General features: G+C 36.5%; 2 protein-coding genes across 5 annotated transcripts; one reads left to right on the top strand and one right to left on the bottom strand.

The window, feature by feature from the left end:
• Window positions 1-124,599: 124,599 nt before the first annotated feature.
• RNaseZ (ribonuclease Z) lies at window positions 124,600-210,197 on the top strand. The gene is made up of 15 exons (XM_089086292.1): window positions 124,600-124,682; window positions 130,066-130,190; window positions 136,246-136,432; window positions 158,101-158,279; window positions 160,311-160,428; window positions 160,854-161,231; window positions 163,568-163,592; window positions 171,967-172,209; window positions 178,331-178,721; window positions 179,615-179,836; window positions 193,784-193,969; window positions 198,899-199,041; window positions 200,619-200,807; window positions 203,458-203,681; window positions 209,932-210,197. The coding sequence occupies exons 1-15, from the start codon at window positions 124,647-124,649 to the stop codon at window positions 210,154-210,156; spliced, it is 2,871 nt and encodes a 956-aa protein (XP_088942418.1). The 5' UTR covers window positions 124,600-124,646; the 3' UTR covers window positions 210,157-210,197.
• A 4,559-nt stretch (window positions 210,198-214,756) lies between these two features.
• INPP5E (Inositol-3-phosphate synthase) lies at window positions 214,757-266,125 on the bottom strand. Of its 4 annotated transcripts, none has more exons than XM_089086543.1 (8): window positions 266,042-266,125; window positions 246,694-247,232; window positions 241,269-241,377; window positions 238,847-239,069; window positions 228,736-228,954; window positions 226,515-226,697; window positions 223,567-223,816; window positions 214,757-218,976 (listed from the first exon to the last, which is right to left on the bottom strand). In XM_089086543.1, exons 2-8 carry the CDS (start codon window positions 247,206-247,208, stop codon window positions 218,850-218,852), a joined length of 1,626 nt encoding a protein of 541 aa, XP_088942669.1. In that variant the 5' UTR covers window positions 247,209-247,232; window positions 266,042-266,125; the 3' UTR covers window positions 214,757-218,849. The 4 variants fall into 4 exon arrangements, with proteins under 4 accessions (XP_088942669.1, XP_088942671.1, XP_088942672.1 ...); XM_089086545.1 differs by having other exon boundaries at window positions 265,979-266,092; XM_089086546.1 differs by having other exon boundaries at window positions 265,959-266,082.
• Window positions 266,126-283,147: the final 17,022 nt, after the last annotated feature.

Below are 283,147 nucleotides of genomic sequence, written 5' to 3'. Positions count from 1 at the left end.
CAACTTTCTAGGGTTATAATGAGAGAAAGACTAAGATGACTAGGGCACGTTCTGTGGATGAAAGATGACAGATTGTCCTTAGATTGGGATGAGATTGCCTTAGATTGGGATTGTCCTTAGATTGGGATGGCGGAAGACCGTGCGCATCTGTGTTGGCCTCAAGCGGCTAGGTGCTGCTGCAGTAGTAGTAATCTAAAAAAATGTGGAATTTGTATTTTTACCAGAAGCAATATCACGGATGCGGGTTAAATTTTTTGCTATTTTTTGATTTGTTTCTTTGTTTTTCCCAGGGGTGGTCAAACCACCAATCCTAAAAGATTGAGACAGGGATCATCTGATCGAATATAAATATTTGCGGTGCTCCTTTTTAGCTACCAAAAATATTGGAGGGCACATAGACACACCCCCACCCCCCCCCCTCCCACGTCTATTTTTTCCCAAATACATCCAATCAAAATTTTGATGTATTCTTCGTGTTTAGCAAAACCAAAATATCTAATAACTCTGTCGTCGAGGATGATTTGAACCCCTCAGCTCGAAGGAAACGCTCCAAGCTATTAATTTTGCTCATTGTTTACATATGGCATCGGCTATTGAGAAGTATGAAGATATTTTTCAAATATTTAAAAAATATTAAAATGGAAAAATATTTTCATGGCGGAAGTTTGAGTCGGGGATGAGAATTTTCCATCAAAGGGGAGTTGGATTTCCCAACATAATTTCAAAAATGATCAGAAATTTAATGGAAAGAATTAGTTTTTTCCACTGAAAGTAGGTAGCCAAATTAAAACTTAAAACGAACAAGAACTATTGCGTATATAAAGGGGGTTAACCCTCCTCAATTCTTCACTCTTTACGCTGAAGTCATTTTAGAACTTTAAAAAAAAGCTGATTATTCCAATTAAACACCCTTTGTGGTTCAGGAGTCATTCTTAAATAATTGGATCAGAGAGTCAAACTTGAGCATAAAGAGCAAGGTATTGAGGAAGGGGTAGTAATTTCTGCTAGTTTTAAGTTTTTAATTAAACCGATATGCAACAAATGAAGACTCTCAAAGAATTTTTTCATGGGTTTCATCATACTCAGTTGAAAAAGACGCAAAATTATTTTGTTTTTCTCCCAATACACAATAGACATGTTTGTGTTTTTCTAAACAAATTTTTTCTTCCCTTTTCAGAATCAAAGAGCGATCTTCATTGCGGAATATAACTCAGTAAAACAGGCAACATTAGCGAAAAAATATTTGCCAAAAAACTGTGAAATATTTGGCTGCCCCGCTGAAACACTTATAGTTGAATACCAGTTCTAAAGGAAATAGATATTTAATCGCTTGATTTTTTTTAAAGTTTTGTTGTTTTTATATACACAATTATGTTTCGACTATTAAAGATTTACATTTATGCTTTTCAGACTTAAACTTCTTTCTATTAATGTGAAAGGCTACATTAACATTTTAATCTTGCATAAAATTGAATTTTGAAAGAAAAAATTTCCGTTTATTGGTTCAGAAAGGACCACATTTTTTTACTCGTCTAAAATCAGGACTAGATAGAGAATGTTACGTAGGAAGATCTTACCATGGACGAATTTTACGTGGGGGAGGGCAAAGTAAGGGAAGAGGGCGTTCCACCAGGGGGGGGGCGGGTCACTCATCATTCGTCAGCCACCAGGGGAAAGTGCCACTTGATTCTCAGAACCGGTACTGGCGAGAGAATTCCTTTCTCTCAACTCTGATTTTTCATCAAACGATTTTTCTTGCACCGTGAATAGTGCTCCAAGTGTCCAGGGGATTCCTGGGCATGATTTTGCAGTCATTACTGGCATCAGTTCATTCAATCTCGGCAATGTTTTCAAGAAAATACCCTGCAACATGGTCAGACACTGAGCAGGACGGTCATTGGCAAGATGGTGATTGACATTAGTATAAGTAGGCCTGTTACAATCTAGTATAGTTTGTAACGATGACCTTTTGGATTATTAAAGATTTACATTTTTGCTTGTCAAACTTATACTTCTTTCTATTAATGAAAATGGCTACATTAAAATTTTAATCTTGCATAAAAGTAAATTTTGAAAAAGAAATATTCCTTTTTTTTGTTCTGGAAGGAACACATTTTTTTTCTTGTTTAAAGTCAGGAGCAGATAGAGAATTTTACTTGGGAGGATCTTGGGGTAGATAGAGAGTTTACTTGGGAATAGGAGGCCTGACAAAATGACGCAAAGTGAGCATAGTTTGTTAATTCTTCATATGTTTTTTTCTAGTTCATATGTTAAGCAATGTTTGTATATCCAAAATTTGAGAATAAATGACCGTACTGTAAAAAATATATGTTTGCAAGGGTTTCCAGAAGCTTGTAAAATTCAAAGGAGAATTCATTGCTCGGTCTCCATTTTGAAACTTGAGTGAAATTCAATTTTACTGCCTTTGATTGGAAGTACAACGTCTGGTTGGGGTCAAATCATCCAACATCTCACGTGTTCTCTCCAAGATTTCTCTAAGCAACTATTTAGAGCTGAATCGACTCTGGATGACCTTAAAGTCACACCATTGGTCCCTGTCTCAACCCAAATAATAGCAACGCAAAGACTATTACTCCTATAAACCAGGATACCGACCATTTTGCATTTGCTAAGAAAAATTGAGCCCTTTTTAAAGGCTGCCAATTTACACTGGGAATGGGGAGGATTCTTTTAAAGAAAACTATCAAAAAAGGAGTTATCTTTAAAATTTGGGAGGGGGACTTTTTATACTGTTTTTCTTATGAAAATATTATAAAAAAAATCAAGGGTATTTTTCAAAATAAGGGGGGAGGGCAGATTTTTTTACGAAAATACTAGAATTTTTTTTGATAATATAGTGAGGATGGGAAATCGGCACCCTTGTTGGTTTTTGCTGTCTTTTGCAATACTTCAAAAGCTTAACTTGAAAGGTTATAAATTCGAAAGGACATACAAAAAGATTAATAGCCTACAAATAGTGATAGAAGTTTGCTGTAGATTTACTAATCCTTTCAAATTCTAGCAAATATTCTAATTTTTCTTTCAAATAGAATTTGAGATCAGTGTTTTTTTTTATTCTCAAAACTATAATTCAGATTTCTTAATTATTGCGTAAACTCAACCCTGATGTATAACTTAAGCAGTGACATGGAAAGTAGGTTTATGAGATGCACTTTAATGGAAAGATACCGGTACTCTTTTACTAAACGGACTCTTTTATATAGTGCTAGTTTGGTTAATGCTAATGCAATAAAATACAATAGGTTGAATGTGTAATAGTTTAGAAACAATATTGTGCTGTATATTTGCGTTATTTAAAAAACGAGCAGAAGTTCAACCCTTTTTGCACATTTTTTTAATAAAGTTGGATTTTATTCATTTTTAAAGTTAATTTTTTGCATGTTTTTCTAATAAAGTCATCGCTTTTATTCATTTTTAAGGTTAATTTAGGCTAGGTTAAACGCGTGCACGTAACCTAGCCTAAATTAACCTTAAAAATGAATAAAACCGATGACTTTATTAGGAAAATATTGCTGAAAATGTGTCCTGGGTTACGCCAGGGTTGAGATTAACCATACGGTGGATTGGATACTCCCTCGGTGGCGGCTTACGCTTGGGGTGGTACCCTAGTGGAGGGAGGGTTACTTCGGGTTCTTGAGTCCAACCTTTAGAAGAAATTGTGTGTCCAGTATGCATCTCAGATCATCGTGACATGCATTTTCTCAGGATGATACCGTAAATAATGCTCCGAAACATGTCACTGTTAACACCTATCAAAAATCCAATTGAAAAATCGAATGTGCAAATAACTGGTTACAATATTGTGCCGCTTAACATCAATTGGCCTGTGTCTACTTGGAATGATAGCCCGCTTGTATGGTGAACAATAAAAATCCTTACATCCATAAAAATAAACATCACCTCAAATGTTCTTCTGAACTCGAGTCACAAAAATAATAAAAGAATATGACAAAATAGGCTTAAAGTGAACGAGTACAGCCGTTAGCATATTTCATGCCATTTTGAGAAAAAAGTAACCTAAAATACATCCCTGGGGTAGCCCTTGACCCAAAGTTTTACGACTGTATTCCCTTAAAGTCAATTGTAGCATGTATGAAAGCCCTCATGCTTCCAAAATTTGGAAAGTTTGTTTCTTTATTAACTACGCAATTAAACAAAAAGTTAAGATATTTATAGGCAGTTTCGATCAGCTGTGACTATGTTTGTTAGAGACGAGCTATATTCTTGCGAAACCACACAAAATCAGAAAAAATGTCAAATGTTTCTTTATTACCTCCGCAACTGGACTAAAACTGAAGAAATTATGCACACTTTGAAGTAGATAAGGCTAAGTTTGTTAAAGACGAGCTGTTTTCTTGCGAAACCACACAAAATCAGAAAAAATGTCAAATGTTCCTTTATTAACTACGCAATTGGACTAAAAATGTTGAAATAATACACAGTTTCAATTGACTATGGGTAAGATTGTTAAAGACGAGCTATTTTCTTGCGAAACCACGCAAAATCAGGGTCGCCTACATTGTTTAATATTTTCACTAGCTAATTTTGAAAAAAAGAAGGCCATAAGAATGTACCCAATGAGCCCTTGAATTACCCCCAACCCCCCTAAAAAATATTAATGATCTCATAAGCTGCCTACATTGTTTAATATTTTCACTAGCTAATTTTTAAAAAGAAGGGCATATGAATGTTCCCAATTAACCCTTGAATCATCCCCCATCCCCTAAAAAATATTAGTTTTCACAAGTCGCCTACATTGTTTAATATTTTCATTAGCTAATTTTGAAAAGAGCTTTGTTTCACTCCTAAGAAAATGATATAACTTTTTAACATTATTAGATATCGCTAATAATGCACTCAATTCTGATGGAAATAAGGAAGATTGTTTCATATGACACCCTATAGAAGCAATGAACTATTCAACGTTTCGTGAACGTCTGAAAACTGTTTCTAGCCAAGAATTTTTAGTAGATCGATCAAGAATGTGTTTGGAAAAGGACGTTTACGCTGTGTCCTAATTTTCATAGGGAGAAAAGTTTCTTTTAAAATGAATTTTATTGATGAATGTTTGAATGAATAGCTGATGTGCTAAGGTTCGTAAATAGAAATAGTTACAATGAGGAAACATTTTTTGGGCACGGGGGATGGGGGTGGGGTGGGACTTAAAAAAAAATGGTAACATTCTAAATAACATTTGATAATGTGAGGTAAAAAGTAACAGAATTGGATGCTCATACCATTAGCTAGTCTAAATCCTGAAAGACGAGGTCAATGTTGACATTGTGCTAACTTTTTTCTTACACATTTTTAGCTCTTAAATTGAGCCTCTATATTGAAAATGGTGGGGTTGTCCTAAAAAAAAGGTAGAATGATGGAAAAGGGGGTCTTGGGGTTGGGGAGAGGCTGCCACTGGAGGGTAAGGTCCATTGTAGTTAGAGTCATTGATGGTTCATACTCATAATCCTCTCATTAATCCAATATTCTGTACTTATGTATTTAGTGACCACAAAATTCCACCCTAATTCTTCCTCTAAAATGTCTCGAACTGTTTCACCAAAAAATCCCTAAAATATCGATTAATTTATTTCGCCCAAATAATCCCCTAAAAGTAATTTCTGAATGTCCCTTTGTTTTGGCATCCTTTTAAGATGTAAGAGAAACCTTACGTAAATCCATTGACCTAGAAATAGGTGTCAATTATTTTACCCCGTTCATATTTCCGATTCCTTGATTGACCTAGAAAGAGATACGTGATCCTGTCCCGTTAGACGTTCTTATCTGGCAATGTAAACTTCTGTCTCTGTTCAATAGGGATTGAAACATTAAACCACATAACCATCAACAAACAGAACGGAACTAAGAAACAACATCAAACCACATAACCAACAAACAATATAACCATCAAACAGGTCTATAAAGAGGTGTGGTCTTGTATGTACAGGGATTCTATGCATCTGATTGGTCTAGAAATAACACTTTTACCAAGAACAATAAATCTCACCCTAAGTTTTTACAAAGGAAATTAAATCTCGTCCAGGCTTTTACCAAGGACATTAAATCTCTTCAATGCCCATGTATGGAGTCCCCTTCGAATCAATAGATGCATTCCTACTGTCGTCGAGGATGACTCGACCCCCACAGCTCGAGGGAAACGCTCCAAGCTATGAATTTTGCTTATTGTTTACATATAGTATCGGCTATTGGGGAGTATGAAGATATTTTTCAATGGAGAAATCTTTTCATGGAGGAATTTTGCGTTGGGGAAGGGAATTTTTCATCAAATGAGAGTTGGATTTCCTGACATAATTTAAGAATTATCAGAAATGTAATGAAAAAACTGAGTTTTTTCAACTGAAAGTAAGTAGCAAAATGAAAACTTAAAACAAACAAAAACAATTGCGAATATAGGGAGGGGGTTACACCTCCTCAATTCTTCACTCTTTACGCTGAAGTCGTTTTAGAACTTTAAAAAAAGGTTATTATTCCAATTAAACACCCTTTGTGGTTCAGGAGTCATTCTTAAATAATTGGAACAGAGAATCAAACTTGAGCGTAAAGAGCAAGGTATTGAGGAAGGGCCAGCCCCCTTTTATGTAGTAATTTCAGCTAGTTTAAGTGTTTAATTAATTCCAATATTCAATAAATAAATTCTCTCGACGAATTTTTTCATGGGTTTCATCATACTCGGTTGAAAAAACGGCAAAATTATTTTGTTTTTCTCCTCAAACACAATAGACATGTTTGTGTTTTTCTAAACAAAAGTTTTTCTTCCCTTTTTAGAATCAAAGAGCGATCTTGATAGCAGAATATAGTTCAGTGGAGCAGGCAACATTTGCCAAAATATATTTGCCAAAAAACTGTGAAATATCTGGCTGCCCCACTGAACAACTTGTAGTCAAATACCAATTCTAAAAGGAAATGGATATTTTATCGTTTAAATTTTTTTTTAAGTTTTATTGTTTTTATATATTAACTGTTTGAAGTGTCTTAGTTTACAACTTTTTTGTTAGGCAGTCTTCCCTTCTTTTTTCATTTGTTAGTTTTGAGGACAGCTTTACTCACCTTGGTAGTATTAATAATAAAGATAGTGGGAGCAATGCAGATGTTAAAAGTAGAATAGCTAATGCTCGGGTTTTTTTTCACAGTTAAAAAGTTTGGAAGAATCGGGAGATAAGTCAGCAAAACAAGATTAGAATATTAGAAGCTGCTATAGCGAAATATGGCTCTGAAGCATGGGCACTCCGAAAAGCAGATGAAGATTTGCTAGATCTTTTCCAGAGAAATTGTCTACGGATTGATTTGGGCACCCGACTGACTGACTGTATTTCAAACAGTAGGCTTTACAAAAAACGCGGTCCAATCCAACTTTCTAGGGTTATAATGAGAGAAAGACTGAGATGGTTAGGGTACGTTCTGTGGATGAAAGATGACAGATTGTCCTTAGATTGGGATGAGATTGCCTTAGATTGGGATTGTCCATAGATTGGGTTGGAGGAAGACCGTGCGCATCTGTGTTGGCCTCAAGCTGCTAGGTGCTGCTGCAGTAGTAGTAATCAACAAAAATGTGGAATTTTGTATTTTTACCAGAAGCAATATCACGGATGCATGTTAATTTTTTGCTATTTTTTTATTTGTTTCTTTGTTTTTCCCAGGGGTGGTCGAACCACCGATCCTAGAAGATTGAGACAGGGGTCATCTGACCGGATAAAAAAATTTGTGGTGCTCCTTTTTAGTTACCAAAAATATTGTAGGGCAGACACCCACCCCCCCCCCCGCCCTCCTACATCTATTTTTTCCAAATACATCCGATTAAAATTTTAATATATTCATCGTGTTTAGCATAACCGAAATATCTAATAGCTCTGTCGTCGAGGATGACTTGACCTCCATAGCTCGAGGGAAACGCTCCAAGCTATTAACTTTGCTCATTGTTTACATATAGTATCGGCTATTGTGAAGTTCGAAGATATTGTTCAAATATTTAAAAAACATCAAAATGGAAAAATATTTTCATAGAGGAAGTTCGCGTTGGGGAAGAGAATTTTCCATCAAAGGGGAGTTGGATTTCCCGACATAATTTCAAAAATGATCAGAAATTTAATGGAAAAACTGATTTTTTTCAACTGAAAGTAAGTAGCAAAATTAAAACTTAAAACAAACAAGAACTATTGCGTATATAAAGGGGGTTACCCCTCCTCAATTCTTCACTCTTTACGCTGAAGTCGTTTTAGAACTTAAAAAAAAGGTTATTATTCCAATTAAACACCCTTTGTGGTTCAGGAGTCATTCTTAAATAATTGGAACAGAGAATCAAACTTGAGCGTAAAGAGCAAGGTATTGAGGAAGGGGCAGTAATTTCTGCTAGTTTTAAGTTTTTAATTAAACCGATATGCAACAAATGAAGACTCTCAAAGAATTTTTTCATGGGTTTCATCATACTCAGTTGAAAAAGACGCAAAATTATTTTGTTTTTCTCCCAATACACAATAGACATGTTTGTGTTTTTCTAAACAAATTTTTTCTTCCCTTTTCAGAATCAAAGAGCGATCTTCATTGCAGAATATAATTCAGTGAAACAGGCAACATTAGCGAAAAAATATTTGCCAAAAAACTGTGAAATATTTGGCTGCCCCTCTGAACCACTTATAGTTGAATACCAGTTCTAAAGGAAATAGATATTTTATCGCTTGATTTTTTTAAAGTTTTTTTGTTTTTATATGTTAGTATGTTTGAACTGTTATAGTTTATAACTGTTTTGTTAGGCAGTCCTCCCTTCTTTTTTTTCATTTCTTATGCCTAACTCTTTTAATGTGTAAGAACAATTATAGTTTTGTTTGTTTTGTTTGTTGTATAGTTTATTAAAGATTTACATTTACGCTTGTCAGACTTAAACTTCTTTCTATTAATGTGAAAGGCTACATTAACATTTTAATCTTGCATAAAAGTAAATTTTGAAAAAAAAATTTCTGTTTTTTGGTTTGGAAAGGACCACATTTTTTTTTCTTCTAAAGTCAGGAGTAGATAGAGAATGTTAAGTAGGAATATCTTACCATGGACAAATTTTACGTACGGGGGCGGGCAAAGTGAGGGAGGACGGCGTTCCATGGTATTATCAAGGTGTCTGCCATTTTTCTCCCATCCTGAAAAGTCAACCCGCCAGTTTCAGACCAACTTGGGTAGACAACATTAGTCCCTCAAAAGGGAGGAGAGGGTCACTCGTCAGCCATCAGGGGAAAGTGCCACTTGATTCTCAGAACCGGTACTGGCGAGAGAATTTCTTTCTCTCAACTCTGATTTTTCATCAAAGTATTTTTCTTGCACCGTGAATAAGGATCCATGTGTCCAGGGGATTCCCTGGGCAGGATTTTGCAGTCATTACTGACATCAGTTTATTCAATCTCGGCAACGTTTTCAAGAAAATACCGTGCAACATGGTCAGACACTGAACAGGACGGTTATTGGCTAGATGGTGATTGAAATCAGTGTCAGTAGGCCCGTTGAAATCTAGTATAGTTTGTAACGATGACCTTTTGGATTAATAAAGATTTACATTTTTGCTTGTCAGACTTATACATTTTTCTATTAATGAAAAAGGCTACATTAAAATTTTAATCTTGCATAAAAGTAAATTTGGAAAAAGAAATATTCCTTTCTTTTGGTTCTGGAAGGACCACACTTTTTTTTCTCGTTTAAAGTCAGGAGCAGATACAGAATTTTACTTGGGAGGATCTTTCCATGGAGGAATTTTGCGTAGTAGAGTTGAACTTTTAATAAAGAGGCAGCTGGGTTTCCGGGTATATACGTAATAATTTCTGTTTGTAAGTTTTAATGTTGCTGCTTTTTATTGTTTTTTATATGTCAGTAGGTTTAAAGTGCCTTAGTTTATAGCTTCTTTGTCAAGCAGCCCTCCCTCCTTTTTAAATTTTTTATACCTAGCTCTTTCTTAATAGGTAAGAACGAACATAATATTGTTTTTAAGGTTGAACTTGAGTATTGCACAAAAGATTCAAATTTCTTATAAAATATTATATTTTAAATTTCTTATAAAAGTAAGTTTTAAAAATACGTTTTTCTCTTTTTTTGGTTCAGAAATACTTTTTTCTCGTCTGAAGTCAGGACTATATCAGAGGCAACGCTGTAGCGTTGCCTATAGAAAAGGCCATAAGGCTCCATTGTTTTATTTTTTTTTCCAGAGGCACTTCATATGGAAGGGGTTGTCGTAAAAGCTTCAAAGGGGGCTCATTCCATTGTAAATTGAGAGTTCTAGTGCCGTTTTTAATAGTCGAAAATGATTTGAGGGCAACTAGCTCCTCCCCCCCCCCTTGGCCCATCATTCCCCCAAACACATCCAATCAAAATTTTGAGTTAGCCATTTTGTTCATCGTAGTTGATTTTTAAATAGAGAATATTTTTTTGAGGAGGATACTCCCCCACAACTCTCAGGGCAAGGGATTTAAGTTATGCCCTGGGGGCATATAAGGTTGTTATAGAACGGGTTGTCGTAAGTAGAGGAGGGGGTGCTACTCGTGTCACGCACCCCTGCTGCCATCTACAATTTAGTTTAATGCTGACGGGACATAATTTATTCAAGGATTATCGATTGAGTCTAATGGGTGTGTCAAGGTCAATCGATCTGTTGTTGTTGTTTGGCCACGTGCGAATGACATGAGGTGTGATTTACATAATCGATGGGGGAATTATTGATTCATGAAGGGGGAATTAAGAAACATTAAGGCTTCTTTAATCTTAGGTCTGAGGGATAAACGTTCTTTAGGTCAGAAAGAAAAATTAATATTCTATTTTTAAATAGGGCTTCATTGATCTATAGTGTCATGAATTATAAATGACATCACTTGTTATCTTGGAATTATGTGGGAGTCTAAAAAGATAGAAATTCTGTTTTTAAATACGGCTTCACGGAGCTTTAAGTCGGAGAGATAAATTGATATTCTAACGAAACCATAATAGTTTAGCTAGGAAAATTTATGAGATGAAGAGATTAACGTAGGAAAGGGTTTCCTAGAAATTTGAAATGTGAAAGCACTGAGATGCCAAAAACAAAAGGAACACGCTGAATTACGTTTGGGGATTATTTGGGCGAAACTGTTTTAGACAGGTTATGGAATTATTTCGGCGAAACAGATAGAGACATTTTAAAAGAAGATTTTAGGAAAGGTTTTAGAAGAGAATTTGAGGGTCAAACTCTGTGGTCGTTATAATGCACAAGTTCCATTTGAACAGTGTTGTGAGGTCCTCTACCCCAACCCAAAGGGTTGCGATCCCTCTACCTCAACCCCGAAGGAAGCCCCCTGTCCTCAAAGGTCCCCCAAGCTTCCAAAGGGCCACCGGTGCCCCCAAAGGCCCACCCAGACTCCCAAAGGCCCTCCCCGGGCCCCCCAAAGGCCCATCGAGCTCCCAAAAGACCAACGGGGTCCCAAAGGCCCTCCACCAGTCCCCAAATGTCCCCCAGGCTCCCAAAGGTCCACCCAGACCCCCAAAGGCCCTCCCCGGGCCCCCCAAAGACCCATCGAGCTCCCAAAGACCAACGGGGTCCCAAAGGCCCTCCACCAGTCCCCAAATGTCCCCCAGGCTCCCAAAGGCCCACCCAGACTCCCAAAGGCCCTCCCCGGGCCCCCCAAAGGCCCATCGAGCTCCCAAACGACCAACGGGGTCCCAAAGGTCCTCCACCAGTCCCCAAATGTCCCCCCAGGCTCCCAACTGCCCTCCCTGTGCCCCAAAGGCCCTCCCTGTGCCCCAAAGGCCCTCCCTGTGCCCCGAAGGAAGCCCACCGGTCCTCAAAGCCCCCCAAGCTCTCAAAGGGCCACCGAAGCCCCCAAAGGGCCACCCAGACCCCAAAGGCCCTCCCCGGGCCCCCCAAAGGCCCATCGAGCTCCCGAAGGACCAACGGGATCCCAAAGGCCCTCCACCGGTCCCCAAATGTCCCACGGGGTCCCAAAGGCCCTCCCCCAGTCCCCAAATGGCCCCCAGGCTCCCCAAGGGCCACCCAGTCCCCCAAAGGCCCACCCCGGGCCCCCCAAAGGCCCATCGAGCTCCCAAAAGACCAACAGGGTCCCAAAGGCCCTCCACCAGTCCCCAAATGTCCCCCAGGCTCCCAAAGGCCCACCCAGACCCCCAAAGGCCCTCCCCAGGCCCCCCAAAGACCCATCGAGCTCCCAAAAGACCAACGGGGTCCCAAAGGCCCTCCACCAGTCCCCAAATGTCCCCCCAGGCTCCCAACTGCCCTCCCTGTGCCCCAAAGGCCCTCCCTGTGCCCCAAAGGCCCTCCCTGTGCCCCGAAGGAAGCCCACCGGTCCTCAAAGGCCCCCCAAGCTCGCAAAGGGCCCCCGGTGCCCCCCAAGGCCCACCCAGACCCCAAAGGCCATCCCCGGGCCCCCAAAGGCCCATCGAGCTCCCGAAGGACCAACGGGATCCCAAAGGCCCTCCACCGGTCCCCAAATGTCCCCCAAGCCCTCAACTGCCCTTCCCTGTGCCCCAAAGGCCCTCCCCCGGCCCCCCAAAGAGCCCCCTCTCCATTTTTTAATACTTTTTATGGCTTTATTATATCTTTTCAGAGCAAGTTCCTTTCTTAATGTCCCTCCTAAACCCATTTTTCAACTTGAAGTACTTATCTTTTTCACTCACAACAATACTTTACAGCTTTTTGGTTACCTCAACACCAAGAAATACTTTTCAAAGACCATTTCAGAGCAAGTTACTTTCTTAATGTCTCTCCTAAACCCATTTTCCAACTTGAAGTACTTATCTTTTTTCACCCGAAACTATACTTTACAGATTTTTGGTTACCTCAACACCAAGAAATATTTTTCAAAATCATTTCAGAGCAAGTTACTTTCTTAATGTCACTCCTAAACCCATTTTGCAACTTGAAGTACTTATATTTTTCACTCACAACAATACTTTACAGCTTTTGGGTTACATCAACACCAAGAAATACATTTCAAAGACCATTTCAGAACAAGTTACTTTCTTAATGTCTCTCCTAAACCCATTTTCCAACTTGAAGAACTTGTCTTTTTCACTCACAACATGACTTTACAGATTTTAGGATACCTCAACACCAAGAAATACTTTTCAAAGACCATTTCAGAGCAAGTTACTTTCTTAATGTCACTCCTAAACCCAGTTCCAGCTTGAGGTACTTATCTTTTTCACAACAACTAGACATTACAGCTTTTTGGATACCTCAAGACCAAGAAATACTTTTCAAAGACCATTTCAGAGCAAGTTACTTTCTTAATGTCCATCCTAAACCCATTTTCCGACTTGAAGTACTTATTTTTTTCATCCACAACTAGACCTTACAGCTTTTTGGATACCTCAACATCAAGAAATTCTTTTCAAAGACCATTTCAGAGCAAGTTACTTTCTTAATGTCACTCCTAAACCCAGTTCCAGCTTGAAGTACTTATCTTTTTCATCACAACTAGACCATACAGCTTTTTGGATACCTCAACACCAAGAAATACTTTTCAAAGACCATTTCAGAGCAAGTTAATTTCTTAATGTCCCTCCTAAACCCATTTTCCAACTTGAAGTACTTTTTTTTTTCACCACAACTAGACCATACACCTTTTTGGATACCTCAACACCAAGAAATACTTTTCAAAGACCATTTCAGAGCAAGTTACTTTCTTAATGTCCCTCCTAAACCCATTTTCCGACTTGAAGTAGTTATTTTTCATCCACAACTGTACTTTACAGCATTTTGGCTACCTCAACACTAAGAAATACTTTTCAAAGACCATTTCAGAGCAAGTTACTTTCTTAATGTCCCTCCTAACCCCATTTTGCAACTTGAAGTACTCATCTTTTTCACCCACTTTCGCAATGAAAAAGAAATTAGTTTGTAATTAATTCTATTTTTCCAAATAATATAAAAATTTTCCACTTCGGTTCAGATTTTTCTCAAAGGGATGAAAAAATTTAAAATAATGCTCCAAATTTTCTCAACGAAGTGAAGAAAAGTTTATGATCTCTTCTAAATTTTACCAAAGAACAAGCTCCAATTCTAATTTCTCCAGAGAAAACAAAAATCTTCCACTTCAGTTCATTATTTCACAAAGACATAAAGAAATTTAAAGTTCAATTCTAATTTTTCGGTGTAAGATAGAAAAAGTAACACCATACTTGTGAATATTTTCATGGAAGATGAAAAGTTCTTGTTCAATTTTAAATTTTCCCAACGAAGTGAAGAAAAGTTCAAGTTCTCTTCTGAACTGTACAAAAGAACACACTTCAATGATAATTTCTTCAGAGAAAACAAAAATCTTTCACTTGAGTTCCTTATTTCACAAAGACATAAAGAAATTTAAAGTTCAATTCTAATTTTTCGATGGAAGATGGAAAAAGTAATACCATACTAGTGAATATTTTCACGGAAAATAAAAAGTTCTAGTTCAATTTTAAATTTTCTCAATGAAGTGAAGAAAAATTCAAGTTCTCTACTGAATTTTACCAAAGAACACAATACAATTCTAATTTTTCCAGAGAAAATAAAAATCTTCCACTTAAGTTCTTTATTTCACAATGACATAAAGAAATCTAAAGTTCAATTCAAAATTTTTCGGTGGAAGATAGAAAAAGTAATACCATACTTGTGAATATTTTCCCGGAAGGTAAAAAGTTCTAGTTCAATTTACAATTTCCTCAACGAACTGAAGAAAAGTTCAAGTTCTCTACTGAATTTTACCAAAGAACACAATACAATTCTAATTTTTCCAGAGAAAATAAAAATCTTCCACTTAAGTTCTTTATTTCACAATGACATAAAGAAAGTTAAAGTTCATTTCTAAATTTTTCGGTGGAATATAAGAAAAAGTAATACCATTCTTGTGAATATTTTAATGGAAGATGAAAAGTTCTACTTCAATTTAAAATTTTCTTAAATTCAGTTCCGACTTTTCACATAGAGATGAAAAAAATTTAAAGTTCTGTTCCAAATTTTTCTTAGAAGATAGAAAAGTTCAAGTTCTCTTCTGAATTTTACCAAAGAACAAACTTCAATTCTAATTTCTCCAGAGAAAATAAAAATCTTCCACTTCAGTTCTTTATTTCACAAAGACATAAAGAAATTTAAAGTTCAATTCTAAATTTTTCAGGTGGAAGATAGAAAAAGTAATACCATACTTGTGAATATTTACACGGAAGATAAAAAGTTCTAGTTCAATTTACAACGTCCTCAACGAAGTGAAGAAAAGTTCAAGTTCTCTTCTGAATTTTAGTAAGGAAAACAATTCAATTCTAATTTCACCAGAGAAAATAAAAATCTTCCACTTAAGTTCTTTATTTCACAATGACATAAAGAAAGTTAAAGTTCATTTCTAAATTTTTCGGTGGAAGATAGGAAAAAGTAATACCATTCTTGTGAATATTTTAATGGAAGATGAAAAGTTCTAGTTCAATTTAAAATTTTCTTAAATTCAGTTCCGACTTTTCACATAGAGATGAAAAAAATTTAAAGTTCTGTTCCAAATTTTTCTTAGAAGATAGAAAAGATTGAGTTCTCTTCTGAATTTTACCAAAGAACACAATACAATTCTAATTTTTCCAGAGAAAATAAAAATCTTCCACTTAAGTTCTTTATTTCACATTGACATAAAGAAATTTAAAGTTCAATTCAAAATTTTTCGGTGGAAGATAGAAAAAGTAATACCATACTTGTGAATATTTTCACGGAAGGTAAAAAGTTCTAGTTCAATTTACAATTTCCTCAACGAAGTGAAGAAAAGTTCAAGTTCTCTACTGAATTTTACCAAAGAACACAATACAATTCTAATTTTTCCAGAGAAAATAAAAATCTTCCACTTAAGTTCTTTATTTCACAATGACATAAAGAAAGTTAAAGTTCATTTCTAAATTTTTCGGTGGAAGATAAGGAAAAGTAATACCATTCCTGTGAATATTTTAATGGAAGATGAAAAGTTCTAGTTCAATTTAAAATTTTCTTAAATTCAGTTCCGACTTTTCACATAGAGATGAAAAAAATTTAAAGTTCTGTTCCAAATTTTTCATAGAAGATAGAAACGATCAAGTTCTCTTCTGAATTTTACCAAAGAACACACTTCAATTCTAATTTCTCCAGAGAAAATAAAAATCTTCCACTTCAGTTCTTTATTTCACAAAGACATAAAGAAATTTAAAGTTCAATTCTAAATTTTTCAGTGGAAGATAGAAAAAGTAATACCATGCTTTTGAATATTTTCACGGAAGATAAAAATTTCTAGTTCAATTTACAACGTCCTCAACGAAGTGAAGAAAAGTTCAAGTTCTCTTCTGAATTTTAGTAAAGAAAACAATTCAATTCTAATTTCACCAGAGAAAATAAAAATCTTCCACTTAAGTTCTTTATTTCACAATGACATAAAGAAAGTTAAAGTTCATTTCTAAATTTTTCGGTGGAAGATAGGAAAAAGTAATACCATTCTTGTGAATATTTTAATGGAAGATGAAAAGTTCTAGTTCAATTTAAAATTTTCTTAAATTAAGTTCCGACTTTTCACATAGAGATGAAAAAAATTTAAAGTTCTGTTCCAAATTTTTCTTAGAAGATAGAAAAGATCGAGTTCTCTTCTGAATTTTACCAAAGAACAAACTTCAATTCTAATTTCTCCAGAGAAAATAAAAATCTTCCACTTCAGTTCTTTATTTCACAAAGACATAAAGAAATTTAAAGTTCAATTCTAAATTTTTCGGTGAAAGATAGAAAAAGTAATACCATACTTGTGAATATTTTCACGGAAGATAATAAGTTCTAGTTCAATTTAAAATTTTATCAACGAAGTCAAGGAAAGTTCAAGTTCTCTTCTGAATTTTATCAATTAACACAATTCAATTCTAATTTCTCCAGAGAAAATAAAAATCTTCCACTTCAGTTACTTATTTCGCAAAGACATAAAGAAATTTAAAGTTCAATTCTAAATTTTTCGGTGGAAGATAGAAAAAGTAATGCAATACTTGTGAATATTTTCACGGAAGATAAAAAGTTCTAGTTCAATTTTAAATTTTCTCAACGAAGTAAAGGAAAGTTCAAGTTCTCTTCTGAGCTTTACCGAAGAACACACTCCAATTCTAATTTCTCCAGTGAAAAAAAAAATCTTCCTCTTCAGTTCTTTATTTCAGAAAGACATAAAGTAATTCAAAGTTCAATTCTAAATTTTTGGTGGGAGATAGAAAAATTAATACCATACCTGTGATTATTTTCACGGCAGATAAAAAGTTCTAGTTCAATTTTAAATTTTCCCAGAAGATAAAAAGTTCTAGTTCAACTTGCTATTATCTTTGCGAAAACACACAAACTCAGAAAAAATGTTCAATGTTCCCTTAGCACCTACGCAATTAGACTAAAAATGAAGATATTTATTCAGAGTTTCAACTCGCTATGGCTAAGTTTGCTAAAGACAAGCTATTTTCTTGCGAAAACACACAAACTCAGAAAAAATGTTCAATGTTCCTTTAGCACCTACGCAATTAGGCTTAAATGAAGATATTGATGCACAGTTTCAACTCGCTATGGCTAAGTTTGCTAAAGACAAGCTATTTTCTTGCGAAAACACACAAAATCAGAAAAATATTGTTAGGTTAGGTTAAGTTAGATTAGGTCAGGTTAGCCTACGTACGCGCGCATAGAGGTTAGGTAAGGTTGGATTAAGTTAGGTTAGGTTAAGTTAGGCTAGGTTAGATTAAGTTAGATTAGGTTAAGTTAGGTTAGGTTAGGTTAGATTAAGTTAGGTTAGGCTAGGTTAGCCTACGTACGCGCGCGTACGTAGGCTAACCTAGCCTAACCTAACTTAATCTAACCTAACTGAACTGAACGAACTGAAGTGGAAGATTTTTGTTTTCTCTGGAGAAATTAGAATTGGAGCTTGTTCTTTGGTAAAATTTAGAAGAGATCATAAACTTTTCTTCACTTCGTTGAGAAAATTTGGAGCATTATTTTAAATTTTTTCATCCCTTTGAGAAAAATCTGAACCGAAGTGGAAAATTTTTAAATTATTTGGAAAAATAGAATTAATTACAAACTAATTTCTTCTTCATTGCGAAAGTGGGTGAAAAAGATGAGTACTTCAAGTTGCAAAATGGGGTTAGGAGGGACATTAAGAAAGTAACTTGCTCTGAAATGGTCTTTGAAAAGTATTTCTTAGTGTTGAGGTACCCAAAATGCTGTAAAGTACAGTTGTGGATGAAAAATAAGTACTTCAAGTCGGAAAATGGGTTTAGGAGGGACATTAAGAAAGTAACTTGCTCTGAAATGGTCTTTGAAAAGTATTTCTTGGTGTTGAGGTATCCAAAAAGCTGTATGGTCTAGTTGTGGTGAAAAAGATAAGTACTTCAAGTTGGAAAGTGGGTTTAGGAGAGACATTAAGAAAGTAACTTGCTCTGAAATGGTCTTTGAAAAGTATTTCTTGGTGTTGAGGTATCCAAAAAGCTGTATGGTCTAGTTGTGGTGAAAAAGATAAGTACTTCAAGCTGGAACTGGGTTTAGGAGTGACAATAAGAAAGTAACTTGCTCTGAAATGGTCTTTGAAAAGAATTTCTTGATATTGAGGTATCCAAAAAGCTGTATGGTCTAGTTGTGGATGAAAAAAATAAGTACTTCAATTCGGAAAATGGGTTTAGGAGGGACATTAAGAAAGTAACTTGCTCTGAAATGGCGTTTGAAAAGTATTTCTTGGTGTTGAGGTATCCAAAAAGCTGTAAGGTATAGTTGTGGTGAAAAAGATAAGTACTTCAAGCTGGAGCTGGGTTTAGGAGTGACATTAAGAAAGTAACTTGCTCTGAAATGGTCTTTGAAAAGAATTTCTTGATGTTGAGGTATCCAAAAAGCTGTAAAGTATTGTTGTGAGTGAAAAAGATAAGTACTTCAAGCTGGAAAATGGGTTTAGGAGAGACATTAAGAAAGTAACGTGCTCTGAAATGGTCTTTGAAATGTATTTCTTGGTGTTGAGGTAACCAAAAAGCTGTAAAGTATTGTTGTGAGTGAAATAGATAAGTTCTTCAAGTTGCAATATGGTTTTAGGAGGGACATTAAGATTGTAACTTTCTCTGAACTGATTTTTGAAAAGTATTTCTTTATGTTGATGTAACCAAAAAGCTGTAAAGTATAGTTTCGTGTGAAAAAGATAAGTACTTCAAGATAGAAAATGGGTTTAGGAGGGACATTAAGAAAGTAACTTGTTCTGAAATGGTCTTTGAAAAGTATTTCTTGATGTTGAGGTAACCAAAAAGCTGTAAAGTATTGTTGTGAGTGAAAGAGATAAGTACTTCAAGTTGCAAAATGGGTTTAGGAGGGACATTAAGAAAGGAACTTGCTCTGAAAAGATATAATAAAGCCATAAAAAGTATTAAAAAATGGAGAGGGGGCTCTTTGGGGGGCGGGGGGCGGGCCTTGGGGGCACCGGGACGGGCAGTGGCGGGCTTGGGGGACATTTGGGGACCGGTGGAGGGCCTTTGGGATCCCGTTGGTCCTTCGGGAGCTCGATGGGCCTTGGGGGGGCCGGGGGATGGCGTTTGGGGTCTGGGTGGGCCTTTGGGGGCTCCGGTGGCCCTTTGAGAGCTTGGGGGGCCTTTGAGGACCGGTGGGCTTCCTTCGGGGCACCGGGAGGGCCTTTGGGGCACAGGGAGGGCCTTTGGGGCACAGGGAGGGCAGTTGGGAGCCTGGGGGGACATTTGGGGACTGGTGGAGGCCCTTTGGGACCCCGTTGGTCTTTTGGGAGCTCGATGGGCCTTTGGGGGGCCTGGGGAGGGCCTTTGGGGGTCTGGGTGGGCCTTTGGGAGCCTGGGGGACATTTGGGGACTGGTGGAGGGCCTTTGGGACCCAGTTGGTCTTTTGGGAGCTCGATGGGTCTTGGGGGGCCCGGGGAGGGCCTTTGGGGGTCTGGGTGGACCTTTGGGAGCCTGGGGGACATTTGGGGACTGGTGGAGGGCCTTTGGGACCCCGTGGGACATTTGGGGACCGGTGGAGGGCCTTTGGGATCCCGTTGGTCCTTCGGGAGCTCGATGGGCCTTTGGGGGGCCGGGGGCGGGCCTGTGGGGTCTGGGTGGGCCTTTGGGGGCTCCGGTGGCCCTTTGAGAGCTTGGGGGGCCTTTGAGGACCGGTGGGCTTCCTTCGGGGCACAGGGAGGGCCTTTGGGGCACAGGGAGGGCCTTTGGGGCACAGGGAGGGCAGTTGGGAGCCTGGGGGGACATTTGGGGACTGGTGGAGGACCTTTGGGACCCCGTTGGTCTTTGGGGAGCTCGATGGGCCTTTGGGGGGCCCGGGGAGGGCCTTTGGGGGTCGGGGTGGGCCTTTGGGAGCCTGGGGGACATTTGGGGACTGGTGGAGGGCCTTTGGGACCCCGTTGGTCGTTTGGGAGCTCGATGGGGCGTTGGGGGGCCCGGGGAGGGCCTTTGGGGGTCTGGGTGGACCTTTGGGAGCCGGGGGGACATTTGGGGACTGGTGGAGGACCTTTGGGACCCCGTTGGTCTTTTGGGAGCTCGATGGGCCTTGGGGGGGCCCGGGGCGGGCCTTTGGGTGTCGGGGTGGACCTTTGGGGGCACCGGGGGCCCTTGGGAAGCGTGGGGGACCTTTGAGGACAGGGGGCTTCCTTCGGGGTTGAGGTAGAGGGATCGCAACCCTTTGGGTTGGGGTAGAGGACCTCACAACACTGTTCAAATGGAACTTGTGTATTATAACGACCACAGAGTTTGACCCTCAAATTCTCTTCTAAAACCTTTCCTAAAATCTTCTTTTAAAATGTCTCTATCTGTTTCGCCGAAATAATTCCATAACCTGTCTAAAACAGTTTCGCCCAAATAATCCCCAAACGTAATTCAGCGTGTTCCTTTTGTTTTTGGCATCTCAGTGCTTTCACATTTCAAATATCTAGGAAACCCTTTCCTACGTTAATCTCTTCATCTCATAAATTTTCCTAGCTAAACTATTATGGTTTCGTTAGAATATCAATTTATCTCTCTGACTTAAAGCTCCGTGAAGCCGTATTTAAAAACAGAATTTCTATCTCTTTAGACTCCCACATAATTCCAAGATAACAAGTGATGTCATTTATAATTCATGACACTATAGATCAATGAAGCCCTATTTAAAAATAGAATATTAATTTTTCTTTCTGACCTAAAGAACGTTTATCCCTCAGACCTAAGATTAAAGAAGCCTTAATGTTTCATAATTCCCCCTTCATGAATCAATAATTCCCCCATCGATTATGTAAATCACACCTCATGTCATTCGCACGTGGCCAAACAACAACAACAACAGATCGATTGACCTTGACACACCGATTAGACTCGATCGATAATCCTTGAATAAATTATGTCCCGTCAGCATTAAACTAAATTGTAGATGGCAGCAGGGGTGCGTGACACGAGTAGCACCCCCTCCTCTACTGTCGTAGAAACTTCAAAACAGGCTCTTTCGATTGGAAATTAAAGGGCTAGTGCCCTTTTTAATAGTCGAAAGTGATTGGAGGGCAACTCGCCCCCCCCCACACCAAATAGTCCCCAAAACACATCCAATAAAAGTTTTGAGATCGCCATTTTGATACGCTCAGTTAATTTCCAGATATAAAAATTGTTTTTGAGGAGCATACTCCCCCACAACCCACGGGGCACGAGTTTTAAGTTATGCACTGGGGTCATATAAGGTTTTAATAGAAAGCGTTGTCGTATAAACTTCAAAACATGCTCATTCGATTGGAAATTAAAGGGCTAGTGCCCTTTTTAATATTCGAAAGTGATTGGAGTGTAACTAGAACCCTCCCACACCCACACCCATCATTCCCCCAAACACATCCAATAAAAATTTTGAGATGGCCATTTTGTTCAGAGTAGTTGATTTTCAGATAGAAAACATGTTTTAGAGGAGGACAATCCATCACAATCCTCAGGGCAAGGAGTTTAAGTTATGCCCTCGGGGCATATAAGGTTTTTATAGATAGCGTTGTCATAGAAACTTCAAAAAAGGCTCATTCGATTGGAAATTCAAAGGGATAGGGCCATTTTTAATAGTCAAAAGTGATTGGAGGGCAACTAGCCCCCCCTACGCCCATCATTCCCCCGAACACATCCAATCAAAATTTTGAGATAGCCATTTTTGTTCAGCGTAGTTGATTTCCAGATTGAAAATATATTTTTGAGGAGTTCACTCCCCCACAACCCTCAAGGCAAGGGTTTTAAGTTATGCCCTGGGGGCAAATAAGGTTTTTATAGAAGGCGTTGTCGTAGCAACTTCAAAACAGGCTCATTCGATTGGAAATTAAAGGGCTAGTGCCCTTTTTAATAGTCGAAACTGATTGGAGTGTAACTAGCACCCCTCCCCCCCCCTGCACACGCCCATCATTTCCCCAAACACATCCAATCAAAATTTTGAGATAGCCATTTTGTTCAGCGTAGTTTATTTCCAGATAGAAAATATATTTTTGAGGAGGATACTCCCCCCCCACCCCTCTGGGCAAAGGTCTTAAATTATGCCCTTGGGGCACATAAGTTTTTATAGAAGGCGTGGTCTTAGTAACTTCAAAAAAGGCTCAATCGATTGGAAATTAAAGGGCTAGTGCCCTTTTTTAATAGTCAAAGGTGATTTGAGTGCAACTAGCCCCCTCCCTCCAAGCCCATCATTTCCCCAAACACATCCAATCAAAATTCTGAGATAGCCATTTTGTTCAGCGTAGTTGATTTCCAGATAGAAAATATGTTTTTGAGGAGGACACTCACCCAGAACCTTCCGGGCAAGGGTTTTAAGATATGCCCTGGGGGGCATATAAGGTTTTTATAAAAGGTGTTGTCGTAGAAACTTCAAAAAGGCTCATTCGATTGGAAATTCAAAGGGATAGTCCCCTTTTTAATAGTCGAAAGTGCTTGTAGGGCAACTAGCCCCCCCCCACGCCCATCAATCCCCCAAACACCGCCAATCAAAATTTTGAGAAAGCAATTTTGTTCAGCGTGGTTGATTTTCAGATAGAAAACATGTTTTTGAGGAGGACAACCCCCCACAACCCTCAAGGCAAGGGTTTTAACTTATGCCCTGGGGGCATATAAGATTTTTATAGAAGGCATTGTCGTAGAAACTTCAAAACATGCTCATTCGATTGGAAATTAAAGGGCTAGTGCCCATTTTAATAGTCAAAAGTGATTTTAGGGCAACATGCCCCCCCCAGGCCCATCATTCCCCCAAATACATCCAATCAAAAGTTGGAGATAGCTATTTTTTTCAGCGTAGTGGATTTTCAGATAGAAACCATGATTTTGAGGAGGACAATCCCCCACAACCCTCAGGGCAAGGGTTTTAAGATATGCCCTGGGGGCATATAAGGTTTTTATAGAAGGAGCTGTCGTAGAAACGTAAAAAAAGGCTCATTCGAATGAAAATTCAAACAGCTAGTGCCCTTTTTAATAGTCAAAAATGAGTGGAGAGCAACTCGCCCCCCCCCCACGCCCATCATTCCCCCAAATCCATCAAATCAAAATTTTGAGATAGCCATTTTGTTCAGCGTAGTTGATTTCCTGATAGAAAATATATTTTTGAGGAGGACACTCCCCCACAACCCTCAGGGCAAGGGTTTTAAGATATGCCCTGGGGGCATATAAGGTTTTAATAGAAGGCGTTGTCATAGAAACTTCAAAACAGGCTCATTCTATTGGAAATTAAAGGGCTAGTGCCCTTTTTAATAGTCGAAAAAGTCGAAAGCGATTGGAATGCAACTAGCCCCCACTTGATTTCCAGATTGAAAATATATTTTTGAGGAGGACACTCCCCCACAACCCTCAGGGCAAGGGTTTTAAGTTATGCCCTGGGGGCTTATAAGGTTTTTATAGAAGGCGTTGTCATAGAAACTTCAAAAAAGGCTCATTCGATTGGAAATTCAAAGGGATAGGGCCATTTTTAATAGTCAAGTGATTGGAGGGCAACTAGCCCCCCCCCCCTACGCCCATCACTCCCCCAAACACATCGAATTAAAATTTTGAGATACTCATTTTTGTTAAGCATAGTTGATTTCCATATTGAAAATACATTTTTGAGGAGGACACTCCCCAACAACCCTCAGGGCAAGGGTATTAAGTTATGCCCTGGGGGCATATAAGGTTTTTATAGAAGGCGTTGTCATAGAAACTTCAAAAAAGGCTAATTCGATTGGAAATTCAAAGGAATAGGGCCCTTTTTAATAGTCAAAAGTGATTGGAGTGTAACTAGCACCCTTCCCCCCCCCTCTAAACATATCCAATCAAAATGTTCAGATAGCCATTTTGTTCAACGTAGTTGATTTCCAGATAGAAAATATGTTTTTGAGGAGGACAATCCCCGCACAACCCTCAGGGCAAGGGTTTTAAGTTATGCCCTGGGGGCATATAAGGTTTTTATAGAAGGCGTTGTCGTAGAAACTTCAAAAAAGGCTCACTCGATTGGAAATTAAAGAGCTAGTTCCCATTTTAATCGTCGAAAGTGATTGGAGTGAAACTAGCCCCCCCCCCTTCAAGCCCATCATTTCCCCAAACACATCCAATCAAAATTTTTAGATAGCCATTTTGTTCAGCGTAGTTGATTTCCAGATAGAAAATATGTTTTTGAGGAGGAAACTCCCCCAGAACCTTCATGGAAAGGGTTTTAAGTTATGCCCTGGGGGCATATAAAGTTTTTATTGAAGGCATTGTCGTAAAAACCTCAAAAAAGGCTCATTCGATTGGAAAATCAAAGAGCTAGTACCCTTTTTAATAGTCGAAAGTGATTGGGGGGCAACTAGCCCCTCCCCACGCCCGTCATTCCCCCAAACACACCCAATGAAAATTTTGAGATAGCCATTTTGTTCAGCGTAGTTGATTTTCTGATAGAAAACATGTTTTCGAGGAGGACAATCCCCCACAACTCTCAGGGCAAGGGTTTTAAGTTATGACCTGGGGGCATATAAGGTTTTTATAGAAGGTGTTGTTATAAAAACTTCAGGAGGAGACTCCCCCAAAACCCTCGGGGCAAGGGTTTTAAGTTATGCCCTGGGGGCATATAAGGTTTTTATAGAAGGTGTTGTCATAGAAACTTCAAAACAGGCTCATTCGATTGGAAATTAAAGGGCTAGTGCCCTTTTTAATAGTCGAAAGTGATTGGAGGGCAACTAGCCCCCCCCCGCTCACCATTTCCCCAAACACATCCAATCACAATTTTGAGATAGCCATTTTGTTCAGCTTAGTTGATTTCCAGATAGAAAATATATTTTTGAGGAGGATACTCCCCCACAACCCTCAGGACAAGGGTATTAAGTTATGCTCTGGGGGCATATAAGGTTTTTATAGAAGGCGTTGTCGTAGAAACTTTAAAACAGGCTCATTCGATTGGAAATCTAAGGACTAGTGCCCTTTTTAATAGTCGAAAATGATTGGAGGGCAACTAGCCCCTCCCCCCCCTTGGCCCATCATTCCCCCAAAAGCATCCAATCAAAATTTTGAGTTAGCCATTTTGTTCATCGTAGTTGATTTTTAAATAGAGAATATTTTTTTGAGGAGGATACTCCCCCACAACCCTCAGGGCAAGGGATTTAAGTTATGCCCTGGGGGAATATAAGGTTGTTATAGAACGGGTTGTCGTAGAAACTTCAAAACAGGCTCCTTCGATTGGAAATTAAAGGGCTAGTGCCCTTTTTAATAGTCGAAAATGATTGGGGGGCAACTAGTCCCCCCCCCCCCTGTCACGCCCATTATTCCCCCAAACACATCCAATTAAAATTTTGAGATAGCCATTTTTTTCAGCCCAGTTGATTTCCAGATAGAAAATATGTTTTGAGAAGGATACTCCCCCACAACCCTCGGGGCAAGGGTTTTAAGCTATTGCCCAGGGGCATATAAGGTTTTTATAGAAGGGGTTGTCTTACAAACCTCAAAAAAGGCTCATTCGATTGGAAATTAAAGGGCTAGTGCCCTTTTTAATAGTCGAAAGTGATTGGAGTGTAACTAGCACCCTTCCACCCCCCACACCCATCATTCCCCCAAACAAATCCAATCAAAATTTTGAGATGGCCATTTTGTTCAGAGTAGTTGATTTTCAGATAGAAAACATGTTTTAGAGGAGGACAATCCATCACAATCCTCAGGGCAAGGAGTTTAAGTTATGCCCTGGGGGCATATAAGGTTTTTATAGATAGCGTTGTCATAGAAACTTCAAAAAAGGCTCATTCGATTGGAAATTCAAAGGGATAGGGCCATTTTTAATAGTCAAAAGTGATTGGAGGGCAACTAGCCCCCCCCCCCCCCTACGCCCATCATTCCCCCGAACACATCCAATCAAAATTTTGAGATAGCCATTTTTGTTCAGCGTAGTTGATTTACAGATTGAAAATATATTTTTGAGGAGTTCACTCCCCCACAACCCTCAAGGCAAGGGTTTTAAGCTATGCCCTGGGGGCAAATAAGGTTTTTATAGAAGGCGTTGTCGTTGCAACTTTAAAACAGACTCATTCGATTGGAAATTAAAGGGCTAGTGCCCTTTTTAATAGTCGAAAGTGATTGGAGTGTAACTAGCACCCTCCCCCCCCCTGCACACGCCCATCATTTCCCCAAACACATCCAATCAAAATTTTCAGATAGGCATTTTGTTCAGCGTAGTTGATTTCCAGATGGAAAATATGTTTTTGAGTAGGAGACTCCCCCACAACCCTAAGGATAAGAGTTTTAAGTTACACCCTTGGGTCTTATAAGGTTTTTATAGAAGGCTTTGTCATAAAAACTTAAAAACTGACTCACTCGATTGGAAATTAAAGGGCTCGTGCCCTTTTTAATAGCCAAAAATGATTTAAGGGCAACTAGCCCCCCCCTCCAAGCCCATCATTTCCCCAAACACATCCAATCAAAATTTTGAGACAGCCATTTTCTTCAGCGTATTCGATTTCCAGATAGAAAATATGTTTTTGAGGAGGACACTCACCCAGAACCTTCCGGGCAAGGGTTTTAAGATATGCCCTGGGGGCATATAAGGTTTTTATAGAAGGCGTTGTCTTAGAAACTTCAAAACAGGCTCTTTGGTTTGTAAATTAAAGGGCTAGTGCCCTTTTTAATAATCTAAAGTGATTGGAGTGAAACTAGCCCCCCCCCCTCCAAGCCCATCATTTCCCCAAACAAATCCAATCACAATTTTGAGACAGCCATTTTGTTCAGCGTATTTGATTTCCAGATAGAAAATATGTTTTTGAGGAGGACACTCACCCAGAACCTTCCGGGCAAGGGTTTTCAGATATGCCCTGGGGGCATATAAGGTTTTTATAGAAGGTGTTGTCGTAGAAACTTCAAAAAGGTTCATTCGATTGGAAATTCAAAGGGATAGTGCCCTTTTTAATAGTCGAAAGTGATTGTAGGGCAACTAGCCCCCCCCCCACGCCCATCATTCCCCCAAACACAGCCAATCAAAATTTTGAGAGAGCAATTTTGTTCAGCGTGGTTGATTTTCAGATAGAAAACATGTTTTTGAGGAGGACAACCCCCCACAACCCTCAAGGCAAGGGTTTTAACTTATGCCCTGGGGGCATATAAGATTTTTATAGAAGGCATTGTCGTAGAAACTTCAAAACATGCTCATTCGATTGGAAATTAAAGGGCTAGTGCCCATTTTAATAGTCAAAAGTGATTTTAGGGCAACATGCCCCCCCCCGGCCCATCATTCCCCCAAATACATCCAATCAAAATTTGGAGATAGCTATTTTTTTCAGCGAAGTTGATTTTCACATAGAAAACATGTTTTTGAGGAGGACAATCCCCCACAACCCTCAGGGCAAGGGTTTTATGTTATGCCCTGGGGGCATATACGGTTTTTATAGAAGGCGTTGTCATAGAAACTTCAAAAAAGACTCATTCGATTGGAAATTTAAAGGGATAGTGCCCTTTTTAATAGTCGAAAGTGATTGGAGGGCAACTAGCCCCCCCCCCCGCCCATAAGTCCCCCAAACACATCCACTAAAAATTTTGAGATAGCCATTTTGTTCAGCGTAGTTGATTTTCAGATTGAAAATATATTTTTGTGGAGGCAACTCCCCACCACCCTCAGGGCAAGGGTTTTAAGATATGCCCTGGGGGCATATAAGGTTTTAATAGAAGGCGTTGTCATAGAAACTTCAAAACAGGCTCATTCTATTGGAAATTAAAGGGCTAGTGCCCTTTTTAATAGTCGAAAAAGTCGAAAGCGATTGGAGGGCAACTAGCCCCCACTTGATTTCCAGATTGAAAATATATTTTTGAGGAGGACACTCCCCCACAACCCTCAGGGCAAGGGTTTTAAGTTATGCCCTGGGGGCATATAAGGTTTTTATAGAAGGCGTTGTCATAGAAACTTCAAAAAAGGCTCATTCGATTGGAAATTCAAAGGGATAGGGCCATTTTTAATAGTCAAGTGATTGGAGGGCAACTAGCCCCCCCCCCCCTACGCCCATCACTCCCCCAAACACATCGAATTAAAATTTTGAGATACTCATTTTTGTTAAGCATAGTTGATTTCCATATTGAAAATACATTTTTGAGGAGGACACTCCCCCACAACCCTCAGGGCAAGGGTATTAAGTTATGCCCTGGGGGCATATAAGGTTTTTATAGAAGGTGTTTTCATAGAAACTTCAAAAAAGGCTAATTCGATTGGAAATTCAAAGGAATAGGGCCCTTTTTAATAGTCAAAAGTGATTGGAGTGTAACTAGCACCCTTCCCCCCCCCCCCTCTAAACATATCCAATCAAAATTTTCAGATAGCCATTTTGTTCAACGTAGTTGATTTCCAGATAGAAAATATACTTTTGAGGAGGACACTCCCCGCACAACCCTCGGGGCAAGGGTTTTAAATTTTGCCCTGGGGGCATATAAGGTTTTTATAGAAGGAGTTGTCGTAGAAACTTCAAAAGAGGCTCATTCGATTGAAAATTAAAGAGCTAGTACCCTCTTTAATAGTCGAAAGTGATTGGAGTGTAACTAGCCCCCCCCCCTTCAAGCCCATCATTTCCCCTAACACATCCAATCAAAATTTTGAGATAGCCATTTTGTTCAGTGTAGCTGATTTCAAGATAAAACCGATGTTTGGGAGGAGGACGCTCCCCTAGCACCTTCATGGAACGAGTTGGCTGTGAGAAGATGGGGGCATATATGTCGCTTGAAGCAGACGTCTTTGTAGAAACATCAAAAAAGGTTCTTTCGGTTGGGCATTCCCAGTGCTAGGGCTATGTGTAATTTTCAAAAGTACGTAGAGGGCGGCACGCCCCCCCCCACGCCCATCCTTCTCCCAAACACATCCAATCAAAATTATAAGATAGCCATTTTGTTCAGCGTAGTTGATTTTCTGATAGAAAACATGTTTTCGAGGAGGACAATTCCCCACAACCCCCAGGGCAAGGGTTTTAAGTTATGACCTGGGGGCATATAAGGTTTTTATAGAAGGTGTTGTTATAGAAACTTGAGGAGGAGACTCCCCCACAACCCTCTGGGCAAGGGTTTTAAGTTATGCCCTGGGGGCATATAAGGTTTTTTATAGAAGGCGTTGTCCTAGAAACTTTAAAACAGCCTCATTCGATTGGACATTAATGGGCTAGTGCCCTGTGTAATCGTCGAAAATGGTCGGAGGGCACCTCGCCCCCCCCCCCCGCTCACCATTTCCCCAAACACATCCAATCACAATTTTGAGATAGCCATTTTGTTCAGCTTAGTTGATTTCCAGATAGAAAATATATTTTTGAGGAGGATACTCGCCCACAACCCTCAGGACAAGGGTATTAAGTTATGCTCTGGGGGCATATAAGGTTTTTATAGAAGGCGTTGTCGTAGAAACTTTAAAACAGGCTCATTCGATTGGAAATCTAAGGACTAGTGCCCTTTTTAATAGTCGAAAATGATTGGAGGGCAACTAGCCCCTCCCCCCCTTGGCCCATCATTCCCCCAAAAGCATCCAATCAAAATTTTGAGTTAGCCATTTTGTTCATCGTAGTTGATTTTTAAATAGAGAATATTTTTTTGAGGAGGATACTCCCCCACAACCCTCAGGGCAAGGGATTTAAGTTATGCCCTGGGGGAATATAAGGTTGTTATAGAACGGGTTGTCGTAGAAACTTCAAAACAGGCTCTTTCGATTGGAAATTAAAGGGCTAGTGCCCTTTTTAATAGTCGAAAATGATTGGGGGGCAACTAGCCCCCCCCCCTGTCACGCCCATCATTCCCCAAAACACATCCCATCAAAATTTTGAGATAGCCATTTTGTTCAGCGTAGTTGATTTCCAGATAGAAAATATATTTTGAGGAGGATACTCCCCCACAACCCTCAGGGCAAGGGTTTTAAGCTATGCCCAGGGGCATATAAGGTTTTTATTGAAGGCGTTGTCGTAGAAACTTCAAAACATGCTCATTCGATTGTAAATTAAAGGGCTAGTGCCCTTTTTAATATTCGAAAGTGATTGGAGTGTAACTAGCACCCTTCCACCCCCCACACCCATCATTCCCCCAAACAAATCCAATCAAAATTTTGAGATGGCCATTTTGTTCAGAGTAGTTGATTTTCAGATAGAAAACATGTTTTAGAGGAGGACAATCCATCACAATCCTCAGGGCAAGGAGTTTAAGTTATGCCCTGGGGGCATATAAGGTTTTTATAGATAGCGTTGTCATAGAAACTTCAAAAAAGGCTCATTCGATTGGAAATTCAAAGGGATAGGGCCATTTTTAATAGTCAAAAGTGATTGGAGGGCAACTAGCCCCCCCCTACGCCCATCATTCCCCCGAACACATCCAATCAAAATTTTGAGATAGCCATTTTTGTTCAGCGTAGTTGATTTACAGATTGAAAATATATTTTTGAGGAGTTCACTCCCCCACAACCCTCAAGGCAAGGGTTTTAAGCTATGCCCTGGGGGCAAATAAGGTTTTTATAGAAGGCGTTGTCGTTGCAACTTCAAAACAGGCTCATTCGACTGGAAATTAAAGGGCTAGTGCCCTTTTTAATAGTCGAAAGTGATTGGAGTGTAACTAGCACCCTCCCCCCCCTGCACACACCCATCATTTCCCCAAACACATCCAATCAAAATTTTCAGATAGGCATTTTGTTCAGCGTAGTTGATTTCCAGATTGAAAATATATTTTTGAGGAGGACACTCTCCCACAACCCTCAGGGCAAGGGTTTTAAGTTTTGCCCTGGGTCATATAAGGTTTTTATAGAAGGCGTTGTCGTAGAAAATTCAAAACAGGCTCATTCGATTGGAAATTAAAGGGCTAGTGCCCTTTTTAATCGTCGAAAGTGATTGGTGGGCAACTAGCCCCCCCCTCCAAGCCCAACATTTCCCCAAACACATCCAATCAAAATTTTGAGACAGCCATTTTGTTCAGCGTATTTGATTTCCAGATAGAAAATATGTTTTTGAGGAGGACACTCACCCAGAACCTTCAGGGCAAGGGTTTTCAGATATGCCCTGGGGGCATATAAGGTTTTTATAGAAGGTGTTGTCGTAGAAACTTCAAAACAGGTTCATTCGATTGGAAATTCAAAGGGATAGTGCCCTTTTTAATAGTCGAAAGTGATTGGAGGGCAACTAGCCCCCCCCCCCCCGCCCCTCATTCCCCCAAACATCGCCAATCAAAATTTTGAGAAAGCAATTTTGTTCAGCGTGGTTGATTTCAGCGTGGGCAGATAGAAAACATGTTTTTGAGGAGGACCACCCCCCACAACCCTCAAGGCAAGGGTTTTAAGTTATGCCCTGGGGGCATATAAGGTTTTTATAGAAGGCATTGTCGTAGAAACTTCAAAACATGCTCATTCGATTGGAAATTAAAGGCCTAGTGCCCATTTTAATAGTCAAAAGTGATTTTAGGGCAACATGCCCCCCCAGGCCCATCATTCCCCCAAATACATCCAATCAAAATTTGGAGATAGCTATTTTTTTCAGCGTAGTTGATTTTCAGATAGAAAACATATTTTTGAGGAGGACAATCCCCCACAGCCCTCAGGGCAAGGGTTTTAAGTTATGCCCTTGGGGCATATAAGGTTTTTATTGAAGGCGTTGTCATAGAAACTTCAAAAATGGCTCATTCGATTGGAAATTCAAAGGGATAGTGCCCTGTTTAATAGTCGAAAGTGATTGGAGGGCAACTAGCCCTCCCCACGCCCATGATTCCCCCAAAAACACATCCAATCAAAATTTTGACATAGCCATTTTGTTCAGCGTATTTGATTTCCAGATAGAAAATATATTTTTGAGGAGGACACTCCCCCACAACCCTCAGGGCAAGGGTTTTAAGATATGCCCTGGGGGCATATAAGGTTTTAATAGAAGGCGTTGTCATAGAAACTTCAAAACAGGCTCATTCTATTGGAAATTAAAGGGCTAGTGCCCTTTTTAATAGTCGAAAAAGTCGAAAGCGATTGGAGGGCAACTAGCCCCCACTTGATTTCCAGATTGAAAATATATTTTTGAGGAGGACACTCCCCACAACCCTCAGGGCAAGGGTTTTAAGTTATGCCCTGGGGGCATATAAGGTTTTTATAGAAGGCGTTGTCATGGAAGCTTCAAAAAAGGCTCATTCGATTGGAAATTCAAAGGGATAGGGCCATTTTTAATAGTCAAGTGAATGGAGGGCAACTAGGCCCCCCCCCTACGCCCATCACTCCCCCAAACACATCGAATCAAAATTTTGAGATACTCATTTTTGTTAAGCGTAGTTGATATCCATATTGAAAATACATTTTTGAGGAGGACACTCCCCCACAACCCTCAGGGCAAGGGTTTAAAGTTATGCCCTGGGGGCATATAAGGTTTTTATAGAAGGCGTTTTCATAGAAACTTCAAAAAGGCTAATTCGATTGGAAATTCAAAGGAATAGGGCCCTTTTTAATAGTCAAAAGTGATTGGAGTGTAACTATCACCCTTCCCCCCCCCCCTCTAAACATATCCAATCAAAATTTTCAGATAGCCATTTTGTTCAACGTAGTTGATTTCCAGATAGAAAATATATTTTTGAGGAGGACACTCGCCCCACAACCTTCAGGGCAAGGGTTTTAAATTATGCCCTAGGGGCATATAAGGTTTTTATAGAAGGCGTTGTTGTAGAAACTTCAAAAAAGGCTCATTCGATTGGAAATTAAAGAGCTAGTGCCCTTTTTAATAGTCGAAAGTGATTGGAGTGTAACTAGCCCCCCCCTTCAAGCCCATCATTTCCCCTAACACATCCAATCAAAATTTTGAGACAGCCATTTTGTTCAGCGTAGTTGATTTTCAGATAGAAAATATGTTTTTGAGGAGGATATTCCCCCACAACCTTCTGGGCAAGGGTTATAAGATATGCCCTGGATGCATATAAGTTTTTTATAGAAGGCGTTGTCATAGAAACTTCAAAAAAGGCTCATTCGATTAGAAATTCAAAGGGCTAGTGCCCTTTTTAATAGTCGAAAGTGATTGGAGGGTAACTAGCCCCTCCCCACGCCCATAATTCCCCCAAACAAATCCAATCAAAATTTTAAGATAGCCATTTTGTTCAGCGTAGTTGATTTTCTGATAGAAAACATGTTTTCGAGGAGGACAATCCCCCACAACTCTCAGGGCAAGGGTTTTAAGTTATGACCTGGGGGCATATAAGGTTTTTATAGAAGGTGTTGTTATAGAAACTTCAGGAGGAGACTCCCCCACCACCCTCAGGGCAAGGGTTTTAAGTTATACCCTTAGGGCATATAAGGTTTTTATAGAAGGCGTTGTCGTAGAAACTTCAAAAAGGCTCACTCGATTGGAAATTAAAAGGGCTAGTGCCCTTTTTAATAGTCGAAAGGGATTGGAGGGCAACTAGCCCCCCCCCACGCCCATCATTCCCCCAAACATCGCCAATCAAAATTTTGAGAAAGCAATTTTGTTCAGCGTGGTTGATTTCAGCGTGGACAGATAGAAAATATGTTTTTGAGGAGGACTACCCCCCACAATCCTCAAGGCAAGGGTTTTAAGTTATGCCCTGGGGGCATATAAGGTTTTTATAGAAGGCATTGTAGTAGAAACTTCAAAACATGCTCATTCGATTGGAAATTAAAGGGCTAGTGCCCATTTTAATAGTCAAAAGTGATTGTAGGGCAACAGGCCCCCCCCCCCAGGCCCATTATTCCCCCAAACACATCCAATCAAAATTTGGAGATAGCTATTTTTTTCAGCGTAGTTGATTTTCAGATAGAAAGCATGTTTTTGAGGAGGACAATCCCCCACAACCCTCAGGGTAAGGGTGTTAAGTTATGCCCTGGGGGCATATAAGGTTTTTATTGAAGGCGTTGTCATAGAAACTTCAAAAAAGGCTCATTCGATTGGAAATTCAAAGGGATAGTGCCCTTTTTAATAGTCTAAAGTGATTGGAGGGCAACTAGCCCACCCCCCCCCCCACGCCCATCATTCCCCAAAACAAATCCAATCAAAATTTTGATATAGCCGATTTGTTCAGCATAGTTGATTTTTTGATAGAAAATATGTTTTTGAGGAAGACATTCACCCATAACCCTCAGGGCAAGTGTTTTAAGCTATGCCCTGGGGGAATCTAAGGTTTTTATAGAAGGCGTTGTCATAAAAACTTCAAAAAAGGCTCATTCGATTGGAAATTCAAAGGGATAGTGCCGTTTTCAATAGTCAAAAGTGATTGGAGGGCAACTACCCCCCACCCTACGCCCATCATTCCCCCAAACACATCCAATCAAAATTTTTAGATAGCCATAATTGTTCAGCGTAGTTGATTTCCAGATTGAAAATATATTTTTGAGGAGGACACTCCCCCACAACCCTCAGGGCAAGGGTTTTAAGATATGCCCTAGGGGCATATAAGGTTTTTATAGAAGGCGTTGTCGTAGAAACTTCAAAACAGGCTCATTCTATTGGAAATTAAAGGGCTAGTGCCCTTTTTAATAGTCGAAAAAGTCGAAAGCGATTGGAGGGCAACTAGCCCCCACTTGATTTCCAGATTGAAAATATATTTTTGAGGAGGACACTCCCCCACAACCCTCAGGGCAAGGGGTTTAAGTTATGCCCTGGGGGCATATAAGGTTTTTTATAGAAGGTGTTGTCATGGAAGCTTCAAAAAAGGCTCATTCGATTGGAAATTCAAAGGGATAGGGCCATTTTTAATAGTCAAGTGATTGGAGGCCAACTAGCCCCCCCCCCCCCTACGCCCATAATCCCCCAAACACATCGAATCAAAATTTTGAGATACTCATTTTTGTTCAGCGTAGTTGATTTCCATATTGAAATTACATTTTTGAGGAGGACACTCCCCCACAACCCTCAGGGCAAGGGTTTTAAGTTATGCCCTGGGGGCATATAAGGTTTTTGTAGAAGGCGTTGTCATAGAAACTTCAAAAAAGGTTCATTCGATTGGAAATTCAAAGGAATTGGGCCCTTTTTTAATTGTCAAAAGTGATTGGAGGGCAACTTGCCCCCCCCCCCCCTACGCCCATCATACCCCCAAGCATCGACAACCCTCATTTTGTGATGGCTATTTTTGTTCAACATAACTTAATTTAATATTTAAAATTCACTCTTGTAGAGGACACTCCCCCGCAACCCTTAGTGCCGGGGTAGGAAGTAAGGCGCTGGGGGAACTTACGGTTCCGATAGCAGGCGTTGTCGTAGAAACTTCAAAAAGGCTCATTCGATTGGAAATTCAAAGGGATAGGGCCATTTTTAATAGTCAAGTGATTGGAGGCCAACTAGCCCCCCCCCCCCTACGCCCATAATCCCCCAAACACATCGAATCAAAATTTTGAGATACTCATTTTTGTTCAGCGTAGTTGATTTCCATATTGAAATTACATTTTTGAGGCGGACACTCCCCCACAACCCTCAGGGCAAGGGTTTTAAGTTATGCCCTGGGGCCATATAAGGTTTTTATAGAAGGCGTTGTCATAGAAACTTAAAAAAAGGTTCATTCGATTGGAAATTCAAAGGAATTGGGCCCTTTTTTAATTGTCAAAAGTGATTGGTGGGCAAATTGCCCCCCCCCCCCCCTACGCCCATCCGTACCCTGAGTAACCATAATAAAAATTTCGAAATATCTATTTTTACTCAGCGTAGTGGTTTCCACGGCTGGAATTGCATTTTTGAATTTAAAACTCCCCGCCAACATTAGAGGAAAAGTTTTTCATTTAGGACCAGCGGGCATATAAGGTTTTTATAGAAGGCTTTGTCGTAGAAACTTCAAAACAGGCTCATTCGATTGGAAATTCAAAGGGCTAGTGCCCTTTTTAATAGTCAAAAGTGATTGGAGTGTAACTAGCACCCTTCCCCTCCCCTAAACATATCCAATCAAAATTTTCAGATAGCCATTTTGTTCAACGTAGTTGATTTCCAGATAGAAAATATATTTTTGAGGAGGACACTCCCCGCACAACCTTCAGGGCAAGGGTTTTAAGCTACGCCATGGGGGCAGATAAGGTTTCTATTGAAGGCGTTTTTGTAGAAACTCCAAAATACGATCATTTGACTGGAAATTAAAGAACTAGTGCCCTTTTTAATTGTGGAAAGTGTTTGGAGTGAAACTAGCCCCCCCCCCCCCTACACGCCCATCATTTCCCCTAACCCATCCAATCAAAATTTTGAGACAGCCATTTTGTTTAGCGTAGTTGATTTTCAGATAGAAAATATGTGTTTGAGGAGGACACTCCCCCAGAACCTTCAGGGCAAGGGTTTTAAGATATGCCCTGGGGGCTCATAAGGTTTTTATAGAAGGCGGTGTTGTAGAAACTTCAAAAAAGGCTCATTCGATAGTAAATTCAAAGGGACATTGCTCTTTATAATAGTAAAAAGTGATTCGAGGGTAAATCGCCCCTCCCCCACGCTCAGCCTTCTCCCCAACACTATTCAAAAAAACTATAAGATAGCCATTTTGTTCAGCGTAGTTGTTTTCCTGATAGAAAACATGTTTTCGAGGAGGACAATTCCCCACAACCCTCAGGGCAGGGGTTTTAAGTTATGCCCTGGGGGCTTATAAGGTTTTTAAAGAAGGTGCTGTTATAGAAACTTCAAAAAAGGCTCATTCGATTGGAAATTGAAAGGGATAGTGCTCTTTTTAATGGTTAAAAGTGATTGGAGGGCAACTACCCCCCCCCCTACGCCCATTATTCCCCCAAACACATCCAATCAAATTTTTTAGATAGCCATAATTGTTCAGCGTAGTTGATTTCCAGATTGAAAATTTATTTTTGAGGAGGAGACTCCCCCACAACCCTCGGGGCAAGGGTTTTAAGTTATGCCCTGGGGGCATATAAGGTTTTTATAGAAGGTGTTGTCATAGAAACTTCTAAACAGGCTGATTCGATTGGAAATTGAAGGGCTAGTGCCCTATGTAATATTCGAAAGTGATTGGAGTGAAACTAGCCCCCCCCCCCACTCACCATTTCCCCAAACACATCCAATCAAAATTTTGAGATAGCCATTTTGTTCAGCTTAGTTGATTTCCAGATAGAAAATATATTTTTGAGGAGGATACTCCCCCACAACCCTCAGGACAAGGGTATTAAGTTATGCCCTGGGGGCATATAAGGTTTTTATAGAAGGCGTTGTCGTAGAAACTTTAAAACAGGCTCATTCGATTGAAAATTAAAGGGCTAGTGCCATTTTTAATCGTCGAAAGCGATTAGAGTGCAACTAGCCCCCACTTATAAGGTTTTTATAGTAGGCGTTGTCATAGAAACTTCAAAGAAGGCTCATTCGATTGGAAATTCCAAGGGATTGGGCCATTTTTGATAGTCAAAAGTGATTGGAGTGCAACTAACCACCCCCCCCCCCCCCGAAGACCATCATTCCCCCAAACACATCCAATCAAAATTTTGAGATAGTCATTTTTGTTCAGCGTAGTTGATTTCCAGATTGAAAATATACTTTTGAAGAGGACACTCCCCCACAACCCTCAGGGCAAGGGTTTTAAGTTATGCTCTGGGGGCTTATAAGGTTTTTATACAACGCCTTGTCGTAGAAACTTCAAAACATGCTCATTCGATTGGAAATGAAAGGGCTAGTGCCCTTTTTAATAGTCGATGAAAGGGCCGGCACCGGAGGGGGGCATTAAATAGCGGAATTTTTGCTGATACACACACACACAGAGACGACACACATATAGCGAGGACACATGCACAGAGACGACACAGACACAGAGACGACACACAATTTAATTTCTGATCGCAGGGGGCTGGGCAAGGTTGAAGTTGTTTCCGGTCCATTCTTGGTACACAAAACCTTGGGATTTTCACGATCCGTCTTATAAACTAATCTAGTTCACCCATTTTGCCTTTTTAAGCCCCCCACCAACAAAAAATTCCCCTCGCACGGGGGTTGTGATGTAAAACCTACACTCAGACATTTCTTCATCTTAATTGACTTTAGAAATATCATGCAAAATGTACGAGCCAATCAGGTGTTACAATTATTTTGTTTGTTTGAGTTCAGCATCTTATTTTTTAATTATCAACGACGCATTTCTAACAAGCTACTCTCAAGTTAAGGCAATTGTCCAAAAAATCAGAAAAAACCTTGGGATTTTCACGGATCGTCTTATAAACTCATGTAGTTCACCCATTTTTGCCTTTTTAAGCCCCCCACCAACAAAAAAATTTCCCTCGCACGTGCCTGGTGATGTAAAATCTACACTCCGTCATTTCTTTATTTTAATTGACTTTAGAAATATCATGCAAAATATACGAGCCAATCAGGTGTTACAATCCTTTTGTTTGTCTGAGTTTAGCGTCCGATTTTTTAATTATCAACGACGCATTTCTAACAAACTACTCTCAAGCTAAGGCAATTATCCAAAAAATAAGAAAAAACCTTGAGATTTTCACGAACCGTCTTATAAACTCATGTAGTTCACCCATTTTTTCCTTTTTATGCCCCCCCCCCCATCAACAAAAATTTCCCTCGCACGTTCCTGGTGATATTAAACCTACACTCCGACATTTCTTAATCTTATTTGACTTTAGAAATATCATGCAAAATATACGAGCCAATCAGGTGTTACAATCATTTGTTTGTCTGAGTTTAGCATCCGATTCTTTAAATATCAACGATACATTTCTAACAAACTACTCTCAAGTTAAGGCAATTGTCCAAAAAATCAGAAAAAACATTGGGATTTTCACGAACCGTCTTATAAACTCATGTAGTTCACCCATTTTTGCCTCTTTAAACTCTCCACCAACAAAAACATTTCCCTTGCACGTGCCTGGTGATGTAAAACCTACACTCCGACATTTCTTCATCTTAATTGACTTTAGAAATATCATGCAAAATATACGAGCCAATCAGGTGTTACAATCGTTTTGTTTGTCTGAGTTAAGCATCCGATTTTTTAACTATCAACGACACATTTCTAACAAACTACTCTCAAGTTAAGGCAGTCTTCCAAAAAATCAGAAAAAAACTTGGGATTTTCACGAACCGTATTATAAACTCATGTAGTTCACCCATTTTTTCCTTTTGAAGCCTCCCCCCCCCCCCACCAACAAAGAATTTCCCTCGCACATGCCTGGTGATGTAAAACCTACACTCCGACATTTCTTCATCTTAATTAACTTTAGAAATATCATGCAAAATATACGAGCCAATCAGGTGTTGCAATCCTTTTGTTTGTCTGAGTTTAGCATCCGATTCTTTAAATATCAACGATACATTTCTAACAAACTACTCTCAAGTTAAGGCAGTCTTCCAAAAAATCAGAAAAAACTTTGGGATTTTCACGAACCGTCTTATAAACTCATGTAGTTCACCCATTTTTTCCTTTTGAAGCCTCCCCCCACCAACAAAAAATTTCCCTCGCACGTGCCTGGTGATATAAAACCTACGCTCCGACATTTCTTCATCTTAATCGACTTTAGAAATATCTAGCAAAATATACGTGTCAATCAGGTGTTACAATCCTTTTGTTTGTCTGAGTTTAGCATCCGATTTTTTAATTATCAACGACGCATTTCTAACAAACTACTCTCAAGTTAAGGCAGTCTTCCAAGAAATCAGAAAAAAACTTGGGATTTTCACGATCCGTATTATAAACTCATGTAGTTCACCCATTTTTTCCTTTTGAAGCCTCCCCCCCACCAACAAAAAATTTCCCTCGCACGTGCCGGGTGATGTAAAACCTACACTCCGACATTTCTTCATCTTAATTGACTTTAGAAATATCATGCAAAATATACGAGTCAATCAGGTGTTACAATCCTTTTGTTTGTCTGAGTTTAGCATCCGAATTTTTAACTATCAACAACACATCTCTAACAAACTACTCTCAAGTTAAGGCAGTCTTCCAAAAAATCAGAAAAAAACTTGGGATTTTCACGAACCGTATTATAAACTCATGTAGTTCACCCATTTTTTCCTTTTGAAGCCTCCCCCCCCCCCCACCAAAAAAAAATTTCCCTCGCACGTGCCTGGTGATGTAAAAACTACACTCCAACAATTCTTCATCTTAATTGACTTTAGAAATATCATGCAAAATAAACGAGCCAATCAGGTGTTACAATCCTTTTGTTTGTCTGAGTTTAGCATCCGATTTTTTAACTATCAACGACACATTTCTAACAAACTACTCTCAAGTTAAGGCAGTCTTCCAAAAAATCAGAAAAAACTTTGGGATTTTCACGAACCGTCTTATAAACTCATGTAGTTCACCCATTTTTTCCTTTTGAAGCCTCCCCCCCCCACCAACAAAAAATTTCCCTCGCACGTGCCTGGTGATATAAAACCTACACTCCGACATTCCTTCATCTTAATTGACTTTAGAAATATCAAGCAAAATATACGTGTCAATCAGGTGTTACAATCCTTTTGTTTGTCTGAGTTTAGCATCCGATTTTTTAATTATCAACGACGCATTTCTAACAAACTACTCTCAAGTTAAGGCAGTCTTCCAAGAAATCAGAAAAAAACTTGGGATTTTCACGATCCGTATTATAAACTCATGTAGTTCACCCATTTTTTCCTTTTGAAGCCTCCCCCCCACCAACAAAAAATTTCCCTCGCACGTGCCTGGTGATGTAAAACCTACACTCCGACATTTCTTCATCTTAATTGACTTTAGAAATATCATGCAAAATATACGAGTCAATCAGGTGTTACAATCCTTTTGTTTGTCTGAGTTTAGCATCCGAATTTTTAACTATCAACAACACATCTCTAACAAACTACTCTCAAGTTAAGGCAGTCTTCCAAAAAATCAGAAAAAAACTTGGGATTTTCACGAACCGTATTATAAACTCATGTAGTTCACCCATTTTTGCCTTTTTCAACCCCCCCCCCCCCACCAAACAAAAAATTTCCCTTGCACGTGCCTGGTGATGTAAAACCTACACTCCGACATTTCTTCATCTTAATTGACTTTAGAAATATCTTGCAAAATATACGAGTCAATCAGGTGTTACAATCCTTTTGTTTGTCTGATTTTAGCATCCGATTTTTTAATTATCAACGACGCATTTCTAACAAACTACTCTCAAGTTAAGGCAGTCTTCCAAAAAATCAGAAAAAAACTTGGGATTTTCACGAACCGTATTATAAACTCATGTAGTTCACCTATTTTTGCCTTTTTCAACCCCCCACCAACAAACAATTTCCCTTGCACGTGCCTGGTGATGTAAAACCTACACTCCGACATTTCTTCATCTTAATTGACTTTAGAAATATCAAGCAAAATATAGGAGGAAATCAGGTGTTACAATCCTTTTTTTTGTCTGAGTTTAGCATCCGTTTTTTTAATTATCAACGACGCATTTCTAACAAACTACTCACAAGTTAAGGTAATTGTCCAAAAAATCAGAAAAATCCTTGAGATTTTCATGAGCTTTCTTATAAACTCTTGTACTCCACTCATGTGTGCGTTTTTAAGCCCCCTGCCAGCAACAAAATTTTCTTACACGTTTCGGGTGATGTCAGACGTGCACTCCGACATTTAGTCATGTTAATTAACTGTAGAAATATCATGCAACATATTCGAGCTATTTAGGTAATACAATCTTTTTGGTTGTCCGAGTTTAGCATCTGAGTTTTTAATTATCAACGACGCATTTCTAACATACTACTCTCAAGTTAAGGCAATTGTCCAAAAAATCAAAAAAAAACTTGGTATTTTCATGAACCGTCTTATAAACTCATGTAGTTCACCCATTTTTGTCTTTTTAAGCGCCCCACAAACAAAAAATTTTCCTCGCATGTTCAGGGTGATGTAACACCTACACTCAGAAATTTATTCATCTTAATTTAATTGAGAAAGATAATTAACTTTATACAATAATCTATTTTAATTCCATCATTTCTTTTTTATTATTTTAGCATCAGATTCTGTAATTATCAAAGACGCATATCTAAAAAACTACTCTCAAGTTAAGGCCAATGCCCGAAAAATCAGAAAAAAAACTTGGGATTTTCACGGACCGTCTTATAAACTCATGTAGTTCACCCATTTTTGCCTTTTTAAGCCCCCCACCAACAAAAAAATTTCCCTCGCACGTGCCTGGTGATGTCAAACCTACACTCCGACATTTCTTCATCTTAATTGACTTTAGAAATATCATGCAAAATATACGAGCCAATCAGGTGTTACAATCCTTTTGTTTGTCTGAGTTTAGCATCCGATTTTTTAATTATCAACGACACATTTCTAACAAACTACTCTCAAGCTAAGGCAATTGTCCAAAAGATAAGAAAAAACTTTGGGATTTTCACGAACCGTCTTATAAACTCATGTAGTTCACCCATTTTTTCCTTTTTATGCCTCCCCCCCCACCAACAAAAATTTCCCTCGCACGTGCCTGGTGATGTAAAACCTACACTCCGACATTTCTTCTTCTTAATTGACTTTAGAAATATCATGCAAAATATACGAGCCAATCAGGTGTTACAATCCTTTTGTTTTTCTGAGTTTAGCATCCGATTTTTTTATTATCAACGACGCATTTCTAACAAACTACTCTCAAGTTATGGCAATTGTCCAAAAAATCATAAAAAAGCCTTGAGATTTTCACGAACCGTCTTATAAACTCATGTAGTTCACCCATTTTTGCCTTTTTAAGCCCCCCACCAACAAAAAAATTTCCCTTGCACGTGCCTGGTGATGTAAAACCTACTCTCCGACATTTCTTCATCTTAATTGACTTTAGAAATATCATGCAAAATATACGAGTCAATCAGGTGTTACAATCCTTTTGTTTGTCTGAGTTTAGCATCCGATTTTTTAATTATCGACGACATATTTCTAACAAACTACTCTCATTTTAAGGCAGTTGTCCAAAAAATCAGAAAAAACGTTGGGATTTTCACGAACCGTATTATAAACTCATGTAGTTCACCCATTTTTGCCTTTTTCATTCCCCCATCAACAAAAAATTTCCCTTGCACGTGCCTGGTGATGTAAAACCTACACTCTGACATTTCTTCATCTTAATTGATTTTAGAAATATCATGCAAAATATACGAGCCAATCAGGTGTTACAATCCTTTTGTTTGTCTGAGTTTACCATCCAATTTTTTAATTATCAACGACGCTTTTCTAACAAACTACTCTCAAGTTAAGGCAATTGTCCGAAAATCAGAAAAAACCTTGGGATTTTTACGAACCGTCTTATAAACTCATGTAGTTCACCCATTTTCGCCTTTTTAAGCCCCCCCACCAACAAAAAATTTCCCTCGCACGTGCCGGGTGATGTCAAATCTACACTCTGACATTTCTTCATCTTAATAAACTTCAGAAATATCGGGCATAATTTACGAACCAATCAGATTTTATAGTCCATTTTGTTGTCAGAAATTAGCCTCCTATTTTGTTATTATCAACGACCCATATCTAAAAAACAACTAATAATTAAAGGCGATTCAACAAAAAATCAGAAATATCCTTGGTACATTAATGCACCTTTGGAAAAACCCATGTAGTTCGCCCAATTTTGCCTTTTTAAGCCCCCTACCAACAAAAATTTCCCTCGCACGTGCCTGGTGATGTCAAATCTACAGTCCGACATTTCTTTATCTTAACTGACTTCAGAAGTATATATAAAAATATACTATCCAATAAGGTGTTACAATCTATTTGTTTGTCTGTGTTTAGTTTCGAATTTTTTATTTATCAACGACGCATATCTAAAAAACTACTCTCAAATTAAGTCAATTGTCCAAAAAATCAGAAAAAAACTTGGGATTTTCAAGAACCGTCGTATAAACTCATGTAGTTCACCCATTTTTGCCTTTTCAAGCCCCCCCCCCCCAAAAAATGTCTCTCTCACATTCCGGGTGATGTCGACACTACACTCCTAAATTTCTTCATATTAATTTACTTTAGAAATATCATGAAAAATATACGACCCAATCAGTTGTTACAATCCTTTTGTTTGTCTGAGTTTAGCATCCGATTTTTTAATTATCAAGGACGCATTTCTAGCAAACTACTCTCAAGTTAAGGCATTTGTCCAAAAAATCAGAAAAAAATTTAGGATGTTCATGAGCCGTCTTATAAATTCATGTAGTTCACCCATTTTTGCCTTTCGTTTTGAAATGCTGAAAGTTTTTTCAACTGAAATGTAAGAAGGAATATTAGAACTTAAAACCAACAGAAATTATAACGTATGTGAGGGGTTTTTCCCCCAAGTCAATACCTCGCTCTTTACGCTAGAGTTTTTTTTAGTGCTTTCAAAAAAGCTATATATACTAATTAAACGGCCTTTGTGATTCAGGGGTTTGTGAATCAGAATTTTTTTTAACTTTTAACGTAAAGAGCGTCGTACTGACTAAGGGCAGAACCCCCTTATATACGTAATAACATATATGTAATAAAAAAAACAATAAAAAAACAAGCTATACGGCTAAATAGTAATCTAAACTTTTAAAAACGGAATTTTGATGTCAATAAATGTATCAAAAGAATGTGTTTATAATGCTGATTCTAAATATATAAATTTTATTAAGTTTAGTATTACTCATCAAAGGCTACGAGCCTGAGAAAATTTACTCGATTTTTTAAAGAGGGGAAACATCCCCTACAAGTGAAAGAATTTTAATGAAAATCACACCGTCAGAATCAGCGTATCAGAAAACCCTATTACATAGGTTTCAACCTCATATCTGCAAAAATCTGCAACTTTGTATTTTTTGCCAGAAGAAAAATACACGAATATAGAAGTTAGTTACGTAAGTTAATTTGTAAAGACATCCATTTAGCAAAAGAAAAGTAAAATTTTTATGCAAATAAAAGCTGCATTAACTAAAAAAACGATCAGAAATTAAATAAAAAAAAACAAGTTTTTTAAACTGAAAGTAAGGAGCGACATTAAAACTTAAAACGAACAGAAATTATTCCGTATATGAAAGGGGCTATCCCCTCCTAAGCGCCTCACTCTTTACGCTAAGGCTTGACTCTGTCTCACAACTTCATTTTTTAAAACAATAAAAAAATTTAGCGTAAAGAGCGAGGCGTTGAGGAGGGGACAGCCCCTTTCATATACGGAATAATTTCTGTTTGTTTTAAGTTTTAATGTCGCTCCTTAATTTCAGTTTAAAAAACTTGTTTTTTTTATTTAATTTTGAAAAGAGCTTTGTTTCACTCCTAAGAAAATGATATAACTTTTTAAAATTATTAGATATCGCTAATAATGCACTCAATTCTGATGGAAATAAGGAAGATTGCTACATATGACACCCTATAGAAACAATGAACTTTTCAACGTTTCGTGAACGTCTGCAAACTGTTTCTAGCCAAGAATTTTAGCAGATCGGCCAAAAATATATTTGGAAAAGGACGTTTACGCTGTGTCTTAATTTTTATAGTGACGAAAGTTTCTTTTAATATAATTTTATTGTTGGATGTTTGTATGAATAGCTGATGCGCTAAGGTTCGTAAATAGAAATAGTTATAACGAGGAAACATTTTTTGGGCACGGGGGGGGGGGGTAGAGTGGGACTTTTAAAAAAAATGGTAACATTCTAAATAACATTTGATAATGTGAGGTAAAAAGTAACAGAATTGGATGCTCATACCTTTAGCTAGTCTAAATCCTGAAAGACGAGGTCAATGTTGACATTGTGCTAACTTTTTCTTACACATTTTTAGCTCTTAAATTGAGCCTCTATATTGAAAATGGTGGGGTTGTCCTAAAAAAAAGGTAGAATGATGGAAAAGGGGGTCTTGGGGGTTGGGGAGAGGCTGCCATTGGAGGTTGAGGTCCATTGTGGTTAGAGTCATTGATGGTTCATACTCATAATCCTCTCACTAATCCAATATTGTGTACTTGTCTATTATAGTGACCACAAAATTTCACCCCAAATCGTCCTCTAAAATGTCTCAAACTGTTTCACCAAAAAATCCCTAAAATGTCGATTAATTTGTTTCGCCCAAATAATCCCCTAAAATTAATTTCTGAATTTTCCTTTGTTTCGCCATCCTTTTAAGTTGTAAGGAAAACCTTACGTAAATCAATTGACCTAGAAATAGGTGTCAATGATCCTGTCCTGTTCGTATTTCTGACTCCCTGATTGGCCTAGAAAGAGACACATGATCCTGTTCCCGTTAGACGCTCTTATCTGGCAATGATGTACACTTCTGTCTGTATTCAACAAACAAAACAGAACTAAGAAACAACATCAAACCTCATAACCAAAAAACAATAAAACCATCAAACAGGTCTAGAAAGAGGTGAGATCTTGCATGTACAGGGATTCTATCCATCTAATTGGTCTAGAAATAACACTTTTACCAAGGACATTAAATCTCACCCTAAGTTTTTACAAAGGAAATTAAATCTCGTCCAGGCTTTTACCAAGGACATTAAATCTCTTCAATGCCCATTTATGGAGTCCCCCTCGAATCAATAGATGCATTCCTACTGTCGTCGAGGATGACTCGACCCCCACAGCTCGAGGGAAACGCTCCAAGCTATGAACTTTGCTCATTGTTTACATATAGTATCGGCTATTGGGGAGTATGAAGATATTTTTCAATGGCGAAATCTTATCATGGAGGAATTTTGCGTTGGGGAAGGGAATTTTTCATCAAAGGTGAGTTGGATTTCCTGACATAATTTAAAAAATTATCAGACATTTAATGGAAAAACTGTGTTTTTTCAACTGAAAGTAAGTAGCAAAATGAAAACTTAAAACAAACAAAAACAATTGCGAATATAGGGAGGGGGTTACACCTCCTCAGTTCTTCACTCCTTACGCTGAAGCCGTTTTAGAACTTTAAAGAAAGCTTATTATTCCAATTAGACACCCTTTGTGGTTCAGGAGTCATTCTTAAATAATTGGAACAGAGAATCAAACTTGAGCATAAAGAGCAAGGTATTGAGAAAGGGCCAGCCCCCTTTTATGTAGTAATTTCGGCTAGTTTTAAGTGTTTAATTAATTCCAATATTCAATAAATAAATTCTCTCGACGAATTTTTTCATGGGTTTCATCATACTCGGTTGAAAAAACGGCAAAATTATTTTGTTTTTCTCCTCAAACACAATAGACATGTTTGTGTTTTTCTAAACAAAAGTTTTTCTTCCCTTTTTAGAATCAAAGAGCGATCTTCATAGCAGAATATAGTTCAGTGGAGCAGGCAACATTTGCCAAAGTATATTTGCCAAAAAACTGTGAAATATCTGGCTGCCCCACTGAACAACTTGTAGTCAAATACCAATTCTAAAAGGAAATGGATATTTTGTCGTTTAAATTTTTTTAAGTTTTATTGTTTTTATATATTAACTGTTTGAAGTGTCTTAGTTTACAACTTTTTTGTTAGGCAGTCTTCCCTTCTTTTTTCATTTGTTAGTTTTGAGGACAGCTTTACTCACCTAGGTAGTATTAATAGTAAAGATGGTGGGAGCAATGAAGATGTTAAAAGTAGAATAGCTAAGGCTCGGGTTTTTTTTTCAGAGTTAAAAAAAAGTTTGGGAGAATCGGAAGATAAGTCAGCAAAACAAGATTAGAAAATTAGAAGCTGCTATAGCGAAATATGGCTCTGAAGCATGGGCGCTCCGAAAAGCAGATGAAGATTTGCTAGATGTTTTCCAGAGAAATTGTCTACGGATTGCTTTGGGTACCCAGCTGACTGACTGTATTTTAAACGGTAGGCTTTACGAAAAAACGTGGTCCAATCCAACTTTCTAGGGCTATAATGAGAGAAAGACTAACATGGCTAGGGTACTTTCTGTGGATGAAAGATGACAGATTGTCCTTAGATTGGGATGAGATTGCCTTAGATTGGGATTGTCCATAGATTGGGATGGAGGAAGACCGTGCGCATCTGTGTTGGCCTCAAGCTGCTATGTGCTGCCGCAGCAGTAGTAATCTACAAAAATGTGGAATTTTGTATTTTTACCAGAAGCAATATCACGGATGCATGTTAATTTTTTGCTATTTTTTGATTTGTTTCTTTGTTTTTCCCAGGGGTGGTCGAACCACCGATCCTAGAAGATTGAGACAGGGATCATCTGACCGGATATAAAAATTTGTGGTGCTCTATTTTAGTTACCAAAAATATTGAAGGGCAGACACCCACACCCACCCACCCCTCCCACATCTATTTTTTCCCAAATACATCCGATCAAAATTTTAATATATTCATCGTGTTTAGCATAACCGAAATATCTAATAACTCTGTCGTCGAGGATGACTTGACCTCCACAGCTCGAGGGAAACGCTCCAAGCTATTAACTTTGCTCATTGTTTACATATAGTATCGGCTATTGAGAAGTATGAAGATATTTTTCAAATATTTAAAAAACATCAAAATGGAAAAATATTTTCATAGAGGAAGTTCGCGTTGGGGAAGAGAATTTTCCATCAAAGGGGAGTTGGATTTCCTGACATAATTTAAGAATTATCAGAAATGTAATGAAAAAACTGAGTTTTTTCAACTGAAAGTAAGTAGCAAAATTAAAACTGAAAACAAACAAGAACTATTGCGCATATAAAGGGGTTAGCCCTCCTCAATTCTTCACTCTTCATGCTGAAGTCGTTTTAGAACTTTAAAAAAAGCTTATTATTCCAATTAAACACCCTTTGTAGTTCAGGAGTCATTCTTAAACAATTGGAACAGAGAATCAAACTTGAGCATAAAGAGCAAGGTATTGAGGAAGGGGTAGTAATTTCTGCTAGTTTTAAGTTTTTAATTAAACCGATATGCAATAAATAAAGACTGTCAAAGAATTTTTTCATGGGTTTCATCATACTCAGTTGAAAAAGAGGCAAAATTATTTTGTTTTTCTCCCAATACACAATAGAAATGTTTGTGTTTTTCCAAACAAATTTTTTCTTCCCTTTTCAGAATCAAAGAGCGATCTTCATTGCAGAATATAATTCAGTAAAACAGGCAACATTAGCGAAAAAATATTTGCCAAAAAACTGTGAAATATTTGGCTGCCCCTCTGAACCACTTATAGTTGAATACCAGTTCTAAAGGAAATACATATTTTATCGCTTGATTTTTTTTAAAGTTTTATTGTTTTTACATAATAGTATATTTGAAGTGTTTTAGTTTATAACTGTTTTGTTAGGCAGTCCTCCCTTCTTTTTTCATTTCTTATGCCTAACTCTTTTAATGTGTAAGAACAATTATAGTTTTGTTTGTAACGATGACCTTTTGGACTATTAAAGATTTACATTTATGCTTGTCAGACTTAAACTTCTTTCTGTTAATTTGAAAGGCTACATTAACATTTTAATCTTGCATAAAAGTAAATTTTGAAAAAAAATTTCTGTTTTTTGGTTTGGAAAGGACCACATTTTTTTTTCTTCTAAAGTCAGGACTAGATAGAGAATGTTACGTAGGAATATATTACCATGGACAAATTTTACGTACGGGGGCGGGCAAAGTGAGGGGGGACGGCGTTCCATGGTATTATCAAGGTGTCTGCCATTTTTCTCCCATCCTGAAAAGTCAACCTGCCAGTTTCAGACCAACTTGGGTAGACAACATTAGTCCCTCAAAAGGGAGGAGAGGGTCACTCGTCAGCCATCAGGGGAAAGTGCCACTTGATTCTCAGAACCGGTACTGGCGAGAGAATTCCTTTCTTTCAACTCTGATTTTTCATCAAAGTATTTTTCTTGCACCGTGAATAGTGATCCAAGTGTCCAGGGGATTCCCTGGGCGTGATTTTGCAGTTATTACTGGCATCAGTTCATTCAATCTCGGCAACGTTTTCAAGAAAATACCGTGCAACATGGTCAGACACTGAGCAGGACGGTCATTGGCTAGATGTTGATTGAAATTAGTATCAGTAGGCCCGTTACAATCTAGTATAGTTTGTAACGATGACCTTTTGGATTAATAAAGATTTACATTTTTGCTTGTCAGACTTATACATTTTTCTATTAATGAAAAAGGCTACATTAAAATTTTAATCTTGCATAAAAGTAAATTTGGAAAAAGAAATATTCCTTTCTTTTGGTTCTGGAAGGACCACACTTTTTTTCTCGTTTAAAGTCAGGAGCAGATAGAGAATTTTACTTGGGAGGATCTTTCCATGGAGGAATTTTGCGTAGTAGAGTTGAACTTTTAATAAGGAGGGAGCTGGGTTTCCGGGTATATACATAATAATTTCTGTTTGTAAGTTTTAATGTTGCTGTTTTTTACTGTTTTTTATATGTCAGTTGGTTTAAAGTGCCTTAGTTTATAGCTTCTTTGTCAAGCAGCCCTCCCTCCTTTTTCAATTTTTTATACCTAGCTCTTTCTTAATAGGTAAGAGCTAACATAATATTGTTTTTAACGATGAACTTGAGGATGAACGATGAACTTGAGGATTTGAGTGTGTGTAAGTTTTTTGTGTGTGTAAGTTTTTGTGGGTGTGTGTAAGTTTTTTTTGTGTATGTAAGTTTTTGCGTGTGTGTGTAAGTTTTTTTGTGTGCGGTAGTTTTTTTGTGTGTGTAAGTTTTTTGTGTGTGTGTAAGTTTTTGTGTGTGTGTAAGTTTTTTATGTGTGAGTTTTTGTGTGTGTGTGTAAGTTCGTGTGTGTGTGTGTGTGTGTAAGCTTTTGTGTGTGTGTGTAAGTTTTGTGTGTGTGTAAGTTTTTTGCGTGTTGAAGTTTTTGTGTGTGTGTTTAAGTTTTTATTTGTGTGTTAGTTTTTGTGTGTGTGTGTGTAAGTTTTTGTGTGTGTAAGTTTTTGTTTTTGTGTTTAAGTTTTTTTTTGTGTTTGTAAGTTTTTTTTGTTTGTGTAAGTTTTTATATGTGTGTAAGTTTTTGTGTGTGTGTAAGTTTTTGTGTGTGTGTGTGTAAGTTTTTATTTTTTTGTGTAAATTTTTTGTTTTTTTTGAAGTTTTTGTGTGTGTGTGTATGTTTTTTTTGTGTGTGTAAGTTTTTTTTGGTGTGTGTAATTTTGTGTGTGTGTGTAAGTTTTTTTTGTGTTTGTAAGTATTTTTGTGTGTGTGTAATTTTGTTTGTGATTGTAAGTTTTTTTACTTTTGACTATTAAAAAGGGCACAAGCCACTCCAATTTTCAATTGAAATGAGTCCTTTTTGAAGTCTCTCCGACAATTTCTTCAATACAAAGTGCCCTGCTCTAAAGGAAAAAAATAATAAATAATACATTGTGCCAACATTGTTCGTATATGCCCCCAGGGCATAACTTAAAACCCTTTCCCTGAGGGTTGTGGGGGAGTGCCTTCTCAAAACTTATTTTCTATCTGGAAATCAAATACGCTGAACAAAATGGCTATTTCAAAATTCTGATTAGATGAGTTTGGGGAAATGGTTGGCTTGGAAAGGGTGTTAGTTGCCTTCCAATCCCTTTCGACTATTGAAAAAGGCACTAGTCATTCCAATTTCCAATCGAATGAGGCCTTTTCGAAGTGTCTTCAATAACTCCTTCGATATGAAGTGCCCTGGTATGGAAAAAAAAACAATACATTTTGCCAACATCGTTCTTTACTTAGGCAGCTTGATTGCGCTGCGTATGATATTACTAGGTATCTTGGTTCTCTTTTACTATGCAGACTCTTTTATATACGGCAATTCTAACCAGTCACAAAATAGACCAAGACGCGGGATGAAAAACAGGTTTACGCTGCCTTATGAGATATAAACAACGGCAAGAACTGTTTTTATTTTGTTTTTTTTTGTGGTTTAGGGGGGGGAGCTACCTAGGTTAGAGTTTTTATTTAACATATGCTCTGCATTGCCCTACCAACTCCCCCCCCCAAATATGCAAAAACACAGCCCCATATTGTTTCTAAACTATTATAAATTCATCCTATTGTATTTTATTTCATTAGCTTTAACCAAACTAGCACTATATAAAAGAGTCCGTTTAGTAAAAGAGTACCGGTATCTTTCCATTAAAGTTTATCTCATAAACCTACTTTCCACGTCACTGCTTAAGTTATGCATCAGGGTTGAGTTTACGCAATAATTAAAAAACTGAATTATAGTTTTGAGAATAAAAAAAACACTGATCTCAAGTTCTATTTGAAAGAATAATTAGAATATTCGCTAGAATTTGAAAGGATTAGTAAATGTACAGCAAACGTCTATCACTATTTGTAGGCTATTAATCTTTTTGTATGTCCTTTCGAATTTATAACCTTTCAAGTTAAGCTTTTGAAGTGTTGCAAAAGATAGCAAAAACAAACAAGGGTGCCGATTTCCCATCCCCCTTATATTATAAAAAAAATTTCTAGTATTTTCGTACAAACATTTGCCCTCCCCCCTCATTTTGAAAAATACCCTTGATTTTCTTTTATAATATTTTCATAAGAAAAACAATATAAAAGTCCCCCCACCAATTTTAAAAAGTCCTCCTTTTTTGATAATTTTCTTTAAAAGAATCCTCCCCCTTCCCACTTTAAATTGGCACCCCTTAGAAAAGCCACAATTATTCTTAGCAAATGAAAAAACGTCGGTATCCTGGTCTATAGGAGTAATAGTCTTCGCGTTGCTGTTATTTGGGTTGAGACAGGGGCCAATGGTGTGACTGTAAGGTCAGCCAGAGTCGATCCAGCTCTAAATAGTTTCCTAGAGAAATCTTGGAGAGAACACGTGAGATGTCCGATGATTTTACCCCAACCAGACGTTGCAATTCCAATCAAAGGCAGTAAAATTGAATTTCACTCAAGTTTCAAAATGGAAACCGAGCAATGAATTCTCCTTTGAATTTTACAAGCTTTTGAAAACCCTTGCAAACATATATTTTTCACTGAACCGTAATTTATTCTAAAATTTCGGATATACACAAATTGCTTAACATAAGAACTAGAAAAAAACATATGAAGAATTAACAAACTATGCTCACTTTGCGTCATTTTGTCAGGCCTCCTATTCTACAAGACAGTTTTGTCCAACTTCCCCCCCCCTCCAAAAAAAGACCATATCAGTAAAGGATACAGTATTTCATTCTATGTCTTATATATCATCATGGTATTTATAGCATTGGCCGTCCGATTATAATTTAAACTGTACTTCAGAAGCACATTATTTAAAAAAAAAGGAGTAAGGAACAAAGGAATGTCAAAAATTGTGCTTCATTTTAGTCATAGAAGAGTTTAAGCCATTGATGATTTTTTATAAAGATCGGTTCTTTTTCTTTACTAATTAAAAACAAACTTTCCGAAAAATAAGTTTTTCAAAGAAAAGTAAAGGCCATTTTAAACTTAAGCTCAGTATGTAAAAATACCTGTTAAAATTCAAACTCAAAACGACCAGAAATTACTATTAAAGAATAAATGAAACCCAAAACGAACAGAAATTAAATAAACAATCATAGCAAAAAACATACTACAAGTAATAATATAAATAAATAAAAAAATAAGATCTTAAAGCGAGTAATGCTTCGATTGAATATGAAAATCAAGCTTAAAACGAATATAAATATTTTGCTATTAAAGTATAAATGAAACTTAAAACGAACAGAAATTAAATAAACAATCAATGCGAACAAACATACAATATATATTAATGTAAATGAATAAATAAATCTTAAAACGAGTGAAACACATTGAATATGCAAATCAAGTTTAAATCAAATACAAATAACTACAAACAAAGGTTTGGGAATTTTCTCACTGCAGAAGCCTAAAACTTACTGCATCATTGGCACTTTACTGAAAACGATTCTTCGATATATTTTCACTTTTATACCTTTAAGAAATCAAAAATTAATTAAGACTTTTGGGCATAAATATTAGCATATGAATATTAAATAGACAATGCACATTTTTTTTTCAGTAAACTCATTTGAATATTTTTTCATTAAATTAAAATTTATATTCTGGCTTTTAGAAATCATAGGGGTTTTGAACTGTACTCACATTAATTTATGCTCGTTTTGAGTTTAACTCTAGTATTTATTTTAATTTTTGTTCATTTTGGGTTTCATTTATTTATTGATACTGATTTGGGGTAGTTGTATACTTGGTAGATTATATGATATTCCGAACGCCAGGTGTTGAAAATGTGAATCATACCACGACCGAATGGGGCTGCTACGAGAATTAGCCTACCCTCTACCCCCTAAATTGACCATGTGGATTCAAAAATATCAATGGCACTTGCTTGCGAGAGGTGGAACACTCCGAAACTTGACATTTTATTATATTTTTGAGTTTCATGCAAGAAAACGCATGATCCGCAAAGTTTGAGGTGCAGTTTTCCGCTCAAATAGAAATGCCTAGAAGCCATAGAATGTTTTCATAACAAACTAACACGATTAGTTACAAAAAATGGCAGGGTTGAAAAAAATGGCAAAACTATATGAGTCTTGAACAGTCTTGGAGAGTACAAACAAAATCAAATTGAATATTAGATATATAATGATATTAATTGTTGAAAGATCCATCAGTTCAAGATTTTTTTCACTGTAATTTTAATTTTCAATGCTGTAAGAACTGGAAAATAATAAATTTGTAATATACGAGTAATTCGTTTTCAGCGAAGCACCAATGACGCAGAAGGCTTTAGGTTTTTACAGTTAAAGAAGGGGGCAGTAACCAAATTTTGCTTGTAGTGAAACTATAATTGTCTTGACCAATCTTGAAAAGAACTAATAAATTAAACTGAATATTTGATGCATAATGATATTAATTGCTAAAAGCTCATCAGTTCAAAATTTTACTGTAATTTTAATATTCATTTTCAATATTAAGTACAAAAGAAAACATTTGTAATATAATTCGTTTTCAGTAAAGCGCCAATGACGCAGTAGGTTTATTTTTATTCGATTCAAACTTGATTTGTATATTCAATTTAAGTTTAACTCGTTTTAAGATTTGTTTATTCATTTAAATTAATATATATTGTATGATTGTTCGCATTGATTGTTTGTTTAATTTCTTTTCGTTTGAGTTTCATTTTTACTTTAATAGCAAAATATTTGTTTTCGTTTTAAGCTTGCTTTTCATATTCAATCGAAGCATTACTCGCTTTAAGATCTATTTATTCATTTATATTATTACTTCCTGTATGTTTTTTCATATGATTGTTTATTTAATTTATGTTCGTTTTGGGTTTCATTTATTTTTTACTAGTAATTTCTGGTCGTCTTTAGTTTGAATTTTAAAAGATATTTGTATCTACTGAGCTTAAGTTTAAAATGGCCTTTACTTTTCCTTGAAAAAATTATTTTTCGGAAAGTTTTTTTTAATTAATTTTTGTTCGTTTTTGATTGCAAAAAGTTACAAGTTTTTATGGCTTGGGGGGGGGTGCTTACTGTCCGATTATTCTTGAGTTTAGAAAACGGATCTAGAACTCTCAATTTAAATCGAATGAGGCCTTTTTCAAAGTCTATACGATTACCTCTTTGATAAAAACCTTATATATGAACAATAAACAGCTTGCATAACTTGTGGACAGCGATTGACAACAATGAATGGATTGAAAAATAGCTCCAATAAGGGGGTTTAGACTATTTCACTTGCTGACACAAAGGGATCACGACGGTTTGGAATTGACCTTAATAGGAATTTGTGTGCCAAAGCAATTTTGCATCTATCACAGAGTATGTATTTTAACCTTATAATTGGATAATTATAATAGATTTCCTATATGTTCTTCCCATACAAAAACCCTTCCCATAAGTTATAAACCCCCCTTAATAAGTTATACCCCAGGGCATAACTTACAACGCCTACCCCTGGGCCCTTGTGGGCTGTGTCGACACCGGAGTTTTTTGTTATCAGAACTTTGAACTATTTTAACAAAATGTCTATCTCAAAATTTTTATCTGATGCATTTAGGGCGTGGAGGAGGGAGAGGGGCTAGTTACCCTTCAATCTCTTTTGACCCTTAAAAATTGAACAAAAACTTTCAATTTTCAATCAAATGATCCCTCTCTAAAGTTTATACGAGCATCCCTTCCATAAGAAATAATATGAAGGATTCGGAGAATCCTTAAATTACAAGCCTTGCCCTGAGGGCTGTGGGGGAGTTGTAATCCTCAAAGATCTAATTTGCAAAACTTAAAACTACGTTTAATAAAATGTCTGTCTTAAAATTTTGATTGGATGTGTTTGGGGAAAAGGTGGGCGTGAGAGGGGGGTTAGTTGCCCTCAAATCTCTTTTGACTATTACAAAGCGCACTAGCCCTAGGAATTTGCAATCGAATGAGCCTTTTTTGAAGTTTCTACAATACTGCCTTCTATAAAAACCTTATATGCCCCCAGGGCATAACTTAAAACCCTTGCCCTGAGGGTTGTGGGGGATTGTCCTCCTTAAAAACATATTTTCTAACTGGAAATTAACTACACTGAACAAAATGGCTATCTCAAAATTTACAAAATGTGTCCCTTTTATGTCCCAAGTTCCTAAAATATATCCCTTTTTTGCCATATTATGTCATTGTGTCCCGGCACATAGGAATATGTCCTTTGGACATAAAATATGTCCAGTTGGCAACCCTGTTAGCCTTCCGTTTTTTTGTTCATGATATAAACGGCAGGTCAAAAGTGAACCACATCCATCGTACGACTATAAAAAGTGTCCAATCGCTCGAGAAATAACTGATAAATTAAAAAAAATATCGACTACACAACTTAAATGCAGAGAGCATCACAAGTAAAAAATTTATCATTTCTTCAGATTAATTTACACCACTCGGATGTAGCTTTATTAGAATTGTATAAAAATATTGAGATAATTAAACCAGATGTTATTTTAGTTCAAGAGCCATACGCAAAAAAAAATTTATAAGTCTCCTTGGTACCACCAATTTACCGGTTTTTTCTAAATTTGATCCTTCGAAAAATTTTTATAGCGCAGCAACCATTGTTAAAAAGATTCCTCCTTATGTCTATCTCCGATTGAGACATTAGGAAATAGGTCTACATTAATTTTAGGTGGGGATTTTAATGCCAGAAGCCCTCTTTGGCTTTCTAGTAATATTACGGACGGGAGAGGGGCTGAAATGGAATTGTTTTTCGCGTGTTTGCCATTAGTTGTTGTAAAGGAATCATCAGTAGCAACATATATTAATACCACGAGCCCGGATATAGCCACCGTTGGAAATCGCTTATCCCGTGAAATTTATGATTGGAAAGTATTAACTTGCCCCAGTCTTTCAGATCACGGCTATATTTCTTTTAAGTTATGGTGTACCACTCATGACTCCTCTTTTATAAGTTTGCCAATCAGGGAGTTGGTTACATAAGGTTTCCCATTACATCACAATTTATGTATGTTTTTATGGTTTTGTCACTGAGAATGAAAAACAAGATTTTCCTCACTTTGATGTATTTGCATGGTTAGATTTCTGAGAAATTGATTCACAAAATCGAGGGGAGATATTGATTCACGAAAGGGGAATTGAGAAACAATTATGGCTTCTTTGGTCCTTAGGTCGGAGGAATAAATGGTCTTTAGGTCACAGAGATAATTAATATTCTGTTTTTAAATATGGCTTCTTTGATCTTTAATGTCAGGAATTAGAAATAACATCACTTGTTATCTTGGAATTATGTGGGAGTCAAAAGAGATCGAAAAATCCTTTTTTAAATATGGCTTCTCTGATCTTTAAGTCAGAGACATAAATTGATATTCTATCGAAATCATAATAGATTAGCTAGGAACACCTATGAGATGAAGAGATTAACGCAGAAAAGGGTTTTCTAGGAATTTCAAATGTGACAGCGCAGGGATGCCGTAACAAAAGGAACACGCAGAAATTACTTTTAGGGAATTATTCGAGCGAAAGAGTTTGAGACATTTTAGAAGATGATTTAAGCGAAACCGTTTGAGGCATTTTAGAAGACGATTTAGAAGATGATTTGAGGGTGAAACTCTGTGGTCATTATAATACTCAAGTTCCATTTGAACAGTCTTGTGAGGTCCCCTACCCCAACAACCCACCTACCCCAACCCCAAAGGGCCCCAGACCCCCAAAGGGCCCCTGGTCCCATACCCCAACCCCAAAGGGCCCCAATCCCCCCAACCCCAATGGGCCTCATCCCCCCGGACCCTCAAAGAGCCCCCGCCCCCCTGGAACCCCAAAGGGCCCCCGATACCCCCGGGCCCCAATTGTCCCTGGGCCCCCAAACAGCCCACCGAGCCCCCGTCATTCCTTACTTTCAGTTTAAAAAAACTAGTTTTTTTATTTAATCTATTAAAGGGCATAACAATTTAGGTTCCGCATAAATCCTTTTACAGAAGTTATTTAGTGAAATCACAAGACATGATGCAAGAAAAAAAAGTACATAAAAAAATGTCAGGTGTGGGGTTCGAACCCACGACCCCGTATGGGGACCAGATCTTAAGTCTGGCGCCTTAACCGCTCGGCCAACCTGACATGTTAACAATTCATGATTCTATTAATGTTGTAATTCATCTTTATCCCTTTTCAATATAACAAAACAAGAAATAGCCTCATACGCTGCCCATAGCTTAATTTGGTCAAAAGCCTGGGGGTAAAGTTGGAGCCAATTTTCCCAAATCAAGTGAAAATAAGTAAAAAATAAAAAATAAAAACATAGTTTTAGCTTGGAGTTTTAGCTTAGAGTTTTTGTTTAAGTTCTAGTTTAGTTTTAGTTAAGATTTTAGAGTTTTACCTTACAGTCTTAGCTTAGAGTTTGTTGAAATATAGTTTAGTTATAGTTAAAAGTTTAGAGTTTTTTGATTAAAGTCTTAGCTTAGAGTTTTTGTTAGAGTTCTTGCTTAGTTTAGTTATAGTTAAGAGTTTGGAGTTTTACCTTAGACTCTTTGCTTAAAGTTTTAGTTTTAGTTGAAGTTTACTTTAGTTTTAGTTAAGAGTTTAGAGTTTTAGCTAAGAATCATAGCTTGGTTTTTAGTTAGAGTTCTAGTTTAGCTTAAATTTAGTTTATAGTTTTAGCTTTAAGTCTTAGCTTAGAGTTTTAGTTAGAGTTGAAGTTTAGTTTAGTTATAGTTAAGAGTTTAGAGTCTTAGCTTAGAGTTTTAGTTAGAGTTGAAGTTTACTTTAGTTTTACTTAAGAGTTTAGAGTTTTTAGCCTAGAGTCTTAACGGTAACTCTGAACGAAGCAGATCGTCCACATTAATAGACCATAAGAACGGAGAGAGTATGCTTCCTTGTGGGCAAGATTTTTGTAGGATACGAGTTATATTATCAGCTTTGTCACCACAAGAAACTGGTCGATCTGATAGATAACTAGAGGAGCAGGGCAACCTAAATCTAATAGTTTTTTTTTTAATCCCTGGGTGCCATGCATTGTCGAAGGCACCTTTGATATCAAAGAAAAGACAAAGTGTAAATTTTTTCAACTTATTATTTTCTTCCAATGTTGTGACGAGTTTATCCAGAGCATCTATTGTTGATTTACCATTAACAAATCCAAACTGGTTGTTTGAAATCCAGTGCTTATTAATACTTAAATCATTCAAAATATATAATAGGATTCTTTCGAATATTTTGCCAAAAACTGGTATCAGGCTGATGGGTCTATTAGAAGACGGTAAGCAGTCACTGATTCTCCCTCGTTTATGAATAACTATAATTTGATCGCTTGTCTAGTCCCTTGGAAAATAATTTATGTTAAAATATGTATTATATATTTTAAGTAAAGTGGGAGCCAAGACATAAGAATTTATTTTAATAGCCTTCAAATAGTGATAGACGTTTGCTGTACATTTACTAATCCTTTCAAATTCTAGCGAATATTCTAATTGTTCTTTCAAATAGAACTTGAGATCAGTGGTTTTTTTTTATTCTCAAAACTATAATTCAGTTTTCTTAATTATTGCGTAAACTCAACCCTGATGCATAACTTAAGCAGTGACGTGGATAGAAGGTTTATGAGATACACTTTAATGGCAAAATACCGGTACTCTTTTACTAAACGGACTCATTTATATAGTGCTAGTTTGGTTAATGCTAATGAAATAAAATACAATAGGATGAATGTATAATAGTTTAGAAACAATATTGGGCTGTGTATTTGCATATTAGGGGGGGGGGGGTGGGAGGGCAAAGCATAGCATATTTTAAATAAAAAATCTAACCGAGGTACCTCCCCCCCCTAAACCACAAAAAAAACAACAAATTAAAAACAGTTCTTGCCTTTGTTTATATCTCAGAAGGCAGCGTAAACCTGTTTTTCATCCCGCGTCTCGGTCTATTTTGTGACTGGTTAGAATTGCCGTATATAAAAGATTCTGCATAGTAAAAGAGAACCAAGATGCCTAGTATTATCATACACAGCGCGATTGCTCTGTCTAAGTAAAAAACGATGTTGACGAAATGTATTGTTTTTTTTCCATATCTGGGCACTTCGTAACAAAGGAATTGTCAAAGAAACTTCGAAAAGAGCTAATTCGATTTCAAATTGCAGTGACTAATGCCTTTTTCAATAGTCGAAAGTCATTGGAAGGTAGCTAACACCCTTTTCATGCCTACACTTTCCTCAAACACATCCAATCACAATTTTGAGATAGCCATTTTGTTCAGCATATTTGATTTCCAGATAGAAAATATGTTTTGAGAAGGTCACTCCCCCACAACCCTCAGGGCAAGGGTTTTAAGTTATGTCCTGGGGGCATATAAGAACGATGTTGGCACATTGTATTATTTATTATTTTTTACCTTTAGACCAGGGCACTTCGTATTGAAGAAGTTGTCATAGAAACTTCAAAAAGGACTCATTCAATTGGAAATTGGAGTGGCTTGTGCCCTTTTTAATAGTCGAAAGTGATTTAAAGGCAACTAAAACCCCGTCCATGTCCACAATTTCCCGAAAAAAATCCAATCAACATTTTTAGATAGCCATTTTGTTCAACGTAGATGATTTCCAGATAGAAAATATGTTTTTGAGAAGGTCACTCCCCCCCACCCCTCAGGGCAAATGTTTTAAGTTATGCCCTGGGGGCATATAAGAACGATGTTGGCTCAATATATTATTTATTATTTTTTTTTAGACCAGGGCACTTCTTTTCGAATAAATTGTCGTAGAAACTTCGAAAAGGGCTCATTGAATTGGAAATTGGAGTGGCTTGTGCCCTTTTAAATAGTTAAACACCCCTTTCACGCCCACCATTTCCTGAAACACATCCAACTAAAATTTTGAGATAGCCATTATTCCATTTTCAAATAGTGGAGAGTCATGATCTAGGGATTGCATGGTCAAATTGTACAGAGTTCTATAGGATTTTTTGTCAAATGATAGAGTGATAGATGATAGAATGAGTACAGTGGAATACCATTCACTTTACACACAAGGCTAAATAGACCAAAAAATTAAAATCATGGGGGGATTCAGTCCAGGATCCAACGGCACTGCCACTCTTCACAAAGGCCAAAGGCTATTTTGATGGGATTTCTCTATTGATAAATAATGAATCGCTATACCTACGAGAGCCGGTGGCAATGTGACGTTGATTGGTGATCGTATGGGGGACAATAAGTTTAATGTTGTTGCCATTGGCTCATAGCTTTTCCAATGCCAATGCAACAGAGCTCATAACCTGGTGTTTTCGGACGTGAAGAATTGCCGATGTTATAATGACATTTGCATCAGGTGCTGCAGGAAGTGTTTTTCTCAAAATGAAATTCGATGGGGCCAGCTGTAGCTTTATGTCAATCTTGACATTGGGGGGTAGCCTTTGGGATATATTGAATATCTCATGATTTAATTTTCCAACCTGATGATTTCCAACTCGCTGTCAGTCCTAATCGATATTCATAGCCCAATGATTGTCCTCTCAACTCCTTTTATGCCTTTGGTGTCATCATCATAAATTGTATGTAGCTTGCATAGTTGGATAAATTATTACTAGTGCTCACCAATGTTCCATTAATAAATACATTAATTTGTTCGAACAGACTGTGTAGAATACAGTTCTCATAGAAGAGACCATCGCCAGCAGTTGGAGTTGTATTATATGACTTCTTCTTCACCACAACATTTAAATCAATAAATGTTGATGACAAATCAATGAAATAGTCTTCATTGGAAAATATTTGAAAGTGTATATTTTCCGAGAGGGGTTGTTGGGGGTGTAATTGTTCATAGTAGCCATACTTGACACTAAAATCAACATTTTCAGCATTGAATAGATTCAATGAGGCACTAATTGATAGATATGATTCCTTGTGTGGGAGATAAGTCATCTTAAGAGAAGAAGTCCTTCTTTGATCTAACAATATTTTTCTTTTTCTTCTTCTGCTTATTGCTCTTCCTTGTTTTATTCCTCAAAGTCCGTGTTGATGTCCTTTGCTTCCCGCCTGGGTGGACACTGATGAGTGAATGACGTGCACGCATCCTTTTCAATCCCTCCCCATTTTGCCGAGATTTTAGTTGCTCACCAACGGCTCTTGCTGAAGATCTAATATTTTCCTTAACACTCTCCTTGAAATTCTTGCCCGACCCCCAGGCCTGTAGTGTGGAGGCAGCAAAATTTGATGCAGCAGGTACAAGATATTTTCTGGCAAGGGGTAGTGTAGAACGAAATAGCCTAGCAAACCAGCTACCAAGACCATAGCCAGACATTGTAGTACGCCCCTTGTAGTAGTCCAATCCATTGCCTATTTGACGTGGACTCAAAGCACCAACATAGCAATCGATATCGGGACAGACAAATAGAATTCTTCTATTGTTCATTTTAGGTGATTGTGCTGTCGTTCACAATGGGTCGAAAATGACATGTAATAACTGCTAAGCCTTTTGTTATTGCTAGAGGATTACCCAATACACTTCTTAGTGTTAACTGACAAAGTTCCAAATACGAAGTGTCTACAGGAACATACTGAAGATGCTTTATATTATAGTGATGTACAAGTTCATGAGATGTTTTTCGCTCAAGAACACGTAGGAGGGGGACATTTGAATTACCGACTCTCGAAGTTTCCACAAAGGATGCATAGAGATATATGCAAGAGTCTGAGGCGAAAACAGGTGTATAATCAGCAAAAATAACTTGATCCATCCCGTAAACGGTGCGAGCATTTTTCCCATTAATCATATTCTGTTTAAAGCTAAGAACGTCTCTCAGATTATCATTGAGAATAATTATTTCAGTGTCAACAAGTGAGGTAATGTAAATCCTATCGGGTTCCAATGAATAATTAAAAATGAATGATCCATTCCTACGATATGAGATTTTTCAATTGATTGTACAACACAAATCTCTCATATTATCTTATTTAACATATTTCAATTTGGCATGTGGATTCGCTAGATTTAAGTGCTTCAACCCATTCATAGTCGACAAGGAGTGTTCAATCGAATGTTATAACTTTTATATCATAGAAACGATCCTTTCTCAGGATGTCATAGGTATTTTTGAGAATACAGTCGACAAGAGCCACTTCATACGCACCGACAAATTTGATGGCAGGGGAGAGTTTCGTCCAAAAATCAGTTGTCCTATTGAAGTCGTTGTAGAGAGGATCGGAAACATTGGACATAAAAGTTACATATAAATCATTGGGCATTGTCAATATCTTCAATACCGAACCAAAAATCAAAATCAGAGTTTTATCCTAGACACAGAAAAAGTAACTGTTTCTTACCCCTGCGAGTAAGTGTCTTTAATATCTTTTCAATTCGGTAGATTCAACTATTATTTTTAACCTTTTGTAGTTCATAGTCTTAAAATTCGCGGAGAATCTCTTCATCTTTGGTATCGCGCAGTCGATAAGTTATGGGTTTAGTTTCTAGGATTTTTGACACTTTAAAAAGTTCTGTGGACCACAAGTAATTCCCTTTTTCAAAAACATTAGTTGTTTTATTCATTCGAACAGTATCACCAACATTGAATTTTTTTTCTTTTTGACAATCGTTTCACTGGAATATAGTTTAAGAAATGTGTCAATTGTATCATGATCAGAATGATGAACTTCCGTTGGGGTTGAATTGGACAATGATCGATGAGGTCGTTGATTATAAATCGAGATGATTTTATCTAAATCATGAATAAAAGCCGGTGTATTCTTCAATATAAAATATCTTGAAATTAAAATTCGAATAGTTCTTATCAATCGTTCGGCCAATGCAGCCTTTATAGGACTATGACTATGATAGAGCAGTGTATTATATTTCTCTAGTACTTTTTAACATGGGGAATAACAAATTCACTACCTCGATCCGTTTGAATTTTTTTATATGAATCCCGTTTGAGAATACTTTCAATGGCCTAAGCAACTTCAACGCCTCTCTTTGACCGCAATGGAATTGCATATGCATAACGACTATAAACACTGATTGCAAGTAGAATGTACTTGTACGGTGAATTGTGAAGTTGTTGAATCTGATCTAGAGTCAGGAGATCTGCTTGCATTATATGCAATGGGGAAAAGGCTATAGTTTTTCGATAATGATTAGCACGAAGTCTATGATTTCCATGCAGAGTATAACTTGATTCATTTTGTAGATAGTCTTGTACACTTTTAGTGTGAACACCAGTGATTTTGGAAAAAGTGGTGGGTGAACTACAACTCCCCGCCTCACCAATATTTTCATAAACACCTTTCAGAACTTCAACCATTTTGTACGTAAACACGTTGTGTAACGTTCGCTACCCTTTTGTGTACTAGTTGTGGCTGGTGATGGTGACATGATACGTTTTCGCTTTTTCCTCCACACCATTGTCAAGTTTCCACTAGGTGTGCTAGTATTTTCCAAGATTGATTTAAAATCTTCTTCTTCTTCTTCCTCTTCATATTTTAATTGTGTTGTTATTGATGATGATGGTGCATGTTCATTTAATTTTTTTAGAATTTGTCTATTGGTAATTAGACTTTTGGGGAAGTTTAATGTATTTAGAAAGTTGTATAGATGAGCATCAAATGATAACAATCCTTTACGATTTGTAACCATAACATAGATTAAATCAAGTAGATTATAGCTCTTGCCTTGAATTATAATCCCTTTCCCATTGCTCTCAACTTGAATATGATCTTGACCACTTTCAACGAGATAGGTTAGGAGTCGTTTACTTTGTTCACGATATGAGTGGGGCATTAGATTTCTAATTTTAAATACAGTTGAATCCGATTCTTCCTTTTTTAATTGTGTTCCCGCAGTAGCAAAAGAATCCGGAGAAGATAATTCTTTTTTGTAGTCAATACCACTGGTCTTCGTACGATAGGGCTTATGTTTATCCACTCGGCGAAGTGCATCTTGAAGTAAAAGCAGTTTTTTATCATCCTCAAAATTCTCGTTGTCAAGGAATTTACCCAGATTGTTCTCAAAGTGTTCCACGGGTGAGAGAGTGAGTTCTATTGGAGTCATTTTATAGGGTTTTACCATTCTCTCTAGAGAAAACTGTTTACAAGTCCTGCAATTATTGGCAGTAAAAGTGTGAAAAAGCTACCGCCCGCTTGAAGAAGTCTTTTCTTTTTAAAATTATTTCCTTTCTTTTACAGGCCAATGTACGTACAATAGAACGATGTCGCTTTGCCCGTTGCTCAACTATTTCTGGCAGTTGAACATTACCCTCGGTCAAATTTAAACAAAGTTCAGATATTAGATTAATGAAATCATTGTCAATACCATGTTTGAGTATGGCTTTCCTAAGCGAGGGTTTTGAAGTGCTTAGAACTGAAAACAGATGTCTATTTTCATGTGGTTTCTTCAGTTTCATGATAGCAACTAATAGTTCTTTTTAGTGTTCACGGGGAGATATACTGTAATTTCATTGTCGAAAATATCTTTGACCACATGCAGATCCTCGGATGTATTTTGATTAAAATCCAATAGGATATAGCCGTAGGGTTTATTAGTTGCCTGATTGTATGCTGAGAGTAGATATTTATGGGCGCCGGGGTATATCTGTTTATTGAGAGTTATTCGCGAGCTAGGATGACGAACGACTCTGTAGTTGATATAGTAGGTGTAGTTCAATGCAAGTGTTTGCATACATTTTCTCTGATGAAAGAGATTTTGTAGAACCAGAACAATGGAAATCTGTTCATGATGAGAGCGAACAGTGAACAGTTGTAGCATTTCCTGGAACCACTGTTCAATAGATTCAGCCAGATCGTCAATGATCAGCCATGACTTTGACTCAATAATGCTGAAAATGTCAAGTCGATGTATGGATTATATATGTACCAACCTCAGTGTGCTAATTCATTTTGTTTTATCGTAAGAATCTTGCCTAATGCTGTATCAATAGTAGATTTTTTTCGCTTTTTCCACAAACAATGTATAGCAATTTTTAATTATTTTAGTTAAGAGTGTTGTTTTGCCTGACTTTGACGGCCCACACAGAAACAATCTGAATGGTGTTTTAAATTGATACATGTTCCCTTCAAAAGTTGACCTAGACAACTAACTGTAGACTATAGCTGTCTAATGACAAAATAATTTCCCTATTACTACTCCGTTCAAGAAAAATAATGAGAAGAAGACGAATAAAGAATCATATTTTCTTTTATTATACATAAAAAAGTAACAACACTTAAAAAATACTACATTGAAAGCACATTAAACATGAAAAAAATAAAATTTTTTAATTTATTTACAATAAAAAAATACAACATTTACATAGGCACTAGAAAAAACACTTAAATAAATACACTTTTTTTTATTTATTTATTTATAGAAAAAATACAACATTTAATGAATAGGCACTTATAATAATATCACTTTTATTTACAGCATTTTAAATGGGGTCCCCCCGGGGGGGGGGGGCGGCCACTGCGGTTGCTGCGGGGCCTACTGCGGCAGAACAGGGAGTGCCGCGGGAAGCACCGCGGGAAGCGCCACGGGGCCGGGAAGCGGGGGGCCCGCTGCGGCGGGCCCGGGTTGGGGCATTAAATACTGGAAATTGCTCTGCCTTGCACACACACACACATTGAAAATTGTTTGTGATATAGGATAAAAGAAATTAAAAAACACCCCATTACCCAAAAAACCCTCCCACCAAATTTGTACTTTTTTTAAAATGAGTTTAAGTTAATTTTTCTAGACCAAGTTGTTTTCTGTACTCTATACATTCAAATCGGTCTGAAATTAAATAATGATCGTGTGGTACTACCTTCACACCATCATCAAGTACATAACCTTTGTCCGATATGGCCGACATGGCGTTTTTCTCAACTCTAACTGTGTAGTTTTTAAATTGTAAGGAGCGAATCGCCATGACTTTCGCTCTTGGCACTAAACTACGTTCCACACAGTTTCTATACACACTCATGTCGAAATTATTTTTTTAAAGTGTGTAGGTACCCCCTTGCAAACTTGTTTGATATCCTTGGTGTGCGTTTCCACATAGTATACCTTTGGACCAGGAAGCATACCACTGGATATCAGATCGCTACCCATTTCAGATTTTAGCATTAACAATTGATTTGGGGCCTGGTGTTTCACTAGCTCTGGGTAGAGGGATTCGTCCCAATTAGTGTAGTCCATTCGTGATCTAATGTACTCGCCATTTTCCAAATCACACAATAAATTTTCAGTTTTAACTTCTAAGAGGAGTGAATCAGTGTCCCCGTAATACACTTGAACTTGTCCCTCAATCGGTCATTGTACCTTGCATACATTAAAATAAAATGAAAACATGAGTTTCTTGGATATTTCAATTATTGCACTCCCGCCTGCAATATTTTTATTTAAAACAATGTTTCTTTTCTTACGGTGTAGGAGCACCATATCAGAGTCTATGATTGTGAACGATGTGAAGTTTGGATCCGCAATGATTCGAGCACAATCTTTGGGGTTGGTTACAATGTCACATCGACTTCTGTTTCGTATGCTTTTGCACATTTTACCAAAATCTGAGTTCCAAATGAGTTTATAGACTTCTTTTTCAACTTTCGTTTTCGCTTGTGTACGCTTACTGACAAAGGTGTCAATAAACGTTTTCATGTAAGGCTTTTGATCAAATTGGAGGGCTCTATGAATACTTGTGACATTAAAACCATTGGACACCATCCATTTCAATAGCACGTGATGAAAAACGATATTCTGTTTCGGGTTGAGGTCGGCAATTAGTTTTTGTTTTGAAGGTACCCAGTGCATGCTCCCATCCTATACTAATGATAAATTGTAGGGGCTCAGAGAGTCGCTACCAACCGGTCTATTTATGCACGGAAAAAAAGTCTTTTACCGAGTCATGCATTTCCATGGGTATTTCACCGTCAATTTCAAAAAACCATCCCTGTGCCCCAGTCTCCTCAACACTAGCAATGTCGGGGAAATTCGATGCACACAGATTGTTAAGTCATTTATAATTGTCAAACGGCAAAGAGTAGTGAGACATTGCCGATGGGTAAAGAGAATTCATATCCAAAAAAACTGCGTCCGACTTTTCATCGGTGTGCTGTCCGGTCGGATCAGTTTTCATGATACGATCCCCTTGAAAACATACCCACCCCTGATTGATCTCTCTACAAACAGATGCTGATCCACATCGGCGCTCAGACCTATTTGTTCTTTGCTGATTTTAAGCATCAAGTCCATCACCAAATGAGGAGTGAAAAAATAATAACCTATATCTAACCCAAATTCCCCATAGATTTTATCCGTCTTTTTGCACAAAATGTCCAGAAGAGTGATTACGTCAATAGTTTACAATACTCCCACCCATTTTTACATCCGCCCTTTGCCCAAACCCTCTTAGCAAATTCGTAGTCACTAGTGGTGCACTCACTCTCAGTAAGAGAATTGTAAAAAGCTTCATTGGGTGGTAGTGACACCTCATCTAGCCTCGAGCCAGAGTTGTAATAATTATATGGAGAAATACCCTTACACGTTAATAAATCATACATTTCATCATCGGGGAAGCGCTGTTTGAGGAGGGGGAAGATATCAAAATTGTCACATTTCTGTACCTGAATCAAATGCCTTAAAGATTTGGGGAAGAAGCTGAAAGAGTCTAAAAAACGGAATTTATTCAGGCACGTGTTACCCCTGTCAACAGTTTTCCACGTGAATTCTAGCAGCAGTAGCTTCTCCGATGATTTGGGTATGATATTATATATGAAAACCATCTATCCATGCGTCATCTACAACTCCATCCTTGGCAATGCGGGCCAACGCCGGTAGAACAAACTTTAAGTCGTAATTGGAATTGTGTATAAAAACAGGCACGAAATATTGCTGTCTAACGTTTAAATTGCATAACTGATGTGCTACCCCCCTAAAGTTACCCCCCCCCCCGACGTAATTTCCTGCCACAAATGATCATGGTCGTTCACCTTCCTCCTCCCCCCCATTTCCAACACCATCATCAAGTTCTCCCTTGCAAACCCAACACATTTTACGATTTTCAATGGCCGTTATTTCATCTGTTGATAGGAGCATAGGATAGTTTGTGTAACGAAGGCGCGAAATTGCACTGTTCGCTGTTTTGATTAGACTGACCAATGCCGAGCGCATGCAGTCTTCACCGTCACCCAAAATCTCAACTACATCCAGCACTTGCATGGTATTATTGGAATCTCGTTGCGCGTGAGCGTAAGAGACCCCTATGGCTTCACGTATTTTAACACGATTTGAATTTGACGGATCGCACACGTCTGTCAGTTTTGCTTTGCAGTCTAATCGAATCTTATTGCTCTGCAGGAGCGTGTTTCGGAAATTTTTAAAACGTAAGATCGCTCTATCTCCGCTTACCGTCTCCACAGCCTGGTATCCATGATGTTTACAGTGTTTCATGTGTTGCTTTAACTTTAAATCAGAGTGAAATCTTGAGAGGCATGTTGGACAGTAATAACGTGCCTCATGTTTCTTACCCTCCCCCAAAACCCTACTAATATCGGTAATTGGATTAAAATGTCCAATTGAATCGGAGTCTGTTGGTGGGTTGTATAGAAGCCACACCCAATGTTCTACTGATTCAATTGAAGGAGCCCGTACTGGAAATAACACCCCCTTCTTATTGGAACGCTGGCCCTCCTCAAAGTCTGTTTCATACTGTAACACCGTGACACTAATCTTTAAATGTGCATTAGCCCGCTCGAAAATATCTATTCCTTTTAGTGCCACGGGAAATTGACCATTTAAACTATTGAAATCTACTTTGGGGAGCTTTGAACCCTCCCTACCATAATCTGCCATTTTATCCAACCTTTTCTTAGATGCATCTATTCGAAGTGGTATGTATGCTGCAATTAAAAATGCATACTTGAAACACTGCATCCTCGTATCGAAACAGATTCGTTATACCCCCTGACACCCCTCTAAATCTGAGTGATATTTTAAAACTATAGCCCTCTCCCCAGCCCCACCTCTTACCATAAAATCCTTCTTAAACGTACATATATTAATATTTAAACTTTCAATAAATAAAACCAAAGACCCACTACCCCACTCGTTATAATTTTCCAACTTACTTTGAATACTATTAACCCAATTAAGAAAAACCACCTCGTAATTTGATAAATACGGGCGAATTGCCAACATCTCTGTATGCAAGTATTTTGAATACAGCTCGCTCGCATTTTCATTTTAAAAAAATATTTTTAGTGCTATTGATGCTTTTAAACTGACCCCCAACCCCCACCCCCCCAAAGGTTGTTCAATAAAGGCTCGAAACTTATTAGTATATGAATGTTTAATGGCCGAGGGATATGTTATTATATCCCCCGAAACTAAAGAGTTAAAGAGGTCGACAAAATTGGCGCTGTATACCATTGTGTGGTGCAAGGCAGAGTTGGAAAGAAAAAAATCTGGAAAAAGGGGTACTTGTGTTATTGTTGCTGTATTACTACTACTACTAGTACTAACGCTAGGTGTATCATTAAGCGGAATGGCGGGGGTGACATAGAATTGTCAATTGCACCACCCCCAGTCTGTTCAATTGCAATGGTTAGAGATGGCATGAAGTCCCCTATGCCTGTTAGTATGTATTCCAGGCTGTTTGGGGATAGCTGATCGAGCCAGCCTGTATTGTCCTGTGATGGAATTTCTTTATGAAAACCTGGTTCAGATGAACTAGTAACATCCCCTAAATGCTCAGGCATAAATCTATCTGTCCATTCCGGGTCCTCCACCATGCCACAAGTTAAATCGTCTAGGCTGGCCATGTCCCCAAAACAATCGTTAAGAAAACCCCTATGCCACTCCATATTGTCTAGAACTAATGCAGGTTCATCTCTGAACTCCATTGGTGGTGCTAGAATTGGTTCAGGTCCAGTAAATGTTGATGTTTCATGACCCAATGGCGCTGCTATTTCATTAATCTATAGAAAAAAAGTTTATTTTCTATGTGAAATAACCATTATTTCATAAAGTTGAAAAATCATGTTCATTTTTAGTCGTGTGTTTACCTGAATTTTTAACACGTACCATTTTTACGTACCATCCACCCACAAAACTCAATTCCTCCTAGAATTATTTAAACTAAATACTTACCCCCGCCTCCCACAGAAAGTTCAGAAAAAAAACATAATAGCCTTATCTATAGTGAAGCATTTTTCTACTCGTATGTTTACCCGAATATTTAACACGTACCATTTTTCCGCACCACCCACCCACAAAACTCAATTACTCCTAGAATTATTTAAACTAAATATTTACCCCCGCCTTAGAAAGTTCAGAACGATGTAATAGCCTTATTTATAGTGAAGCGTTGCTTAGTCGTATGTTTACCCGAATATTTAACACGTACCATTTTTCCGTACCATCCACCCAAAAAACTCAATTCCTCCTAGAATTATTTAAAGTTAATAGTTGCCCCGCCACAGAAAGTTCAGAAAAACACAATAGCCTTATCTATAGTGAAGCATTTTTCTGCTCGTATGTTTACCGGAATATTTAACACGTACCATTTTTCCACACCCCCCATCAACAAAACTCAATTCCTCCTAACATTTTTTTAAGTAAACAATTACGTATAAGGTAGAAGTAAAATACATACATTTAGAAATTCAGACTGCGCTTGTATGCCTGAAGCCCCTGGTACAGCATGAAGGGGGGTCCCCTCACGATCTTGAGTGGACAAGACCGATGCATTATGAGAAAGCATCCATTCCCTCTTGAATTTTCTGCCAGGTTGCATAGTGGTCTGTACACAGCTGACACTGGCATGATAGGGTCCTGGTTGGTCCAGACAGCTTGTAATGGATGGCCGTGCAGCTTGCATCGATGTGGAACCATTCTTTCTTGGTCTTTTTTCTGGAGGAGAGTAATTGTATGAATCCATCTCCACCTCCTTAAAAAAGAAGAAAAATTTAGTAAGGAAATAATAACCTCTCTTTCACAGATAAATTACTCTCTAAACTTTATTCTGATATTTGTAGCTCTCTATGTCTTAGCACTTTAAAAATATTTAAAAAAAAAGCTTCGAAAGTAAAATTTTTGAAAATTTGAGTTTGGGGGGAAGGGGGATTTCAAAAACATCTTGCCATAACATAATTTGTCTTATAAAGTTGATTCTGATGTTTGTAGCGCTCTATGTCTTAGCGCTTTAGAAATATTTTTAAAAAAAAACTTCTAAAGTAAGATTTGGAAAATTTTGAGTTTGAGTGGAAGGGGGATTTCAAAAACATCTTGCCATAACATAATTTATCCTCTAAAGTTGATTCTGATGTTTGTAGCGCTCTATGTCTTAGCGCTTTAAAAATATTTAAAAAGTTTCTAAAGTAAAATTTTGGAAATTTTTGAGTTTGGAGTGAAAGGGGATTTCAAAAAATTAGTCTGCAGAAAGAATTCCCCTCTCCCTCCCCCTTTCTTTCCATGCGACGAAATAGTTTGTTTTTTCATCTTTTAACGATGGTTTTGGAAATACTCCTCCGTATTGTATTTTTTTATAAAAGACTCTTAATCACCTATGAAACTCCATTTGCCTTCATCAAATAGAATTTATCTCCTCTAATTTGGTGAAAAAACAATCTATTTGTGAATGTGTGTTGAATCACAAAGACATGTTACATTAATCTTTGCGATAAGTCGTGTGAAGTTTCGCCCCCAAAGGACCCTTTTCACTAATTATAAACAAATGCGGTTTTAAACCGGAAAAAGTCAAAATATCTTAAATACACAATTTGGAAAAGGAACATTTTGAACGAGATAAGTAAAACTACAGAATTATGCTCGTAAACAGAGCAGGGGGAATGGGTTTTTGTTTACATAATAGAAAAAAGAGCGTACTTTGCGTTTTCTAACGAGTATACTTATCCTATTGTATGGGTTTGTATTGTTGGGGGGAGGGGGGCTAAGTCCCCCTGAAATTTGAATTTACTGGTAAAATGATTTTTATTTGGAAATAAATTAAGAAATTCAGTAAGCTGTACTCACACTGAAAATTGACGGATCAATTGTTCCAATAATAATGATATTTGGTGTATTATTTAGTATATATCAAATCATAATGAAAATTAATCGTAAGGCATGGGTATTTTATACAGAATCTCAAGGACGGATAAGAACTGAATGTTGGCTCGAAAAACAGTCTGCTTGAGATATATTATTTCGTGCATACTCCAAAAACATGTTGAACTACTTTATACCATGCCAACTTTAAAAAAAAAAGTCCACGTGAAGCTGAAGTGTAATTCCATGCGCAATAGAACCTTGACTATTGTTTCATAACATGCATTATAGCGTGCCAACTTTTAAAATGCACATGTCTAAGTATAGTGCCAAAGGCGTTGGTTTTCTTGTACAATTCCATGTATTTTTTCATGTATTTTTTGAATCAGCACCTAGGTTACTACTATTTTGTTCGCTACTCCATTCAAATTAGACTTTTTAATGGCGTTCATGTGTTTCTGTCCTTATAAAAGGATCCTGTCCAGGCTGCCCAACACGATTTGTATACTCTTTTTTGGGTCATTAGTGTAATGATGGTCCTTCTGTCCTGCTCTGTCATTCAAGCCATCCACTGTCCTGTATTTTCGATGTCGTTTTATTCGGTACTCCATTCAAGATAAGAGCACTTTAAACGGCGATCATGTCTTACTGTCCCTACAATAGGAAAAATCCAATCCAGATTGTGCGACATAATTTGTACATGATTTTTCTGTCATCAATCAAATGATAGGATAATTCATTCTCTATTCTATATTTTCATAACTGATTCCTTAAGCTTCTTATATTCGTTAGCAACGTCGATTTTCTTATTAAAGGATTACAAATGCACAAATTCTTACTGAGTACCAGTATAGGCCATTAAATGTCCCTATTTTTATGAAGCAAATGTCACCAAATGAAGGAGTGTTGTCTGGTCTATGGTCAAACTATCTAAAGTGAAAAGCAAAGTGATGTAATTTTGCAGTGCCTGGTCTAAGATATTACGGTACAATGGCAATTGGAAAAACAAGGCAATTCATTACTGTCCTGTTAAAATTTACTTTTACCAGGTGAAGTTAGCAATGTGATGCTAAATTTGGCAACCAGTCGGGATACATCCATAAAGGGTGGGTCAGACCCCAACCCATTAAGGCGTGCACTGATTGTTCACTTATATTAAGGGGCGAAAGCAGTCCAAGTCGCTTGGCTATCTCTTCAATGTTAAAGAAATTTTGTTTGTTTAAAGAAACAGATATATTAGAGAACTTAAATAGTGATTAATCTGATTTGGGAGACTAGTGGCTATCATTTGTTCAGGTTCACTTTTTTTTTCTTATGCTCCCTCTATTTTTTAAATGCATTTTTATACAAAAACTCTTTTGGCTTTGCCCAAGAAAACGATATTAACAACTTTAATAAAATTCATACTAGCTTGTAAATATTTTTAACCCAAACGATTTGTTCAGAAAGTTTATTTTGATTTTACTCAATTAAAGGCTTTTTTCATCCTTTGTTTTTTTTTTCACTGCAATCGATTTGGAGTTACGGAGCCCTCAAGTTGAACAAGGGTTGTTTAATTTTCGGGTCAGTGTTTCAATTAACAGGCGCCGTGTCTTGTGCATGATACCACTAAACTTGGATAAACATGCCGTATCTGCTGCATGCCGTTGTTCAAAACCAATCGAAATATATCAAGGATTGAGCAAGTTCTATTCAAGAGATTGAAAAACTTTTTTATTATGGGAAAAAAGCGCAATAAAAGAGGACTTAATTTAACTAACGTGCAAAAGGCCAGGGAAAAGTTAAAACAAACATACGTGAAACGTGGAAGACCAAGACTTCCAAAGTATTTGCTTGACTTGGAGGAAGTATCTATGCAAGAGGAAACCATTATTGAACCACCGAGACTAAAAGCAATAACAGGTGGCCGAAATTTAACTTATGAAATCTTGAAGACTGCTCGTTGGATAGTAAATGTGCCTTATTTTCTGAAAAGCTACGAAGATCTTGTAATCAAACTTATGTAAGTACGAACTTTTAATTTTATAGTAAAATAATATGGTTTCCCAGCCTGACCCCAAAGATGGTTACATTAACCACCCCCCCCCACCCCCTCCAAAAACAAAACAAAGAACTGTAGAGGTTCAGAATAATTTAACGGTACTTATTTAGAAAGCGGTAAGTACAAAAGAATTGTATTGCGAGAACAGATGTATAAACATAGGTTACGTATTTAATATATTCTATGCTTTACCACCCCTATCCCCGAATGTGCAAATATATAGCTCAAATTTGTTTCTGAATTATTATATTTTCATCCTATTTTGTTTTATTTCATTAGCATTAACGAAACCTCACTTCTCTTGTACTTACCGCTTTCTTAACAAGTACCAATTTAACGCTTGTGCTGGAGTGCCATTTTATGTGTATTTTCCGTACTAGATTTGAAACTACTGTTTTTTTGTATTTTTACTGAGAAAAAAAGAAAAAAAAATTGGTACTTGTACGATATAATCCTGACAGTGGCGGATACAGGGGGGTTGGGGGTGTGTGCCCCCTAGTGTAGTCTAAAGTAGTGTAATTTACTTAATTAACTCAAGTTTGCGTTAATTAAACTTGCTCATAACGCAAGTTTATCGGATCAACTTATTTTGCCCCCCCCCCACAGAAAAAAAAAATCCTGGATCCGCCCCTGAACCCTGACCTAATATTCCTCATCTAAGCAGAACCTGTTTCTCTGACGCTCAATCCAAATGAAATATATCCAAGTATGATAAAAATATAATACTTTAGAAACAAATTTGGGCTATATATTTGCTTATTTGGGGGGGGGGGGTAAAGCATAACGGGTCTGCAAGCATAATGTGTTAGGTGCAATTATTTTCCATATTATGAATCATAGTATAAAGATATAGCAGTAAGTTTACCGTAGATAATTTCTGGCTCTTCATTCTCGGTGCGAACAAACAACTCCTCCCACTTATTCTTGCATTAGCGCGTACAAACAGCTCCTCTCATTTGATATACCATCAGCGGTCCAATTACCTTGGAACACGTATTTTAGCAGAAACTTTCTCAAAATGCCTTTGAAACCAACTTGAGACTTCAAAACCTACTTTTAATTCCTAAAAACATCTAATAATCACATTGTACTACTAATTACCGATTTCATATATGTATTGGGATAAATTAATTTAAAATTAGTTTCTTCAAAAATTTAGTGGTCCAACGTTGAAGCCAAGTTTCGCGTTCAAGAGAAATCTGACTTGTCTACCCATGAAAAGATCTAATGTCGCTTATGTTTATACATTCTCTGAAGCACTCACACCTCGGTCTGGGTTTTCATTATGGGTGAGATAGGGAAAGATCATACTGCCTATAATTTATATACTGTGTTATGAATTAAGAATTGTTTTCTAACTTAACACTGTCCAAATACTTTACCAACACCCCTCCCCGCTTAGGTGCAAATATATTGCCAAAATTATATATTTCCCATCTATTCAGTCACTTCCCTTTGTCTTGTCTCATGCTAAACTGAAAGAAACGAGCGAAAAAAAACAATGTGTCAATGAATGAACCACTTGAGTCGTCACGGCTATACCATACACGTAGCCTACCTAAAATTCTCTTAAATCCTGAAAAAGTGTATGCGGGTATCTTATTTTCTTATTAAACAAGGAGTTCTCACCCTTTCCAACGTTTTAGAAAATTGGTGCCCCTGCACTTGTGTGCAATTTAATTTTATTTATTTATTCATTGTCGGATTTAAGTTTGATGTGTGTCAGAGTAAAATGCATAAATAAAGACTTGGACTCACGGATGCCTTGATTTGATGTAATAAATTTGTTTGATTTTTATGTGGAATCCCCGTATGTGACATGCTGTAGAGGTTACTATTTGCATGTCTTTTCTAAGGGTTACCAAGATGCGTGCTGACAAAGGGATAGTTACCCATACGAAACCAAAGGATCCATGTAATACTTCTTGGTTCCCGTAAATAAAACACAATATCCACTATGTACCGCAGTTCCTACCATTTGAAGCCAGGGATGATTGCGAGGACCCAAAAATCACATGAAAAAGTGCAGTGCCAATTTTGAAACCAAGAGCTCAAGCTATCGACCTTAAATTTAGGAACAAGACTTTCTGCTACCCAAGAGGTTCTTGATCTGGTCGTTACCCATAATCTTATCCATTGTTCCTTTTACTTGCATAATAACTTGAAGCTTATTTTTTTTATCAGTCCCTGCTCCCTTTAATCCAAGTCTGAACCTTTTCTAATCGCAGATGGAACAAAATTATCATGAATATGTGGGGAACTACCAACCTTTTAAAGTACCGCTCTTTACGCTAAGGTTTATTAAGACTTGGGATGTTTTGGCATTAAAATCATCCTTCCCTCCGCAACTACAAAATAAATAGAGAACCCCATTTTAGAGTTTCAAAGAAATTTCTAGTCGTTTTTTATAAGTCGAAATGTATTGTAAACCAACCAACAAGGTATGGGGGTATTAATTTTTGGGGGTGTCTCACGGGGGGAGGGGTATTTTTTTTTGGGGGGGGGGCTATACTAATTTCCGTTTTTACTGCTGTGACAAATTTAATCTCATCCCATGAATCGCCCCCCCCAATGTCAAATTCTTAGCCAATGTCTTGTTTAAGGTGCCAAGACATACAACTTATCGCAAATATGATGTTCGACAGAAAGTTCAGGGTTGGATTACGTTCACGTTTCATTTTCAAATGTGAATCGTGCAGTGAAGGGGTTACTTTACACACTGAAATACCACCAGCACCGAAAAAGACATCGAAACAATCTCGCCAATCACATAGTTTGGAATTAGATTTACAGCCAGAAGAAAAACAGACTGAAAAAAAGCAAAAGAGAACCAATTTTACTAAAGAAAGAGTAGCCAAAAGACGAAAGGTCAGCACAGGGACAATAAACGTTAACAAAGAAGCAGTAGTTGGTGCAATAAACACTGGTATGAGTCATGCCCAAATTCAGGAGCTTTCTACAGTTGGTTTAAACTGTATATCACAAAAAGGTTCTAAAAAATTTGAAACGGACATTGGTGAAAACTTGGAAAAAACACTTCATCAATTTTACTGAACAATGGCAAGATTGAGCGCAGAATGGCTATTAAAGCAGGCGAAAAAACCGACATGCATGGTTCAGTTGAGACTTGTTTTATATTTGATGGTGGCTGGTGCACTAGAAGCTATGGCAATAGGTTTTCTGCGTTGTCTGCGTGTGGAGTCATCATTGGTTTTTATTCAAAAAAGCTTCTACATGTTGGGATTAGAAATAAATACTGTTGCATTTGTATAAAGCATCGAAGGAATGAAAACCCGTTGCTTCCCGACCATACGTGTTTTATGAACTGGCAGGCACCAAGCATAGGTATGGAATCTGATATTTCAGTCGAGGCATTTCGAATCGCTCCAACTATGCACTCTTTAAAATATGTTAGATTTATCGCTGATGGTGACTCTAGCACCCATGCAGAGCTTACAGCCAAAGTACCGTACGGTAGATATATCGAAAAAATTGAGTGTGCCAACCATGCATGTAAGTGCCTAAAAAAGAGGCTTTACATGAAGCAAAAAGAAAACCCCGAATGCAGGAGGCTTCTTAGTGGTTTAAATATAAAGAAAATGTGCGACTTAGCAAGAAACGCAATTGCACGCACAAACAAAGAAGGGAAAGGGGTCAAAGACTTTGTAAATGAGCTGAAAGCGATACCATTGATTTTTTTTTCGCGATGATCATAGACAGTGCCCAGAATGCTGCAAAATGGCAGGAAAAATTGTTGAATTCAGCGAAGAAGGTGCCCCAAGCAATATTTTCCTTGGTCATGTGTATTCAGCCTTTGACACTTTAACTAGAAGAGCTCGATTTCTCATCGGAGACAGTACTAGCAACCTTGCAGAGTATTTTATGAGCATAGTTGCTAAGCTTATCGGGGGAAAAAACATAATGGTGACAAAAAGAGCCCGATAAACAACGCGTGTTACCGCTGCGGGCATAAAATATTCTAAGGGTCATTTTGCCCGTTTGCATATTTTTCGCAGAACTTTAGGATCTACAGTAAGTCGTTTGTTGAAGCGACTTGCTGAGCAGCGGGCCAGAAGGGCCATAAACAAGCAGACAGGGAAAGCTAAAAGACGTCTGTTTGGAAAACCATTTACGAAGAAAGTTTTGAAACCCGACAAAAACTACGGCCCGAATGCATGTGTTCCAGATTTAGACCTTGATTCTCTTGAAGATGCAAAAAGTGGTTTTCTGAACCGTGTTCAGTGTACTGACTTAGAAATTCATGAAATAGAATAAGCAACAGGACTTCAGATAAATTGTATTGACAACAGATGGCTAGAATACAGAAAAAACAGAATAACTGCGTAAGTAGCTGGAATAATTTGTAAAAGACGGACAAAGACTGTTGCACCGTTAGTACGCCAACTACTTTATCCCAAAAACTGCCAGAGTAAAGCAATGGAACATGGACAAATGTATAAACAAATAGCTATATCGGCTTTTGAGAAAAAGATGGACTGCAAAGTGCATCCTTCAGGACGTTTTGTTCATATTAAATACGGATATTTTGCAGCCTGTCCTGATGGAATAGCCACTTTTTTGTCTGGTGATACGGCGGTTTTGGAGGTGAAATGTCCTTTCAGTGCCAAAAATTTAAATATAGAAGAATGGAGGCTATCCCCAAAAAATATTTGTCTTGAAAACAAAAATAATGGCACATTACAGCTTAAAAGGTCACACAATTATTTCTACCAAATACAAATGCAATTAGAGTGTTGTAACATAGATTCTGGCTATTTTGTTATTTTTTTCGTCAAAGGCTATCCGTTTATTGAGAAAATCAATCGTAACAAAGAATTCTCGCAGAAAAAAATGCTACCAAAATTACAAAAGTTTCATCTTCAAGCAATACTGCCAGAAATAGTTAACGCAAGATTACCGAGAAATATGGAAATACGAGAGCCATTTTTATAAAAAGAATTTGAACAGTATGTACTATACGAATTAAATTAAAAAAAAAAAATAACAACAAAACCAAGTAGATAATTGCGAATACCACACTGACTTTCCTTGACGATCAATAGAAGTTCAAATAGGGATAAATCGTTTTAATAGACAGTAATAATTAACAGAAAATACTGGATATTTCTGTCACATTTACAGTGACTGTCATCAGCTGAAACACTCACATCTATTAAAAGGATTTATGCCTATTTGAACCTTTATCTATCGTTTTTAACTGAAGTTTTTTCAAGGGAAATTAAGGAGCAACGTTAAAACTTACAACGGACAGAAATTCAACGTACACGAAGGGGTCGCCCCCTCCTCAACACCTCCTTCTTCACCCTAAAGTTTTTTAGCACTTTAAAAAAATATTTTTATTGTTCTAATTAAATGACCCCTGTGTTTCATGAGTCGTTATTAACTTTATAATTAAATTTCTAATTAAATCACCCTTGTCTTTCATGAGTCGTTATTAACTTTAGCGTAAAGAGCGAGATGCTGACGAGAGGGAAACGCCCAGTATATACGTAATAATTTCTGTTCCTTTTAAGCTTTAGTGTTGCTGCTTACTTTCAGTTAAAAAATAATTTTTTATAGTTGAATTTCTGGTGGTTTTTGAAATAGGGCCGAGAAACCCGACTCCACCTCCACGGAAAAATTCCCCCCTCCCACAAATAGAGCCTCTAGGCAATTCAATCCTGGTGAAAAATTTACCCTGGACAGTTGCCCTTAACATCTCCATCCTTAAAATTTACTCGACAAAGGGAAAGTAAGATAATAAAAAGAATTTCGCATAGGAATTTTGGCAAATTTCCCCAGTATAAAATTTCCTCAGAAAATTTCAACCCCCCCATCCCCCTCGGAAAATTCTCTCCTCGTGTAAAATTTTTCCTATGGAAAATCCCCCGCAGAAAATTCACCACCCCTCCCTCACCCGAAAAATGTTTCTGCCAACTTCGCAATAAAAAATACTATACGTAAACAATGGGCAAATTTTATAACTTAAAGATGCATCCCCAGGGGCTATGGGAGCCATATTCTCTCCAGGGTTAGGGCAATATATCTCACAACTTTGATTGAACGATTTAGGGAAAAGGGGCGGTGAATGTCAGGGGGAGGGCTAATTGCGCTCCAATCTTTTTGGTCACTTTAAAAGGGCACTAGAACTTTTAATTTCTATCGGAATAAGTCTTTTTTCGATAATATAGGTCTACTGGCTTGATACAATAACCCCTTGGGAAAACAAATAAAAAATAACATCAAATAAGCACGTACCCGTGATCTTTCTTCTAGCAAAAAAAATACAAAATTTCACATTTTTGCAGAAGGGAGCTTGGAACTACTACAACAGGGTCTCGGATACGCAAAACGTGATAATATGATTTTCATTAAGATCTCTTGACTTTTCGGGGGTGTGTCTCCCCCTTTTTAGAAATCAGGCAAATTTTCTGAGGCTCGTAGCTTTTGATGGGTAACACTAACTATCAGCATGATAAGCCGATTCTTTTGATATAACTATTGACACAAGAACTCTGATTTTTTGGTTTCGGTAAAAATTAAGCAGCGTCGCTCATTACTTACAGTTCGTTACCACAAACTATTTTATTCAAGTTTAAATTAGACAAAAATCTATGAATAAGCCTTGCAATTTGTACTTAGCATTAGAAGCTTACAAAATAAGTCTCTGTAGTTAATTTGTGACGGAATTCATGATGTTTTAACCTTTTTTCCATGACATTTCAAGGAAAATTTCCATATTTCTTCGGATTCCGATTTGATCGTCGATTTATTAAATCTACATTTTGTTGGATGGATGCTAGACTGAGTATTAACTTAGTTGCATCTTTCTTCTGCATTCATTTTTTGGGGTCCTTGTCTTTTTTGTAATACAGACACATTGTTCAAGTTTTTACACTTCTTTTTATTTGTGCTTTTACGACCTGTGCAAGCTACGTTTTTGCGATCGTAAGAACTTTTGATATTAGTGAACAACATTTTAAAATGATTTATTTTGGTTTACGAGGGTTGAACAATTAGCCTATTTTCATCATTTGTGTTAGTTGAATAACAGCTTAATAAAGGTATGCTTCATGAAAAACTGTTGTAATTTGTATTAGTAAATCTGATGTGCATGTGTAATGCATTGTATGTCATAATTAGGTAAAATCGTTTTATGGCAAAAATTTATAGTTTTCTCATTTTTTTTATTTTTTTTCATAGTGCTACTTTTTTTTAATTGTTTTAGAAGATTTTCATCAGATTTCTAATGGATAGGTAATCTATTAAAATTGATTCTTTGTAGGTTGAATGCAAAATTGTGCTCTCAGTTTCGATAATCCAACTTTCTTGTGCATTTTTTCTTTTTTTGCGCGCGCATTTTTTGTGTTGCAGATCCATTTTTCAAGATTCTGCTCTAAGTATTATCTATATTTTTAATAAATATATGCCCTTTTTCTTAGTTCATATCAGATTTGTTTTCATTCTTTTAGAACCCATATATTTTAGGTGACTTGTTTAAGTTCACGGGGTCGAACTATAAAGATTGGTTTTTAAAATGAGTTGTGCTTCATAACGGGATGCTTCACAAAAAGCTGTAGTAAAGTTTTTCTTAATCAGCCTTATGTGCTGGTGCTCCCTCCAAATGATATAGGCTGGCCATACAGACAATATGATCTTATTCCGATAAATAGAAACATGATTCCATATCTTCATGTCGTGAAAACTATTTTTTCAAAGCAAGTTTCGAAAATTTACCCTAATCAGAATCAAATTTATGCAGATGAATCAGCCGATGGTAAGAGAGGTGGAGCAGCTTCATGCATTCCATCCCTGGACCTTAATCTTTATATTCTCCTTCCATTGGGATCCTTTATTTTGTCTGCTGAACTGTGTACCATCAATCTTGCCCTAGATCTCTTATAGATTATTGTTTAGAGTCTGAAAGTATTCTGTCTTTAACTGACTCCCAATCTGCAATGCATTTGCTCTCAAGTTTAAACAGAATTGTTGATGATAAGGGCACACTTCTTGTGTGCTATCGCACAAGAAGTGTGATTTTTGTATGTTGACCAAGCCCCCTCCCCTTCTTTTTCATAGATTAAAATTTTGTTCAGTGTCATATCGGGAAAATCTAAATATTGGTTATTACAAGGTCTAAGAATTTAGGGTACTTGTGCATAATATGGTACCCACAAAAGAAGTCAAGTTTGGTTAATGCTAATAAAAATAATAGGATGAATATATAATAGTTTAGAAACAAATTTGGGCTATATATTTGCACGTTGGGGGGGGATGGTAGAACATAGCATATATTAAATACGTTACCTAACCAAGGTACCTTCCCTAAACCCCAAAAAACAACAGTTTAAATACTGTAAACGCAGTGAAAACCACGCTTTGCATTCCATTTCTCTATTGCAAATACCCGTTTGTCGGTTTTTGTGTCTTGTTTCCTTGATACAGTTATAGCGGTGGGTACCAGACTACACAAGTACCGAATTTAGCTACAGAAATAGGGATGGCCTACCATAGAGGCAGGCAAATGAAAAAAAAAAAGGTATTTGTTTGCGGTTTGAGGACTTCTTGTATTCGAGTTTTGTGTTTTATGTTTCAGCAATGGTAGCATAGGGGTTATATCAAAATTATGTATGGAAGCTTTATTACCCTAAATTCTGGACGGAAGAAGATTTCATAATATGGCAATCCGAGAGCCATTTCTAAACGAGTTGACGGGTAAATAAAACTGCATACATGGCTTCAAAGATAATGTAATTCGGAATTAAATTAATGTCACGAAAGAAGAAAATACAGACCAGGATTTAGTCAAGGCTCAAAAAGGTAATTGTGGTGCTTAGAAGTACCGCAAATTACCAAATTCTGTAAGCCATTTCTTAACGGATCGAAGGCAGGGGCGTAATTTGCTATGGGACAGGAGGGGCAACTGGTCCCTCTACTCCCAATTTTGTCCCCCCTAGACCTCAGTTTGCCCACCCAGCTGAAATTTAGTTTCTGCGAAAAATCTTGTCACTAAGATAAGCCTGCATAATTTAAGTATCCAGAGAAACAGGCCGTTTTCTTTAGTATATTTTTGCCTTTATGGTAATATATGAATCATTTTTCAGTTTTCACTGTCATTTTCATTTGATTTGGGAAAATTGGCTCCAACTTTGCCCCCCCCAGGATTTTGACAAAATTACGCCACTGATCGAGGGACAAATAAAATTGATTGCATGACTTCTAAGCAATACAGTATCTGTTTGGTTTTCTTTTTTTTTTGGGGGGGGGGGACAAAAAAAACCCATCAAAATTCGTTTATATATGTTTTGGTTGAGTTTTTACGAGTCTGACAAAAATTCCAGAGGGGTTAAACCACCTCTCAATAGGTCCTTGCTTCTGAGAAAATGTTTCAGTTTTTAACGAGTCGGGCAAACACAATGAAAAATCAAGTTTCGAATTCGGTTTTTAACGAAAGTTTATTTTAGCTACTCAAGTATTTATTGTGTCAGCTAATTCCCTCCTCAGAAGGTTCCCCCTCAGAAAAATTCGCCCCGCGTATAAAATTTTCCTCAATCAAAATAAACCTCATTTCTTAAAATTACCAGTGTATTTAAAATCACCTCTGACTCATTCTTTTTATTTTCCTCCGTCAAGGTACAAGGCCTTTTGCATAGAAACATTTGCTCCAATCTATTCATTTGAAAACTTCAACCAATTCTTACTCCCTTCATACTAGTCAAACCACACATTCTTGACGACAATTAAATAAAATAGCAAGTTTTCTTAACTGAAAGTAAGGAGCGACATTAAAACTTAAAGCGAACAGAAATTATTCCGTATATGAAAGAGGCTGTCCCCTCCTCAACGCCTCGCTCTTTACGCTAAGGCTTTTCATTGTTTAAAAAAATAGAGTTGTGAGAAAGTCAAACTTTAGCGTAAAGAGCGAGGCGTTGAGGAGGGGACAGCCTCTTTCATATACGGAATAATTTCTGTTCGTTTTAAGTTTTAATGTCGCTCCTTACTTTCAGTTAAAAAAACTTTTTTTATTTAGTTTTTGAACGTTTTTGAAAAAATGCAGGTTTTGATCTTGGCTCACCGTACATGAATAATTAAAACACAATTTGCATATTAATTTTCTTTTATTTGGTTAAATGGCTTTCTCGAAACTTGTTTAATTTTATTTACGAACGTTTTTATTAGTAATAAATATACGTAACTTACGAATTAACTTACGTTACGAACTTCTATATTCATATATTTTTAATACGTATATTAGGGGGTTCGCCCCCTAGTTAATACCTTACTCTTTAAGCGATAGTTCGAATTTTGTTCCAAGTCTTTAAAAATGACCGCTTAATCACAAAGGCCGTTAATTAGAATAAATAGCTCTTATGAAAGTACTAAAAAATCTTTGTGGCTTAAAAAGCGAGGTATTGACTAGGGGGTGAACCAAACCATATATGTAATGTTTTCTGTTCGTTTAAAATTTTGATGTTGCTGCTGTTGCAGTTGAAAAACTTTTTTTTTATATTTAATTTCTGATCTTTTTTTTAAAATAATGCTGGGAAGTCCGGCGTCCCCTTCATAGCAATGTCCCTTCCCCCATGAAAACTTCCTTCATGGAAAGATCCTCTCACATAACCCCCGACCCACCCCCCACCCCCCACCACTACCAGGAAAAATCTCCCCTGAAAACGTCTGTATACTTCTCAATAACCAATACTATATGTTAACATTGGGTAAAGTTCATAACTTTCAGCCCTCCCTCCGGGAACTTCGGGGGATTAAGTCATCCTAAAAGACATACTTATAATATTTTCGAACATGCTGAGCAAAATGGCTATCTGAAAATTTTGATCGGGTGACTTTGGGAAAAAAATGAGCGTGTGAGGGGGCCTAGTTGCCCTCCATTTTTTTCGGTCACTTAAAAAGGCACAAGAACTTTTAATTTCCATTCGAACGAGCCCTCCCACGATATTCTAGGACCACTGGGTCGATACGATCACCCTGCAAAAAAAAATAAACAAACACTCATCCGTGATCTTTCTTCTGGCAAAAAATACAAAATTCCACATTTTTGTAAATAGGAGCTTGAAACCTCTACAGTAGGGTTCTCTGATACGCGGAATATGATGGTGTGATTTTCATTAAGGCTCTATAACTTTTAGGGGGTCTTTTCCCCTTTTTTAAAAATCAGCCAAATTTTCTCAGGCACGTAACTTTTGATGTGCAGGACTAAACTTGATGAAACTTATATATTTGAAATCAGCATTAAAATCTGATTCTTTTGGTATATCTATTTGCATCAAAATACTGTTTTCTAGAGTTTCGGATACCATTGAGCCGGGTCGCTCCTTACTTACAGTTCGTTACCACGAACTGTTTGACTAGTCATCTGTAAGAGTTTTTTAAATATTAGATTCTTGCTTAAAATGTTACAGATTCTTGCCACTAGAATAAGTAATCTCTATGCTTTTAAGTTTCTGGAAAAAATTCGGAATCGGTAACCCGGAAATAATTCAGTGAAGTAACGACCCTTAACAGAGAGACATGACAACACTGCCTTAATATATGTACGTCGTTCCTTTTAAAACCCGTTCATTTTCGAAGCCACCTATTATCCAAGTTGAATTGTATGCTTTGTGTGCGCCGACACTGGTCACCCCTTAACAGCACTAAGCCAACATCACTTCAAAAAGGCAAATGAAAATACGGCTTAATTAAGCAACTGTCGCCATCAAATCCGTGTTTGAAACGATTGTGCCGAATCGTGGGCACTAGGCCTACTCCAATAAATCGCTTGTCTCTGTTTATATTTTATTTTGCTAAATGTTATTTACTCCCTCCCCCGGTGTATCTAATCTATCGACATCAAAAGATGTCAATGAAATTGACGCGTATGTATTAAAAATGCGAAGTTATTACTACGCATCCCTCAGCGGTACAGAAAGCCGAACTTTCTATGAAGTATCAACATAGAAATATATCGGTATTACAGAAAAATATTGAGTTCATTTCTATATAGAAAGTGGAGCAATGAAAAATTAATTAGAGGAAACAAGACGCAATGAAAAGCTCAAAATGACCCAGTAAAGCCTTGACTCCACACGATTTCGTACAATATCTTCTCCCGAGTCGCCAAAACTGTTTCATTCACAAATTGGAAGCGGCAGTGGTTTGCTTAAATCGCGTTTTTGTTAGTCTTTTTCAGGCAGAGTTGGCCTAGTGTCGTTTCTTGAATCGATCTAAAAAAGACGCTGTGTTTTAGACAGTTAATATAAACAAGACACTAAGGGTTTGGCGGAATTTTCCTTTCATATGTATTTACATTTTAAATTTAATTTCCGATCGTTTTAATGCTAGTATAAGTGGAGAAAACTAGTATATCTAGTTCTATATTTAGCTTTATAATATATCAAATATATACTAGAAATCTAGTATAAGTGGAGCAACAAAACCGAAAAAATGGGAGAAGAAACTGACCTAAGGCGAGAAAAAATTGGCATTAAGGTTGTTTTTATTTAAATTCGTGGTGTCATCATCTGATTGATCTCATTCTATTATTTTTGAACCAAATATTCAAGATAATTATTGGTTGTATAAAAACAATTATTTAATAACCCACTTATACAATATCATTAAACAGAGCAGTAAAATAAAATAAATAAACAATTATTAATGACAAAAAAATGATAAATTAATCAACACTTAGACAAAATGAATTAATGATATCATAGGCAGCGCAATCGCGCTGCCTAAGTAAAGAACGATGTTGGCAAAATGTATTTTTTATTTATTTTTTTCCATACCTGGGCACTTTGTATCGAAGGATTTGTCGCAGAAACTTCGAAAAGGGCTCATTCGATTGGAAATTGGAGTGGCTAGTGCCCTTTTTAAAAGTCAAAATTGATTGGTGGCTAACTAGCCCCCCCCCCCACGCCCATCATTCCCCCAAACACATCCAATCAAAATTTTGATATAGCCATTTCGTACAGCGTAGTTAATTTCCACATAGAAAATAGGTTTTTGAGGAGGACGGTCCCCACAACCCTTGGGGCAAGGGTTTCAAGTTATGCCCTGAGGGCATATAAGAACGATGTTGGCACAATGTATCTTTTTTTTTCTTTAGAGATGGGCACTTCGTATCGAAGAAGTTGTCGTAGAAACTCTGAAAAGGGCTCATTCAATTGGAAATTAGAGTGGTTTGTGCCCTTTGTAATAGTCGAAAGTGATTGGAAGGCAACTAACATCCCTTCCACGCCCACCATTTCCTGAATCACATCCAATCAAAATTTCTGAGATAGCCATTTTGTTCAGCGTAGTTGATTTCCAGATAGAAATTATGTTTTTGAGGAGGACACTCACCCACAGCCTTCAGGGCAAGGGTTGTAAGTTATGCCCTGGGGGTATATAAGGCTATTATAGAAGGCGTGGTCGTAGAAACATAAAAAAAGGCTCAATGGATTGGAAATTCAAAGGGCTAGTGCCCTTTATAATAGTCGAAAGTGATTGGAGGGCAACTAATCCTACTCTCGCACCCACCTTTTCCCCAAGCATATCCAATCAAAATTTTGAGATAGCCATTTTATTCAGCGTAGTTTTAAGTTTTATAAATTAGGTCTTTGAGGAACAAACCCCCTCACAGCCCTCAGGACAAGGGTTGTAATTTATGCCCTGGGGGCATATAAGGTTTTTATAGAACGCGTTGTTGTAGAAACTTCAAAAAGGGCTCATTCGATTAGAACTGAAATGGCTAGTGCCCTTTTTAATAGTCGAAAGTAATTGGAAGGCAACTAACACCCCTTCCACACCCACATTTCCCCAAACACATCCATTTGATCACAAATTTTGAGATAGCCATTTTGTTCCACGCAGTTTAGAGTTCAGGAAATTATACCTTTGAGCAGGACACTCCCGCTAAAGTGTTCAGGGCAAGGGTAATAAGATATGCCCTGGGGGCATATAAGTTTTTATTGAAATCTTTGTAGTAGAAACTTGAAAAAGGGCTCATTCGATAGATCTGTTTTGTTCAGCGTTGTTGATTTCCAGATAGAAATTATGTTTTTGAGGAGGACACTCCCCCAGAGCCCTCAGGGCAAGGGTTGTAAGTTATGCCCTGGGGGCATATAAGGTTTTTATTGAAAGCCTTGTCGTAGGAACTTCAAAAGGGCTCATTCGATTGGAAATTGAAAGGGCTAGCGCCTTTTTTAATTGTTGAAAGTGATTGAAGAGCAACTAACGCCCCTCTCACGCCCACCATTTCCCCAAACATATCCAATAAAAATTTTGAGATAGCCATTTTTTTTACTAAGTTCTAGAAATCTGGTCTTTAAGGATGACAACTCACTCAAGGTCCTCAGGGCAAGGGTTGTAATATTTTCTCTCGGGGCATTTAAAGTTTCTACAGAAAGTTTTGTCGTAGGAACTCAGAAATGGCTCAATTGATAGAAAATTGAGAGGTCTAGGCCCCTGTTTAAGAGTCAAAATAGACTGAAAGGTGTGACGTTCTTATAGTAAAGATCGATGTGGGTATAGTACATTGCTATTTTTTTCTTTTTTTTTGTTTAGTCCAGGGTCCTTCGCGTCAAAGAAGTTTTTCTGACAACTTCGAAAATGGCTGATTTGATTGAAAATAGAAAGGGCTAAAGCCCTTTTTAATAGTCAATAGAACTTTCAATAAACGTGATTGGAAGGCAACTAGTCCCCCTCAAACGCCCTCACTCCAATTTGCCCCTTATGTTTTAAAACTAAATGTTGCTTTGAGGTAAGATCAAAATGACCTATACCTATGCTATTTTTTAATACGACTCCTCAGCGGTACCCTAAAAACGGCTGTGGGTATCTTGTCGAAACTTTTGGAGTTACTTTTGCTCCTAGAATTTAACCAAATCAAAATAGCGTAAGGGTGTCCAAGCTATCAAAGAAAGTAAACAAATTTTTGTTGCGAATGGTATGCAAGTTTTCTATTTCAGGTCAACTAGAGGAGGTATGAAACTAAATTAAACACTACTATTTGTGTCCAGATTTTAAAAGGGTGTATGTTATTAAAAATTGCTGAAAAATTTTCTTCCTGCACAAAACGAAAAGATTTAAATAATTATTTTCTTTTTCCCTGAAAAGACTATGTCAATATAAAACGAACAGAAATTAATTAAAAAAAACTTTTTCCACAAAATAAGTTTTTCAAAGCAAAGTAAAGAACTCAAAGAAAAGTAAAGAACTCAAATTCAAAACGAGCAGAAATTAACATGAGTAGGGCTCAAAACCCCAATGCCTTCCCAAGGCCAGAACATAATTTGCATTTTCCTGAAAAAAATACAAATGAATGTGCGATGCCCAACTGCATCTTCAAAATATTCAGAAATTTTTTTCACTGTCAAATAAAGGACTTATCCCTATTTGAACTCTCATCTGTTTCATCAAATATATCATTTTCTTCTTCCCCAAAAGACATTAGTCTTCTGTATATGGGACTAGTTTGACCCAAACTTGAAGTTGGAGCGTCTCTAGCCTCCCTGTAATTACAAAAAAATATACATATATGAGTTTTGGAAAACAAGCACAGATGCGCCACCAAAGTTATATACAGCGTTCAGGAGCTTTCTTACCTTGCAAGACTAGCTGAGCTGAAACTCAAAACACTTATTGACATGAGAAATAGAGGTGATGTTCTAACCTACAAGTTAATGAAGGCCAACACTCTTCCAGCATTATTTATTTTTGGTCCTAATTCATGAGCCACAGGTCACCAGCTGAAAGTGTTCAGCAGTCTACCCTAACCAAATGTATGAAAAAAAGTTGCCCTAAAAAATCCTAACCTAACTAGAAAAAAATTGTATAAGTGACGACACATCTAGAATTCATTTCAACAGCATAACCGATAATTATGTTCTTTGGCAATACCATTGTAACCAAATAAAAGCAGGAGATCTTTGAAAACATGCTGAACTTTTATAACAGAGAAGCAACAGCACTGACATATCAAAGAATGAAAATAAAAAGATGGCCATTCACGCCAGACCCAGATTCATCAAAAGCCTTATTCGATGTGCAACTTCGCAGAAGCTGAAAGGGAGACTTCAAAAGGAGGCAACTTTGAAGAAGTATTTAATCTTCTCCATTCCTACAGCAATCTGAAAGAGAGTTGTATAAAAGAACTGATCGAACGGGATATTGACGATATTTTCATGGTTTTCACGAGATGAAATTCGTGGTTTTACTGCTAAATGCTTAGAAACATCATATAGGTTTGAAATTTTCAACTGAAAATTACATGGTGACCTGGACATACTTGCTACCACACAGTGCGTTGAACCCAAGTCCTTTAGAACTGAAAGAGATTCCTTTCTCCACTCCACAATGGCAGCTACTAAGACAAATATATTATTCATTTTATCGTGTCTATGACGCGACAACAATGTGTGAAAAATAACCCCAGGCAATTTTCTAGTAAGGAATGAAGAGTCTCCCAAATACTTTTTTACCCTTATCATCATCATCAACGTTGCAATAGTTGCTGCACCCTATTAAAGAACAAAGTTTAAATTGTAACAGTCAATTTAAAAACACGTTTAAAAAAACATCAAGTAATAAAGAACCATCATCTTAGGCCGTTTGGGCCTTTTTCTTTTCTTTTTTAATTTGGCGCAGGCTACTACCAAAAACTGTATAACTTGTCTTTTTCCTTAAATTGAATTCCCCGGTTTTCATAATTTTTAAGATACATATGGCTTTTACAATTTCAACAATCTAGTTTCATTTACACTTTCTTAGTACTTAAAAATTTAAATTGTAAGGGAAATTGAAGCAGTGTAGCATTTCTCAAATGAGATTAGGATTCTACATCATAGACGGTATCAGATAGGATGTAAAAATATACTAGATAGAAAAGGTCAATACAGAGGAAGGTCATGTAAAAACTGGCAGGAAAATATAGAAAAACTGGTTTAATATTTGAAATAAGAAAGTGGAAAACAACAAAAGAATGTAAACTAAATTAGACAAAACATATAAATAAAAGGAAAAACCAAACAAAAACACAAACGGTAAAAAAAAGACATCTTAATAATATCTAGTATGAAAATGTTCATTGTATTTTCATTTCTTTTTATTTGTAGCCTTAATTGTAGCCTTAATTGTAGCCGTCTTCATTGTAACACTTAGATCATTCTTTATATAAAAAGCTAAACCTCCATGTTGGTGCAACTCTCTATTTTTCATTACTCACTGATAATTTGGAATATCTAACAACGACGAATTATGATCATTTAACCAAGTTTCAGTAAGTGCCAAAACATGCGATTCGCTTTCCTGTGAGAGATCCTGTAAGTGCTGGAAAGAAGTGTCAATAACCTGGCAATTCAGATGAAAAATAGGTTTTTATTCTGAGGTTGAATAAACCTTTTTTACCGAAGAAATTGGCAAAAAGTTAAAAAAATATCAAGATTGCTATCCGCAGATGATTATTGAAGGCCGATGAAGACATGTTCAGAAATTTAAAAGTTATTTAAAAGTTCTCAAATAGAATTTTCACAGATTATAAAGAGACCAAAAAAAAGTTGGCAACGCAATTTTTGACTGGCTTCTTGAAGAAAAAAGTATCCAAAATTACTTTTGTGAATCCTTATGTCCTCTCTGTCGGAGACCATGCCTAAAGAAATTTAACCATGAAGGGAAACACAACACCAATCACATGACCAGGAGGAATTGCTGGAAACTTTTATTTTTCAAGAATTTGTTTTGTGGATAAAGTCATAAGAACAGAATACTCCAAAAGTCATTTACGTTACTTTTGCTCAAAAGTAATCAGTAATTATACTTGTGATCAAGTCCCTAAGGATTTCAAATTTAAACATAAGGGTGGAACAGAAAAATTCAAAAATTTTTCACAAATATTCCCTGATTGGTCAAGTCCTTCGAAACATGCCACACACAAAGATTTTACTTGCTACTTAGCAAAAAAATACTGTGAAGAAATTGCTGAAAAATGTGATTGTAAATCTAGTGTCTTGGGACAAAAATTCACTGCAAGTGACACAAATATATATTCAAATATTCGTAATGTACTAAAAGATGAGGATCATCCAAGAACCCGTCACACTTCGTGTTCTGTATTGCCATGTCATTTGCCAAAATTACTTTTTCTCAAAAGTAATCAGTAATTATACTTGTGATCAAGTCCCTAAGGGTTTCAAATTTAAACATGAGGGTAGGAAAGAACGATCCTGAAAAAGTTGGATCAAACATTTCGAGCTTTTAGAAATGGTCATGAGTTTAAGAAATTCGTTTAGACCCTTAATTTTGGAGAGAAAAATTGTATAAGTGACGACATATCTAGAATTTATTTCAACAGCATAATCGATAATAAAGTTCTTTGGCAATCCCATTGTAGCCAAATGAAACAAGGGGATCTTTCAAAACGTGCTGAACTTTTATAACAGTGAAGCAACAGCACTGGCATATCAAAGAATGAAAATAAAAAGATGGCCATTCATGCCAGACCCAGATACATTCAAAACCTTGCTCGATGTGCACCTAGCAGAAGTTGAAAAGGAGACTTCAAAAGGAGGGAACTTTGAAAAATTATTTAATCTTCTCCATTCCTATAGCAATCTGAAAGATAGTTGTATAAAAGAACTGATCAAAAAGGATATTGACGATATTCTTGATGGTTTTCACAAGATGAAATTCGTGGTTTTACTGCTAAATGTCTTTGAAACATGTTTGTTTCTAAACTGTTTTAGTTTCTAGACTGTTTGTTTCTAAACATGTTTGTCTGCTAAATGTTTTAGAAACAGGATGTTTTTTATTCTAAGGTTGAACAAACCTTTTTGGGTGGAACAGAAAAATTGTATAAGTGACGACATATCTAGAATTCATTTCAACAGCATAATCGATAATTATGTTCTTTCCATCAAGATAATTATGTTCGATTATTGCCAGGTCATTTGCCAAAATTACTTTTTCTCAAAAGTAATCAGTAATTATACTTTTGATCAACTCCCTAAGGGTTTCAAATTTAAACAGGGTAGGAAAGAAGAATCCTGAAAAAGTTGGATCAAACCTATCGGGCTTTTAGAAATGGTCATGAGTTTGAGGAAATTCGTTTAGACCCTTAATTTTGGAGAAAAAAATTTATAAGTGACGACATATCTAGAATTTATTTCAACAGCATAATCGATAATAAAGTTCTTTGGCAATCCCATTGTAGCCAAATGAAACAAGGGGATCTTTCAAAACGTGCTGAACTTTTATAACAGTGAAGCAACAGCACTGGCATATCAAAGAATGAAAATAAAAAGATGGCCATTCATGCCAGACCCAAAATCATTCAAAGCCTTGCTTGATGTGCACCTGGCAGAAGTTGAAAAGAAGGGAACTTTGAAAAAGTATTTAATCTTCTCCATTCCTACAGCAATCTGAAAGAGAGTTGTATAAAAGAACTGATCGAATGGAATATTGACGATATTCTTGATGGTTTTCCTAAGATGAAATTCGTGATTTTACTGTTAAATGTTTTCCTTGATTGGTCAAATCCTTCGAAACATGCCACACACAAAGATTTTACTTGCTACTTAGCAAAAAAATACTGTGAAGAAATTGCTGAAAAATATGATTGTAAATCTAGTGTCTTGGGACAAAAATTCACTGCAAGTGACACAAATATATATTCAAATAAATTTAACCATCAAGGGAAACACGACACCAATCACAGACCAGGAGGAATTGCTGGAAACTTTTATTTTTCAAAAATTCGTTTTGTGGATAAAGTCATAAGAACAGAAGACTCTAAAAGTCGTTTACGTTATTTTTGCTCAAAAGTAATCAGTAATTATACTTGTGATCAAGTCCCTAAGGATTTCAAATTTAAACATAAGGGTGGAACAGAAAAATTCGAAAAATTTTTGCAAATATTCCCTGATTGGTCAAGTCCTTCGAAACATGCCACACACAAAGATTTTACTTGCTACTTCGCAAAAAAATACTGTGAAGAAATTGCTGAAAAATGTGATTGTAAATCTAGTCAATTTGAACGCAAGAGTCACATGAAAAATTCTGGTAGAATATTTAAGTTGGGCTGAATACTTAACCATTATGGGGGGAGGGGTAAATTAAAGTACTCTTAGGAATGATGAAAGTATTTTGGCATTGTTAAAAATAGTTTTCAAAATTGCAGTGTTTTAGTCTGAAGAGACAAACCACTCAACTTGATTCTTCTCTTTTTATTTTAGCCTACAATGTTCATTTCAGAAGATTGGTAGCTGAGCAATGTTACCGAACTAAATTTCACTGAATTTAAACAATAGGAACTTAAACAAAATGTCTTACAGTAACACAAGATTCAATTAAGGTAAATTCTAGTATATACTTTTTTCTAGTTACCTTTAAAAATACTTGCAACATTCAAAAGCATACAAATCTTGCAAAATATATCTGCTCAAATGAAGCAAAGGAACAGGGGTGGCTCGAAGCACTCAGGCCAGGGGGGGGGATGAGAACCCTCATTTAAACGACTTGTACATCATATTCTACGACTCGTCATTACCTACAAATTTCATAGACAATAGTGTTTTATCATTTATACTTATCTACGGGAATAAAGAAGGACAAAAACGGAACACTACATGCGCAAATTCACAACTAAGAAAAGCTTAAATCTGGATTCGCCTCTTCTTCAAAATGGACCAACGCTGAACAATCTTTTTTAAGTCTACACCATCGGTAGGTCTTTCTCACTCGCCAACAACATGAGGGAATCCAGTCGAGAATCAAGCAAGGCAGTTCTCAGCCAACTCTTCACAAACTTGAGTTTGCTGAATGTTCTTTCGACAGCTGCAACTGCAACAGGTGCAGTCGCTGCCAATTTGCAGAGACGACTGGCTTGCTTAAGCTGACGGTTCCGGCGATGTCCTTCACCAAGGACTTTTCCGAAGCAGGCAGCACCTTGGCAAAACTGGAACTAAACATCAAGCTCTACTTGAAGAGCAGTAGCATCTGGAGCTTTATTCTGGTTTTGGGAAAACTTTGTTGCTTGCTCAATATCTTGAACTGGGATACTTTTGTTCAAAGGAGGCTGGAGTAAGGTGCAAAATGGCAAAAAATCGGCAAGGCAAGCTCTGAGATTATCTCCCATCATTGTAGTCAACTTGTCAAGCAAGATTCTGAAATGTTGTCTATAGAACTGATGCACTGAGATATCGGCTTGACTTTGAGCTCGGCTGTCATAACGAGATGGTCCAAGTCTCCGACAATTGTGTCTGATGAAATCGGCCTCTGGGTCCACTTCAAGCCTTTTGATAAACTGTACCCCACTGTCAACTAAACTGTTCATTTCTTCACAAGATATTCTTTCAAAAAGTTTATTCGTAGCGTCTAGCATCTCAATTCCGTCGATGATATTCATATCCTTTTCTTCCAGCTTTTTTGTTGCAATTCTGGCCTTGTACATGATATTTTTCAAGAACAGGAGGCGGGTGATAAAATCAAAGTTGAGAATCCTTTTCAGGAGGTCGCTGGCTTGTGCTTTCGTCTTCGTATTGGCGATCTTCATCTGTTTTATTTCGTCAAGGGCTGACACTATTGATTTAAACGGATTAACCACTGCTTGTATGGTTTCAGCCCTTGCGGTCCACCGAGTCCGTGATAACTTTCGGAGATTAAGGGTGTTTTCAATTAAAGAGAGTTTTTCTTTAAGGATCTCAAAACACTTTGTAGATGAAGAGAAGAACAGATACATTTCTTTGAGGATATTGCAAAGCTTAGCTATGAAGAGAGATGAATCACACCTAGGCTATGTCACTGTGATTATTCTGTGGGCCTAGCAGGGCATATAAGGCACATGGTGACTGAGAAGTTCTAATACTTTTTACTGGCCTCCATTAAACTGACCAGACATTGCACTTATTTAGTCATACAACTGAAAAGCTAGTTTATGAAGCGGACTTCCTTTCCATGCCAGTAGTGTTCCGATAATAGATTCTGCCATACCCTGACCAGTTTTGTCATTTGCCTCACTAACATCTATTTGTCTCTCTCTAGGCATCCCTTCCGAGCTGATGGTGGGGATTACGAAAGCAAGCTTATCAGAATGTGAAGCATTAGGTGTCGTATCCGCCATCAAATATTAAAATTCTGAATCCAGGACTTCGTCAAGGATCTTCTTCCTGACTTCTGCTGAAAGCAATTCAATAAACTTGTTCTGGGACATTTTATCTAGATATTTAACTTCGTATGGTCTATACCATGAATCATTTAATCAAGCTTCAAGAGCAAGTACATATCTCGCTAGAAGTTGAACAAGTTGAACAAAGTTGCCGTCTCGTTTTTCCGTTCTTCTAAATGAAATGCCTTGTACTGTTAGGGTTCTTACAACGTCGAAAAGGATTGTCACAATTTTTCTGTCTGTCTCTTCATATTTTGCATGCTGTAAAAGCTTAGCTCGAGTTCTTTCATCAAGTAGGGAATTAACATGACCAGTACTGCTGAGGAAGTGACAATAATCCGACAAAACTGCTTTGTGTGACCCGGAAGAGAAGTGACTGGCCAGTTTTCCTTTCTTTGCTTTTCCTTGGCTCTTCATTTTGTGCCATTGCCGCACACCGTCTTCCACCCAAGCGTTTTAGGACTGGTCTCGCCCCGGACCACTAGGGAAAAGTGAGCAAACGAAGCAAAAGGCAGCATCTTTTTCGATACTGTACTCTAAGAACTGGTAATCTTCATACCAGCCGGGGTGAAAACGACACTGTTTCTTTTTTGATACTGACGGATCAGCTGGGAACACACTCAGCTTTGGTTGATTAGGACCACATGTAATCAGGTATTTCCTTTTGTTTTCGCTAGAGATTGGCTTCCTTATTACAGGATCCTTATGAACTACACTTTCGGAGTCGTCAATGGGATTTCTGACAACAACTCCACTAGTTGCCGAAGTGTTAAGAAGTTCTCCATTACAATCGACTGTTAGTTGCTTGCGCAGCTCAAACACAGAAGATAATGTAGATTGTATTTCCACCAAGATATCTCCTGCATTCAGCGCAGAATTTTCCCGGACGTTCTTAACAATGTCACTGTCAGGTACTACTGATCTAGCAACTACTGATATAATGTGCTCCATCTTAGCGACACATGAAAAGAGTTTCATGTTGTGTCTTTGATCGGAGGCCTCTTGCCCTATATCTGACTCCTTCTCATTATTTGTGTTGACCAATGGCATGAAGTTTTCTCCGGTTTCGAATTTATCTCTCGTTTCTATCGCTAGGTGTTCTTTCAAGGTCGGTGTTCTAACGCCAAGTGTTTCCTTGGTAACTGTAACATGTATTTTCAGAAACAAAATTGTCAGTAAACATAATGTCACCAGCAACCTCCGCTAAACCGGTTTTGTCCGTATTCTGGGGGAACTACTTGTCCTGCAACAAATGAAGTGAAACAACTGATCCAGAATGTCTCCTTTTCCCTATATTAACCCTCTAATTAGCTTCTGGAAAAACTTTTACCTTTTTCAAAACTGGATTTCGGGTGAACTCAATGTTCTGACGTCAAAATAAATTTCAGGCTTGAATTCAGCAGGTCTACTTACTCTTATTTCGACCCTCTATTAGGCTTCAGGAACAAATTGTACCTTCTGTCAAATTGCCGATTTTGGCTTTCCGGGTGAACTGCTTGTCCAGTAAGAAAATGAAGCTAAAAAACAGATTCAAAATGTCTCCTTATCTCTGAGTTATCCGTCTAATCAGCTTCAGGAAGAAATTTCACCTTCTTACCAACTGGATTCCGGGTGAACTACGTTTCCGGTAAGAACATGAAGCCAAAAACGGACTCAGAATATCTCTTTAACTCTCTTTCAACCCTCTAATAAGCTTCAGGAGCATCCTCCAAATTTCCAGTTTTTGCCGGATTCTGGGCAAACCAATTGTCCGGCGTCAAAATAAATTTCAGCTTTTTATTCAGCATTTCTACATACCCCAAAAGTGACCATCTCATTGGCATTCAAAAAATATTTGTTTGTCACTTAACCTGAAACCCCCTCCCTCACACCCAAATATAGAGCTAGGGAGCCCATCTACGTACTTGACCTTTGCTTTGACCAAAAGGCACCAAGTTTGAACAAAATATCTCAATCCCTTCGAGATTTATAGTGCTAACAGACAGACAGACGGACAAATTGGTATCCGTCACTTACGTTTCGGGATCCCAGGAAAACTTCCACGGCTAAAATACAATAAAATTCTTTCAATGCAGATTAATTTATGGCCACGAAACTTTGTAGTGTGTCCTTTCTTCTTTTTGAGCCAAAATTTATTGGCTTATTTGTGGGCTATATCAGTTGATCTCTCGTTTGTTTTCATGTTTGTGACATAACTCCTTGATCAGGCTTTTCTGCGATTTTTAGTTGATTGATTTTTTTTATCTGTCTGATTGGTTTTATCAAAGCATCAGGCCCGCCTTATCATACTTACGTCAGACTCCGAGATCTCAAACTTATTAGGCCAGTCTTTTCCACCCTAACGGAACTACACTGATTTTTGCATTCTCCTTGTTCGACTGTTTTCGAGCCAGGTTAGGCTTCCGCTTTTTCTGATCCTAAAACGTTAGTGACGGTTACCTAGCAAGGGATTGAGATATTTCGTTCAAAATTGGTGTGAGAATCCTTTGGGTCAAAGTACAGGTCAAGTTCGTAAATGCCATAAACCGGGAATTTGGTAGAATTAAAGTTTATTTCTAAAGTCGATTAAAAATTTGATATAGGGACAAGGAAAAATGGTGAATTCGTTTTTTAACTGTATTTCTTTGACGTATAAGCAGTTCATCTGGAATCCTGAAACATGAAATTGGCTGTAAGTAAAAGTTTCTTTTAAAGTCGATTAGAGATTCGAGTTCGGAGTAAAAATAAATACTGAATCCGTATTAGCTAAAATTTATTTTTTTCACTGGACAAGGAATTCGTATGGAATCCTGCAATCCAGAAATTTGATAAAAAGCTAACTTTAATTCTGAAGTCATACAGAGCTTTGATTTGGATTGCGATGCAGAAATAAATTTTCAGGCGGTTATTAGGGATAAATGTTAACATGTTTACGGAGTCTGGCGATGATTGGAAATCTACAAGACCCGATTGTCCGGACAAAGAAGTCTAATAAATATTCCACTCTTTGGGATCCCATCGAGACCTTTGGTCTGCTTGACTACGAGGAGACAGTTAATCAAAAATACCGGGTTTTCAAGTTTTCCGCAGTAAATACAGAAAGCACTGCTACTACTGCAACCTTTGCTTAAAACGACCTAGGATCACTAATGCACGAGACCAGCCCAACACAAGTCTGTATATTTTGAAATAAACGGTAAATACCCTACGAAACTGGTCCCACATCCACTTTTTCGTGCCTATAAGACTGTTCCTAAATTTTTGATGCAAAATCTTAAAATTTTGGGATCCCAAATGTAAGTGGCGGAATATCTATGACTTTTTACAATTTGTCCATCTGTAAGCATGATAACTCTCGAATGTGTAGGCCTATAGATGTTTTGATCAAACTTGATGTGAGGATTCTTGGGGTGAAAGTACATGTCAATTTCGTAGATGGGCTATGTACCTCTATATCAAGGGGTGGGGGTTAGTTAAAGATCTTTTAAAAGTAAATAACATAGTCGATTTAGAGGTGTAAGGAGACATGTTGGATCCATATCGGAAACTAGTTTTCTCGCTGGAAAAATAGTTCGCCCGGAATCCAGCCAAAGCCGGAAAAATAATTATCAGTAAAAGTTGTATCTGCAGTTGATTAGAGGTTCAATGTAAGGTTAAGGACAAATACTGAATTCGTTTTTAACCGTTATGTTCTTCCCGGAAAACTATTTAGACCAGAATGCGTTCAAACTGGAAATCTGGAAGAAATAAAAATGTGTCTGTAAGGCAATTACAGATTCGGCACAGGGGTAAGGATGAATGCTAAATCTGTATCTGAAGTTTTTTTGGGCCGGAAAATTGGTCCGCTCAGAATCCTGCAAAACCTGGATATTTGGTAAAACGAAGACAAAATCCGAAGTATAAGAGGCAACGGGACATACTACGTTCGTTTTTAACCAAAAATTTAACATACTAGAAATAAAAGTTTGTTATGAACTTGATTATAAATTCAAAATAGAGTAACATTGCCCACTGAATCCATACTTGCTCATCCGTCACTTTATATTTTTACCGGACAATTGGTTTGCCTGGAATCAGGCCAAAATTGGTAAAAATGTTTTTCTGATCATAATTAGAGTTTCGATATTAATTAGAGTTTCAGGGGTAATGAAACACGCTGAATCTGTTTTTGAACTTTATTTTCCTGCCGGACAAGTAGTTCGCACGGAATTACTAAAATCGGGAATTCAGTAAAAGTAAAGATTTTTCTAAATTCGATTGTCGACTGCAGAGGATATTTAGGCATAAAAATAGCTGCTGAATCCCTGTCTGAACTGGATGTTCTCAGCGAAATATCCATTTGGTCGTGATCCTTCGAAAACTCCACTTTGGTATCATTTTTTTTTTTTACATTTTCAAGTGGTTGATTAGGGATAAATGCTAACATGCTTACGGGTCTGGCGAAGACCGGAAATCTACAAACCCGATTGTCTGGACCAAGAAGTCCAATAAATATTCCATTTTTGGGATCCCATCGAAATCTTTGGTCTTGTTTTTACTTCGGCAATAAACCTATTTTTTTTTTTTTTTTTAAATCCCACCTCCTCTCCTCTCAGTGACAAATTTACTTTAAGCAACAAATCTAATTCTTAACTTTTATGCGTCACCTACACTTTTTCAAATATCAATTAGCAGCCGAACTGGACACACAATAAGGCACCATACACTACCTAAAACTTTTCCATTATAAAAAACTTGCCTTAACCGTAGAAAAGGCCGTCGTTCCCCACAGAAAACTCTTTTTACGGTGGCTAACTCTTACCAGCTCATACAACTTTTCCCAATAGTTACTCGTAATGTCCCCCCCCCCAAAAAAAAGGAACTAAAACAAAATATTAAATTTAATAACCATAAAAAAACTTAAAGAAAGATTTCTATAATTATAACTTTCTTTAAAATAAGAAACCACCATAATATATACGGAAAAACAAAAAAAAAACATCGAATAACGTTGTAATCATAACACTTTTTAAATTTACCTTATTTCTTTTCAATTTAAAACCAAATTTGGCTGCTATTTAACGACAAAGCACCTAAAGAACTAGGCGAAGTATTAAATTCATAATTTAGGGCGTTTCGCCATGGGCGTTTGCCAAGAGGAAACTATATTATGGGACATATCTGCGGAAAGTGTTGCGGACACGCCAAGTTTTTAACTATGTTTCACTAGAGTCATAGCCAAAAATTTACTTCCAGAGCGGAATGAGCTATCCCAGCGTTTTCAGAAGTATTCCAGTCCTGGGAGACAAATTCTGGGTATATAGCCAAATCTTCCTTGTCCTTCTCACCCGCTGTATCCACCTCAACCTCAGACTCGTTTTGTAATCGAGATTTTTTCACTGTCCTAGATGCACTTGCTTCAAAGGGGTTTCGCGGGGCTCCTGTCATTTGAATTCTGATTGCTTTTCCATTGTGTTTAGAAATTTCATGCCTTCTTTTCCGCTCGTAGTCAAAGTTTGGCCCACAGTCCTTGCACGTAACCTTGTCTCTCACTTTCTGTTTATTCATGTTATCCAATCAGACTTCACTTTAACAACTAGCCTACAATAATGTTGACAGGCTAAATCTGAACGACCTATCTGAGACAGACACAAATTATATATGAGTAAGAACAGGTTTTGAAACATAGCGAGCTGCTGCCAGTCCATTCCCTTTGTGACAAAATTTATATGCGAGTAAGAAGAGTTTTTGAAACAAAGCAAGTTGCTGCCAGTCCAGTCCCTTTGGTAATCATTTCATAAGAGACCTAAGGGGGTTATGAAACCTGTTTTAATTTAAACGACTTTGTCTATGAGTTAAAGTTTTTCCAGGAGGAAAAAAAACGACTCGGACTGTCCCTTACTGAGATGAGTGCCCAGGACCTGGATGAGGCCAAAATAAACGACTGATACAACTTAGCAAGAGGCAGGGGGATGTATCCTCCCCCACCCCGCTTCGAGCCATCCCCGCACAGGAAAATTGTTTTGGGCCTCACTCCTTCACTCAATCATAATTCACAAAGGTTTAAAAATCTGTAAGATTATTAGTTAAATTTTTGTATTAATGCACAATTTGTGCTCTTGAGAAGCTGAAAAAACGATTTTTACTTCAAAATATGTAAATTAAATTTTAGTTTGCACATTTTGTAGCTGCTTAAACTATACCTTACCAACACTAACCCCCCTGCCTTAATGTGCAAATATATAGATCAATGCATATTTTGTTCATGTGTTTCTATTTCTTGATTTAATCAGCATTGATTTGATTTAAGGGAATCCAGTTAAAAGATGAGTGATGCATGGCAAGATACATGGAAACCATATAATTTGGGCTGCATATTTGCAAATTAGAGGAGGGGGTTGAATTAGAGTATAGGCAGCTTCAAAATGTGTTAACTACAATTTTTCTGTATATTATGAAGTTAGAAGTTAGTTTTCAGAATTTAGATTGGTATAGACCTGTTTTGTAGGCCTGTACATTCTTGTAAGGGTTATAGCAGAGCTGTTTCTAGGGTTGGTGGTGCCTCAGGCAAAATTATCACAGAGCCCATCTCTAAACTCAAATATAAGAAAAAAAAATCACAGTGAAAAAATTGATCAGTGATCAAATAAGGAACCTCCCAGACGCCCTCCTAGCCAAGGCACTCAGAGCAAATGCCTTCGTGGCCTTCCCTTTTTAAACAGCTCTGGTTGTTAGTCTATAGTTGAGCAGCCAATGGAAAACACTGAAAATCTAAAATATAAAATCCTAAAAAAAAGATTATATCACTACTAGCTAAAAAAATTTTCTCTTTAAACCTCCCCTATGTGTAAATAAATAACCCCAAATTAAATGTTTCTCATGTATTTATCAATTTTTTTTCAAATGGATTTAATGCCAAAAAGCACCATCAACAAAGCACAGGAATGGTAAAATGCATGGGAAAATATTGGATTTGGGTTATTTATTTGCACATTTGGAGGGAATTGAGGGTAGGATAAGTTAATTGCTTTTAATACTTATATAACAAAAAGTTCATAAAGTTTCTGTGTTTTCTTTTGAGTAGACCTTAGGCCAAACAGTGGACTAATACTCTTCTAAGCCTTAGAAAAAAGACCAGGCTTGACATAGTAGATTGGCAATACTTTCAGGGGGTATATCTTTGCCCTTGATTTCATTTACCAAACTAAACCACTTTTCAAGATAGCTAGAAGCCCCTAGACTAGAATTTTTAAAAGGTATCACTATATATGGGAAAATCAGATGTGTGAGGAGCAGAGTATACAGTCAGGAAAAAAAAACTGATAAATGTAAGACCATAGAATAATGAATTTAATGGTAGGCCTGGGTTACTACTTTTCTTTGGGTATACTTCTACTATAGCTACTTTTGGCTATCTTATAAAGGGGTTTGATTAGGAAAATAAAACTTTCAGGGATGGGTCTACAGACCCTCCAGAATTTCAGTACCCTCCAGAGAGAGAAGGAGTGGAGGTAGGTACTACAAAATACCTTCCTGGGACAAACTTTAGAATGTAGACCCATCCCTGAAAGTTTCATTTTCCTATTCTAACCTCTTTCCAAGATAGCCAAAAGTAGCTAAAGTAGAATTTTACCATTTAATTTTCTTAACCTAAATATCCAAATGGTAAAATTTTACTTTAGCTAATTTTGGCTATCCTGCTATTTGGCTATTTTTTGGTAGTCCTGTTTTGAATTTTTTCCAAAATAGTATCGAAAAAGGCTTTTCTCCAGATATTATAAAGGAAAATATGTCTGAATTTTCTACACTTGCTCATGTTTCTGAAGCAAGGAGGAAAATCTTCCAGTTTTTCCATCCTTGAGAAATTCAGCCAGAGAGTGGGCACAAATAAATATACTAACAGTGTCTCTGATTATAGCGATAATATCACAAAGTTCGATGCTGATGATGTTGTTCTTCCTGTCTTTGTTATTTGCCACCCTAGTGAAGTACCACTCATTCCTGCCGATGCTTTCTGTGCGTTGAGTTGCCGTGTAAACTCCTGTTTGTCTGAGTTGCGCTCTTTGTCTGAGTGTGTGAGATCTCTTCTGCCTGGAAAATTTGACTTCCTCCGTCGTTAATGCAAGGGAGTTCTGTCTCTTCGAAACCGTCCTATGCAGTTATTCTAAAAAATCCACCAACTAACCTCAAAGATCCTATTGAACGCAAAGAGACCCTTGATACCCTGGATGGTCATGATGGCATCGAAAGTGTGAGATTTCATCCTGTCAAGAAAAGATGGGTAGTTTATACCTGATATAAAGCCTCAGCCGTCTCTCTCGCCGCCGCTGCAACTAGTCAGCTTAATGTTTCCACTAATGTACCTAATAAAAAAGTGCTTGGTATTGTGAGTGACATCCCTGCTGGTGTGCTAAGACCAGAGCTTATTAGTATGACTCCCGGTCTTTCTGATGCAACTAAAATTGGAAGATCCAGATCTTATGCCTTGAATTTCTTTCCGATGCTGCCTTAAATCAAGCTGCAAATGATGGTTTGTGTTTGGAATACGATATTTTAAAATTAGACCTTTCCAGAAATTACCTCATAGATGCTACCATTGTCAATCGCCGAACCATATTGTCGGTAATTGCCCACTCCAATCGACTAATCAAAAGTCTTCACAGTGTGCTGCTGGATATTGTAACACACGTGATAATCCTTGCACTGAAAGCCCGAATTGCACCAACTGTGGGGGAAATCATGTTTACTATAGTCTCAGATTTCCTATGTAAAAAAAAAGCTCTGAACAAGGATTAGCAATGATTGCTAGTGGCAATAGATTTCGCTTTGTATCACTTAATATTAACGGACCCAAAGCCAAAGATGTTCTTATTGATGAGCTTCTTAATTATGAAATAGTTTTCCTATAGGAACATTTTCTAACTAAAGCCAATACAGATACTCTTAATCGGTCACCCACCCACCACGTGTTTGTACGTGAAGCTAAAAAAAACGTGCCGTCGACCCTCTGGGGGCCTTGCAACTATAGTTCACCTCGGTCAGAAGCCTGAGCTTATTTCTTCTGATCATAATTTACTGGCAATAAAGTGCGGTAATATGGTCTTCATCAATGTCTATATACCGTGCAATCGCAAGAACATTTCTTACCTATCTTCTTTCGCGGGTGCTTGCCAGCGTCTCAGGATACTTCTGCTAAGAGTGACTAATCAGGGATTAAATTGGATTGTCGTTGGTGATATTAATGCCAATCTTCTATCCCAATCTGAAAGAAGTGACCTATTTTTTGATGCTTTGTCTAGTGGCTATCAATTAATCAATAAAGAGAAAGGATTTACCCATGTTCATAACCATGATGGTGCTAGATCAAACCTTGATCGTATTATAGCTTCGAACAGATCCCTCGTGATTCTTCCTGTCATTGGTTTGATGATAAAATTGAGGATGATCACTTTCCTTTAGCTTGTGAAATTGAGTCACCTGCTCTACTGCCATTTGACCGTTCTTCTAACCTTAATAAATGGTTTGATAAGCCAAATTGAAAACAAGTAAATTCTTAAGTTTATTTGTATGTTCTTTGCTCGTTATTTTTAAACCTGAAAGTGCCTTTCACCTTTTGCAAACTTCTGCAAGGTCACCGACAGCTAAGTTTGATTTAAATTATTACTATTACTAGCTCGTGCATTGTTTGAAGTCTGCTGTTTCAGCTACAGTTCCTGTTGAGCGTGTTAGATTTGGCATCAGAAAACCATTGTGGAATGTGTGCCCAGAAGTGAAAAAAGCTAAACAATGTGCAAAGTTTTGGCATCGCCTTTGGATTGCTTTGATCGGCCCAAGTCTGGCAAAATATTTAAAATTAAGCAAAATTCAAAACGTCAGTTTAGATCTTCTTTGCGTCAAGCCTGCCTGAATGCTTTGGATGGCCCCTTGGATTGGAATTCTTGGTCCAGTGTAATTAATAGTAGCAAGTGTGTGCGTGCTATCGTTTCGATTATCAAAATCAGTGATATTGTTGCTCATTTTACTCTTTTTTCTACATTTAATCATTCTATCCAGTCCATATTGTGTTCCTTATTGCATAATACTTTTCCTCAAGCTCTTCAGCAAGCCCATATGTTGTCAATATCTGATGGTGATATCTATCGGGCTTTAAAGAGGGTTAAGAAATCAATTGCTCCTGATATATATGGCCTGTGTTACAATCACTTCGCCATTAAGTGTCTATTATTGTTAACACACATTCAGCTCCTATTCCAAATATGTTTAGCCCAGTAGGTAGTTCCAGATAGTTTAGACATCAATTTTAAAAAAGGAAAAAGACGCAGATCAGTGTTCCAGTTATCGACCAATTACAGTGTTCTGCTTCATGAGCAAAATGTTCGAGTATGCTGTATTACCTGAACTTTTGACTAAATGCAATTTTTCTGACTATCAAGTTGGGTCCAGGGCTGGTTTTGGTTGTTCTGAAGCCCATCGTGTAATTGGTCCATTACTACTCTTGGTAAAAATGCAAAAAAAAAGACACCTTATTTTTGCTCGGTTGAAATCTCGGGCACTTTTGACAACGTTGTAAATCCGCAAGCGCACTGCTTAGTTAGAGCAGGAGTCGATTTTTCCGTCGTAAAAGTTCTTCTATATTTGTATTTCAATTCGTTGGTACCCTTAAAATAGATGTCTGACATGTCTGAGCCCATCTCAGCAAAGAAGGAAGTCAGGCAAGGTGGTGTGCTGTCTCCATGTATTTTTAAAACTGTGCTTGCAGAATTTTTGCGAATGTTGTCTCCTATTGTGTTTTTAGAAAATCCTGTTGTTAGTCACATTGCCTATGCTGATTATGTACTGCTAGTAAGTCGTGCTAGGTCAGGCCTCACAAAGAATCTAAATGTTATGATTTATTGTTTGACTATGATTGGACTTTCTGTAAATGCTTCAAATGCAAATTTATGTGTTTTAATATTGATAACTCTGCTCCTCCTTTACATTTGGGTATAATGCTACTCGAGTGTGTCTCAAAGTTGAAATAGCTTGGCATTAATTTTTCTTATACACTTTTGACTGCAAACTCGTCTCTGGTTGCTAGTGTTTTGCAGGTAAAATTTTGCCTAATAGAAAAAAGTACAAGCGCTGAGGCTTATGTAAACTTTACCATTGTTTTGTTCTCCTAAAAAAAAAATCCTTTCCGGTTTTCAGCCTCTAATGCGGAAAAAAGACCGTCTTCAGGAAAGGAGAGGCTGTCTTAAATATTGGAAATTCCTACTATATTTACCAAGATGGTACAGAAATCACATGATTTTTTCTCATCTTGGACTTATCGACCCTCTAGTGCTGCTTGACAACATCGCTAAGGATCTGAGGACCAATAATCCAAAGAAGATATGTGCCAGTGATCCTCTCCCTTATTTTTTTCCAGATCAGTGATTCAGTAGATATTAATACGTTATTTATGTTGTGTTTTCCTTCTTATTTCCTTGGGAGTTATATTATTTTGTTTTTTGTTTTTTTACTCTGCATTTATTTTATATAGCAGGTTATAAATAAACTTACTTACTTACTTACTATAAAGGAAAAATGCGCCAAAGTGTAAGTCTTTAATACCTCATCTGATAGATTCCATTGTTTTTCACTTTTTGTAATTCATACTCATAAAAACCACCAAAAATCTATTCATCTTTCATATCACGTAGACGATACGTTACAGGTTTAGTTTCTAAGGCTTTTTAACACCTTTAAAAAGTTCAATGGACCATAGGTAATTCCCTTTTTCAACTTATTACTAGTTTGATTGATTTGAACTGTATCATCAACATTGAATTACTTCTTTTTCACTTGCCTTTTATTGGAATATTGTTTAAAAAATATATCAAGTGTATTATGGCCTCCCCAATAAACTTCCAGAAGACTAAGATTAGACAGGGATCTATCAGGACATTGATTATAAATAAACATTATTTTGTCTAAACCATGAATAAAAGCGCAGTATTTTTCAATGTACAATATCTCGAGATTAAAAGTCGAATAGTTCTTATCAATCGCTTTGTTTTTACTATGAATATGATAGAGCATTGTATTATAATTCAATAAAACCTTTTTTACAAGTGGATTAACAAATACACTACCTCGATCTGTTTGAATTTTCCTATAACAGTCTTGTTCAAGGATAGATTCAAGAGCTTTAGCAACTTCATCATCTCTCTTTGAGCGGAAAGGAACATCAAAACATACTTATACGGACTACTGTGATACCTTTGAATCTTGTTTAGAGTTAAAAGATTTGCTTGCAATATATGCAATGGAAAAAAGGCTTTTAGTTTTCTGATAATGATTACCGCAAACTCTATGATTTCTGTGAAAAGTGTAACTTAATTCACTCTGTAAATACTCTATCGCTATTTTCTTTTGAAGTTCTTTGACTCAAGCAAGTATGGTGGGGGAGCTTAACCTTCCCACTTCACCGATAGTCTCATAAGCACGTTTCGAAACATGAGCCGTTTTGAACGTAAACGTGTTATGATGTGTCCACTACCCTTTTGCATACTAAAAGGTGATACACGGATATTAAGACGCCTTCACTTCGGGCCTTTTAATTATGAATCATAATCACCACTTAGTGTGCTAGTATTTTCTGCCAAAAATTAAATCATCTTTTGATATTTGACCATTTTTTTTTCGATTTAAAATATGTTTATTGGCAATAAGACTTTTTGGGAGTATTGATGATTTTAAAAATTTATACGACTGTCAAATGATTCAAGTCTTTTACGATTTGCAATGTAATCTGATATCAAATCAATTAGATTGTAGGTCTTGTCGTAGATTGTAACCTCATTCTCTCTACCATCGGTTTGTACATATTCATTTTCAGTGAGATACGTCAAGAGGTTTTTACATTACTCACGATACGATAGGGTCAATAAGTCTACAACACTTGCCAAAACTTTAGACAATGACAAATATTCTTATTATTACTTTGGTGGTTGTGGTGGTGATGAATTTTGAGGTTGTATACGATCATTATATTTCATATTATATATTTATCATGACATTTATTTTGAGTGGTCTTTCGTGGTAGGGTTTATATCTCTCCACACGTCAACGGGCACCTTGAAGTTAAAGTTATTTTTCATCGTCAACAACTGTCTCATTGTAAATAAATTTGGTAAGACTATCTTCAAATTGCTCTTTTGGTGAAAGGATGAGCTCTATTGATGTCAATTTGTAGGGTTTTGCCTTTTTTCTAAAGAGTAATGTTTACAAGTCCCTCAATTATTGACAGTAACTGTGAAAAGAAGCTACCGCCCGCTTGAACAAGCCGTTTTCTTTTAAAATCCTTTCCCTTATTTTGCATCCCAGGGCACGTACAACTAAATGACTTTGATCCGTCTGTTGCTTAACTACTTCTGGCAGTTGAACATTACCTTCAGTCAGATTTAAACAATGCTCTGACAGGAGATTAATGAATTCTTTGTCAACACCAAGTTTGAGTATACCCCTTCCTAAGCCGCGGTTTTGAATTACCTAGGACGGAATACAAATGTCTGTTTTTTTGTATTTTTTTCAGTCTCACGATGGCAACTAAAGACCTCTTTTACTGTCCACTGGTAGATATACGTTAATTTCATTGTCAAAAATATCAGTGACTAAACGTAAATCAACAGGTGTGTTTTGATTGAAATCCAATGGAATGTAAAAGCATCAACAGCTTCATAGATTTCATCATATTACGTTTATATATTTGTGCGAGGCGGAATCGTTGTTGTCTTTTATATACCAGAGTATTTTTTTCTATATCTTTAAATAAAAATTGCTTAATATTAAAATATGAAATTATTTGTCTCTCCCCCACTAGCCCAGCCCGGACTTCGGCTGCCATGTCCTCCAGGGGAATCCGGCCTTTGGCAGCCGCAGCGGCTCCGACTGCCCCTCCGGGTAGGATCCTTTTTTAAATGCTTTTTTAAATGTTTAAGTGATTTTAGTGTTTAAGTGCCTATTTTTGTAAATATACTGTTTTCCCCAAGTATTTATTTAAATATGTTCTTTTTTAGTATAATTTTGTAGTGCATTTATTCATATTAAAGAAATTATGTTTTTTTTTATTTTTGTCTTTTTGAACATAGGGCATTAGTATTTATTTATCAGATTGAGATTAGGTTCAGCTAGTTGTATTACAGATTATACAACAGATAATACCCCTTCCTAAGCCGTGGTTTTGAATTACTTAGGACGGAAAATAAATGTATATTTTAATTTAGTCTTTTTTAATGTAGTCTGTTTTACTGGACAGAAAATAAATGTCTGTTTTAGTAAATTCTTATCAAATATTAAACCTTATTTATAAAAAAATATAGAAAAAAATACACTGGCATATAAAAAACAACAGTAATTCCGCCTTGCGTAAATACATAAAAACAATATGATGAAATCTATGATGGTGAGCGATTTAAAGTTCGGATTGGCAATGATTCAAGCACATTCTTTCGTGTTGGGTACAACGTCACAACAACTCTTATAGTGCATACTCTCACACATTCTGCCGAAGGCTGAATTTAAAATAAGCTTAAAGATCTCCTTTTCAACCTTCGTCTTTGCTTCAGAGCGTTTAAAGACAATGGTAAAAATAACCTTCTTCATATATGGCTTTTGGTTGAATTTGGTGGGCTCTATGAATCTTTTTCACCCTGAAACCCTTGGCTAGCATCCACCGAAAAAGAAAGTGGTGCACAACAATATTTCGTATCGTTTGAAAATTGACGATATGTCATGTTTTCAAGGTGTCCAGTGCATACGCCCATCCTCTACCAAAGAAATATTATAGGGACTCAGTGAGTTCCTAGAAACCGGTCTGCTTCTGGACGGGAAAACATAATCTTTTACCGAGTTATGAAGTTCCACTTGCATTTCACCATCAATTTTGAAAACCCATCCTTGTCGTCTATTCTCTTCAACAGTGACAATGTCGGGAAAACTTGGATCGCAAAGATTGTCCAGCCATATGTAATTACCACACGTCTAAGAGTAGTTACACATTACTGACGGATAAAGGAGTTCATATCTAGATAGAACGTGTTTGACTTTTCACCGGTGCTTTGTCTAGTCGGGTTGGAGTCGAGACAACGATCTATGTGGAAAACATAGCCTCCCAGCATGGATCCCTCAGCAAATAAGTGCTAATCCACGTCAGTAATCAGACCTATTTCATCTTTACTCATTTTAAGAATGAAATCCATCATCAACTAAGGAGTTGAAAAATAATGCCCCAAATCCAACCCAAATTCATTATAAATTTTATCCGTATTTTTAGATACAATATCCAACAACGTCAATACATCACATGCTAGGCACATTTTACAATACTTCTTCCCATTTTTACACCCTCCATTGGCCCAAACATTTTTACAAATTCATAGTCAGCAGTGGTACACTGATAATTGTGAATTGAATCCTAAAACGCTTCGATGTGCGGCAATTTTTCCTCACTTAGCCTCGAGGTGAAGTCGTAGTACACATGCGGGTATATGCTCTTACACGTTAGTAAATCGCACATTTCATCATCTGGAAAGCGCTGTTTAAGGAGGGGAAAACTATTAAAATCGTCACTTTTCTTTACTTGAATTAATTGACTTAGTGATTTGGGGAAAAACTATATGAATCTAAAAAACGGATCTTTTTTAAGCACGTATTACCATTATCAATTGTTTTCAATGTGAAATCCAATACTAGCAGCTGATGTTATAAGAAAAAAACATCTACCCATGCGCCATCTACAACTTCACCTGTCTGCAAACATGCCAACGCTGGTAAAATAAGTTTCAAATAATAGTTAGAATTTTGGATGTAAACCGGTAGAAAGTATTGCTGCTTAACGTTTAAATTACAAGACTTACGGGCCAGTCCACGAAAGCTACCCACCCACCCACCCCACCCCCCCGGATAAAATTAGATTACTAAAATGATTATGGTCACTGGCGTTTCCCGACTGCCCTCAACAAATTTCCCCTTACAAATCCAACACATATTCTTCTCTTTACTAGCCAACTCGTCCTCTGGTGTTAGACCCATTGAATAATTTACATTACACAGCCATGAAATTGACTTATTGGTAATTTTAATAAGTGTAACCATGGACACGCCCACACAATCTTCTCCACCCCATGTCTCAATAACCTCTACCAATTGCATGGTATTACTAGCATCTTTTTGTGTATGTGCATAGGAGATTGCAATGACTTCATATTCTTTAACACGATTTGAGTTCAATGGATCGTACACGTCTGTGACTTTAGCTTCTATGTAGAAGGCCAGCTTGTCACTCTGCAAGAGCGAATTTTGAAAAATTCTCGAACCGCAAGATGGCATTGTCACCCAAAACCGTCTCCACAGACTGGTACCCATGGCGCTTAGATTTCCTCAAGTGAAGTTTTAATTTTAAGTCTGTGCAGAATCGAGAAAGACACATTGAAAAATAAAAGCATTCGCCCCGATTTGGCCCTTTCCCCTCATTTATAACCTGACTATTATTTGTAATTGGAAAGAAATGTCCAGTTGAATCAGAATCACTAGCAGGCTCGTAAAGAAGCCATAGCCAGTGTTTCACCGATACAATGTACGGAGCCCTCAGTGAATATGTTCCACCGTTTTTATCTTACGTCACCCCTCTTCAAATTTTGTGTCTTGCTGTAACACTGTAACACCAATTTCTAAATATTTCATTATATTAATTAAAAAAACTTTCCGAAAAAAATCAGTTTTTCAAAGAAAAGTAAAGGTCTTTTTAAACTTAAGCTCAGCAAATACAAATACCTTTTAAAATTCAAACTCAAAACGATCAGAAATTACTATTAAAGAATAAATGAAACCCAAAACAAACAGAAATTAAATAAACAATCATAGCAGAAACATACAACAAGTAATAATATAAATGAATAAATAGATCTTAAAGCGAGTAATGCTTAGATTTAAAATGAAAATCAAGAAAAAAGTATTTTGCTATTGAAGCACAAATGAAACTTAAAACAAACAGAAATTAAAAAACAATCAATGCAAACAGACATAAAATAAATGTTAATGTCGATTAATAAATAAATCTTAAAACGATTGAAACTGAAATAGAACGTGTAGATCAAGCTTGAAACAATCAAAAATCATCACAAACACGATTTTGGATATGACCTCCTTCTCTCGCTTTAAAAGTCTAAAACCTACTGCGTCATTGGCGCTTTACTGAAAACCAATTTTGTGACAAATATTTTCTTGTGTACTTATCTCTGAAAATAAACATTAAAATTATAGTAACATTTTGAACTGATGACCTTTCAGCAATTAATATCATTATACATAAAATATTCAGTTTAATGTATTAGCTCTTTTTAAATTTGTTAAAGACGAATATAGTTTCCCTACAAACAAGTGATTGGATACTGCCTCCTTTCCTAACTGTAAATAAAAACCAAAAGCCTACTGCGTCCTTGGCACTTAACTGAAAACGGATTATATTACAAATACTTTCTTTTCCAGTTCTTACAGCATTGAAAATAAAATACAATTACAGCGAAATAAAATATTGAACTAATGTATTTTTTTATATTTAATGTGGTTATACATTAAAAATTCAATTTTATTTTGTTTATACTTTCTAAGACTGTTTAAGACAAACATAGCTTCCTGTAAAGTACCAATGAGACAGCATGGCTTAGACTTTTACAGTGAGAGGAGGAGGTCATACCCAAACTCTTGTTTGTGGTGAATTTTGTTTGTTTCAAGCTTAATTTGCATATTCAATTTAAGTTTCAATTCGCATATTCAATTTAACTTTAAGTTTTAAGATTTATTTATTAAATTACATTAATATCTATTGTATGTTTGTTTGCATTGATTGTTTATTTAATTTCTGTTCGTTTTAAGTTTCATTTGTACTTCAATAGAAAAATATTTTTTTTTGTCTTAAGCTTGATTTTCATATTCAATCGAAGCATTAGTCGCTTTAAGATCTATTTATTCATTTAAATGAATACATTTTGTATATCTTTGCAATGATCATTTATTTAATTTCAGTTCTTTTTTGGTTTCTTTTATTCTTCAATAGTAATTTCTGGTCGTTTTGAGTTTGAATTTTAAAAGGTATTTGTATTTGCTGAGTTTAAGTTTAAAATGGCCTTTACTTTTAAGTTTTTAAGTTTAAAATGGCCTTTACTTAAGATTTATATTATTTATAGTTTTGGGGGACTGTCTTCCTCAAAAACATATTTTCTATCTGGAAATCAACTACGCTGAACAAAATGGCTATCTCAAATTTTTGATTGGATGTGTTTGGGGAAATGATGGGCGTGGGGGGGGGGGGGGTAGTTGCACTCCAATCACTTTCGACTATTAAAAAGGCACTAGCCCTTTAATTTCCAATCGAATGAGCCTGTTTTGAAGTTTCTACGACAACGCCTTCTATAAAACCCTTATATCCCCCCGGGGCATAACTTAAAACCCTTGCCCTGAGGGTTGTGGGGGACTTTCCTCCTCAAAAATATATTTCCTGTCTGGAAATCAACTACGCTGAACAAAATGGCTTTCTCAAAATTTTGATTGGATGTGTTTGGGGGAATGATGGGCTTGGGGAGGCTAGTTGGCCTCCAATCACTTTCGACTATTAAAAAGGGCAGTAGCCTTTTGAATTTCTAATCGAATGAGCCTTTTTTGAAGTTTCTACGACAAATCCTTCTATAAAAACCTTATATGCCCCCAGGGCATAACTTAAAACCCTTGCCCTGAGGGTTGTGGGGGACTGTCCTCCTCAAAAACACATTTTCTATCTGGAAATCAACTATGCTGAACAAAATGGCTATCTCAAAATTTTGATTGGATCTGTTTAGGGAAATGATGGGCGTGGGGGGGGGCTAGCTGCCCTCCAATCATTTTCGACTTTTAAAAAGGGCACTAGCCCTTTGAATTTATAATTGATTGAGCCTTTTTTGAAGTTTATACGGCAACACCTTTTACAAAAAGCTTATATGCCCCCAGGGCATAATTTAAAACCTTTGCCCTAAGGGTTGTGGGGGAGTGTCCTCCTCAAAAACATATTTTCTATCTGAAAATCAACTACGCAGACCAAATTGGCTATCTAAAAATTTTGATTGCATGTGTTGGGGGGACTGATTGGCGCGGGGGGGGGCTAGTTGCCCTCCAATCACTTTCGACTATTAAAAAGGGCACTATCTCTTTGAATTTCCAATTGAATGAGCCTTTTTTGAAGTTTCTACGACAACGCCTTCTATAAGAAACCTTATATGCCCCCGGGGCATGACTTAAAACCCTTGCCCTGAGGGCTATCTCAGGGCATTTTCGACTATTAAAAAGGGCACTAGAACTCTCGATTTCCAATCGAATGAGCCCCCTTTGAAGTTTCTACGACAACCCCTTCCATATGAAGTGCCTCTGGGAAAAAAAACATATAACTTTGGAGCAGTATGGCTTTTACTATAGGCAACGCTACAGAGTTGCCTCTGATTATCATTTTACTTATAAGTATCTACCTTAGTCTAAATACTATTAACCCATTCTGAAAACACACCCTCAAAATTAGGCAAGTCCGGATGAAATGTCTACATTTCGCTCTGCATATAATGCAGGTACACCTCACCAGACCTTTCGTTTAACTTAAAATAAATTTGTGCAATGGATGTTTTAATACTATTCCGTCCACCCGCCTCATCCATTGCCCTCAAAGAGGCATAACAATGCCCCACTCCCAGAGGCACAGAACAAGGGCTCTCTTGATATCCTTCTATTTCAGCACTCCGCCATGCGTAAAACGTTAGGTTTTTTGCACTAAATACTCTTCAAGAAATGTCCAGTAAGTCACACGTTATATGTGGTTAGGTTTCTTTGCTCTTTTTGAAAAATGTCAAGGACACTTTCTCTCATTATAGCCCTAAGAAGCTGCATTGGTCTACGGAAATATCACTAGGTGAATCTAAAAATATCATTAACATTTTATTTTCTTTTAGAAAAGGTCTAGTTAATCGTTAAAAGAATACATTATTTTAATCGTAGTGAAAAACATATTATAGGATTGGCAATGGCCTCAAAACCCCCCTCAGAGGAAGCGAACAAGGGCTGTCCCGTTGTCCTATACCAAGACTATTACTGTTTCAGCCTCCCGCCATGCGTAAAAAATAAAACGTTACCGCTAAAGCTCCTAACAAACGTCAAGCTTTACGAAAAAATATCGTTTTATCGTTTTTTAACCCCGAGAACATAATTTGCACTATTCCTGAAAAAAAATATAAATGAATGTGGTTTGTAAGTTTAATATACATATACTGATATTTAGTAATCAAAATGTTAATATTATTTGATTTATTAAAGTTACAAAAGTAAAAAGATTTATATTTTTCAGTAACGTGCAAATTATGTTCTGGCCTTGAGAAGGCATCTGGGTTTTGAGTCCAACTCATGTTTATTTCTGCTCGTTTTGAGTTTGTCTCCGTTATTTGTTGTAATTTCGGTTCGTTTTGGGTTTCATTTATTTATCGATGCTGATTTGTGGTGGTTTCACGCTCGGTAGATTATTTGGATTTATTTTTGCTCCTTTTTGGTTTAATGGAGTTCTTTACTTTTCTTTGAAAAACTTATGTTGTGGAATTTCTTTTTTAATCAATTGCTGAAAAGGGTTCTCTCTTGACATATGGTAAATTGACGCTCTGATACTGTTAAGCCGGGCAAGTGGATCAGAGGCAACGCTATAGCGTTGCCTATAGAAAAGGCCATATGGCTCCAATGTTTAATTATTTTTTTCCCCCAGAGGCCCTTCATATGGAAGGGGTTGTCGTGTAAACTTTAAAGGGGGCTCATTCGATTGGAAATCGAAAGTTTTAGTGCCCTTTTTAGGGATCAAAAATGATTTGAAGGCAACTAACACCCCTTCCACGCCCACCATCTCCCCAAACATATCGAATCAAAATTTTGAGATATTCATTTTGTTCTACGTAGTTGATTTCCAGATAGAAATTATGTTTTTAAGGAGGACACTCCCCTCACAGCCCTCAGGGCAAGGGTTGTAAATTATGCCCTGGGAGCATAATTAATATGATCCCAGGTTTATATAGAAATATATAAGGTTTATATAGAAAGTTGTGTCGTAGAAACTTCAAAAAGGACTCATTCGATTAGAAATTCAAAGGGCTAGTGCCCTTTTTAATAGTCGAAAGTGATTGGAGGGCAACTAACCCCCCTCTCACGCCCACCTTTTCCCCAAACACATCCAATCAAAATTTTGAGATAGCCATTTTTTTAACGTAGTTACAAATTCTGGAAATTAGGTTATGAGGATGACAACCCCCCCCCCCCACAGCTCGAAGCGCAAGGGGTGTAAGTTATACCCGGGGGGCATATAAGGTTGTTATAGAAAGTGTTGTCGCAGAAACTTCACAAAGCGCTCATTCAATTGGAGTTTAAATGGCTATTACCGTTTTTAACAGTCGAAAGGGGTTGGAAGGCATCTAACAACCCTTCCACGTCCACCATTTCCCCAAACACATCCAATCAAAATTTTGAGATAGCCATTTTGTTCAACGTAGTTGAAAATTCTGGAAATTATATCTTTGAGCAGGACACTCCAACCACACTCTTCAGGGCAAGGGTTATAATTTATGTCCTGGGGGCATATAAGGTATTTATAGAAAGCTATAAACAGGCGTATATATGGTTCTTAAGGAAGGAATGCTCGTATAAACTTCAGAGAGGGCTCATTAAATGGTTAGTGCCCTTTTTAATAGTCGAAAGTGATCGGAAGGCAAATAACACCCCTTCGACGATCACCATTTCTCCAAACACATTCAATCAAAATTTTTAGATAGCCATTTTGTTCAACGTAGTTGAAAGTTCTGGAAATTATATCTTTGAGCTGGACACTCCCCCCATAGTTTTCAGGGCAAGGGTTATAAGTTATACCCTGGGGGCATATATGGTTCTAATGGAAGGAATGTTCGTAGAAACTTCAGAGAGGGCTCATTTGGTTGGAAATTGAAAGCTCTAGTTCTTTTTTAAGCGTCAAAAGATATCGGAGGGTAACCACCCCCCACCCTTCTTTCCCAAATGTATCCGATAAATATTTTGAGATAGCGGATTTGTTCAAAATAGTTCTAAGATCATATAACAAAAACTTCGGTGTCGACACAACCCCCCAGGGCCTGGGGGCCGGCGTTGTAAATTATGCCCTGGGGGCATATATGGTTCTTATGGAAGGGATGCTCGTATAAAATTCAAAGAGGGCTGATTTGATTGGAAATTGAAAGTCCTAGTTCAATTTTTAAGAGTCAAAAGAGATTGTGGGGCACATAGCCCCCCCCCCCTTCTCCACGCCCTTTTTTCCTCAAACCCATCCGATAAGAACTTTGAGATAGCCATTTTTTTAAAATAGTTCGAAGACCCTAAAACAAAAACTCTGGGGTCGACAGAGCCCCCAGGGCCCGAGGGCAGGCGTTGTAAGTTATGCCCTGGGAAAATATATGGTTCTTATGGAAGGTATGCTCGTATAAACTTCGGAAAGGGCTCATTTCATACGAAATTGAAAGTTCTAGTTCACTTTTTAAGAGTAAAAATATATCTGAGGGCGACTATCCCCCCCTCCATGGCCTGTTTTCCTCAAATCCATCCGATAAGAACGTTTAGATAGCCATTTTTTTAAAAATAGTTCAAAGATCCTACAATGAAAACTCTGGGGTCGAAAAAACCCCCCAGGGCCCGGAGGCAGGCGTTGTAAGTAATGCTCTTGGGACATATATAGTTCTTATGGAAGGGGTGCTCGTATAAACTTCGGAAAGGGCTCAAATGATTGGAAATTGAAAGTTCTCATTCACTTTTTAAGAGTCAAAAGAGATCGGAGGGCAACTAACCCCCCTCTCCAAGTCCTATATTCCTCAAACCCATCCGATAAGAACTTTGAGAGAGCCATTATTTTAAAATGGTTCCAATATCATATAACAAAAACTCCGGGGTTGACACAGTCCTTCAGGGCTCAGGTTAAGCGTTGTAACCTATGACGAGAGGGAATATAAGGTGTTGTGGAAGGGATGCTTGTAAGAAACTTCAGCGAGGGCTCATTTGATTGGAAATTGAAAGTTCTCAATCAGTTTTTAAGAGTCAAAAGACATCAGAGGGCAACTATCCCCATCCCCCGCCCCTTTTCCCCCAAATGTATCGGATAGAATTTTGACTTAGCTATTTTTTTAAAAATAGTTCAAAGGTCAGATAAAGAACTGTACTGTCGACACATCCACCCTGGGCCCTGGGGCAGGCGTTGCAAGTTATGCCCTGGGGGCATATATGGTTCTTATGGAAGGGATACTCGTATAAACTTCAGAGAGGGCTGATTTGAATGAAAATTGAAAATTCTGGTTCACTTTTGAAGAGCCAAGAGAAATAGGAGGGCCACTAGCCCCCCACGCCCTTTTTTCTCAAAACCCATCCGATACAAATTTTCAGGTAGCCACTTTTTTAAAATAGTTCAAAGGTCAGATAACAAAAACTTCGGTGTCAACACAACTCCCAGAGCCCGGGGGGCAGCATTTTAAGCGATTTTATGGGGCCGTATATGGTTCTTATGAAAGGGATGCTCGTGTAAACTTCAGAGAGGGCTTATTTGAATGGAAATTAAAAGTTCTAGTTCATTTTTTCAGAGTAAAAAGAGATCGAAGGGCAACTAGCCCCTCCCGCCCTCCACGCCTTTGGGTTTATTAGATGGATAAACCCATCCGATAAAAATTTGAGGTGACCATTTTGTTAAAAATAGTTCAAACATCAGATATCAAAACTTCGGTGTTGAAACAGCCCCCCGGGGCCCGGGGACAAGCGTTTTAAGTTGTACTTTGGGGTTATATATGGTTTTTATAGAAGGGATGCTCGTAAAAACTTTAGAGAGGGCTCATTTGATTGAAAATAGAAAGTTCTAGTTTACTTTTAAAGATTCAAAAGAGACCAAAGTGCAATTAGACCCCCCCCCACGCCCCTTTTCCCCAAACCCATTTGTTAAAAATTTTGAGATGGCCATTTTGTTAAAAACAGTTCAAACATTAGATAATAAAACTCCGAGGTTGACTCAAACCCATTTTTTCGCTTTGATGTTGTTACTTTGATAACAGTTTTAATACTTGAATGAACATTTGACTGTTTAAAAAAAGTTTGATTTCAAAATTAGGAATTTTTAAAACCTTGAAACTTTTTGTAATCAAAAACGAACAAAAATTAATTAAAAAAAAACTTTCCGAAAAATAAGTTTTTCAAAGAAAAGTAAAGATTACTTTAAACTTAAGCTCAGCAGATAAAATACCTATTGAAATTCGAACTCAAAACGACCAGATATTACTATTAAAGAATAAATGAAACCTAAAACGAACAGAAATTAAATAAACAATCATAGCAAAAATTATACAACAAGTAATAATATAAATGAATAAAAAGATCTTAAAGCGAGTAATGCTTAAATGGAATATGAAAATCAAAATTTGAAATGTAAGGGCTCTTTATATGTTGACGAAAGTAGTGTCTTCCTCAAATGAGATTAAACCATTTCGAATGCAGGATTTCGAATGCTATAAGATTTTTACATCATTAATGCTAAAGTTAGTCAATAATTATATTTCGAGTTGTTCATTGGAACGTTCAGTTGAATTTTGGGTTTTGAAATTGAACATCTAAAGAAGAAAAATTGTTTTGAAAGCCGAATCACACCACCTTTTATTCTCAAACGTATTTACTTCCCATTCCTTAGGGTCATTTACGGTTTAGGATCTTTTTACGGTCTTACAAAGATGTTAGTTAGGCAACAGAAATTTTATGGAAATATCTTCTGATCAAATTAGGGCTATCAAATTAGAAAGCCATTCTTTTCAGCTTTGTTGAGAGACCCAAAACTTTGCCTTCGGAGTTACTTTGACTTCCCACAGCTCCTGGGGAAAAGTCCTTAAGATATAAAATTTTCTCATTGTTTACGTATAATATTTGTCATTGGGAAGTATGCATAGTTTTTGGGTGGATGGTTGAATTTTCTGCCGGAGGACTTCCGCAGGGAGAGCTTTTCATGGTGAAGGGGGTTTCACCAAAATTATTTCTATTTGTCTCAACTTTCTCTTTGTCGACCAAATCTTACACATGGAGATGTTAAGAATAACTGTTTGGAATAAATTTTTGACAGGGTTGAATTCTCTAGACGATCTTTCTGAGAGGGGGGATTTTTCTGTGGAGGTGGAGGCAGATTTTCTGGCATTTTAAAAAAACAGTCAGAAATTAGATAAGAAAGACAAGTGTTTTGATCTGAAAGTAGGCCTAAAGAGCAACACTTAAACGAATTAAAAATAATACATATATGACGAGAGTTACCCCTTTTTCAACATTTCGTTCCTTACGCTGAGTTTGAATTCAGTCCCTATTCTATAAGAACGACTCCCGAAACACAATTGTCGCTTAAATAGAACAATAAGAACCTTTTTTAATGGGTTTAGAGGGGGCAATCTCTCTTATTATGTAATTTTTTCTTTTCATTTTGATTTTTAATGCTGCTCCTTACCTTTAGATGACATTATTATTGTTTTTCTTATTAAATTCCTAGTGTAAGTTCATGTCTGCTTGCCAAAGAATATTCATAAATTTGGGGAAATCATTGCACGTTTTTTTGCCCTGTATGCGATTATTGCCTTTCTGTACTTTATTTTTGTCATATTTCTGAAAATAAGTGAAGATGAAAAGATGACGTTGGGTAATGAAAATATTAATCAAATGGGTAGCTTCACTTACCTTGGTAGTATTATTAGTAAGGATGGTGGGGGCAGTGAAGATGTTAAAAATAGAATAGCTAAGGCTCAGGGTGTTTTTTCTCAATTAAAAATAGTTTGGAAGAATAGGAAGATAAGTCTGCAAACCAAGATTAGAATATTATAAGCTACAGTGATGATAGTAGTCAAATATGGCTCTGAAGCATGGGTGCTTCAAAAAGTGGATGAAGATTTGCTAGATGTCTTCCACAAAAGATGTTGACCCGGCGGACTGACCGTATTTTAAACAATAGGCTGTACGAAAAATGTGGCTCAATACCGCTTTCTAGGGCTATAATGAAAGAAAGGTTGATGTGGCTAGGGCAAGTTGTGCGAATGAAGAATGACAGATTGCCGAAGATTGTTCTTTCCGACCAACCGTCTAGGGCTTAACAGAAAGCAGGTCGTCTTTTTCTGGGGTGGGAGGACGTCATAAAGAAAGATTTAAAGGAAATGGGAACTTCGTGGGAGGGTGTAAAAAGGGAGGTTTTGAATATATTGGGATAGAGTATGAGCGTCTGTAGCTGTGTTGGCCTCAGGTAGCTTGGTGTTTCAGTGAGTTGTTAATAGTAGTAGTAGTAGTAGTAGTAGTACTAGTAGTAGTAGTAGTAGTAGTAGTCTGAAAATAAGTGACATAACAGTCTCGTTTTCGGGCTAAGAGAATAAAACAACAAAGATAATATGAAACCTAAGGCAACAGAGTTCCAAAGTTTAATTTAGCCATTTTTTTAGTTTGAAAACATCTGAAGCTGTTGCCGCAATATTAGCAGTAAACATTTTCAGCTATGGGTTTTAATCCCGTGCTTTGGCTTTAAAACCTACTCTGTAAAAGGATTACCTTTACTACACGGATCCAAGTCCTGCTTGAGCCTGAAAACAAACCTAAAACAAATTTGGGCTCCCAGATTTTCGCAACAAAACTCCATTTTATTTTATCCCCGAATCTTGAAGACTTGTCCCCGAAAATTCCCCGAATGTTTAAGACTTGTTTCCGAATTTTAAGATTCGAGAGTGGAAGCATAGCCTCCACGCCCGAATTAGGACTTCTTTCATTTAACAATCCTGCTCGGCCTAGGCACTGATTTTAAATGTTTAGAAACGCATGTATTGGTATATTTTTGAGGTGCTACAAAACAATGCCAAAAGATCTTAAGCATATAACTGAAATAAAGGTACAATAATCTATAGAATTATGATTTACCCTTTTTAGGGCAGTCTTCATAGATCAGTTGCTTAACGTTTGGCCCGCGACAATTGACATTTTATTGTAAATTTTTTGATTAACAGACTATTCAGTCAGCTAATAAACAAAATTAGTTCTAGAATCACAAATTGATCCTGAATTTAAATATGACATTTATTTCTGTCACAACTTCAATTTTAACCTATGCCTAACCTATTCATTCTAGCCTTACCAAAATAAAATAGGCTATAGGCCTAGCTCATATAAATTTCATGCATTTATTGATTGTCTATTTTGTCAACATTTATTCAACTTACAGTTAAACTGATTTTAACAAGATTAATACTAACACAGGTATGTAAGCCAGAATAGACATCCACCATATGGCTAATATGGGAGTAAAGTTCATTTGTGATGCAAATGGATGTTATAATTAGATTGAGGTTGCAATTCTAGGTATATGTTTGCACATTAGGGGGGTAGGTCAATATTTACCAAATCATATTAGGCTATTGAGTTAGGAATAAAGTTAATACACCATTTGATGCCTCTTTTTATGCTGATTACGAATATAATAAGCATTTCTATCGGAAATAAATTTCAGCCCCCCCCTATATAGGCTCTACCTAACCTGACCCTGAATTGGCATATATAGGGGGGGGGGGGCTGAAATTCATTTCTGATAGAAATGCTTATTATATTCGTAATCAGCATAAAAAAAAACATTGAATGGTGTATTCACTTTATTCCTAACTCAATAATATGATTTGGTAGATATTTACTATATATTCTGTGAATGTATTAGGTTCTATGATATCCTTGAATTTCTTAGAAAAACTGGGAAAACAAGGAAAGAAGTGAAGATAAAGGCTTTCCCCCTGCAAAATGTGTTATCTAGGATTATTTGGCACATTATTGAGCAAAAATTGTTTTCTTAATATATTTCCTTTATGTCTAGCTGGACTCCTAGGCTTAAAATACTTGTTGGCTGGTTGGCTAATTTAAAGATTTGTATATAGGCCTATATACACTGTCAAATTAGCCATATGGTGGTATCCCAGCCAGAATCTAGGCTATCTAAAATAAGAGAAAAAGTTTTCATCTTTTGAGAGTCTATAAAAGGCTTAAAATTAAATTTGCAATGAAAAAAAAATTCATATTTAGATTCTCAGTTAAACTCTGTTTCTAGAGGTAAGTTTGTTTCTTAGCTGTCTAAATAATCTGGGTAAGTATATACAAAATCATATTACTGAGTTAGGACTAAAGTTAAAACACTATTCGAGGCTTTTTTTAATGTTCTGTACGTATATAATAAGCAATTCAACTGGAAATTATCTCCCGCCCCCCCCCCTATACAGGCACATTCAGGTGTAGGGGGGGTTGGGTTAGGTTTCGTAGCGCCTATATAGAGGGGGAGGGGGCTGAAATAAATTTGTAATAGAAATGCTTATTATATTCGTAATCAGCATAAAAAATGGCATTGAATGGTGTATTCACTTTATTCCTAACTCAATAATATGATTTGGTAGATATTGACCATAATCTGTTCATCAAAAAATTTCCCATTTTTTCCCCCTTTTCAGGACTTGATAATGCTTAAAAATAAAAAATCATTTGAAAAAAAGACATTACTGGTGCATTAAACAGACACTTTTATATAGTAATGAGCAACAAAACCTGCCAGACTGTTTTTTTTTCAAGAGATCACTATTCAGAAATGGAATGCAAAGAGTAGTTTTCATTGTGTTTACAATATTTAAACTGTTGTTTTTTGGGGTTTAGGGGGGGAGGTACCTAGGTTAGGTTAGCCTAGGTTACATATTTAATATATGGTATATTTACCCCCCACTCCCCTAATGTGCAAATATATAGCCCAAACTTGTTTATAAACTATTATATATTCATCCTATTTTATTTCTTTAGCATTAACCAAACTTGACTTTTTAGAAGTGTCTGTTTAGTGGACCAGTACCAAAAAGACCCAAACATTCTCAAAATGGTAAAATTCTACTTTAGTTATTTTTGGCTATCTTGGTAAAGGCTTAAGGTAAGAAAATAAAACTTTCAGGTGTGGATCTACAGGCTAAAGTATGTCCTGGGAAGGTATATTGAAGTATCTACCTCCACACATTCTCCCTTTAGAGGGTCCTGAAATTTGTCCACATCACAGGTTAAATTTCAAACCTATTGAAATTTTGACAAAACAACATTTTACCTTAATTTTCAGTTATCAATTTCTTGTTCTCTGGTTTTAATTCTGAAAAAGCAATTCCTGTTATTTTAGTAGAATCTTAAGCAATATCAATGTTTTTTTTTCTTCAAAATTTAGGAAATACATTTGCATATCTTTAAAACCTTATAAATTGGGATTGAGCAAAGTTGTGAAGCTGAAAACAATTGTCTTGTACTTCTTTTAAGCAAAAGATCTGTTTTAAAAGGTTTCACTTTTATAATGCACATATTTTTAAAGGTCATCAAAGGTCAGAACCCTCTAGAGAGAGAAGGAGTTGAGACAGGTACTTCAAAATACCCTCCCAGGACATACTTCAGCCTGTAGACCTATCCCCAAGAGTTTCATTTTCCTAACCCAACCCATTTTCAAGATAGCCAAAAGTAATTAAAGTAGAATTTTACTCTCAAAACTACTTTTTTTTTCCTGCTTAAATAGCCTACTAATCTTTTTTCTAAGGCACAAGGTTTTACTTTACCTCCCTTCCCCCTCATGATAAACATAGCTTATTTTAAACAAGCCTATAGCTGCTATATGTTAAAATAGGGTAGGCCTATAAGCCTAGAATAAGGGATATTGAGAAGGAAACATCTTAAGAAAACAGTTCTCACTTTATAATAGGCCAATGCAGAAAAATTGTAGTTAACAGATTTTTAAAGCCCTTCTCATTTGATTGTAAATTCTAACTCTCTTTTTAAGAGTGCAAAGTAATCAAAGGGCACCCCCCTATGCCTTTTATCCCTAAATGCATCTGATCAAAATTTTGATACAGGCATTTGTTCAAAATACTTCAAATATCAAATAAGTATGCTTCCATGTTTGACAATCCCCCCCCCCTCAAAGCCCTTGAAATAGAACTTGGAACTAGAATTCTCTAATTCTCAAACCAAATGAGCTCACTTCAAAGTTCATACAGCCACCTCATCCATAAAAAAAATGTATGTTAACAATGGACAGGTTGCATAACTTATGACCCTTGCCCCAGGGACTGTAGGGGGAGGGGTTGGCAACCCTGGAGGCCTAGTTATTTTCCCTTTTGACTATTTTGAACTAAATGGGTATCTTAATTTGAACTAAATGGGATCAAGTATCTATAGAGAAAACAAGGTAGGGGGAGAGGTTTGTTACCATCCAATCACTTTTTACTTTTAAAAAGGGCCCTAAGAATTTCAGTTTCAAATTAAATGAGCCTGTTCCAAAGTTTATAAAACTACTCCTTCCACAAAAACCTTATGGGGACTTGGGGGGGGGGGGTCCAACCTGTAACCATAGTTTTTTTACCTTTGGATTATTTAGAACAAAGTGGTTATGTCAAAATCTTGATTAGAAAGATTTGAGGGGGGGGGGGGTGGCTGGTTGCCCTCTGATCAATTTTCACTCTTAAAAAGGGAACTAGAACATTTGGTTTCAAATCAAACTAGCCTCCTCTAGAGTTTTTATGACCACCCCTTCCATAAAAACCTTATATGTTAAAAGCCATAAAAACCAAAAACAGGCAACTTGTATAACTTACAACCCTTGCCCCCAGGCTGTGGGGGGGGGGGTTCAACCCTAGAAGCATAGTTGCATGACCTTCCAACTTTTTTCAACAAAGTAGTTATGACAAAATTTTAATTGGATGCATTTGGGTAAAAGCAAACATGGGGGGGTCTAGTTGCCCTCCAATCCTTTTTTGATCTTAAAAATAGCACTTGAACTTCTATTTTACAACCAAATGAGCCTCCTCTGAAGTTTATATGACTACCACTTCTGTGTGAAGTGCCTCCAGGAAAAAAATAAAATAATAATTAAATAATAAAACAACAAAGCCTTATGGTTCTTTATTATAGACAACACTATAGCATTGCCACTGGTTTGGTATTTTGAGTCATTTCTTGACAAGAAAAAGTTTAAAAAAAGACAAAACAAACAAAATCTGTAAATTCTTGGATATAGCCAAGGTTATTAAAAAGTTTTTATTAGAAGTCAATGAAAAGAGTGAAAATTAAAACCAGTTTTACACTACTAAATACAGTAAGATCTAACTATGTTATAAGAAAGAAAAAATTGTTGTTATTGCAGTTAGTTTTGAAGGAGAATGCTTATGTGAGGCTCCTTATGAGGTAACCTTTCAAGATTACCTTGTGGAAGGAAGGATGCAATATTAATCTTACAAGACCATTTACCTCTAAACAACCTACTGTAACTATCAGGTTTTAGATTAATTTTTTCCAGTTTGAACTTTTTTGGAATTCCTGCCAGGTGTTGTCTGGGGATTTGTACCTTTAAGAAACATTGTTTATATAGATTTTGCCAATCTTCAAAGTCTACATTCTTTACACTTTACAATGTATTTACTTCTTGAATTCTAGGAGACTGTAAGTCAAACTATCTTTGTTTGAAGTCAAAGCTACATCTTTACCTGCTGGTAGCCCACCCAATACCATGTTTCTGTATAGTTTCTGGAGGTTTATCTATGCACATTGTACCTAACCATTGAAATTAAATTGTTGCTTTCCCAGAAAACCTTTAGTTCCAATTTTAATGGCATTTTTGTCACTACTTCTACCATGACTATGACTAATACTTCTGCCAGTGCTTGTACAAACAACTTCTCTTTCACGCCCATTGCAACTATTGTTGCTGCTATTGTGGCTACTACCAATTTTACAGAAAATAAATTTTTGTCATTTAAAAAAACAATTAGAAATCAAATTTCTAAATTATTTTGTTTTCTAGAAAAGTGATAAGCTAGCTCTGCAAAAATAAAGAACAAGTTGCCCCCTCAAGGAGACAAAACTATGCACCCTTTGCCAGCTATGTTATTACCTATTCTTTTTAGTGCTACTAAATATTAAAAGATAAGTTGTATACTGGAAATTCAAATTTTCAGCATGTTCCCTTGGGAATTTGTTGGAATGTAATACATTTTACTTTATGTAAAAAATAATTGTATTGCTGGGGGGGGGGGGTCTTTCCATCTTCAGATTCATGCAAATGACTTTCAAGGAGTACATATAAATATATGGCTTAATTTTTTTTTTTTATATATATTACCCTTCACCCCATGATTTTCTGATACTCTTGTCTATAAATGGGGCTGTGTTCCTGTTGATATATTGTTCAAGATTTCTTTATTTTGATGACCATTTTCCTTTTTTAGGCAAAGAGGCTAACTAAAAAGCAGTGGACTGCTGGGCATGTTCCTGGGAAGATATATTTTCAAGTGATTGGCAATGGCTCTAAAGGTTCTCCAAAATCTGTTTACTTTTACACAGATCAAAACAAGTACGTATGTTAATGTATATACATATATATATACAAATACACACACATATATATATATATATATATATATATATATATATATATATATATATATATATATATATATACATATATATATATATATATATATATATATATATATATATATATATATATATATACATATATATACATATATATATATACATATATATATATATATATATATATATATATGTATATATATATATATATATATATATATATATATATATATATATATATATATATATATATATATATATATATATATATATATGTTTGTGTGCTTATTTGCATAAGATATTAAGTTAGAAAATTACAAAGACTGGCTAGAATATTTGTAGTTTCAAGCAGCAGCAGTCAATGAATCATTTAAACAAAAATGAGTAACGCTGAAATTTCAGATGGTACCTCATATAAAATGGTACTAAGTCAGAGTTTGAAAGGAGAAATGAGTTAGTTTGTTTGGAGAATTCTGGCAAGAAACCTTTTTAACAAAAATGGCTCTTTTATCTTCTACAGGGTGTCCACAAAGTCTGGATACATACAAATTTTGATATTTTATTTATTTATTTTATTTATCTATATTAGCCTATCTTTCAATCCCATATTGAATGGTGGCTCTGTCTAAAGATGAAAGAATTGAGTTGTCACTCTTGAGTGGTGATAGAAGTTTGCAGGGGTTGAACCTTCCAGGGGAAATTTTACACTTTGGGAATTTTCAAGAATTCCTATACAATGTTCTCTTTATTTCTCTTACTTTGTCTTTGCTAGATAAAGTAAGGGTAATTGTATGGGCAAAGTTTCACCCAGTTGGAATTGTCTAGAGCAGTGGTTCTCAAACTGTGGTATGTGTACCCTTTGGGAGTACACAAAAATTTTTAAAGGGTTTGCAGCTGGCCAACAAAAATATAAAACAACCCTTTAATTCTAGGACTGGCAAAGTTGTCAGAATTGTTTCTTTCTGACTCCCAAGTGGTTTCAGTGGGGATATATTGACGTGCGCGCGCCACCAGGGCCTAGTCGTCAGGGTGGTTGTGTAGGCTGGCCTGTCTCTTGTGTCACTGTACTACAGTAGTATTGTCTGTTATTACAAGCTTGCTACCAGTATTGTGTTATTTTTGTGGTGTCTTGTGTTATTCTGCAGACACTCAATCCTGTTCAAACAGTACGTCAGTGTATTGATTCAGGTATGTAAGTGAATTTGACAATAAAAATTAACAATGGATAAATTGCTCCTAAAGAATCTGGGAAAAACAAAATGAAAGTAGTCCTGAATGTCTTGTTACTAATGAGCAGCCAAAGGAAAAGAAAAAAAACTGGCAAATGAATCTATATGTAATAAAAGAAAATATGACGAGTTGTACTTATAATTAGGTTTTACTTGGACTGATAGCTAAGACAACCTTAATCCACAATGCGTTGTTTGTTCTGAAATTTTATCAAACAAGTCTATGAAACCTTCCTTTTTAAAACACCATTTTGAAAGCAAACATGAGAATTTAGTAAAAAAGGAGTTACAGTACTTTGAACATCTTTTGGAAGATCTTAACAGTTTTCTGGCGCAGAACAAAATGACAGTGTTGTAAAAGCTTCTTACAAAGTTAGTCATTTGACTGCAAATATTGGTAAAAACTTTACTATCAGCAAAAATCTAATCCTCCTTGCAACAGCAGAAATTGTTTCTTGCATGTTTGTAGAGAAAGAGACAAAAAGAATTAAGACAATTCCATTATCACATGATACAGTTTCAAGGAGAATTATTGATATGGCTTATGATACGAAAGAAAAACCTGTTGGAGCAACTCAAGGTACTCCTTGCTTTAATATACAACTCGATAAAACCACGGATGTTGCTGGCAAAGCCCAACTGATCATTTTTGTACAAGGCATTTTTCAAGATGAAATACTTGAAGATATTTCGTTTTGTAAGACACTTAAAACATCTACAAAAGGGGAAGATTTTTTCAAGTTTTTAGATTCTTTTTTTTTTTTTGAAAACTAGCTCGAGTGGAAGAACTGTGTGTCAGTGTGTATGGATGGTGCTAAGGCTGAGCGGTCACATCACAGGGCTTGTAGGTCGTGTTAAAAAGGTTTCAACTGAGTGTAAGTTCACTCATTGTGTACTTCACCGAGAGGCTTTGCTGGCTAAGAACCTCCCTGATTAACATAAAGATGTCCTTGATTTGAGTGTTAAAATTGTGAACTTGCTAAAAACTAGGCTTCAAAAATCTCGTTACTATAAATTCTACACCAGGAAATATTGAGCCTCCATGATAACTTATTGCTACATACTGAGTTACAATGGCTTTCCTGGGAAAATGTTGTGTCGTGTTTGTTTGAGCTCTGCAAATAATTATATTTTTTTTACCAAACACAAGTCCCATCTGTCTTCTGTACTTACTGATTTTGATTGGCTTTTTTGGCTTATTTAAGTGATATTTTTGAAAAACTCAACATCTGGAATTCATCCAAGCAGGGCAATGTTTCTGTTTTTTTTTTTTTTTTTATGTAGGAAAGAAAACTGATGCAATAGTAAAAAAGATCACTTTTTGGGAAAACAAATAGAACATAACAACTGCAAACCATTTAAATAATCACATACATTTTTGAAAAATAATGAGAAAAACATAGCTGATTTCACTGAACTCAAGACTCAGATGATCCAGTATTTGATTGCAGTGAAGATCAGCAAGAGAGTGCTTTCCACCTTTGCAGAAATAGTTAACCTTGATAGGTGTCCTCTTTAATGCTGATGCTATGGACACTATCGTGACTGCATTTACAAAAGGAGCAACTCATTGAAGTCTGATGTGATCCCTGAACACTGGAAAATAAATATTTGACTACTGGTACTACATTGTTAGATTTCTGGATCGGTATTGGGAAGGAATTCAAAGAACTGTCAAGCACTGCTGTTAAATTTCTTGTTGAGTTTTCCACCACTTATTTATGTGAAAATAGTTTGTCAAGTTTAACCTATTTTAAAAGTAAATCTAGAAACAAATTAAATTTTGAAGATGATTTAAGATTGTATTTAACTAAGTTAGAACCCAATTTCTTTAAACTGTGTAAAGGGAAACAAACTCATCCTTCTCACTAATCTCTTTGAAAGTAAGCAGCTTTTTGTTCTTCAAGTTTTGTGTGTGCTTGTTTTTAAAATAAAAATGTTTGTAAAAAATATATCTTTGTTTTTACTTAAACATGATGCTTAATTGAGTTCAAAAGGTCAAAGTTCTAAGATTTGTTTAATATTTTACCTATAGTTTTCTTAGTACCGGTAACTGAGAAGGATACCTAAAATGTTTTGTGGGTAAAAAGTGGTACAGTGTCTAAATAAGTTTGAGAACCACTGGTCTAGAGGATCTAGTGTGGGGGGATTTCCACAAAAAAAATCCTCCGTAAGGGAATTTTCTGCCGGAGAAATTCTCTATGGGGAGTTTCTGTGGGGAGCAAATTTCCACTAGGGGGGGGAGAGAAGATTTCTGGAAAATAAAATCCATGGGGGAAATTTCCAGCATGATTTGAAAAACTACCAGAATTTAAGGAATTGTCAAATGAGAGTGTGCTGAGAATAACTTTTCAGGTGGAATCATCCACAAGAAATTTTCTGGTAGGAAAATTCAACAAGAATAGAGTTGGTATAAGTATTCTGGTGGGGGAGGGTATTTTATGTGGGAGGAACTTTCCATGGAGGGATTGGGTGTGGGAGTTGTAATTTTTCTCGGAGAGGTGCTGGATATCCTGGCATTATTTAAAAAACGATCAGAAACTTAATTAAAAAAAAAAGTTTTGTTCTCAACCAAAAGTAAGGAACAGCATTAAAATGAACAGAAATTCTTACGTATATGAGGCAGCTTGCCCCCTCCTCAATACCTTGATCTTGACGCTGAAGTGTGATTTTCGTCCCAATTTATCTAAGCACGACTCTGGAAACAAAAGAGCCGTTTAATTATAACACTAAAAAGCTTCTTTAAAAGCACTAAAAAACCAGGAGGGGTCTACCCCTTTCATATATGGAATGATTTCTGTTCATTTTAATGTTGCTCCTTACTCTCAGCTGGAAAAAACTCGTTTTTTTAATTTAATCTTCAAATAATTTTCTTAAATCTTCAAAATTCGTATGTATCCAGACTTTGTGGACACCCTGTATATTCGATATATAACATTTTATAGTGGGCACCATTTAGTGCTCTCAAGTTATATTCCATTGCCCCAGCATCTGATAAAGAATTAGATGTTGTGTCAGAACTCAAGAGTCCTGTTTGAAATGCGTCGAAGTAATGATGCTAGGGCTGTTTTAAAAAGTTTTTAAAAAACATTTTTAATTTTATTGTTTTGCAATTTAATGTAAGTTCCTTCTTCCTTTTGTTTGCTTGTGCTGTGCTGAGAACGGCCCTTGGACATGGGGCCGAAATATTCATTCAAATGTACAATTCCACTGTCTTTTGGAAAGAATCCCCTATTGTTTTTTTTTTGTTGTTGATGTTTGTGAAATGCAACCTACGGCGTTATTTAGGAAATTCAGTTTTTAGAACTAGGAATTTGCATAAAACTTCTTCATTTCGTTCAAAATAAACATTGGCATTCGTTTTCATAGAAGCCTGTGTATACCAGGCACGTAAGAGAGGATTTTCAGGGGGGGGGTTGAGTTTGACACACATGAAAAAACAAGAAAGTTCAACAAAAATACTGGGGAAATCAGAAGGATCTGTACATTTCGTGTGGGTCTGGGCTCGAAGCAACTCCTGGCATACATGCCTATATACAGGGGGAAAGGGGTTGAAATAAGGGATTTTGAAAAATATAGATTTTACTAACTTCCATTAATACTTTAACGTGATTAATGTTGAATACTTCAAAAGCAGCCTCCTGCTAATTTTTTTAGGTTTTTTTTTTCAGCACAGGAGCTGAACCATGGTTCTTTTTCTGCTCTTTTCTTGTGCTGACTGCCATCTCAAAATTATGCAAAATTACTAACTTAACATCTCTGTATCCTTGAAAACTTCAAAAGTTTTCGGTAACAATACCATGGTTACTCTTAATTGCTAATATGTAGTTATCCTGATGCCATTCTGAGAAGTGTACACCAGTATTGCCGCTGTCACAGGTTTTCTGTAAAATGTCGCCGTTTTTGGTTTTTTCTCTCGAGGATTGCACAGTCGACAATTTTTACCATCAAACGGTGAAAAGTCTCAGATTTTTGAGGCAAAAGCCTGCATATTTTACTCTTAGAAATTGGATTTCATGAATTGTAATAAATCCTACATTTTAGTGCAAATAGCAGTTCTTTGCAGTGGAGGAGTTTTCTTTTCTTGCTATTTACTTCTATTGTTAAAGTGTACATGAAAATATATTATAACTTTTCAACCAGAATTGCTTTTTAAGAAACAAGGGATACAAATTAAAGAATCATAATTTTTTTTTTTCCCCATTGCTGTGACATTTTCCCTTTTTAATTACCAAGACAGTCAGTTGTGCGGGAACTTTTTTTCATCTGTTTATATGTTGTAAGAATACCTGTGATAATGTATATTTACTTTTTGAACCAGACAGGCTTTTTTAGAGGAGGGGCGCGGGATTCTACACGGCCGAATGAATAAATCATGGTCTGAACAGTGATAGCTTCATGAGCAGAAATCGGATTCCAGACTTCTCTCAGCCTTAGGAAAGCTGGCGTCCAGATTTGCACATCATCATTTAAGATATTATTAAGAACTCACTCTCAGTGCCGCTTTTAACTTGCCCTTCATGTTGACTCTCCTTTTTGGAATATTCTTGTAATTTTGGTTCGCATATTTTTGACGTAATTTTTTCAGATTTTGTGGTACTTTTCATATGTTTTGAAAATCTGTATGGAAAGCACTGGTATACACGTGGAGAAGTATGCGCAAGGGCCCATAAACTCTAGTTACACTGGGATTTGGAATTATGTTGGAAACCGTGCTGAATAGAAGTCTTTTGGGCCCGATTCCTGATGTTAATAACAAAATTTAGAATTCTAAGATTATTTTAGCCTAATCCTGAATTTTAGGTACTTGTTTAATTGTGGAGAGGGAACTCAAAGGCTGACTCAGGAGCACAGGATGAGATTTGCTAAGCTGGAGAACATATTCTTGACCAGTTTGCATTGGGATAACATTGGTGGGCTTCCTGGAGCGTGTCTTACAGTTCAAGAAATGGGCAATACAGGTCTCACAGTTCATGGGCCAAATGGATCTGTAATTATTTTTTTTTTCTTAGCCTTTGATTCTTATCTAAAAAAATATTATGAGTAAGGGTGCTCTACTGTAAGGGTACTGAATTATAAGGATACTAAAATCTCGTCGCAGTATTAAGCCGCACAAGGTTGATGCTTCCGTTAACACTCCGCCTCAATCCTACCATGTTCAAACATCTGCTTTGGCTACCCTCCAAGAAACCCCAAAGAAAAAAAATACAGAAAAAATATTATGTATTAAATTTAATGAGATTACTAGTGAAAGATATTGAGGATAAATTTTATGTTCTCACTTTCCATATCATGAATTGTTTTTAACAACTTCTTTACCTCCTCCCCCTTGACTACTTCCTACACTAAACTTTTTGACATTACTTTTTCTTCTAATCTTAAATGGAATATCCACATTAACGACATTACAAAACGGGCCAATCTATCCCTTACTCCACTTTAGCTCTCTTAAACATTTGATGTCCAGTAATTCATATTCTCTGCATTTCAGTAATGTAGCAAGTACTATGGTAGATGGCCCCACTGATTAGATCAGCTAAAGAGTGACACTAAGGAATGGAAACCGCAAACAGGGGGAGGGAGGGGATTCTAGAACACTGCTTTGAAATTATACTGTTCGAGATTCATGCTTTTTATAGAAAGTGGCCAATTTGAACAGCAAATTAATCTATATTTGATGTTCAAGATTTTTTTTCATCTTACTTATATGCGCTTCAAATTTTGCTCCAAAATACATGTTTTTAAAGTTTTGCAAAATATCAGGCTTTGTAACGTCTATAGCAAATGGGCTAGTGCGAGCCAAAACATTCTTAGATGAAATTTGACATTATTTCCTTCCAGCAGGGTTTACCTTATTAAGAAGTGAATGAACTTGTACCTCTTCACTTTGAAACTACATTAAGTCGATTCACCACTTTTAAAATGTAACCAAGGAACATCTTATGTAATTTAAAATCATCGCTTGTAAGTGCGTTGTAAAGGGCATTAGTAGATGGTATATTATATGCAAAATAAGATTGAAAATAAAAGATAACTGTACCATATTGTACTAGAAGACGTTAAGCCACATTCCATCGCCAGTCATCTCGTTTTGCTAAGGCAAGTCAGACAGCGCTCAGCTATATCAAGAAATGATTGGCACTGTCTAAATTGCATTTTCCATTTTGGACTAAATGCAATAAAACTAAAAAACATCATGACTGAACTAAAAACACACGGGTCTAAGACATCACACCCAGCAGCTGAGCAAAGGGTAAACGAATGACAGATAAAACCGAAAGTTGCTAGCTGTAGAAGGTCATCCTTCAAAGACTTTGCCATGCCATTTTTGGATTCTAGCGTGATACTCGTATTGTCCGAAACAAAGGCAAAAATGTCTGTCAGTGATATTTTTGTTTCTTTTTTATGGAACACATCTGCCATTAAGTTCTTCAACCCTTTAGCTGTTGCACCTGGCAGTGAAAGAAACTGTTGAACTGGTTTCTGGTCTTCCTGAGAATAATAGCGAACAATAATTGCAAGAAATTTTGTTTTTGTTCTGTCTGACGATTTTGTCAATCGTTTCATCAATGATGATTGACGTCTTGGTCACTTTCAATACTGCAACTTTCTCGTATTCACGTGCTTTTCAAATTAAATTTGTGTTATTTTGGTTGTATTTGTCCTGGCCGAGGCCATAAGATGAACGGTTGGTTTTCATTTTTCATTTTTTCGTAGTGATTCATTACTTCTTAGCTTTCACTGCAATTGGTGTCCTCATCCAATTGTCCTGCTTTGCAAGTCAGTGGCAGTATCTTCCGTGGAGGAGTCTTAAAGGATCTATCTGACTCTTCAAAAGAGTTAGTATCATTAACGCTATTAATGTTGAAATCACTTTCTGGTCCAGAATTTTCTAGAGTAACTACGATCTGATCTAACTACGTCACAACCTGTGATTTTTGCCTGTCCTCTTATGACAAAATAGATAAAGATAAAATGTTTTTCTAGAACTCTTTAGAACAGAAGCCTCCTGCGTCACAAACGTCTGAACACTTGCATTTACAGAATTTTTTTCCTCTGTCACTTCTTCAACAGCCTCACTTGCAGAATTTTCAAGGAACAATAAACAGGACTGGGATAGAATGATTTACTAGTTTTTTTGAAATGTTTTCTCTTAACCTGACTAATTCTTAGTTTAGCAGCCGGGTATTTTTTATAATTTTCTGAGCTTCAGTTAACTTCCCATCCTCTCTACGTTTAACAAGTATTTCAGATTTAGGTCTTGGAATACGAGTATTCCCATTTTCAATGTGAAGTCTGGGCCTTCTAAATGCATCGAGGATCGTGAAACCAAGTACTTTTAAACCGGATTCATCTGAATTTCCAAACAAATAGTACAATAATGACCTTGAAATGGGAGCTAGAAAACACCTCTCCGGGGCATGATTTAGGGTCTGAGTTAATTCCTGAAAGTTTGACTCTCCTAGTGCAACTATTTTCCAAGATAGTGTAAAGCTCCTCAGCTAGAATTACACCTCATCCAGAGTATAGCCCATCTCTGCTTAATATAGTAGTTGATGACTGGAAATATGCATATAACCCACCTGCTTAGATGTTAGGATGTGAATATAGGCTAAAATAAAAGTAATATAATATGTTTTCAGCACCTACAACGAACTTCAAATCAAGCCGCGTGTTTTAGGTCCTGCGACTGCTCTCTATTGCGTTTTCCTATAATTTTCTTCTTTATTAATATAGGTTGCATTGCTTATGGTCTTCCCCCTTATCGGCTATTTGAATTTTTAATAAATTCGCTTATTAGACTTGATTATTCAGTGGATACTGACAATCAAGTCTGTTTAATAGCATTTTCATAAGAGTTTGCCTCACTGTATTCAGAAGCTGGAACGCAAACATAGTAAAATCATCAGATATTATAATAAAACCACCAAATTTTGAGTAAAGTCACCAAACAATCACCAAATTACCAAAAAATCACCAAACGAAAAAAAACACCAAATTTAGGTGATAAATTACCTACGGTGGCAACCCTGCACATGAGTCAGTATATGAAAATCGTCTGTTTAAGAGAAACAAAAATAGATGATGACATCCATTTCTCCTTAGAGCTGGATGTTAATAGCATTTAGAAAAATGAGTTACGTTTATTTTTAATAGCCTATGTCTCTTTCAAATGCATTTGCAGCAGCCATAACTATTCAATAAAAGTATTTATAGTAATGTAGATTTCAAGTCGTAAAAGGATGTGGAAGGATTCTGTACTCGTTGCCTAGTATGATTTAGTAATAAATCACACTGTCGTTGAATGAGCTTCTGAAAATGATTAAGGATTATTAGCCACTAATGGATAGTTAGAGTTATCGCGATCATTAAATTTCTTCGTTTTTTAAGCCCACTATACCTTATTTGTCTTGTAATTTTCAATAAAAAATTATTAAATTAATTTGTATAGATAATCTTTGATTTAATTTGCTTAGATTCATATGTGATATCTCGTGGTATGTCATCGGTGCCATCGAATAGGAGTTGGCGAGGAGGGCCTGCGCCCCCTAGATTTTTTGTTCCCCCAAAAATTTTGAAAAATGCCTTGGGGAGGGGGTATTTTCGTAGAAAAATGTGTTTTTTAGTATTTTTGTTAGAAAAATTGAAAAAAAGACAGATGTGCCCCCCCCCCTTCTAAATTTTTATGAATTGACTCCTCTATATTTCACCGCATATGGTTCAAAGAGAAATTAGTTTGTTTATAAACAAGAAGTATAGTATATGAATATCAAATCTAGTGGTTTCTCTAATAATCATATAATTAAAATCAAATGTAACAGAATCCATTTCTACCAAAGTAAGAGCAGTAGAAGCAATGCATGAGTAAGAATAAAACGCCCATACCTACACACAGAAAAATTGAAAAGTTGTGTTCGAGAAATAAACTTTTTCGTGTTTTTCATAACACCCCTTTCTTTACTTAAATTGCCTGGTGCCCCACTCCCCTCGGTAATCTGATATATGAACGCCTATGAAAACATACATTGGCAGATAAGATTTAACCTTTTCCCAAGGTTTGTGATGATCTATATTTTGATCTATATATTTATCTTCATTGCCATCTTAAGCCTCAACTGGGTGGGCGGGGTCTTGTATATCCCAGATAGGGTGGGATTTTACTTCACTTGTTAATTATGCAATGCAGAAACTGATAACCTCTGTATTCTGAGCAATACCCAAGTTCCGATAGCTGACGGGCTTAGTTCATTGAATCTCTTATAGGTAGGAAGCTAGAAGGGGTTGTGGTCGGATATAACCCCACCCGACCGAAAGCATAACTTTTTTTTTACGTTCTGACACTTATTAATACTATAAAAATTTAGCTGATTATGTGTTTCTAATGGTTGTCAGACCCTCTGAAACAATAGTGTCCGGTGTGGTACTATCGGGTGTACAAAGAAGCTTGAAATGCCACAAGCTTGCTTTATTCGTTTACGTGTACTTGTGTATGCTATAGAGACACGCTACATGATAGACATGCGATGCTGTTATAAATTATTTTAATGTTTATTTTAAATTTTTCAGTTCAATTTCAATTCATTTAATTACAAAATTATATAACACATAACATAAATCCAAGTGGTTGCCCAAAGAAAGACATGAAAGCAATTGATACTGGGCGACCACACATATAACAAACACTTAGCAAATAAAACTCTTAACAAACGAACAAAACAAACCAAAATAAAGGAAAAAAACAAATTATGACCAATCTCTAATCATGAAAATAAAAAAAAAATTAAAAAACTAGAATAAAAAAAAGAGAAAAGAAAAGAAAGAAAAAACAAAACTCGTCTATAAACCAAGACCCAAAAGAAAGTTTTTTATTTTTTTCTTCAATAAACTAAGGTGCTCGTCCGCCCGAATGCTCTATGGAAGAGCATTTCAAACCTCAGAACTTAGATATCTGACAGAAAAACCTGCTCTAGTTCCAAGTCCGTATTCAGTGACTAGATTGTCAGCATTGCTGGTACTATAACTATGAAGTGATTTATTTTCTCTGTAAAAACTATGAAATATCTCAGGACTGATGCTGTGCCAACAGTGATACGAGCAGGAATATTCCTGCTTGGTAGTCACGAAGTTGCCCGACATTAAGCACTTTAAATTTATCATAACATACCTCAGTGTCATTGACTTTTTCCAAGTATCCACCAATAAGTCGTATAGCTTTGTTTTGAAGAATTTGTACTCGTTCAAAATTTGAATAAAAGTTCCTTGACCACAACACACATGCATATGAAATATATGGCTGGACTAAAGTATTATATTAAAAATAATGAAAATTTTTGGTGGTAAAAAATTCTTAAAATGCCGAATTGTTCAAACTCCTTGTGTGATTTTCGTTGCAACAGCATCACTATGTCGTTTCCATGAAAGATTAAAGATTGTATTCTAGGTAGAAACCAAGGTATCACGTTTCGTGCACTCGTTTCACTGGCTCCTTCGCAAACAAAATTTTTTCTGTCAATGTCCTGGGGCTCACCTACTCATGAACATAAAATAAAACTAATTTTCGAAATATTAACATAGAGTAAGCTTAAACTAGTAAACATATGAAAACTTTTTAGAACACAATTAGCCTTCAAAACCAAACTATGTAAACACCTACTAGAAAATGTTAATGCAGTGTCATCAGCAAACGAGGTGAGATAAGAACCTGGCAGGTAAAACCTGATCGTATCAACATATACCAAGTACAGTAGAGGACCAAGCCCCGAGCCTTGTGGGACCCCACAAGCTACAGGCTACCCCCTCAATCATAACATTAATAAACCTACCATTCAAATAACTTTCAAACCATTTTAAGCGTGGTCCTTTTATACCCTTACATTCCAATCTTCGCAATAAAATACTAAAATCTACTATATCAAAAGCTTTTTTAAAATCAAAGAATATTGTTAGGGAAATTTCGCCCCTTTCTAGACAATTATTTATGAAATCAACAAGGTGAGTAGCAGCATGACTCGTAGAGTGGCTTGTCCGAAAACCAAACTGCCCCTCACTTTATAAGTCATGCTTTGTAAGATGATCATAAAGGCGTTGGTGGACCACTTTCTCAAGTATCTTGGAGAACAATGGCAATATTGAGATTGGTCTCCATTTACCCATATCCGACTTCAAACCTCCTTTGAACAGAGTTATTACTTTAGCTTTTTTCAAAGCATCCAGGAAGGTGCCTGTTGTCAGGGATATGTTAATAATATGAAGCAAGGAAGGAAGTAGATATATCATTGTGGCTTTATATGTCCTTAGATTTACAACAGCAATACCAGCAGAATTTGATTTAAAATTATTAACAATTTTTCAATCCCGATCACTTTTACATTTTTCAAACTGAAACTCCCATCATTCCCCTCGATTATTCACAAATTCATCTGAAAAAAAATGTAATCATTTCTAGCCCCCTCGTGAACTGAAGATCCTAAATTTTGAATAAAGCTGACCGAAATGATTGGCGACAACAACTTTGTGACTTACAGATGTGCCATTAATGTCAATACAAGGAGAATGACTGCAATTTTATCTTCCCATGAATTAGTTAATAACTTGCCACGTTGCCTTAGTATCACCCTTGTGCTCACTGAATTTTTCACCTTGCCTTTCTGAACTTGAACTCAGTCGGATCCTAAGCATTTAGAGCTTGTTCATATAGCATATTTATTTTGTTTCTCTCACTTATGATTTGATTAGTTATCCAGGGCTTTCGTGGTTCATCCTTCTTCTGCCTGATACCTCGTAAGGGACCCGTTTTATCATTTATTGGCTGCAAAAAAGACATGAATTTATTGTAAGCAATTGAAAAATCATCAGTTATTTCCAACACCGTGTCCCGGCTGAGATAGCTCAGTTCCTCAGCAAACTTATTCAGGTTTTGTTTTCTAAGTGCACGCACCGTTATTTTCTTTGACCAAGTATAAATTTTTTAAGACAAGTTAACTGAGTCACAACTGGGAGATGGTCTGAACCAGGGTACAAAACCGCATCTCCTCAACTATGATTCAAATTAGTGGAACCAACGAAAACATTATCAGTCAGAGTAGCAGAGTCACTTGATATACGGGTTGGAACACAAGCTAAGGGGTAAAGATCATTTGAAATCATATAATTAAAAAAATCTAAATTATCAGCTGTAAGATTTAAAACGTTATTGTTAAAATCACCCATACATATAAATTCCGAAACTGTAGAAGAAATACATCGAAACAGCCCATCAAAACCATCAATAAGCTGATCCAGGTGAGCACCGGGTGGCCTATACACCATACTAATCAAAATGGAATGTAAATGTGCTGTGAGTAATATGTGATTTATTTAAAATACAAAAAAATAAAATTCTTTCCTTCTAAGGATGCTTCCGATATAAATGCCTCGCAGCATCCCAGACGTTTTGTTTTACAGACCGACTATTAAATCAAGGAAGACGGTTTTGAATTTCGCGAAAATATTTGGCAATAAAAAAAATCACGAGATTCAAAGTTCACAGGAAGTTTTAAGTTATCATAGGAATATAAATGTCTAATCATCAGAATATTGAAAATAGATTATTGGGCAATCAGTTAGCATAATGAGTTTAGTTTGTAAACATAATGACAAAGTAGCGGGCTCTCCACAGGAGTTAGACCAGTCGTGAAATAGCTCTCACGGCACAGGAAATATAGTGATGAAAAGTGTTTTTCGCGTCATTATTATGGGCATTATGATTACAGACATTATGTTCCTACCATTCTGTGAGCAATTATGAAATTATTATTCTGACTGAAGTGAAGCCTTGCTCATATACATACATTGTTGTACACCTGAAATTTAAGTTTCAACAAATCCATTACTTTTCTATTTGTGTTTGTTATTATTATATGCCTGTATCTCATCGCATAGTAGGTAACAAGTTCAATTGTACTCCATAGGTAGCGCTCCCATGGAATCTGATTTCTAATTAACACGAGGTATTGATGGACTGATGGTTGGAGAACTTCTAACCTACTATAGTTACGTATTTTATTTTCTCTCATAGGAAGTGGCGCGGTCATTTTTCTACCCCTTCATTGTACTCATTCCTTTCCCCCTATTACGAGTGGCGCAGTCTTTAGTGGCACAAGTTTATATCAACTCAGTGGTTTCAGGTAAAAACTAAGCGGCACAAGTAGAGCAATTCTAGAACAGCGCAGTTTGCGCAATCCTTGATAATATAGCTTAAATCCTTAACGGCACGAGTGACACGGTCAAAAGTGGTACAGGGCCGACAACCATTGAAATACACGAACTAATAAAATTCCCCCGGCAGAACTGGCACAGTCGGTAGGTACCACACAAAATAAGTGGTACAAGTGGCGGTACATGAATCTAATTAAGCAAAAGTCCCCCGGTACAAGTGGTGCGGTCGGAAAACTTGGAGGAAAACATGCGAACTAGCTATGCTACAAACTTCTTAATTTAAATTTAAATCATTGGATAGATACAGACTTTTAAGAAAAAGTGTATAGGCCTATAACCGCTAAGCTATTATAGGAAACCTTTTTAGAATAGCTCATAGGAGATAGCAGTCTCCCCCAAAAAAGGTTAAGTGAAAAAAGTAAAATTATTTCGAGTTATTCAAACGCAAAAATGTCAGAAGAATTAAGCAAACTATTAATTGCGCAAAAGTTAGTCGCGAAAAATGTAGAAATAACAAAATCCGTTCCGCAATATGATGGACAAACAGATGTCGACGAATTCAATATCCAATTGGTCCAATTTGTAGGACTAACAAAAACAGAGCTAGAAACGTTAGTCGGTATGCTCCTCCTAAGATTAAGAGGGAAGGCTTTAACGTTCCTAAAGCAAATTTAAAATGCTCCAAGAGATGATGACAATTTACCTAAAAATGCATTAGACATATTGTTAACAGCATTCAAAGATTGATGTATTGAAACTTGTTCAAAAAAAAAACTAAAACACGGAACGTCATGCTTTGACCATACACAGAACGTGAGAGAATATTTACACAGTATACGAATTTCAGTAGAAGCAAAATTCGGAAAAGATTTAGGAGAATTGTATGAAAAAATCATACTACATGCCTTTTTGTAAGGGCTTTCCCCAAAATTACATAGAATGGTAATATCCAAAAATATTCAGACATTGGATCTTGCAGTTCAGGAGGTGGGACGAATGATTGAAATTGATACGATTGTGGCAAATCACAGTAAAACAAAAATAAACAGCCTAGGCGAATCAACACCAAGGCTAACCTCCATAGAAAGTCAGCTTTCTACAAGTTTTTTTTAAATGGATAATTCTCCATTCCCACAAAGAAATAAAACACAAAAGCCAAATAGGCAAATTAGAGCACACTTTCAACGCACTATACAAATCAATTAGACAAATAGTTCAACAATTATAATATGCTATAACTGTAATCGACTGGGCATATCGCGAGAGAGTACCGCTTTAGGTTTAGAGACATAACGGTACCAAGGAATGCCGTCGGTAATACGCAAAATTTTGGCAACCGTTTGTTCGGGAGAACAAATTTTAGCGCCAATGGTGCACAATGTTATCGGCAGGGAAGATTGTAAACACCAGTACCTCACAATGCATACCAACAGAATTTGTATAACCCTCCCCTCAATAGACAAAATAATTATCGATTCGAAAACCCAAATACTCATCAAAACCAATACATTGCAAGAATGGTATATAGAAATCCCGAAAATTTGCCGACAGGAAATCGTAAATTTCTCAAGCCGACAGAATTTGTAGTCGACGTTAGCACCTGCCACTGGCGCAATAAATCGAAATTACCGTAACAATACATGGCAAAATCAGCTAACAATTGTAAATCATTTGGTTAGAGATTTCTTGGGCATTTATAAATTTCTATTGCAGACACCGACGTTTGAAACAAATCTGCAGGGAAACCTGTCACGTTCCTCAAAAGAAAAAATTGGACCCAGAGGGTGCCCATAATATCTTATAGGTTTAACCCAATAATAGTACCGTCCTTTAGTGATAGTAATAATAAGTTACCTGTATTTAATGATTTTAGTGTGGCAAATGTTTACTTTAAGGTGCTAATTGACTCTGGTGCCACGGTTAATATCATAAACTCATGCGTATTTAATATGTTGCCTCCGTATATTAGGTGACAGAAGAATTTTGACCGTACAAACTCAACTAGCGTGAAAGGGCGAAGATAGGGTCCGAGACGCCCAATTCATCTATACGTAAAAAGGGATGATATAATTTTTCCGAAAAAATTTAAAGTATTCGAAAATTTTGCGTATGAAGCCATCATCGGCGTAAATTTTTTAAGGTCTAATAAAGTACTAGTAGACGTAGCGGACGAAAAGCTAGTGTACCCGTCCAATACCCCTTTCCCTACCTTAAGAAATTGTAACAGAGGCTACGAAGAGAATGTAACAGTAAATAAAATTTCTGGCGGTATAATGTCGCAATCTTTTGTACCACATGTCTCACTATAAAGAGGATATGAAATAATCATAAATTTTTTTCTTATTCTGAGAGAAATTTAAGAAATGAATCAAATTTTAATGACGACTAGGTTGAATCTGCAAAAATAAAAATAGGAGATATGCAACAAGAGATATCAAACGGTGTCAAGTACATAGTGGGATTATGGAAAAAAGTTAGGAACTCCAATGCAGTTCAGGCACAGCCATTGCTATTGGCGGATAGCGCCAGTCTAAATTTAATAGACAATGAAAACAAAGAAAAATATTATGGATTCGGAAAACAAAAGTCCCTCCCAAAACGATGCAAAGAATTCAAATATCACAGATGATTGAACCAGTGGATTACAAATCCGAAATATGGCTCGTGATCCCGTCGAATGAAATTTCTGAAAATCTGTTATGCGAAGAACAGATTATATCTTACGACAAAGGAGAAGGTTTTATTCGGTTAATTAACAACCATGAGAACGATGCAATTACAATAAAAAAGAGAACAAGTCTAGTTCAAATTGAAGTTATCTTGGAGAAAAATTTAGATAGATGGGAAAATTCCAAAAGAAAACTATTTAACGGCATTAAAACCTCAATTAACAAATACCCTCTAACTAAATTGCAATTTTTAAACAAAATTTAATATGTATCATAATACTGACTTAGAACTTAAGAAAAAATTTTGCGATTTTTTCTGTAATTTCTAATTTTTATTTTCCACATCTTAATTTGAAATCGTAATTATACCGTTTTTTGAAAATTCAATTTTAACGACCGGCAATCCCGCTGCAGAGTAGCCATATTGTGAACCGTATTAGCATAAAGAGTGGTTAAAAAATAAAATTAATGAACTAGAAGAAAATGAGATTATACGTCCCAATATAAGTTCCTATTCCGCACCTGTGATCTTAGTCCCAAAAAAGAATGGTGCCCTGAGACTTGTATTATATTATAGATCCCTTAAAAAACAAGCAGTTAGTGATAAATTGCCTTTACCAAGAATAGACGAAATCCTTGACTCTATCTCAAGTAAAAACAAAATCTTCACTTCTCTGTACCTGACCCAAGGTTACCACCAAGTGAAAATAGCCAAAAAAGATGTCCATAAAACTGCATTTTCTACAACTGAATGTGGTTCCTATGAATACTTAAGAGTACCTTTTGGACTTAAGACAAGTTCAAGCGCGCTATTTAGACCCTTATTGCATCTATTAAAAGAATTAAAGAATATCAGTTATTTCGTTGACAACTTAATATGTGCAGGAGAAAACGCAGAAAATCACTGAGCAAAATTAGCTAGAGTGTTCAGGAAATTCAGAGAGGGCAATTTAATATGCCGGTCTGCAAAAAGTTATTCTATTCCGACCGAAAATTCAATTTTTAGGAGTTGTGGTGACACAAGGAGAGATATTCTCAGACAAAATAAAATCTGTTGAAAACCTAAAACCCCCTAGACCTATGAAAGAATTAAGAGGAATTTTAGGTCTTACTGGTTACTTCAGAAAATTCGTGCGCAATTACGCCCAAATTGCGAAACCCCTCACGGAGTTAACTAAAGGGAACTCCCAAAATGTTACCTGGTCCCAGGAATCTAATTTCCCTAGACCGTCTCAAAAAGGCACTCACTTCGGAACCAATATTGTCGTTGCCTGATTTCGAGAATGGACAATTTGTAGTTACAACTGATACAATTTCGAAGGGCATTGGCGCTGTTCTTTCACAAATAGTCCCGGTAGAAACCCCTAATCCTCTAGAGGGAACGCCTAAAGAAAATATAATAGAAAAAATTATATGCTATTCGAGTAGAACTTTATCAAAAGGCGAAAGTAGTTATTCCGCCACAAACTTAGAATTATTATCTATAATCCACCACTTGGACAAATTTAGACACTATTTAATTAGTAGAAAATTTAAGCTACGTTCAGACCACAAAAGGCTGCAATACTTGCGCACTTTTAAAAACCCCACGGGAATTCTAGCTAGATGAATTATGAAAATCCAAGATCTAGATTACGAATTTGAATATTTAAAAGGAAAACAAAATGCAGCTTTTGACTTCTTGAGTAGATTCCCAGAAAATATTCCGTCGGAGGCCGAGGAAAACGAAATTAACGCTATATACGCTAAGAGTAAACATAAATGTAAGAAAAACAAAGTCAAAGACACACTAAAAGAAAATAAGGATAACTATTGTCCCTTGTCTTTAGAAAATATAAAAAGAAATCAAGAAAAGAACAAAATGTGTTTAGCCCTTGTTAATTATTTTGTGAATGATGATGCTTTACCAGATAAATTCACAACTCTTAGAAAAGATATAGAAAATTTTTTCTATGATCTTGATGAAGAAATTTTATGTAGAATTTTAACTGCTCAGGCAAATAGAAACAAAACTTCAATTATACTTCCATTGCCCAAAAACCTAATTACATCCGGTTTCGAAATTTGACACATAAGTTCAGTTTAGCATTTAGGGGCTCCAAAAACCTTCAATAAAGTGAAACAAAATTTTTATGTGCGTACAGAACTAACAAAACTTGAGAACTTTGTAAATATATGCAAAGCGAGTAACTCAAGAAAAAACCCCCAAGTCTATCCTAACCCTCCAATGGGAAGAGTCCCAGTAGCAAGGTTCCCCTTCGATATTGTCTAATTTGATTTGTATGGAACCAGTGGAGGCTTACCTGTTTCCAATAGGGGCCATACTTGTATTCTTTCAGTTATAGATCACTTTTCCGGATTTACTTTTGCAAAAGCATTAAAGAATCAAGGCGCGTACGCTGCGAGTAAGGCGTTAGCGAAATTATTTTTAAAGTTTGGCATTCCAAATAAGGTTATAAGCGATAATGGAAGTAATTTTGTTCCTAAGGTAACAAAAGATTTAATGAGTTCTCTTAGCATTAAAAAATTGGTGACGACCCCTTATCACCCAAAATCTAATGGTAAAATCTACAATAAATATAAATTGTTTTCGATTGCCCTAAAAATTTATAAAAAAGAAAATAGAACTGAATGGATTTAATTTTTATCCTATTTGAGTCATGTAATACATACTACTTATTCAGAAACAATCAAAGAAAACCCTTTTTATTTACTTTTTGGTCGCAATTTCAGAATACTGTATCAGTATATTGTTGAATTCCAACAATATTATAATAGATTAGAGGATTACAAATAACAGTTCATGAATAGAACGAGGAAAACTTATAAAATAGTAAAACAAGAGTTGGAACAATGTAAAACAAACCAAAAGCTAAGAAACCTACCAACAGTCAGAGGGAAAATAAATTTTAATATAGGAGATGGCGTCTACCTAAAAACTAAGTCAGAGATGAAATGCAAAAAACTTTCCAGTTAATGTTTTGGGCCGTATAGAATAGTCTAACAGTACTATAACGATTTTACTTTTAAAATGGCGAACCCCAATAATGGAAGAACCTATAAGGCACATGGAAACCTATAAGGCACAGAACCTATTAGCCGAATAAAAAGAGCCAAATTCCTGGAAAGATGGGTATCGCGTCCCTCGTCTACCGATTCGTCAGACGCAGAAAACGAGCCCCTAAATCAAGATTGGCAGAGCTAAAACCCTTTAATTTCAAGAAAGATTATTTCGAAAATGATAGTGACGAGGAAAACTTTGAAGAATTTTTAGCTATGAAAAATTTAGTTATTCCCACAAGAAAGTCCCTAATACCAGTGAGAATAAAAACGCCAAATAGTCCAAAAAGTTCATCATCGGAGAGCGCAGGAGCATTAGATTATTTGATATCTCCAAAAACCCAATTTTTTCCTGATCGAATTTCGACCCTTTGTCCCCCCAAAAGATTTCCAGACGATATGGTTTCCCCGGGAAACCCAATAGAGAGTCACTTGTCGCTGCAGGGGGAATTTAACAGAGTTGTAAAAATTACGGGTATTATCGTAAAGAAAACTCCCCAAAGATTCAATTAAAACAAATCTGCTAGAAGCTATGGATTTAATAAATTTCCCCATAAAAAAGAGGCAAAGTATACATTGCCTTGGAATCAAACTCCCAAGGATACACAGGAAGAACAATATCATGATATAACTGTGTCCAAGGTCAAGCCTAAACAATGGACTTCATGGAGGGAAACACTATTGCAAAAAAAGCCCCATCCCTCTGAAGACATGGCATTTAAACAGTGGCGGAACCCCGCAAAAACTTTTGATTCCTCTCAAAGTTCTCAAGAATCTTTCAAATCTTCCGAGTTGAAAACTCAAAGCGAGGACTTAGAGAATAAACCTTCTAATTCCAGAGGAGTAGAAATTTACGAAGGAAGGACAGGTGATACCTCAAAAACGCAAAGTACCACTTCTAAAACTTCTAATATGGAAGCATCGGAATCTAGTTCCTAAAACTGATTATAATTCAGACTATCTAGTAATTAAGTAAACATGACAATCGCAACTAAACTTAGTAGGCATGAACATAAAATTCACAAACCTAAAAGGGCAAGAATTTTTGAAAAAACAATACAAAAAGAGCGATCTTATATCACTAGCAAAACCTAAAAAGAAAAAACCGCAAGAAGTCGAGGAGAAAGTAACGACGCAATCAGGTAGAACGGTTAAAAAACCCGATAGATGGAATTACCCTTAGTCAGTACAGGATTAAGAGATTTTTAATAGTTTGGTGTCATAAAGGAACAATAATTTAAAACTCTTCGTCTAGGAATAAAAATGGTATAGCTATAGAATTACTAAAGGAAATTTCGTCCAATATATTTCAGTATATGTGTAGTATATCAAAAATAAATTCTCGTGCTGAAGGCACACGGCAAATAGTCTTACAAAAAATAATACTGCTGAAAACAAAAAACTATTAGTATAAATATACGTAATTATAAACTGATCATTTCAGATCGTGACAACAGAATCAAGTCCTAATCGAAAGGCGATAATCGATACCGAAAGGGGCCAAATTGTAGTAATGGTGATAATGGCTTCTTATCACTTAGATTTCTTACACTGTTAATAGATCGAGGGTATAACCTACTAAATGGAGGAAATGAAAACCTCTATATGGTCCAAAATAGAAAAGAATAAAGGAACATTACCGCTTACAAAAATAAGAGAAGCATTAGACTCCCAGATTCCCCTATTTACTAATGAAGATCAGAGATTAACGTACGTGGATAATAGATACGGATTATTCTCAACCAATTTCTGGTGGAACATTCTACTGATCATTTGTTTCGTATTCGCGATTTCTCTGACTGTGAGAACCTTACTGACTTTTAATTATGGAAGAGTTTTGAGACTAAGAAGACAAAACTCCACAAGAAGAAAACGGAGAAACGGCTGAACTACAGAAGTTAAACTTGGAACCCCATGAAAAGGTCTACGCCAAGAAAAAGGGGAGACATTAGAAAACGAGTGGTTATAAAGATCTCCACTCGTCCTTGCTGTGTCTAGTTCCCTTATTATAAGTGTCGTTTACGTTAAACCGTGCTGTTACGACGCTGCAACTCGCGCTTCTTAAACAGCACGGACGTGCATTGACAATAAAGGCATAAGCTATGTTGTTGACTGAGACCTCAAACCTAATGATCTATTATAACTTATGCTTACATAACTATTTTAAATCTAAGAAAGAATTAAGTAAGTGTTTAAACAAATGAAAACAAAATGTGTGTGATAGCGTATACTAAGGAGCATAATAAGAGACATTACTTAAAGTTAAAAGAAATTAGTCTCTTATATCGTCGTTATTCTATAAAAACTTGGAAGAAATTACTATTTTTGATGTTTACCAGGGGAAATTCTATATATTTTAAAACAAGAATAATAACGTCGTTTTGTTAAAATAATTATATGTGTAATAAAATTAGTTTGTTTGTTTAATATTGTCTTGTAGCGTAAAATTCACCATAAATGTACCCAATCGTATTACCTATCATGTATTATGACTACTCATTTTAAAGAACGTGTGATTCTGCCTCGTTATTTTTATTGCAGGAATTGGAATGACCTATCGGAAATTATTCATTACAATACGTAGTCCAGTGCAGATACAACCTAGTAGCATCTATTTTCATCATCCGTCAGCCAACGAAGAGTACTCACCATAAATTACAGGCAACGAAGCTAGGACAAAAATTACGGTTGCCTTTTTGATCGTTGTTCCTCGATCAGAAACCATATTATGCATCAGATAACACTGTCTAATAAATCTCAGTATCCAGTGCATTATCGAACTATATAAACACATCAATTCTGAGAACCCCATCGACCTGTACAAGATATAAGTACATAAATATCACCCTTGATAATCCTTAGTGACCCATGTACCATGATCGTGTATGACTGCGATATTTAATAAGGAAAAATTAAGTACACGTTGAAGAATTATGTACTGAATTCCTTTCGACCATTCTACAGAATACATTCCATTCCAGCTATCAAATTCGATTATATCCTACCGCTATTTTCCCATAAATGCTGCTAGACAAATTCAAAAAAATGGACCTAGAAACTAGCCACTGAATTATAGAAACCAAAAGTAACCCCTCAGTGACAATATAGTCCTCCCACAAGTTGAAGACGATACGTTGAAGCAGTCACTAAAGTTTGATGTCTACCCATTCCAAATCCCAACATCAATTCCCCTGTGATTAACCAAGGAATCACTGCAAAAGCTAATAAATGCAAGCCATGCACGAACAATTTTATGAAAGAACTAATCTCTAAGTGCACGAACGAACAATTTTATGCGAGAAATACATTCTCTATGTACTTTAAAATATCCCAAGAATGATATGCTGAGAAGAAAATCAACCCATCTATTATCAACGCGGTCCCAGTGTTCAACCCCTTAACGATAAAACACACCTTATGAACTATCCAAAAATAGCAGGTGAGAATGAACTCTGATATCAAAAATCCACACACCTGTACCTGGAAGTATCATTTCCCGTTTGACAATTAGAGAAAGCGTTTCTTCCAAGATGAACATAACCATGGTCGAACTATTCTGTGAAGAAAGTATATTATAAATGTTTTAAAAATTTTTGCCAAGACGAAAAGAGTGAAGGACCATAATTTACAACAGAAGGAGTGAGTACGCTAAGAGACACGTAAGGTGGTGAAGCAGGTGTGAATATACACATGTCACATTTTAATAGTTTTGATAGATTAACAACTTCGATAACTTATTATCAGAATTATATAACGAACAAACCCAGTGATAGTGTTTTAATGATTACCAGTGAATGTAGTGGACATATTATTATATGCTTTAAATCGTTCATATATATATATATATATATATATATATATATATATATATATATATATATATATATATATATATATATATATATATATATATATATATATATATATATATATATATATATATATATATATATGAACGTATATTAAAGCATTCACGTATCATAAAACACTTCACTGTTCTATTACTAGATAGAATTAATGTAAAATCGATGTATTTCCCCATTAATTTAGCGTAGATAGGAAGCATAATTATCCTATTGTTAGCAAAGGATAAAAACTTGTAAAAGGTGAATTTTCAAAAAAATCTTGTAGTAATAGTAGAATAGTCCCAACCACATAAAACATTTCCCATGATAATGTTTGATACAGTTGGAAATGTAGGAGTCATCAGTGTTAGATGTAGAAAAAAAAATCTTTAGTATAGTAGCTAGGCTATAACCATAGATAATCTTAGTCCGGTAGAGGAACTTTAGAAAGGGGTATATTATAAAATAAGAAAAGTAAAAACCCAAGGGCAAGCAAATCCTAATGACGGGACGTCATTAAATAATGGGAAGGGTAATATTTACCGTGAGTAATATCTGATATATTTAAAATACAAAAAAAAATTCTTTCCTTCTAATGATACTTCTCATATAACTGCCTCGCAGTATTCCAGACTATCTTTTTTACAGAGCGACTATTAAAACAAGGAAGACGATTTTGAGTTTAACAAAAATACTTGGCAATAAAAAATAACGAGATACACAGTTCACTGGACGTTTTAAGTTATCTTAGGAATATGAATGTCTAATCATCAGAATATTGAGAATAAATTATTGGGCAATCAGTTAGCATAATGAGTTATAGTTTGTAAACATAATGACAAAGTAGCGGGCCCTCCACAGGAGTTGGGCCAATCGTGAAATAGCTCTCACGGCACAGAATCAGGACTTATGATATATAGTGATGAAAAGTGTTTTTCGCGTCATTATTATGGGCATTATGGTTACAGACATTATGTTCCTACCATTCTGCGAGCAATTATGACAATATTATTCTGACTGAAGTGAAGCCTTGCTCATATACATACGTTGTTTTACACCTGAAATGTAAGTTTCAATAAATCCATTACTTTTCTATTTGTGTTTGTTCTTATTATATGCTTGCATCTCATCGCATAGTAGATAACTAGTTCAATTGTACTCCATAGGCAGCGCTCCCATGGAATTAGATTTCTAATTAACACTAGAGGTATTGATGGATTGATGGTTGGAGAACTTCTAACCTACTATAGTTATGTATTTTATTTTCTCTCATAGGAAGTGGCGTGGTCATTTTTCTACCCCTTCATTGTACTCATTCCTTTCCCCTTATTACGAGTGGCGCAATCTTTAGCGGCACAAGTTTATATCAACTCAGTGGCTCAGAGTAAAACCTAAGTGGCCCGAATGGAGCAATCCCATAACGGCTTAATTGGTGCGATCCTTGATAATACAGCTTAGATTCTTAATGCCACAAGTGACGCCGTCATAATGGGTACATGACCAACAACCATTGAAATACACGAACTAATAAAATTACCCCGGCAGAACTGGCACAGTCGGTAGGTACCACACAAAATAAGCGGTACAAGTGGCTGTACATGAATCTAATTAAGCAAAATTCCCTCGGCAGATAATGTATGTGCATAAGCAATGTAATATTATATTTGTGTTTTTCATAGACTGCAATGGTGCAAAGAAAGAGAGGTCTCACAAGGAATGATATACTGACTACCCTACTCAAAGATTCCAAGATTTCCGATCTTGAAAATTTTTACTTAGACCCTAACTTCACTCCAGAGGACGAGTCTTAAATGTGATGGATGTAGAAATCATTGGTCAGTAAGGTGAGTTATTTGAAATGGAGCTGTTAGACTTGGAAGGTGATGAACATGACATTCCTTTATCAACAAAGATCAAGAATTGATAGCAACAGGCGGAAAAACGACACAAATATTAACTTCGTGAGACAAGATTGAAAAACTAAGTAGGCGAAAGCTGTACCTCCAACAATGCATTTCTCTGTGTTTATTGACCAAAATGCTAGACAACCAGAGATAATCACATTTTACAATGCTGCTAAGAATGATGTTGACTCTATTGATCAAAATGCTCAAACCACAGCACCAGTCAAAGGACAAGGCCGTGGCCTATGACAGTTAGGCATGCCTGCTAGACCTACCGGGAGGAAATCCTGGAGCTTTTCTGAGCTCTTCCAGCATCCAGGAGAATAGTATTTTAAGAACGACGATTCTAATTGATCTCGGAAGGCCTCTAGTAGAATTTCACCTGACGATTCATGCTACCATGTTGTACCTGCCTCGTGATTGATCAAAATGTCTTACAGAATGCAGATTCTCGGTCCAAATTAAAAAAAACGCTGTCGCAATTCTGTCCTAGAGAAAAAGACAGGAAATCAAAGTACACTTGCAAAGGAAGCAAGAAAACATGTTTAACTGGTTGAGAGAAAAATATATCTAATTCATTTTAATTTATTGGGGTTCAGCTATCGCATATACTTTGAACCAGCATATTGCCTTATTTATCAAACTTATTGATCAACAATAATAAGGAATTTTTTTAAAGGTCATGAATGTGGAGAATAGATAATTGTGTAACTCATAATAAACCAACAATATTCAATTAAATTACAGTATTTAGTATGATTTTTGAAGAGCAGGCGTCATGGTAAGGGTCTGGAGGAGACACTCAGCCCTGAATATCTGACCCAAGGAAAAGTAAACTAAACAATATGTTGTAATCAGACATAGCACAATAAATCCTCTTCAGTACATTACAGTAAAGTCACAAGTAAAGCCACCTTTCAAATTATGCTGCTGTGTTGAGATGTATGATATTTTGTATCCACTACTTACAAGGTACGCACTGCAACCATTCTAACTCCTCCTCTTAAAAGGGTTAACGTAAAGTTTTTGTCCGGCCCACGCAACATCTAAGTTACAGCCATTGTAGAATGTAGAACTTCAAGTTACTCTATAGAACTGATGTGGTCGAAAATATATATATCTCACGTTGGAGACGGGAACGCGTACACTATCAGCTTCTTAGATGCCTTGCAATTTCCCCACAACTATTGAGATAACATAACGAGCAAAACAATAGCCAACTGTTTTAAGTCGTGCCGGATAATCAAGCTGAAACGGAAGATGGGTCACAAGAGGAAGAGAAAATAGAAGTAGAACCTGAAACAGAAACAGAACTACCAAACGTTAACATCAAGGTTGATCCTTTGGCTTGAACCATACGAGCTTTGTCTGTCCTTCATGAAATTAGATCTTATTTGATGCATTCTGTCTATATTTTTTATTTTTTTACCCGTATTTGAAGTGTCAATAAAGGATAACTGAGAAATGTCCGCAAATTTTTTTTGCTAAAACATTTGGGGTTTATTAAACTCCAGCCAACCTGTTACGTAACTTTTTTTCATTCAACCAAACGAGGGTTAAGAATTATCCCATTGCAAAATGACCGGATATGTTTTAACTCTTGTTGTATGTGAATAGCCTCCTCTAACTTATCATATATGACAATAAGATGTATGTGACCTCTTGACTAGTGACTATTTGTATTGACTATTGTTGTATGTTATAGCCTCCTCTAACTAATCATATATGACAATAAGATGTATTGACTATTTGACTATTGACTATTTGTATTGACTATTGTTGTATGTGAATAGCCTCCTCTAACTAATCATATATGACAATAAGATGTATTGACTATTAAGATGTCTTGACTATTACTACGATGACATATTTTTCTGTTTACAGTCAGTTACAATATTTTTATGAAAAAGATCATTTTTTTGATAACTTATTGGATTTAGTAGTATTACATTATTGTTCCTTAAATGTTTATCCCCTTTGCAGGAGCTCCTGTTTCAATCAGCTGATAAAATTTTGATACTGAACGAATTAAGTGTTCTTCATTCTGATTGTTTGAAAGTCATCCAGGAAACAAAGGAATATTGGCATTTTGAAGATCCAATTCTAAAAGTACGGTATATTCCAGTGAAAAGCAAGAAATATACACAGCCAGAGCACAGAGAGCCCCCTTAGCAGAAAATTTTGACAGGTATATCAAACAGCGGAATTTCCGAAGATATGTAAGCCATTCATTATTTCTATCATTTTTTCCCCATCATTTATTATAGTTGTTTTACCAAAGAGGATCAAAAATTATAAATTCAGCTGTTGGTTTGTAGCTATCAAGGGGTTTGTTGCTGTTAAGGAGCATTCAGTCTATTGATCATCTCTATAGAATCAATATCAGCCGTTATAGGGTTTGCAGCTGTTATCAGTCAATAAATCATTTGTTTTTAGAATTATAATCCACTGTTAAAGGGTTTGCAGCTTTTAAGCAGTTGTTGATCTGGGGGCCGGTGTTCTTCCAGAAAATCTCCACGTAAAATCCCCCTGCGGGTAATTCCGTCCCACGGAAAATTCCCCCACACACAAAATTGAGCAGCCACAAAGAAAGTACGAAAGAGGTACCTCAAGATGTCGATCAGATGTCTTAAGGGGTAACAAAAGGACCATATGTCAAAAAAGGTTCTAGGACACGGGGTGGTTGATCTTCAATCACTTTCAACTTAAAAAAAAGGACTAGAACCCTCAATATCCGATTGAAGTGGCATCCTTGGAAGTTTCTACGGCCACAAGCGGTTGGCTGGGGATGAAGAGAACCCAGCCCGCTTCTTATAAAGAATTATTTCTGCCTGTTTTGCGGTTTAATGTTACTATTGGTTTCCCTAATAATTCTGGGAAACCAAAGGAATTATATTTCAATTTCTAACTTCACAATCACACCCCTTTTAGAACTCATTCTGTATTTATCTTAAAGCTCGACAAGAGTTAGGGTGCTTTGGCGTTAAAATGCACCTTTTGTGGTATCTTCCCCCGTCCTAACAACAAAGCAATCAGAGAGCCCTTCTAGATGTTTAAAACTCTCATCTACAAAATTTTGGAATTTTATATTTTTTGCCAAAGAAAGATCACGGATGTGTTTTTTTCTAATTTATAGATTGATTACATGTTGTTCCTTGTATCTGTTGTTGTTTGTTTTTCCATACTGTTAGTTTTTTTAGTTCTTTCAATTTGAGTTTTATTATAAAAGATCGAAAGCCGAACTGGTCAGCCATGACAGAAAACACAAAAAAATATAAATACGACAAACGAGTCTATGGCCAAGTAAATGAAAACGAAGAAAAAAACGAATATTTTGCCCATATCAAACAAGGCGTCTTCAGCGAAGAGACAAAAAGCTAAAACTAAAAAATATACACAAAACTAAAATAGACTCACCTAAAAGTATAATATACAATTGTTCAACATTTAATGGGTTCAAACATTTAATGTTCAACATTTAATGGGTTAAAAATAAAAATAAAGTATTGCAAAATGTCCCAGGGGAAAGTTCAAATAATAGACCTAAGCGAATAGCAGCATACTAATTTTTGCATAAAATTATGCCGTAATAACTTATTCTTTGTTCAGTTCTTATGTTAGGATGTTATATCTAAATTGTCTGACGCGGTTTCCCAAAGGTAGCTTCAAACAGTAAATGTTAAACAATTGTATATTATATTTTTAGGTGAGTCTATTTTAGTTTTAGTTAATTTTTTTTCTCTACGTTTTCATTTACTGGCCATAGACCCGTTTGTCGTATTTATTTTTTTTTTTCTGAGTTTGTATTTCTTTTACTTTTGCGTTGTCTGTTTTATTTTTTTGCGTTTGTTTCGCTCTGTTTTTGCTCAGAAACTACGAACATTTTTTCTTGAGACTTTCTCAATGATTTTTTTCTTGAGAAAATTCCTTTTTCATTCTGATGGAGAATTTTATATTTTTTTTTTTTAATTCTTCTAATTTGGGTTTTATTTCTTTTTACTTTCCCTATTGTCTGTTTTGTCTTCTTTTTTTATCTAGACAACTTTTTTTGTTCATTTTTTGCTGATTTTTTAAACACATCTCTTATTCTCAAACTTGGCGTCTGCTAAGTGTTAAAATACAAAAGTGCACATGGACCTTTATACGCAGTTATCGTTCTTAAGACTTGATCTATTTTTATTTTATTTTTTAAGACGTGTAAGGCTGTATAAGTTTCCTATTAACCATCTTAAAGAATCAGATTTCGTTTTTAGTACTGGTGCTTTACTTGGGTACTGGTGTGGCTGGGTACTGGTTGGTTACTGTTTACTGGTACTTTGAAAAATATGAAATCAACTAGATTTTTTTGCAGTCTTCGATCGTCTTTAGAGTAATTTAATAAAGAACAAGTATTTTTTTCAAATGATAAAAAAGACCAACGTTAAAACTTAAAACGGGCAGAAATTATCCTGCAACGAGTAAGAACTAGATAAAAAAAGAAGACAGAATTCTGATCTTGTTGGTGTTACAACAAGCCAACTAGCAGTCGCAAAGTGGATTAATAAAGTGGATAACCCCAATGGATGATGCTTCAAGATAATCTGGATCAAAAACGAATGCCGTTGGGCAAAGCGCAGTTTTTTCAGAGCTTATGACAGTGAAAAGAATCCTTTAAGGGATAGATTCCAGCACTAACAGTGGACTGAAACAGCTTCAAAATATTCTGAGCTTTGAACTCGTTTCATATGCTCCTTCAGTTTTTGAGCTCAGGGATTCTACGTTGGCGCGTCAAAGTGGTGTTAAGTCTTGACTTTCTGAGAGAGGACAGTGGCTTGTGTGAATGGCCTGAAAACCCAAACTTCGAAGAGGAACGTTGCTTGTATGGGCGTCAAGCTTTTTTTATCAACTTCATGCCACTGGCTCACAAAAAACCATCAGCTGAAGATGAAAACGTCGAAATCTATGCCATGCGGTTGTTTAAAGCCGTGTTGAAAGGGATACCTTATACAGCAAGTGAAATTCATATCGTGGGTGACAGGTATGACCGACTGTTTGGACAAACTGATCCAATTGGTGGCAGTATATCTCTGAAGGACTGCAGTGGGTCTCACCAGCTACGTAGCCGCTGCTCGAAAGTCTACTCCTTCTCGACGAGCTCAAAAATTTGGAAACTTGAGAGATTTTTGCAAATACAAAAAGCAAAGAAAATTTGATGAAAGTAATTTATGAAACATGGGAAGCAAATGGATTTGACTATATAAGCAGTTTAACTTCTGCCGACACCTTGCGTGTATGGCTGTCTGGAGGATTTGAAGACAACTGTATGTTTAAGTCATGATGTGGATTCGCTCAGTTTCGAGGAATTTCTGTATAGCACACATGAAGAAGCGGCCACTAGAACGTCTCTGCACGTTGCCTTTTGCTTCAGAAACGGCTTTGAAAGGGTGATCATTTGTGCTAATGATATTGATGTAGTTGTGATACTAGTGGATCAGTTCCCTCGTCTCCTTAACATTTTTCCTGGGGAGAATGTTGTGCCTCAACTCTTCGTGAAGTTTCCATGTTATTGTGTCGCCATTGGTCTTTTGTTCCTGCTGTCTGGAGGATTTGAAGACAACTGTATGTTTAAGTCATGATGTGGATTCACTCAGTTTCGAGGAATTTCTGTATAGCACACATGAAGAAGCGGCCACTAGAACGTCTCTGCACGTTGCCTTTTGCTTCAGAAACGGCTTTGAAAGGGTGATCATTTGTGCTAATGATATTGATGTAGTTGTGATACTAGTGGATCAGTTCCCTCGTCTCCTTAACATTTTTCCTGGGGAGAATGTTGTGCCTCAACTCTTCGTGAAGTTTCCATATTATTGTGTCGCCATTGGTCTTTTGTTCCAGAGAACGGAGAAGCAAACGTTGAACTCCCTGGCGTTCATTCACTGCATTTTGCGGTGTGCCACAGCTATTTATTTTTTCTTTAAAGGAAAACGGAACATTCTTAGCGTCCGCGAAGAAAAGCGGTCTTTACATGGAGATTCAGTGTGAATATGGAAGTTGAGAGATGAAACTTTCACGGGAGCCAGCATGTTCTCCTTCCAAGATGTTGCAAGAAAGCTGATAATCAGCGCTTATGGAATGGATCCTAATCAGTTTTCTCTCAGTGATTTACGAGTACACTTGTACCCTAGTAAGAAGGAGCTGAAAGTCGTTTTCCTACAGAGGGGGGCATTGTAAGCGTCCTTACTATCAGCTTGCAATCTGTAATGCCTCATTGATTGCAAGACCATGTCTGTCAAGCCCTTTGAGTTATGGATGACAATTTTATGGACAAGATATTGCTCCTGTTGTTTAGAGCGCTTCCTCGCTTCCTTCAGGATATTCACAGCTCTTTTGTGAGTGTAGCAAAAAGTGCACCAAGAACTGTAAATGTAGTCTTCGATTTTTTGATGTTTCGTGTGCTTGTGCCGGAAAGTGTGATAATTCGCCCCAAGAAGTATAACATATCCGCAATTCGTGGTTATTTTCTTTAGATTCTCTTTCTTACTCTTTTTTTTCATCAAAGGCTTCATTTCTGCAGCTAATTATTTATTTTGGACGTACTTCTGACAAGGCTAGGATTCAATATATGTGCACTTTAATTTATTCCAAGTGGCTTCTGTTAGGACGCCACTAACGGAATGGAGTTGCAAAGGTATTGTCACCTTCCTGTGCATCCTCAATTGCCCTGTTCCTTCCCCTTTTGAACATAACTCTAATGTAAGTACAGGAAAGTTAGTTTCTGGTGTCACCACTTAGGTATGTTTTAATAATGTGTAGTTAGGAAGCTAGATCTGATTGTGCTCATCATTTTTTCTTTTCTCTCTCGGTACCTTATTCTGCTTCACATTCTATTCTAAGTTCAAACCTCTCATCCAGGTCGAAAAACAGAAAATAAAGCTGATGACGTCATCGATTATGCAAATTAGGAGATATCTTCTTTGGCTCCAAAAAATTCTCTCTGTACCCGCCTATATTCGTTTTCAGCAACCAATACTGCCCCTGATAAATTCCTCAAACCTTCTTTAGCTCGTTGAAGCCTGTGATGTTACAATTTCGTTGGCCAGGTCCCTGACTACAAAGCATACAGTGTCTTAATTAGAGTCACTGGAAAGGGATATGCTTATGCAAGAAGAAAGGGTCAGAATAGATAAACAATTTTCATATCATCTCCATCAAAGAAATTCAAAAATTAATTTTAAGTCTTAGAATATTTTGTTCCAATCATATTGGTTGATAAAGTTTGAAATGTAAGTGTAAGAATGTTTTTAAAGATGCTATTGTAAAAATAGGATTTAAAGTATAAATAGATCACTATGTACAGGGGATCACTGCGTAGGATGGAGAGTGTGTAGAGTAGTGATCAGGATTTAACGGAAAAAAAAATGCATTCTGATTTTTACATTTGTTTATATTAAACATTTTGAATTTTCTCTTCCAGGATAGAGATGCTTCTCCACCATCTCGTAAGTACTTCCTTTTCTATTGTTTTCCTGTCTCCACCTAATATTCCTTGAAAAAAAAAGCCTCCAAGAAAAGTTTCTATTTAACCAGTTTGTATTATACTTTATAGCATAATAAAGGAAGGTGCTGCTTATGGAGCACCTTCTGGCATTAAGGTGCTCATTCGCTTAAAAAAAAGTCCTTCAGAGCCATTGCTTGCGTAAAAGATGTTAAATCGACGTTTCGGTTACTGGAGAAAATTTAAAGGCGGTAAAAGTAGTGAACTTGTTCAACTTATGTTTTAAATACATTTGTGTAAGATAAAATATGTGAGTTTTCTCACAAATGAGGATAGGAGTAGGGAAAAGTGAATAGAGTCTTTAAAAAGTGTCCAAGATTTCTTAGACCAAAATTTTTAGGAGGGCGCGTTAAAATTCTTTCCAGATTACAATCTGGATTTGTATTTCATTTTAATTTGTTTATTTCACCACTCGTTTGTTTTTACTTCTTTTTTCATTTTTTTTTTTTTTTTTTTTTACTTAAATCTACATTTTATTGTTACCTATGGTTAACTGGAACCGATATTAGACCTGTTGTTAGACCCGATGTTGGACTTGCTGTAGGGTCAATCTACGCTAAATCATTACCATGGGAATGGTTCCGACTTTGTTGAAGAAATTCCAATTTGACAACAGACACATTAATTTTCTGGGTGGCCTGGTTACTTTGAAATATTTTCGGGTTTGAAAATGCTATCCAAGCGACGTTTTTCGAAAAGATATATTGAACAATTTAAACTTTTAGAATTTGGTTTGTCTTTTCCAAAACCAAACTTGATTTTTTGTTATAAAACTTTTTTTTAGTTGTCGGCCTATATTTCGTTTTGGCCTAATATGGTAGCTTTTAATTTCTTAAATCAAGAATATTTAACTTTTATGATTACGAATTTAAAACAAATATGTGTACTTAATGTAGGAACCAAAGATGCTCGTGATAATTCTAGCCAGTCTGCGTGTCTGTGTGTGTGTGTGTGGGGGGGGGGGGGTTGTAGACCTAGGAAAAAATGCAGTGGAATAACCCTGTAAAAGTTTGGTAGAATTATTATTCTCAATAGAAGTAGAGCAAGATAAGCGGGCGAAAAAAAGGGTTCTACACTAAATTGATGTTAACCTATCTTTGATTATTATATATTTCGTATCAGGTTATTTAATTCGCTGAATTTTTAACATTTCCGTCAGTTGATTAGTCAATAGATAGTTATAGGTGCCTCCATACCTAAAGTGGCGTGTTTAGGGGAAGGGAGGTAGGCTTGCCAAAAAGTGCGGTCAACTGTATAAAAGTAAATGCTTTGATAGTTAATTTACTGAAAAAAGTGTCTGAAATCACTTTCAACTGTAGTAAACTCCCCCTTGCCTCTACTCAATGGCTTGATAACCCAATCTTCAGAAAAAGAAGTGGCAAAGGTGATCCATATGGTTCCAGAAAAGTGTTCTGTTTTTCTGATTGTTGCGAAAACTTTTGCATATTCTGGTCATCTAAAGGGAGAGATAGGAATGTAAATGACAAGTATGAACCTCTATTTCTGTTGGTGCCCAAGATGTTCTTTGTTTTATCAATAAAAATCATGCAAGATTGCTATTAATTGCTGCTCGGCTTTGACTGAAAAGAAACATTTGACAAAAAAAAAATCAAATACTCAGATGGAATGATTAATATAGTGGTGTAACGATAACAACTTTAATTTTGCTTAGTTCGCACTTGAATAAGTTTTCAGAGTCAAGTGTAATCATCATTAGTATGGATCAATATAGCAAAACTCTTCTGGTGCTTACATCACACTTCATAATGCCTTATAAACATTAACAGTTAATAGTTTTGTTGTGCATAAGTCACTTTTGAGTTTCATATTTTAACATAAACTTAACCCTTTGATGAGGTCCTAAACTAAATAAAATGCGGGTAACAAAAGCTTGAACGAATTAAACAAGATCCTGCTAGAACAGTGTTCTGATTCGAAATTATCGAAGTCAACAGTAAATGACGGATTCTAGCAACTGAAAGAGGCTCAATAAAACAGCAGTAACTGATTAAACAAAAAATAGTAAATAATTGGCTCAGTGAACAACATAAGTGCGCGGTAACCTTGAATTCGGTTTTTCTCCTTCATTAATTTTACTTTGTATTAGAAAAAATGAAAAATGTTTCTTAAAGGTATATATTTTCTCTGAATCAAGCAATATTATGACAAGCCTGCAGCTGTAATTTGTAGCAAAAGGACAAGATACTTATGTCATTGCATTCTTTAGTCTGAGATTTGTCCATTCGCCGACCCAAAATTATTATATTGTTTAGACTATTTTTTAAAGAAGGATTTTAATTTGCTTAAAAATGATTGCTTAAACTTCCTTAATTATTTTTGTTAGTTATCAAACTTGCCTAAACTTTCCTGGATAATTTTCCTTTTTGTCGTGCATTTCAAACAATTTTCAACGTATGTTTAATCCGAAGAACCCTGTACACCCTATTTCAAAAATGTTATTCGGTAGATGGTACTGAATTTCAGCTGTGGAGCAATAGTAAAATTTTCCTTTTTTGTTGCTTCGCAAAAACTATAGGGGAGCAGGAAAATAACATAATAAAACTAGCACAGGCAACATAAGCCTTAAGGATGGAAAATATCTTTTTAATCTGGAATACTTGTGTTTCAGAGAATTACAAATTGGAATTAAAAAGAATAAAACGAGTAAAAGAGAATTATTAAATAGTGTATTCTTAAAAAGGGGTTAGTAACCGAATTAGCCATTTCACTTGCTAATTGTATCTGAATCATGCTATTTATCGCGCCCATGTTGCTCAAAAACGGCTTTATAAAGCGTTGTTGGCAGTCCTTTTTCTCTTTTAATTACACTGTTGTGCGTGTTTTTCTGTTTTGCTTCTCTTTTTCGTCTTTTATATGGTCTATCTTTGCAAAGTCAAAAGTGCATGCCGAAAATCGCAAGCCGTCTTCTATGTGTCCTTTTTCATGGAGTGTCTTGTATAAATAGCACAGTAAATAGTATAGTATACAGTATGTAGACTATTATGTAGTAAATATAGTAAAGTATAAAAGAAGACGTTTTATGGTTGAGGCCAGTATTCTATTTTTAATGATTACTTGACCTTTGTCACTGCCATTATTAACCTTTACCTTTTGCTGCTTCGATGTATCCCTTTTTGGAAGAGAGTTTGACAAGGAGCAGTTTTGTCTCCTAGTTGGCAATTGGCAATTCCTAGAATACTTCTCGAATACCTCCAACTTATTTCTATGGTTTAGCTATCGTTCAATTCCACACATATGCTGAAGAACATCTTTTATAGGTAGATCTAAACATAGTCTTTCAAATTTAGTAAGTTAAATAAGTGAGGCATTTCCACGTATTTTTACCTGAATGTAGATAACTGCGAGCATCTTTCTTTCTGTTCCTTTCCCCTTTCTTCGTCTCCTCTTCTCCTTCTTGTAAAAACCTTTGCCTCCTCTTGACTGTAAAATTTTTTTGTCCCTTCTGTCGTACCTTTTTGCTGGCTGGGCATTAATATTACTACTGATTCTACTGGTTCATTCCGTTCACGTCTAGTTTCTGACTCTAGGTTGAAGATTAGGGTTGGTTAGTCAAAGATTGTTGGTAATAGAGGACAACATAACTATAAAGCTCTGTGCAAATTATTCTCTGCTAATTATGAAATTTCAGTTTTAAATCTTTCCTGGTTTCACTCACTTTTAAAAAAGAAAGATCTTTTTTCAATTCGCATTCAGTATTTGTGTTTCTATATATTTGCTTTTCTTTGGCCTTGGTACTATAAAAGAAGGATATCACAAGAATTTAGAATAAACGATGTTTTTAGAAAAGCTGCTGAGGCGAGAAGAAGGCTGTCAGACATGGACGCCCATAAGGGGGCAAGGGGGGGGGGGCTTTTGCCCCCCCCTGGCTGAATGACGGTGTCATATATTTGTATTAATTTTAAAAAAAACTTTCCACAGAATAAGTTTTCAAAGAAAAGTAAAGAGCTCTATTAAGCCAAAAATGGGCAGAAAAAAAAGTCAAATAATCTTCCAAGCGTAAAACTACCACAAATCATATTCAAAAAATAAATGAAACCCAAAACGAACAAAAATTAGAATAACTTGCCGATTCAAACTCAAAATGAGCCAAAATTAACATTACTAGGGCTGACAACCCCCATGCCTTCTCAAGACCAGAACATAACTTAAGCTTTACTGAAAAAAAAATGACCGTGGAATGTCAGTTTAATTTACCTATACTATTCATTAAAATAATCAATTCATTAATTCATTAATTAATGAATTAATGAAATAATCAATTCATTAATTCATTGGCATTTACTATTCATTAAAATAAAAAATTGATAAAAAAAAAAGTGAAGAAAAGAAGTTTTTTACTTATTTAAGTAAAAAAAAAGTAAAAACATTTAAACATATTTTGTTTTCGGTAAAGCACAAATTATGGTCTGGTCTTGAGAAGCCATGGGGGTTATTATCCCTACTAATGTTAATTTTTGCTCGTTTCGAGTTTTACACGGCTAAGTATTTTAATATCTATTCATGAGTTTTATTAATTTAATGATATTTTTACGCTTGGATGATTACTTGACTTCATTTCTGCCTATTTTTGGCTTAATAGAGGTCTTTACTTTTCTTTGAAAAGCTTGTTTTGCGGAAAAAGTGTTTTTTAGATGAATTTCTATCCGTTTTTTATTGACAAAGTCATTTTCATGGAAAAGAATAATGTTTTATATTTTTTCTTTTTTTTTCTATACGAATCCATAGTTTGGCATAATTGTGGGGTTTGACATGCCCAATATTCCTAAAGACATAGTTGCTGGACCGTTCTACTATGCTGAACAAAACATTTGTCTCAAAATTTTGACTAGATGTGTTTGGGAAATAAATCGACTTGAGAGACGGGCTGATTTCCCTCCAATCTCTTTTTATTCTTAGAAAGGACCCTAGAACTTTTAAATTTGAATCGAATTAGCTTCTTTAAATGTTTCAATTATATTTCTAGCTATTATAGAGTGGCGCTGCCTATGATATTGCTTATATGCCGTTTTGAAAACCTGCATTTATTCAGTTTTTTCGTTTAATTGGAATGCCCCCTAAACACTTCCTAGAAATTTCACCTTAATACTCTAAGCGTTATTAGTTACAGTAACTGTAGTTGTAGTACTAAAATTAAACACATAGGGCTTTCTGGCTAGTTCACAATCCCCCACAACTTCCTCTTAAAGATCTAACTTAATGATATAAATTGTTCCAGGGACATTTCTTTGTCATCTTTTTGAAAGTTCACATGTTAATAGTTTGTTTTGATTTAGTTCCAAGTCCGCCTAAATATTTCTTATGTTTGATTACTGAATTCATCGCTATATTTTCTTCGGGCTATTGGCTACAAAAGGGCCATCTCACAATTTTTCACAAATATGGTGGAGGAAAAGAGAATACTCGGAAGAGGGGGGGGGTTATTTTCTCTCATCATGCTTTATCGTTAAATGAAACTACAAATACGCATTCCTATTCAAATAAGCCTCCACTAAAGTTCACAAGATCCCCTCTTTATAAAAACCTTACACCCCCCGGGGAATAACTTAAAACCCTTATCCCGCTATTTTGGGGGGTTGTGTTAACTCCAAAGGCCGTGTTATGAGGTCGTCGGACTATTTTTGAACAAATGGCTATCTTAGAGTTTCTATCGAACACATTGGGGGGAAATATGACGTGGGGGGGGTATAGCTGCATTCCGAAAAATTTGAATCTTAAAAATGGCTCTTCAACATCTGATTTCCAATCCAATGAGCTCCTTCCGAAGTGTATACAACCCCCGTTTCCATACAAATTTTAGATGCCCTCGGAGCATACCTTACAACCCTTGCCCTGAGGACTATGAGGGGGTTCTCATCCTCAGACATAATTTCTCAATTTTTAAACTCCGTCAAACAAAATAACTCTCTCGAGATTTTGACTGGAAGTGTTTGGGGACATGATGGGCGTGGGGGGGGGATGACCTTCAATCACTTTTGACTATTAAAGAAGGTACTAGCCCTTCAATTACCAACCGACTGAGCCCTTTTCGAAGTTTCTACGACAACAAATGGTCATCTTAAAATTTCTATCAGATGCGTTTCTGGAAAATACGACGAGTGTGTGTGTGTGGGGGGGGGGAGCTATTTGCCTTCTGATCACTTTAAATATTAAAAAGCGCACTAAAACTTCTGAGTACCAATCTAATGAGCCGTCTTTGAAGTTTATACGACCACAATTTCTATAAAAAACCTTATATGCCCCCAGGGCGTAACTTACAACCCTTGACTTGAGGGCTATATGGGGGCGGGGGGGGGGGGTATCCTCAGAGAAATAATTTCTGGACCTTTCACCTACACTGAACATAATGGCTTTCTCAAAAATTATGATTGATTATGTTTAGGAAATGATTGGTGTATAGGGATGGGGCTGGATGACCTCCAATCACTTTTGACTGTTAAAAAGGACAGTAGAACTTCTGATTACCAATCAAATGAGCCCCCTTCCTATAAATACCTTATAAGAAGTGCCCTGGTCTAAAAAAAAAAATATATTGTGCCCACATCGCTTTTAACTTAGGCAGCGCTATCGCGCTGCCCACGATATTTTGTCTTGAAATTTCAATTATACAGTACTGGAAGTGCTGATTAGACCAGGTAAGCCCCCCTAAAATTCAGTCTCTGGGCGCCCATGATGTCAGATGTTAATTTAAATCAATTGCCAGCTTTCCTTAGTCTTGAATCTGTGCTATCTCTCCCCCCCCCCCTCCCCACAAGAGTTAATCAGAGGACCACTGTCCCAAAGAAATGCTACGAAACATGTTGAAAAATATAGAAATACCTGGACATTTGAGACAAAAAGAAGTGTCCAAAGGGAAATTTACTGATAGGGAGAAAAAAAAAATAAAATTGGATATCTATTATTTGAAAATAATGCTTTTAAAAGCTCGGCATACAACTCATAGAATATAGTCTGCTATAAATTTAAGTAGAAAAGATGTGGTTATTTACTTCTAATATTGCCAAGGGTTTTTTTTTGTCCGGCCTAAAACTTTCTTTATTATTGCCAGTAAGACTAACTGTGGGATTAAATCTTTAGCGTATTAAAAACCACATGAAACAGTTAATTTTGTTGAGACTTGTACTGGAATAACTTGTACGTGTGTGGCTTGTTGTTTGGTTTGGGACGGGGGTCAGTGGTGTGACTCTGTAAGCTCAGCCAGAGTCGACCCAGCTCTAAATGGGTACTTGGAGAAATCTGAGGAAGGTAAATAGGAAGAGTGTGCGAAAGTACAGGATGGCTGGCCAAAGACCTCCCCCCCCCATTGCACTTCCTGGCTGAAGGGCCATGAAATGGATATCAGCACCGCCGGTTTGGACCTTAAGGGTTTAGTATCGTCATACTTACTTACTTACTTTTTGTACTGGAGTAATGAAGACTTACTGTTAGAGTGACTAGAGAGTTACTAGTTACTGTGAAGAGTTAAAATGGGAGTTCAGCCGTAAATATCAAGAAAATGTGTTAAGCTATACAAGTTTTTCAAATGAGCATACCTCTAAAACGTATGATTTCGTCTTACCAATCATTGCTGACAAAAAAAAGAGCTGAAAAATAATTAGCAGTGAAGAGCTCTTGTAATTCGAGATGACATAGAGAAGAGACGCCTCGTAAGCGTTCTCTAGTTGCGTTATAAATGTAATTTGGTAGATGGGAAAGCTGAATCTTTTGATAAAGCTATCAAATGATAGCAAATAGCCGTCTTACATTGAAACACTAAAACCATAGGACTGCAAAAACTATCGTAGTAAAACTTGCACAAAGAAAATGAACCTTCATCAGTATTAAACATATATATTATAAGTAATTTTATTGCGTAGTTCAACAATTCTATTTACCAGTTGACCTTTTTTAGTGCTTTGGCCTAGAGCTGTCACTGACAATTTAAAAATATCTAAAAATTCGTTTGAAAAGTATCTCAAGGTTAACTAAAAAAAGGCCAAGATATTAAGTGATTAAGTACAAAGACATAACATTGGCCAATTGCCATCTTTCCATGATCTTAAATTTGTGATTTTTCCGTAATTCTATTTCTTTTTCTCTCTCTCTCTTGTACTTCACTGTTTCCAGTATTGTAAACATTATTACATTATAATGTCTTAGATAATCTTACATTATTAGCGGGCTAGAAATAAACTTGGCTATTAATATTATTATTAATTATGTGAAATTACTTTCTTTCTTTCTCTTTCTTTCTTTGCAACTGCTGCAAATTCTATTCAACCTCTTTTCATTTCTTTGACTAAACGTAATTATACTTTTAGCTAAAAAACAACGGTTCAAAAACAGTCCACAAGAAGATTTCCTTCAGCTAACTATCTGCTATGAATGTAGCATTCAGCCTAAACCAGGCGCGTTGCGCAGTGAATTGTGTGTCGAACTTGGTGTACCTGCAGGACCATTGTATGGGCAATTAAAATCTGGCAACGATATAACCCTCACCGACGGGAGAATAGTAAGATCGAAAGACGTTTGCTCACCCGAGGAACCTGGTGCTACTTTTTTAAGTTAGTCTCTGTTTTCTTTTCTTTTTTCTGAGTATCTCATATTTCATATTTGCTTTTCCTGTAAAACGTGCTTAATAATCCTTCTTCTGTTTGTATACCTTCTTTCTTCGTTCTTTTTTTAAGCTTCATCATCAAGGTTGTATCCAGGGGGGTGTTGTATCCAGAGGGGTGTTAACGGATTTGAATCTCAGCTCTCGAAAATTGTTGTCCGACCCATTGTGAAAAAGTTACACAAATCCCTATAAACAAATATCTGGTGCGGTTTGGAATTTTTTTTTTTACTTTCTATCCCCACCCCCTTAACAAAAATCCCAGATATTCCCTTATTTTTGCACTCTTTTAAGCAATCTAAAGCCTTTTTGGAGAAAATTTGTTTAAAAAGAATTATTTTTAAATGTATCTACAGGCATTTGGTTTTATCCACAAAACAATATTCCTGTTGTATTCTGCTTAACAAACATTTTGCACTTCTTTATTTTTCTGGCTCAAATTACATCTCAGGCTTAGCTCAATATTACGTATCGCTCAGGTACTGCAAATGAAAAATTTCAAGTACTGTTTTATGGCTGACATTAGCTCTGTAAGGTTGCCTGTGACATAAACAGTATATAAAAATTAAAAATAAACCAATCTATCTTTCCTTGCATTACCTTTCTAATGTTCCATTGATTTTCCTAATCATGTATTTTTGTATCTTTTTTAGCTGAGCTTTAATATGTTTAGTGCTATAAGAAATAAAGCTTCAGATCTGTATAAAGCATCATTTCCTGCTTTGAATGCAGCATTAGTAATATCTGTAATAATTTTTTTTTTGAGAAATTGGTTAGTTTAGTTATTTATTAACATGTGTATAGCTGTATTTGACTTATCTGTATATTTGGGAAACACATATCCTTCTTTCATAAAAAGAGCATAATTTTAACTACTTAGGCGTAGTTAATTACGGTGGACACAGTTTACTTACGCGTTCCGACCCATTCATAATGGCCATGTAGGTAATATTTATCCTATAATCACATTTCATGATGGTTGACTAAAACAAGAAATCAACTCTAAAAATTATGGATACTTTTCGCGTTATCAGAAAGTAACATCTTTTGCGACCTTTGGATGACCTGCTAGAGCTAAATTAACTTGGGATGAGCTATAGAAATAATATGATTCTGACGAACACACCCCCTTCCCCTCTCTCTCTCTCTCTCTCTCTCTCTCTCTCTCTCTCTCTCTCTCTCTCTCTCTCTCTCTCTCTCTCTCTCTCTCTCTCTCTCTCTCTCTCTCTCTCTCTCTCTCTCTCTCTCTCTCTCTCTCTCTCTCTCTCTCTATCTCTCTCTCTCTCTCTTTCTTAGGACTAAATTTCTTTTGACGTCCCTGTATACATTGAACTTTTTTTTTATTATGTGCTAACAAGCACTCACAAATTAGATAGAAATACAAAAATAGTGCAGTAGTTTCTAGTGCTGAGAAGTAAACCTTTCAGTAAAATATTCACACCAATATAAATTGGATTATTTATAAGTTAAATAGATTAGATAAATTAAATAAATTAGGTTATTATGAAATAAAGTAGATGTTTATAGCATAAACAAAAAGATCCTAATAAAAAATGATAATATAATCAACAAAGGAATGCACTATCAATTTTATTTTGATTAAAAAGAACGTAGGCTTGAATAGCGTATAGCCTCAAGTGTGTCTTTTATTTACCTTGATGCGTGTCTCTAATCCTTCATTATTTTCAAAGTATTTACGACTGACTCTATAGTTAGCATTCACCACTCATCATCTCTTACCCAACGATTTTGCAGTTATCAGTTCTCCATTCACATATTAGTTTGAATATGCTTTCACTCAAGCACACTTTCATGCACATAGTCGCTCTTGGCCACGAAGCATGTCTCTTTTTTTCTTTTAATTCCTTTGATTTCTGTACGAGTCCCTTCCTTCAATTTCTCCAATTTCTGTAGGAATTCCCTCCTTTGTGAGGTATAACAATTTGCTCTTAATTCTGTGATTTGCCTATTAATGTATCCATTTTCAAAGACTGCATTCTCTTAAGGGTTTATTTAACTCACTTAAAAATATAAAAAACGTTAAGCCCCAACAGAGATCCGAGCTCGTAAAGTTGGGCATATAAATAGAAGGACATATAAAAAACAAAACATCTCGTCATAATAATAACATTAATAGCAAAAATTAAAATGGGTTATCAAAAAAAAACTCTTAATACAAGACTTATTAAAAAGACTAAATTCTCCTCGATGTCCTCGAACTGAACACCGTATTTTCTTTGCTATTTCTCTTATCTAGGATACCATCGATCTCTTTATTTTATCAACCTGGGCATCAAAGTCTCCTGGAAATAAACCAGGGCAGTAATATACTATAGTTCTATCTGAAACTACTGTTGTTTTCTTTTTCTGCCGGTTTTAGGGAAAATCTATCACTTTGGCTGATACGGTGCACTTTTAGTCAAGCAAAATGAAATTGTTCGGCCATAAAAAAGGTTTTCCTGATAATAATCTGGCTTATATAAACGCTTTAGAAAAAAAAAACTTCCAAAAACTTAAACAGGGAGTGCAAACCATTACATAGAACCTACACATTCTGAATTACTTGACCTTCTTGACTTTGGCCTCTATTGTCCTCAAGGTCGTTTTGGGACTTCTTCTTTCGCCAGTTACGGGTTTCGCTCCTATATGCGCTTCTGTCTTATACCAGGCGGAGAAGGTACAGTAAGTTTATAGGAAAAAGATCCTCTAGAGCTAGTGCTGGCATATAGGGAATCAAATATACCTTGCAGTTGCTAGGTCTTTTTTTCCAGGGACAAGTATCAAGCCTGTCGTCCAATCTTGTTAATGCGGTGGTCGGTCCCTGCTCCCCACATTGCCAAGCAGACTACTAAAGTCGTCCAAACCAAAGAGAGACTTCTTTTTCTTTCTTCGTAGATTCTTTCTTTTGCCTGAATCTTGTTCCGTGGATAATTTCGGAGACCATACTGCCTTTCCATGACGATAAAATAAAAGTTCAAAATAGGGATACAATCCTTTTTAAGGTTTCACCTCCTCCTAATCATGCTATTCTATTTTTTTTTTTTTTTTTGCCTCCCCACCGTAGTAAAATATTTACAGTTATGAATAAATAATGAGACAGAGATAATAGGTCTGGTACTGCTTTTGCAAAGCGTAGACTCTTATTGATAAGAACGCATCTTCAGGTGCGGAAAACCATGCAGTAACCAAGGCGGACCGAGAAATACGTAGAGGCATTAAACTTAATGTTCTGAGGACTCCTTGCTGTCCAGTTGTAAGACCTTCGGCGCTTTGGGTACACCTTAAAAGAGTTATTGGTTCCTGGCCTGCGCAGTTTACTTTCTTTGAAACACTAACATCTTCAATGATTTAAAGAGTATTATAACTATGATAACCGTACTGAAGATGTTTACGACAAATTAGACAATTTGAACTGGACTTGATAGAGCTTTTCGCAATATATCCCCCAGGGTTAACAAAGACGAAATTGGATAACGTAAAATTTATTAATTCAAGCAGGAATGAGGGGATATTTCGACAGGGAACAAGATTCTAAAATAAAAGTTCAAAATAGGGACAAAATCCTTTTTAATAGACAGTGTATAATAAATTTCACAAAAAATACCAGATAATATTTCGGTCACATATACAGTGACCGTCATCCTAGAGATGATGGTCACTGTATATGTGACCGAACTATTATCTGGTATTTTTTGTGAAATTTATTATACACTGTCTATTAAAAAGGATTGTATCCCTATTTTGAACTTTCATTTTATCGTCATGGAAAGGCAGTGTGGTCTCCGAAATTATCTACGTCATATTTATGACGAGGATTTGACCAAAATTGTTTATAAATATATAAACACTCAGAAAAAACATGCAAATGTTATCAACCAACAGGATTTTCTTCTACGATGTAAGAAGATGAGAATTGTGCCACCTTCACTAAAATTCAATTTATATTTGGACACTTTCAAGGAAGAAAAGTTTGAACGAAGCTTACATTTCAAGACTTGAAAAAAAAAAAAAAAAAAAAAAAAAGATGACGGTCACTGTATATGTGACCGAAATATCTGGAATTTTTTGTGAAGTTTATTATACACTGTCTATTAAAAAGGATTTTGTCCCTATTTTGAACTTTTATTTTAGAATCTTGTTCCCTGTCGAAATATCCCCTCATTCCTGCTTGAATTAATAAATTTTAAGTTATCCAATTTAGTCTTTGTTAACCCTGGGGGATATATTGCGAAAAGCTCTGTCAAGTCCAGTTCAAATTGTCTAATTTGTCGTAAACATCTTCAGTACAGTTATCATAGTTATAATACTCTTTAAATCATTGAAGATGTTAGTGTTTCAAAGAAAGTAAACTGCGCAGGCCAGGAACCAATAACTCTTTTAAGGTGTACCCAAAACGCTGAAGGTCTTACAACTGGACAGCAAGGAGTCCTCAGGACCTTAAGTTTAATGCCTCTACGTATTTCTTGGTCCGCCCTGGTTACTGCATGGTTTTCCGCATCTGAATATGCGTTCTTATCAATAAGAGTCTACGCTTTGCTCAAGCAGTACCAGGCCTATTATCTCTGTCTCATTATTTATTCATAACTGTAAATATTTTACTACGGTGGGGAGGCAAAACAAAATAGAATAGCATGATTAGGAGGAGGTGAAACATCCCAAAAAAGTTAAGAAAAACTACATCAGATCTTGCTCCAAGTCTGGGGTAACGCTGTGTTGCTGGCTATGATTTACTTTTTTGATGGGCAACACTCCTCAAATCCCTCTGCCACGCTGTTTCCAGTCACGGTTCTGGCTAGATGAGCTTATGGATGGTGCGCATTACTGCCGCTATGACGCAATGTAGGACAGATTTTCTCCCTGGGGATAAGGACAGAGAAAGAGGCTTATGACCAGGCGAATACCCATAACCATTTCACAACACCAGAACGACCTTGATCTTTTATGGTCCACCCCTCTTTGTCAGGGCGCTTTCATCTATTCGTATTATTTTAAGTATAATAAGGATTACACTATAATACGAAATTATCATTAACGATGCTTGCCTTCTTGAATCCACTCTTAGTAGTTATTTCCTTGTTTTAATGGAATATTTTTACAAACGTTATCTGCTTCAAGCAGAAAATGCTAGAGGATCGACTCCCATGTACAGTTTATGACTGGTGCCCCGAAGAGAGGCGCAAAAGAGGTCGATCAAGACACCTCTTACGGTGGCAGTATGACCAGTGTCTGAGTAGAGGGGAGATGCAATGGGAGGATTTCAGGGCTGCAAAACAGTTCCGTGATGTCTGGCGAGGCTTTATAGGCACTCCATTTGCCATTCCAGGCTCATGGAGGTCTAAAGTCTAAGGTACTAGCTTATTTGATAATTTATGCATTGCTGTTATTTTACTATTGTATATTAACCTGTTTTCCTTAATTTACTGACTTGTATTTTTGTCACATAAATTTGCTGAATTTGCGAGCCGTTTTTTGACCACATCTGAATTTTCAATTACTTCCAAATTGTATCAATATATGCCCTTTTAATGACAGCGCAGTAATACAATATCAAAATCCCCCCTCTTGTATATTCCCCTTTTATAAATAAAACAACATAAACGGGTGATTGGGCACAGCAAAAGTATAAAATTAACGTTATTATACAGAACTTGTAAGAACATTTGCCCGTGGCCGTGGTAACTTAAGTTCAAATCTTGGATAAGACAAATTTTTGTCTTAGAAAAGATTGAAAAGTGGGAAAAAATAAAGATAAAAAATTCTTTAAAAAGATTGGTTTCAAAATGGACTAAAAAGTAAAAAAAAAATTTTTTTCTAATGTAAGTGAAAACAAGGGGCGCAAAATAGATTGGGCTTTACATAACTTGATCTTTTTACTCGTTTTCCTCAACTCATCGACTTTTTTTCATTTCTGCGTTTATAACTTGGTCAATTTGATATCTATGTTATATAAAGCCCAATCCGTTTTGTACCCCATGATTTCACTTATATTCAAAAAAAAAATTCTACTGTATTTACGAGTTTAAAAGAAATTAGAAATCAATTATTTTTTAATCTATTTGTTTGCATTTCAGTTGTTGAATGCCCCAATGAAACATTTTTAGACAACTTTCTATCAGAAGAAGATTTTAGAAAGTACCAAGGGCAAGGTAAAAACCTGGATTTTATCATCCACTTCACACCTGATAAAATAGCCAACTGCGATGAATACAAGAAATTCATGTCATCATTCCCTCAGTCAACGCACCATATAATGCTTAGTGGTAGCAAAGAATCTTCAGGCTACTTAGGAGCAAATCGAGCCCAGTGCTTATTGAACTTGTTAGATTCTAATGTATTTCCATATTTGAATGACACTGGCATGAGAACCAACCTCAGTGAAAGTGACGTAGCTATGTCTAGTCAGGTTGTAGATGGTGAATCATGCTTGAAATATCATCTGAGACCGCCTTCAAAATTTGACTGGTGATTATTAACTCTTTTATTTCTTCCTCTCTGTCTTTTTTTTCTTTTTTGATTTATGTAAAAGCAGTTTAGTTATTATTATGATTAAAAATATGTTCTGATATTTGAAGACAGAATAATATGATTCTTTGCCCAACCCTTATATTTTGAAAAATACATTGGGGGAGGGGGTTATTCTTATTGAAAAATAACTTTCTTCTAATTTTTCTTTGGACAAATTGAAGAAACAACGATTTTGCGTCTATTCTCTTTGGTTATGAAAAATATAATCAACCCCCCCCCCTCAATTTTCGTGAATTGATAGATAGATATATAAAAGATTAAGACAGATAGAGAAACTGCATGAACTGAATTATTATTTTTTTTTTTTTAATACAAAAAATCGAGTTAAACTATAAAAAGAACTCAATTTTCGATGTCGTTACTAGAGAAATAGATAGCCCTAAGCAGTAATTTTTCCTAACTAAGCCTTCAATTTTAAAAATAACGGCTTCAATTTTTCCCCTTCTCTCTGTCACTTTCTCTCCCCCTCCCCTTTCCCTCTTTTTTTCTCTTTCTCTGTACCTATCTTGGTCAATATTGAACCCAATTTTCTCTTTCTCTTTCTTGTTTACTTTCTCGTTCAATCTAACAATTATAATCATTCATTTTGACCTACTATAAATTACAGAAAAAAGTGGAGGTATGAATTACAAAAAGAAAAGCGACCAAAATAAACAAAAATATGGAAAAAGACCATGACTTGCTGAAACTTTGAAATAGCAGACTCGGACAGCTCCTCACATAGCAGGGTCAGTCTTCACCTCTTTTTATAATTCTCCTTCTACTATTTCCTTATTGTCAATTCTCGTTAAATTTATTAAGCGGCACAAATATATTTAACCTTTTCCTAGGGAAAGTGTACCTGTTTTGAAGAAAAGCGAAGTTACCTCTGAAGCACTTGAAGTTCCTGGATTTACTGACGCTCTTAGAGGAATGAACTGCCAGATAGAACAAGTAGAGGACTTACCTCTAGGTTTCGCATCTCATTCTTACCCGAAAATTACCTTCTTAGGTACTGGATCATGCATTCCAAATAAAACAAGGAATGTCAGCTGTATTCTTACTGAAACGAGGTGAGATATGTTTACAGGAATTGAAGGCTGTGGTTTGTAGAGGGACCGGAATGAATAACCTGGCGAACGTTGAATGGTCAAAATACCCTAATTTGGACATTTTTTGCACTTGGAAGTTTGTAAAACCTATAGCTCGATCAGTCAGTCATTTATCTTAAGATACGAAAAACATAAAACGATAAAGGGCAAAATAGAAAAAAGGCGTATAAAATATTATAAATAAAATATTAAAAATCCATGAAGTTAGTTTAAGGACTCAACTAGAATATATTGAACAATATTCATCAAAGAAACGAAACAAGAATAGAACAAAAATTGGCTTTGTTCAAATTACAGTAAAAATAGACAAAAAGGGGAAATCAGGATATCAGGGAAGTTAGGTTCAAATAATAATTTAGTAATGAACTGGATTTTCCCTGGGATATCCGAAATTTTACCTGAATTGTCCCATACTTTACCGGAATATTTTCGATAGATTTTGTGAAACAACTCATCAGGCTCTTTTAAAAATGATGAATATGATACATTTTGACTGGTAAACTTCTAAGGGAAGAGGACATTTTAACTTGGACAGGGAATTTAGAATTGGTGAGGATTGAAAAATCTACTGAAAACTTTTTCATTTGGACCTAAAAGGGTATTATGTAAATAGGTAAAAATAAGATAGCTTCCATAAAAGTTTGAATGAGCGATAATTTCTCTTTATGAATTACATCTGCAAGACAGAAGAGGTATGGTCTATTGAGGGAAAAAGTCGCATAGAGTCCATACACTAATACTAAGCGGACTGTTTTGCGAATGCTGTCTCCCACTGTGTTTTTAGAAAATACTGCTGTTAGTCACATTGCCTATGCTGATGATGTTCTGCTAGTTAGTCATACTAGATCAGGCCTCACAAAGAATCTAAATGTTCTGATTAATGCTTTGAGAATGATTGGGCTTTCTGTAAATGCTTCAAAATGTGATTTTCTGTGTTTTAATATTTCTAAACCAGCTCCTCCTTTACATGTGGGTACAATGCTACTCGTGTCTGTTTTAAAGATGAAATGGCTTGGCATTACTTTTTCTGATACACTTTCGACTACATGCTCGTCTCTGGTTGCTAGTGCTCTGCAGTGTATTCGATTCTCGTATGGTAAAATCTCTCCTAATAGAGGGAGGTACAGCCGCACGGGCTCATGTAAACTTTACCATAGTTTTTGTTCTCCTACAATTCTTTTTCTTTCCGGTTTGCAGCCTCTAATTCGCAAAAAAGACCGTCTTCACCAAAGGAGAGGCTATTTTAAATATTGTAAATTCCTGCTATATTTGCTAAGGTGGTACAGAAATCACAAGATTATTTCTCATTTTGGACATATGGACCCTCTAGTGCTGCTTGACAACATCGCTAAGGACCTGAGGACCAATACTCCAAGGAAGATATGTGCCAGTCACCCCCTCACTAATTTTTTTGCAGATTAGCGATTTATAAATATTGTTATGTTATTTATGTTGTGTTTTTCTTATTATTTCCTTGTGTATAATATTATTTTGTTTTTTCTTTTTTACTCTGCATTTATTTTATATTGCGGGTCATAAATAAACTTATTTACTAATAGTTAATATATTTCTTAATATATAGTTTTTGATAGGAATTTGCCGGTTTTATTGCGGTTTGGAAATAATTCTAAATTTGGTTGTTGTCATAGGAGGAAACAATTTATACGAATGATCAGTATCGAGGACATTTTTTTCTAGGGGCAAATGAAAAGCAGGTCCTCCCCGAACGGGGTGGGAAGATGTTGTAAGGAAAGACTTAAGGGGAATTTCTTGGGAGGGTGTAAAGAGGGATGATGAATAGATTGGGATGGAGGAAGAGCATGCGTACCTCTGTTGGCCTCAGGTGGTTTTGTGCTACAGTGACTTGTTAGCAGTAGTAGTAGTAGTAAATTCTCATCAAAGTAATAAAAGGAAAACTTAAGGGAAATGGGAATCTCTTGGGAGGGTGCAAAGAGGGATGATGAATAGATTGGGATGGAGGAGGAGCATGCGTAGCTCTGTTGGCCTCAGGTGGCTTTGTGCTGCAGTGACTTGTTAGCAGTAGTAGTAGTAGTAATTCTCATCAAAGTAATAAAAGTAAAACTTAAGGGAAATGGGAATCTCTTGGGAGGGTGCAAACAGGGATAATGAATAGATTGGGATGGAGAAGGAGCATGCGTAGCTCTGTTGGCCTCGGGTGACTTTGTGCTGCAGTGACTTGTTCGCAGTAAGAGTAGTAGTAATGCTCATCAAAGTAATAAAAGAAAAACTTAAGGGAAATGGGAATCTCTTGGGAGGGTGCAAAGAGGGATAATGCATAGATTGGGATGGAGAAGGAGCATGCGTAGCTCTGTTGGCCTCGGGTGACTTTGTGCTGCAGTGACTTGTTAGCAGTAACAGTAGTAGTAATTCTCATCAAATTAATAAAAGAAAAACTTAAGGGAAATGGGAATCTCTTGGGAGGGTGCAAACAGGGATTATGAATAGATTGGGATGGAGAAGGAGCATGCGTAGCTCTGTTGGCCTCGGGTGACTTTGTGCTGCAGTGACTTGTTAGCAGAAATAGTAGTAGTAATGCTCATCAAAGTAATAAAAGAAAAACTTAAGGGAAATGGGAATCTCTTGGGAGGGTGCAAAGAAGGATAATGAATAGATTGGGATGGAGAAGGAGCATGCCTAGCTCTGTTGTCCTCGGGTGACATTGTGCTGCAGTGACTTGTTAGCAGTAATAGTAGTAGTAATGCTCATCAAAGTAATAAAAGAAAAACTTAAGGGAAATGGGAATCTCTTGGGAGGGTGCAAAGAGGGATAATGAATAGATTGCGATGGAGAAGGAGCATGCCTAGCTCTGTTGGCCTCGGGTGACTTTGTGCTGCAGTGACTTGTTAGCAGTAATAGTAGTAGTAATGCTCATTAAAGTAATAAAAGAAATACTTAAGGGAAATGGGAATCTCTTGGGAGGGTGCAAAGAGGGTTAATGAATAGATTGGGATGGAGAAGGAGCATGCGTAGCTCTGTTGGCCTCGGGTGACATTGTACTGCAGTGACTTGTTAGCAGTAATAGTAGTAGTAATACTCATCAAAGTAATAAAAGAAAAACTTAAAGGAAATGGGAATCTCTTGGGAGGGTGCAAAGAGGGATAGTGAATAGATTGGGATGGAGAAGGAGCATGCGTAGCTCTGTTGGCCTCGGGTGACTTTGTGCTGAAGTGACTTGTTAGCAGAAATAGTAGAAGTAATACTCATAAAAGTAATAAAAGAAAAACTTAAGGGAAATGGGAATCTCTTGGGAGGGTGCAAAGAGGGATAATGAATAGATTGGGATGGAGAAGGAGCATGCGTAGCTCTGTTGGCCTCGGGTGACTTTGTGCTGCAGAGACTTGTTAGCAGTAATAGTAGTAGTAATACTCATAAAAGTAATAAAAGAAAAACTTAAGGGAAATGTGAATCTCTTGGGAGGGTGCAAAGAGGGATAGTGAATAGATTGGGATGGAGAAGGAGCATGCGTAGCTCTGTTGGCCTCGGGTGACTTTGTGCTGCAGTGACTTGTTAGCAGTAATAGTAGTAGTAATGCTCATTAAAGTAATAAAAGAAAAACTTAAGGGAAATGGGAATCTCTTGGGAGGGTGCAAAGAGGGATACTGAATAGATTGGGATGGAGAAGGAGCATGCGTAGCTCTGTTGGCCTCGGGTGACTTTGTGCTGCAGTGACTTGTTAGCAGTAATAGTAGTATTAATGCTCATTAAAGTAATAAAAGAAAAACTTAAGGGAAATGGGAATCTCTTGGGAGGGTGCAAAGAGGGATAATGAATAGATTGGGATGGAGAAGGAGCATGCGTAGCTCTGTTGGCCTCGGGTGACTTTGTGCTGCAGTGACTTGTTAGCAGTAATAGTAGTATTAATGCTCATTAAAGTAATAAAAGGAAAACTTAAGGGAAATGGGAATTTCTTGGGAGGGTGCAAAGAGGGATGATGAATAGATTGGGATGGAGGAGGAGCATGCGTAGCTCTGTTGGCCTCAGGTGGCTTTGTGCTGCAGTGACTTGTTAGCAGTAATAGTAGTAGTAATACTCATTAAAGTAATAAAAGAAAAACTTAAGGGAAATGGGAATCTCTTGGGAGGGTGCAAAGAGGGATAGTGAATAGATTGGGATGGAGAAGGAGCATGCGTAGCTCTGTTGGCCTCTGGTGCCTTTGTGCTGCAGTGACTTGTTAGCAGTAATAGTAGTAGTAATTCTCATTAAAGTAATAAAAGAAAAACTTAAGGGAAATGGGAATCTCTTGGGAGGTTGCAAAGAGGGATAATGAATAGATTGGGATGGAAAAGGAGCATGCGTAGCTCTGTTCGCCTCGGGTGACTATGTGCTGCAGTGACTTGTTAGCAGTAATAGTAGTAGTAATGCTCATCAAAGTAATAAAAGAAAAACTTAAGGGAAATGGGAATCTCTTGGGAGGGTGCAAAGAGGGATAATGAATAGATTGGGATGGAGAAGGAGCAAGCGTAGCTCTTTTGGCCTCGGGTGACTTTGTGCTGCAGTGACTTGTTAGCAGTAATAGTAGTAGTAATGCTCATTAAAGTAATAAAAGAAAAACTTAAGGGAAATGGGAATCTCTTGGGAGGTTGCAAAGAGGGATAATGAATAGATTGGGATGGAGAAGGAGCATGCGTAGCTCTGTTGGCCTCGGGTGACTTTGTGCTGCAGTGACTTGTTAGCAGTAATAGTAGTAGTAATGCTCATTAAAGTAATAAAAGAAAAACTTAAGGGAAATGGGAATCTCTTGGGAGGGTGCGAAGAGGGATAATGAATAGATTGGGATGGAGAAGGAGCATGCGTAGCTCTGTTGGCCTCGGGTGACTTTGTGCTGCAGTGACTTGTTAGCAGTAATAGTAGTAGTAATGCTCATCAAAGTAATAAAAGAAAAACTTAAGGGAAATGGGAATCTCTTGGGAGGGTGCAAAGAAGGATAATGAATAGATTGGGATGGAGAAGGAGCATGCGTAGCTCTGTTGGGCTCGGGTGACTTTGTGCTGCAGTGACTTGTTAGCAGTAATAGTAGTAGTAATGCGCATCAAAGTAATAAAAGAAAAACTTAAGGGAAATGGGAATCTCTTGGGAGGGTGCAAAGAGGGATAATGAATAGATTGGGATGGAGAAGGAGCATGCGTAGCTCTGTTGGCCTCGGGTTACTTTGTGCTGCAGTGACTTGTTAGCAGTAATAGTAGTAGTAATGCTCATCAAAGTAATAAAAGAAAAACTTAAGGGAAATGGGAATCTCTTGGGAGGGTGCAAAGAGGGATAATGAATAGATTGGGATGGAGAAGGAGCATGCGTAGCTCTGTTGGCCTCGGGTGACTTTGTGCTGCAGTGACTTGTTAGCAGTAATAGTAGTAGTAATGCTCATCAAAGTAATAAAAGAAAAACTTAAGGGAAATGGAAATCTCTTGGGAGGGTGCAAAGAGGGATAATGAATAGATTGGGATGGAGAAGGAGCATGCGTAGCTCTGTTGGCCTCGGGTGACTTTGTGCTGCAGTGACTTGTTAGCAGTAATAGTAGTAGTAATGCTCATCAAAGTAATAAAAGAAAAACTTAAGGGAAATGGTAATCTCTTGGGAGGGTGCAAAGAGGGATAATGAATAGATTGGGATGGAGAAGGAGCATGCGTAGCTCTGTTGGTCTCGGGTGACTTTGTGCTGCAGTGACTTGTTAGCAGCAATAGTAGTAGTAATGCTCATCAAAGTAATAAAAGAAAAACTTAAGGGAAATGGGAATCTCTTGGGAGGTTGCAAAGAGGGATAATGAATAGATTGGAATGGAGAAGGAGCATGCGTAGCTCTGTTGGCCTCGGGTGACTTTGTGCTGCAGTGACTTGTTAGCAGTAATAGTAGTAGTAATGCTCATAAAAGTAATAAAAGAAAAACTTAAGGGAAATGGGAATCTCTTGGGAGGGTGCAAAGAGGGATAATGAATAGATTGGGATGGAGAAGGAGCATGCGTAGCTCTGTTGGCCTCGGGTGACTTTGTGCTGCAGTGACTTGTTAGCAGTAATAGTAGTAGTAATGCTCATAAAAGTAATAAAAGAAAAACTTAAGGGAAATGGGAATCTCTTGGGAGGGTGCAAAGAGGGATAATGAATAGATTGGGATGGATAAGGAGCATGCGTAGCTCTGTTTGCCTCGGGTGACTTTGTGCTGCAGTGACTTGTTAGCAGTAATAGTAGTAGTAATGCTCATCAAAGTAATAAAAGAAAAACTTAAGGGAAATGGGAATCTCTTGGGAGGGTGCAAAGAGGGATAATGAATAGATTGGGATGGAGAAGGAGCATGCGTAGCTCTGTTTGCCTCGGGTGACTTTGTGCTGCAGTGACTTGTTAGCAGTAATAGTAGTAGTAATGCTCATCAAAGTAATAAAAGAAAATCTTAAGGGAAATGGGAATCTCTTGGGAGGGTGCAAAGAGGGATAATGAATAGATTGGGATGGAGAAGGAGCATGCGTAGCTCTGTTGGACTCGGGTGACTTTGTGCTGCAGTGACTTGTTAGCAGTAATAGTAGTAGTAATGCTCATAAAAGTAATAAAAGAAAAACTTAAGGGAAATGGGAATCTCTTGGGAGGGTGCAAAGAGGGATAATGAATAGATTGGGATGGAGAAGGAGCATGCGTAGCTCTGTTGGCCTCGGGTGACTGTGTGCTGCAGTGACTTGTTAGCAGTAACAGTAGTAGTAATGCTCATCAAATTAATAAAAGAAAAACTTAAGGGAAATGGGAATCTCTTGGGAGGGTGCAAAGAGGGATAATGAATAGATTGGGATGGAGAAGGAGCATGCGTAGCTCTGTTGGGCTCGGGTGAATTTGTGCTTCAGTGACTTGTTAGCAGTAATAGTAGTAGTAATGCGCATCAAAGTAATAAAAGAAAAACTTAAGGAAAATGGGAATGTCTTGGGAGGGTGAGAAGAGGGATAATGAATAGATTGGGATGGAGAAGGAGCATGCCTAGCTCTGTTGGCCTCGGGTGACTTTGTGCTGCAGTGACTTGTTAGCAGTAATAGTAGTAGTAATGCTCATCAAAGAAAAAAAAGAAAAACTTAAGGGAAATGGGAATCTCTTGGGAGGGTGCAAAGAGGGATAATGAATAGATTGGGATGGAGAAGGAGCATGCCTAGCTCTGTTGGCCTCGGGTGACTTTGTGCTGCAGTGACTTGTTAGCAGTAATAGTAGTAGTAATTCTCATCAAAGTAATAAAAGAAATACTTAAGGGAAATGGGAATCTCTTGGGAGGGTGCAAAGAGGGATAATGAATAGATTGGGATGGAGAAGGAGCATGCGTAGCTCTGTTGGCCTCTGGTGACATTGTGCTGCAGTGACTTGTTAGCAGTAATAGTAGTAGTAATACTCATCAAAGTAATAAAAGAAATACTTAAGGGAAATGGGAATCTCTTGGGAGGGTGCAAAGAGGGATGATGAATAGATTGGAATGGAGGAGGAGCATGCCTATCTCTGTTGGCCTCAGGTGGCTTTGTACTGCAGTGACTTGTTAGCATTAATAGAATTAGTAATTCTCATCAAAGTAATAAAAGAAAAACTTAAAGGAAATGGGAATGTCTTGGGAGGGTGCAAACAGGGATAGTGAATAGATTGGGATGGAGAAGGAGCATGCGTAGCTCTGTTGGCCTCGGGTGACTGTGTGCTGCAGTGACTTGTTAGCAGTAATAGTAGTAGTAATACTCATCAAAGTAATAAAAGAAAAACTTAAGGGAAATGGGAATCTCTTGGGAGGGTGCAAAGAGGGATAATGAATAGATTGGGATGGAGAAGGAGCATGCGTAGCTCTGTTGGCCTCGGGTGACTTTGTGCTGCGGTGTCTTGTTAGCAGTAATAGTAGTAGTAATACTCATCAAAGTAATAAAAGAAAAACTTAAGGGAAATGGGAATGTCTTGGGAGGGTGCAAAGAGGGATAGTGAATAGATTGGGATGGAGAAGGAGCATGCGTAGCTCTGTTGGCCTCGGGTGACTTTGTGCTGCAGTGACTTGTTAGCAGTAATAGTAGTAGTAATGCTCATTAAAGTAATAAAAGAAAAACTTAAGGGAAATGGGAATCTCTTGGGAGGGTGCAAAGAGGGATAATGAATAGATTGGGATGGAGAAGGAGCAAGCGTAGCTCTGTTGGCCTCGGGTGACTTTGTGCTGCAGTGACTTGTTAGCAGTAATAGTAGTATTAATTCTCATTAAAGTAATAAAAGAAAAACTTAAGGGAAATGGGAATCTCTTGGGAGGGTGCAAAGAGGGATAATGAATAGATTGGGATGGAGAAGGAGCAAGCGTAGCTCTGTTGGCCTCGGGTGACTTTGTGCTGCAGTGACTTGTTAGCAGTAATAGTAGTAGTAATGCTCATAAAAGTAATAAAAGAAAAACTTAAGGGAAATGGGAATGTCTTGGGAGGTTGCAAAGAGGGATAATGAATAGATTGGGATGGAGAAGGAGCATGCGTAGCTCTGTTGGCCTCGGGTGACTTTGTGCTGCAGTGACTTGTTAGCAGTAATAGTAGTAGTAATGCTCATCAAAGTAATAAAAGAAAAACTTAAGGGAAATGGGAATCTCTTGGGAGGGTGCAAAGAGGGATAATGAATAGATTGGTATGGAGAAGGAGCAAGCGTAGCTCTGTTGGCCTCGGGTGACTTTGTGCTGCAGTGACTTGTTAGCAGTTATAGTAGTAGTAATGCTCATTAAAGTAATAAAAGAAATACTTAAGGAAAATGGGAATGTCTTGGGAGGTTGCAAAGATGGATAGTGAATAGATTGGGATGGAGAAGGAGCATGCCGAGCTCTGTTGGCCTCTGGTGCCTTTGTGCTGCAGTGACTTGTTAGCAGTAATAGTAGTAGTAATGCTCATTAAAGTAATAAAAGAAAAACTTAAGGGAAATGGGAATCTCTTGGGAGGGTGCAAAGAGGGATAATGAATAGATTGGGATGGAGAAGGAGCACGCGTAGCTCTTTTGGCCTCGGGTGACTTTGTGCTGCAGTGACTTGTTAGCAGTAATAGTAGTAGTAATGCTCATAAAAGTAATAAAAGAAAAACTTAAGGGAAATGGGAATCTCTTGGGAGGTTGCTAAGAGGGATAATGAATAGATTGGTATGGAGAAGGAGCATGCGTAGCTCTGTTGGCCTCGGGTGACTTTGTGCTGCAGTGACTTGTTAGCAGTAATAGTAGTAGTAATGCTCATAAAAGTAATAAAAGAAAAACTTAAGGGAAATGGGAATCTCTTGGGAGGGTGCGAAGAGGGATAATGAATAGATTGGGATGGAGAAGGAGCATGCGTAGCTCTGTTGGCCTCGGGTGACTTTGTGCTGCAGTGACTTGTTAGCAGTAATAGTAGTAGTAATGCTCATCAAAGTAATAAAAGAAAAACTTAAGGGAAATGGGAATCTCTTGGGAGGGTGCAAAGAAGGATAATGAATAGATTGGGATGGAGAAGGAGCATGCGTAGCTCTGTTGGGCTCGGGTGACTTTGTGCTGCAGTGACTTGTTAGCAGTAATAGTAGTAGTAATGCGCATCAAAGTAATAAAAGAAAAACTTAAGGGAAATGGGAATCTCTTGGGAGGGTGCAAAGAGGGATAATGAATAGATTGGGATGGAGAAGGAGCATGCGTAGCTCTGTTGGCCTCGGGTGACTTTGTGCTGCAGTGACTTGTTAGCAGTAATAGTAGTAGTAATGCTCATCAAAGTAATAAAAGAAAAACTTAAGGGAAATGGGAATCTCTTGGGAGGTTGCAAAGAGGGATAATGAATAGATTGGGATGGAGAAGGAGCATGCCTAGCTCTGTTGGCCTCGGGTTACTTTGTACTGCATTGACTTGTTAGCAGTAATAGTAGTAGTAATGCTCATCAAAGTAATAAAAGAAAAACTTAAGGGAAATGGAAATCTCTTGGGAGGGTGCAAAGAGGGATAATGAATAGATTGGGATGGAGAAGGAGCATGCGTAGCTCTGTTGGCCTCGGGTGACTTTGTGCTGCAGTGACTTGTTAGCAGAAATAGTAGTAGTAATGCTCATCAAAGTAATAAAAGAAAAACTTAAGGGAAATGGGAATCTCTTGGGAGGGTGCAAAGAGGGATAATGAATAGATTGGGATGGAGAAGGAGCATGCGTAGCTCTGTTGGCCTCGGGTGACTTTGTGCTGCAGTGACTTGTTAGCAGCAATAGTAGTAGTAATGCTCATCAAAGTAATAAAAGAAAAACTTAAAGGAAATGGGAATCTCTTGGGAGGGTGCAAAGAGGGATAATGAATAGATTGGAATGGAGAAGGAGCATGCGTAGCTCTGTTGGCCTCGGGTGACTTTGTACTGCAGTGACTTGTTAGCAGTAATAGTAGTAGTAATGCTCATCAAAGTAATAAAAGAAAAACTTAAGGGAAATGGGAATCTCTTGGGAGGGTGCACAGAGGGATAATGAATAGATTGGGATGGAGAAGGAGCATGCGTAGCTCTGTTGGCCTCGGGTGACTTAGTGCTGCAGTGACTTGTTAGCAGTAATAGTAGTAGTAATGCTCATTAAAGTAATAAAAGAAAAACTTAAGGGAAATGGGAATCTCTTGGGAGGGTGCAAAGAGGGATAATGAATAGATTGGGATGGATAAGGAGCATGCGTAGCTCTGTTAGCCTCGGGTGACTTTGTGCTGCAGTGACTTGTTAGCAGTAATAGTAGTAGTAATGCTCATCAAAGTAATAAAAGAAAAACTTAAGGGAAATGGGAATCTCTTGGGAGGGTGCAAAGAGGGATAATGAATAGATTGGGATGGAGAAGGAGCATGCCTAGCTCTGTTGGCCTCGGGTGACTTTGTGCTGCAGTGACTTGTTAGCAGAAATAGTAGTAGTAATGCTCATCAAAGTAATAAAAGAAAAACTTAAGGGAAATGGGAATCTCTTGGGAGGGTGCAAAGAGGGATAATGAATAGATTGGGATGGAGAAGGAGCATGCGTAGCTCTGTTGGCCTCGGGTGACGTTGTGCTGCAGTGACTTGTTAGCAGTAATAGTAGTAGTAATGCTCATCAAAGTAATAAAAGAAAAACTTAAGGGAAATGGGAATCTCTTGGGAGGATGCAAAGAGGGATAATGAATAGATTGGTATGGAGAAGGAGCATGCTTAGCTCTGTTGGCCTCGGGTGACTTTGTGCTGCAGTGACTTGTTAGCAGCAATAGTAGTAGTAATGCTCATCAAAGTAATAAAAGAAAAACTTAAGGGACATGGGAATCTCTTGGGAGGGTGCAAAGAGGGATAATGAATAGATTGGAATGGAGAAGGAGCATGCGTAGCTCTGTTGGCCTCGGGTGACTTTGTACTGCAGTGACTTGTTATCAGTAATAGTAGTAGTAATACTCATCAAAGTAATAAAAGAAAAACTTAAGGGAAATGGGAATCTCTTGGGAGGTTGTGAAGAGGGATAATGAATAGATTGGGATGGAGAAGGAGCATGCGTAGCTCTGTTGGCCTCGGGTGACTTTGTGCTGCAGTGACTTGTTAGCAGTAATAGTAGTAGTAATGCTCATTAAAGTAATAAAAGAAAAACTTAAGGGAAATGGGAATCTCTTGGGAGGGTGCAAAGAGGGATAATGAATAGATTGGGATGGAAAAGGAGCATGCGTAGCTCTGTTAGCCTCGGGTGACTTTGTGCTGCAGTGACTTGTTAGCAGTAATAGTAGTAGTAATGCTCATCAAAGTAATAAAAGAAAAACTTAAGGGAAATGGGAATCTCTTGGGAGGGTGCAAAGAGGGATAATGAATAGATTGGGATGGAGAAGGAGCATGCGTAGCTCTGTTGGCCTCGGGTGACTTTGTGCTGCAGTGACTTGTTAGCAGTAATAGTAGTAGTAATGCTCATCAAAGTAATAAAAGAAAAGCTTAAGGGAAATGGGAATCGCTTGGGAGGGTGCAAAGAGGGATAATGAATAGATTGGGATGGAGAAGGAGCATGCGTAGCTCTGTTGGGCTCGGGTGACTTTGTGCTGCAGTGACTTGTTAGCAGTAATAGTAGTAGTAATGCTCATCAAAGTAATAAAAGAAAAACTTAAGGAAAATGGGAATGTCTTGGGAGGGTGCAAAGAGGGATAATGAATAGATTGGGATGGAGAAGGAACATGCGTAGCTCTGTTGGCCTCGGGTGTCTTTGTGCTGCAGTGACTTGTTAGCAGTAATAGTAGTAGTAATGCTCATAAAAGTAATAAAAGAAAAACTTAAGGGAAATGGGAATCTCTTGGGAGGGTGCAAAGAGGGATAATGAATAGATTGGGATGGAGAAGGAACATGCGTAGCTCTGTTGGCCTCGGGTGACTTTGTGCTGCAGTGACTTGTTAGCAGTAATAATAGTAGTAATGCTCATCACAGTAATAAAAGAAAAACTTAAGGGAAATGGGAATCTCTTGGGAGGGTGCAAAGAGGGATAATGAATAGATTGGGATGGAGAAGGAGCATGCGTAGCTCTGTTGGCCTCGGGTGACTTTGTGCTGCAGTGACTTGTTATCAGTAATAGTAGTAGTAATGCTCATAAAAGTAATAAAAGAAAAACTTAAGGGAAATGGGAATCTCTTGGGAGGTTGCAAAGAGGGATAATGAATAGATTGGGATGGAGAAGGAGCATGCCTAGCTCTGTTGGCCTCGGGTGACTTTGTGCTGCAGTGACTTGTTAGCAGTAATAGTAGTAGTAATGCTCATCAAAGTAATAAAAGAAAAACTTAAGGGAAATGGGAATCTCTTGGGAGGGTGTAAAGAGGGATAATGAATAGATTGGGATGGAGAAGGAGCATGCGTATCTCTGTTGGCCTCGGGTGACTTTGTGCTGCAGTGACTTGTTAGCAGTAATAGTAGTAGTAATACTCATCAAAGTAATAAAAGAAAAACTTAAGGGAAATGGGAATCTCTTGGGAGGGTGCAAAGAGGGATAATGAATAGATTGGGATGGAGAAGGAGCGTGCGTAGCTCTGTTGGCCTCGGGTGACTTTGTGCTGCAGTGACTTGTTAGCAGTAATAGTAGTAGTAATGCTCATCAAAGTAATAAAAGAAAAACTTAAGGGAAATGGGAATCTCTTGGGAGGGTGCAAAGAGGGATAATGAATAGATTGGGATGGAGAAGGAGCATGCGTAGCTGTGTTGGCCTCAGGTGACTTTGTACTGCAGTGACTTGTTAGCAGTAATAGTAGTAGTAATACTCATCAAAGTAATAAAAGAAAAACTTAAAGGAAATGGGAATCTCTTGGGAGGGTGCAAAGAGGGATAATGAATAGATTGGAATGGAGAAGGAGCATGCGTAGCTCTGTTGGCCTCAGGTGACTTTGTACTGCAGTGACTTGTTAGCAGTAATAGTAGTAGTAATACTCATCAAAGTAATAAAAGAAAAACTTAAGGGAAATGGGAATCTCTTGGGAGGGTGCAAAGAAAGATGATGAATAGATTGGGATGGAGGAGGAGCATGTGTAGCTCTGTTGGCCTCATGTTGCTTTGTGCTCAAGCGACTTGTTAGCAGTAGTAGTGGTAGTAATGCTCATCAAAGTAATAAAAGAAAAACTTGAGGGAAATGGGAATCTCTTGGGAGGGTGCAAAAAGGGATAATGAGTAGATTGGGATAGAGAAGGAGCGTGCGTAGCTCTGTTGGGCTCAGGTGATTTTGTGCTGCAGTGACTTATTGATAGTAGTAGTAGGAATCAAATAGACGATAAAAGCAAGAAAATTACCATATTTGATCGTAATAAAACTTTTCAGAGAAACTGTTTGCCTAGAATCTAAAAATGTTGTAGTAATATAGTATACTGTCAATATGGATCGAAAGTCAACGGATTTTCAATTGCTACACAGTCATATCAATCTTTTTTTTTCTTTTCCTTATTAACCTTTTCATTTTACTCTTTTCTTAGCCTTCAGTTATATTCTCATTTTTAGCGAAAACTTGTTTTTCATGATGGACTGTGGTGAAGGCTCACTGGGCCAGCTGATACGTTTTTTTGGGGTGGATAATGTGGATCAAGTGCTATGCAATTTAAAATGTGTATTCATCTCCCATTTCCATGCCGACCATCACCTTGGTCTGTTTAGCTTATTATTGGAAAGAAGAGCTGCTTTTTTAAGGTAAGTCTTTTTTTTCATCTCTCATCTATTAATTTATTTCCTCTTTCATCTATTCATCTCTTATTTCCATACGTATCACCACCTTGGTCTTTTATTCAAATAGCATCTTTAAGCCAGGACTGGCAACCTCCTCTTCATTGGTTGAAACTTTTGCCTGAGAATTTAAATAAATAAACCTTGATGCTAGTACTGAGACATGTATAAATGAATAAGTTCACTAATACATAAATAAATAAAACGTTCTGCTTGACGATTTTTTTTAATTAACTTGGCAAAATATACGAAACGTAAAGGTGTGTGCACTGTGCTCAACGTTGCATAATTCCAGCATAAAGTCAAGGTTTTCAAGTTAATGAAATTAAAATCTTAAGCATTTGAAAGTATGGTCCCCCATCAACAAAAATTAAACCTCTTAAATGGGAAAGTTGCCTCATCTGGAGAAAATATCGCGCGAAACATGATTATTCACCCCAAATCTTCTAGGTTCTGGCTTGAACGTTTTTTATCGTTCAAAAACAAGCTCGTCGGCTGTTCTGTGGATTTTGAAAATATTTCTACGGTTTTTAGTTTGGACTTAAAAAATTTAGACATAAAGACAATATGGAGTTGTTTGAAATTTGGGAAAGTCAATGCTTTTGATGGTAGATTTGGAATTTGATTCATTATATAAAGGCGATATCTAAGTTTCGAAAATTTTGAGAAAATCGATGCTTTTGCTGCTAGATTTGGAATTCGATCCCACAAAGTAACTGATTTTTTTTCTGAATTATCTTTCGCCGATGTGAGGTGTCTTGCGTTTTATTTACCATTTTTGTGTGTGTGTTTACATTTGCATGTCTCCTGTTGTAAATTAATTTTCGTTTCTCCTTATTTAGCTCTTTTTCCATTTTATATACTGTAGAGGGTTTAAATAAATTTTTATTATTGTATATATGGCCAGACTGTAAGATTATCTGGGTATATATTGAAAACTGTTCCATGTCCCTTCAATGGGTGACCTCTGGAATTTACCTTACAAGCAAATTCCTTTCCCCTGATAAAAGTCTTTCCCCTGATAATATGCAAGCCGTCACCGTTAATGATTCCACAGTAATATTTTCGAAGTGGAAAAATTTTCTTAGAGAGTATTCTCCTAGTTATTCATTTGAATCTAACTAATCCAAGTTTCAACTGGAGCTTGTTGATATGTGGTGACTCACTTTAGCATTTAGTTGTGGTTGTATTTTACCACAGTTATACTATTTACATTGATTAAGGGGGGCAGGGGAGGGGAGGGCATTGAACCCAAAGATTTGCTTGCCCCCCTTCCCTTCCTAGATTTTAATAAATACCTTTTTTCGGTATTACTGAAAATGGTTATTTGGTTACTTTCATTAGAAAAATTTAGAAAAACAACGAAATTTCTCCGTTTTCAGAATTATTGAAAATGGCTTTTTTGATTACTTTCATTAGAAAAATTTAGAAAAACAACGAAATTTCGCCGTTCCTTCCCCATTGGTTTCGAAAAACAAGTTTTGCCCCCCCCCCCACCTCTTATTATTTGGCATCTGATTCATGTTTTTGATTCGTCTTTTTTAACGATTTTGTCGGATTTAGAACATTTTTCTATACTCTCTCTTGAGATTCTACTATTATATAGGCAGACTTACAAAATGGTAAGTTTAAAAAATATTTTATGAAGGTAGTAGGGCTGGAGTTGTAAAATTAAATTCAAGTTTTCTACCATATTCTGTACATAATATTACAATTTTGAATATTTTTAGTATTGTGGGAGGGGATGTCCAGTCTGGCGTGGAAATATAAAAAATTAATCTTCACTTTTTTCATAGATTTCTTCAAAAAACTCTTTTGAGGGGTCCGTGTTTTAAAATAACAGCTTTTTAATTTTTATCTACTTGTGATCTGTACTTTTAAAGAGACTTGCCATTTTGTGGCTGCCTCATCTTCAAATAATATTTAATGCTGAATATATTCTTTATGTTTTAGAAGCATCAAAAAAAGAGGCTGTGTTCCGTGATTTATTTATTTAAAGAGATATGACTCGCAAGTTGATCATGTTTATATGCTCATTTATATCTTTGACGTTTTTAGAAATTCCTTACTTGGGGAATTCTTAGAATTCTTTGGAAAGTAGTAAAACCTACGAGAATAAAAGCTGCTGTTACTGTGCCCCTTTTAATTACCTTCGTTGAAAAACTTGTAGTAGGTTGTACTTGATCTGAACGATCAGGTGACATGTAGACTAATCATGGTTGCGGCATGCGCTAAATTTAAAACTGAAATTTAACCGAAAATTTAAAGTGTTTTTGAAACAAAAATCGTGAAGTGAGAAAGAATCTATTTCAAGCGGATCCAGGAATGGTAATTATTATTTCGATTAATCTTATTGGTAATAAGTTTGTTTGAAAACAAATTTATGAGAATTTTGAAGAATATCCTGAAACTTCACAAAATGGTGTCGAATTGAAATTAAAACTGCACTATTGGAATCTCCATAATCAATCAATCATTTATTACCCACAAAAGAACTCAACAAACACTAGCAATTAAATTAAACTAAGAAAAGAACTGTAAAAGACCGTTGTCAGGGCCAATATTTCAAAATGCATCTTCAGAAAGCTTTGTGTGTAGGTCACAGATTCTTCGAGGAGAATCTATGGCACGGACGTGTGTAGATAGTTACCAATTTCTGGGTCATCACAGCAGAAAAAGAAGAACTTGGAAAAATATTAAATATGTAGCTTTAATCTTTTTTAAATTCTTTAGCTTAAGAATGAACTGAACATCCAAAAAATAAAGCACAGAATGATCAGAAAAGGTCGAGAATAAGCGCCCATGAGCTCTTCTGTTATATTTTCCACGGTTTGCTACAATTTTTGAATAACTGAACTGAATTTTTCTTACTGAATCAGCAATAATCTGTTTACGAAAGTGAGCTAGAGAATTAGAAACAGTAATACCAAGCCACCGAAAGGAAGAGACAGAAAGTACAGAAAATTCATTACATACCAGAGGAGTAGACGAAGACAGATTATAAGATAAGAATTCACCCTTGTCAAGATTCAGGGATAGACCAATATTTAGGACAGGCTGAGAAACTAAGGAAATCATCGCATAAAGAGCAGACTTGGTACGACTAATCAACAGAATGTCATCAGCATAGGCAATGTAAGAAATATCAGTAGAACCAGAAAAATAAGTGCCTGAGATCTTTTCCAGAACAGTAGAAATACGAATTTTGAAAAGGGTTGGTGATAAAACACCTCCCTGCCTAACACCACGAAGCACTTTAATAGTTGTTTCTGGAGAAGATTTCAGGCGGAGGTAAGAATTAGAATACCGAAACAGTAGAAGGTAAATAACCGAAAAATTAACACCAGAAAAAGCCAAAGAAAAGAAAAGCTGGTTATGAACAACAGAATCAAAAGCCTTTGAAAGATCAAGCGCACAGAAATATACGCCTTTACCCTTAGAAGAATTAGAAAGTAGAGTAGAAGAAAGGACACGATGAGCATGTTGGCACCCCACACCAGGTCTGAAACCAAGTGGATTTTCATCAAAGAAAGAAATATTTCGAGTTAAATTAGGTAAAAGAATATACTCGAAGACCTTGCTAATATTGCAAGAAACAGAAACTAGACGGTAAGAAGAGCAATCTTTTGGCGGTTTACCTCTTTTTAAAATTGAAGTCACGCTGCCACACAAAAAGTTTTCCGGGACGACAGAAGATGCCTAGCACATTTGAAACAAAAGCGCAAGATGTGACACAAGTTCAGCACATTGGGGAGTTAGATGCATTTTAGAGATACCCTCAGCATCAATTGATTTCGACTGAAGATGATTCAAAGCGTTCAAAACTTCACAACGCGATATAGGCAAAACAAAGCGCTGACTTAGAAATATAGGGACAATTTTAACAAACGCTTCACCAAACTTTCTACGAACAGAATAATTCAAAACGGAGAAAATCTTCGAATAATATGCATGCCAAGAACTTGGTGGAATAGCATTACTACTTACATCAGAATCGTCTGTTTTACTTGAATTAATTACTTTAATCCAATCTTTAGGCGAAGATGGAAAATCAAGCCCTCGGTATCGGACACTTTTTAGATACTTCTTAAATTCTAATTTAGTTTTCTGTTTAATAAGAAAAACATTACCAGACCTAGGCCAACCACAATCTGTCCAAATTTTTAGCCAAAATTTAGCTTTATTTTTACAGGCCTTAAGGTTAGGGTCTAGTGACCAAAGAGACTTTTGAGTATTCTTTCGGATTCGCTTTACTGGGACAGAAATTTTTTCAGCTTCTTTCATAGCAGAAAGGATAGAATGATAATATCGGTCTATTTCATATTTAGCATAAATAAAATTCTGACTACACTGCAAAAGCTGATAAGGAACATAAATCGTACTTAGAAGTGAAGCCAATGTTATAAGATAAACAGAAAAATTCGCATCATTCCAATCAGGCTTATAAAACCATTTAGAACGTACACCAAGACTCTTAGACTTACTCCCAGAAAATACAACAGACTTTGATAAACAATAATCGAAAACCTCATAGGAGATAATTACATCCTCCCTTCTTGACAAAACCAAAAAAAAAAAAAACAATTTTTCACATGGGAAGCAGCGATGCGTCTCTTTTTTTCTCCGTGTTTTTCTTCTTCCTTTTTTTTCCACTCAAAAGAAGTAACCTACAGAATGCCATTTTTGGAGTCCTTTAAGGAAAACTTCAAATATTTTAAAAATAAAGGATGTCAAGACTAAAGACGTGTCGCTGCTATCGCTCGCATACCGAACCTTATCATTTTACTGTAATGATAATTGAATTTTGAACCGAAAACATTTCATCAGACTCATGGGATCTCTGTTTTGAACAAACGTGTTTGAATTTGTTCAAAATTTGCTTACTCTTTGTTTTAGGCTTGGAAGAAACTTCGAGTCTCTAGTCCTAATTTTACCAGTGAACTTAGAACGATGGCTATTAAGATTTAATGACAGATTCCATCGTATAGAAGATGATTATGATGTGATATGGTCGGAGAAAATCCAACCCCATTATGAACGTAAGTTTAAATTAATAATAAAACTCTTTGTAACAAAGTCAAATCAATTTAAAAAAAATTTTGTCAGTAATTTGAGATTCCGATTTTCATTAGGGGGGAGCTACAAGGGTTAATTTTTCTTTCATAGGACATCTATGGGCGAAACTTTAATTAAGTGTTTGTTTTACATAGGAAATGTTCGATTTATTTAAAAAAATTCGATATATACCCTTATCTCTTCTATATTTGTGTTACCCTAGTTGACCTATGTTCATCACAGCTCTTCCCGGGGAATCATTAGGGTCACTAAGGACCATACTTTGGAAACATATGGTTTTGGGAAAGTCTAGATGACCCCACCATAAAATTAGTACTAGCTTATGCATTTATTTATTTAAAGTCGTATAATTCATTCATTTATTTTACTAGTATATGTATTTATATTCATTTTCATTTCGAAAACAATTATTCAATTAGAACACACACCCAGAATTTTAGAGCTGGGGTCTGAAATGCTAAATGGTGCATGTTTAGTTCTTTATTTACTAATTTGTTTAGAGGGAGGGGGGGTCATTAAACCAAACTTGGGCTGAGGAGGATCCTCACTTACTCTATCCCTGTGTAAAGGTATGAAAGTCAATTGAAAATCCGTAGATATATAAAACACGCCTATAATGCTTCTGTATTTTATCATTGACTTGAAGATTTTTTTATAGCTAAAGCTATATAAAGTATAGAAGTTATCTCCTGTCTTTGAAATTATTAGGTTGTTGCAATAAAAACCTGTCATAAATTATTAGTCCTGTGAGTCAATTCATAGGATAAATAAACTTATCAATATCATAAAAAAAACAGTGAATTCGTAAAAAACTAACGATCAAAATCGTAAAAAGAAGTCCAAGTTCACAACCAACCAGGAACACGTTCTTAAGGCTGATTCTGTCGGATTACGTTCGCAAAGTCAGTAACTAGAGCTTTAAATCATTGGAGTCTAGCTAACATTAGTGGGACTATGAAAACGTTGCCATTTTACAATCTATATGAATTCGGAATAAAGGCATGAATTCGGAAAGATCACTTTGAGTAAAACCAAGGCATTTTTGGTTCTGCCCAAAGACAAAAGACGTTTCTGGCACTTTTTTAAGCTGAGTACGTGGCAGTTATTGGGAGGGAAAATTAAATTTCAGTGCTTCGTGAAAGACCACTTGAGTTTCTTTCATGGGCAATATATGGAAATAAAATTACGTTGTTGAGTTATGCATCGTAATTATTATCGATTTCCCCTAACGAAAAAACCTTCAAATGAGACACGTATAAAATTGTTCTGGTTAAATGTCCGGTCAAGAGAAAAAAAAATCAAGCAAAAACAGTATAAGTAACTTAAATCTAACCTTTTTCCAAAATAAACTGATAACAAGTCTTAGGGGATCAATCCTCCAAAAAGTATCCCTCCTTACACTAACGTTTTTGAAATATTTAAGATTGAAAAAGTGAGGAGAGGATATTTTTCATAACTTCCACCTCCCTCATGGAAACAGGAAACTTCTTTAAAAAGGAATTAAAGTGAAATCCTACTTCAATTGTTTTCTATTTCATAGGGTATAATGAAAGAGAGGCCAAAAATCAACCTTCTTATTTGAAACTGAAGAAAAGCTTGAATTTGGATGTTGCCACCGCATATGTGAAGCATTGTTTTCTGGCATTTGGTATCACATTATCTCATGAAAACGGGTGGAAAATTACCTTCTCGGGAGATACCATGTTTTCGCCTGAACTTATTGAAGTTGGTAAGTCTGATATTCTCTTTCCTATAAAAAAAGGAGTTTTGGATAACGTCAAGGAACAGAATTCTTTTTGTTCAGGAAAAAATAAAGCACAGAATATATGGTTTTGATAAAGTTTTTATCGCCTGATTTAAAAATAAAGTCAGAATTTTAATGGTTCGATAATACCGGTTCCGTGAAACCGTAAACCGTTTTTGCATAATGATTTAATTCTTTTTCTAGTACTCACAAGCGTTGAAAAGTAATTTTGAAGCTTTAATTAAGGAATGCAGTTTCTGAGCTCTGGGTTACAAAATTCAGAAAAACCATTGGAGAAATCAGAAAAACTAAAGAGTGTATCTGAATTTGTTTTCAATAATGTGAAGATAGCAGTTTTTGTAATGCCATTTTTGATGAATGTGTAGATTATAGTTAATCATGGTAATTGAATTTGATCGAAGAAAGGTAGAGTCAAACATTGTTGATATAGATGATTCAAATAATTGTAGCAACTGTTTACTAATTACCGCTAATTAAATAATTATAGCGACTAATTACGAGCTATAACCAGTAAGATACGTTTATAGAGTATAGATCTTTGAACTAGGTCCCATAGAACTTTTTGGTTCTAGCGTCTACAAAGCTGTTTAAATGCGCTTATAGGTGCATACCAGTCCGACCAAAAGTGGAAGTTATAGAAACTACCCTTAGCAAGAGAAAGGAGCCTTAGGTGTTGGATTTTTTTTTCAGTATTCCAAGAGGGCCTTCAGACTGACCTTATAAATTTTTCCGTCACATCCCCTGCTTATGTAAGAGATGTTTTTGCGTGTAATTTAGATTGTGTGTGTGTGTGTGTGTTATGGAAAACCACTCAAAGATAACAATCCCCCGCCCCCGCCCCCCGGTCGTAACTATTTTTTTGCAGTTCCACTTATTATCCTAGATTATCGAAATTTAATCAAAATCATTGCTTTAAGAGAAGCTATGATGTGAAAAATAAATCTATACACAACATGTAAAAAACTGTTGTATATTTACAAGAGGAGAAATCGAAGAAACATTTTCTAAAAACTATTTGGCTAAAATAGTGTATTTTTCAAATCTAGGGGGAGGGCAATCTTGTCTTTTCCATTATTTACAGTGAAAATAACAGAAAAGGACATTTTTCAACAAAGATACAAAAAAAAATTATTTTCGGAATTGGGGTGGGCAAGACAAGATGTTTATTTCACAAAAAAAAACAAAGAGGAGTCAAATGTCCCCCTCCCCCGCCCCCAATTAGTGCCACTGCACCTGATCCTTTCTAAATCATTTTACCCTCTAATATGTAGCTTTGTATACTTTTGACAACAAAACCTTTGACATGGTTTTTGTGCTCTAAGTTAGATTTTCGTTGGATAGGCAACGTCAAGTGTTTCTGCATACTTAGGTCGGCTCTACCCACAAAAGTGTAGTGGGTAGTGGGAGCAACACTTTTTTTTTCGATCAAAGGCTCCTGTTTTCAACTCCTTAAATTTTTTCTCTTGAAATAAAATGATGGTACATTCCTTAAAGGTTGTCTCCAAATACGCCGTCTCTGCTTGAATCCTAAATATAAAACGTATCATTTGTTCCAGATTTATTCGATAGCAAGGAGAATTTGACTCTAGAAATGACTTTTTATTTGCCTCTAAATACCATAAGTATTACACATAAATAACGTAAGTGTTAAATACACTCAGTAGTGTGCGTTTAACTGAAGCATCTAAACCCATTCCCTCTTTTTTAAGTATTCCGTACAATTTTGCTTACAAGTCAGAGTTAGTTCAGACGTTTGGGAATTCCCATTCTCCCTATGGGAATTTCGATAGGGAGTTTCGTAATTACCCTTCGGAGTATGGTTTGGATTTTTTTTCTAGCTTTTCCGTACGAAGGGCTGAAGTGATTGGGAATTTGTGGCGGTATTTTTGAAATTTAAAAATATGTCTATTGTCATAAAATACCCAATTTGATTGCTTTTGTACATAATTATCAACTTATGTATGATGCTTCAAGTTCAGACTACAAGAAAAGTCGACTTAGCTAAAAAAAAAGCAACTTCCAAGTCTGTATCTTCAGTCATGATTTCTGATGTTTGAATATTTTGCCAATATTTTCAGTTCGGATACCTGTGAACATTCTCCCTATTTTCCCTATAGGAAATCCCATGCGTTTTCCCCAAGCATCTGAACTAACTCTCACTCCGTGATAGTGATGAGAACAAATGGTTAAAAGCTTCAAATGAATAGCAAAAACCGATAACGATTATACAACCCGAAAAAAGTTGAAACACATACGAAAACAGTATCGAAATACGAAAATACTATTGATCACCGAAATCCTTTAGAGGGAGAAGGGGTGATCTTCTTCCAGAAAAATACCCTCATAAAATCTGAATTTCAGATCCCAAGTCTGGTTCATAATGACTAGACTTACTGCAAGATCAAGAAGAAAGAATATCTTGTAAATCCTTACTTTGCGCCTTAAAAAATTGAATATATCTATTTGATAATAAAGCGCACCTTCAAGATATTTTTTGAAAAATGTTATTTTTATTCTAAATACCCTTCAAATTGTTCTTGGTGCGTGCCAATGCTGATAAAAAAAACTTTTTAGAAACACGATATTTTTCATCCTTTTGCAACTTTTTGTTCAGGCAAAGGAAGTGACATACTAATTCACGAAAGTACTATGGAAGATGATCTGGAAGAAGAGGCCAGAGTGAAGCAGCACAGCACCACGTCGCAAGCCATTGCTGTTGGCAAGCAAATGAAGGCCAAATACACCCTTCTTACACATTTCAGTCAGAGATACGCTAAGCTGCCTATAATTGAAGACACTATGGACGAACATGTTGGAATTGCATTTGATAATATGACTGTAAGTTTTACGTTAAGGCTTTTGGTTGTCTTTACAGATGACAATCGAGCATGATATTGAAGGAAAGGGAATACAAGGGAAAGGTGATCCTTAATGCTTTATAAAAATGGGAGAAATACGGGATGAAGACAGCAAGAGAAGAATGCTTACAAAAAAATGCAAGGTGATTCCTTTCTTCAAACAATTTAGGTTAGTAAAATACGTTAAAATTTACATAATTTGGATACTCTTACGTTAAGAAAAACCCGAAGATTGAATCATTAGACCATGGCTGTCATATTAAAGAAAAAAGAAAGGCTAAGTAGCTTTTCAAACAGTTCGTGGAAACGAACTGTAAGTAAGGAGCGATGCGGCCCAATAATAACCGCTGACATTAAGGTCATCAATTTTAATAAAAATAGGGGAATACTCACTAAAAAGGAGTGTATGCTCTGGAATTACAACAGTACTCCTTGTGGCTAAGATAGAGCTAGTAAAATATGTTAAGTTATTTGTTGTGTGACTAACAGTAAGATAATTTTTACGGGTTCCTTTGGAAGTGGCGAGGCAAATTTAGGATTTTAACAAAAATTCCTCCATACTCCTTCCAGATGACTTTACAAGGTCACATTTGGACCAAACGTTGCTGTGTGCATTAAAATCACCCGTTATAATCAGTTCTTCATTAGCAGGAATTCTCTGTGATTGGTCATTAATATATGTCACTGTTGTTTCTATTTGCAATGTACACATTTACAATTTTAATTGTTGACCCATCTTTTTTAAATACACTACGACCAGTAATTTCAACTTTATAGTCTTGGGAATCCTGCAGGTCAATTTCCCACTCAATAAAATGTAAAGGCTTTTTCACACAAATATGCACTCCACCTTCTTTGCCTTCTCCCCTTTCTTTTCTTATCACACTATATCCTTTAAGAGTCAAATTTATATATGGTTGCAACCATGTCTCTTGTATGTATATTAGATCGATCTTATTTTCCTGACAATATTCTATAATAAAGTCTCTCTTCTTTTTCATGACTCACTGGGCATTCCATGATAAAATTTTAAGGTTAATTTTGGACATTTTCAAGTATCCCATTCAGCTTACAAACACTTGCGATTTTTTGCTGATTAAGACACCCTGACTCTAAACCTTCTACTAATCTGCAAAGTCTTTCAATTCGATCTGATAGTGATATGCTGGTCATTTTCATTAATTCTGCTTTGGGGAGTAAACCTATTACCATTTTTTCTGCATTTTCTTGTTTTGTAACTTTTCTTATTTGTTTAACAATGTCAGCTGATGCAGGTATGTTTGGTGCTAATCTTTGCAAATTCATCCTTTAGCTGCATCTGCATAGCTCTTATATGGTACTTGAGCCATCCTGTATCCCATTTGGTAAGTTTCTACCGCTTGAAGTATTTCACAATTTTGTTTCCTCAAAGGACAAGCAAATGATGTAGAGGCATGATTTCCTCTACAATTAGCACACAAATATGCCCTTGGTCTGTCTGGCGAGACATCACTTTTCGAAGGACATCTATCTGATAAATGTCTATCTGAAGAACGTTCCTTGGCTCTGAACTCCTTTTGCAGGTCATATTTCAGACATTAGTGATACTGCATGGTTCTACGATGTTAAACATGAGCTTCTCTTTTCCTCACACAGCACCAAATGTTGGGAGGTAACGTGTCATTTTCAAATATCACTATTATTGCAAAACTTTATGCTAGTTTTATTGTCTCGGTTGAAACTTTTCCGCCTTACTACTTCACGTGCAACCATTACACTTTGTAGACAGTCCATTATATCTTCTGTTGTCAGGTTAAGAGGAACTCCCTTCACAAATCCTCTCACAAGGAGCACTTTCATGTTACCATGATATGAATATTGAATATTTTATATTTTTGAATATTTGAATATTTTCATCAAATCAAAGTCAAACGGCAGAACTTCCCCTGTATTAATCACTTCTATTTCAACCTTAGTCATAAATTATTCTGCTGAGGGAAGATTCACATTTACAATCTTTCTTTTGGATGGCTTATCAATGTTCTATCTTTTTGTCTGAAGGAAAAAGGACTTATCACTATCTGCGGAAAGATCTCTTCTCTTACGGCCAAAATTCTAAATTTAACCCAGCCTGTTGTCTCTTGATTCCTATAACATCATATGGGTTTCCAACTGCCCTCATCTTATCATCACTTTCTTATGGCAATGGTGAAAATTGCTCTGTGCTTAATGGTGTAAATCTATTAGCTGCAGTCACAGTGTAACATTGGTGATTATGTACTGGTTCTTGTTGGATCACAGAGTTTTGCTCTTTGTTGGATCACAGAGTTTTGTTGGATCACAGAGTTTTGATCACAGAGTTCAAGCATAGGCATGGCTATGGGAAGGTTGACGCTGATGTTGATTATGCCAACCTATTGGTGGAGGTACATACTCTCCAGGACCCGGCTGGAAAGGCTAAGCCCAATTCATCATCACTGGCTTGCCATTATAACGAGGACTTATTGGCACAAATTGTCCCTGACCCCCCTTGGGGATCTGGCAAATCATTCATCTTCCCCAAATTCACTTCAGTTTATATTACACAATTGTCTAAAACTTTTAAAAAGGCAAAAGCCTCAATGAATTCTTAAGAATCACAAATACTTACAAAAAGATTGCAAATTTGAAGGAAAGATTTTACATCCAACCGTTAATCTTTTCTTCCTCTCATAAAAGTCTATTGGGAACAGGGTATACCGTTTGTCTTATTTCTGGATTTCCAATCACGGAACTGACTATCACACATGATGTAGTTAAATGGGAGTGAGCGCTTTTTCTCCCTTGTAATGGTTCGAAACCAACTGACCCTGAATATAAACTCCAGGGAAATACGGGCTCCATCTACCATTTGCATAATATCCTGTTTTATTCAATCTTAACGAGAATCTATTCTTTCTTAACGTGTATTTGAAGCGTCTAGTCAGACACTTTATTGAAATAGTAGAAACGAAATAGTCGACTTGTTTCTTTTTGTCAGACAATTCTCTGCATGGAAGATTTGTTTCCTTGGTGCAGGATTAGAAGTGGCAAATGCTACAGACCCAATGTTTCAGGATGCCTGCGCATAGAGCAGAAAATGTTTAGCTTAGAAAATTTTGGTTCAAATTTTTCTTTTGGTCTTGCTTTCTTTTGATTTTTTATTTTTTCTCATTAGAGCATAGATGTGTGAAGTACTGAATGAATACAGGGGTGACCATTGTAATAGCTATTGAAAATATTTCATGAGGTGATGAATGACCGGGAACTTTTAGGGTCAAGTCAACTGGGCCTTCGCGGGGGTGTGTCAGCTCCTTTAACCCTCTATGTTTATAAATGTAAGATACTATAACATGCTGATCATTGATATACGGTATTGGTTTTATGGTAGAAGGACTATAAGATGGAAGTACTAGATATAAGTATTGAAAAAGATAAAAGTACTTTTAGATTCTATGGCAGTTGTGTTTTTGAATTTTGACTTTAATTAGAGAAATTTTTAAATTCAGGAAAGTAATAATACACCATTTTTTCGGGGGGGGGGGAGAGTTTTCGGTAAGTTGCTGCACTTGCCGATTGTTAGATGGATAAAGCTTTCTTTTAGATTTTGTTGGCAACAAGTTTTCTGTTTAAGGTTTTCAGTATGATCAAGGCTGGGGATGAAATGTGTCAGATGCAACTTTAACCAAAAAAAGAGCATACAATTAGAAATCTAAAAATGCATCTATTTTTGTTTCAGTATATCTCCTTCTGGAGAGTCGCTATTCTGTAATTTTAACAAGAAAAACTTAAAAGGTACAAGATAAATAGAAAATTAGGAGATACGTTATTCTCATCACCGTAACTCTGATAGGGATTATATTTGATATTCCTTCTAAAGACGGTTAGATATTGTTGTGCCTTAGTAAACAGTATTTCTGAGGCGTGTACTCCTGTCCTAATGAGAATATATATCGAGATTGCGACCGTAGGCTACTTGTACAGCCTAGACAACTGTCCTTGAGAAAACTTACACTTAAAATTGCTTTGAACTGATACTGCCTTAATCGAATGCAATCCAGTAGCCACCTTACTTTGAGTCGCTTTGGAAAAGGCCATACGCCGCGATATAACCAAACGTAAATAATTAGCAAACTTCATTAGTTTAAATAGGGTGTTCAACAAGTTTTTCGTGAGGTAACAGAAATTAAACTTAAGCTAAATAAAAATACTTTTTTAAATAAGTATTTGGGGAAGTACTCACTCAATTCTTTATGTACAAATTTTATTTAACAATGATTTTACAAATTATATTATAAAACCAATTGCCAATACCAATGAACCTGTTATATAAAAACCTTTTAGATTAGCTGTTTAAACAAAAACAAGAATCGCATTAAAAATATATTCTTGATTTGAGTTAACCTGAATGAATTGCCTTGTTTCGTATTGTTTTTTCTTCAGGCCTGGTTGAACTACGTTGAATTAATGATTATGGGGCTGTTTTAATTTTGATTTCAGTTTTGAAGATCGTGTTTCATTGAAGTCTTATTTTATTAAAACGTGCTTTGCTGAGGACGGCCCTTGGATAAAGAGCCGAAATATTCATTTAAAGTTTAAACAGATTTCACTGTCTTAGGTTAAATCCCTATTGTTTTACCTGTTGTTTCTGTTTATAACTGAACGTGTAAAGCATGCTGGTAGGCAAACACCTCATTACTCCACAATTTTGTGTTTTGGGTACCTTCTTCCTCAAGATGTAGGAGGTTAATGCTCCCAGAAAAATAAATCAGCTATAAATCTCATTTCTCCAACGCTCTGGCCTATACTCTGGCTCTACTTGCTCATTTTTCTAGCTCTAATAAGAAAAAACGTCAGAATGCAATCAGAAAAACTTACTTTTAAGTTTGAATCACAACATAGAACTGAAAAACTGAAGCCAGAATCTTCTTCTGGCATTTACAAGGAGCGTGCCCCCTACGGTGACGTGACAACTTGAGAATGGCAGCTGCCACGAGGTAAAACAGCCCGCCAATTCAATAAGGAGTATATACCTTTTAGACTCGAAATCTTTACACGGTAGGAAACCGCCCTCTAGCCAGCCGAGTGAGCCACCGGTGGTAGATTTTCAACCTTAGCTCATTTGCAAATCGTTGAACGCCGTAAAATTCCCCAAGGAATAAGCTTCAGGGTCAAGAATAAATTATCAAAAAAAATAAAAGAACACTTATCTGATAAATAATTGGGGCCCCTCATCCCAACTGGTAAACACTTGTAGAAAGAATTATCCATCATCCAGTAGTCACTTTGCTTATTAAGAGAATATTTTGGCATAATCACTAAACCTAAAAGTTTGCTTTAGTTATCACTAATTATCATTATTCTATTTCTAACCAGGGCACAAGCACTTACCAACAGAGCCGGCCTTACTGGTGTGCGGAGCCTGGTGAAGCCGCCACTGCGTGGGACCTTTGACAAGGGCCTTTTTGAAACTGAAAACAAAAGAAAAGGACATTTATCTGATAATCAGGGCCAAAAGGCCCAAAAAAGGTTTTTTTTTTTTTTTACAGTTTTAGGGAGTTTTGACAGTTTTACAACCGCTGGCCCCGCTCCACATAAAGGTAGGCCCCACATCTGAAAACCTTAGCCGGACATTCCACAGCTTTTTTCTGTGAGGCCCCTCGCAAAGTCACAAAATCACTCACGTGATTGTTATTCGTAACATATTTGGCCCTGTTTGCGCGGGGCCCTGGTAGGTTCGGGACCCGGACCCCAAAGACCGACACTGCTTACCAATTGTAATGAATGGCTTAATTGGTAGTGTATATTGTTTTTATGTCAACGTTTTTAGAGTTTTCGTTTTGCATTCCCTTAAAATTTGATTTCCGTGTATTCTGATATTCCAGTTTTATATTCTGAAAATCTGTCGATTCGATGCTGATCAGATCGTAATTATTGATTCAACGACCCAAATTGAAATCAGATGATAGAATTGGTAATTCTAGGATGGACGATCCTAGGCAATTGGTAAAGCCAATCCTAGGCAGTCTGTTGGCAATTGGCAAACCCAAACTTTGGCAATCTTAGGATTACCAGATTGTCCTTAACAGTTTAAATTTCTTTGTCAATTTCAAAGTCTGATGGACAATGTAAATGCCACTGGAGCCAACTACCAGACAGCTACTTGAAAGTTTTCCTGAAGCAACTTTAGCAGGTCTAGGAATTTATGTGTATTGACGGTTTTATTTTTTTAGGTTTGTCCAAAAGATTTGCCTAAGCTCCACCTATTTGTACCACCTTTAAAACTCGTATATCATGAGTACTACAAAGGTATGGAGGAGAAAACTGCGAAAAAGTTGAAAAGCAAAGAGCTGATGAGTGAGAAAATTCAAGAATTAGAAAAAACAATGAAGACGAAAACTGGATTTCCAGAACATTGGGATGATAAATTGAATCCCAAGAACCAGGACAGTTTTTGAGAATTTTCCTTTTTTATAGTTATAATTATATTTTCTGTTTCACCAAACCATTGTGTTTTTGGTTGTTGTTTTTTCATAAAAAGTTTTAGATCATTCGAGCTTATTTCTTAATTGAAAAGCCCGAGAGTTCAGCAGAAAAAGCTGAAAAAACTAAAAATCTTACATCACAGAAAGCTCAACATGACTTTAATGCAAGCCAAATGACATGTATCGAAAGCTCGACAGAAAAAGATGAAAAAACTGAAAAGCTCAACATCACAGAAAGCTCAACATGACTTTAATGCGATCTGAATGAGATGTTTCGAGAACACATTAGAAAAAGCTGAAAAGCTTAACAGAAAATCCCAACATCACAGAAAGCTTTACGGCAGTTTAATGCAAGCCAAATGAGATGTGTCGAAAGCTTAACAGAAAAAGATGAAAAAACTGAAAAACTCAACAAAAAAGCTTGACATCACAGAAAGCTCAATATCGCTTGAATTAGAGTCAAATAAGATGTATCGAGAGCTCAATAGAAAAAGCTGAAAACCTCAATACCACAGAAAGCTCAACATCACTTTCATGCGAGCCAAATGAGAAAATATTGTAGATGCTATTTATTCTAAAAAAAAAAATCTACAAAATATTGGAGATTATATTGGAAGATGCTATAATTTTAGAGAAACTTTAATCAAACCCCGTTATAAGAAAGATGATAGGAATGATTTTAACGAAACAAGTTGGCATTACCAAGGAATTACAAGGTTTACTCTTATGTTCAACCCAAGGCATCATGTGCAATATCGTTGAGGATGCTCATTCGGTAGCGCCTGGAATTTCTATGAAAAGTAGTTTTCCACTGATTGATGTAGATTACGTTGCTGTCCAAACTTCCTTCCCTCTACCAAAAGTACCCATTCCTGTCCATCCATTCCTGTCCTACGGAAAAGAAAACTCAAATAAAATTCCAGGATCAGACTCAGTTCCGCCGACTGTGTCAAAAGTAGAAAGCGATAAGTGAACTCAGATAAGATAGAACACATTTTTTCTTGAGAATCTGTGAATATAGGTGAAAACGAGGGATGCAAAATAGACTGAAGTTTACGTAAGATTTATGGGAATCTCGAAAAATAGCCCGAAACATCTCAACACCCCGCGCCCCTCCCACTAAAAAGTTGTCAGACCGTAATGAAGACTGCAGCACTGGAATCTCCGCAGTCGAAAACTGTGCGTAGCAAGGTTACAGTCTCCCATCTTGAGCAACAAGGAAAATTACATTTTGCAGGGGAAACAGTGATTTGTCTCATTTTATTTCTTTTTTGCCTTAATTGAAAGGAAATCGATACACATAGTGTCTTTTGTAAGGAACAAAGTCTAATATTAAAAAAAAAGAATTTTTGACTAAACTATATCCTCATTCACAAGATGATATAACACACGTATTTCTAACAGGACGCCCGTATCTTGTAAAAAGTCACTTTTTTGGGGAATCACGTCATATTTGAGTGATGCCACTGCCTAACTCCCTGTGACTCGGTTTTTATAAGGTTCCACCACTGTGTGAGATATATACTAAATACCATTTACAATATTGATTCTGGAACCTATAGATTTTAAAAATAATTTTATAACTAAAAAGCGTGTTTCTTAAAATTTATTAGAATAGAATATTAGAGAGCTTCTTTTCCGACTATTTATGCCGTTATCTCCCCCGTAAATTAGCCTGCTTTATGCCAAATATTACAAGGACGACCTACCCGATTAGTAGAAGAGGAAATTGAGAGGAAACTGCATGTAATGAGGTCGTCGATTTTCGTGTTTTTCTTTGCTCTGAGCTCATGTTGCAAGATGTACATTGTCATAAAAAAAAACATTGTATTTAGAATTAGGTCAATGGCCTTTGATTGTCGTCCAGTTTAATTCTTTCGTGACCGACGGTACTTAACAGTCCCATTATGTAAAACCCTTCAGGCTCTCTCTCTAGAAATATCTCTCTCTCTCTATAAATCTGTTAATGTTGTACCATCAACTTCCAAGCATGAGAAATTTCTGGGTTTCTGATCCTGACTCGAGTGTCCCTTTTGTATCGTCAAAGATGTCGAGAAAATTCATAAGAGATTCTAAGAAACTTGCATGTCAGAGACAACATGACAACTGGCGAGAAAGACAGGCTTTTCAAGCTGGGACCGATGATTGACCTGCTAAACTTCCGCTTCAAGCAGTTAGCGAAGCCTGGAACTTACCTGAGTGTTGGCGGGTTCATCATTCTCTTCAAAGGACGTTCTATACTAAAGAAATATAACCCAATAAGGCCGATAAAAAGAGGTAAACTCCAAGCTTTCAAGGACGATTCAGGATTTAGACTTGGCGGTAGAGTTGTTCGACAAATGAATGAAGGTCTCAGTGGAAAAAAGCATTTAGTCATCTATGATAACTTCTTTTCGTCTATCTCCCTTCTAGAGCAACTTAGGGAAAAGAAGGAGCTTCCACTAAAATATTTTGGATCGACTGGTGTTTATAAATGGATGGATTCCAAAACTGTTCTATCTGCCTCAAACAACCATGGTAAAGAAGTAGCCTCTGTAAGGAGAAAGAACTAAGATGGGTCTACCTCCGTTATCGCAGACCCTCAAGTAGTAAACGATTATAGTGACCATATGTGGGGTGTGGACCATATGCTCAAGATATGAAATGTGTTCTCTAAAGCAAGTTGAGTCAAGAACGTTCTCGATTTGCTCCAAATTACATCAATGAATGGAATAATTGTTTTGCTGAGCATGATGAGTATCGTCAATGACAGAGTTGTAATTAACACTTTTTATCAGAGTCTTCCATTCTGAATAAACAATTCTTTCTTTTAGAACAAAATGACTTGCTCAGTGGCACTTCTCGGCCCTTCATCAAGCATTTGATCTGGTTGCTTTTCCTAGCGGGACCACGGAGTCGCGCCTTGAACAAATTTTTTCCTACTCGTTTTAGGAGGGTTTTATCAGCATACTCAAAATCAGCGTGTCGTTCTGGTCAGGAATCATATATTTTTCGTCAAGTTTGATCGAAAAATAACGGCTTGGTCGTGAAAGGGTTAAAGTTTTCTCACCTTTTCAACTTCTTATTGGCAGCAATAAAATTGGAAGCAGTTTGTTCAGCCTGAGGACAATACCGAAGATTAAGTGCAAAAACTCGAGAACAAGAGACATGACAATGACAACTGGCGAAAAATGACAAGGCAAAGGAGGAAAAATGCTAATGTTCTTTTCTGTTTGTTAGAAATACTATAAATAGAATCATAAATATAAATAGGACCGTTTAGTGTCTCCATAGGATTTCTTTTTGACAGTATTCTTTTTGTCTGGCTGAAAATTTGGTGGCTCAATTTGCTAACTTCATTACCCCCTAGTTTTGGGACATGTGGCTGGAACACAGCCGTTGGAACCGCTGTGTTCCAACGGCAAAAAAAAAAAAAAAACATTTTCGAATCTTGCCATAAGTAACAAGAAGATAAGACTGTATTAATAACATGGAAAAAGTCTGTTACGCAAATAGGAGTGTGCGGGTCTATTAAAGTGCACCAGTATGCTATAATTTCGTTGATTCTTTAAGTACTTTTCTTGGGATGTGCAGTTATCACATATTTGCACATAAGTAAACTGACAATTAAAGTATCTCTGATGAATTTGGCAGATTTTCTGTTCTTGTTGCTAATGCTCTTGCAGCTCCTTTATGATTGTATATTTTGGTTCCAATCAGCAATAATATTTTTTAACAAGAAAGATATGCCTGTTGAATGCACAGCAAGCACACCTAACAACCTCTCTTAGAATATGATAGATGATTAAAGTATCTAAAACCTCCTCAGACCATGACAGCACAAAGCATATAATCTAATTCCAATATAGTTTTTTGCAACTTTCGTTAATTTTTGGTGGTAAGAATTTGATTTCTGGCAATTTGTGGTAGAGTTTAAAGACCACACTGATGAAACATAAATATAATGTCTATACAGACATAACCTCTTTTACAAAATGGAGCCAACCCAGATATGAAATCAACCACAGGTTTTAAAGGGTACCACTATAAATTCCTTTAATTTGTATGTACCTTTTCACATGGCAGTATCTAAAGACCAAGTAAGCATGATTAAGTTTCTGTTAAAAAATGGAGCAAGCCCAAATACGAAGAAAGAATGATGGAAAAACATCTTTGGACGGCAATCTGGAAATTTCTCGGCTACTCACTAAAATTAAAATTATTTTTTTGTCTTTTTTAAATAAATATTTTGCAATTTATGACAGATTTATGCCCATGATAAAAATCTTTTTTGAGTTAAGTAGAATAGTTCAAGTATGTATCTAGTATTTTTTTCGAGTGGGGGATTACAAAAGAAAAACTTTATAAAACGCATAAAAAATCTTGTGTGTATGCATTTTTGTTACTTTTTTAGGAGTCGGACAAAAATTTCGGGGGGGGGGAGGGAGGGGTTCACACCCGGTAACCTCTCACCACTGGATACGGCCTTAGCTTAGTTTGTAGTTTTTAGCCCCACCACTCTTTTTCAGTGGACCTGTAGCATTAATGACAGGAATTTATCCTAATACAAAATTATACAAAACATAGAAAAAACAAACGTTTATTGTAAAACCAAAACAACAACAAAAATAAATCACAGAATGACTAGAAACGTGCGTATGATATTAATGAATCGTGCTCTCTTAATTATAATAATGAAAAAAAAACTGAGATCCCCCCAAAACATACTTCTAGAAAAAAAATACACCTGCAAGGATAACAACTTCTATTTGAAAGCAACCTTCAACTACGAGCCCCATATCTATAAACAACAGAAACTACGAGCCCTTCACCATAGAACAAAATGCGAGGACGAATTTATGACTCTGATATGCCGAGACTGCACTTTGAAGCCAAGCAAAAATGGGTGTGAGGATAAGTTCAGTTAAGACTATGATTACGGCTTTTGAGCCCCTAAAACTTGTAGGATGGAAAAGCGTAACAATAGTCTGCCAAGCCGATGCTGCAGAGAGCAGTAATTTTCAATATTTTTGGTCAATGCTTTCGAACGACGAATTCATTGATTAAGAACCAAGGAGTCGTATTTAGCACATCGTTTCTGTTAAGCCAAAAGGGCCTTATCTGACATTTCCAAACGTCTTAAATAATTGCCAAAAATCGTTTGATGAAGCACATTCAATTTGAGAATCAGCAGAGCAGTGTTATTTCAATCACATTTTGTTTCTCCTGATCCATATTACTCTACTGATCCTCCTTTTGAGAACAGCTTAGGAGACGGCTTGGTAATTACCTCAGACAAGTCGAAACGTCAGATAAGGCCTTTAGGTGTAACAACGACAACATATATGGTGTTTTCAATGTAGCTCTCTGGTATATTCTACTGGATGCAGTGGAGAATTAGCACATCAATCTATCTTACACATTATGTATATTTGTCAGACGAAACATATTTTTTGAGAAGAGGGGCTTTGTTGGTGATATTTTATTACTATCGAGAAGTGACTTTTCATCAGGTTCCCAGCACCGCTTGTGATGGCTCAGAACCCTTAATCGGGCTTAATCGGCAAGCGACCAAGCACATCAACAAGAATATTCCATGACTTCAATCTTGAACCTCATATTGAACGTTGAGAAATAATAAAACAAGGAAGTAACAACTTTGATAACGCTGTCGTTTCGGATGCTGATTTTGAATGTTGGCCGAGCTGTTACCATTAGCTCATTGTTTCAAATATTTTATCAATTAAAGTACAAAAAAAATTAACGTACGCTTGAGTGATTCAAAGAGCATTATGTGACATGCTAATATAAATAAAAATGAATATTTTACATTTCCAATAACGCAAAATTTCCTTTTACTTGTCGCCGGAAGTTGGAAATCGGAGCTTTTGGAACGATTTTTTTGTTCACAATTAACCGTCTCAGAAATCCTCAAGTGAGGACAAATGGTAACTAAAAGTTATATATCCAAAACTCGATTCTCAGGGGTTTTTTTTTGTTTTTGTTTTTTTTTGCTAATCTTTCGTCTGTTGCGCGTCCTTACGTGTAACTTGACTCTTGACACCGACACATTTCTGGTGCCGAGAAATAATATTTACTACGACCAATAAATCAAAACAAATACTCAAGTTAAACCAAATATTTAAAATAATAGACTGTAAAGTATTTTTTGAAATATTAGATTATTTAATAATTGAATATTTAACAATGTAACTTCAAGAAACCCTATTTATTAGGCTACGATTCATTCAACGTTCTGAGAAAAGGAGTTAAAAAGTGAAATAAATTGCAAATCTTTATCCCTTGATTATTCAAGAAGCCTAATTTAGTTAAGAGGCAGAAAGGGCCAAGATTTGAGCTAAATTTGTTCTTTATTTTGGTGTGCAACCCAATAACGAACATATTAGGACTTTATGGGTTTTACTTCAAGCTATCTGAACTTATATAATGTGAAGGAGGTAGAAGTTTTCAGAACATCAAAAGTGGATCTGAGATAAGTATTTGTTCGTCTTGGTTTTGTAAAGATTTTAGTGATGCTGTTGATAACTGTAGATAACTTTGCGGGAAATTTGTTGTAATTTTTCAATCCATTTCTAGGATTTCATGTTAGGACTGGTGCATGCGAACAGTATATGGTCAAGGGATGGGCAAATCCAAAGACTGGGCTGATAGGAGGTTCCTCCTACCAAATACTTTACGAAACGTAAAGAATACTTAGCGAATGAAATACATTGATTCAGGTATAGCGCATATACACGTATTCTACAGAACAATCTATTTTACAATTTGACCTCAAAAAGAGCACAGACTGCTTACTGAGGTTAATTTATCCAGATTTATGCATAAGAGTCAGAAGTCGGGAATTTGAAAGCTGATAATACTGTTAGTAAGAGGCCTAAGACCTTAGATCGGCCTGTCCCTCCAGAGACACCAGAACACCAAAAAGGAGCCGTAATCCTTCCCGTTGGTTTACTGCTGCCAACATATCCTCCATAGAGCTTGGATTGACCTGTGCAGAGTGGGTAAATCTGTCTATGCAGATAGGGAATACTGTTAGAATAATACAAGACATTTTGTGGTTCGGGTGATAAATTTAACGGTCTGGTTTTAAATTTTGATTTAGGGTTGTTGTCCTTGATGGTCCCCTTAAAATAGCAAAGTTCTCAGAAAACGAGTAAATGGTTCCTGATACTAGGATAATAACCATCCGTCATTGGAGGAGAGAAGGAAGTGTATTGGAACCTTCCAACTAAAACGAGCCTTTACTCATCTTTCATTTGATGAGATATTGTGGGTTATCTCATCCACCTCGTAGCTGTTTGTAAAAAATTACAAAACGTTTTCAGTATTCCTTTAGGGCGTTGTATTGATGGACAATTTAATGTGAAATAGGGATTTTGGGAAAATTTGAAAGGTGGATGGATTGTTAATTTTGCAATACGTTATAGTGGAATATTTTTAAATATTTTTTGTGCGTTTTTTATTTTGTGCGTTGATACTTCATATTATTTCTAATTGTGTCAGGTGTTGTATTTCTGCTTTTCATTATATTGGTACACTATATAACTATAGCCCATCGATTTTTCTACAAATAAATCTAAACATCCATCTATATGACCACACACGCCAATTCTCGCACATTATGCGTCATAAATCCTCCCAAAACAATTATCATGAAATTTATAAAGAGGCCAGCTGAATTCAAATGCCTTAAGAAGGGCAGAAGAGATGAGATTTAATGGCGAATGGCAAAAATCTTACTTTATATAGCAGTGCTTATACTAACTATTGAAAACTACCGAATACTATTTAAAATGCTGAAAATATTGTACCCTAAAGAAATATGTTAGAACCCGGAAAACATTGTACTTCACTAGAAATTTTATGTCTGTTATCACAAGTCTGTAAACACTTTATATCCATATTGCTATATTCAAGCGAATGTTGAAAGATAAACCAGGAACACAAGAATTGCATACAGGCTTTCGAGAATAACTGCCATAGAAATATTCTTAAGATTCACTGGCAGCAGAAAGTCACTAACATGGAAATTCGTCAAAGGACTGGCCAGCCGCTTGTTACGAATACTCTTCGGAAAAAACACTGATCCTATCTTGGACACGTGCTGCGAATAGACCAAAGTCGTCTCCCTAGCATAGCAAACAGCCGGGAACCCGACGGTAAGCGTAGAAGATATGGTCCAAAGAATATACTACGAAGTACACTAGACCGAGATAGGAAGATGACTGAAACCTCACTGACTCTTGAATGGGAGGATGTCATCGCAGTGTCAGCTATGCGTGATGAACGGAGAGGCTGTGTCGATGTCCTATGTGCCACAGATGGTACTGGAGGAACTAAGGTCTAAGGTAAGGTAACACAATAAATTCCCAATTACCAACTAAATTCCCTTAAACAAAGTATCAAAGTATCAAACATGCTGAAGCCTGACACTATGAACAGGTTGCACTGACTCAAATTATTCCCGCAGTTGAGTTCAAACTTGAAATGCCAAAATTTTCAGAAAAACTTTTACACATTTATTTACGAGTATACGGATTTTGAAAATCTTGGTTTCAAGTAAGGAGTATACAACCAGAGATTATAGAAATATCCCAATCTGGCCCCAATAAAATTACCCCAGCACATGAAATAATGTATGCTCCGGAGGGATTGTACCAAAGTCCTTACTGTACGTTACACACAGACTCACTATTGAGAGTCCTACTTTTCCTTGACCAGCCCACTTCTGCCCAGCGCTTAGTGCCTTCAATATACACCTGACGGTTGAATAAACCTGCAGCCAATGGAATTCTATAAGAAAAAGGGAAAATAAATATTGCTTTTTTTTTATCGAAATAAAATTTAAATGCAGTTTTAAAGACGAATGTATAAAATATACTATTTTATGACTACTCATGAATTTATTATATACTTATTTGTATGACTTATATATATGACTACTTTATAATATACTACTTTATGAATTTATTTTTTCATATTTTATTGCTTTTAAAGATTAAATACGGTTATAAATATGGTTTAAATTTTTTCTCTAATTCAGAATTTCCATTCCATAAATAAATTCGAAAACTTTTTACTTCTCCCTCTTCTCCGCTATGTATTTTTTATAAAATAACAGTTTTAGGTTCTCGAGTAATCAATAATGCGATTTCCAACTCTGAGTAAAAAAACACATTCGCAGTTTTTTCGAAAAAAAAAATCATTGATTAAAATTCAAAACCCAGATAAAACCGCCAAAACAGAGAGAAAAAAATAGTTTAAGGTTGATTTGTATTGCAGGAACACTTCTTTTTTTGCATCGATTCACATATCACACAGTTAAAAGTACATAAAGGTATGAGAGAATTCTTAAGATGAAGATATGATATTTATTTCCAAACAAATTATATTTTTATACAATCCTAAAAAAGCTTATTCCAGATTTGCCTCTCACTCACTCGAACTATCTGTCTTGGCTCTTTCTATAATTAGTCATGGCTTGATGCCCCCAACTACTTGATTTCAATTCAAATAGACCCAAAGAGACAAATTCAAATTTCAGGGTTAAAAAAAGGATAAAAACATAAAAATAAATTTAAACAAATAAAACTGGCTAAGGTTCATTCGCGAATTGTTCTGTGAAACCGCCTTTTTGTCATGGGGGCGAGTAAAAACATACTAAAAAAGAAGGAAAAGGGCAACACTTATTCAAATGATAAAAAGAGAAAAACTATCGGGATGTTTTTTTTTCGGTAATGTAGTGGAACAAAGTTTTTTTCATATCTGAAGGTAAAGCAACAAAGGGGGACAAAATGTGATCGGTCTGAGAAACCACCCAAGGCGGCAAAATCTGGGGAGGGGGTGTCTGTTGGGAAGAATGGTATCCGTGTGAGGGTTTGTTATTGTACTTTTTTTTTTACAAAACAGAGACACAACATAATTCTCCTACGTTTAAGCTTTAAAAACCTATCGTTTTTAAAAGGAGAAAATGTAGAACTTTGCCTTCATTGAAAATTATTCGCAGGGCTTTTTTGGATGGATTCGATTTTATCAGACTCTTCCTGAGAGATACTAGAGTGCCAAACTGAATAAGCATATTTAAGATAAGGGCAGACAGAAGAAGTATATATATTTAAGTTAAGGGTGGACCAAGGAAGTATATAGTAAGATATCCTTACAGAATAGGAAGAGGTACGCAATTTAATTAGGAGCTTAAGGTGGAAGATAGACGCATTGGCTATGTGGATAATATATTAAACATAAATATCCCACTTTAATTTAGAAGAAATTGTGACGGCAAATACTTTAAAAGAAGACAGAGAAATTTCAAAAGCAATAGAGTTAAAAAACAGGGGCGGGGATTTAAGGAAATATATTGGCATTTTCATGGATTTATAAGGGTTTACTCTCATGTCTGTGTCAGAGGTATCATGTGCAATATCACCGGGGATACTCATAGTGATGTTCATTACATTTAGCTGGAGAAAGCTTAGCCATATGAGGACACTGGAGGGATTGGGGGGAGCCTCCGTTTAGGTTAGTCTAATTCCTCCTCCGGAAAAAGCTGGAAAAAAGTGTCTTAAAAAGTTACAGTTCTAGCCAATTTGGGCAACTTGCAGATGGTTTCTTTACTTTTTCTTAAATTTTGCCTCAAGAGAGAGAAATAGTTTTTTTTCTGCGGATGAATTTGGATATATTGGCACAGCTTATATTGGCACATATTTTATTTTTATCATTTGGGGGGGGGGGGGTTCCTGAGCCATTAAAAAAGTAAATGTTATAGCATTTCCTAAGGCTACTAGCTCAACTAAACCCTCACATTATATAGGTATGTCTTTGCTTTCATTTTCCAGTAAGTTTGTAAAAAATTGCTAATAAAAACATAAGTTATTTACTGGACAATAGCATTCTAAATTCTTCTCAATATGGATTAATAAATGGAAAATCAACTGAACCACCAACATGTCAACTTTTACTAAATATAAATGACACGTTAGATAGCGGTCAACATGCCATGGCAATTTTTCTTGAAGTGTTCAAGGCGTTTGACACCATGAATCATTCTTTGCTTCTTCCTAAACTAAAGTCACGATAGATTTTTTTTTTTTTTTTTTTTTTTTTTTTTTTTTTTTTTTGCAGCTTATCTTTCTAGAAGATGACTTGAGTCTGCTGACAAACCCCGAAATATTGATACTTTCCGCATTAACTAAGAAGTACCGCAGGGACATGACCTTGGACCTATTTCTTCTTTTTATAAATGATTTCACCTAAAAGCGATTCCTCTTTGCAAAAAATAATATTTATTCATAGTGTACTACCGGTAACTTTTGCTTCTCACAGAGATCAGACATAGACATAGACATATTCTATTAAACTTACTCTTTTTAGCGCTAAAAGCACTAATACCGAGGGTTTTTACAAGTACGACCAAGTTAAATAACAAATACGACAACAAAAAATGAATAAAACCATATTGCTTTTCTTAGGATTTGTTGACCATTTCTGTAAAAACCGGGACGAAGGAATGCTCATCTATCAGTTCTTTTCCATAAATATTGAAAGTACGTTAATAACTGTATTTGATAGGTATTGTAATAATCTATTAGCTTTTAGTAACAAAAATGCCAATACATGTTTTTCTACACAAACTAGGTCAATCGTTTCAGATAGGTACTCTCTTCTTCTTTTTCAAATTGTTGGATTGCAATGGGTTGATCAGTTTAAAATACCCTTGTAATATTCCGGGTGAAAACTATGTCGTTTTATAAGTTCTATCTTAGCAAGTTTCCAGAAATACTGTAATGATATCACGCCTTTATCACTTTTCCCCAAAAAAACATTCATCCCTATTTTCTTTACTATATTACTATCTCGGCTTATAACTTTTCGTCCGTTTTAAATCTCTTCAAGCACTCTAAAATAAACAATAAGGATGTTTTAGAACTGATTCTAAGTCTTCATTAAAAATCTTTATGGTACTTGCGGTATTTTTTCTTGGGCCAACGTAATTTGATTTCTATTTCTAATATATGCTATAATTTTTTATATAATAAGCTGCCTCTGAATTTTTTGGGTCTTTCTCAACTAATCATAATTACCCAAAGACTCGTACATCAAACTTCTGGGGTAAAATTCGTCCAACATCGAGAGCGTGGTTCAGGATTCGTAATACTATGAATCCAGGCTATAAATCTATATTTTTTGGCCAGGCCAGAAAAAAACCAAATCCATAATCAATATGACAGACGTGTCTGTTGGAGGAGTAGTTGAAAAAACTATCTTCAGTTCATTCTGTAATAGAGCAATTCAGTGTTTTTTCTTGTCAGATGAATTAGTTTAAGTTGTATCTTGTCTATGTTGGCGTATTATCTGCAGCACTTAAGTGTTCTGCAAGTCATGGGCGTTGTCTACCATAATTACCCAAATACTCGCACATTAAACTTCTGGGGTAAAATTCGTCCAACATCGAGAGTGTGGTTCAGGATTCGTAATACTACGAATCCAGGCTAAAAATCCATATTTTTTGGCCAGGCTAGAAAAAAAAAACCAAATCCATAATCAATATGAAAGACGTCTGTTGGAGGAGTAGTTGAAAAAACTATCTCGAGTTCATTCTGTAATAGAGCAATTCAGTGTTTTTTCTTGTCAGATGAATTAGTTTAAGTTGTCTTTTGTCTATGTTGGCGTATTATCTGCAGCACTTAAGTGTTCTGCAAGTCATGGGCGTTGTCTACCATAATTACCCAAATACTCGTACATTAAACTTCTGGGGTAAAATTCGTCCAACATCGAGAGCGTGGTTCAGGATTCGTAATACTACGAATCCAGGCTAAAAATCAATATTTTTTGGCCAGGCTAGAAAAAAAAACCAAATCCATAATCAATATGACAGACGTCTGTTGGAGGAGTAGTTGAAAAAACTATCTCGAGTTCATTCTGTAATAGAGCAATTCAGTGTTTTTTCTTGTCAGATGAATTAGTTTAAGTTGTCTCTTGTCTATGTTGGTGTATTATCTGCAGCACTTAAGTGTTCTGCAAGTTATGGGCGTTGTCTACCAAGCTTGTAGGCATATATTTGAGTTTAAATAAAATGTTTTATTGTTTAGACTAGCTCATCCTAGTTCTTCGTCTAAAAGGGATATCCATCTAAACATCAATCATATAACAACTTTTTGTTATTCTATTTACTTAGTCCTTTCTTTAGATCCCAATTTACAATTGAAATTGACAGAGACCTTCATGGAAAAGTAAAAAATAATTTTTTAAGTACTCAAAAAAGCAAAAAATAAGAAAGAAAAAATATTTAGACTACCGAAGCTCCTACAAAGAGTGTAAGGGATAACAAAAATCAATAATCTGCTTAGCTTTTATTTGTGGAAGAACTATAGAGAAATTCCTTACTTGGAATCGCCAGGTTTGACAGTAGCAGAAAACAATCCCCAAACAGGTTTGTGGTCTGAGGTCACAATTTTTGGAACTGAGTCGTACTGTAAGCATCTAGCTTCAGTCCCAGGTTTTACTTTATAAAGAATTCTATCGGTATAGGCAGGTGTACGTTCTTTTGTACTTTCAAATTCATTTGTACCAGGAACGTATTTGTAAGTGGGTGGAAATGCAATGACTCCTTCTTCAAAACCTTTAAATGCTTCTCCTGAAAAAGAAATAAACAAGATTAATATTTTATTCTCAGGATGAAAGTTCAGGCTGGAGTTAAGCCAAAAAGACCATGGGAAATTGTTAAGACTGGAAAATCATACTCATACTCAACTCATACTCAGACTCATACTCATACTCAACTCATAAGACTGTTTTTCTCTCCCAGAGAAAACTCCAGCATCATCTACAACCTCCGAGTAAGACTGTCTATGCTTTTAAAATTTCTCTCTTGCACACTAGCCCCATCTTTTCTTCTTTTTTTGAAGAACTAAGCTTTTAATCAGCTCTTTTTAAGAGCTAAGTAGCTTTTAATAGCTATGAAGGCCATGGCACAGCACCATATTTTCCTAAGTTAGGCATAGACTTTAATTGACTCGAGAATATATGAAGGAAAAAAGTATACGGATTGGCCGATGTGTTGCTAAACATTAGCTAGTGCCACTAGACAAGCTACCTTAAAATTTCTTTGGATTATAATGATCTCTCTGACGACGGCTGGTTTCATTAATTCTAATTCTGCATTTGATTCTAATCTAGTAATCGAAAACTAAGTTCTGATTGTATCCAACTAATCGAAAATCCAACTGTGATTAATGTGTTCCTGTTTGTTTTTTATTTAGTTTTGACTTTTCATGTTTCTTTACAGCAATAACCAAATTTGTCAAATCCAAGAAGGAAGTTGAATATGGCAGCTTTGTGATAAAATCACACCCCCCCCCCCTCCCCTTTCAAGTGCTAAAGGGTGAGGGCAGAAGTGAGGATAAGAGTGGGAGGTTTTTCTACAGCACGAGTGTTGTTTCTTATTTGCTTATTTGGGATTGTTAAAAATAAAAAAAATGAACTTGAAATGGGAACCAAAGGCACACTGTTAAGAGAATCGGAAGCAAAATTTCTGTTCAGGTTAGGTTTGCCTGAACAGAAATTTAGAAAAATTTCTGTTCAGGTTTGCACAGTATTTCAGCATAAAAATTTCGTTTTAAATCAAATTGACACCTCTCTCCATCTAATTTTTGATGACGGTTTTTGAATAATATAGAAGTCTATTATTAATTCATTTTTTAATCCAAAGGGTTGAAATTGCAATCAAGACCGTCAAAATCAAAATAATGCCAATAAAAACAAAGGTCTTTTTACTCCCCCCCCCCTCACACCTCGTTTAAGGCAGAAAGGGGGGACTAAATGAGGGGATTTTTCATTTTTTGTGTCATTTCCAATCTTCCCGAGCATGATTTAGCAGGCCATACGATTTAAATCCAGAAAATAATACACAAACTAAAATTTAATTTTCTAGCCTAAAATCTAAATTTAATTTAATCTAAAAAATAACTTGAACTTCTGAAGAAGGGTCATTAGAATGCTCTAGTGCTCTAAAGCTCTAGTGCCCATTCGAAGTAGCGAAAAGGATTGTTCCTTATCAAAGTGGTGTTTCTTTAAACGAAACTTCGAGGATATAGCGGAATCACCAAGCATAGTGGAGTCACTGCTGTAGATCAACAATTAGTCGTATTTTATTCCGTTAGGCTTGGTTTGTATCTGCACATTACATACGTTTGGGTCTATACAGGCCCTTCTAATTGAAGGGGGGAGAAGACCAGCTACTTAGAGAAAAGAATCTCTTCTAAAAAACAAAACAAAAAACACCATACGCTCCTTCAGCTTTTGCATATAGACCCCTTAAATATATATAATTATTAAATAAAGAAAAAAGGAGAAGAAAAGAAAAGAAAGAAAGAGAAAAAAAATCCACTTACTTGGCTCCTGGTCGTAACAACCCTTCTTACCAACAATTGATTCCATTTACCAACACACCCAAAACCCTTGCATCTATCCAACGACAATTTTTTTTTCCCAATATACGGGGAAAAGCTATATTTGCATGTTACCTCGATACTACAATTTTCACATCATACTCTTTTACTGTCCATGCGGTGTGAGCAACTGCTATCATGAATTAAAAATTAATTAAATTGTTTGCTGCTTTATGAATTTTAATGTCGAAAAATGAATTTTATGAATTAAATGCTATTTAACAGCTTATAAAAAATTTTCAGCGTCTTCAATTATCTACGTCAGTACGGCTGGCTGATTAGTTCCAATTATGAGAACTACAAGTCCACTAGTCCACTAAGTACCAGAGGAAGTCTGCATTCCACTAATAAATTCCTAAATCTTGACCAAAACCACATCTCCAAGACTAAAGGGCTTATCTCACGCTCATTTCAAAATATCCACTGTGTGTCTAAACAGTCTGTGGATGATATTCATTCACTGCCTGAATTTGACCATACGCGTTTAACTCATATTTATGTGATCTGATTTATATATAATGAAACGTGAAATAGGCTAGGAAGAATGAAAACAGTGTTAAGTCAATACTTTTTGCAAAGAATGGTTTCCCCGGGGAAAGGAAAAAGTATCTGATGATTTCAAAAAAAAATATTTGAACATTTAGATCTCCTTATTACGGATTTATCTTATTTTCCTCGGGTCTCGTATGGAAGCTTCTGTAAGAGATCCCCCTTGCGTAAGGATGGACTAATGATGTACAATATCAAATAATGAACTGTCACAATGTGAGGGCTGTAGAGCTGAAGTATCCCCTGGCATATAATTTCACCCACCTCTGGAGTCCCCTCTTGTCTATCTTACTAGTTGTACCAATTTTAGTAACAAATTCTAAGAAGCTTCATTACCGTTTTTTAAAATTAGTTTGAGTTGATCGTTCAAAAGAAGTTGACTAGCCATATCCTCCCTAGGTTCTGAGACACAAGATTTCCAGCCAGAAGTAACACTCCTGATAACATCCTCACGTTGTGAAGCAAGGCGAAAATTCAAATCCCCGGCCCAGAAAACACAGTCATAGTTTGAAGTAACATCTAAAAAAAAAGATAAAGTAATTAGACAAGCTTCATTAGTTGAAACTCAAATGCAATTTGGCATTAAGCTTACAAATAAAAAGAAGAGACGTTACACCTAAACAACGTTCTTAAAAAAGAAAGGAAAAAACAAAAAACTAACGATAAGCAAAGGTCCGAGCCTACATTCACACTCTAAAAAAATTGGTGCCAGAAATCATTTTTTTCCTTTTGGTCATTAACTTTCTATAAAGTCGTTACCAGTGTCAACTCTCTTCTCGGATGATCTCGATTTCGAGCTGACATGCGAAGCACCACAAAGTAGGAAGCTAGCTGCACTCTTGTTCTTAGCTGTAATCAATTACGATCTACTATAAATTGAAGAGAGATTCAAATACGTTGACTATCTTCTCTCATATGTATATTGCAGAGAAATGAGATTCATGTCCCTAATTCAGTATTGAAACTAGGCGAACCCTTCTCCAACAACGTAGCAGCAATGGACGCTAAGCAATCGAGCTGCTTGCTAAGCGCGCATGTTGCCGGTCGGGTGAAAAGAGGCAATGGTGCAGTGTGTTCAAATGTTAGTTCGTGATGGCTTGGTTTCCCACAATCCCAGTTGAAAATTGTCTACACCACGAATATAAGCCCTATTGTGGAACCCATAAGTGCATAATACAGACTATCTGAACGAAGATAAGGTGGCGGTTAAAAAATGGGCGACAGAAAATATACTGAACCAGAAATATGCCACTTACGACAACACTCTTTTCCGTCCTAAATGTCCCAGTCCTATGTGATAAGAGTTTTTAATAAATAGGAAAATTTGGAGTATCCATCCTTTCCTCCAAAAGACATCGCTCACTACTTACTCCACCTGTAGTGATTATATGCAGGACACACCGCCATATGAGCTCTTTTGTGCTTTTTTGTGCATAGTTCTTTTGTGCTTTTATTGTCAGTTTAAAAAAAAATGACCAGTTTGTTTGTTTATTTTATTTGTAAAAAACTATGACGTTTAGTCAGGCTTTGGTCAAGAATAGGATTTTGTTTGGTTAATAAATTATTCTGATGTACTGTTTATTCAGCTCTTGGTGTTAACGCACGGGTATAAACACGGTATAAACTTGGCATAAACACGGAATACTTCACAGTTACATGGTGAAAACAGTTGACGAAACTACTTTGTCCATTTGACCATTCACATTAATCTTTTGCAAAATGAAATTTCATTATTTCGTGAGCTATTCGTTCATAATTCTGCAGTGGTGCTAAGAATTCAATCCAAACAATTCATTAGAAAGTCTACAGAATAATAGTCAAACCCCCCTTCTATAGAGAAGGGGGGATATATCTCAAAGATTGATCCAGAGAACCCTTTCCCTGGGAATCTTTAAAAATTTTGCCCAAAATTGGCCGTTCCAAGCCATCAGATCCCCGGGATGGCTTAGCAAACCCCCCCTAAAGAAAAGTGTGATATGTGTAAACCAATGTGCTATTCTATTTATTAGGGCCACAACACCAAATTAAAAAAAACAGGAAAGTTAAGTTTCATTGTACTCAAAAATCAGGGTTCTACAGACCTTCGTGGGTATATCATAGAAAACAAAACAAGAATCATGGTTGTAGCTCTGCTGCAACTTAGTAAAAAACAAACCACGGCCCATAGTAACCAAAAATGATTAAACGCGTTTTAATAAAAACTATAAAAATAAAAGCTGAATATATTCATTACAATTATGCTCAATACATCGCGTTACATTTACTACTGAGCCATATTTTCTGCTTTGACATATCTCGAATCGGAAATCCTATCCCTCGAATAATCTAAGTCTGTCCATGACATTTTCAATTTAAATGTATTGAATCCCGAATGCCTTTAATTACAATATAGTAAGATCTTATCAAGTGCAAAACGCAGAGTTTCGCTTCCTTCGATTGAAATTAAACTCGACTCGCCCTGCCTTTAACTTCATAAAAACAATTGAGCCAACAAAAGTGAAAAAAGTTTAAATTACGAAAGCAAAAAATATGGTGTCCTCTCTTTCTAATGTATTACCTCGATGTCGATTTCTGAGAGGAAGCACTTTTGGCAGCTCCAGACCAGTGGAAATGCGACGAATGTCAATAACTCGATCGGAGGCCCGCTCTGCATGCGCTGTTAGGTGAGAACAGATGAAAAGAAATGAAGTACCAAATATGGACAAACCAATTGCGACACCTCCTTTAGTTCGAAACTTGGTTCCTGTTCGGGTACTGAACGAGCTGTCTTCGGGAACTAAAAAATAATAATGAATCACCAGAATGAATACATTTCATTGAAAAGAGACATTATTAAGGTTCAGCAGCTATTAGATAAGTTGTATTCCACTTTACCTAGGGTAATGTAACGTTATGGAACGAGGCCAAGTCCCAAACTAGGGTATGGGAAATCATTTTTGACCTTCTAACTCCGCCATAAAAACTGTTGGGGTTCAGGAACGGATCTGAAATTAAATTAGGACCCACGAAGGTATTTTTGATTTTATAATCCTCATTTTTCCTGCTTTTAAGTCTTAAAATATCTTTTTTATATCTTAATAGGTCTGTCTTAATTAAACGAAAAAAACATGTTTTTCTTAATATCCAGCTCAACTCCTAATGAGCCCTCTTGTCAAGGCGTACATTACAAGTGAAGCAGAGAAAGACAATCTTGATTATTATTTTTGTTTCTTTTTCGAGGTAAAAACTGATTAAAATATATCTTTTCTCCGTCTGAAGTTTCAAATAGTGTTGCAACTGGGATAATTGGTCACGGTAAAATTGGGTATTATACTGTCATTTCACGGACCTATTTTACCTATTTTACGTAATATAGGTAATGTACCTACTTTACTGGAATATTACATATTTTACGACGCCTTGCAATTTTCAGAGTACAAAAGCGCGAAGAGGCTGGCAGAAAAAGGATTGAACATGATTTTGTTTTGCGTATAGCTGTGTTCCCCGGTTTAAAAGGCCGTCTGTTTGACTTAGGTCTCTTGTTATAAGAACGATAAAGTGTATTATAGTAGGCCTGTAGGTAATTATAATTTTAAAATGGTGAAATATTAACTGAAATAAAATTACATTAGTTCTCTGAACTGTTAAAGACAGAAAGGGCTAGAAGCAGGATTGACATATGACAAAGAAGAAAAAAAAATATATAGTCGAGAAAATGAGGATGATAAGCCAGCGGACAAAAAAGAAGTGGAAATTATAGAAGCAGATATTTCGTCTGGGACTTCCGCCTAGCTGTCTTCAATGTTCAAAAAAAGAGGAAAAACTAACCCTTTGGATTTAGCTCTAACTGAGCAGAAGAAAGACTGAATCAAACAAACCAAAAAACCAAGCCAAAATAAATGAAAGACTATTCACTAATTAGAATGGATAAGAATTATCTGCTTAGTGATTGACTTAGCTTGTCTACTGACCTAATTTTCATTAACAGTGTGTTCAGATGATCTTAATTTAAACTTGAATGCTTTAATTTTAAGTTAATGTAAACTGGGTTTATGGGAATATCTCCAGTATCTCTATTTAAAGTAAGGTCTCTATTTTGGGTCTTTTTTTAATTTCAATTACCTTCCTAAGAAAATGTGGGAAGCCATTTACTTCAAATAATAATGACTTATCAAAACAACTACATGATCTGAATTTTCTACAATATAGAGGGCCAAAGCAAAATAAATATCCTTATTTTAATTTTAAATTTTACATCTCGGAGAAATCTTGTATTCATGCCGTCGTTTCCCTGGGAATCGGTGTTTACCCCCCCCCCCCTCCCAGAAAACATCACCCTACGGAATATTCCCCCTCCCCCTTAGAAGATCCCCCCTGTTTTCCCCTCACATAATTCCAGATTTTCATTAGAAGGGAAACTGACATTTCTTCTCTCCTGTTTAAGTCAGGTTCAATCGTATTGAATTACCTATATTAAAAACCCATTAGGGTTCAATGTGCTAATATTTGTTCATTTATTTTTTCCAGAAATACTTCATGTGGAAGGAGTGATCGAATAAACTTTGGAGGGGGCTCAGTTATTTGGAAATTGAAAGTTCCGGTGCCCTTTTCTAAAATTTAGCCTGCTGTTCAATCAATTGCTACAAAATGAGTTGTTACTAACTGCAGTGTCTGAAGAAATTTTTATTCTAGTTTAACAACCCTTGTGTTTCAGCAGTTGGTTTTAAAAAATCTTCAGATAAATAAAGAATTAGCTCTAATGGAGAGACAAAAGGAGGGTGAAGGTAGAAAATGATATATAACCCTTAGGGCCGTATCCAGGAATTTCATTTGGGGGGGGGGGGTCAGAACAGGCACAGTCACCTGAATCAGAATCAAGTCTGAAGGAGAGGAGCTAGATTTGGAAGCAAGTCCTATTGAAGAGAGTCTTAATGACTGTGAAAGTGACTCAATGTTCCAATATTATGATCCAGTGCTTAGTTAATCAAAATCATCAAAGTGTTACAAACCTCTTTTTTAATTGTATTCGGTACTTTTATAAATAAATGACAAATAACATGTATATGATACGAGGAATGTGGCTGAATACGGCTGTTTTAATATACAAAGCTGTTAGGGTAACATTTCTTAGTTTAAATTTAAAGAAAATAACTAATATGATTTTACTCCCAAATAATGGTCAATCTTATTTGTTTATCTTTTTAAAAAATAGCGACGAAGACCACGCTGCCTTTCCATCCCAAAAAAGAATTCTCTATTGTTCTTCTTGTTTTTGTTGTTTGTTTATCTTTTTTTTTTTTTTCATATGTATATTATTATTATTTTAAATTGAATGTCCGAAATCAGGCACTGTTCAATTGCTGAGGTATTACCCAAGCCACACGATTACCAAAGGGATAAACTAGATAGACAGTCAATTAAATTGATGAAACTCTACATAAAGGGGCATTACCTTTTTTAAGCCCAGGAAAATCAGAATCATCAAAACATTTCATTAAAAAATGTAAGTGATGCTTAAAAAGAAATGTTCAACTGGTCTTGTAGCTACATGGCAACTCTAAAACACCAATTTTACCCTGTATTTCTACGGGAGTACCTTATTTTACCAATTTTAACTTATTTAACCAATTTTACTTACCGAGTTTTTAATTTACGGTAATTTTACAACGCTAGGCATCTACAACATCAAGGCATCTATATTATCATGGTTGCAGCGGTAGCTCCGACCTATTAAAAGATATAGTCAGGGCGCCAGAAGTAAAAAATGTGACATATACCCCGACGGAAAAAGGTATCGATGAAAATGGGCCTACCCCCCTCCCCTTAAATCGACCTTGCTGATTCGAAAAATAACAACGGCACATTCGTACGAGGCGGCAAACGCCACGAAACTTACGATTTCACAACTTGTGTATGGCTCCTCAGTGGACATTGTTGTTCCAGTGAGTCTGATGCGCCCTTTTTCGCAGAAACCCGAGTATCAACGACTAAAGCAGCAGTATCCAAGATGTCTAGAGACCAAGGAATGTCTTTTAAGCCTCAACACACTGCCTTTTTTTATTTACTGTAACTCTAAATCTCAGACAAAAAGCTAGCGAAGCTCTACACATATGTCGTCGCAAACAAAGAGTTTATTAACCAAAGTATTACGAATTACTTAAAACAGAAATCCGAATAAATGATCACGTGAAAAATCCATCGAAATACTAAAGCAGCCCACTAGCCATCGTCCCTTCAAATCAACAACTCCCATGCAGAATAACTATTCCTTGTCAGAACAAAACTCCCCTTCGCAACATTTTCCACAACAGGAGCACAAAATATCGCAGCCCCTAGCTACACAGGGGCATTTTTGTCCACAGTTTTTACACTTGCAGTACGGTGAAACTTTCTGAATGGTAGATGGCCAGGCTGCAAGAGTCGATTTCTTGAGTAAAAATTTTACATCTTTTTACTACCACCCAAAATCTAAGGGATAAAAGTAAATGAGACAAGGCACAAGCGCCTGTAGCCTCACATATCATTGAAAAATACATCTTTTGACCTGGAGCATGAACAAGCCATCTGTTGGAGGTAGGCTCTTCAGTGTTTTACGACGTGGAAACAAGTGAACTCGCAGATCGTTCAAACAGTCAGTTTCCGATTTTTCCGTACGACGCGATCAAAATGTCCCGACTCAACTTCACAATTTCATCCTCGAGTTCAATGGCCTCTTGTATGTCTCTTGAAACCTGGTCAGTCACAGCTAAAATTTGGGTTAAGTAGGGCATTGCTGCTTTAAGTATCGTTTTCTTGCCTTTTGAATAGAAGTAGCTCGCTGTATCACAGCTGGTGTAACAGTACAAAAATGCCCCAGAGTTCACTAAAGACGGAGGGAGTCCATTAGCCAGCTCCATGATATAAACAGCTTTTTGCTTGAAGCAAGCCCAGATGTTTGGTGTTGCACTAGTTTGTGCCTCAATTTTACAAAAAGACAGAAATAAAATAACGATTATATCGGTGTCATTAGCTTCGATAATCACGTCTAAACATCCAGTTTTAACACAGAACGCTGCGTGAAAACAACGCGAGTGTCTGCTTCCTCGTAAGTGCAGCTCAAGTCAGCCGTAAAACTGCTGCTTCCGTCAGCACTACTATCTGGTTTAAGTTCCACAACTTTGATCCTGTCAGGAAACCCTCCGGATTACCCTCCGTTTTCCTATCAATCTCAGACCAGACCTCAAACACGCACTCTATCAGTTTCGCTTTGCTTTTTGAATCCAGCAGGATCGAGTCCCAGCAGTCAAGAACCATATGTCGACGAACGGAAAAGGTTTTGCCGGGACGACTTCCCCGCCGTTCGTGGCAAGCCACTACTGTCTTTCAGAGAGACAACTTCGCAGCCCACTAAATCCTGGAGCACGCCATCATAGCGATCAGCTACAATATGTAGCTGGGTTGTCTCTTTCGGCTGTTTTTTTATGAGACTCTCCAACGTTCTTTTAGCGAAGTCCGTCAAGATTTCGTCTGTTCGAGGGGGTTGACTTCTGATCAGTGGCATAAAATCAACTACGACCCCCAGACTTCCCGCGTCCCGGGAACTTGGACACTCTGCTGGCCACTTCTCGATGGCAAGAGAGATTTTCAGGAACTCCATCGTAGCACATTTGCTGCCGGTTTCTAACACGGTGTTACCACTGGCTGTAATTTCAAACAGCAGGGGGATATGGTAGCAGCTCGTGGCCTAGTATTCTCATCAGTATATCAGTACGTAGACCCTGGTCCGAATCAACAGCGATCATGATCCGTTTAACAATATCCAATTCTGCGTTTGCGTACACGGCACTTCCGGATGCCTTTTTGATGATCTTTTTCGAGCTTTGAAAAGTCTGCACTTTCACTTTCGTAAACGCATCACTATCTCCATCAAGAAAAGCTCCGATTGCCTTTAAGCCCGAAGCTTTAGCACTTAACAGACAAACACCAGTATCTGCCAACTCTCCAGTTATAATGTTGACTAGTTTCTCACCATCAGAGGAGAACGGGTCGACGTGAACTTCTATAACAGCGACAACTTTTCGGACCAGTTCTTCATCTCTTTTATCCGAAGCATGAGTTGAATACTGACCATCGTCGAATTCGCTCAAGCTTTGCACTCCAGCCATATCGCATAATGCTGTCGAGACCTAGAAGAAAAAATCTTGGAAGAAAAATTTAAATGCACGAAAAAATCAAGGGAGGGGGGACTGCTCTGAAGCTTCTTTTTGATATCCCATGCGTAGCTTTAGGATACGTATGCGGTCACAAAGTCCGTCCGTCTGTCTGTCTGTGTATGGTACTCTCACTCTTGAGGGGAGAGTCGGATGCTCATGAAACTTGGTAATTAGGTTTGTTTTGAACACAGGTAGGTTAAGTTCGAAGATGGGCTACATAGGTCTACTAGGGAGGGGAGGAGGGAACTTTGGAGAGGAAAACTGCACAATGAACGGTTTTTCGTATCTCGATACTTGAAAGGTTGTATAACCTAAGCAACTACATTGTCATTAAGCAAAGACGGATATCAAAGCAAGAAATAATTACAAAACATAGTAATTAACTAGCCCATGTTTAAGCCACTACTAGAGATCAAAGTATTTACCTTGGCACAAAAAGGAATCGTGGTCATCCAATTCGTAACTGCTAATCCTCGCATACTGACACCGGTAATACCACCTCCTGCTTTTGACTGCAAGTTGAGCGTCGACTCAAGGGCATGATCTGGTGATATTGAATTCATTTTCCCACTCAGCCGTTTCACATTAAAAAGTCCTTGACGGGAAATCTCGGAAGGTTCTGTGGGCAAACTCTGTATATCACTCAGTTAACTGATGACGAAAGCTGCGTATTTGTGATGCTTGACTGCTGAGAAATAAGGAGCCATCAGTTTCACCCCCGTCAAATGGCCATCCCAGTCACCAGCCCGTTCAGCAACCAAAAACTGCACAAGGATCAGCTCAAGCCTTATGTAGAAAATCCACAGCCGAGCGGTCGGATTTGCAGTCGGCATTTTTAATGAGCAGTGGCGAAAATACCGTTTTTTTAATGAGCCGTGGCAAAAATATAAAATGTGAACAGAATTGAAAAGAAATGAAATGGATATGAAAATCTAGCCTAATCTATACTATATACTCCGTATATATACTCTGGGTACATACTCTTTATTTATATATATATATTTATAGCAATATTTTGTATTTTTGCCACTGATGTATTAATATTTGTATTTCCACCACTGCTCAGTAAAAAAAAAACGGAATTAACAATGACCAGGATGAACGCTATCTCTAGAACAACTTATTTGGCAATTCATAGCAGCAATTCTTAAAGATTTACGCATTGCGTTTTAGCATGGAGAATATTATAATTTTTTCTCTTAAGCTAGAAAAAGAAGGATTTTTAGAGGAAAGACTTGATGAGAAAGGTTCTCCCCTTGGATAATATGTTAACTAGGATCATTATACATATTTTAAAGTAAGAATAGTTTTCTTAACATGTCTCTTTATCAGGAGTCACAATTCTAAATTTATACCCAGGGCTTTAATTTGGGGCCCAAAATTGCATCGTCTAGCAAGCCTGTAGGCTACAAACCAGAATCTGGCAGTGAAATGATTAAAAAAAAACATAAGATTCTGTACCTTAGTAAGCCTAGGTAGGCTTAGTAGGCATAAGAACTAGGATGAACTTAGTAACCACAAGAACAGCCCTCTTCCTGTAGGCTACACCACACTGGCTACACAGACATGCAAATACACGTAAAAGGGAGTAACTTACAATGACTGTCACTTCATACAGAACCATTGGATTAACAATCTGCCAAAAATTTCAGGTTTCCATACAAAGTGTTGCTATTCTTCTCTTCTCTTATCGATACCCGAATGTGGTTTGTTCTGCGCTGTTGTTTAGACATTTTCATTGTTAGTAACTAGTTTGGCTACGGATATACTATCGTTTGTTAATAAGAGGTATAGTATCTTTCCATATATATTTAAGTTTATATTTCTACTCTCTGAGTTTAAATATAAGATGATATATGTTGATTTCTATGCTCTGTGTGCAAGTATAGTTGACTAGGCTTTTGGCTGATATTTAGACTTTGTGGTGTTTGAAGCATTTTAGCAGTTTACAAAGCAAAGTATGTTGTGCAGACGTCAGCATATTACATTCAAATAGGCAATGGTCAATTGTTTCATTATTCATATTACAATGCCTGCAAAGAGGGGACAGGGGAATTGAACCACTTGAATTAGAAAACTTATACGAGAATGCAAGAAAATTTGGTCCATTTGTCCCAGAACGAATTCTATGATAAATTTTAGAAAAATACTTATTGGGAAAGGGGGAAAGGATAGGATTAATCTTATTAAAATTAATATCTGATAGTCTCCATCGATAAATATCTCTAATCGGGATTGGTCTCCCACTTGGCTGGTCAATATTTATAGCATTTTTTACTATTTCATCAACCTGATAATTACCACTTATACCAGAGTGGCTAGGAATGTACTGAAAATAAGTTCTTATGCCACTTGAAGCAAGATTATCTATAATACTGAGAAAATGCTAAGTGTCAATGTCCAACTTATACTGAGGAGCTGAGGCCAGCAACTCAAGGCTTGATAAAGAGTCGGAATATACTATAATATTATTTGAATTTGATATCAAAGGTTGGTTTTCCTTAAGGTGTTCTAATGCCATGATTATGGCATTTAACTCAGCAGACATTATAGATAAATTATTATATAATCTCTCGCCCATTGTAATTTTCAGGTGAGGAAGGAAAGCAGCACTTAGTACCTTCTCATTCATTTTGGACCCATCAACAAATATTTGGAAGTGGTTTTTATAGGTAATTGTATTAAGTTCAGCAAATTTTTTCTGGACAAAAGCAATGGGGGTTAAATCTTTATTCCACTTTGAGAAATCAGTATTTATTATGGGAATTGACCAATTCCATGGAGGGGATTGGGGGAAATTAGGTGCAATAGACTTTACCGGTACGGGGAACTTCTTCTGAATATTGGCATACACATGGCTGGATTTCTTAACCAATTATGTAGGGTGTGTGAGCTATTTGATTCAATTTTTGTAAGATTTTTTGTCAAGAGAAAGCTACGTCTCTCCCTATTGTTGTTAATCCACTCTCCATAAGTAGAAACTTGGTGCTTGTGGGTTTCCTAAGACCAAATATGAGACGTATTACATCATTTTGTGTTGTTTCAATTTTTTGCATCTGGGTCTTTGCACATGCACCATAGACGATGAGCCCATAGTCAATATGGGGTCTTATATGTGATTTATAAAACTGGAGTAAGGTTTTCTCCTTACAGCCCCAGGGTGTGTGGAAAGAAGTCTTTTTAGTATACTTGTTTTTCTATAGCATTTTTTATTGTGTTTGAAATGTGGAGGTGGAAATTAAGTTTTTGGTCAAGCACGACACCTAGATAGCTAATATGATTATGTTCTGAAATAGTTGTTCCATTTAGAGTTAGTCATGCATTAACATGGTTTCGCTTTCGGTGAAATTGGATGATTTTTGACTTGGTAGGTGCAATGGGTAAATCTGAAAGTTGAGAGAATTTTTCTAACTTGAAAAGTGACTTTTGCAGATCTGACTGTGCTATCTCAAAGGAGTTGCCAGATGACCATAGCACCATATCGTCAGCATATTGTAGATTCGGGTGGGGGAGGTTCACGTCCCAGAGAGATAGGGCAAAGAGGAGGCAACTGAGGACTGCTCCCTCAGTTGCATTACGCTATTGCATTACCGATCTGTATTAATTCTTCTGTTTCTTCTTTGTAACGCGAAACAAAAAAGACGAAAAGTTGTAGCGACGCCTGGGATTTTTGCGGTTTCAGCTCATAGCAAATCAGATAGATGTCACTTTCCGGAAACCTTTCGGTTAAATTTAGGAATCTCTGGTTTACCGACTCATACGAAAGTGCCGTTTACATATTCGGCTTTGGCGTTTTTCAGTCTACCTATGACGTAATTTTCATAAAAACCTTTTTCCGTCATGCCCCCGACTAGAAATAAGCGAGATAGCCTGACTTGGCGCCCTAAATAATATAAAGAAGAGTAAAACCCTGAAAACACTTTCCCAAGACTAAGTTTCACCAGTTGACCTATAACAACTAGAACAAAACTCGTCAAGCAATTCAACTTTAATGTTACCTCAACACACACAGTTCCAGATTCGTTATTTTTGTTATGCAAAAAGGGGTCAAGAAGGGATCAGTTTTGATTAACAGGTAGAAAGTGATAAGCCAACATACACTGATATGAAACACATAATGTAGAATAAGTATTCCTTAAAGCCTCCAAAGTTTTATTGGCCTATCAATCTTCAGAACAAGTTTTAAAATACATAACGCACACATCTGTATGTTGATTAGTCTATACTATAGCTTCAAAAATGCTTGGCTTCTTCACTAAACTGGGAGATGAAGTTCGCCTATTATACCTTTACGGATTTGAGTTCTCTAAGATCAACAGAATACATGAAGGAAAATTTGCAAGCTTTTCAAGACTTTTGACTCCCTGACATCTTGTTTCAGAAAAAAAGGGATACGGAGCTAATAATATGTTCACACTGGAGCAGTGATATGGAACGAATATAGAATTAAAAGATGCTGAAACAACAAAACTGTAGATTAATAGCAGGTATACTTACTAGAACACACCCATATTAAATCTCTTCGTAGAAAAATGGACAAATGTAAAGTTCCTAGGGTACAAGAGGAGAGCATAACATGATTTGGACCTAGCGTCTCCTGCAATGAAACTTCCCAATTAAACTTGGCACTATGAGATTCTTGAGTACAAATGGCAATAACATCCGGCGGAGTAGATATGTAAGTTGGAAGAATCAAGTCTTCGAGATCAGATGGAGGCGTCTAAAAAAAAAAAAAAATTCTATTACAAATGATGACAAGAGTGCACACTAAGTTTTACTGGGAGTGGAAAGGTTTAGCCCAGTTGTATCCTATTTCTGTGACTATTACCAAGCACTGTGCTTTCGTTTGATCATTTTTGGTCTACCAAGAAGGGAACTGCCCTTTCCCTTTAACATTTTGACTAAAGGTTCATCTTCAGTTACACATTATTGACGGATGAGCAGCAAAGATGACACATATCGCTGAAAATATTTCACTATTCGAGCGATCTTCAGGAGGGAGCCACCACTCCTCTTCTTTTGTAAAAGTATTACACTATATTATATGCAACTACTACTAACAACTTACAACAATACCAAGCCGTCTGATGCCAACACAGCTGTGCACGCTCCTCATTCATATCACCCTATTAAAAGCTTCTATCTTTAACCCTCCCAACAAGTTCAGATTTCCTTACAGCCCTTTCTTACGACCTCTTCCCACTTCATTCGCAGCCAGAAATAGTGTTACTGCATGGTTTCGATTTTGCGATTGCGCAATTCACCTTTTAGAAGCTACGATTTTCGCATGAGTAGTTAAGAAGCGGGTGTCAAGATAACTTTTTTTTTCAAAAGTTAAGCATCACTAGCGTTTTTCCATTTCTTGTACTGAAACAGATAATTTAATCCTGAAAATCAACACAAGAAATATGAAACTACCTTTTATGTATGTTGTCCGATAAGCTTGCTGCTAATAAACAGATTAGAAAAATGACCTAGATCCATCCTGTTAAACAACTGAAAACAAAACCTAATAACTCCAAAATCAGTTGCATCACACTTAAAAGCAATTTTTTGAAGATTTGATTTAAAACTAGGCTAAAGATAGATTAAAAACAAGTTTAAATGCTCAATTTTGCAGTTTTTGAAAGGGTTTATAGCTCGGGAAGTTAGACACCTATACTTCTAGATACGTTTTAAAAACAAATTCGAAAACGTGATTTAAGTACCAGTAAAAAAAATTAAAATAACATCTTTTGTTAAATTTAAAAACGTATCCTATTTTAAGTGTCAATACTAAATGAACTTATTTTGTAAAGAACGAATGGAAGCTTTCAAATCATAGTTTCTGGCAATCGATTTAATCGAAATCCCAAATAATCAACATGGAATATTTAATATGGATTATCAACATCATACAAAGCATAATTACACACAGAAAAACATTGGTGAGATTACATTCTAGTAATCAACTTGGGAAACTTTGGCCCCTGGAAAACAAACTCTCTGTGATTTTCGAAATACAAAACATATTAAAATGAACGAGCATAGGAGCAATGAACGGACATTTTCCCGTTTCTGAATTCTAGACAGAAACAAGGGGGTTTCCTTGGGAGATGTGGGGTGTAATACTTCAACAAATGCAAATTTTGACGTTAAACATTTAGCTTTTCATATATTCTAAGATGTTTTTCTATAATATTTTCAGGAAAACGGATCCTTCAATATTATTTAAGGATCCCCCCCCCTCCCCAATATACAGATATGATTTCAACAGGCAAATATTATTAACAGTTTCTGGGGCGCGAAAAATATAGATGGCAGTAGCTACCTACACTTTATGGGAATGTCATAAAACTATGAAGTACAAACTGAAAAGCTATGGTCTATAAGGGTTCCACTGCCAACTCATACCTGTGTGTGCTCACGCAGTAGATTATGTATTTCTTGAATATTGACAACACTCAGATTAGGCGATATACTTATATAGTAAATCATTTTTAAACCTTCTAATTTTGCATTTTAATTGTAGAGCACTACACTAATGCTTAATCTGATATCTACACTAATTCTTCAAAAAATGTCCTTCAGAATAAAAGATTAGTGCTTGAAAACGACATCTATCTTAGACTCCTGAGTTGTTGTTGTTTTTTTTATTCACAGCTCGCTTTACATTCAACAGCAGTTTGACACAACCTTAATATTCAAACACAAAACTATGAATTTTTTCTCCACCAGATAATTTGCATAATAATTTGAAAAGGAAACAATTTATTTTCTGCGACACTTTTTGCCTATTTTGTTTAATGAACCTAATCGACTTTCTACTTTGACATTTGCATTAATCATAATACAAAAACAACAAGTCTCTTGGCAGGTTTTATGATAAAAACCCAAATATATTGTACTCGAAAATTGGGGATAGAAAGACAAATAATACCTTGCCATTCATATTCCATGTGCCAACTAAAATAGATATTCTTCTATTTGGTAAAAGTCGATCAACTTCTGCTGGGCCAAGTGTTGTATAGTGACCATGTAAATAGTTCCTAAAAGATAAATCAAATTCCTAAGAAAAGAAATCAAAAGCACGTGGAACATTCAATCCAGACTACCATCTTATTATTCAAGATATGGATACTTATCCTCAACTCGAGAATTTGGATCTACAGGCACAGGGTTGAAACAACTGAGACGCTTGGGAGATAGATAGGATATCTATAATTTGGGCTGTATATTTGCACATTAGGGGTTAGGGAGGGGAGGGGGCTAAGTATAGCAGGACTGCATGTAAAATGTAACCTAACCTAACCAAAATACCGGCTAAATATTTATTAAAATATAACTACAGTATAATTGTCGGCTGAACCGAAGCAAATTGTCACCGTATACAAACAGCAAGAAACGGGTTACTGTCTGTATCTATCAATCTAAATTCTCGAGTGTGTATAAGTACCGAGATGTGTTTCATGATTGATCATTTTACTGTTCTTTGCACTAAAAAAGCAACAAATTTATTGATAGGATGCTTGCACTTTTCTCTCTTTCTCTTCACGCCAATCCGCCCCCTTTACAAAGGACGAAAACTTACACATTGTTCATCTTTTAATTTACTGATTATCAAGACTGTCCTTTGCTGCAATAGTAAATAGGCATAAAGAGATTGGCGAATAAAAAACTTTCTTGAAAGTCTGGACGCCAAGGTAACAGAAAAACCCACATTTTACAAAGATTGAATTTTTTCCAATTTTCAGCGGTCTGAATGCCGCCGAAATGAAATCAAGGCCTTTTCACGAGGAACATTTTTTTCTTTACTTTTTAAGCTTCACCGTTTAGGGGGTGTATCACCTTAACTAAACCCTAAACAAGGCCTTATATTTAAGTAGAAGGTCATTGTACATCTAGTGTTAACCAAATTTAGTGTAAACCATTTTAAAACCATTTAAGAAACTGGCCAGAGAAGTTAGAAAAATAAAATCCTCTGAAAACTGCACTGAAAACGACCAAAATATTTTACCACAAAATCAAAAAGCGCTATACAAAAATACACATTTTTATAGTTTAAAAATCTAGTATCTCAGATGCATAAGTGAGGCTTGAGCCAATGGAGAGTCATTCTGGAGGCCGAATAACCGAACTACCTACCATTGAGATCAAAATAAGCAGACATGGGCCAAAAAAATCTGTGTGAGCAGAAACCTCGACCCAAGCAAGATCTCGTCTGCGAGACCCGAGGGTTTGAGTGCCACCCCAAAAAAAAGAACCAAATAAATCGCTGTTATGAGGGCCAAAGATGAAAGCTTCGGATTTAATCCTTTTTTTTATTTCTAATTGATATGGTAATGATTTTGAATTTCCTTGTTTTCAAGTATAGGCGGTCTATAAATATAGTTATTAGTTTTGGATTTTGAAGATGTTGGTACCTCTGATAAGAGATGGGACATAATAAAACAACTACCAATTCTAGCCATGCGAAAATAGCAGAAGGGGGCGAAAAAACAACAACAAGAAAATCAGGAACTTTGCCAACCAAGAAACTGGCAAGACAATCTATCTTGACCAGTCTTTATTGCAAGCATTATCACAATTCCCGAAGGCTTGGTCTTTCAACCATAGCAAGTGAAACGAGCAGACATCCTGTGAGTAGTATCCTGTGAGGTTTTATTCACGAGGCCAATATTTCTCCAAATCATATCACCATCTACTTACCACCGATCATTGCTTAACAAATAACAAATTCACTTAAAATTCTGAAATAATTTTACTCATCTTACAATTCGTGACAACGGGCTGCAAGTAAGGGGCGACTAGGCTCAATAGTAACCGAAACTCTAAAACGGAATTTTGATATCAATGAACGCATCAAAAGAGTTGGATTTTTTTAATGCTGATTCCAAGTATATAAGATTCATTAAGTTAAGTGTTACTCATCAAAAGCTAGGAGCCTGAGAAAATTTCCCTGATTTTCGAAAAACATCCCCAAAAAGTCAAAGAATTCATCAAAGAACTGTCTTTTTATTCTCATTCTAAATATGTAAGATTCATTAAGTATAGTTTTGCTCAACAAATGCTACGAGCCTGAGAAAATTTGCCTGATTTTCGGAACAGGGGGGGAAACACCCCAAAAAAGTCGAGGAATCTGATTGAAAATGAACACACCATCATATTCAGCGCATCAACGAAATTTACTGAAGAGGTTTCATGCCCCCATTAGCAAAAAATGTGGAATTTTGCATTTTTTGCCAGAAGAAAGATCACGGATGTGTGTTTATTTATTTTCCCCGGAAATAATCGTATCGAATGAATAGTCCTAGAATACCGGGAGAGGGTTCATTCGAATGGAAACTGAAAGTTTTAATCCCCTTTTAAGGCAACTAAAAAGATTGGAGGGCAGCTGACCCTCCTCCCATGCCCCTTTTTTACCCAAAGTCGTCCGGTCAAAATTTTGACATAGTCATTTTGTTCACCATAGTTGAAAGATCCAATAACAATGCCTTTGGAGACAACAACCCTCCCCCCTCCCACTAGAAAGGGTTGTAGGTTATGAAATTCAAAAGGAAGTTTCTGAGGGGTGAACTTTCCAGGGGAAATTCTACACTAGGGAAATATGCCCGAATTCCTATGCGAAATTCCTTTTATTTGTCTTCCTTTCTCTTTGCCAATTCATATGTGGAGATGTTCCAGGGGAATTTTCCGGGGAAAATTTTCAGCAGGGTTGGAAGGGTCTGGATGATTTTCCGCGGGAGAAACTCTCCAAGGGGGAATTTTCCGCGGGAGCAACTTTCAACTGGGGGAAGGGGATTTCCAGGAAAAAAAGTTTCAGGGTGAGGGAATTTCCAGCATAATCTGAATAATGTTGAGAAATTAGTCTTCTTCAAATGAAAATATGCTAAGAAGAATTTTTCAGCTGAAACCATCCAGAAGAAATTGTTCTGGGGGAATTTTCAAGGAGTATGTAATTACCCTGGGGGAATTTTCCGAGGGGGGGGGTAGTTTACGTTGGAGGAACTTTCCATGGAGGATTTTCCGTGGGGAGGGGGGGATTTCCACGGAGGGGGAGCCGGATTTCTCCAAATTATTTGAAAAACGATCAGAAATTAAAACGTTACTTCAACAGTTATTGCTTGAGTTTTGGGGGTTTTATGGCATGCAAATTACCTATAGAAGCTTTCTCCCCTTGCGACCAGTCAAATTTCCCCCAACATTCCTATATTCAACAGTAGAACACAAATGTAAATTAATATTGTACACTATCATAGGTAGGTGATGTGGTGAGTTGTTAGTAGTGGTGGTACTATCATTGCAACATTTACTAAAAAAAAAACATGAAACTTAAAACCATAAACATGCAGCAACTAAACTCTGGTGGAAGGATGGTCAGAGGTATTCCTGGGATGGATGCCAGAATACAAATATTAAATGTTTATGGCACAATTTTTCTGAAGGGGGGAGGGGAGAGGTAAAACCGCTTTTACTAAGGGGGTCCACTCCCTAGCCCCCTCCCCCTACAAAACTGCCCCTCAATTTGATAAATAATATCTTTCTTCTTCAGAAGAAAACTTACACCTTCCAAATCCCAACTGTTTTTCACTGATGTTCTCTATGATTTCACACCTTCTTTCATTATCCACATATTTGCTTTACTAGTTTCCAGATTATAATTTTTTTCGGTAAATTTTACAAATAATATAACAGATTGCATAACTGATTAGGTGAACTATCTCTTGCCATATTACACCTTCTTTTAGTATCCAAATCTTTGCTTTGCTAGTTTCCAGTTTGTTTTTTTTTGGCAAATTTTACAAAAATTATAACAGATTTTATAACTGATTAGGTGAACTAGCTCTTGCCATATTTATGAATTTTAGAAACGCGTTTGATACAGTAGATTTTAATATGTTACTTTGCATATTAGTGTTTGGGCTGTCAGGCCTATTTACATCTGAAGTAGTTGGAAAGAGTTTCAACAGGAAACTCTGTTAAAATCATGATGAATGGTGTTATTTCTAGTGAATGTTTTATTAAATTTGGCGTTCCATAGGGTACTATTCTAGCTCCACCGTTTTATTTTATTTATGTTGATACGATAAAATTCTACCTTCTAGGTACTTACCTTATTTTGTTAACAGATGGTATTCTCACTTTTTCTATGTGTGTGTCGTCTCTGTGTTCTAGAAAATATCGAAAATTCTATGTTCCTATAATCCAATATAAAAATTCTATGTAATCCTATATGCATGGGCGTAGGCAGCATATTGTCTAGGGGGGGGGAGTCGATAGTGTGATGGAGATTTATCAACTGCTTTTTCCAAACCATCTGCTTTTTCAGCCACATTTAATGTAAATTTGAAGGTCTAGGGGGGGACAGCTGCCCCCCGTGCCCCCTCTCCCTACGCCCATGTCTATATGAAAATTCTGTGTTCTAGAAAATGTTCTCAGTTTTTTTAGTCATTATGTTGAATCATTAACAGAAAAGATTAATAGTGTAATGGCTCACCTTTACACATTTACTAAACTTGGCCTTTTATCTGTTAATGTGATTACATTAACAGAACTTTGTGGGAGGGTGTAAAAAGGGAGGCTTTGAACAGATTGGGATGAAGAAGGAGCGTGCGTAGCTGTGTTGGCATCAGGTGGCTTGATGCTGCAGTAAGTTGTTAGTAGTAGTAGTAGTAATGTGACTAAAACAAATTTTACAGTTGATTTTTATTATTCATCATCAGCTGGAAAAATTTTATTCAGAGGAGAGTCATTGAACCAGGTAAATTTTGTTTGATATCTTGGTTTTTGTATTAAACGCAAACTATCTAAGAAACAGCACAGCGATTCAGTTCCTTCTAAAGTGGCTAGAGGAATTGCGGATATTGGTTATTTGACATATTTTCTTCCAGTTTTTTGGGAGAGGTATTTTTTTCGAAATTTTGAGATAGCCATTTTGTTTAAAATAGTCCAAAGATCATAAAACAATGCCTCCAGTTTTTTTTTTTCTTCTTCTTCTTTTTTTTAGTTAGCATCTAATTGAATCTATGAATACTGATTATTGCAGCCGTTTATCTTCACAGCTTTATTTCTTCTTGAAAAACTTTACAAGTTACCGTACAAGTTACTATCTTGCACTTGTTTGTTTTATGTTTTGAGCCCCCCCCCCCAAAAAAAAGAATCCCGACAACAACAACTGGAAACAAAATGAAAATTTTAGAATACCAAAAAACTTCTATTCTAGAAAAATATAAATTTGACTTTTAGGGCGTCTGCAGATAAGTCAAACCAACTATAAGGGGCAGAGCCCCCCCCCCTTTTTTTTTCCTGTATATATACACGGATGGAAACAGCAAAACTTATCAAATTTAAGCTAGAATACTTACTTCGACCTGAAGTTTCGTTTCTGTCTTTTTTCAGGAGAAGCAGAAACACCATTCTTTATCACGTTCCCATTTGGTTCATCAGTAGAATCACTAATGCTTCCAGATAACTTGTCAATATCTTTCCCATTTGAAAGTAGAATATCACATTGAACAGCTTTATGAACTAAACCTTGATTAAAAACCTTTTCAAGGGGGATATATGTTGCTAAACTGGAATTTTCACTAGACCTTTGCAAATAACAGTCATCCTTTTCAATACAAGATAATGGACGTTCAGGTTTTTGAGAATCATATGATATAGTAAAACTCAGAACACTTTTACTTTTTCGGACAAGTCGTCCTCGTACAGGACTGTCTTTAAACTCAAGAAGCTTACTGGAAGATAGTTCAGATTCTGTCTCTATTGAGATCCTGTTTGGCAGTACTGGACCTACGCTTCTATGCCTGGCTAATAACATTCGTGAAGGAATTTTTGACGCTGAATTAGTTTTAGCTTCTCTATTTTTTGTCAGCATGATTTATACCTTCATTTTTGGCAGCTAAAATTAAAAAAAAACAATTAGGGCCTGACATTGTTCTTAAAACAAGTACAGCATGGGTGAATGCCACTTTCAGGAATCAATTCAAATCCTAAATTAAGGCCTAGTAGGGTTTTTCCAAATATCTGCCTCCAACATGACATAACTTCATGAACTTCAAATTGCAATACATGGATGAAACTTTCAACATGGATATACAAAATAGGGTTAGGTAGGGCCAAGCTAATACATCTGCTCCATTTCTACTTACAATGATTCCAATATTCAACAAAAATAGGTCCAACTTCGAAGGGAAAAAAAATGACTTGGAATCTGCCTACAATCCCAGGAGCCACTTTGCCAAAAAGTAGTCAAGAAAAAGCACACAATGAACAAAAATTTATTCTTAAGATAAGCATACTTTTATCACTAAACATTCAAAGCACAAGAATTGGGGAGTGTTTGAAGGTATGAATTAGAAAAAAAAACTTCCCAGGTCTTAGCTTAGGCTGCATATACATTTTTAAAGGCTTAAATTCAATATACTCGGCCAAATATCTAGATCATCATTCCAATAAATGCACATACATCTTCCTCTTCTCTTCTTCTTCAAGTCATTGCCAAAATGGGAACAAAAGTTTTCCTTTTGGAATCTCTTAGCTACTGACCAAATTAGGCATCAGTTTATGTTGAGTATTGCAAGGATTCTGACAATGTGATGGAATATCTTCTCTTCTAACTCATTGTGTAGATCTTCTTGGATGATCTGATGGATGTTGGGTTCAAGATGGTATTCTCAAAGTCTTGTTTTAGTTTTGCAGACGATTCAAAGGGATGATGTACAGCCAAATACCACATTCTGAGTATTCGGCAATTCAGCAAAGGTGAAAGACCCATTTTATTTCACAAGTGAAGAGTGCTTGGAATTTAGCCCTGTGGTGTATCATACAATCTGGCGTATAAGGATAAAGGGGCTGAGAAGACAACAGATATAGGGGCTCTTGCTCTCAGATTGACTCTTAGTGCAAAGAAGTTTTGGCAGCTGAATGTGGTGGGCTGTATTCAGAGCCCGTTCTAGGGTTGGTGGCACCCATGGCAAAAATAACTATAACGCCCCTCCTGACAACAAAATAAGCAAAAAAGCTGCATCAAAGTAAAAAATTCAATAAAAGTAGGCAATTCCCCAGCTGCGGTGCTCCCCCAAGCCATGGCACCCAGGGTAACTGCCCCGGTTACCCCGTCTCTTCCTCCCAAGAACGGCTCTGGGTGTGTTGTCTTAACAGCTAGTATATTAGCCTGGTTGTCTTCCTCTAAACCTAAGCAAGCTCCTCTGAAATAAGGTTATATGACTGTCTGGGACCATGAAATAATAAGTTTGGTGAATAATTTCTAGGGCAGATCTTGAATCTATGAAGATGATGATACCATTAGGCGTGGGTTAACCTGTTCAATGGTTTTGAGACTTCATTTATGGCTGCTACCTCAGCAGTAAGAATGGAAGAGCCATATACAATCTGTTTGATCATCTTTATTGCAAGTTGAGAAATACGGCTGCTATATCAGCCCTACCCTTTCTGACCAAGCTATCTGTGTAGATTTCAAAATCTTTGTGGAATCTATTGAATCTTGTCCTTTTGAATTACTACATTAAATTTCAGCTTCGAGCCATCTAAGGATGTTTCCTTAAGAAGCCCCAGAGCTGATAATTGATAAGTTGTTTTCATATTGTTTAGTGATCAGGGGCAGTTGGATGACCAATAGCTTCCCAGTTGAGTTTCAACTCGACTCCGGTGGAGTTTCCAGAACTTCGCCTGTAAGTAATTACAGCCAGTTTCAAGCCTGAATAAAGCCCTTAGAGAAATTTATGTTAAAGAAACATTCAAAAAGAGCCAAAGTTTTTTTTGTTTATGTTATGATTGCCAAATTGAATAATAACTAAGGACCATCCCCGGATTATCTGACGGTGAACATCGGAACGCCCTCAAACACAATTACATTGGAACGCCCCCGGACACGATTTTTGAAAGCAAACTGCCCCATAAAACTTGGTTTCTGGAAAGTCGGAACAATGGCCCAACAATCAAAAACTGAACAGGTTATGAAAGAAATGCATAATTGTGGCCTGAATATACTAGCGCTCTCTGAGGTCCGTTGGACTGGAGCAGGCAAACAAAACCTGGATAAGGGGTATACTATCCTGTACAGTGGCCTCGAGACTAAGAAAGTCGAGGGTGTGGCCATAATGCTCTCAGAAACAGCCTCAAAAGCCTTGACAAATTGGACCCCATTAACGAAAGGTTCATCACAGCTTGATTTGCAGGTAACAACGCAAAGCTAACCGTAGTAGCATGCTACTCACCTACAAACGACGCAGACAACGCAGTGAAAGATAGCTTCTACAACACTCTTCAAGCAGTGACAAAAGACATTTCCAGTCTGATTTAATTTGTTTTGATTGTGACTTCAACGCCAAAGTGGGGAATGATAGATCTTATTGCCCAGAGGCCCTTAGAAGTGAAGGACTCAGGGAGATAAATGAAAACGGAACGCTGCTAGTGGACTTTGCTCTTACAAATGACCTAATAATTGGGGGCACCATGTTTGTACATAAAACAATCCATAAATATTCTTGGAACTCCCTGACGGGAGAACGCATAACAAAATTGAACACCTTTTGATCAACAGAAAATGGAAATTCAGTCTGCAAGATGTGAGAGCTTTCAGAGGTGCTGACGTGGCTTATAATTATGCCCTAATGATATTAAGAATAGTATTGAAGGTAAAGACCACACCAAAGATCAGGTCCAAAGTAAACCCAACCTTCGACTCCTCGAAGCTTTCCACTGCGGCAGTTCGAAATGAGTTCGTCATTACACTCTCTAACAAATTTGAAGCCCTTCCTTTAGATGTTGACACTGAGTCAACATGGAAGATCATCAAAGAGGTTCACAATCATATGGCTGCCACTACGCTTGGTTACGCCAAGAGACCAAAAGACCAATGGTTCTCAGAGAGAACCTGGAACTTGATTGGTGAGTGTCGTAATTTAAAGCTGCAGCTCCTAAAAGGAGGTGAAAACAGTGACACCGTTCTGAAGAACCAAATGAACAAAGACCTAGATAAACAAGTCAAAAGGAGCATAAGGGGAGATAAACGCAAGCTTTTGGATAAAAAAGCTGTCATGGCGGAGAAAGCAGCAAAACGCGGTGACTCCAGAGCCGTATACAAGATTACCAATGAATTTGTAGGAAAATGCCGAATCGTAAATGGACCAGTTAAAGATCCAAATGGAAAAATTTTCTCAGACCCAGGAGAAATACCTTTAGTATGGGCCTTACATTTCGAGAAGATTCTGAACAGACCCCACCCAGTGGATCTACCAGATATCTCTGCAACCCGCTTTTTGAACCTCCAATCAACATAGAAGAACCTCGTGCTGCATGCTTAAGAATGGCAGAGCAGCAGGAACTGACAGAATAACAGCCGAGATGGATGAAAATATCACTAAATACCAGTATGGATGTGTGGCTTAATCTTTTTGAAAGTATCTAGAAGTCTGAAAAGGTACCTGATGATTGGACAAAAACTACACTTATCACAATTTTCAAAAAAGGAGACGCGACAAATTGTGACAACTGGAGGTGCATCAGTCTCCTCTCTATTCCAGGTAAATTCTTCTCACAAATTATTCTTCAGCGCATCCAGACAGTCCTCGATAAATACCTACGGGACGGACAGCACGGTTTCCGGCCGTCCCGCTCTTGCATAGATCTTATCTACACACTACAGATGATGATTAAGGAGTGCAATGAACTGCAAGAAAAATGTACCTGATTTTCGCAGACTTCGAGAAAGCCTTCGAATCCATCGACCAAGACTTGCATTGGAAAATCCTGCGATATTATGGAATTCCTGATAAAATAATGGCCCCAATTGTTGCATTATATGAAAACACAGAATGCTGTGTTCAGACCCAAGAAGAAAATACTAGATATTTCTGTATCATGTCCGGCATGAAACAGGACTGTATTCTTTCTACGTTCCTCTTTGTTCTCATTGTCGACTACATACTCCTTGATAGTACAGGGTTCGGCATCCCAATCAGAGAAGGTAAACAACTAGTCAATCTGGATTTTGCAGACGATATTGCCTTGATGGAAAGGAACAAGACCAAACTCCAGGATCTCCTCAATACTATCTGTGAAAACACTTTCCAACTTGGCCTCAATATCAACACAGAGAAGACAAAGAGCATGGCAACAACTAATTCCCCTTGAACATAAAGTGCGGAGATTCAACTGTCGAGCAGATCGTGGAGTCCAAGTACCTTGGCAACATGGTGGAAAATTCCAGGTCAGGCGAGCGGGAAGTGCAGTTGAGGATAGGACAAGCCAGTGGAGCTTTTAACTGACTAAAACCAGTATGGCGATCAAAAAAGTATTCTACGAAATTTTAAAATGAGGCTATTCAATAGCAATGTCCTTTCTGCACCCCTCTACAGCAGTGAGTGCTGGAAATTAACTCAACAACAAGAGAGACGGATTCTTGCCTTCGAAAACAATTTCGCCTTCGGAGGATTCTGAATATCGACTGGAGAGATGACGTCACGAATCAGAAAGTCCGATCTATCTCAGGCCAGCCTATGGTTACGGACATCATTCGGCAACGAAGGTGGCGATACCTTGGGCACGTGATCCGTATGAAGGACGATAGGATCCCAAGACGGATCTTCGAATGGCAACCTCAGGGAAACCGCAGGAGAGGTTGACTAAAAAACACCTTGCATGGCAGATATAGACAAGACCTGTCCAATATTCACACGACGATACAACCCCAATGGGAAGATGTCTTGGCGGCAGCGCACATGCGGGACGACCAGTGGCTCTTCGTGGATGCTCTGAGTACCTCTGGCGGCACAGGAGGATCTAAGGTCTAAGGTAAGGTTTCAGAATTTAATAGTGTTTCCTTCAGATCCGTCAAACCACAATAATAGAGCGTTATGTTGAAAAGGAGCATAAAATAAGGAATCTAATGGTACTGGTTTCATTTCAGATTAGTTTTGCAAACAGACTAGGGCTATATATTGAACCATGCGAGGGAAGGATGTGATTAATTGTTGCAGATGCTAATTTAGCCACATCTAAGGACATCAAATGAGCAATCTAACAATGCTACTTTTATTTTCTAGCCTTTTGCAGCTGTTGCTGCTTTATTTTCTTTGTGAACAGTTTCCCGATACCAATCAAATCTTCTTGGGTTTATTTAATATCTTGCATTTGGTATTGATCACATAATTGAATGTTCAAATATTTAGTAACACGACTCTTTCTTCAGATATTGTGGCCAAATAATCGCCATCATGCTTCATTTGGTGTAATGTAGTTACCTTACGCGTAAGTGTCTACTTCATTATAAATCAAACTACATTGATTTTTGACAACCTTTATTGAAGTGCAATCATGTCCTTTGTAGATGTACCAAAATAAATATTTTACTCAGCCAAGCCTGCCAACATATTCAATATTGTTGTGACATAGGAATTTTTTCAGTAAATAAGTGTTACATGTTGTCACATGGGAATTATCTTGCATGACTTGGCAATTATCTTTCCTTTTCAATAAACGGCAAGGTCATCTGAAAATTCTTCTTTATTAATTTAGCCCAATTTGGAGTCATAACGCTGAAAATACTTTGGCTTTTGATCATCTGCTAGAGATACAAGTTCTTTGAATTGTATTGGAAAACCAAAGCAGCATTGCAATTTTCCATTTTTATTCCTTATACATCTAGCATCTAGACTTAACTCCACTCCACATTGATTATCGCATCATATTCCTTTAGAAAAAAGAACTATGTTACTTGATTCCATTGTAGTTTGGATTTGCAGAGCAATTTCTAAATACTTCCTCAACTGAACTACTATAGTACTGAAAATTGTATCTAATTTCTTAGACCCCACTACTTTCCCATTTACAAGAGAGAGTTTAAGAGAGAAAAACGGGTTTAATTTAAATTAAGCAGTGACTGGCGTCCTAAAACGTACTAAAAACAAAAGCAACAACAAAATATTAGTTAATAAAGAATTCTGAACATTTTGACTCTACATCCAGGAGCCTTTATCAACAGAAAAACAAAGAAAAAAGAAAAAAACTTAGTTAATCATCTAAGGAAAAAGACAAAGAACAACACAAATAAATGAGAAAAATAGAACAAAAGACAAAACAATTTAATAAAACTCACATCCTAATAAAACTTCCAAAGTACAGCATAACTGTAGTCACAGATGTAATTGCAAATGGGATCTATCAAAAATAAAATACCATTTTATTTTAACAAAAACAAATCTCAGGTCACCAGCCCTGATCAAATATATAGGTTAAAACACTTGAACTATTTAGATATGGCAAACAGGTCAACAAAACCCATGCATTATAAATTGGGTGATTTTTTTGATTTGCAAGTTTAGCTGCCGTTCGTTGACTCCTGTCAGCCTTGATCTTATCCCGACTATCGCTAACACGGTTGTCAGCTGTTCGAGGACTATTATGTAAATTACCACAGTTAGAAAATTTTTACTTGCCCCTTAATTAATCTTAATTACCTGTCCCTTAAAAAGCTTTAAAGAATTATTTGTTTCTTAAAAGTAGGTTGTTTGGTTCTCTTAATAACTATAATTTCAATCAAACTATTTCAATTTTCAAAAATTCATTTGAACATGCTTTAAAATTATCTAGGGAAAGACTAAACCAAAAATTTTTGCAATTGAAAACGGAACATGAAAAACATAAAATATCAGCGTATAAGCCTAAACGTTTCCCAGGACCAAGTGTGATTAATTTAAGCAAAAGGGACGTAGCCAAAGAACAAGAATAAATACTAGAGAAATGCATAAAAAATGGACTGAATCCTAAAAAAATACCAATAGAAGGAATAATTTCAAAGGTGGAGACAGGGATACATAAGTTTTCAAAGGATATTAATAATGTAGATGATTTAAGACTGGGGGTTGTGAACATTTTGAAAAAATTTTGAAAATTGTAAAGAAAACTTTAAGAACAAAGATATAAAAATTTTGAAAAATCTAAAAACAGATGATTCTCTAATGATAACAAAAGCTGATAAGAGCAATACAGTAGTTATTCTAGTAAGAAACGAATATGATAGAAAAATAGAAACAATTATAGAGGATAGTTCAGCTTACAAAAAACTTAGTACAGACCCAACTGAATCGTATGTAAAAAAAAAATTAAGATAGGACTTAGCGGACCTTAAGACTAACGGGAATATCACACCTTGGATGTATTATAAGTTTCTTCCTAAGGGATCAGTCTGCCCAAGAATATAAGTTTTTTAAAAATACATAAAACAGGTATTGCTCCAAGACCTATAGCCTAGTATTGACCTTTTCCTCGCCAACTGAAAAGATCAAAAATGGACAGCAGAGACACTTAAACCTTTATTATATCTCCAAAATTCTTATATAAAAAACTCAATTTTTAAAAAATAAGGTTATAGATGTTGAAATCTCAAATCAATCTAGTTTATTTCGTTCTGACATAAAAGCAATGTATTCATATACTCTTTTTTATAAATCTTTTAGTATTTTATCCAAAAAAAGCGAAGAATATAAAGATGAGGTAGATGAATCATCTTTGGGAATTGAAATAAAAACTATATTAAACTTAGTTACAACAGCTAGAAAGCATACAAGCTATTTTAAGTTTTGGGATAATTTTTTCCATCAAATTACGGGTTTAACAATGGGTGGACCATTAAGTCCGCTTTTAGCAAACATTTATGTAGAGTATGTAGAGACTTTAGCTTCAGAAACATATTTTTTGAAACCTAAATTTTGGGGAAGATACATGGATGATATTTTAGTTATTTGGAACTATGGGGTTTCAGAAATTAGGGGTTTTCTAGAATATTTAATTTTCTTAGGAGGAGAAATTATTTCTAAGTTGAATAAGAAACTGAGAATCAGTTACCATTTTGGATATCTGGATACATAGAAATAATAATGATTTAGCATTTTCAATTTGCCATAAACTGACCAACAACAACCGTTATTAGTCTTTCATGTCAAATCACCCAATCCAAGTAAAAAGGAGAGTGAGTAGTTATTTCTTTAGCTGATAGGATATTAAAATTAGCATCACGAGAATACATAAGTAATGAACTAATTTTCATTAAGGATATTTTAATAGGTAATGGATACCCTGAAAAGATGATTTCTCAAATAATTGAAAAACGGAAAAAAAGTTAACGGAACAAAAATACTAGAAGATGATTGGTTGAATCAACAAACAAATTATATAGCTTTGCTGTATGTCCAAAAGTTGTCACAGAAATTAAGAAGAGAACTAAGCAAGCATAATATAGCAACAACATTTAAATCCCGAAAAACTTTTGGCTTGTTACTAAATAATGGAAAAGATAAGGTTCCAAAAAATATACAAAGGGGTGTATACAAAATTCCGTACGTTTGGGGCAAATGTTACGTAGGAAGAACCCAGCAAAAATTATAAAATAGACTACAGAAACACAAAAATGCTATTGACGGTTTGCTAAAATATAATCGAAAACCAGAAACGTTTGAATCAGCTGGAGCAGAACATTTATTTGACTTTCCTCATTTAGATGTATTGTTTGACCAGAAAAAAATTTTAGACACGTCTATAGGCCTCTTACGAAGCTTTTAAGGGATTTTAGAATTAGTTTAATTTATAATAGTTTAATTGAGGGATAGGTAAAATTTTCAACGGTGGTAATTTACATGATAGTCCTCGAACAGCTGGCAACCGTGTAAGCGATAGCCGGGATAAGGTCAAGGCTGGCAGGAGTCAACAAACAGCAGCTAAACTTGCAAATGAAAAAATTCACTCAATTCATAATGCACAAGTTTCATTGACCCATTTGCCATATTTAAATAATTCAAGGATTTTAACCTATAAGTTTAATCAGGGGTGGTGACCTGAGATTTGTTTTTGTTCAAATAAAATGGTATTTTATTTTCGATAGATCCTATTTTCCAATCTGATCTTATAGAGGAAAATTATCTACTGATTGTGGTGTCTTATCTGTAATTACAGTTGTGCTTTACTTTGGAAGTTTTATTAAGATGCGAGTTTTATTTAATTATTTTCTCTCTTGTTCTCTTTTATTTGTGTTGTTCTTCGTCTTTTTCTTTAGATGATTAACTAAAATTTTTCTTCTTTTATTTTCTGTTGCAGCACCAAAGTGCCTGAGGCAATACACCTACACACGCTCGTCCTCCATCCCAATCTATTCAAAGCCTCCCTCTTTATATCCTCCCAGAAACTTCCTATTTCCCTTAAATCTTTCTTTATGACATCCTCCCACCCTAACTGTGGACAACCTGCTTTCCATTTAGCTCTTGACAGTTGGCCAAAAAGGACAATCTGTCATCCTTCATCTGCAGAACATGCCCAAGCCATATCAACCTTTCTTTCATTATAGCCCCAGACATCAGGATTGAACAAAATTTTTCATACAGCCTACTGTTTGAAATACAGTCAGTCAGCCAGGTACCCAGAACAATTCATAGGAAATTTTCTCTGGAAAACATCTAGCAAATCTTCATTTGCTTTTTGGAGCACCCATGCTTTAGAACCCTATTTGACCACTGTGATTACTGTACCTTCCAATATTCTAATCTTGGTCTGCAGACTTATCTTCCTATCTTTCCAAACTTTTTTTTAACTGTGAAATAATTTCACAGTTTTTGTTTCCATTGATAATAATGAAAGTAAATTTGATAATCTGATTGACAAAACATCCTGCATATTGTAAAGTAAGAATATTGTTGTTATAGAATTTTTTGGTCTTGTACAAACCTATATCCTAGGGAACATCAGGGGGGGGTCCACTGGCAAGTGAAACAATTGAAACAACTACACCTTGTCCCTATGTCAGTAATGGAATTGGGTATGTATTTTTGTTATCATAAAATAAAACCCAGCAAGTAAAATTGGTAAAATAAGGTGTTTCCTGGGAAATATACGGTAAAATTGCTGTTGAAGAGTTGCCCTTAGCTAAAAGACCAGTTGTGCATTTTTTCAGCTTTTAGACTAATGAAATTGTTTTAAGATTTTGATTTTCCTAGGCTTGCAAAGGTAATATTCATCCTCTATTTCGGAAACCACTAGGTAGAAATTTTCTTAACATAAATGAATTCAAGTTTTGTTAAAATACTATTTAGTTTAGGGCACATAAATTTGATTAGCACTCATTTTATTTATTTTTAGTAAATAAGCTTTGATTTGCTTAGGGTTGAAGACAGGGGCTAATTTGGGCCCAATCCCCTGACACTTCAAGCTTCTTTGAATTTCTAGACACTCCCTAATCAAATTATCTAGCTTTTTTTTTTTTTTTTTTTTTTTTTTTTTAAAATCGTCCTCTCCCTTCCCAGGAATAACAAATTCATTTATGAGTTCCAATTTTCCTTCCTTTTTATAATATACCCTCTGCAAACACAATCATTCATCAGCAGCAAAAAAAAAGAAAAAAACTCTTGAGTGTGTCCCCTTCCATCTCAGCATAGGCATTAAAATAAACAATCATTTATTGTTTTGACAATGGACAGCTACATTGGTGCCACGTTTGTTTTACCAAGAGTATTTTTTTTTTGCCCAATGTGTTCATTGTACTTCTATCCTATAACCCTGTTAGAAACGCTTAGTGAAAACCACCAAGTGTGTCTTGGGGCTATAAGGCTGTCTGACTTAAAAAAAAAACATATCAGAACAACAGAATGTATTAAAGCAGAGGTGGTTATAATTTTTCAATGTTGGAATATTACCTGAAATAAAATTCTGCATGCAGTTAAAGATAATCTACATTCTTTAACCATATAATCAATTGAAGGGTTCAAGGGTTGTCATAAAGGGTTTGATTTGGGTGCAAAATTTGCTATGGGGCAGGGAGCAGACTGCCCCTCCCAGACCTCGGTTTGTAAGCAGAAAATACATGCTTACAATGTATTTTCAAATCTGTAGGGGGAATTGTCTTTTCTTCATTGAAAACACAAAAAGGCGTATGATCTATTATGACCAACTGACATTGCAATATTAGAATGTTTATCACCTAATGTGTCCACACTAAAGAAGCAACAGCAAAAAATGTTTTGTATAAAATGTAAATTTTTGTCTTGGGCCTTAAGCCTAGAACACACATAGCTTTTTTTTGACACTCCATTCAGAAGCTCAGTGGGCAAATGATAGCAGTACAAAATAAAATGCCCTTTGTTCAAGATCTTCAAAACTAAAAATCATGGACATGGACAGCATTTGTCAACTGTAGCTTATCAATACTTGCATGATTGATCTCAACTTATTATTAAGTTCTATTACTGTTACGTTCTTTTGTTATTGAAATTTATATTATTTTCAAATATTTATTTCATTAAAAAAATTTATTGAATTTTAAATTCTTTCATTATTAAATATTTAACTATCATTATTTTATTCAGATCTTTTGATCTACATGCTGAAGAGAATGAAACAATAAAGGATTACTTTTTTTATGATCACAATAAAATTTGGCAGTTTTTGTATATCACCACTGAAAACTAGAAAACTTTTCTAAATTCAAATCAGCACCATTTTCTTTGCAAATTAATACTGATTTACGAAATTGGTGCCAAAAAAAAGCCACGTGTGTTCTACGCTTTAGACTGGGTAACATTGCTACAGATCCACAGGCCAAATGATATTACTTTCTGTAATTTTTTTAGTGGAAAGATAACATAAACTGTTCATTAAAAGAGAATAAGCAAATGTAAATAATGTGATATGCTTAAGAGAAAGGGCTACTCAAATACCCATTTATCACTCAATCATAAGCATTTCACAACACAATTAATGAGAACAATTAACAATTATATTGCTTTCTTTCACCCTGCTCTATATACAGTAAAAATCACAATAACAATATCATATCCAAATCTTTTTCTCCCAGCCTTTGGCTAGTTTTGTGCTATGTTAACTACAAGATGTAATAAAATATGCAAATATTGGTAAAATGCATAAAATACCTGTGGGATATGTAAAATACCAATTTTACAGGGGTCCATAAAATTATGGTAAAATATGTAAAATACCCAATTTTACCAGTTATAACACTACTATCCAGGGATTAGAGGGGGGGTTGAGATGTAGTAAAACTAGAGGCGATTCTAATAGGATAGTCAAATTAGCCTACCCTAACAGATTTTAATGAAAGCAATGAAGTAGGCTAAGGACTTTGTTATTAGAGCATTTAGTAGCCTACAGAAGAGGGGAATATCCTAGACAAGCTACCAATTACTATAGGCTTAAGGGAATGTTTCCTTCACCTAATTTTAGCAGTGGCAATATTTAAAGGATGATAAACAGACCCTAAGAATAACCATAAGACATTTTTGGTGAAATTGAGCAGCAAAAATTGATCCTTTAAAAATGAGATTTTAAATTTAGTTAAAGTCTAGAATTGGGCCTCTTTAGAAGGAGATATGCTAGATCAAAAAGAGGGTAAAATTCTGAACAAGTTACTTTTTGTTATCTTGGAAAGTGGTTAGGTTAGAAAAATGGAACTTTCAGGGATGGATCTACAGGCCAAAGTATGTCCTGAGAAGGTATTTTGAAGTACCTAGGCCTACCTCCACTCCTTCTTGCTCTAGAGGGCAATGATATTTGATGGAAACCTAAAAGGAAACATTACAAAATAGATCAGTATCAGATCAGTACAAGAAAAGTACTTTCAGCTTCATAGCTTTGCTCAATCCCAATTTATGAAGTTTTAAAGATGTGCAAATACATTTCCTAAATTTAGAAGAAGAAAGAACCTATAGATATGGCTTAAAATTCTACCCAAATAACAGGAATTCCATTTCCAAAACTCAAACCAGAGAAAAAGAAAACAAAAACTGAAAATCAAGGTATAATATTGTTTTATCAAAACTCCAATAGGTCAGCCTTTAGACCTGTGAAATAGGCAAATTTCTAAGACTTAGAAATCAGAAGAGGGTTAACATAGTAACTTTGGTAATACCTTTATGGAGTACATTTTAGGCCCTGCATTCTTTACTGAAGTTTTATTTTCCTAACCTAACCACTTTCCAAGTAAAGCAGCTATAAAACTTCTCTTTCAAACCTTCTCCCAGTAATGGGTTAAATTGCATGGGGATGCAAAACACCATCGCGGGAGAATCCTCTATGGGAGGACAACTATGGAAGGGCGTAAGATCCAGACCTATGGACAAAAGCCTCTGCAAAGGGCTACCTCAACCTTTTCGGGGTACCCGCAATACTGTGGACCTTGCGGTCAACTCTATTCCCACTTGAGGAGTGGCGTCCCTTGAGGAAATTATAGCCTAGTAAACAACACACCATTTGCACGGGATTCTGACTAATGGACAATTTTTCTGGGCTTGGTATGTTTTGATGGGCGTCTTTGGGCTGAAAAACCTCTTCCTAGCTAATTTATCTATTATGGGTTACCTCCCCGTAGTAGCATAATATTTGTAGGCATGAATATACAATGAGTCGGAGGTAATAGGCTTGAGATTGTCTGTGCAGGATTTCGAATCTTGCTGATAGAAGAGCATCACCAAGTGCTGAAAACGATATTTTGACCAAGATGGACCCATGATCTCACAAAACCTCCATTCAACTGGAGGTCCCAGGGACTTCTTGCTGTCCGGTTCTAAGCCGGCTTAAGCACTTTGGTGTAGACTTGAGAAAATATGTGATCCCCATCCTGCACTGGTATCCGAGATCATTGCTTTTCCTGAGGCAAAAATAATTTCTCTGATTTAAAGAACATAAAAATTAGAACTTGGAATGTTACGACATTAAAAAATGACCATCGTATTGTCATTTTGACTGATGAATTCAGATGATTTGAACTGGACTTAATTGTAATTTAAGAAAGTCATATCCCAGAGGTAGGAAGCCTAAAATTAGTTGGTACAGAATTTGTTTACTCAGGCAGGAAAGATGCGGTATATAGACAGGGAGTAGGGCTCTTGGTGAATAAGGAAGCTGCTAAGTCTTGTTTAGGCTGGGAAGGTATTAATAATAGAATACTAATTGCTCATTTTATGACTAGAAAGTTCAGGGTATCAGTTATAGTAGTATACGCCTCTGTAGAACCAACTGATGGAGATATTAGTGACTCAGATGAATTTTACTTACAGTTACAGGAGCAAATAGACAGGGTCCCAGGTAGAAATATGATGTTATTACTGGGAGATTTTAACGCCCAGGTTGGTAGAAATAGGGACAGATGGTATCCCAGCCTAGGTAAATTTGGTGTAGGAAAGGAAAACAGTAATGGATACAGACTTTTGAAATTTTGTAGGCATAACAATCTGGTTATAACCAGTATAGTGTTTGGTCATAAAATGGCTCATAAGTTAACATGGTATTCACATGATGGTAAGACAGCAAACCTTATTGATTATGTTATAGTAAACCAAAGACTGGCAGGATCAATACAAGATACTAGGGTATATAGGAGTGCTATTATTGATGTTAAAAGTAAAGATCACCATCTAGTAGTGTCAATGGTTAATTTAAAGCTGAAATATTGGACAGGTAACTACCTCCCAGGAAGTTATGATGTTGGTAGACTCCAGGATGAGAATTTGAGAGAAACTTTCCAGGAACAGTTGAATACTAAACTTGAGAGTTTAAAATTTGATAATGTGGAAGATGGTTGGAATAATTTTAGGCAAAAAAAAATTTGTAAAGTTGCTGAAGGTGTCTTAGGGAAGAAACCTAGGACTGCAGCTAAGAATATTAGTGAAAAAGCTTTATGTTTAATAGAAAAGAGAAAGGACTTGTACAAGAATTATCTGAGTGATAGATCCAGTGAAAACAAAAGAAATGTAAAGAAAGTGGAGAAAGCATTAAAATGTGAACTAAGGAGGTGTGAATTGGAGGTCATGGATAAAATTGCCGAGGATCTGGAAGATGCAGCTAGACGGCATAATAGTAAAATATTGTACTGGTACATTAACAAATTGAGAGGGAGTAGTCAATCTGGACTTGGAACAGTTAAAGGGATGAATGGGGCTTCAATTATCGATAAGAAAAAAACTAAAGAGAAATGGGCCAAACATTTTGAGAATTTGCTTAACCAAGATAGAGTTGCAAAAAATATATATAGGAAAATCAAAAAGTTTATGATACCTTGGATGTGAAAGAAGATTTGTTTTGTGAGGAGGATTTAGCAACAGTACTAAAAGGATTAAAGAACAATAAGGCTCCTGATGCTGATAGAGTGGTCAATGAGTTTCTTAGATATGGTGGCTCTGAGATTAGAAATAAGTTGCTGAAGATTATGAATAAGATTTTTGAAAAAGGGGAAGTGGCTAACGATTTTAGGAAAGCCTTAATTAAGCCACTTTATAAGAAAGGAGATAAAAGTGAGTGTGGTAATTATCAAGGCATTAGTCTGGTCTCTGTAGGTAGTAAATTACTTAGTAATATGATACTTTTTAGACTGAGAGATGCTATAGATAAAGTTTTAAGAGAAGAGCAGTTCGGTTTTAGAAAAGGTAGAGGATGTGTCAACCAAATTTTCACTATTAGGCTAATAATTGAGAAGTGCCTGATTTTTCAAACACCTTTGGTCCTCAGTTTTATAGATTACGAGCAAGCGTTTGATCCTGTTGATACAAGAGCTTTAGTAAAGGTCTTATTTTTGTATGGTATACCAGACAAATACATTAAAGTGATTAGTGCTATGTACGAGAATAACACTGCTGTGGTTAAGGTAGAAAATGGGGTTAGCAGCTGGTTTTGTATTAAATCAGGAGTTAAGCAGGGTTGTGTTCTATCCTCCTTTGTATGGATTATTTTGATGGACTTTGTTTTAAGGAGCACAGGAAAGGCAATGGGAGACCATGGAATCAAATGGGGAGGAAAAAGTCTCCTGGACTTGGATTATGCTGATGACTTAAGCATCCTAGATGAAAGTGTGAGCAAAATGAATGAAGTTTTAGAGGTTTTGCAAGTTCAGGGTGCTAGAATTGGTTGAAAATTAATGTTAGGAAGACTAAGTCACTAAGGTTAGGAATAAGTGAAGATGAAAAGGTGACATTGGGTAATGAAAAGATTGATCCAGTGGGCAGCTTCACTTACCTTGGTAGTATTATTAGTAAAGATGGTGGGAGCAGTGAAGATGTTAAATATAGAATAGCCAAGGCTCAGGGTGTTTTTTCACAGTTAAAAAGAGTCTGGAAGAATAGGAAGATAAGTCTGCAAACCTAGATTAGAATATTAGAAGCTACAGTGATGACAGTGGTATAAATATGGCTCTGAAGCATGGACGCTCTGAAAAGCAGATGAAGAATTGCTAAATGTTTTCCAGAGAAATTGCTTAAGGATTGTTCTGGGTACCCGGCTGACTGACCATATTTTACACAATAGGCTATACAAAAAATGTGGTTCAAAACCGCTCTCTAGGGCTATAATGAAAGAAAGGTTGAGGTGGCTAGGGCATGTTGTGTGGATGAAGGATGACAGATTGCCAAAGATTGTTCTTTTCAGCCAACCATCTAGGGCTAAAAGGAAAGCAGGTTGTCCCCGTCTGGGGTGGGAGGACGTCATAAAGAAAGATTTAAAGGAAATGGGAACTTTATGGGCAGGTGTAAAAAGGGAGGCTTTGAATAGATTGGGGTGGAGGAGGAGCATGCGTAGCTGTGTTGGCTTCAGGCGGCTTGGGGCTGCAGTGAGTTGTTAGTAGTAGTAGTTTCTATGCTATAAAAAATGGCCCATCTAGAATTTTACCCAAAAATAGATAAAAAGGAAAAAAACAAGGAAGTATGATTTATCAAAGCTATACAAGGCCATTAGAGGGGGCTAGGGATGAATTGTCAAAAAAGCAAACCAATCCATGGAAATAACCTAAGCATAAAATTCACAACATAAACTGTTTCTCTTTTTGTTCTAGCATGGCTGCTTCTGAAGAGGTTTAATTCTAGACCTTTACCTCATATTCTATAGGCTACTACTAAGACTGGCTGGCTATGGTGAAGTTCTGCTCCTGATATACCAAATAGAACCATTTCTTTAGCTATGGGGTAGGATATCCAGTAGCTGGACAGCTAATTACTACTAAAACAATCAAATCTTTATCATACCACCTAGAAAGGGGATTTTTTTTCCCTTTTAGATTTGTCAAAATCTTATTACTAAGTATTTGATGAGCTTCATTATTTTAAACAAATACAACCCTCATTATTTCAAATATACAGTAAAATTCTAGTTTAGCTACTTAGTGCTATCTTGGAAATGGGTTTGGTTAGGAACATGAAACTTTGAGTGATGATTCCAGGGCCAGAAACATACTATGGGAAGGTATTGTTGAACTTCTATGTTTAAATGTTAGCTCTCTTCTAATTTACAAGTCTTTGAAATTTGCCTACTTGAAAGGTCCTACTTGTAACCTGTTGAAATTTTGACAAAACAACTTTTTACCTTGATTTTCAGTTATCAGTTTCTTTTTCTCTGGTTTTAGTTCTGAAAATACAATTCCTGTTATTTGAATAGAATTTTAAGCCATATGAATCTTTTTTTTTCTAAATTTAAGAAATGTATTTGCAGATCTTTGAAATCTCATAAATTGGGAATGGGCAAAGTTATGAAGCTGATAAGTTTTGTTGTAATCTACTGCATTTAAGCAGAATATATATGTTGCAAGGATTCACTTTTACAGCATGAAGATTTCATCAAAAGTCACAGCTCTAGATGAAGAAGGAGAAGAGGTAGGTACTTCAAAATACCTTCCTGGGGCATACTTTAGTCTGCAGACCCATCCTCGAAAGTTTCATTTTCCCAACCAAACCCCTTTTCAAGATAGCAAAAAGTAGCTAAACTAGAATTTTACTAAATATAATTCAAGACAAGAGCGGACCATAATCATGGGCTTGATTTAAAGTTTGAGCCTAATCTTGGGAAATGCTGTCTATCTTGGACACAGGATCATAAAGTTAATTAGAACATATTCAAGTCATAGACAGATAAAATATAAGACATGTATTGTAGAATAGAATAATTGTATTTAAATAGGCTAGGCTAACTTTAGTCTAAACTCAAATGTTAAAAACAGAAGCTTTCAAAGATTGTAGGCTAGTCAGCCAATTTTAATGTATATGAAAGATGCTTTTTAATTGGGATTTCTATTCAGGATAAGGTACTGACCAAGGATAAAATTCTACTTTAGCTACTTTTGGCTATCATGGAAAGGGGTTAGGTTAGGAGAATGCAACTTTCAGGGATGGGTCTACAGGCTAAAGTATGTCCCAGGAAGGTATTTTGAAGTACCTATCCCCACTCCTTCTCCCTCTAGAGGGTCCTGAAATTTCCCTACATGACAGGTCTATATCTTTTGAGATTTTGACTAAACACCATTTTACCTTAATTTTCAGTTAGCCTATCAGTTTCTTTTTCTCTGGCTTTAGTTCTGAAAATGCAATTCCTGTTATTTGAGCAAAATTTTAAGCCATATTAATGGGTTTTTTTTCTTCAAAATTTAGGAAATTTATTTGCAAATTTTTAAAACCTTATAGGCTAAATTGGAATTGAGCAAAGTTGTAAAGCTGAAAATAATTTTGTTGTACTTCATTTAAGCAGAAGATCTATTTTGCAAGGTTTCACTTTTATAACACACATATTTCTAAAGGTCTTCAAAGGTCAGGGCCCTCTAGAGGAAGGAGTGGAGGTAGGTAGGCCTACTTACAAATCTTGAAATTAGCCAACCATTATTTTAAGCATAGGAGTCCAGCTGAACATAAGGAAACATATTAAGAAAACAATTCTTACTCCATAATATGCAAAATAATTTAGCTAGCCAGACAAAACAGCTTCTTTATGATCAGCACACGCTCTGGTCTGTTCTCATAGTCGCGGAGCGCATCGGTAACAAAAACCTTAGCATTCAGCGTCCGCTCTTCTGTACGCGCTTGAAGGCTAGTCATTAGCAGAGCTGACCGAGAAAATCCTCTCTATACGTCTGCACTTCCATGAAAAAGCGAGAGAGCTGCCCGGACGATCCGACCTAAGGCCTGATATTTGGTTTCACCAAATGGTGTCTTCAGTTCCAGGATCTTTTGCCAATAGCTGTCGATTAGAGGATTCTCCGTAGGTGGCGGCACGGGATCTAACTGTAATAACAACCATTCTCCCTAGACTTGCTCGATGTCCGTCTGGAATGGAAGTTCTCTCGCGATGCACAGGATATCACTGCAACTCGCTCTTTGGCAATCTGAACTGGGAGGGCTTAGGCAGGCAAGGCTTCGGAAAAACTCGTTGTTCACAGGGCATTTTGTCAGCAGGTACTGTACAGCAGCTTTGATATTCTTCCTGATCCTCAGGGAAAAAAATTTCCTGTCTTTCAGAATAACTTTCGAAGAATCCAGGGCAGCCAGGACCCTTTCATTACACAAGGGTTGCTGTAGGTAAACATCTGCAGTACTATCTAAGCCTTCAAAACCACCGAGGATCCGGAGATTGACATCATCAGCCGGCATAATCTGCCCCAAAAGAACTGTGCAAAACCGTCTCAGCTCAAAGTGCACCATATGAATTAACGGCTCCTGTCGTTGAAATACACCAGTAAAAGCGGTGAAAGTTGCTGCAGAACTTACAATGAACTCAATTTCTGCTTTAATTGTTTGCTTTTTTAGCCAACTTACAATTTACAAATATTTTGCATTTGACATCAGGTACTTCAGAATATTTTTCTTTGGCACAAATTCTAGGAAAAATTCTCTCAATGCAGGCCACTGTTCAATCAAGCGGCTTGCTGCTTCCCTTATGGTGAGCCATCTTGTGGGGACGTGCTTGACAAACTTATGCTGAGGAACTTTAACTTTCCGTTGGCACTGGCTGAAATCGTCAGAACGACCTGGCCATCCGCTGAAAAAGTGGTTCACAGCGATGATCATATCAGAGCACTCCTCCCCGAGTTCTTGTAGCCCTTTCAGGAATGCATTATGCACTGCATGAATGTTGCAGGTTCCGATATTCAATAGGCCTTTTGAATACCTTTTTCTCTTTTCTGAGTCTATGATTGACCACACTTTCTTATTGACAGCTGGGCCATCACTTGCAAGCATCAGCAATCTCTCAAGTGAAAGTCCTTCATCTTCAATACTCTGCAGGATTTTCTTACTCAGATCTTCACTGGTTGCATGTCCCATATAATATGTCCGAAGATGCCGAGTAACCACTTGTTTCCGCTCTTTTGACCAGTATCGAACTCTTATTTGAAGCTCCTTTACCCCACCATTGTTCGTTGTTTCATTATATTCCAGTATAAAGTCAGATTTCTGGATGTCTTCGACTAGAATTTCTCGAAAGTATGGATAAATAGCCTCCGTCAACTATTATGTCATTTTTTTAGCATTTAACAAGAAGCTTTCTGGTACAGCATCAGGGAACATTGTTCGGAACGCCTCGGCAATATGAACACACGAAGCTACAGAAAAAGAACTAGCAATAGTCTGTAAAACCCAAACTATCTCCGCCCTTGACGCTGCATCTCGCTTGCAGAGCATTTCCAGATTCTTTCGTGGTACGCTATCGCCACTCTGTGATTTAGGGTGGTTTCCGGTTGAAGCTGATGCAGCGAGTCTCAACTGACGCTGGTTTAACATGGCAGAAGCATTCTTTTTGTGATCTTGTGCGGCTGCATGTTGAAGAAGGGCCTGGAACCCTTTCTGGCAACTGAGTGTCTTTTTTACAAACTTTACAATAGAACGAGCTGTTATTGTCACTCCCTTTTGTGCACCACTCTTTCACTTTATGCCCAGCGTCGTCTTTCCTACTGAGCCAGCTGTCCAAAAATTTTGTCTTGCCCATTATTTACAGCGACCTGAAATAGGAATGAGTTTTAGGACGGAATTCGAAAACACATAAAGCTAATACAAACTGACAAAACAAATGAAAACACGAATTTAATCTTACATTTTGACGTCCTCAGACCTGTGGGAATGCATGCCTTTTTCAGGAAATGGTCTAAAATCAAAGAAACTGGCTAACACTGAAAACATACAGAAGGAATCTCGGCCTAACTGTCTATTTGCTAAGCAGCCAGGCAAGAATGGATGCTAAGTGAACCAACGGCCTGAAAAGAACCATAGGCAGTTATGGTACGGTGAAATTAATTCAATCAATCATCTAATTTGCAAGAGCCTAGATTTTAACACACTAACCACGTTTATCACAGCCATAGACATCATGCGTCTTGAAATACAGTCCAAACTATCAAAAAAGACTTACCTTTTTTTTTTATGAATTATGCCACAGTCGACAGTCAACTATAACATACTGTTCCACCAAAGAAATTAGGTTCGAAACGTCGAAAAAAGTGACTTTAGTGACAAAATGACAGAAATAGTGACAAAAAGTGACAGGTCCAAAAAAAAGTGACAAAAGTGACTGCGGCCGATCCCTGGAGTTCTTCAATTCAATATACACTGAAACAGTGGATTTATTAATAAGAGCTTGAGTATACTGAGTAGGCAAATTTAATTCTTCTATCAATCCAACGAAAACTGCTTTAAATCAAATACTAATCTTTTAAATTTGTGTTCATATATTGTAAAATATTTATCATCATAAAGCCCATGTTTTTAAAGTTATATAATATTACCAAATAAAACATTAAATGTAAAAAAAAATTTCAAAATTTGCCAGACACGGCCCTGTGTAGAGCTTTTACTTTTGTCTGCAGGGAATTTTCCAGGGTTAATTTTCAGCGAAGAAATAATTGTACGTGAGAATTTTCCGGAGAGGGAATTTCACACGAAAGGAATTTTCCGGGGAAAGAAACGATCAAAAATTAAAATAAAAAACAAGTTTTTGAACTGTAAGTGCCAGCGTTAAAACATTTAAAATTTTCCTAAATGGGAATTCTTGAGATATATATTTGAGAATTCTTGAGCGTGCTTCAATTCTTGACAACGTGCATGCACATAATTTCTTTTGATTTAGTTCAAAATTTTCCTCAATATTGTAATTGTAGTAGTGTGGTAGTAGTAGTAGCAGTGGTAGCATACACATATCCCCTTTTTGTCATTCATGAGTTACGCCCTTCTGACAATCCGTATACGCATAACGCGTTTTGATTTAGTTCAGCACTCTCCTCAAAATTCTCTGAAAGGCTCACCAGCATTCCCTTCGTCTTTTTTGAAAATAAAGTTCAAACATGCATACTTTTCTCAATAACATATACAATATGTTAGCAATTAACGAATTGCCTAACATACAGGCCTTAACCTGAGGACTGTGGGGAGGTTAACATCCAAAAAGATATAATCACTGGATGTTTCAATAATTCTGAACAAAATAGTTAAAATTTTGATTTGTTTTGGGGAATGATAGGCTTGCGGGAGAGGGGCTGGTTCCGACTTCCAATCAAATGAGCTCCATCCGATCCGAAGTTTATACGACAATCTGATCCATAAAAACCATACATGCCCAGGGAATAACTTACAACCCTTGCCCCTGGGCTCTGGAGGATTCTGTCCACCCTGAAGCCATTGTTTTATGCTCTTTGGACTATTGTAAACAAAATGGCTATATTACAATTTTGATCGGATGCATTTGGGGAAAACAGGGCGTCAGGGAAGGGGGGGGGGCTAGTTACCCTCCATCAATTTTGACTCTTAAAAGGGAACTAGAACAATACATTTCCAATCAAATGAGCTTCCCCTAAAGTTCACACAACCACCCCTTCCATAAAATACTTATATGCCCCCTGAACATGACTTACAACCCTGGCTCCCAGACTCTCGGGGGGTTGGGTCAACCCCAAACGCCTTGTTATGTGATCTGTGGACTGCTTTTGAACACATGGCTATATCAAAATTTTCATCAGATGCATTTGAGGAAAATAGACCGTAAGGGGGAGGGGGGCTAGTTGCCGTATGATCATTTTGACTCTTAAAAAGAGCACTAGAATTTATTATTTCCAATCCAATGAGCCTCCTCCGAACTTTATACCACCAACCGTTCCATTTAAACCTTATATGTCCCCGTAGCATAGCTTACAATCCTTGCCCTGAGGGCTGTGGGGGGTTGTCATCTCAAATACACAATAACTTGACCTTTCAACTACGCTGAAGAAAATGGCTATCTCTGAAATTTCAGCGGATGTGTTTGGGGGAATGATGGGCGTGGGTAGCTGCCCTCCGATCACTTTGACTCTTAAAAAAGGCACTAGAATTTCTGATTACCGATCCAATAAGCCTCCTCTGAAGCTTATACAACCATCATTTCGATAAAAAACCTTATATACCCCCAGGGCATAACTTACAACCCTTGCCCTGAGGGATGTGGAGGGGGGGGGGGGTTGTCCTTCTCAAAGACATAATCTCCGGACCTTTAACTACATTGAAAAAAATGGTTATCTCAAATTTTGATTGGATGTGTTTGGGGGAATGATAGAGGTAGGGGAGTGTAGCTGCCCTCCAGTCACTTTGACTCTTAAAAAGGACACTACAACTTCTGATTATAAATCCAATAAACCCACTCCGAAACTTATATACGACACACCATTCTATAAAAACCCTATATACCTGCAGGTCATAACCTACAACTCTTGCCCTGAGGGCTGGGGGTTGTCATCCTCAGACACAATTTCCGGACCTTTCAACTACGCTGAACAAAATGACAATCTTGAAATTTCGATTGGATCTGTTTGGGTAAACGATGGGCGTGGGGGGGGACTGGTTGCCCTCCAATAACTTTCAACAATTAAAAAGGGCACTAGTCATCTTAATTTGAAATCGAAGGAGCTCTTACAACAACTCCTTCTACGCGAAGTGCCCTGGTCTATTAAAAAAAAAAACAAAAAAAACCCTATGTCTTCCCAAGGCTAGAACATAATTTGCACTTTACTGAAAAAATATAAATGTTTTTACTTTCTTAGCTTTAATAAATCAAATAATATTAACATTTTGATTACTCAATATCAGTATATCTGTATTAAACTGACAATTCACACTCATTTGTAATTTTTTCAGTAAAGTGCAAATTATTTTCTGGCCTTAGGAAGGCATAGGGGTTTTGAGCCCCACTCATGTTAATTTCTGCTCGTTTTGAGTTTGACTCGGTTATCTATTGTAATTTCTGTTCCTTTTGGGTTTCATTTATTTATCGATGCTGATTTGTGGTAGTTTCAAGCTGGTAGATTATTTGATTTTATTTTTTGCCCATTTTTGGTTTAATGGAGTTCTTCGCGTTTCTTTGAAAAACTTATTTTGTGGAAAGTTTTTTTTAATTAATTTCTGTTCGTTTTATATTGATTTAGTCTTTTCAGAGAAAAAGAAAACAATACTTTAAATCTTTTCTTTTTTTAAGACTTTATAGTTTGGCCAGCTATTTGTATGCTGGAGAAAAATTTTCAGCAATACCTCCTCTAGTTGACCTGAAATAGAAAACTCGATACCACTCGCAAAAAAATCTGTTTACTTTCTTTGATAGCTTGGACACACTTACGATATTTTGATTTGGTTGAATTTTAAGAGCAGAAGTAGCACCGAAAGTTTGAATATAATACCCTCAGTTGTTCTTGGGATACTGCTGAGATGCCTTATTGGGAATTAGCATTAACACAATGCATTTTGATTTAATATTAAGGCAACATTTAGTTTGTAAACATAATGGGCAAGTGGGAGGGGGACTAGTTGCCCTCCAATCACTTTCGACTATTATAAAGGGCATTAGCCCTCTCTATTTTCAATCGAATGAGCCCTTTTCGAAGTTCCTACGACAGCTACGACGATACGAACTGCCCTAGTCTAAAAAAAAATAAATAATAATAATAATACATTGTACCCAGATCGATCTTTACTATAAAAATGTCAAGCCTTCTAATCATTTTCGACAATTAAAAAGGGCACTAACCCTTTCAATTTCCAATCGAATGAGCCCTTTTTTAGTTTCTACGACAAAACTTTCTATAAACACCTTATATGCCCCCAGAGCATAAATTAAAACCCTTGCCCTGAGGGCTGTGAGGAAGTTGTCATTCTCAAAGACCTAATTTCCAAAACTTTCAACTACGTTAAACAAAACGACTATCTCAAAATTTTGATTGGATGTGTTTGGGGAAATGGTGGGTGTGAGGTGTTTTAGTTGCTCTTCAATTACTTTACTTTCGACTATTAAAAAGGGCACTAGCCCTTTCAATTTCCAATCAAATGAGCCCTTTTGAAGTTTCTCCGATGAAACTTTCTATAAAAGCCTTATATGCCCGAGGGCATAACTTAAAACCTTTGCCCTGAGGGTTGTGAGGAGGGAGTGTTGTCATTTTCAGAGACCCAATTTCCAGAACTTTCAACTACGTTGAACAAAATGAATATTTCAACATTTTGATTGGATGTGTTTGGGAAAATGGTGGGCGTGAGACGGCGGTTAGTTGCTCTTGAATCACTTTCGACTATTAAAAAGAGTTCTATCCCTTTCAATTTCAAATCAAACGGGCCCTTTTTGAAGTTTCTACGTCAAGTCTTTTTATAGAAACCTCACATGCCCCCAGGGCATAACTTACAACCCTTGCCGTGAGGGGTGTGAGGGGGGGGGTGTCATCCACAAAGATATAATTTCCAGAACTTTCAACTACGTAGAAAAATGGCTACCTCAAAGTTTTGATTGTATGTGTTTGGGGAATTACTTTCGACTATTAAAAAAGGCACTAGCCATTTCACTTTCCAATCGAATAAGCCCTTTTTGAAGTTTCTACGACAACGCTTTCTATAAAAATCTTATATGCCAGGGCATAACTTACAACCCTTGCCCTGAGGGCTGTGGGTGGGGGGAGTTGTCATCCTTAAAGACCTAATTTCCAAAACTTTCAACTACGTTGAATAAAATGGCTATCTAAAATTTTGATTGGATGTGTGTGTGAAAGAAGGGGGCGTGAGAGGGGGGTTAGTTGTCCTCCAATCACTTTGGACTATTAAAAAGGGCACTATCCCTTGAATTTCCAATCGAATACACCCTTTTTCAAGTTTCTACGACAAAGCTTTCAATAAAACCCTGTAAGCCCTTAGGGCATAACTTGTAACCCTTGCCCTGAGGGCTCTGAGGGAGAGGGGTTGTAATCCTCAAAAACCTGATTTCCAGAACTTACAACTACGTTGAACAAAATGGCTATCACAAAATTTTGACTGGATGTGTTTGGATAAATGGTGGGCGTGAGAGGGGGGGGGGGTTAGTGGCCCTCCAATCACTTTCGACTATTAAAAATGGCACTAGCCCTTTGAATTTCCAATCGAATGAGCTCTTTTCAAGTTTCTACGACAAGCTTTCAATAAAAACCCTATAGGCCCCCAGGGCATAACTTGTAACCCTTGCCCTGAGGGCTCTGAGGTAGAGGGGTTGTCATCCTTAAAGAACTAATTTCCAGAACTTACAACTACGTTGAACAAAATGGCTATCTCAAAATTTTGATTGGATAAATGGTGGGCGTGAGAGGGGGGTTAGTTGCCCTCCAATCACTTTCGACTATTAAAAATGGCACTAGCCCTTTGAATTTCCAATCGTGTGAGCCCTTTTCAAGTTTCTACGACAAAGCTTTCAATGAAAACCTTGAATGCCCCCAGGGAATACCTTATAACACTTGCCCTGAAGACTGTGGGGGGAGTGTCCTGCTCAAAGGTATAATTTCCAGAACTTTCAACTACATTGAACAAAATGGCTATCTAAAAATTTTGATTGGATGTGTTTGGAGAAATGGTGTGGGTGGAGGGGTTTTTAGTTGCCTTCCAACCACTTTCGACTATTAAAAAGGGTACTAGCCATTTCACTTTCCAATCGAATGAGCCCTTTTTGAAGTTTCTACAAAAATCTTTTATGCCCCCAGGGCATAACTTACAACCCTTGCCCTGAGGAATGTGTGTGTGTGTGTGTGTGGGGGGGGGGGTTGTCATCCTCAAAGACCTAATTTCCAGAACTTTCAACTACGTTGAACTAAATGTCTATCTCAAAATTTTTGATTGGATGTGTTTGGGGAAAAAGTGGGCGTGAGAGGGGGGTTATTTGCCCTCCAATCTCTTTCGACTAATTAAAAGGGCACTAGCCCTTTGAATTTCCAACCGAATGAGCCTTTTTTGAAGTTTCTACGACAACGCTTTCTACAAAAACCATATGTCCCCAGGGCATAACTTACAACCCTTGCCCTGAGGGCTGTGGGGGAGTATCCTCCTCAAAAACATAATTTCTATCTGGAAATCAACTACGCTGAACAAAATGACTATCTCAAAATTTTGATTGGATGTGTTTCGGGAAGTAATGGGCGTGGAAGGGGTGTTAGTTGCCTTCCGATCACTTTCGACTATTAAAAAGGGCACAACCACTTTAAATTCCAATTGAATGAGCCTTTTTCAAAGTTTCTACGACAACTTCTTCGATACAAAGTGCCCTGGTCTAAAGGAAAAAAAATAATAAATAATACATTGTGCCAACATCGTTCTTATATGCCCCCGGGCATAACTTAAAACTCTTGTCCTGAGGGCTGTGGCAGTGTCCTCTTCAAAACATAATTTCTATCTGAAAATCAACTACGCTGAACAAAATGGCTATCTCAAAATTTTGATTGGATGTGTTTGGGGAAATGGTAAGCGTGGAAGGGATGTTAGTTGCCTTCCAGTCACTTTTTACTATTAAAGAGCGCACTAGCCATTTCAGTTTCCAATGGAATGAGCCCTTTTCTAAGTTTCTACGACAACTCCTTTGATACGAAGTGCTCTGGTATGGAAACCCAAAACAATAAATAATAATACATTATGCCAACATCGTTCTTTACTAAGGCAGCGCGATTGCGCTGCCTATGATTCCAAATACACAAGATTCATTAAGTTTAGTATCAACCATCAAAAGCTACGAGAAAATTTCCTGTGTTTGAAAAAAGGGAAATACTCCCAAAAAAGATCGCGGATGAATTGTGATTAGTTTCCGTGTGAGGGGAGGGCTCACTCACACGGAAACTAAAATTCTATTGCCCTTTTTAAGGAACCAAAATGATTAGCCGTCATTTTGGGACTTCAGAAACCATCCAGCGCTGCTAGGAAGAGTGGGGAAAACGGCTCCATCGGTGTGTAGCTGCCCAAGGGAACAACTTGAAGGGGATAACATTACATTGATATGCAAATTTAATAAAATCAGTCCCATTTCTTTGCTACCGCACCTCGCATATAAATATGAATATATATATATATGACAACATTGTAGAAAAAAATAATAATACAAAAATACCAAATAAACCCTAGTGGGCAGCCCATGCGACAAATTGACCTAAATGAAAGTTATCAAGGCATGGACTAATAATTGATAGATGGAAAACCTAAGACTCAAAACCAAGCTTCATATAATCAACCAAACAAAATTAGGGATAATTTAAAGAGGAATCCTTTAATATTTAACATTCTTTTTTCAAGCAAGTATTATATTACTGATCTAAATTGATAACTTTCTGAAATTTCAAAATTGTCGTGTGAGCTTGACTCCACATACAAGTTCTAAATTAAGAAGAAGTATTTTTCAAGCTAATATATTGCATACTGGTCGTATCACTTACACAAAACAAGCAGAGATAAAAGAAACAAAAGAAAAAGAGCATTTAATACAAGAGAGGGGCCATAGAATCAAAATAAAATCTATTGCAGTAAAACTTATTCAGAATTGGAATACAAAAAATCGATTTTTGTCGTTTCATCAGATCACTAGGGCATTTTCATTCCCACAAACTTCAAGAGTACAGAAGGCCAGAAATTGAAGCACCGATGGGTCATAGCGCCTCTAATGGAAAACTAAATAGTATCAATAGAACTAGTGCAAAAGCTCAGTTGCTGAAGTTTGAAACAACTTTTTTAGGTTACATGTCAATATTACGCACAAGTCTCAGCATTACCACTATTTCAGACATTTTCTGCAAAGTATGAAGAACTCTACTACTGAGGCTAAAATATAGTGATATTTTAGTCCAAATTATCCAGACTATTTGTTTTATACATTTTCAATGTTTGAGACATTCAAAAAGTAAGTATTGAGCCACGTGACTGAGCTTTTACCTTAATCGTAGTTCTTTAGGATGTTTATGACGCAAAAATAGCTTACGACATAAGTTAATTACTGACTATAACAATGATATATCACTAGTTTGATAATAGTCACATCAATACTTTCAAGACACCTCCTTAAGGTTATGGGGTCATATTTGGTTAGATCAGGTGAGGATATTACTATTTAAATAGGACCGAAAAATAACTGTGCACAAAACAAGTTAAAAACCAGTGTTGAAAAAAAAAGAATAGCCCCAACACCGAAATCACTAAAATTACATAGAACAATAATAAAATACAACTATGCCAAAACTGATAAATTTTTATCAAACGGCTCGCGAGAGAGAAAACGGAACGAGTGCTCATTATGACGGTGTTGCCAACTCGCACAAATCTCATTTAAGGAAGACTCATTGACAACTTTGGTACGCAACTTTTCAAGATATGTGAATACATATCAACAATCCTACAACCAAGAAGAATAATTGCACGGAAACATGACTCATAGAATTTGAAAATGGCACATAGATGAATCACTTTTCTCCAAAGGTTAAGAGTGTGGGAACGTATTTGAGTATCACATCTGACAAAAACGGCAGAATTATACACAATGCATTGAAATGAAGAAAAAAAAGCCGTATGAATCTTTCTTTTTTTTAAGAAAAAGAAGCTGCTAAAGATGACTAGTGATTGGTCAAAACCAAAATATGGAATGCAAAAAAAAGAAGCTATATATATATATATATATATATATATATATATATATATATATATATATATATATATATATATGTATATATGTATATATATTATGGTATAGATTTTAAGCTTTTGATTACGAAGGCCGATTTTCAAATCATAGGCTTGGCAAACATGAACAATGGATCAAAATTCTAGTTTTCTCTTGAATATTTTTTGTTTGAAATGGTTTTTAATCTTTTCATACAAAAAAAGGATAAATACCAAGCCCTGTGACGTATCACCGTTCTTTCTGGCACAGCAAATCTCACGTAAAAAAAGAAGAAAAAGCGAAAAAAAAAAATCCAAAAAGAGATTATGAGAAACAAAATTAGATACAAAGATAAACGAAAGAATTAGACTCAAACGTCATCAATGACCGTTTTCTGGTATCTAAACATAAAGAGACTCAATGTGATTTTCCCCAATAGGCAGGACATAGCCTCCGTGCTAACTTTAATAAGCAAGACAACCCCTGTGTACACCTGAAAAAAAAAAAAAAAAAACAGTGACAAACTCCCATCCTCCCACCTCATGTAAATCGGTAAACACGGGGAAATAGGCAAAATTTAAATTTTAATCCAAATTCTAATTATAACACACCCGTGGACTTAGTACTACTGATCTGTATTCTGGTTTCAGGTGTTTACAGACCTTGTTTCTGGTGTTAAAAGACCTGGATTCTAGCATTAATCTAGTGTACGAACTTTCAACGGCAGTCTTTGTAAACTTTGACCACAATTATTTTCTCTGTATATTGATCCATTTTTGAACTACTTTAAAATCATTTAATAATCCATAATTTTACAGAAGCCGAAGCAGCAAGTTTAAAAAAAGGTCTAAAGCACAATCCCTTCACGCCAAATTACCTAGAAAACAGTATTTTGTGAAATTTATATTTTTTGGTTAGTGGTGAGTAGAAAAATATCAGAAATAGTTAAATTGCTAGATACATCTTTTATTGTTAACTAAATCAATCAGCGAATTTAATTAGAAAAAAAAATAAAAGATTCAAACATGACAGTTGTCCTTAAGAAAAAAGAAGTTTTTGAAGAATGCTGCCGAAAATAGTAGCCATTATAACGTATTTTAGAAAAGCAATTTATTTTTCTATCTTTATTCTTTTTCAAAATATCCAATTTTGGAAGACGAAAAATCTATCCACAAACACTATAAAAAAGAACTAAAAAGTGTTTATTACATTTAAAAGGCATATTAGGGGATCTCAAATATGGTCCTTGAAATGAAAGATTTAATTTTTTATTCATATAGGCACAACTGAATAACAATAGGAGAAAAACTCAGGTACGTAGGGGAAATAAAAGCCCAAAACACACCTCTACATTCTCATTAAAGAGTTTTGTGAGCTTATTTAAATTCACGCAGTAAAGACTAGTTATTCTTCAGAAAACATTGCTGGACGCCAGCGGCCTGTTGTCATTAAGGTATTGATCAATTCTTGTTTGGTCAACATAGGAATGAAACACGAATAAATGAATTTTTATTGGAATTTGTTCATCCTGGCTTTCCAATGAGTGTAAGGCAAAATATACATATAATTCTGAATTGCTACTCAGTCCTCCATTGACCATTAAAAGCAAATGTTTTATACCATCCTTTCGTATTCAGAAACTATCATTAAAAAAAGAGATAAATTGTTTTGAAAAACATTTGAAAATGTTTTCTGTGCCATTATACCAACGCTTTACCTTCTTGCTAATTTATTTTGGAAGCGCGTCTGATTTGATTTCTAAATATATTTTGACCCAAGTTATTTTAGATTAGAAAAGAACACAACATTAAATTGTTAGTCAAGTAATAATCATAGTCATATATATATATATATATATATATATATATGTTTAAATGAGAAACCAAGCTATAATACTAAAAAAAATAATAAAAAAATCGAAATTTTAGAATTTGGAATAACATTTGATCCTAGTAGATTGAACAAGCGGGGGGGGGGGGGCAAGATATAAAACTACTAATTAGGACAGTTATTCAAAGTGCCATTTCACAACTGAACGAAACGAATCAACAGTGGGGTATAAGAACTCAAAGAACTAAAAGGCAATTTGAAATGCTTAAAATCTTCCTGCTAAAAAAAGGTGAAGTTTTTATAAGATTGAGCTCTTGTTTATTTTATTAGCAGCAGAGCATGTTGGACAACGATAGGCAAGTAAAATAAAAAATATAGCACAACGCGTATTGGCTTATGAGAATTGGAAACCAACTAACTGCATCTGTGTGATGAGAAATACTTGCTTCAGGTACCCTTTTTATAGCGGAACGATTATTTTTAGTACTGAATATTAGCGATTGGCTGGGAGTTCCGGAAACATTCCGATAGTATAGGTACGGTCTCAATCATTCTCCCCCCCCCCAAATGAACCTCACTGATATTTAAAAAGTTTAATTTACGTTTTCCCTATTGAAATCTAGGTTAATTACTATGATAGCTTTCCTTAGTATTAGAAATGAAATTCTAGATAAGATTAATTGAGCATATGACAAGAAAAGAATCAAATAAAATAAGCTGTAATAACAATAGGAATAATAATAAAACACTAATTGCAAAATAAAAACGATAAATAGCAACAAAAATAGCTAAAAAATAAAATATTTTCCAGAAACATTTCTGATGATCAGCAATCAAATTCTTTATATTTGAATTTCAATTTGGGTGCATTGTCCCTTACCATCTATGCATTCTTAAAAACGAATGTATAAATAATAAAATAATAAACAAAACTTCAATAAAATCTTTGCTACAATCTTATTTTCTTATAGGAAAATAAATCATGTACAAATTTACAGCATTAGGGCCAGAACTTATGTAATCGATACCCCCTCAAAAACACTGAAACTATTTGTGCCAAAATTTAAGTTGCTTAAAAGTTTGATTTGACCATACCCAAGCAATCCTGATAAAAAAAAAAAAAAAAAAAATAAAAAAAGTAAAAAAAAAAAAAAAAGCAAGGTGGAGACGAAAAAACACAAAACAGCCTTTTTTATGTGTGAGATATCGTTTAGTAAATGTCCAAGGGATCAGTTTTGTAGCTAAGGGATAATGGGAAAGGGCTGTCCCCGGGCGCGAAAAACAACATTGTACCCGGGCGCCGGCAACTCTAGCTACATTTGTGTAAGAGATGTAAGAGAAATTTGACGTATACAAGAATATTTAATGGTTACTGAACTATTTTGTCAATCAAGTGTCCGGCCGACTTCGGAAACTTACTTCTTTGGATGGAGGCTCATGAATTTCTTAAAACAAATGAGCTTTGAGGGGAATTACCCAATTAGGTGATTCTTAACATTACCAGTCGTTCTGATGGAAAATTGGGAATATCCAACGGGATTGGGAATAATAACGAAAATAATTTTGATTTGGTTTTGTGAAAACTCCACTAGTGAAAACTCAAAATCATACATTTAGCAAACAAAACAAAGAAAAACATGGAAACAAACTCGTTCAAAATAGGGCTATCAAATTCATCATATCTTTTGGATCTTTTGGGAGGTGCCAACCGGAAAAAATTACATGGTGGAATGGAGGAGGAGTGCAGTACGTCTCTACCCCAAGCAGCTTAACACAACAAAAAACTTCTAGCAGTAATAGGAAATGATAAGAATTAAAAAAATTACATGTGAGAATCTTAAAAGAAGTTTCACGTTAAACCGCAACAGAATCGATAGCATGAATATTTCCAGATCTTTCTAGCTACTTCCCACTTAATGTTTGTTTCCCTTGCAATTTTTAGATTTAAATGGACACGATGATAGACATAATAGTGATACTTTCGTAATACAAGTTTAAAGAAGAAAAAGAAGTTTATTCTAGCCTGGACAAATATAAGATAAGATTACGAAAAACAAAAATCGTGATTAAAATATCGCAGTTAACAATTCAGGTTTAAAGTATGTATACAAGTTTTCAGTAATATGATGCTACCTTTTACGATGTATAAAATTATAAAACAGATATTAATATTTGCTAGGTTTACTTCACAATCTACCAAGGTTCAACCTAAACACCAAAGAGTATGGGTAACTAATAAGAGTGGAAATTGGCACTGGCATCGATAAAAAAAAACACGAACTATAAATGCCATCTAGCGTTTGGGCACACTTGGCAATTTTTTTTTATAGTGTAATGATAAGAATAATTAATTCAAAGGAAGTAATAAGTGTCTGATCTTACTTCCTGAGAGAAAAATGATTATACAGCTTGAAAAAATGCTAAGTGTCACCAAACACAAGATGGCGTTGATAATTTTTTTTTTATACTAGCACCAATTACCACCCTTATAAAATACCCCTACTCTTTGCTAAATACCTCCTTAAACCTTAAAAATTTGACAGAAAAGGCCTAAGTTGAAGCACAAATCCACTCAGACTGATGAAGACCCTATACGTGGTATTCCTATGACATGACTACGAATAACACAAAAAGCAGCACCATATTCAAAATTTAACTCTGACAGACTCAATGGCGAGTTAAAAAATCCAGATGAGTAGGAGAAACATTTGCAACATCTTGGTCTTCTACTATTTTTACTCCATCACTTTCATGAATACCACAAACAAACAAAAAGGAAGCAGATTATTTTAAAGCACTTTTTGTGACTCAGACGAAATTCTGCAAATAAAAATTGGTTAGTTTCGATCAAAATTGTTTAAACTGATAAAAATCAGACCATTTAGAAATATTTGCTAAATGAGCGAGAGTTCCTAGCAATCTAGAGATAAACCTAACTACGTTCAATTAGTATTCTTAAACATGACATTTGAGATTTGTGCGAGTTGCTATAAGAGGCATGACCAGTAGATTTGCACTGATTCTTTCTTCTGATTATCCTTCCAACATACCGGATGATAAATGATTTATTAACACGTAGGTTTTTCCTAATCACTTGAGTCTAACTTTTCAATATGACCACTAAAATATACAACATGCAAATATTGTCAGAACATTTTTATAGTGTTGATAGTACTACAAGCTGTCTTTAGAGTTCTAATATATTATAATAAGTTGCTTGGTATTTTTATATGTAATAATATTTCGAGATGTTTTATAATTTTATATATCCTGTAATACAATACATTTTAAAACTAATTCAAGCGGTCAACCAAATTTACCACTGAACTATACAACATGCATATATTATCAGAGACTGTATTTATAGTTTCTATATATTTTGTATAGCTTCAGTAGTATATTTTTATATTTAATAACGTATTGGGATATTTTATAATTTTACATATCCTCTGATATAATACGTCTTTAAACTAATTTAAGTGATCACCAAAATTATTTGTTCAAGCAGAAATTCTGTTTTTTCTGACGAAAAAATCGGATATTTCATCTTTATTTTCTCCCAAACTGTGCAGAGGTAAGCCAGGTTATATTGAACATTAATCTCAAACTTACTGACTTACAATTTATTCGAGCATGAAAATTATAAAAGAAATCTTTTTCTTTATCAAAATTATCCAAAGGTTTTTAAACGAGTTTGCTTATCAGTTTCGACTTGATTTAATATAATACAGTTTCGCTTTTACGAGTAGTCTTTACGATGAGTATAAGCAGTCTGGTCTTCATTCTTTTTATGGTATAATTTACGGTTACGTGACCAACTGGTCGAAGCATTACATACACAACTTTGCTAATATTCAAAATCAGTTGTAGAGGATTAATAAGAACACACCTTCATTTCAATTCAAAAGTTAGACTCGGTAATGTAATGTGAAAAAAACCCTTAAGTAAAAACACCGCGAGCCGAGTAGACACACAAACACAAATGAGTTAAAAAGCGAAAACAAAAAAAATGCGGAATTTGTACAACACAAAAGGACAACTTCAACATAATTTGGCTATAAATGACTAAGGATATACTATTTACCCCTCACCATAAAAACAATTGACTATTCAAAGAGAAATCTTTCTACCCTAGAACAAACAAACGGAAAAACAAAAACTGGGACAAAAACCGGAAATGAAATCTACACTAAGACTTCATTCAAATGAGATTTTATCCAGATTGATTTTTTTTACTGAGTCTTTCAATTACAAAGGCAAAAACAACCTGATCTAAAAAAAGACAAGGATTTTGAAGTA

The sequence above is a fragment of the Artemia sp. Qi Xiang Cuo genome, chromosome 3 (genome assembly GCF_049724085.1).
Source record: "Artemia sp. Qi Xiang Cuo chromosome 3, ASM4972408v1, whole genome shotgun sequence".
NCBI classification, from domain to species: Eukaryota; Metazoa; Arthropoda; class Branchiopoda; order Anostraca; family Artemiidae; genus Artemia; species Artemia sp. Qi Xiang Cuo.
This window is presented reverse-complemented; position numbering and strand designations above follow the sequence as displayed.

Bases quoted from the DNA above. Each gene is read 5' to 3' on its own strand.
- RNaseZ (XM_089086292.1), top strand. From the start codon at position 124,647: ATGCCAAAAGATCTTAAGCATATAACTGAAATAAAG. The intron at 172,210-178,330 runs GTTAGTCTCTGT...TTTGCATTTCAG, and splicing joins ACCTGGTGCTACTTTTTTAA to TTGTTGAATGCCCCAATGAA. The intron at 178,722-179,614 runs GTGATTATTAAC...ACCTTTTCCTAG, and splicing joins CCGCCTTCAAAATTTGACTG to GGAAAGTGTACCTGTTTTGA.
- INPP5E (XM_089086543.1), bottom strand. From the start codon at position 247,208: ATGCTGACAAAAAATAGAGAAGCTAAAACTAATTCAGCGTCAAAAATT. The intron at 241,378-246,693 runs GTAAGTATTCTA...TTTATCTTTTAG, and splicing joins AAACGAAACTTCAGGTCGAA to GAACTATTTACATGGTCACT. The intron at 239,070-241,268 runs GTATTATTTGTC...TTTTTTTTTTAG, and splicing joins CATGGAATATGAATGGCAAG to ACGCCTCCATCTGATCTCGA.